General features: G+C 51.3%; 8 protein-coding genes, 3 long non-coding RNA genes and 1 pseudogene across 24 annotated transcripts in view; 3 read left to right on the top strand and 9 right to left on the bottom strand.

Annotated features, from left to right (window-relative positions):
• The window catches only part of CD300A (CD300a molecule), a 23,865-nt gene extending 4,914 nt beyond the window's left edge, over nucleotides 1–18,951 (bottom strand). Inside the window, exons 1-6 of one of the 2 annotated variants that reach the window (XR_013177422.1) lie at nucleotides 18,552–18,951; nucleotides 9,575–9,910; nucleotides 3,748–3,901; nucleotides 2,182–2,276; nucleotides 1,289–1,504; nucleotides 531–1,025 (exon numbers count right to left, since the gene is read on the bottom strand). Coding sequence is in view for 1 of the 2 variants with exons in the window: in XM_077163737.1 (XP_077019852.1) it covers nucleotides 2,182–2,276; nucleotides 3,748–3,901; nucleotides 9,575–9,910; nucleotides 18,552–18,840 (874 nt within the window). In the remaining variant the exon portion in view is untranslated. Of the gene's footprint in view, nucleotides 1–530; nucleotides 1,026–1,288; nucleotides 1,505–2,181; nucleotides 2,277–3,747; nucleotides 3,902–9,574; nucleotides 9,911–18,551 lie in introns of those variants that run through there. The other variant, XM_077163737.1, reaches the window with a different exon arrangement.
• Nucleotides 18,952–31,986: 13,035 nt separating this feature from the next.
• GPRC5C (G protein-coupled receptor class C group 5 member C) lies at nucleotides 31,987–53,974 on the bottom strand. Of its 10 annotated transcripts, none has more exons than XR_013177420.1 (7): nucleotides 53,582–53,974; nucleotides 53,011–53,142; nucleotides 40,279–41,361; nucleotides 38,037–38,131; nucleotides 35,980–36,129; nucleotides 32,751–34,342; nucleotides 31,987–32,127 (listed from the first exon to the last, which is right to left on the bottom strand). XR_013177420.1 is itself a non-coding variant. In XM_077163731.1 (7 exons), exons 4-7 carry the CDS (start codon nucleotides 41,327–41,329, stop codon nucleotides 34,310–34,312), a joined length of 1,329 nt encoding a protein of 442 aa, XP_077019846.1. In that variant the 5' UTR covers nucleotides 41,330–41,361; nucleotides 45,008–45,094; nucleotides 45,354–45,519; nucleotides 47,374–47,556; the 3' UTR covers nucleotides 31,987–34,309. The 10 variants fall into 10 exon arrangements, 9 of the variants coding, with proteins under 9 accessions (XP_077019846.1, XP_077019842.1, XP_077019844.1 ...); XM_077163731.1 differs by lacking the exons at nucleotides 53,011–53,142; nucleotides 53,582–53,974 and adding exons at nucleotides 45,008–45,094; nucleotides 45,354–45,519; nucleotides 47,374–47,556 and having other exon boundaries at nucleotides 31,987–34,342; XM_077163727.1 differs by having other exon boundaries at nucleotides 31,987–34,342.
• On the top strand, nucleotides 48,950–55,450 carry LOC143687101 (uncharacterized). Its single transcript, XR_013177421.1, has 3 exons — nucleotides 48,950–51,774; nucleotides 54,159–55,063; nucleotides 55,263–55,450. It is a non-coding gene; the product is annotated as an uncharacterized LOC143687101 (long non-coding RNA).
• A 1,399-nt stretch (nucleotides 55,451–56,849) lies between these two features.
• LOC143685818 (uncharacterized) lies at nucleotides 56,850–67,133 on the top strand. Of its 2 annotated transcripts, none has more exons than XR_013176758.1 (3): nucleotides 56,850–57,644; nucleotides 63,749–63,877; nucleotides 64,551–67,133. It is a non-coding gene; the product is annotated as an uncharacterized LOC143685818 (long non-coding RNA). The 2 variants fall into 2 exon arrangements; XR_013176757.1 differs by lacking the exon at nucleotides 56,850–57,644 and adding an exon at nucleotides 57,926–58,861.
• Nucleotides 67,134–99,063: 31,930 nt separating this feature from the next.
• GPR142 (G protein-coupled receptor 142) lies at nucleotides 99,064–103,148 on the bottom strand. Its single transcript, XM_077163250.1, has 7 exons — nucleotides 102,991–103,148; nucleotides 102,808–102,874; nucleotides 102,463–102,612; nucleotides 102,181–102,370; nucleotides 101,556–101,714; nucleotides 99,930–100,750; nucleotides 99,064–99,213 (listed from the first exon to the last, which is right to left on the bottom strand). Exons 1-7 carry the CDS (start codon nucleotides 103,146–103,148, stop codon nucleotides 99,064–99,066), a joined length of 1,695 nt encoding a protein of 564 aa, XP_077019365.1.
• Nucleotides 103,149–106,190: 3,042 nt separating this feature from the next.
• BTBD17 (BTB domain containing 17) lies at nucleotides 106,191–110,741 on the top strand. The gene is made up of 3 exons (XM_077163726.1): nucleotides 106,191–106,386; nucleotides 107,867–108,143; nucleotides 109,667–110,741. Exons 1-3 carry the CDS (start codon nucleotides 106,302–106,304, stop codon nucleotides 110,739–110,741), a joined length of 1,437 nt encoding a protein of 478 aa, XP_077019841.1. The 5' UTR covers nucleotides 106,191–106,301.
• Nucleotides 110,742–111,656: 915 nt separating this feature from the next.
• On the bottom strand, nucleotides 111,657–134,480 carry KIF19 (kinesin family member 19). The gene is made up of 20 exons (XM_077163725.1): nucleotides 134,371–134,480; nucleotides 132,645–132,725; nucleotides 124,474–124,584; nucleotides 123,872–123,959; nucleotides 123,521–123,657; nucleotides 122,373–122,498; nucleotides 121,883–122,077; nucleotides 120,533–120,679; nucleotides 118,964–119,086; nucleotides 117,677–117,842; nucleotides 116,494–116,668; nucleotides 116,193–116,391; nucleotides 115,352–115,622; nucleotides 115,125–115,246; nucleotides 114,451–114,584; nucleotides 114,088–114,193; nucleotides 113,799–113,895; nucleotides 112,850–113,247; nucleotides 112,473–112,632; nucleotides 111,657–112,250 (listed from the first exon to the last, which is right to left on the bottom strand). Exons 1-20 carry the CDS (start codon nucleotides 134,407–134,409, stop codon nucleotides 112,120–112,122), a joined length of 3,006 nt encoding a protein of 1,001 aa, XP_077019840.1. The 5' UTR covers nucleotides 134,410–134,480; the 3' UTR covers nucleotides 111,657–112,119.
• LOC143687098 (uncharacterized) lies at nucleotides 130,861–132,282 on the bottom strand. The gene is made up of 3 exons (XR_013177419.1): nucleotides 131,701–132,282; nucleotides 131,157–131,289; nucleotides 130,861–130,987 (listed from the first exon to the last, which is right to left on the bottom strand). It is a non-coding gene; the product is annotated as an uncharacterized LOC143687098 (long non-coding RNA).
• Nucleotides 134,481–144,859: 10,379 nt separating the features above from the next.
• DNAI2 (dynein axonemal intermediate chain 2) lies at nucleotides 144,860–194,857 on the bottom strand. Its single transcript, XM_077163724.1, has 13 exons — nucleotides 194,733–194,857; nucleotides 189,661–189,854; nucleotides 188,141–188,302; nucleotides 187,038–187,159; nucleotides 183,607–183,749; nucleotides 182,635–182,748; nucleotides 157,876–158,015; nucleotides 157,291–157,413; nucleotides 153,607–153,830; nucleotides 151,235–151,370; nucleotides 150,652–150,798; nucleotides 149,582–149,821; nucleotides 144,860–145,522 (listed from the first exon to the last, which is right to left on the bottom strand). The coding sequence occupies exons 2-13, from the start codon at nucleotides 189,841–189,843 to the stop codon at nucleotides 145,439–145,441; spliced, it is 1,818 nt and encodes a 605-aa protein (XP_077019839.1). The 5' UTR covers nucleotides 189,844–189,854; nucleotides 194,733–194,857; the 3' UTR covers nucleotides 144,860–145,438.
• A 9,087-nt stretch (nucleotides 194,858–203,944) lies between these two features.
• Nucleotides 203,945–243,753, bottom strand: TTYH2 (tweety family member 2). Its single transcript, XM_077163723.1, has 14 exons — nucleotides 243,569–243,753; nucleotides 236,149–236,321; nucleotides 232,231–232,342; nucleotides 226,433–226,653; nucleotides 221,619–221,714; nucleotides 221,068–221,140; nucleotides 216,246–216,315; nucleotides 215,488–215,543; nucleotides 214,866–214,958; nucleotides 214,495–214,587; nucleotides 212,962–213,104; nucleotides 212,056–212,241; nucleotides 211,417–211,495; nucleotides 203,945–205,680 (listed from the first exon to the last, which is right to left on the bottom strand). Exons 1-14 carry the CDS (start codon nucleotides 243,695–243,697, stop codon nucleotides 205,597–205,599), a joined length of 1,608 nt encoding a protein of 535 aa, XP_077019838.1. The 5' UTR covers nucleotides 243,698–243,753; the 3' UTR covers nucleotides 203,945–205,596.
• A 6,470-nt stretch (nucleotides 243,754–250,223) lies between these two features.
• RPL38 (ribosomal protein L38) lies at nucleotides 250,224–253,090 on the bottom strand. 3 transcript variants are annotated; one of them, XM_077163720.1, is made up of 5 exons: nucleotides 252,910–253,090; nucleotides 252,661–252,701; nucleotides 252,437–252,497; nucleotides 250,798–250,920; nucleotides 250,224–250,296 (listed from the first exon to the last, which is right to left on the bottom strand). In XM_077163720.1, exons 2-5 carry the CDS (start codon nucleotides 252,661–252,663, stop codon nucleotides 250,271–250,273), a joined length of 213 nt encoding a protein of 70 aa, XP_077019835.1. In that variant the 5' UTR covers nucleotides 252,664–252,701; nucleotides 252,910–253,090; the 3' UTR covers nucleotides 250,224–250,270. The 3 variants fall into 3 exon arrangements, with proteins under 3 accessions (XP_077019835.1, XP_077019837.1, XP_077019836.1); XM_077163722.1 differs by having other exon boundaries at nucleotides 252,848–252,925; XM_077163721.1 differs by lacking the exon at nucleotides 252,910–253,090 and adding an exon at nucleotides 252,816–252,901.
• A 2,233-nt stretch (nucleotides 253,091–255,323) lies between these two features.
• Nucleotides 255,324–255,899, bottom strand: LOC143685816 (small ribosomal subunit protein eS7 pseudogene; annotated as a pseudogene).
• Between the last annotated feature and the right edge of the window lie 24,658 nt (nucleotides 255,900–280,557).

Genomic DNA, 280,557 nt, shown 5'->3' with positions numbered 1-280,557 from the left:
ATCACACGCAGTAGAGTATTGGCTGAGCCCTCCTCAGCAAGCTCAATGGAACGTGCAGCGGGAAGGAAAGAAGTCCTGATACTTGTGATGACACGGAAGAACTTTGAGGACATTATGTTCCGTGAAAGAAACCAGACACAAAAGGATAAATATGGTATGGTCTTACCCAAACATGGGCTAATTAGAATGGGCAAGCTCATGGAGTTCATATCTAGAGTATGAATTACCAGAAGACAGAATGAGGAAGACAATAGGAAATTGATGCTTGATTTGTGCAGAATTTTAAAAATAAGTTTGGCTGTAAATGTTTGGAGATGAATAGAGGTGATGGTAGCACATTACTGTGTGCTCAAATAACAGCGCTGAATTGTGTGATTGCGTTGGAGAGAGGAAGTTCAGGGTCATGTATGTCCCTAGAAGGAAGACTAGAGGATGAAATGAGGGGCTTTTATCACGCAACAAGCCCTGCAGTGGACGGTGGACAGTGTAAACACGAGACTGTCCCTCCACAAACCAGCATAAGTGTACGGCACTATTACAAGGTGTTGACAACAGGGTAGCGTATGAGAAAAATATGCCCAAAGCCAACTATGGACTACAGTTAACTGTTATGTCTTAATATTCTTCCATCACTTGTGACAAAGGTACCACATCAAAGCTAAGTATCTGGAATAGAGGGCGATACAGGGCATGGTTTTTTTTTTAGAACAATGGAGATGTTCAAAGTTGATTGTGGCGATGAAAGCAGCGCTCTGTGATAATACTGAGAACTGCTGATGGTACACTATGGATGGAGTGTATGGTGTGTGAATAAAACTGTTTGGGGAAGAAAAAAAAAGACTTCAATAACTGTGGACAAAGACCCCCGTGAGGGAATGAACTCTTATCCAGCCAGAAGAAGGAATGAAGTGTTGAGACTTGCTGCAGCATGGATGGAACCTGAAGACATTGCGGTGCATAAGGCAGACACAAAAGGGCAAGCACTGCAGGGTTTCACGCATCTGAAATACCTAGTGACAGCAAACCTGTAGAGACAGAAAGTAGCCTAGTGTTACCAGGGCTTAGGCGGAGGGAGAGAAGGGGAAATTGTTGCTGATGGCTTAAGAGTGTGAATTTTGGAAGGCTCTAAATAAATATTCCTTAAGGATTACTAAGGTGGGCCAAAAAAAAGTCCCTTAAGAATCATCTGTTCTGGGTTCGGTTCCTGGACCATGCACCCCCCCAAAAAAGAATCATCTGCTCACATAATCATCGACTGTTAGATCAAGAAGAAGACTGAGGCTCTTACTTCCATCTCAGGCACAACTCTGCTCTCCTGGAGGCGACTGGTCCCCCAGCCAATGACAAGACGGCCACGCTGCCACTCGCTCCTGTCCTATTCTCTGCTCTGACCACTCACCCAGCGCTTATAGAGGGCCAGGCTGGGGGCTGGGGGCACCAAGAACGTGCTCTGTATCTGAGCTCAGAGAAGGGCGCCTGGAGCCTCCTGGGGTAGCCACTGCAGCTGAAGATATCAAATCACATGTTGAGTCAACAAATATGTATTGTGCCCTTACTGAATGCACAGGCTTGTAGGGGAGCGGGCAAGGAAGCAGGAGACAGGGACCATGTAGTGTGAAAGGGGCTGTGATGGGCAAAGAATAGAGGGCCACCCCCGATGGGCTGGAAGCCACCCTCAGGAGACTAAGTCATGGTCCCAGAAGAAAGGAAGCCTCAGGACGGCCCTGGGGATCCACCAGGAATGAGCCAGGGCAAGAGGCCGCAGGGTGGCGGGGGCCACTCCAAGTGCTGAGAGCAAGCCCAAAAGAAAGATCTATGTAAACAGAGGCAGAGAGAGGAGAGACTGAGACGAAGAGAAGGAGCCTCAGATTGCAGCTCTTGCCGAGTTACAAGAAGCTGGTGCAAGGAAGGGGCAGCAGGAACAAGGCAGGAGAGGTGGGCAGAGCCGGATATGGCGGTCATGGCCGCCTTGTAGGGACTTGGGCCTTATCTCGAAGGTGTGGGCAGCCCGGGAAGGGGTTAAACCGAAGAGGGAGGTTGCTTCGCAGGGCAGCTGGCCCCAGGCCTGATCGGGAGCCCCCTCTGGGGTCTGCCTCCAGAGTGTGCTCTCAGAGAATGCATCTGGGATGTGCTCTGGAGGACCAGGACGCAGAGGGCAGGTCGGGGCGGGGGACAGCTCACCTTCTGTCCGCCTCTTCACCATTCTCCAGGCTAGCAGTGAGGCTCCCGCCAGCAGGAGCAGCAGAAGGGCTAACAGAGACAGCAGCACCGGGAGCCTGGGGGAGACAACGGGGCGGGGGCAGTAACGTGGGGGGCAGCCTTCCTTCCTGGAGTTTTAAATGGATTGATGAGGTCCATTGTTTAAAAAAAAGAGTAGACATAGTGGTCAATGAGAGGGAGGGAGAGGGGTATGGGCTGTATGAGTTTTTTCTTTTTATTTCTATTTTCTGGGGTGATGCAAATATTCTATCATCACATAGTTGATGATATTGCGAGCCGTTGATTGTGCACCATGTATGGACTGTATGTGTGTGAAGATTTCCCAGCAAAAATATTTTTAAAATAAAAAAAAATTTTTTAAGGTAATAGCAAAATATCTCCTTTCTACCCAGTCTCCCCTCCACTGCCCCAGACCCTAAGAAACTTCAGGAGGCTCTTTATATGAGCAAATAGAAAGGTGCATTGTTTTCATCCTACTTTCCACAAAAGGAGACATGGAGTCAACAAACAATTTTTGTACTTAACAATACATCCTGGAGATTTCCCAAACCAGTACATAAAGAAGTCCTTTGCTTTTCTTGTATAGTATTCCACTGCACAGATGCACCCTAGTTCATTAACTCTTCCCTCATCCTGGGGCCTTCCCCCATCTTGTGCAATTATGAGACTATTGTAATAAATCTCCTTGCATCTCCGCCATGGTACCCTGGGGCAAGCAGCAGTGGATTTACTGTGGAGGTAATGAAGCTTGAGCTTGTCGGCCCTGGCTTGCCTAGGCCCCCTTACACCTAGGTTTGTATTCACTATTCTCTAATGTTCTTTCTAAAGATTGCTACCCTTCCCCCAAATTGCACAACCTTCAGGCCATAAAACCCCGCTTTGCCCCTTTGTGGGTGTATCTGTAATTTTCTGGAAGTGGCGTATTGGGGGCCTGAATTTTACCATGTTCATATTGAGACAGTGACTTCGCCTGTGGAAGAGCTGGGGGTTCTGTGAATCCCAGAAACAGCTTACAATCGCATATGCATTTCTTTAGGGAGAGAGTCATCATATTCATCAGGTTCTCCCTGGGGTTGGTGACCCCCCAAAAAGGTTAGGAACCTCTAAATTTAGAGGAAAAGAGCCCAAGAGTTTGCAGAGACATAAATCTGAGTTGGGAGCCCACCCGGCCTCTTATAGCTGTGCCGCCAGGCAAACTGCTTACACATCTCTGAGCCCCAGATTATTCTTCTGTATGAAAAAGGTAATAGCAGCCCAGGGTTGTGGTGAAGGGCAAACGAAACATGCACAGAAAACACAGAGCTCATGCCTGGCAGGACATCATCAGCTCTCAGTAAATGCTATTCCCACCACCACCCCTTTCCCCCTGCAACTTCTGCCCAGCCCGAGCTTGATGTCCCAACCTGGACTTGGGGCAAAAAGAGCAGTGGCTGCAAGGGGAACCCTGGCTGGGAGCCCCACCCTGAGTTCCTCCTAGTCCATATGACCCAGTAGGCAGGGCAGGTCACGGGCACGCAGGCATCTTACCCTGTGTCCTGGCTCTGGAGAAAGGGCTCCCGGCTGCTTGCACTGGGGGTGGCACCTGCCATGGCCAGGGTTGTAGACATGGCAGCTGGAATCCCAGGTGTGGTTGTGGAAGTCTTGGCCGAAGTGATGCTGGTAGGTGTCCATGGCTTTTTTGCTGGTGGTGCAAACACAAATCAGTCTCTTGGTAGAGACACATCGTGGGATGTTAATCAGCCAGTAAAGAGGATGAAATGACTTCCGGGTCAAGATGGTGGCTTAACAATGTGCATGTTTTAGTTCGTCCTCCAAAACAACTACTAAATAACCAGAAACAGTACAGAACAGCTCCCGGAGCCATGATACTGACCAGACACACAGCGTACCCCAGTCTGGACCAGCTGGACTGGCAGCGAGCACCCCCCAGAACCGTGAGTTCCCAAAGCTGCGGCGGCCAGCACCCCTCCCCAACAGGCCGCTTCCCAGAGGGGAAAGGAAAGGACTTTACCAGCAGCAGGGACTGGGTACAATCAAACGCCAATTGTGGAACTAATTAACAAATTCTGACTACTAAAAAGAGGCCCCCAGCTTAGGTGAACCTGGTCAAAGTGGAGGTTGCTCATTTTTGCCCCCGCGCCAAGGGGGCAGGACTGACAGAAAAAGGGGGGGAAAAAAGAGGAAACAGAGGTTTTTGTGGCTGTGTATCTACAAAAGCTTGACTGCCTCTGGATACAGCGGCAGGACTTTTCAGGCTGCAACTGCCCCAGGCATAGGCAGAAGTGAGCTGTTTTGGGGGCTTGTCTGGAGCCTGTGCCTTCCCCGGGGGAGGGGTGAAGCCCAACTCATTCCTCCTGATAGGAGGCCAGTTTGGTCTGGGAAAATCTGGCTGGGGTCTATAATATCTAAGTAGACCCTCCTAAGTGTGTGTGTGTTGGGGGGGAAGGCACCACACAAGCAGGGCAAGAAACAAGAAAACAAGAACTGAAAAATTCTCCTCAGTTAAACAAAACTTAAGCTAAAGGTCCAGATGAAGCTGAACGGAATGTCAAAGAACAGATAGACAACAGATTCATCCAGCAAGAAAACCCTAGGTAAAAGAAGTGAAAGCAATCTCCAGAATAAACTAATTAAGGTAATTAAATGCCTAGACACCAGCAAAAAATAACAAATCACACTAGGAAAATTGAAGATATGGCCCAGTCAAAGGAACAAATCGACAATTCAAATGACATACAGAAGCTGAAACAATTAATTCAGAATGTACGAGCAGACATGGAAAACCTCATCAAAAACCAAATCAATGAATTGAGGGAGGATATAAAGAAGGCAAGGAAAGAACAAAAAGAAGAAACTGAAAGTCTGAAAAAACAAATCACAGAACTTATGGGAATGAAAGACACAGTAGAAGAGATGAAAAAAACAATGGAAACCTACAATAGTAGATTTCGAGAGACAGAACATAGGATTTCTGAACTGGAGGACGGAACATCTGAAATCTGACAAGAAACAGAAACTATAGGGGAAAAAATGGAAAAATATGAGCAGGGACTCAGGGAATTGAAAGACAATTTGAAGTGCACGAATATATGTGTTGTGGGTGTCCCAGAAGGAGAAGAGAAGGGAAAAGGAGGAGAAAAACTAATGGAGGAAATTATCATTGAAAATTTCCCCACTCTTATGAAAGACTTAAAATTACAGATCCAAGAAGTGCAGTGTACCCCAGAGAGAATAGATCCAAATAGACATACTCCAAGACATTTAATAATCAGAATGTCAGAGGTCAAAGAGAAAGAGAGGATCTTGAAAGCAGCAAGAGAAAAGCAAATGATCACATACAAGGGAAGCCCAGTAAGACTATGCGCAGATCTCTCAGCAGAAACCATGGAGGTGAGAAGACAGTGGGATAATACATTCAAATTATTAAAAGAGAAAAACTGCCAACCAAGAATTCTATATCCAGCAAAATTGTCCTTCAAAAATGAGGGAGAAATTAAAACATTTTCAGACAAAAAATCACTGAGGGAATTTGTGACCAAGAGACCAGTTCTGCAAGAAATACTAAAGGGAACACTAGAGACAGATATGAAGACAGAAGAGAGAGGTGTGGAGAAGAGTGTAGAAAGGAAGACTATGAGTAAAGGTAAAAAAAAGGAAAATTAGATATGACATATAAAATCCAGAAGGCAAAATATTAGAAGAAAGTACTACCCATGCAGTAATAACACTGAATGTTAATGGATTAAACTCTCCAATCAAAAGACATAGGCTGGCAGAATGGATTAAAAAACAGGACCCATCTATATGCTGTCTTTACTCAAAGGACACGAGGCCAAGGACACAAATGGACATTTACACACCAATGTTTATAGCAGCATTATTAACAATAACCAAGAGATGGAAACAGCCAAAATGTCCATCAACAGACAGTTGGCTAAACAAACTGTGACATTTACATAAGATGGAATATTATGCAGCTGTAAGACTGAATTAAGTTATGAAGCATGTCACAACATGAATGGACCTTAAGGACATTATGCTGAGTGTGATTAGTCAGAAACAAAAGGACAAATACTGTATGGTCTCACTGATATGAACTGACATTAGTGAACAAACTTGGAATATTTCCTTGGTAACAGAGACCATCAGGAGATAGAAATAGGGTAAGATATTGGGTAATTGAAGCTGAAGGGACACAGATTGTGCAACAGGACTGAATATAAAAACTCAGAAATGGACAGCACAATATTACCTAACTGTAATACAATTATGTCAAAACACTGAATGAAGCTGCATATGAAAATGATAGAGGGAGGAGGGCTGGGGCATAAATGAAATCACAAAGAAAGATAGACGATAAAGATTGAAATGGTGTAATCTAGGAATGCTTTGAGTGTATAATGATAGTGACTAAATGTACAAATTTAAAAAATGTTTTTGCATGAGGAAGAACAAAAGAATGTCATTACTGCAGTGTGCTGAAAATAGATGGTACTTAATATTTTAAAATTTCAAGTAATGTGTGAGACTAAAGCAAAAAATGTTTATTTGGTACAAATCTATACTTTGACTAGTGCATCTCCTAATATAACTTATGTAGATAGTTGATTGAACACCTTAAGTACATGGAACTTTGTATAGGACATGAGATTTTGTTGGTTTGTCCAGGTGATGCCCCGATGAATCCCAGAGTGATTTGATCAGTGAGTGGAAAAGCATTTGCAAAGTGAGAACGGGGGAAAACTCAACTTCCCCAAGTTGAATTCTTGATATTCTCACAAGCAGTGTGGACAACCAAAGCTATAGGCTGAACCCCCAGTCTTGGAGTTTGTTCATATGAAACTTAACCCCACAGGGGATAGGTCAAGCCTACTTAAAATTAAGCCTAAGAGTCACGCCCAAGAGAACCTCTTTTGTTGCTCAGATGTGGCCTCTCTCTCCAGCCAACACAGCAAGCAAACTCACCACCCTCCCCTAGTCTACGTGGGACATGACTACCAGGGGTATGGACCTTCCTGGCAGCATGGGACAGAAATCCCAGAATGAGCTGAGATTCAGCATCAAGGGATTGAGAAAACCTTCTCGACCAAAAGGGGGAAGAGTGAAATGAGACAAAGTGTCAATGGCTGAGAGATTCCAAACAGAGTCGAAAGGTTATCCTGGAAGTTATTCTTATGCATTAAGTAGATATCACCTTGTTACCCAAGATGTAATGGAGAGGCTGGAGGGAACTGCTTGAAAATGTAGAGCTATGTTCCAGTAGCCATGTTCCTTGATGAGGATTGTATAATGATATAGCTTTCACACTGTGACTGAGTGATTGTGAAAACCTTTTGTCTGATGCTCCTTTTATCTACCTTGTCAACAGATGAGAGGAACATATGGAATAAAAATAAATAATAGGGGGAACAAATGTTAAAATAGATTTAGTTTGAAATGCTAGTGAACAATGAAAGGGATCAGTAAGGGGTATGGCCTATAAAAAATTTTTTTTTCTGTTTGTTGTATTTTTCTATTGTCTTTTTATTTCTTTTTCTGAATTGATGCTAATGTTCTGGGAAATGATCATGATGATGAATATGCAACTATGTGATGATATTGTGAATTGCTGAGTGTATGTGTTGGGAATATTTGTTCCTTGTAATTTTTTTAATTAATAAAATTAAAAAAAAAAAAGAGGATGAAATTCTGATGCACACTACAACCTGGATGAACCTTGAAGACAAGTGCTGCATGAAATGGGCCAGATACAAAAGCATGAATCTTGTGTGACCTTCCTTACAGGAACTCACTGGGATATGCAAATTCATAGAGACGGTGGGGGAGGTGCAGGGGGAACAGGGCAGATGGCACCTCCAAAGGGGCCCAGGCACACCGCAGCAGTCCTGCTTTCATCTTGGTAGGGAGGGCCGGGGCTACACCTGGGAGCCCCCCGACTCACCTCCCACCCCCTCTTGTCCCCCTCTGACCAGTGGCCACACAGCGGCCAGGGAAGCCCATGGGAACTGCAAATTTGACATGTCACTTGTCAAAGCTCCAGCTGCACTCAGCACCCCACCCCCACCCCTTGTGACCCTGCTCGCTCCTGCCTGCAGCTCTCAGCCTTCCTCCTGGAAGCCCGGGGCCACTGTGGCACCAGTCCTCAGGCAGCTCTCCCCCTCTCTTCTCAGCTTCCTCTTCCCACTGTCAACTTGAGCAGAAATGCCAGCTCCTCCAGAATGCCTTCTCTGACCCTCCCTCTTTCCTCCTCCTCTTCTCTCTCCCCACTCCCTTTCTCTCTCTCTCTCTCTCTCTCTCTCTCTCTCTCTCTCACACACACACACACACACACACACACACACACTTGGTTTGGCCCTGAGGCCTGGAGCCCCTGCTGGTGGAGCCTGCGGTAACTGGGATATCCCTTTTTCAACTCTCCGCTGTCCACATCATGACTGTCCCTTTGCGGGAGCTTCTGAACATCAGGGCTGAATCGAAGGCTCCAGAGTACGCCAGCACGTGGCAGGGAAGAGGCCCTGATGGGTAGGTGTTGTGGGCTGAACTCCCTGCTGGATGAGCGCTTGGCTGCTGGAGGAGGTCTCCGGCTGAGGAGGGGGGCAGGGAGGGCTGTGGGAGGAGCCCCACGAGAGGCTGAGACCCCGCCTGAGCAGACTGGAGGCCCCCGAGAGGCCGCAGGACCCACACTCCGAGCCCAGCGGCTGGACCCTGCACAGAGACAGTGCAAAGAAAGTCAGAGAGATTGGGTGTTCCCGGGCCATCAGGACACAGAGGCGAACGGAGGCCCCCAGAGGCAGGTGGCAGGGCCTGGGGAGGGGGTGGGGTCTGCACTGAGGCTGTGGAAGTGGAGACCCATCAGTACTCAGGCGACGGCAGGGGCTCGGCTGTGGCTGCTTTCTCTCCAGGACTGGGAGGGCTGGACAGTCGGTCTGTGCCTGCACCCCGGGCCCTGGGCTTCCGAGGACAGCAAGCACCCTGAGACCCCATTTAGTCTGGGGGTCCTTTGGGATGGGCCAGCCACATGCAGCTCCAGTGGGGGCAGCAGGTACAAAGACCCCTTGTCTGTGGGGTTCAAACTCAGGTCCTTGGCAATCACCCAGCCTTGCCCCCACCCCCGCAGGCCCCCCAGGCCCGCTGAGATGCCACAAGGCAGGGAGGGGCAGAGATGACAGATGTCTCCCACCTGGCTCCCCGTCTCCCTCTCTGTCTCCCTCTCTCTTGCACATGCACCCCCCCACACACACACACCCATGCATGTGCACACACACACACATGAATAGTTTGCCTCAAGTCTGCTCAGAGACCTGCCCCAGCTGCTCTGACCCAACCCAGCCCTGCTGGGGTGGGCGGGGCTCACCTGGGCTCACGGTCACCTTGATCAGGACGACGGGGTCCCACCCTGAGAACCACGGTGTGTTCACCCCACACTGGTACTGCCCCGCGTCCTCCATGGTGAGGTTCCCCATGGTCACGGTGAAGCTCAGGTTGGCAGGATGGTCCGTGATGGACACGCGCCCATGCCTCCTCTCCAGCTCCGGTGCTTTGGTCTCCACGATCTTGTCACATAGAAAATGAGGTTTTCTGCACCAGTATTTGTTGTCCTTCTTGAGGTGCTCGTCATAGTGACACTGCAGGCTTAGGGAGCCCCCCACGGTGCCCGCCACGGTGCTGGGGCCCCTGAGAGCCAGGCAGCCTGCAAGACACACCGCAGTCGTGCCTCACCAGGGGGCCAGAGCCAGCCCCTAAGTTCCCCACACTCCCCCTGACTCCCTCCCCCAAGTCTCCTCCCCTGGCACTCTGACGCTCCTAGGATTTCGGCCACTGCAGCCCCTTCCGTAACACCCCTACTTCCCCCTGTGCTGCCCTTCCCACCCTCTCACTGCCCACGGGCCTTGCCTGACTGAAGTCACCAGCGTTAGAAGATCGCCCTCTGTGGAGCACCTGCCCTCACCGGCACATCGCACAGCCCACGTGCCGGCCCGCTCCCAGCAAGGAACTATAAGCCAGGGCAGAAGCAGGATTGTCACCTTGTTTTAGCAAAAACACTGGACACACCTAATAAAATGTGTGGATCAAAACATATTTACAACCTGGAGTAGGACATGAGATTTTGTTGGTTTGTCCAGAGTGATGCCCCGATAAATCCCAGAGTGATTTGAACAGTGAATAAAAAAGTATTTGCAAAGTCCCCTTCCGGGAATGGTGAGAAGGGGGGAAAATTCAACTTTCCCAAGTTGAATTCTTGATATTCTCACAAGCAGTGTGGACAACCAAAGCTATAGGCTGAGCCCCCAGTCTTGGGGTTTGTTCATATGAAACTTAACCCCACAAAGGATAGGTCAAGCCTACTTAAAATTAGGCCTAAGAGTCACGCCCAAGAAAACCTCTTTTGTTGCTCAGATGTGGCCTCTCTCTCCAGCCAACACATCAAGCAAACTCACCACCCTCCCCCGTCTATGTGGGAGATGACTCCCAGGGGTGTGGAGCTTCCTGGCAATGTGGGACAGAAATCCTAGAATGAGCTGAGACTCAGAATCAAGGGATTGAGAAAACCTTCTCGACCAAAAGGGGGAAGAGTGAAATGAGACAAGATAAGTGTCAATGGCTGAGAGATTCCAAACAGAGTAGAGAGGTTATCTTGGAGGTTATTCTTACGCATTAAATAGATATCACCTTGTTAGTCAAGATGTAGTGGAGAGGCTAGAACAAACTGCCTGAAAATGTGGAACTGTGTTCCTGTAATCGTTGTTTCTTAAAGATGATTGAATAATGATACAGCTGTGTGATTGTGTGATTGTGAAAACCTTGTGTCTGATGCTCCTTTTATCTACCCTATCAACAGATGAGTAAAACATATGGAATAAAGATAAATAATAGGAGGAGATGGAAGGGCATACCATGTTAGATGGAAGGGCATACCATGTTCATGGATTGGAAGACTAAATATAGTTAAGATGTCAATCCAACCTAAATTGATTTACAGATTCAACGCAATACTAATAAAAATCCCAACAACTTATTTTTCAGAAATAGAAAAACTAATAAGCAAATTTATCTGGAAGGGCAGGGTGCCCCGAATTCCTAAAAGTATCTTGAGGAAAAAAAACGAAGCTGGAGGTCTCACGGTGCCGGACTTTAAGGCATATTATGAAGTCACAGTGGTCAAAACAGCATGGTATTGGCATAAAGATAGATATATCGACCAATGGAATTGAATAGAGTGCTCAGATATAGACCCTCTCATCTATGGACATTTGATCTTTGATAAGGCAGTCAAGCCAACTCACCTGGGACAGAACAGTCTCTTCAATAAATGGTGCCTAGAGAACTGGATATCCATATGCAAAAGAATGAAAGAGGATCCGTATCTCACACCCTATACAAAAGCTAACTCAAAATGGATCAAAGATCTAAACATTAGGTTTAAGACCATAAAACAGTTAGAGGAAAATGTAAGGAGATACCTTATGAATCTTATAACTGGAGGTGGTTTTATGGACCTTACACCTAAAGCAAGAGCACTGAAGAAAGAAAGAAATAAATGGGAGCTCCTCAAAATTAAACACTTTTGTGCATCAAAGAACTTAATCAAGAAAGTAAAAAGACAGACTACACAACGGGAGACAATATTTGGAAATGACATATCAGATAAACTTCTGGTATCCAGAATTTATAAAGAGATTGTCCAACTCAACAACAAAAAGACAGCCAATCCAATTACAAAATGGGGAAAAGACTTGAACAGACACCTCTCAGAAGAGGAAATACAAATGGCCAAAAAGAACATGAAGAGATGCTCAATGTCCCTGGCCATTAGAGAAATGCAAATCAAAACCACAATGAGATATCATCTCACACCCACCAGAATGGCCATTATCAACAAAACAGAAAATGACAAGTGCTGGAGAGGATGTGGAGAAAGAGGCACACTTATCCACTGTTGGTGGGAATGTCAAATGGTGCAACCACTGTGGAAGGCAGTTTGGTGGTTCCTCAAAAAACTGAATATAAAATTGCCATACGACCCAGCAATACCATTGCTAGGTATCTACTTAGAGGACTTAAGGGCAAAGACACAAACGGACATTTGCACACCAATGTTTATAGCAGCATTATTTACAATTGCAAAGAGATGGAAACAGCCAAAATGTCCATCAACAGACAAGTGGCTTAACAAACTGTGGTATATACATACGATGGAATATTATGCAGCTCTAAGACAGAATAAACTTATGAAGCATGTAATAACATGGATGGACCTAGAGAACATTATGCTGAATGAGACTAGCCAAAAACTAAAGGACAAATACTGTATGGTCTCACTGATATGAACCGACATCAGTGAATAAACTTGGAATATGTCACTGGTAACAGAGACCATCAGGAGATAGAAATAGGGTAAGATAATGGGTAATTGGAGCTGAAGGGATACAGACTGTGCAACAGGACTGGATACAAAAACTCAGAAATGGACAGCACAATACTACCTAGTTGTAATGTAATTATGTTAAAACATTGAATGAAGCTGCATGTGAGGTATAGGTTTTTTTTTCTCTCTATTACCATTTTATTTTTTTCTGTTGTCTTTTTATTTCTTTTTCTAAATCGGTGCAAATGTACTAAGAAATGATGAATATGCAACTATGTGATGATATTAAGAATTACTGATTATATATGTAGAATGGAATGATTTCTAAATGTTTTGTTAGTTAATTTTTTAATTAATAAAAAAATAATAGGGGGAACAAATGTTAAAATAAATTTAGAATGAAATGTTGGTGATTGGTGAGGGGGAGGGGTGGGGGTATGGTTTATATGAATTTTTTTCTGTTTTTATTTTATTTATTTTTCTGAATAGATGCAAATGTTCCAAGAAATGATCATGATGATGAATATGCAACTATGTGATGATATTGTGAATTACTGATTATATATGTTGTGTTAGTTAGATTCAGTTGTCAACTTGGCCAGGTGAGCATATCTAGTTCTGTTGCTGCGGACACAAGCCAATGGTAGGTGAACCTCATCTGTTGCTAATTACATCTGCAGTAGCAGTCGGCTAGGAGGCGTGTCTGCTGCAATGAGTGAGGTTTGACTTAATTGGCTGGTGCTTAAATGAGAGAACACAATGTAACACAGCCTAGCAGCTCGGCATTCTTCATCTCAGCACTAGCAGCTCAGCCCAGGCCTTTGGAGATGCAGAAAGAAGTTACCCCAGGGAAAGTTGTTGGAACCCAGGGGCCTGGAGAGAAGACCAGCAGAGACCATCTTGTGCCTTCCATGTAAGAAAGAACCTCAGTGGAAAGTAAGCTGCCTTTCCTCTGAAGAACCAACAAAATAAATCCCCTTTTATTAAAAGCCAATCCATCTCTGGTGTGTTGCATTCCAGCAGCTAGCAAACTAGAACATATGTAGAATGGAATGATAAAAAATTACGAATGTTTGCATTTGGTGTTTTCTGGTATTTTAAAAAAATTTTTTTAATTGATAAAAATATAAAAAAGAATGGCTATAAAAGTTTATGAACTTGCTGCCTTCTATTGTGGGTAATTTTCTAGCATTGAATTAGTACTTCATTCCTTTCAAGGAAAATAAAATTTAAAAAGTTAAAAAAAAAAAAACAGATTCACACATACAGGAAGTGTATGTGTGATGACTGATGACAATCTTCATTTCATCTTCTGATAGGTGATTTTCAAAAAAGTTCATTATTTATTACTGTCATGGTCAAGTTCATGTGTCAACTTGGCCAGGTGGTGGTACCTGTTTGTCTGGTTGGGCAAGTGCTGGCCTGTCTGTTGCTATGAGGACATTTCATAGAATTAAATCATGATCACTTCGGCTGCATTCACAGCTGATTCCATTTGTAATCAGCCAAGGGGAGTGTCTTCTGCAATGAGTGAATCTAATCCATGTAAGGCTTTTAAGGAGGATTCAAAAGAGACAGGCTCTCCTCCTGCTTTGGCCAGCAAGCCTCTCCTGCGGAGTTTGTCCAGACCCTCCATCGGAATTGTCAGCTTCACAGCCTGCCTTATGAATTTTGGACTCTACATTCCCATGCTTATGTGAGACACTTTTATACATTTTATATTTATGAATATTTCCTGTTGATTCTGTTTCCCTAGAGAACCCTAACTAATGCAATCACCAAGAGGGACGCCTGCTGCTTTCCCTAGTAGTGCTGAGGTACAAAGTTTCACCAGTAAGGTCATGCATGGGGAGCCAACGTCGGCCACCCAAGTGGGGCCACGCCGTCAGGCCTGGGCTTATGGACACAGCCCCTGGGCTGTGCCAGCGCCACTCCTCGCCATCCTTGCAACTCTGGGATCAGGTCCCCATACTGGCTGGGGGGTGGGGATGGGGGGCTTGGTCTTGTCTCCTAGAATTAAAATTCTTCATTTTATTTACGTTTTCATGTTCTTAAATCCCCTTTTCTTGGAGACCTGGGGACCACAGGAGTGTAAGCTCCAGGAGGGCTGGGAACTTGTTCTTCTCATCCTTTCAGTATCTAGAGGTACCTGGCAGATAGCAGCTCCTCAAGAAATACTGCAGAGCGAGCTGCTCGGCTCCCCTGGGGCCTCTCCAAGAACCTTTGGTCTCTCCCCACCTCATACTCCCTAAATCTCAGTTCCTGGTTACCCAGAGCTGACCACAAACCCAATCAGCCCCTCCCTAGACCTCCTCTCCTCGCCTGGAAGCGCAGGTGCCCTGTAGAGGTATGCAGAGAAGGCCTTGAGCCCTCCTGGGGCTGGTGACATTTACAGAAAGGCTCAGTAGTGATTGCCAAGGTGGCATGGAAAGGGCTTGTTCTGGCTTCAGCATCAGAAGAATCTGGGTTGTCATCTTGACTGTATTATTATACATAAGAATGTATCAGCTGTGTGTTTTGGGGCAGGTTACTTAATCTCTCTGAGCTTCAGGTGCCTGTAAGATGATGATAATTGTGCTTATCTCACATGGCATTTGGGGCATTAAATGAGATAATGGGTGTACAACATCTGCTAAATAATTCTAGGTTGAGCCATATGAAATTGCTGATATTTAATTGTTTGTATTTTATTAAATTTTTTTTTTAGCCATGGACAGGCACTGGGAATCGGACCCGGGTGTCCGGCATGGTAGGCAAGAATTTGGCCACTGAGCCACCATTGCCCGCGTCTATTTAATTGGTTTTAACAACAACAACAACAAAAAAATCCAGGAATCTCATGATTCAACCTAAGGAAAACTGATAACCCTCTAGCTAGCCTAAATAAGAAAAAAAAGAGGGAAAACACAATGCACAAAATCAGAAATGAAAAGAAAAATAACTGCAAATAGAGAGGAAATGCAAAGAATCAACACAGCACTTTGCAGAAATTCTCTACAAATTACTTTGAAAATAGGATCAATGGGTGACTTTGAAGAAAAGCATAAATCACTAAAATTGATGCAAGTAAAGTATCAGCCCAGCCCTCTGCACCCAGCACCCTGTGCCTTACCCCTTCCTTCCTATCTGTGACTGCAAGCTGCCCTCGCTCCTTGCCCGGGCCTTGGTTCTTCTCCCTGACTGGGGAGTCCGCACCCCCCACCCCCTGCCCGTGGCACCCAGTCCCCAGACCCAACCCTCATTCTGTCTCCAGCGTCTGGTTTCCCTTTGGGGTCTCTCCCTCCATCCCCCTCCTGATTCACTTTTCTCCTCTTCGCAGCCACAAAAAATAAACCACCTATCCTGGTCTCCCAAAAAAGTTCTGCCCGCTGCACCTATGACAATGTCAGTGCAACCGAGGAACAGGGAGGGTGCCAGAAAACTCTCACTTTTCATCTCCCCATCTCCCCACTCACGCGGAATAGTCACACTCACTTACCAGCCTCCCAATTTTGCCTGCCTGTCTATGCTTTCTCCTGACCTACACTTATCCCCCTCCCCTCCCCGCACCCCACCCCACTGACCATAAACGCAGACACTAAAGGGCCCCCTAGGCCAGGGTCCTCACTGTTCCCCGAACTCCTCGGCTGGATGCAAAGGCCCATCCCGCTCAGGTCACGGAAGGAGCAAGTAGGAAGGTAAATGGGTTCACCACGCAACTCAAGAAGTTAGGAAAAGTGGACCTTAAGGACATTATGCTGCGTGAGATTAGCCAGAAACGAAAGGACAAATACTGTATGGTCTCACTGATATGAACTGACATTAGTGAATAAACTTGGAGAATTTCGTTGGTAACAGAGACCATCAAGAGATAGAAATAGGGTAGATATTGGGTAATTGGAATTGAAGGGATACAGATTGTGCAACAGGACTGATTGTAAACTGATTGTAAAACCTCAGAAATGGACAGCATAATATTACCTAACTGTAATGCAATTATGTTAAAACACGAATGAAGCTGAATGTGAGAATGATGGAGAGAAGAGGGCTGGGGGCAGAAATGAAATCAGAAAGAAAGATAGACGATAAAGACTGAGATCATATAATCTAGGAATGCCTAGAGTGTATAATGATAGTGACTAAATGGACAAATTTTAAAAATGTTATAACTTTCACAATGTGACTGTGTGATTGTGAAAACCTTGTGTCTGATGCTCCTTTTATCTACCTTGTCAACAGATGAGTAGAACATATGGAATAAAAATAAATAATAGGGGGAACAAAGGTTAAAATAAATTTAGTTTGAAATGCTAGTGATCAATGAAAGCGAGGGGTAAGGGGTATGGTATATATAATCTTTTTTTTTTCTCTGTTTTTTATTTCTTTTTCTGTTGTCTTTTTATTTCTTTTTCTGAATTGATGCAAATGTTCTGAGAAATGATGAATATGCAGCTAAGTGATGATATTGTGAATTACTGATATATATATAGAACGGAATGATCACATGTTAATGTTTTAGTTCGTTTGTTGTTAAATTTTTTTAATTAATAAATAAATAAATTTTAAAAAATTGGTCCAAAATAGATTTGAAAAAAAAAGACTTAGACCAATAGTGATAAGTGTTATCAAGGGTGTTTTTCCCTACCAAAAAGAAAAAAAAAAAAGGATCAAACCTGATTTCACAAGTTTAATTATTTCAAACCTTCAGGGAACAAACAATCCTGCTTTTATTTAAATAATTGTAGGAAATGTAGGCACAAGGAAATCTCACCAATCATTTTCATGAAATCATCATGATACATGGAAACTAAAATCTGGCCAAATCTCTTAATGTAATTCACCACCTTAATAGTTCAAAGGAGGAAAAAATTAATAATCCTCCTCAGAGACAATGAGACAGCATCCAACACCTCGTCATAAGTTGTCATAAATGGACAATATTTTTATTGTCCATTTATTTTTAATATTTAGTGAGAAACACTGGCCAAGCCTAGGAGACTGCTTTGTCATTCTGACTGCTTTGTCAGAGTAATGGGTACCATTGTCAGGGGGAGAAAGAAATCAGAGAAGTAAATATCAGAGAGAATCAGCAAACCCTCAGTGTGTGCAGGCACATGGAAACCCAAGAAAATCTAAGAGAATCAATGGGAAATTATAGAAATGTGGATGATGTCAAAACAAAACAAAAAGTTAATAGCTTTCCTGTAGACATCTAGTTAGCAAATATAATTGAAAAAACCTCCGCTTTAAAAGGAAAACAACCCAAAATATTTCAAATATCATAGAAAAGAGCTAACCAGAAACAGGCAGCACCTCTCTGAGGAAAGCCGTAAAACCCTACTTGGGGGTGGGATGGGGCACGGAAGACAACCCCAGGCAAGGATTGATATTGGATAGGCAGGCTCAGCCCTCATCTCCGGGAGAAAAGTCTCCTTCCGTCCCTCGCCCAGTTGCACTTCCTTCCTCTCGTCCCCACGGCCCTTACATCTCCCCCTCTAGGTTCATTTCTCTCCTAGGAGACGACTGATCCCTCGTCTTCAGGCCCATTGGGGTTGGTCAGCCAACCCTGGCACTGCCCGGGCGCCTCTCCGCTGTCCCTGAGACGTTGGCTTGTCCCTTCTCAGTCCCCAACTTTCCTCTTGAGACTCCCCAAATCCCAAGCCCAGTATGGCCCTTCTCTACCCACTCTGGGGCATCCTGCCTCTCTGCTTCCTTCTTCCTGGAATAATCCATCTGGAAGCCTCTGATGAGCCCCTCCTCCATGCCCACCCTCGCCCACCCCCCACAGAGGCCCATCCAAGGCCAGGTGAGTGCAGAGGGAGGGACGCACACCCTTAGCCCTCCCCCTCGGGGCTGCAGCCCCTTGCTCCCTTATCTGACACAGTGGGCAGAGTGGCGCCCCGTTCAGAGTCCAGACTCAGGGGTTTGAGGTGACACCACCACCACCCCAAGAGTCCTCCCCACACACACCCTCCCCGCCCCTCACCTGGCACCCAGAACAGCAGCAGCACCGAGGGCAGCCACGCCGCCCTGTCCCGCTGGGTCATCTCTGAGGCAGGTGCCGCCTGAGCCGTCCAGGTCCCCACCAGGCCTGGGGCATCAGCCCTCGAGAGGGGAGGGCCAGGTCTCCAGGGCTCCCACTTCTGCTTTTCTTTGCTTCTTGCTGCTTCCTTGTTTGGCTTCTTTTGGGGTCTGTTCCTAGAGCAAATCAGAGAGTGGAGGAAGCTGCGGGAGACAAGAGGCCGGGCGCCGGTTGAGCTGCCACCTGGATCCATGCACTCCCCCAGTTCATCCCGTGGGACTCAGCAGGTTCCACTGATAGGCCCCCCACCGCCACCCCTGGCCCTGTGAACCGCCACAGCTCGCAGGCCTGATTGCCCTACTCCCGGGCAAGCTGCAGGACACAGGGCTAGCAGGACTGATTTCCTTCTGGTCATGACCAATAACTCCTTCCTCATTTCCTCACAGTTACCACAAGCAAGGCTGCAGGAGGAGCAAGCCCGAGCCATGAGGCTGCACCCCGAGGAGCTCCCCAGCAATAGACTTGGACACTCCTCCCCCCCAAATTGGCACTGCAACCCTAGAGCCCCTGAATGGTTTCTGGTCTTGGGCATGTGCCCTCAACTTGACTAGAAGGTTGTCAGGCAGTGACTCTGTCCCATGAGCCCCCAGCCATGGGCCTGGACCCCCACATTGGCACCAAGACTTTGGGGTCCTTGGATGGCTTGAAGTCTTGGACATGCAGCCCCACCTGGACTAGAAGTTCTCCAGGTCTTCCTTCACTGGCCCCAGCTCAGGGCTGGGCACAGAGAAAGGAAACAGCAAGACTTTGGGGACTCACTGTCCCCCCAGATCCACAAGGATTTCAAGCTCTGAATATACACACAAAAACTCTCCCCTACACACTCATACACACAGACATGCATTCCTTGTGATGAGTGCCCCCAGCGTGCACAGAATGGCCACAGGTGGATAGAAACCTCAGTTCCAATGTACAAGGCATTGCCTGAGAGCTCAGTTATCAAACTCCAAGCAGCCTGCCCCAGGGAACCCTACTCTAGTCGTGGAATCCAGAGAATGTTCTGTCTTTCCTGCTCATTGCTCCTCCATTTGGAATTTTCTCTTTCCTCTTTCCTTCTGGCCACATCAACACCTTCCTGGGGAGAGTGTTAAAAAAAAACAAGGAGACTCGCTGGTTCTTTCCCTGGAGGATTTTCAAGTTAGAGTTTGCTAGGCATTTGGAGGGATTTCTACAGTGGATTCGATGAACTAAAGCTAGCCTGGTCTTTTCTTTAGATCTTGATGTTTTGAGCTGGGCATAAAAATATAGGAGACAAGTCATAGTCAATGGTTTACTTGGTCTCACAATTGTGATATGTTCCCAGAAACGTCTATATTTTGATTCAGCCATGATCTTGAACATTTTGCTACCATCTCCAGTGTCAAGTTCAAGACCGGGAAGCAGCAGGCTAGGTTCTTGGGTGGCTTATCATCCATGACTACCTGTGCGACCTTGAACAAGACCCATGCCTTCCCCATGAAATGTCCATAGTAGTAGCTAGTCTCTGACAATAAGTAACATAGTGATTATAAATATACTCGAATGTGAGGCATTATTTCATGTCTTTAGACTAGTCTTTTCCCAAAAGGATAGGTCTCTACTCTTAAATGAAAGTCAGTCAGAAAATAGGATTCAAAACGGAGAAGGGTGCTTTACAAATAATCTATGAGATACAATTCTCCTTAGCCAATAGAGAAGTACCCGGACTTCTGCGAAAATGAAATGCTCAGGGGATTTGATCCCTGAAGCATCCATCCTACTCACCCCAATTTGCCCATAAACCCTCAGGAAGAAATGATGCAAAATTACACATGGCATCAGAAAATTGAGGAAGTGGCACTTTTCCCACTACACCCTGTGTCAGGTCCCTGCTTTAATGTTCGGTTATGCCCGGGCTCTGGCGGGTAGCAAAGAAAGAAACCAGGAGGAGCAGCCTCTTCTTAAGCTGGAACCTGACACCCTGATATCCATCACTGGGGGGGTAAGAAGCTGGGGAAGAGTGAAATCAAGGGCCCCAGGGCTGAATCCCCTTTCTCAGGCAGGGTTACGGGACCCGCCCATGCTGCCGCCACAGAAGCCTCAGATGCGGTTTAGAGCCTCCTGCCAGTGTAGACCGCACGCTCGAAGGTGGTGGTGGGGGGTGGGGGGAGAGGGTTGTGGTGATGGATGGGGCTTTCCAGGCGTATGTACAGCTGTATCGTGGAGTCTTGTGAACCCCAAGGTCCCCAGAAAAGATCTGGGGAGGGTGAATGAGTTGTGGCCTCTCGGCAGAAGTGCCCTCTTCCCCCAGAGCAGCTCCTGTGGCTCCTCATCCTCTCTGCCTCTTCCGCCCTTCCAGCTCGAAGTTGATAGGTACTCAAGGGCACTTGCCATCTGTGGGTGCTGCACAAGTGTGGCCAAGAGGCTGGGCAGGAGGCCGGAGAGTGAGAAACAGGAAGCAGCTGTGCATGACAATAGGAGGAAGGGCTGGCAGTGATGACAATTTGATGGGGTAGGGGGCATGAGGTCTACCGCGTGGGAGCACCCATGTGGGTGGGCTCAGTAGGGGAGCACCACCAGGCAGGCTCAGCAGGGGAAGACCCATGCGTGCACACACGGAGCACCCACATGAACAGTCTCCGCAGGGGAGCACCCACATGAGCAGGCTCCACAGGGGAATATCATGTAGGAGGGTCAACAGGGGAGTACCATGTGGGCAGGCTCCTGCCTCTACCTGGGAAGAAGGTCTTAGGGCAGACCCAGAGTCACTGTCACAGAGCATGGGGCATCCACAATTTAAATTCAGGGGGTGGGTGTAGGTGGGAGGGAAGTGGGTGACTCTACAAGGGCCCACATTCATCTCAGCCTCCTCTGTGCCCCTACTCATTCGTTCGAGGATGGACTCAGAAGCCCCTCCTCTCTGGAGGCGCCTTCGTCTTTTCCAGGCCCCTGAGCTACCCTTCCACATCCCTGCCCCCTGCGATGCTTATTTCTAGAATCTGTCACCTGTGCCTGGGTCACCAGTGAACCGTTTCGTGCCCTCCTTTTCCCCACAAGGCTGTAGGCGTAGGGAAAGCCCCAGGCTCAAGCTGGAGAGAAGGGCCCAGACCCTACTGCACCTTCCCAGAAGAGAAAAGCAGAATTGGGGATAAATACCGAGCAGTCCCAGGCATCAAGTCCTCTCTTACCCTCTCACAAATTCTATCTTCCAATGAGAAGAAAGGGATAGAACAAAAACTGGAGCCAGTGTGTAAAAACCCATCAAGCTACCTTGAATAGGGAATGAGATCTTGTTGGTTTGTACAGGATGGTGTGATGCCCCGATACAACCCAGAGTAATCTGGGCAGAATATTAAAAAGTATTTGCAAAGTCCCCTTGAGGGACTGGGGAGAAAGGGGGAAATATTAAACTTCCCCACCTGGGGAAATTTTTATTTTCTCTCAAGCATTGGGGGCTACCAAGCTGATTGGGCCAGGCCCTCGATCTTGGGGCTTGTGCTTAGGAAACTTATTCCTGCAGAGGGGAAGCTAAGACTACCTATGATTATGTCTGAGTCACCCCCAGAGAACCTCTTTTGTGGCTCAGGTGTGGCCTCTCTCTCTAAGCCAACTTGGCAGATGAACCCATCACCCTCCCCCTACGTGGGACATGACTCCCAGGGGGTGTAACTCTCCCTGGCAATGTGGGACCTGACCCTCAGGGACAAACCTGACCCTGGTACTGTGGGATTGAGAGAGACTCCCTGAGCAAAAGGGGGAAGAGAAGTGAAACAAAATAAAGTTTCAGTGTTTGATTTCAAATAGAGTTGAGAAGTCATTCTGGAGGTTATTCTTACGCAATATACAGATATCCCTTTTCAGTTTTTGGTGTATTGGAAGACCTAGAGGGAAATATCTTAAACTGCTGAACTGTTATCCAATAGCCACGATTCTTGAATCAAAAGCTTTTAAGGTCTGTCCGTGTGATTGTGAAAACCTTGTGACTGATACTCCCTTTATCCAGTGTAAGGACAGAAGAGTAAGAAAAAAAGACAAAAATAAATAAACAATGGGGGAATGGGACGATTTGGTGCTGTTTTAACTTTTATTTTTATTTTCTTTCTTTTTTTTAAACGTACAGAGCCCCTATTTGGAACAATGAAATTATTTTGGTAATGGATGGTGATGATGGTAGTACAACATTGCAAACCTAATTAACAGCACTGAAATATATATCTGAATATGGCTAAGAAGGGAAATGTTATATTATATATATGGTAAAAGGATAAAATTAATTTTAACCCATGAAACTGCACTAAACAATCAGGGAACCTTAAATTGAACCATAGACTAGAGTTAATAGTACAAGTATAAAAATGTGCTTTGACCAATTGCAACAAATGTACCCCACCAATGTAAGGTACACTACTACTAATAGTAGTATAGAGGAATCCTGCATTTCATGCATGATTTTCCTATAAACCCACAATTTCTCTAATAAAAATTTAAAGGAAAAAAAAAACACCATGCTGAGCACTTGGGAGATTTGTGCACTTGGTCTAAGTTATGCCTCAACAACCAAAAGAATCGGGTTCAAACAGAAGCCAGAGGGCTGCACACTCTGGGAGGGGAAATCGAGGCTGCAGGAAGCCGCCAACTGAGAACTCGGTTGCCCCCTCTCTCCAGGGACGCGCAGAGACCCGGGCAAAGGAGGGGGCGGCGGCCACCCGCATCCCTGCTCCCCTCTGCAGGTCGGGAGCTGGCCGGGGAGGGGGGCTGGCCCTCTGTGCGGAGGGGGAGAGGGGGGAAGGAAACTGGGCAGAAGTCGACGGAAGAGGAAGCCAGGCAGTGCCCAGCCCTCAGACCAAGCCACACAGTGGGAAGCGGGAGCCCTGAGGCTCCGGCTTGAGGGTCTTCCAGCCCCTAGTTGAGAGTAGACAAGACACAGGGGTACTCAGAGGTCCACCTGGACCACCAGCTCTGAGATAAGCCTGGGACTGTAGAGCTGCCAAGTAGAAGTAAGCAGCTGTTGCTCTGCTTCCTGCTTCGGCCAGACTTTTCCAGAAAAGGGGCAGGGCTGAGGGTGCTGGTGGGGTGTCAGGAGAGCAGCCGTGGGGGATGAGGGGCAGAGACAGGGAGGAGGGGCTCTCGTGCTCCCTGTCCACCCTCTTGATAATGTTCTGCCTGAGCTGGCCGCACTGCCTCCGAGACTCCCAGCAGACAGGAAGCCCAGTCTGAACACGTGTCTGGCCAAAGGGGAAGGGACCCGAGGTTGTGACCTTAAATATGCAAAGACTGTGGGCCATTTCAGTATCAGAGTGCAGGGGTGTGTGCGTGCATGGTGGGGGTGTTGTAGAGTAAAAAGCACTGCACCAAAGAAGGCTCTGTGGGGCAAAGTAGAAAGAGGCATCACCCTGCCATGCTGCCCCAGTCCTGCTGCCACAGTTACTCAGCCGAAGCTGGCGCGGGGTCCCCACCCTGGATGCACATTAGAATCACCTGGGAAACTTTTTAAACCTCATGCCTGAGCCTCCTCCCGCAACTCCTTCCCTCTTTTCCCTAACCACACCCCCCACCCAAGGCTCTGACACCACTGATGATGCATGGAGCCCTACACCCACCCCCGACAGAGAGGGAAGGTGGGAGGAGGCTACAGTGGACAAAAACAGTTCCAAACACAAGCATGAGTCAGCTGGGTTCTCTGGGGGAAGTTATTCTTGAACCTTTGGGTCACCAAAAGTCTCCTGAGAGAGGGAGGGGCCCCTACAAGGAGGAATAGATCTGCAACTAAAGCTGTGGCTGGGGAACCTGGTGTTCTGGCCTCAACTCTTCTAGTAGATCAGTGCCATGAAATTGGTTCTGAAATGAATGAATGAATGAATGAATGCTGAAGGTTTTTTGTGGGGGGGGTAGGGCATGGCCAAACTCTGGGAAACGAACCCAGGTCTCCAACATGGCAGGCGAGAATTCTGCCACTGAGCCCCCATTGCACCACCCAATGCTGAAGGTTATTTAGAGCAGGAACTTTGGGTCTCACTGCCTCGATTTGAATTCCAATCCTGCCACTGAAGTGCTGTATGGCCTTGACTAGATTATTGACCTTTCTGAGCCTCAGCTGCTCCACCTGTGAATGGGGCTAAGAATTGCACTCCCAGACAGTGTGGTTGTGAGAACTGAATGAGGGAACCCACAGAGTGTTAGTGCGGGGCCTGGGACACGACAGGCTCTCTTTCAGGGTTTGGGGCCGTCATCTCCATCATCACCCCGCAAGTTTCGTAGGCAAACTCAGAGTGGGCCACAGCTTGGGCCTCATCTTACCCATCCAAGGCCGAACCCTACAACCTTCCTTGTTCTCGCTCCTCTGTCAGCTCAGCCTCCTCCTTTTCAACTCCGCTTTCCTCTCCTCTTCTTTTTCTGTGTGCTCGGTGCCCCTGCATTATCCCAGGATAGCCCCATCTTTCAAAGGGCCAGCTCACCCCTCCCCAACATGCCCTGTCCAGGAACCCCTACCCCACCCCGATCTGCTGGGACAGGCTGTCCAGAACCAGAGTGCCCCAAGTCAAGCCCCAGGTGGACTGTTTCCAGCAAGACCGAAAGCACTGTCATGCTTTCAGGGTCCACCAGGGGGCAGGCTAGGCCCAGGCACCGATCACACCAGCCACTGTGCCCAGAGATGTGGACAGGAAGAGAAAAACACCACCTCTCTTGACAGTCCCTCAAAAAGTTAAAAAGACTTAACCATATGACCTGGCTCCCCCACTTCCAGGTATATAACCAAAATAATTGAAAGCAGGGACTCAAAACATATCTGTACACAACGCTCATAACCGCATATGCACAATAGCCAAAAGGTTGTTTCTACAACCCAGACGCCCATCGACAGATTAATGGATAAATTAAATGTGATGTAGGCATACAACAGAATGCTATTCAGCCCCAAAAGAGAATGACATTCTGATGCAGGCGACAGCATGGATGAATCCTGAAGGCATCGTGTTGAAAAAGTCAGACACAGAATTGTATGACTTTTATGTGAGACAGCTAGAATTCATAGAGACAGAAAGTAAATTGAGGTTCTGGGGCAGTGGGAGAGGGGGGACGGGGAGGCAGTGTTACTGGGTGTAGGGTTTCTGCTTGGGGAAATGGGTGTCTTGCCCCTGCGACTATAATCAACACCACTAAATGTTATGCTTGAAAGTGGTTCAAATGGGAATCCTTATGTTGTACATACATTAACACGATAAAAGAAACAAACAAGAAAATGACCTCTTCTTTCCAGGAGCTCAGTTTCATGGGAAACAGGTAAACATGTGAGAACTGCATAAAATGTAAGAACTGCTGCTAAAGCCACAGCAAAACCCCCAGTGGCCTGGATGAGGAAGGGATGGGCCCCTCCCCTCCATCGGACCTAGGGAAACGGCACAGCCAGTGAGCCAGGGGCTCTGGAGCCCAGCCCCGTGCTCTCCTTCTCAGACCCACTTGATCGCTGTCCTTCTTGAGTAGTTTGGGAAGAAGGGTGAAACAAAGCCCTTGAAGATTCCAGAAGGCACCTGGCTTCTCCCCAGATGGGTTCCCAGTCACGGGGAGTGTTGAGGGACCACAGATCTAAGTCTTGATTGTTCTCTCCTCCACACACGCCTCCTTCACTGCAGTCTCAGAAAGGGAGAGAAGGTGATCCTTTGACATTTCCCCCTTCCGCCAACCACCCAGCTCCTTCTCTAGATTCCCCTGCACCACTCTTATAGGACTTGTGAGGTCAGGGGTGGGGACAGTATGTGACCAGGTCTTGCCTGTAGCAGGGTGTCCCAAGCTTGCCTGATTGTGACAAACGCCCGGGGTTCTGCTCAAGAATGCGGATTCCGGGGCCCCTCAGACTTCTGATTCTGGATTCTCTGGGGCTGAGGGTTGTAACTATAACACGCTCCCCTTCCCCATCTGGTGAGTCCTTCAATCAAATGAGTTGAGGATTTGTGGGAATGGTGACTTCACAGGGGCGAGGACAGGCTAGACCATTGCAGGGTAGAATAGAATGGAGCTATTTGGCTTGTGGAAGGAACTCGGAAGATAATTGTTGCATCAAATGAATTGGTGACAGTGGGGCTTGCATAGTTCTCTGGAGCCCTCCTGGGGGAATGGAGATCACAGCTCTGATGGTCTCAGGATGCCCCTCTGGTCCCCTAGGCCTGGGGCACCAGGTAAGTGTCCCATGTGGAAGGGGGCTTGGGTTTAAATGCCATGCCCGCTGTGCTGCTGCATCTTCGAGGATCAAGAATATTTGTCAGAGCATTGCATGAGCAGTGGTAAGATAACTAACAATTGTGGCCATCTAGATTCTTCCAAAGCTGCGGTAAGGATAGACGGAAGGGGGGAAGGTACGGAAGGAAGCAGGGAAGGCTGCTGCCATCGTTGCAGCCAGACATAGTGGTGGCAGGGCCCCTCCTGATGCCGTGGCGGCACATGCCCTGCTCAGGCAGCGCAGCCCGGGGACTGGGTTTCAGCGGGATGTGGGTTGGGGTGGGCAGGAAGGCCAGTGGACTGGGGGATCACAGCAAGTGAGTCCAGTGAGAGAGAGGATGGGAAGAGAGGTTATGTCCAGAGCAAAGGGTTTCGGGTTTGGAAATTTACAAGAGGAAGTTGCTCATACACTCACAACCCTTATGAAGTTAAAACCCAGAACTTCCGAGGGGCAGCATCGACCTCAACTGCAATTCTTCAGGCAGAAGGGCAGTGGGCTGCACTAGCCAAGTTTGGCTCCTGAAGCTGCCCTTTCCTGCTGTGAGCCTACTCCTCCTGCAACCCTAGGCCCAACGGTGCCCACAGAACCTTCCCCTGGTCCATCGTTAGGACAGCTGAGGCAGGACGGCCCCTTCCAAAGGCATTTTCCTCAGCGCCGTGTGCCCCAGGGGCTGCCGGAATTGAGGGTCTCTCTCCTGCCTCAGCAAGATCCAGTCCAAGGGGGTCCCGCCTACTTCCAGCTGGAGTGCAGAGCTGCTTTCAATGTCACCTGCAGGCTCCTGGCCCTTGTGTAGGGCCTGTGCTGTGGCCTCGGGCTCAGGGTGGTGCTGCTCCCTCCTGGGGGGTGGGGGTGGGGGTCCGGCACTTACAGGGAGGCCTCTGCAGGCAAGGTGGGGAGATGCCTCATGGGTTTTACAGTTTTTCTAGGGGTGCTCTGAGCCCACTCTGACATCCAGTCGTTGCTTTGTTACCTCCTTAGGAATGCCACGGGCGCAGTTTCTTCCCTGTTCTTTTTTTTTTTGCATGGGCAGGCACCGGGAATCAAACCTGGGTCTCCGGCCTGGCGGGCGAGAATTCTGCCTGTTTAGCCACCATGGCCTGCCCCTTTCCCTGTTCTTTTACTGCAACATGAAAGATAAGGAAGGTCGGTTTCTAAACAGGGGGACTTCGCATTGCACGTTGGCTCACGAGCCGCGCCCTCCCTCCACTCGGATCTGTCGCCCAGATCTGTAAAAGGGCCCACGGACCTCGTGTCTTAGGCTCATGGACAATAGATAATTGTCTTCATTTGTTCATCCCAGCTGCTTCCCAGGAGAGGAAATCTCCACATGCAGGGATCCGCCGCCTCCAGAAAAGCGGCGTTCCCTTTGCGGAGAGAACCATGAGGAAAGTGCACAGGGGACAGAGACGGAACGATGGCCACTCAGAGGGCCATCCCCTGCCTCCGGCCGGCTGGGCAATGGGTGGCGCCACCCGTGAGGCTCCCCTTCAACCTCACCCAGCTCTCTATATCCCTGACTTGCTGGTCCCTGTGAGAATGGACCTGGGTGGCCAATGGAGACCTCTCCCAGGTGACGGAGACGCTCTCCTCAACAGGTGGGCCCTCACCAGCCCAGCCAGGGGCACCCACACATGCCCAACTCTGGGGTGACCGCCCCTGCACATCTGAGAGTCTACCAGCACGAGTCTGATACAGTAAAGCAGCTTCAGGATTCACACGTACAGTGAGAAGTTAGGGCGAGCAAAGGGACTTGGGGAGACGGAATCTGCAGGTTCCAAGAGGTAAAAGAACTGAATCGTGTGCTGAGAAAGAGACAACAGCTTGGGAACTGATGTCAGTTAGGATGAGGGCAAGGAACACCCTTTAATAAATATTGATGAAGAGCTGATGAATGAATGAATGAATGAGCCACAGGTTATTCCCAGGTCTGCTACTGTCTGCCCAAGAGGACACCGCGTGTGTTATAATGATAAGCCCCGTGGAGATGCAGCAAATGGCGCACGCAGCACACCAATCTGTTGCATGAACATCAACCTAATGCAGTCTTCTCAGACTTGCAAGTAGGTAGCAAGGTGGGGGTGGGGCGGAGGCGGGGGTCCTGGGCCATGTACATGCAAGACACACACGTTGCCCCTGGGCCTGCATCCTCGGGCTGCTCAGAAGTCCTCCACGGGTCTGAAAGGCTCAGCAGGGTGAAGGCTGGCGTGTATGTTTTCTTGGATGAGAGGAAGAGCAGAGGGGCTGGGTGGGTGCCACCAACTGCTGTGGAGGGCAGGGAGGGGCACTGCCAGGGGTTAGCTGGCGCTGGGCTCCTTTTCTTTCTTTTAAATCAACATTTAAATATATATGTTTAGTTTGTTTTCATGGGACCCCAGATGGCCGGGACGCTCCCCTGAGCCTTGGCCCTGATCTTTAGCCCTGACCATCCCTGACCTGATGGTGGCCTCAGCCCAGCTCCTCTCCACAAACCCCCAGGCTGCCTGAAAGAGGTTTCGAGAGGCACCCTGAGAACCTCTCCAGACTTACCCCCACCAGTGCCAGGAAAGCAGGTCCCCCTCTCCCTGCTGCCCTGTCCCAGGGTCTGGCTCAGCACCCAATCAGGAGAGGAGCCAGGGTCTGTACAGTGAGAGGAGCTGGCAGGCCACGTGTTCACCTGCTGCCCTAGTGCCGTCCAACCCCAGAGCACAGTCCCAGGGCTGGCGGGAGGCAGCTGTGAGTCAGGCCGGAGAAGCTAGAGGCCCAACAGCACTTGTCCGGAGGCCCAGGCTGGCCCATTCCAGGTCGAGCCCCCGTGTGTGCCTTGGCTCAAACCCCAGCCAAACACCCGGACCAGGGGTTCTCAGCCTGCAGAGATGCAGCCCCAGGGGAGCTAGAAACATTTGGGGACATTTTCAGTTGTCAAAACCCAGCATGGGGGGTTCACTACTGGCAACGAGTGGGTAGAGGCCAGGGATGCTGCTGAATACCCTACAGGGCAGCCCCACAACGAAGAATGAACCCCCATAATGTCACTATGGGTTTGAGCAACTGTGCCCTAGAGCCACACCAAGGGAGGCGGGAGGGGACAGGGGCCTATGGCTTCCTTTGCACACGGCTCTCCATGGCACCCACACACGGGAAGTTAGTGAGCTCAGGCCCCCTGGAGGGCTGCTTCCCTAGCCCCCACTTTATGAGGCAGTGAGAGATCCAGGCATGAATGGGGTCGCGTCCCTAGGGGTCTGGGGCCCCCGCCGGGAAGATGACAGGAAAGCTCGCAGGCGATTGCAGCCCGGGAGGGTAAGTGGAGGACCGGGTTTAAGCCGAGCCTGGGCCAGAGAGGTGGGGGGCGGAGGGGGCAGGGAACAGACACTCCGGCGGGGCGGGGCTCCCTGGGCCTGTCACAGGGAGCAGAGACAGCTGGCCTGGGAGGGGGCGCTGGGATCCGTGGGGGGCGGGGTTTGGGGCGGGGTCAGCGGGAGGCGGGAGGCGGCCTCGGGTTGGCTGGGGGCGGCGGTGGGCGGGGCCTCGCTGGCGGGTGCCGTGGTTGCTCCAGCGCCTGGTGCCCACCCCACCCCGACAATGTTAGGGCAGACCAGGCGCCTGCCCTGCGTGCCCCGAGTTCTGCTGGACCTGGGCCCCCAAACTGAAGGAAGGCCACTTGGGGGAGGGGCAGGGGTGTAACCCCAGCACAGCCCTGAGGCTCAGGGTCCCCTCTCAAATGCTGGGACGCCCCAATCCAGGGCATAGGCAGTCTGGGAAGGGAGCGCCTAGAAGGAGCTTGGGGAGGGGTCTACCTGCAGGGTCAGGCAGGGAACCCGCCATTTCCACTCCCACCTAGGCCCTTGAATCTGGCCTGGCAAAGGAGGGGCTGGGCTCTGAGCCCCTTAGGCAACAGCCAGGTTTTGGTCATCTCTGCACCCGTTAGTCAGTGCTCCGTTGGTTTGTTGATTGGCTATTCGATCCCAGCTCTTCAAAACTGCACTTCGTTTGGCTTCATGTGCCCCTCCAAATGCCTTTACCATTAACCCAGGGTCCCATCAAAGTTCTCTCCCTCTTCTTAGCATCCTCTCCAATTCTAGTGGCCCCCACCCACTCTAGAATCTGGCCCAGAGACCAGGTCGTCTGGGCAGGAAACCGGGGGTAGCGGATCCTGCACTGACTTCCACGGGGGTGAACTTGAGGGGGGCTGGAACACCAAATAGACAGGATGGCATGACTTCCATTTACTAATGAGAAAACCAAGGAGGGGCCCAGGGGGCTGAGGTCTCAGATCTGGGAAGAGGCAGGATCCCACCCCATAGCTGCCTGACCCATAAGCCCAGAATCTGGCTGGCTGATTCCTGAACTGTATTGTTTTCACCGCAGAGCTGCTGCCTGCTATGAAGACGGCTGCTTCTTCCGTGCCTACCACTCCACCCTCCCTGAGGGTGCTTGGGGACCCTCTCTAAATCACCCACATAAATTACCCTATAAAGGGACCCACCACCCCAACTGCTGCCCAGCATAGCTCTTCAAGGAGAATGAGGTTAGAGCCACGCCCTGAGCTCAAGGAGGATGAGGTCAGAGTATTACAGGGTTGGTGTAAATGCTAAATAATTCATGCGGTTGCAACGAGCAGGGGCTGCAGTTTCCGGGCGGGCCCGGAGTGGAGATGGCAGACAGGAAACAAACTGGCCACCAGCACCTGTGTCTGACCTTGGCACGTCCTACTCATGTTAGAGGAAGTGCTGGCCTTGGTGAGAATGGACTGGGGAGCTGGCACTGACCCTTATTAGCCAGGTGGCCTTACTAGCTGGGCAGTGAGGGGTTAATGACCAGGCCAGGGATCCACATGTGTAAACCGGGTGCTGGGTGGGGTGGGGCTGGGGGTGCTTGAGGGTCATCCCCTGGCCCAAATACTCTTTCTGTAAAAGGGCAACAGGGACTAGTGTGGGGTTGTCCCTCTCCCATCCCCCACCCCCACCCCAGCATCTCTGGACCTTGTTTCGTGCACTGCACTGGCCTCCAGGATTTGCTAACTGAGCATTCTTCGGAGGTCTGGTTCTCCCGCTTAGAATAAACCCCCAGGCAAGAAAAAAGTTAGTCGGCATCACAACCTTTGTTGGCCTAGAAGGGTAAAAAATTTATTACCACTAATAAATTCCACCTTCCACACCCCCAAACCCCCCATAAAAAACCACACAAGGATTCAGTGGTAGGAATTCCTCCCAGATGGAGGATGTCATTTAATTCTGAGCCCTTACGGTGAATTCCAAATTACTCTGCTGTGCTCCACATGGTTTGATGGAAGTGAATCTGAACTTCACTGCCCTGTTGTCCTGCGGCCACCTGTGACAGGTTACGATCCGTTAAAGTTTTCTTCCACTTAAGGCTTATTTGTGATGCAGCTGCAGCACCATCTCTGAGGTGCCTCTTTGCTCCTAAAAACATGTCTTCTCCACTTGGCCAAGGGGCTTTGGTAAATGGGGCCACAGGGGATCCCTGAATCCAGGACAGGCCCGCATCTCTTAGAAGCACATCCCTCCCAGAGTCTCACACATAGAAGGTGAGAGACAGGCCCAGGCTCAGCACAGGTTGCATCCCCTCGGCTGCCTGGCCTTGCCAGGCACTCATGGGAGATTCCACGTGAGCAGGACAGTGTCTTTATTCATTGTAAGTGATCTAGGGGCCCTTAACCTAGACCAAGAGAAGATTGAGGTGCACAGAGCTCTCTCCTTCCCTTCTGTTACTGCAAGATAATACTTGGGTCGCTCTTCTTGGAACTGAGCAGGACAGGACAAGGGAGGAATGAGGGCAGGTGCCCATTCCAGGCTCTCGGCGGGACCCATTCACCCACCTCAGCTTTGGAAAAATACTCATGACAAAGGCTGCTGGGAACAGGAGAGTCATGGAGCTGGCTACAGGCTTGGGCTGCTACAGGTATGGGCTGGCCGTAGCCTCACCCAACTCACCTCTCTGGGGAGCTGCTTTTGTTCTCATCTCAGCACCCAGAGGTGAGCTTCTGTGCTCCAAGGAGACAGAAGTCAGGCCTGTTTGGGGGGAGGACAAAGAGGAAAAGGATGCTACAGGGACCTTCTGCCCAGAGTCGGGAGCTGTGCATAGCTCTACTCTCGGTGGCCAGTATCACACAGGCTCTTCCCTGGGGGCCTGTCAGGACTCTCTAGAGCATGTTCTGGGGCCAACTTGAGAGATCCCTCCTCAAGGACATGAGAGGCTTGTAAGGTATCCCATGGTTATTTGCTGCCCCAGGTGAGGTAGAAATGTACTCACCTGTCCACACAGAAAAATAGTACAACATTGAGTCCTGGAGCACACCTGTCTACAGGGCCTTCCCAAGTCCTACAAGCCTCAGACCCAAGCAGCCTAGATCCCAGCTGTCTGGTCTATGACTCTCAATTGGCCCAAGAATGCAGCCCCAACCTTCGCCCTGTTGTTTCCTAAAGGTCTTGCCAGGTGCTGCCCAGGTAGCCACAGAAGGCCCTGCTGCCCTCCTAGAAGACGTTAGATCCAGGTACCACAGGGACTTTTCCATCTGCCCTGGCCGAGAGCCACCTTCCAGACTGGCTGGACAGCCAAAGGCAAAGGGGGATGAGGACATCTGAAGGTGCCTGAAGCCCCAGATGCCACTGAGGTCTGCAGACTCCCCAGACTCCTTCATGGGGTTCCTTGTGAGCAAGTGCTGGACGAAGAGAGCTTCTCTGGTTGGAAGCGGTGTGGCGGCCCCTGTCTCAGATGGTGAGGGGCAGAGGTAGGGCTGTCCCTGGTTGGTTGGCTCATCGTAGGGAAGGCAGCAGGACCAGGTGCAAAGAGGCGCGTGGATAAAGCACCGAAAGGGCTCAGATCCAGGACCCACAGGTCACGAAGAGAAGCAGAGTCTGTCCAGCTGTCGACTGAGCTCAGCCCCCAGCTCAGGGGCCTTCTACCATCTGAGTCATGGCAGGAGGCCTGGTGAGGAGAACCAGGACAACACTCCTCCGTGGTTTAGCTCAGAAAACGCATGGAGCTCCACCAGGGTGCACAGTAGGAGAAGCTGATGCTGAACACCCAAAGATGGCCAGGCCAAGAAGGTCCATCAAGGTCCTTGGTGTCAAGAAAGGGGCATCTGAGGCGCGTCGTTCACAGTGAGGAGGAGGGCAATCCAGGGGACCACAGCAAGGGGACGCCCTGGCATCTCAAGGAGCAGACAGAAGGAGCTGCGATTTGGGGGTGGGTGTGGGGGTGGGGAGGGCGCTGCTAGGAAGTGAGATGGAGGGTGGGCTGGAGTCCTTCAGCCTCAGTCACTTGGAGACCAGGAGAGGTTGGGGGCTGGGCAGGAGGGAGGGTGGGCCCCATGCGCCCTGTCCCACACCTCCAGATGCCACCGGCCCCCCATCCTGTCCACTGCTTCCAATCGGTGGCCTCCATCCCCTCCCAGCTCCAATGCCAAGGGCAGGAAAGGTGCTGGGCCCCATCCCACCTGGGCACAGAGGAATGAGGACGGCAGGACGACGTGCAGTCCAGGGGAGGGCGTCTACCATCTCGTTTTATTTTGCGGGGACTGAGCCTAAAGTAACCAGAAAGAACAAGAGTCAAAGGGGAGCCCTTACTGCTTGGGACCTGAGTACTGGTTTTATTAGAAAAAAAAATTTCAGTCCCTGGGGAACTGGTGCAGTATGAACATAGAAGGAGAGGACTGGGAGAAGTTTCTTTTTCTTCCAGCAACCTGGCAACCTTTCTCTCTCCCTTTCACCAGCAATATTCTTTTTCCTACAGCCGTGACAGAAAATAGCTCCTGACTCGTTGGGGAGAAACATTCCCCAGGCTGGGAGGGGCAGATTCCCCCGGCATGGCCAGTTTCCAGGGGTCAGGATGCAGCTGGCTCATCCACGTGGCTGGAAGCCTAAGAGCAGCCCAGGGCCCAGGCTGGGGGGACCTGCGAGCAGGCCCAGAGCAGACCAGGAAGAGGCCACTTGGACTTCAGTGTCTCAAGAAAAGCTGGCTAATCTTGGTTTGGCCACTTTTAGAGGCTGTGACCTCTAAGAGGGGGAGGGACTCCTACGGCACCACGTAAATCCATTCCGGGATTCTGATTCTGCAAAGGGCAGAGAATACTGGTCCTGCCTGCCTCTCAGGGCAGCCACAGGGGTCAAGGAGCTGGTGTGGAAATGCTCCACTCACTGTAAAGTACTGAGCAATGGACATTAGCAATGACTGCCCAGGGATGACCACTAACCAGGAGCTGATCCCACCCTTTCCACTTTTGCAAACCCACTTTGAAAAAAAGCACACTGGCCCCCTCCCAGCCATTCCTGGCAACAAATGGCACGCGGTGAACAGCACTGAGCGGAATTCTCCATCCTGTCCCCAAAAGCATCCTAACCATCACTTTCCCCAGAAGCTGAAACAAGCCGATCTTTCTTCCAATGCCTGAAGGAGAACCACCTTCTCCAGGGCCCATCTTCCTGCCCCATCCCCAGGAGGGGGTCCTAGAGAAAAGTTGCATGGATAGCCTCTCAGCTGAGCCCAGAGGGGGGACTGGGGTCTGTGCATTAGCTGAGCCTAGGCCACACTGGCTGCACAGAACACGGGGGTTCAGCTGAAGCGCTCCCCTCGGCTAGAGGGCTCAGCCACGTGTTTGCAGAGAAGGAAAAAGCAGCACCCCAGATGTAAACTGAGGAAGAGGAAACAGGGGGCTGAGGAAGCACTGGCAGGCCACGGTGTGAGGAGAGGTTTATCGGACACCCAGGGCCCAGGTCGGAAACGACATTCCTGGCAGGATTAAGAAAGCAGAAACATGTTTATTTGGCACCCTCGTTCCTCCCAGAGGGGCCTGTGACACCTCTCGAGGTTGCTGGGTTCTCTCCCAAGGGTCCGGAGAACTGTAGGCGCCGCCGGCTGGCACCCCGCAGACACTGCGGCTGGAGTGCAGACCCGGAGGCAGCCCTGGTCCAACGCCCGGCTGGGCCGCCAGACCCCATAAACACTGATTGGGGGGGAGGGGAGGGGCCAAGACGCCCTGTCCCCCAACATCGGCAGGCAGGCAGGCAGGCAGGGTGGGCCACGCGGCTCGGAGCCAGCCAGGCGGGTCAAGGGAGCCAGGATTCCTGGGGTCCTCCCCCCCCCCCCCCCCCCCCCCGCAAGGCCTGCCCGCTTCCTCCTGCAGCCGCCGACTCAGTCCCACGCGTAGGGGTTTCTAAAAACCTGCGAGCCCTGGCCGTCTTGGGGCGGGGTGGCGGCGGCGTGGCTCTGGGCGGCGTACATGTCTTCGGCCCGCAGGGTGGAGTGGGCACTGCCTGTCACCTGGCTGTTGGCGGTGGCCCGTGGGAGGATGACGTCGTACGCGCCTTCGGACTGGAAGGAAGAACAGGCGGCCTCGCAGTCAGGGGTTGGGAGCCAGGTTCCGCCCGGGCGGATGCACAAACACACGCCTTCCTGCAAGGCTGGGCCTGCCAGCCCCCCTCCCCCACTGCCCAGGCCGGGCCCCAACTGGCAAGGGGCCGAAGTGGCTGCTGGCTGTGCCTCCCCACACCAGGGGCTGACTGTGAGCCCCTTATCACACTGGGGAAGAGCCAGTCCCTGCTCATGGGGCTTCCCAGAGGGGCTGCTTCTTGGCAGGGGGTCCTCTTCTCAGGGCCCCCCCCCCTCCCCCCGCTCCTAGCCCCTTAGGGAAACTGGAGGGCAGACCATGGGGAGGTGCTTATGGCGAGCTGGTAACGTGCCCAATTCCTTTCTCTAAGACCCCTGCCCCGACCCCCCCGAATGTCATGACACCCAGCAGCCTCCAGTCGCCGACCTGCCTGGCCAAGGACACCCTCGGGTTAGGCCTGGGTGCACCCACACTGCTCAGTCTTAATTTTGAGACTTAATACCCCAATTCTCTGCCTGCTCTTGTGTGGGTCTCAGATGAGGGCTGTGGGGTGCAGAGGGTCCCAGGCCCACCTGCCTTATCCCCGTGGGAAAGGGCTGCCACCCCACCTCTGTAGCTCCAGAGCCCTAAACCCGTTTTCAGTCTAATCGGACCCACCGAATCCTCCCAGGTACGTCCAGTCTCTCACCCCCTGCCGTGTCCAGAGTGCTCAGATGGGGATAGAGAGCACATGGAGGTGCTTTCGGGGGCCTGTAGGTTTCCCTTGGTGATTACTCTAGTGGCGGATTCCAGGCTACCTCCAGGGTGTCACTGCAAGATGCTAACAGTCGGCTCCTGCACCCCACTGGCCCCACCCCTGAGCTTCTGAGTCTGGTCTAGGGAGCGCGAGGCTGGAGGATTTGTGTTTTAGCAAGTTCCCTACTGATGCTGAACACTGGGAACCTGGGGACCACATTTGGAGAGCCAATGGGCAAGGTGAAACATCCTTGTTCATCTAGACTGTTTGTGTCCCCACCTGGCCCCACACGCACCTAAGGCCAGAATCACACACACGGGGGATGGCCACGGCAGGCAAGGCCACTAAGGAAAGGGGTACATCCAGTGGCTGGGGAGCCAGCAGCCTCTGTGCCCATTGTGGCTCCAGGCCACGCCGTTCTCCTAGGCCCGGGCAGCAGCTTCAGGCTCAGGGTGAGCAAAGGAGCTGGGTATGGAAGTTACAGATAAACTGGAGTCACCCTTACCCTGGCCCACCGAGGGGGGCAGGGTGGGAACGCCACCCGCTGACCTCCCCTGCTTCCTGTTCCCAGCGTCCTGCCAAGGCCGTCCCTGACCTCTCCCCCCAGCGACTGCCAGCCGGCAGGGAGGAACGTGTTTGGAGACAGTGAGAATCTAACCCACCGTCTTCCTGTTCCCACCCCCTCCCCTGGCTAATGGAGCATCTGGTTTCCAGAACCCAGGGGAGGTATAAGGTCAAGACTTGCTGCCTGCTGGCAGGGGGAGGGGAGCTGGAGGCTCTCCTGGGACAGCTGTGGTGGAGGAGTGAATACTTCTCTTACTCATGCTTCATTGGGCCTCCTGCCCCTTTGGGGGGCACCAAGAATAACTCCTAGCCTGGCCGAGACCCTCCTTCGTCCTTCCCCGAGCTGCTCGGGGTAAAGCTGGCTGCTCCCACCAGTTCTAGGAGTTTGTTCCTGCCCCTGCCTAAACGTGCCCCAAAGACAAAGGCAGGTCCCTTTGCAAAGTCACCCAAGGCAGTGGACACATCACCTAAAGGGAAAGGGCGTGAAGAGGGGGGGCCCTGGGTTCCCTGAGGCAGATCTGCCTTCTCCCCACGACCTCCACCCACCCCTGCACTGGGCACGCGCCCCCCCCGGGCTGGGGGAGCACTCACCGGGACCTTGTGCATCAGGGCCATCTCGGTGGGCTGGTACACGCTCGTCAGCAGCTGCCCATTGTACCCGCTGTACGGTGACACTGGTCGCTTCGCTGGGAGGAAAACATGAATGGTTTGAGGACACCTATACTCTCATCTTCCTTTCCACCTCCCACAGCCCAAGCAGGGGTAGGGAAGAGGGGCGGGAAGAGCCGGGCCAGTCCTGGCATAACATCAGACCCTGGGGTCGCCACGGGGGCCAGGTGGGGGGAAGGTTTATGAGCCTGGTGAGCCCCTGCCCCTAAACCCAACACTGCTTGGCTCCCCCTTGGCTGTCCCTGCACGGGGAGACACCCCTCCCTCCAACCGGACAGCTCAGAAATTCTCCTGTCAGCAGTCTTCCCATCCTGGCCCACCCTCCTGGGGCCAGAGGCCAAGCAGGGCACATGGGCCTTCGGCCACCTTCCAGGATGGCCAGCCTCCAGCTCTGGCCTCTGCTGCTGCAGGCAGCCTGCCATGCCCGCCCAGGGGTCAACACAGCAGAGGCCCCTCAGCCCAAGACTCTGTGCCCTTCTGGGGCCGATTCCCCACCCAGCCTCACCAAGGGGACTGAATTCACTTCTTGTCCTGGAGCCCTCTGGCAAGTGTCCAGAACTATTTTCAGCTCCAGGAACACTTGCCCTGCCTTCGGGTGTTGATTTCCCGATTTGTTCCACCCCGCCGGGCACTCACAGGGTATCTGGGGGGCCCAGCAGAAAGGGGGTGCGAGGCTGGGCCCGGCCGGATGCCTGTCTCCTGCAGGCTGCTGAGCCAGCGACTCCAAGGGCCCCCAGCCTACATCAGGCTCCCTAAGTGCTGGGCTCACTCTATTGATTTTTCCATTTGAAAAAAAAAAAAAAGGAACAACAACAAAAAAAACCCAGGGCCCCAGGAGTGTTTGCTCTGGGACAAAGGCTGGGAACCATTAGGCTGTGACCAACAAGAATAGGCTAAGGACAGAGGTGAGGCTGGGCCACTGCCCCAGCACTTGCCCATCAGCCCCTCTCCCCTTCTGGCTTCATGACTCGTCCCTGCTCCCCTCATCAACCACACAGCCCCATCTGTGTAGGTGCAGAGCCCACCCCAGAGGATGAGGGGAGGGAGGGCAGCATGCAGCCCAGTGGCAAAGATCAAAGATCGAGTGCCTGGCAGGACAAGGGTCACCCTGTTCCCCCGAGCAGGGAGCTCTCTGCTTCTAGAACTTCCATCACCTCTGACTCTGACCTCCCAGCAGAGCCCCCGGGGCCTGTGCTGGATAAGCAGGCAATTAAAGAAAATCTTAAAGCCCCCAAACATCTGGCAGAGCGTAAAGAGTCTGGGGTCGGGGTCAGGGCTTTGAGAACTTTCCGGGCCATGACAGAAGGAGCTGTGGCCAATAAACTGAGAAGGCATGTGAGACCCCTGGCAGTGCCTGGCACACAGTAGGTGCTCAATAAATGTTAATGGTAGTTATGGTTAACAAATGGGAGATTCAGGAGCCAGAGAAATACTCCTTCCTTTGGTGGGGGGCTGCATATCCAGGAAGAGTATACCTTTCTCTCCTGCCGCCTGGGCCGCTCCCCAGAGGGCATGCTTGACCGGGGCTGGACAAGTCTCACTGCCCCTCCCGCCTCTGTGGACTCCTGGGAATCCTCAACTCAGACCACCGAGGCACTGGAGCTAAGCTGGCGTCCCTGGTGCTGGAATGTACCGGAAAAGCCCCACTAAAGAGAGCTAGCCAGGGGGCCTCAGGACGAGTCAGCCGGATGTGGGCAGCTGAGCTCAACCTGGGGCATCACAAGTGCTTCTGTTAGAAAAAAAGACTTTGTCTTAAAGGAAAACTAAAATGACCATGAAAATGTACATAACAGAAAAACCAATTTTAGGAGATAGCATCCTTCCTGAAAAATAGTACTAGAAGCAGCTAATAGTTACTCCATTACTCAATCCTCACAAGAACCCTACAAAATAGGTATCATTCTTACCACCATTTATAAATGAGGAAACTGAGGCACAGGTAGTAAAATAGCAAACAGTTAACAGTGATTAGTTCTGGGGACAGAATAGGACAAAGCAGGAATGGGGAGGCAGGTGGGCAAAGTTATGCTTCATCTGTAATATCTGAATTTTAGGGATGGTAGAGAGCCTACAGAACCTTCCATTTTGCTCAAGAGACCAGGCTCTGTTCCGTGTGCAGCAGGGAAAGACCCGGGGGGGATGCAGGGGAGGCCCCCCCACCCACCTGAGGCCGGCTCGTCCATGGAAAACGCCTTGTTCTCCACAAACATGCTCTGACCCTTCTGCTCTTTCAGGATGGTCTCGTAGCCCACGCCCCGGGTGGGGTACATGTCCCCCTGGTAGCTCTGCTCTGGGCTGGCCCTGGTCACGTGGGAGACCTCGGGTATGACATAGAAGAGGACGAAGGCCCAGGCATTGGCGGCGAGGGCGATGGCCAGCGTGGGGTCGTCCCAGGTGGGGCTGTCGCGCTGCTGGTTGCCGTAGGTATACATGACGGTCCACACCACCCAGATGGCGATGGAGGTGGCCGTGGCGAGCAGCACGAAGACCCCGTGCTTGCGCCAGCGCTTGAAGCGGCCGCACAGGGTGGGCCAGGCGCCCACGAAGGCCGCCAGCAGCAGCAGCATCACGTAGATGAGCGCCATGACGAAGTCCACGTTGGCAATGGCGCAGGGGGCGGCGGCGAACCAGCCGGCGCTGCCGTTGCCCGGGGGCCCGCCCTCGCCCCCTCCGCGGACCAGGGTGATGATCAGCCACTCGGCGTTGATAATCACCTCCACCAGCGTCAGCAGCACCGCCACGGCGAAGGTCACCCAGCCCCGGGGCCCATGGTTCTTCCGGGCCAGGAAGTTGAGGGCAAGGACGTGGGCCACCAGGCAGGAGAAGCAGATGGCGAACAGGACCCCAAAGAGGAAGCGGCGAGAGGCACAGGTGGAGAAGTCGGGCTTCACCACGCAGGCAAACACGAGGCAGAAGAGGCCCAGGGTCCCCAGAAGGAAGAAGACCTGGGTCCCCAGAAGGCCCCGCTTCTTGGTGTCCTGCACAAAGGGGAGGCTGGCCACAAGGATGATGGTGAGGACAAAGGTGGTGACGATGCCTGCCCCCGCCACGGCCTCCATGACGATGCCCCAGGCCCCACTGCGGTCACACAGGTTGTAGTAGAGGGGGTTGAGTTCTGGGCTGCAGCCGGGTGGGGCGCTGCTCTGGGCCCGGACCCCTGGGACCAGGAAGCCGGGCAGGCCCACGCACATCAGCAAGGCTTTGGGGATGGCCATCCTGGCTCCTAGGCCAGGCTCCCGCTGGGTCCCTGGAGAAAAGAGAAGAAGCAAAATCAGGTGCTGCTTCCCCCACCCCGAGCCAGGGTGGACAGGGCTAATTAATCGTGAGACTCAGTCCCTCTGGGCTTCAGAACCCTTCTTAACACAGAGCTCCTGGGAGCCAGATCAAGCGGCCAGACAGGCAAACAAGATGAAGCCCATTTTCATTCTTCTTCCTGGCCATGAAAAGGAGGACGCCATTGTGGAAGTAAAGGTCCTTCCCCCCGCCACCCATCAGCCATAACTCAGGTCCAAAGAGTCCTCAAGCTGGGGGGCAGGTAGCAGGGGAAAGGTCCTGTGAGCACAACAAAATCGAAAAGAACATACACGCAGCACTTCTCTGCCCTGGGTCCACAAGGCCTAGATACTGCGCCCCTAAATTGTCCCCGCAGTGCCCAAGCCCAGTCCATATCTAGTCAGCCATTCATTTATTCAATCATTCATTCAACAAGCACCTGTGGGAGGAATTTCCTGTGGCCAGGAAAAATAAGAGAAGCTGAAAAGTTTCACCAACCCCTCCCACCTGATCCCTCCCACCACTCCCTCTCCCCTTTTGCCCTTCATTTCCCCAGTTTTGGAGCCTCTCTCCACTTCAGAATCCAAAGCTCTTTGTCAAGCAGCTCAGTTGCTGGAGTCAATGATAAAATAAGCTAATCCTTTCCCCCAAGGAGTCAATGACTTAATGCAAAAATTCTCCTCTGAGGCATTAACATTTTAAAAGCAGAAACCAAGCAAGGGTAATAAAAAAACCAAAGGAATTTAACTTTAATGTATGACTTTAAGGCATTGTAGCAGAAGGTAAGAAAAGTATCTTTTATTCACACCAGGAAGGCACCTTATTACCCCATCTACTCACTTGACCAAGTCCCCACAGGGTTTCTACCAAGTGCTGGAGGATCAGCACCAAAGAACAAAACTAAATCCCCTGCTCTCAACACCAGTTGGATTTTTACCTGTGTGAAGTGGAGGTAAAGGATGCGACATAGTAAGAAAAATTAAAGACCAAATCAGCCAGTTTTCCAGCCAAGGGCTTTAAATGTACATAAAAATTATTGAGCTGTCCTCAAAAGTAAGGTATAAATTCCAAAATTCTCTGAAATCCAGGCACTCCATATTAAGATCATCCCATATGTTTAAGTCATCGGTCATAACTCTACCTGTTCCTTCTCACCTCAGGCACAGAAACTCTCCAGCAAGACTGCAACCAAGCTTTCCTAGGCTGACAGCGGCCACTAGGGGCTATCAGGGGAATAGCATTACTTAACTCTTCCCTACCACCTTTCTTCTTCCTTGGGGGTGGGGGTACATTGCAGGCACTCTGCGCCCTGCCAGTTTGTCACCATTCCCAGTTTCTTAATCCCACTTTGCACAAAATAGGCCAACAAAAATCCTAAAACTCAGTCCACAGAAATTGCCTTTCTGTAACTGGTAAGTACAAGACACTGCTACTAAATACATCTCCAAGCAGGACAAATGAAACTCAGAAAATTAAGTGAAATTGGTATAAAGACGATTTGCAAAGTCCTACAAGCCCTTGGAAAAGAGTTTAGGTTTCTTAGCCTTCTCAGCTATGTAATTCTGTCCCAATTAAGCTTGTTTTCCCACAAACACCACCTACCATTAACTCTTCCATAAATTAACATTCTTATGGAAAGTTACTATTGTTTTACAAAATAACTGACTGGCAAAGCATCGAGCTTGTTTCTCTTCCCCACCAATGGGATCGTTTCCCCCTCACGGCGTGTTTTAAATAAGCTTTTGCAGGGACTCAGTGTAATCGTAAATCAATAAAGCACAACTTGTATTTCCAAGTGCTACAAAGAGAAAAGAGGAACCAGGAACTCTCCTGGGTAAGAAGCCATACTGAACCACCCGGGGAGATAATTTATGGATAACGACATAGACATTCCATCTCCCCTTGGTTCCACCTTGGGGCAAAGGTGGAGATGCGGAACCGAGCGCCGAAAAGGGCCATCCAGCCTGTCTTGGGGTTACTGCGTCCTTTCCAGGGCCTCCCACCTCACTTGGCCAGGACCCAGTGTTGAGAACAGGTCATTATTCCAAATCAGCAAATATTTACTCCATCTAGGGAGTCGAGAAGGCCCTGGTGTTCCCAGAGCTGTGGAAAATACAAAGATGAACAAATACAGTCCCTGGCTTGATGGGATTCAGAATCTAACCGGACAGAGATAAGGTAGGGACACAAAAATTCACTTCGCAAGGAAGAATGTGATGGGTGCCATACAGCAGAATTTACCTCTGGGAGAGAGAAGGGTGCTGTGGGAACATAGGAAGAAAAGGGTTTCCTGCTGTGGAGGTAGATTGGGAAGAGACCAGCAACAGTATTTTATTTCTCAGCAAAAAAAACCTACCAGGTCCTAAACACTGCCACAAATCAGACAGGGACTCAAAGAAGCTAAGAGTCGATGTATGGGAGGTAGAGAAGGAACAGGGGAAGGAGACACGGAGGAGAGAAAGCAGAAAAGATGATATCGTGAGTTATTGATTATATAGCAAGAATGGAATGATCATATGGTAAGAATGTTTGTGTTTGTATGTTGTTGTGTTTAATAAAGAAAGAAAGAAAGAAAAGATGCCATAAATAGCCCTGACATAACCAAGTTCAGAAAAAGAAAAAAATCAAGTTCGCCCCTATAGACTGTGTAAAGGGTAGGTTGCAGCTGGCTGGGGGCAGATGAGAAATGCTACACAGGAGAAATTCGGGGCATTTTCTAAAGGCCCTGGGAGCCAGTGGAGACTGTGCTTGGCCCATAGGGCAAATAACCAGGGTTGTACTTTAAGAGATGGGTCTGGCAAAAGGCACAATCAATCAGTTGGGGTCACATGTCACCCCAGTTTAAAGGTAGAGGCCAAAAGGAAGGTCATGGTGGCTAGATCTGAGAACATTTCCAAAACAAAATCTAAGGACTGGCTGGATGTGGGGAAAAGGATGTTAACGCGACAAGTTCCGATCCAGTAACAGCCAAGTCTCCTGCAACCCTTCTGACCCTCAAGTTCTTCTGGATCCATCTGGCCTTAGAAAAGGCCCATCCCCAGCGCTTCCCGGGCGCCTGAGCCTGGGCAGGGCAGCTTCACAGCTCCCTCCATTTCCTCCTGCCTTTGCTGTTGGTCCTCCAACTTCTTCCTGGACCCGACCTTCAAGTCTCACCTGTGCCCACTACACCCGGCCAACGTGAGAACTTCCAAAGAAGGCAACAGGAACCTGTGGTCGCCCCCTCTCCCCCATCCAGGTACCACTGCTGCCAGGGTGCCCTGAGACTTACCAGCCTCAGACAGTCCCACCCTGAAATGTCTCATTTTGGGGGGCCCCTGAAACTGGAAGGATGGGTGTGAAGACAGGAACACACTGGACTTAGGTGGGGAAATTGAGCCAGGGGGTCCCGGTGCCTGTCCACTGCCTGGGACAGGCAGGGGTCCTCAGAGGCGAGCAGGAAGGTTAAAGAAAAGGACTTCAGCTCTGGCCCTTTGATAGTCAGCCAGTGAGACCACTCTTCAAGAAAGGAATAAGGCTGGGATGAGAGGGAGCCTGGAAGCATTTCTCCCCAGGTCCGGGTCCTTGATCCTGAACATCTCAAGCTGAGCCTTCTGAGCCTTGAACGATAGACACATGTGTACCTGTCTTCCCTGCAGGGCTGTATGGTCTCTAAGGGCTGTGAACAGGACTCGTCTATCTTAGCATCCTCGGCAACACCTCGATGGTGTCTTGAAGAGAGCAGACATTCGAATATTATTTGCCAAACCGACTGAACTCCCATTTCTCTCTGGCCCAGTCTTGCCTGCTCCTTTTTCAGAATCACATCCTCTGCTCTAAGGTTCTGAGTGGATCCAAGGAGGAAAGTGGGAGGGCAACCTCTTTCTGCCCTGTGGGTCTCCCCCAGCCCCAGCCTCAGATTATTTTCTGGACAAAAGGGCCCTTTTGCTTCACCTCCCTGGGACCAGGCCCACAAGTATTTTTAATCACCTCTGAAATCGGCCTTTCCCAGGCTCAGCTTCCCGGCTCCCAGCTCTGCTATGAGTCAGTCCAATCCAGTTCCTAAATCCCCTTCCTCCTCCTCTCCAGGGGGAGCACAGAGGCCCTGGCGGTGCTGGTGGGCCCAGGAGACCCAGCCAGTCCTGACCGGCTTCACCTTGATAGTGGCAAGGACAGTGGCATGAGGCAGCCAGGGCCCCTCACCCTGCTTAAGCAGCACCCCTCCCCCAACTCCCATCATCGAGCTCCCTGAGGAACCCCAGGATACAGGACGTCATCCTGGAAAGAGCACCCTAGGGTTCACAGGCATGTTCACAGGTTCCCTAGGCATGGGGTTCAGAACCCTGCCTCCCAGGCATGGGTTTCAGAATAAGCCGCAGACCCACCACCACCGGTGGTTTCCTTGCAATAGCTCCCCCTTCAAGGATGCTGGGACCGTTTAGAGCCCCCTCTCAAAGGTGCCTAAGCTTGTCCAGGGGTGCCCCAGTGCATGCCCCTCCTCCCCTATGGATAAGCCATAGGTATAGGTCCATGGTCTGGGGACACACTGACAGCCTTCCACCCCCTCCCTTCCTCCCATCCATCTCCTCTTTTCTCTCTCTGCTCTTGCTTAAGTCCTGTCACCTTACTCCTCGGCCAGAGGCCACTGATGTTTAATCCAAGCAGGAAGAATTAAGAATGGGCACCCAAGGAGCCTGAGCCTGGAAGGAGGTCCCTCAGTGCCCAAGCTGGGTGAGGCAGGGGTGGTTCCAGGACTGCAACTTCAGCCTGGAGCCTCTACCGTGGGTGGGAATGGGGGCCAAAATGCCCCGAGCCTTCTGAGACTTGGAAGTCCTGGATGCAAAGGTCTGCTCTGGAATGCCACTGGAATGTACCTCACCCCCAAAGGCACTCGCTCCCTCAGGCATATTCGAAAGCACATGGGAGGACACCCCCAGAAGCAAAACAGCCTCCATCAACATACTCGGCTCCTGGACTTTAGGATAAAGCTCATGGAGCTTTTAAGTGATTGGGTTTCCAGTGTGTAAAACGGTGGGGAAGCCTGGGGGTGGAGAGGCGCTACTCGGCCACTGCGGCAGGAGAGGGTGCTGGGAAGGCAAAGGGAGGGGGACCGCAGGGACCTAGAGGCCACACAGCCAGAAGTAGAGGCGGTCTGATAGTCTGAGATTCCAAACTTCCTCGCGGGAAGATCTCAAGCCACCCTTCCCCACTTCTCTCTCCCTACTGGGGTCTGCAGGGGAGAGGCCATTCTTTTCCCTATTTCCTCGAGCCAGAGACCTGCCTCCCTACCCACAGCGCCGGCGGCGGAGGGACACCAGCCCACAAGAGTCACTACTGACCGCGGCGCTCGCGCAGAGAGGCAGAGGCAGCAAGGGGAGGGCACACCTCTGGGAGATCCGGATTGTGGAGTCACACTCGCGCCCCCAACCCAGAGGCGCAGCTCCCGGCTCCCTCCCCCTCGTCTGGGGGATTTGGAAACTTTCTGCGACTGGAGTTGGCGCACTACCCCCCCGCTGCCCGATTTGCACCCTGGGCGTTCGCCCTCGCCCACTCCGGGCCCGTCCGACCCGACTCTTCCGGGCGGCCCAGGGGCGGGAGGAGCGGGAACGCAGGAGCCCTTACCTGGGACGCGCCGCCCGACCAGCTCGGCGTGTGAGGCCAACTCCAGCCCCAGGCGGGGCGCGGGCCGGGAGGAGGGGATCCGTGCAGGGCGCGGGTCCAGGGCCCAGCCGTGGCCTGGGGTGGCGGGGCCCGGGCGGGGGCTCGGGGCGCAGGGCCTGCCGCTCCCCGGGACCCGGGCTGAGCTGGCCGCGCTTGCTCGCTCACTCGGGCGCCCGACCTCTGCCCCGCGCTCGGCGGCGGCTTTCTCAGTGCCGGGGGTGGGCGGGCGCCTGCATCACCGTGACATCACCTCCATTCGGGGCGCTTATCGGGCGCCCGCGGGGCTCCAGGTAGGTGCAATCCGTCCACCCAGCAACAAAGCCCGCCCCGCCCTGCCCCTCGGACTCACCTCCAGGCTCAGCCGAGCCGCACTCTCCGGCCCTGAAGGGAGACTGGAGTTTGTGACAAAGCGTATTGTGGATTGTTGCTGTTTACTGACACGCCCCCGCACGCAGACGCGGGCGCGCGCACACTCAGGCGCACTCACTTTTTGGACTCTTGTTTTCTCTCCGGAAAACAGTTCGGGGTGCAGCCCAGCGCACCCCGAGGGCGGGCTCCTCCCTCCAGCATCTCCCCAGCGCATGCACAGTCACGCGCGGGGGCTCTCTGGGCGCGTCTCCTCCGTGGCGGACGCCCAGCTTTTGTCACCTTGGTCCTGGCCCTCGGATGAAAGGCACGCACCCAGCACAGCGCGCGGCCCCGGGTGGGAGCGGGGCGCACACTCAGACACAAAGTCATTTTTTGTCACTCCTGCGCCCCCTCCCCTCCCCGAGCTTGCACACGTGGACACACCTCATACTCCGAGTGTCCGCCTCTTCAGCGCGCGGTCCTTCCGCAACACCCCTGTTCCCACGTGTGCGTGGGAACACCACGGTGCGCGCTAAGGCCGTGGGCCGAGCCCAGAACCACCCGGGACCGCGGGGCAAGCGTCGCCCAGAGCCTAAGACCCCGCGCCCGCCGAGACACTGGCCCACTCGCTGCGAGCGCTCTCCTCCCCGCGTCCCGGTTCCCTGTTCCGACTTGTCCTAATTAGCCTTCAGGTTGCGTTCCCGGAGGTGCAGTGTCTAACACGGCCCCCGCGGCCTCTGCACTCCGGATTCCGAATCCTCCCCCTCCCGTGGCCCGCGGACTTCTTCACGAGTTCAGATTCCTTCCCTCCCCGCTGCGCACCCCCACCCCCTGACCCCGCCCCGAGTGCCACCCTTTAAACTCGGGTCCCGGGAGCCAGCAGGAATGGAACCGCAGAAATAGGGAAGCGAATTTAGGCAGGGGCCCCTCCCGCACAGTAAACAAACAACAGGAGATTTTCCGGCCGCCTTCCCCCGGGGCTGCGGGCTCCGCGGGAGGTGGCTCGCGCAGCCCGGGGGCCCGGAGCGGGGCCGAGTTAGCAGGCGCTGGAGGCCCGGAGGGGCCGAGGCGCTCTGCGAAGGGAGGGTATATTGGGCCTGGCCGGGGCCCTGGGGGCGCGAGGGAGGGCAGGGCGCCGGGCCTCCGGGGTGCCGGTCCTTGTGACGCCGGGTTGCCTGGGGAATCGCCAGCCGCGCGCGTTCGGAGCCAGTCGGTGGCGGGGCGGGCGGAGGGCATGTTTGCTCAACCCCAAGCGCCCGCGGGGGAGGGGCGGGGGGAGAGAAAGCAGCGGGTCACGGCCTGGGGGCTCGCCAGGAGGGAAAGGAGAGGGGCGTTTTGTTTGCGTGCCTCCATCTATAATAACGTGGAGTCTAAATTCACTGTTCAATGAATCACCGGAGTTGCCCCATCCCTATACCTCGGGCGGGTTCCTCCCCCTTGCACACTCGGGAGGGAGGGAGGGAGGGGACGTGCCTGGAGCCTGAACTGGAGCTGGAGGCCGGGCTTTCTAGGACCCTGTAACCTTCCGTGCGGTCTTACGGATTGTTTCAGTTCTTTGAAATATTTAGGGGAGGAATGCATTTCTGCTGCAAAGCTGCGCCTCACTCCTTTTCTATCTGCCTCCTTTAACTCCACCTCCCACCCCAAGACTCGGGGACCCCTGGTGAGGCTCAAGCATTTGGGTGCGTCACCCACCCCCCCCACTCCCTCCGCGAAGGTCAGCAGTCTATCGGACCTACGTGAGACCAGTACTCAGGCCTCTGATTCTAGTAGTTTTCGTTAGAACTCAGGCTGAAATCAGTTTACTGGAAAGGCTCTTCACTGGCATATACGAAAAGCCAATTTTAAAAATTTGAGAAAGGTGTAGGGGGAAATGGCCTGGGAGGCTGGGCCCCAAGTGACCTCAAGGAGGCAGAGCGAACTGTGGGTCCAACAGAAAGTGCTCAATCAGCTTTCAAGCTTGGGGAACGTCTCTCCCCAACACACTTCTCTCCAAGGGGGCAGCTAATATCCCCTCACTCCTGGCCCAGGCAGGGGAAGGTTGGGGTGTCTGGTGCCTGGCCACCCAGTGGGAGTCGTTCGGAAAGAGGCCTGGCCACTGTGGCGGCTGAGATGGCAGTGGAAATGTAGGGCAGCTTTCTGGGAACTGTTTCATCTTTCCCTTGTCACCCCATTTCACTTCTGGAACAGGAGCCGCCTTCAGAACAAAGCAAATCCCTCAGGGCAGATGAGGCAGCCTCTGGGTCTCTAGGAGCCCTGCTGCTCTCTGCCACAGTCTCCAGGCTTGTGTCCCATTGGCTGGGGCTCTGGGGGTTGGAGAGAAGGAGTCAGCCCCAGAACGGGTTAGTGGCGCTGGTCGCAGCCATCCCGCGGTGGCCAGCATGGAGGTTCCCTGGCTGGGGTCGTTAGTGTCCAAAACCCCAACCACAGGCTCATGCAGGCCCCCCGTGCAATTACCCTGTAGGCATTTAATCCCCTTTATGAGCTTTCATTTTCTAACACGTTGAGAAGCAGGTCCTTAACTCTCTATTCACCCACTGTTCAGAGTTTGACTTTGTGGGTTGTCAGCCCTGCCTGTCCGCCTCCCGCCATGGGATGCTTGCTTGAGTTGCTTGAGTTTACGTTGCAATGGCCTTTATTCATTGGAAAACTCCCTCCTTTGAGCTGTAAGAGTGCCCCTCATCCCGGAGCCCCAGGGTTCTGCAGGGACCTCTGCCATCTGCTAGCTATGACCTGGGACACCTCACTTCATCTCTCCGAGCTCCACTTTACTGTGAAATGGGGGTGCCACACCACCTCCACATCTTGCCACAAGGTCCAAATGAAGCCACATCTAAAATATTCCTCACACAATCCTGGCGCTTATTGATGCTTAAAGCTCCACCTTTCCTGGTGTGTCTGAGCCTTAGTCCTTTCGGCTAAAGCAGTCTAATAGTTTTTTACCCAAACACACGTAGAAGCTGGTTCTTGTACTGTCTGTTGATTCTGCTTTCCCACGATCAGAGTAAACTTGTTTGCCATTCTCTGGGCCTTCACCTGTGCTGTTCCTTTTACTCCAATATCCTGTCCCTCCCACCCCCCTCTTCTCTATCTGACCAACACTTTTAAAAACTCTGCCCTGCCTCAAAGCTCAGCTCTAAGGTCACTTCCTCTGCAAAGCCTCCTTCACTGCCTCTCCCCACCCCCAAGTCTTCTTCCTGTGCCCCAGAAAGAAGATGGTGAGCTGCCCTATTTACTCATAGCCTATTATGCATTCATTTATTTATCGTTTTCCCCATTGTGTCATAATTAGCCTACTCAATTATTGCCTTCCCGATTAGACTGTGCCCTTTTCAAGATCAGGGATGCACCTCACTCATTTTGTCCACACATCTGGCACGTGGTAGATATTTTCAGTAAATGCATGTTGAATATGCAGTTTTCTATGTCCAAGACAATAGTAGCAAGTGGCTGAGATACAGCTCCTGGAGAGAAGCCACTGTTGACCTTTCCCCTCCACCAGAAGCCAAGCTTGCCTGCGCACTGGCGTATCTTCCCAGTGCCTGCTGGAAAGATTCACCTCCCCAGGCCAGCCGTGCACCACATTTAGAGCCCAGGGTATGGCCTGGCAACCATGCTTGGGGTATCAGAGCAGCCTATTTTGGGAATGCTTCAGGATGGTTATGCTCCCTTGAGGGACTTCCTGATCTCCTGGGTGGCTGGAGTCCTGGATTACAGGTTCAGCTTGCAGAAGCTCTCCCAGGAACCAATTCTGCTCTGTGGAGGGGGAGGCCTGCCCCATTTTTTGGAGCTCGAGTGCCCCTAGGCTTGTGTCTCTGAACCCAGTGGAGCGAGAAGCATCCTTTGCTGAGCTAAGGGTGGGGTGCTCGGCTCCCCAGCAGGTAGGTGTCTAGACTCCTATGCTAGGTGGCTTGGTGCCTTACAAAGGCTAGTAAACAGGTTTTGCTTTTGACCTTTCTTTGCTCCCAGGCTTAATTTTAACTGAATACTGCCTGGAATGCAGCGTTTGGCTAAATCTGTTTCTGTTGGGCTCATGGGAATCCCTGCATAGAGCAGCAGGTACTGCCTGGCTTCTTCTGAAGACTCAGGTGCTAGGGCAGCCCTTGGCCCCTTAAGAGGTAGGGAGCCAGGAGCCAGGGACCAGGCGAGTTAGACACCCATCGTCCCAGGCGGCTGCTCACAGATGATCCCTTTGGAACTGTACCCGGAAGTGGGCCTTTGGGCAGAGCCTGCTGGAATGTCACCTGATGCTGAACCCTTCCACGGCGGCCACAAAATCTGCTTCTCCTTTATTCCCTCCTCCCTGCCCATTGCTCACTGGCCACCAGCCAACTCCCTGTGGAAGGAGAAAACTGGATTTTCTGAGCTGCTGGCGTCTGGACGGCCTCCATCAACAGACTGAGTGAGTCCTGGGAGCCAGGCCTCAAAGCCAAGGGCCCTGGGATTCAGGCCACGCAAGAACCCACCCCCTCTGAAAACAAAGAAATGTGTAAAGAGTGCAGCGGGGCTTTCCCCCTTACCTTCTGAAGTCTCAACCCACACCCAGAACATTCCAGAGGCGGTTTACCCTCCACCTCATCCAGGGGCTGCACTGGCCCCCGAACTGACTTACCCACTGCTTGCAGCCGCGCCTCCACCCCCCAGCACTCCAGTCACCCTGCAAATCCCCATCCGATGCAGGACGTTTACCGAAGGGACCCTGGGCCGCTTTGCTCTTAGCACCTTCGCATGGCCTGTGAGTGGACGGTCACGCTCCCTTGCCTCCCACTCATGGCCTCTGGGGCCTACAGCCTGTGCCCCAGCCTTATCACCTTTATCTTCCCCACAGGAAATGGCCATTCCAGCCTGAGAAGTCAGGCTGACCCACCGGACTTGCCCTTCCTGTGGCTTTGCTCACTAAGTCTCCTGTTCCCAATGCAGCTTGCCCCACCCCCTCCTCACGGCCTCTCTGAAGCCATCCCACTTTGAAGTCGCCCCCCCACCCCCACCCAACTCTCTTTCTCACTCTGCTCCTGAGCTCCCCCTCTAGCACACATTTGCTAACCTTTGCACTGTGGTTTATACCTTAAGCATAGATCTCTTGCCTCCCTCCCTAAGCTTGTAGGTTCTGTGGGGAGTGGACAGCAGTGCTTTTTACATACCTTAAAAATGGCAATAAATATTGGCGGATTGATTGGCCAGGAATTGAGAGAGGCTGTCAGGCTTCTCTAGGGGAAGCGGATGGCTGCCAGGTGCTGCCGGGTCTGGACCCCATCTTTGGCCCACAGAAACCTGGCAGTCACATCCCTGGCTCCCTCAGGTTCCCTCGGGCTCCCTCGGGCTCCCTCGGGCTCTCTCTGATTCCTTCCAGAATCCCAGGCCAAGAAGCTCAGAGCCATGCTGGCTAGTTTGACAACACAATCCTGTAATAGCCTACCTCTGCAGAGCCCTACAATTTTCAAAGGTGTATTTTATATACATTTGACCCTCAATAACCCTATGAGTTTGGTAAGGCAGATATTAATTATTATCTCCATTTTATAGACTTAAAAACTAAGGTTCGTAGAGACTAAGCGATGAGGGGTGGCTTAGAACCCAATTACTTTAAGTCCTTTGCACTTCCGCTTGGCTGCGCTCCTCCCCAAAGGACTCTTCTCACCTCTTGTATAGCACCTCTGTGTACCTGTGTAGTGTCCCAATGAGGTGTAAGCTCTCTGAGGATAAGCTGCGTGCCTGATCCTTCTTCCTGGACCCCTTGGTGTCTGGGCCATGGTAGGGACTTGCTAAATAGCTGTGAATTGAATAAACAGATGAAAGATGAATGAATCTGCCCAGGTGTGCAGGGAAAGCATGCACCTGTTGTCAAGCTACCCACGGACTCAGCTGCCCTCCTCCCCTCCACAGTCCCTTAGCCCTCAGAAGCCAACCTCAAGACAGGGCTGTGCAGGGAGTTGCCAGGTCTGTGGCAGGGCTTTTCGTTCTCCAACCCAGGTCTTCTGCTAGTGGCCACTGGATCCCAGGGTCAGCTTGCTCTGTGCACCCTCCAACCTGCCCTGCCCTCACCGACACAGTTCATTTAACAAGGCATTCCAAAGACCCTGCCCCTCCCCACGCCCTCGCCTGGGATTTGAGGGCCCCCTCTATTCCCTGGCTCTCTATCCCAGCCAGGACCCCAAGGTGATGGGGCAAAGCTGGGGAGCCACAGGAGAGCCAGATCTGCCCACACTCACCAGGGACGGTGATCCCAGCAGGGCAGAGCCTACCAGCTGGCTTCTGGGTGGTGCCCAATCCCAGCTGTTCCCTGCACTGCTTAGGGCTTGCGACTGGGGCTGCCAGGCCCGCTCTCTCACTGGAAGCCCAGCTGCAGTGTGGCCGGAGCTGCCGGGAACCTGGCCGCGCTATTTTGGGAGTGTGCTGAAACTCCGGGAGGCCTGGCATCCGCTGAAATTTCAGCCCCTTTGGTTTCCTCGCTGTTCTCCTCCCTTCTGATGATAAGGCAGAGTTCAGTCATTTTGCAAAGTTCAGAGCCACTGATGGCATAGTTGAGGGTCTTTAATAGCAGCTGTGGTTCTGCTAAAGTGAGAGCCGGCCGCACCCGTCTATCCTGCAGCCCTCTGATGCAATAGTCCTCACTCTTGCTGTCACTCACACAGCCCACAGCCGTTTTCTGTTGGGTCTTCAGCTCAGCCTCAGCCACCCCACCCCCCACCTCCCCGCTGCATTAACCCGTTCGCACACACTCTGGCACCATTCCTCCCAGGTAAAACCAGTGATGGATTTCCTCTGAGAGCTTTTTTTTTCTTTCAGTAATTGAGACTGGATGATTCTGCATTGTAGACAAGAATGCGTGAAGACTGAGTTAGGGGGACTAAAGATTAGCATTGCAACCAACGCAACTCACAAAACCGACCTCCCACGATTAAAACTGCCAGATTAAGAGAATATTAGCCTGTCTGGAGATGACCCTTTGTTTTCCTTTGCTGAAGCCGCACTGAAGGTCCCTGGGGTGATGGAAGAACAGGCTTCGTTATTCTCCCGGGAACTGGGGGCCAGGATGGAAGGGAGCCTGGCCGAGGTCACAAGGACATGGAAGAAAATCTCAAGCCTTGTATTTTGACTCCTTGCTGGGGAGCCGCAGGTTGTTAGAGGTGGAAGAGGCAGGGATGAGATCAAAGAACTTGCTTATCTATACAGTGGGGAAAATAATCCCTCCCTCTCACAGTTGTGGCAGAGATGGGCTGAGAGCACGGACCTGGGAGCCCCTGGCTGGTACTGGGTGACCTGAGACCAGCTAGCCCAGGGCTGGCCCTCACCACCCCACCCCACCCCGCCGCCACGGGGGTGCTTCTGTGTGAAGGGAAAGCAGCTTATAAAGATGGCGATGAAGTTGCTTTTAAGCATCCTCAAAACGTCAGTGCCCAGTTTCAGAATCATTTGCGTTGTTTGGTTCAAAAGCAGACTTTTGTACCCCATTCCAGACTACGGAATTCGAATTTCCAGCCGTGGAGCCTGCGAGCCCCTTTGACTAGGCAATCCCCACGGGCGATTACTCATGCCCCCAGGAGCTTGAGAAGCAGGAGGCGCAGTTAAGCCAAGAACTGTTGAAGGCAGCTGTGAGGACAGCAAGGAGAGGAGGAGGCCCAGGGAGATGGCCCAGGCAGAGGTCGGCGAGGTCAGGACCAGGTGGACCAGCCCCGGCTTCTCCCTGGATGGTGAGTGGGATGGTGGAGGCAGGGTGGGGAAGCCCAGAGGACACCCTCGGTGGAGAGCTTTGCATATATGTTCCTTCTTCTCCTCCTCAGGCCCCCTTTGTCCCACCTGTGTCGCAGGTGACCTGGGAACAGGAAATTACTATGGGGCTTCTCCTCCTTTCCCTCACCCTCCTGCCTCCTTTCCCCAAATCTCTTCCAGCCCTGTCTGAAGTCGTCCCATGTAGGGCACAGTTTTTCAGACTTCAAGGCCTCCTGCATCACACCTGCCTGGGAGCTTATTAAGACCAGAGATTCCTGGACCCAGCCAGAGCTGCTACATCATAATCTGTTTTAACAGATGTTCCAGGTGATCCAAAAAATGTGAGAAGCACTGAAATACACATCTGAATTTTGAATACAAGGAAATGCTTCTCAGGAGGGTTGAAGGGGATGACGTGGATGGGACACTGAGGGCCTGCAGTCGTGAGCTGACGGTGGGGTGGGAGAGAAATCTGACCAAACAAAGCCACTCCTGGGAAGGGGAGGTTGAGTGGGAAGGTAAATTAGAACATGTAATCCTTTGGGGAGAGGCGCTGCAGGGAGACGCTTCCATCGACCTCACACACTCTAATGTCCCTGGACTCAAGGGACTCTCCTGTTTGGAGACCAGAATCCCGGGAGGCAGGAGAGGGGCAGAGCTCAAGGAGAAAATGCAAGGCGACCCCAACATTTTTCCCCTCTGCAGCCTTTCTCTTCCCGGAGGTGAAGGGCAGTTACCACTGAATTATTTTCTGTTTATGTCCTGTCTTGCCCGTTCATGCCCAACCCCTTCTTTCTAGACATAAGGGTCCCAGGAAAAAGCAAATCTGCTGGAGTGACCTGGGGGTCATTGGCACTTCAGGAAAAATCATTTGGTGTTTTCCAAAGGTTGTTACCTGGCTGTGAAGAGTCACTAGGAAGCCACCAGCACACATGGAGGTACTTTGCATCCAATTTCATAGGTGGTATTGTTCACACGAAGGTGATTTTCAAATGCCACTGCCTTTTCTTATTTCTCCTCTCTTTTCCCTTTGCCTTGTTCGCTCTGACCAGTCACTGTTCCCTGCCATCAGGTATACAGGGTGGGCGGACATAGGCTTAGAGAGAAAAAGGGAGTGGGCACTTCTAGGGGAGCTGGTGGAACTCTGCTTGTCCAAGGTTTTAAGCTGAGGCAGCCTGTGTAGTAGAGAACTTTCCTCTTGATAGTCCTTTCGCTCTAATTCTGTATGGCATTTCAAAACAGTTGTCCTGTTCTCCCAGCCCCTTCCTGACCAGGTCTGAAAACAGCAGCTTGTTCCCTGCCCTCTGGCAATGAGAGGTGACCCAGAAAAGGCCGCCTCAGAGGGTGCCCAGCCTGTCGGCCCCCTGCTCTTACATGCCTTTCCAGCACCCACTCCTCTAATACCTGCCGGTGGCAGCCCTGGAGATGCAGCAGGACTGTCTCAGCCGCTGTCCCCCACCAGGGCACAGTGTACCCTGCCAGCTGTTTACAGAGCGCCCCCCCGCGGCAGGCGGGGAGCTCAGGTATAGGCGATAGTTGCAGGCTCACAGAGTGTCTGGCTTTTCCAGCCATTCTAGTTCTTTCTAACACTTTACTGTTTCAGACAGCCTGACTGCCGAGTTGATTAGCCTTGGAGGCGTTTATTATCTCACTTGAGCTGTTTTCCCTTTCGTATAGTAATAAGAACTAATATTTACTATGTGCTGGGAACTGTTATATGTTATTTATTAACTTATTTAATCTTTTCAACAGCTATATAGGGAAGATACGGTGTTCATCCCTGTTTATAGATAAAGCTGATGTAGTTTATTGAAGGTCAGTGGTTAGTGATTGAGGCTGACTCCAGTTGACTGTTACCCCTAGCTGCTGTGCCTCTGCTTCTGTTGGGACAGGAAAAATGCATTTGTTCTCCAGTGCTGCCTGATAAATCACCACGAAATGTGGTGGCTTAAAGCAATGAGCGTTTATTACGAAACAGTTTCTGTGAGCAGTGTGGTAGATTGAATCACCAGCTCAACAAAAACATGCTCTTTTATTTTTTTTAAATTTATTTTGTATTATCAAACCAAAACAACATACAAACACGAACATCCTTAACATGCAACCATTCTGTGCATGGTGTACAATCAGTGGCTCACAATATCATCACGTAGTTGTGTATTCATCACCATGATCATTTTTTAGAGCATTTGCATCACTCCAGAAAAAATAAAATAAAAAGAACGAAGAAAAAGCTCATCCACCCCATACCCCTTACCCATCCCTCTCATTGACCACTCGTACAGAAACATGTTCTCAGCCTTCATCTGTGCTCCTGTGGGTGTGAACCCATCGGAAACAGGACCCTCTGCGGATGGTTACAGCGAAGGCGTGGAGTCCCTGTGGGTAGGCTCTTCTCAGATCCTCTTCTGGTGCGGCCGAATCAAGCAAGGTGGGCTTTAACCCACGTGACTGGAGGCCTTCTAGGGAGGAGCCGGAAACCAGAGACAGTCAGAAAAATAGTCAGAAAGCTGGAAGCCAGAAGCCTGTGGACACCAGAAGAGCAGACACAGAGCGTGAGAGGTGGGTGCACAGCGGGAGGCACAGCAACCCGCCAGGGAGCCCCAGGGACTGTGACTCGCCAGCTCCAGACGCGGCAGCCTTCTGTGAGAAAGCACCGCCTTGCTGGCCTCTTGATGATAAATTCCCGCTATCAGGCCAACTAGTGACCAGCGTGTGGTATTTGTCATAGTCGCCCTGGCAAACTAAGACGGACAAGAATCAGGGTGTGGCTTAAAGGGGAGGTCCTGGGGCATCTCGGGAGGTTGTGTCAATATACCGGGTGGGGCCGCAGCCCCCTGCAGGCTTCCACGGTGGCTCCCGCACATGAAGCCTCTGTCCCTCACCATGTGGGCCTCTCCACAGGCTGTTTGTCCACAGGATGTAGTGGTGGGTTTCCCCTGGAGCAAGTTACCCAAGAGAGGGCAAGACAGAAGCCAATATGCAATGACCCAACTGTGGTCTTTGCATATTGGCAAAACGCCACTGTTTCCTCAATATACTGGTGGTGACAAAGGTCAGTCCTATTCATTGCAGGGGAGTGACCACCAGGACAGAGGTCATTGGGGCTGTCCTGGAGGCTGACTACCACAGGTGGAAACATCTAGAAACCACAGGATAGTGGGAGGGCTCAAAGGATGGACCAACATGCACATGCCATGTAATACATAAAGCTCAGTACACATGTGAGCTGGTGTCCCCACTTGGCAGCTGTCCTGACAGAAGAGAGGAAGAGTGACGGAAGGTCAGGTCACCTTTGCCATTTTATGGTGGCCACACAGATAAGCGTTCCTTCAGGTCACCTTGAATTTCATTGGTGTCCAGGCCATTTTCCCAAGTCCAGACTGTACGCTATCATTGAAACTTTCTTGTAGTTTTCATGAAATTTGGATCCCGTCCTCACACTTTGTCTCCCTCGATTTCTTCTTTTCCTGCACACTTCACTTCTGTGAGGCTGATTCTGCTCCCAGACTTTTTCACCTGACTGCCCCAAACGTCTCCGTGGTCCATTCTCCCGCCATTTTTCTCAGCTCAGCATTTCTCTAAAACTTCTGTTTCTTGGTAGAATCCTGTCCCTCCTCCCCTCCAAGAAATCCTGCACAGCCCCTCATTCCTGGAGCTCATGGACTTTTTGCCAAACGAGGCTCCTGGCGAGGGGCAGGGATGTGTACCAGAAAAATTCTGGGCTGGAAATTGGTTTCCAGGTCCAGCTCTGCCTCCAGCTGCTTGGGAGATCTCAGGTAAGTTCCTCCACCTACCTTCATTTCCTGACTGGTTCCATTTAACAGAGAGTTCATGGGCTGCCACATGCCAGGCACAGGTGCAAAAAGACCAAGTCATTGTGCTCAAGCACAATATCTAATCAGCGAGGCAGAAGGGCCAAGCAGTCACTGCCACACAGGTGGTAATGCAGGTCAATAAAAACCACAAAGGCTGTGGGAACAAAGACAAGGGACCAGAGCCTCCATGGGAAGCCAGGGATGGGATGGGAGAACCCAGGAGAACCTCAGAAAGGTGGGGGGATTTGAGCTGGGCCTGGAATCATGGTTAAGAATTCAAAGGCTGGAGGAAGAGGACATCTAAACAGAGGGGCTGGCATGAATGATGACAAGGAGGCTACAAGGTCTCGACGGGTTCAGAAAGCAACAAGCAAGCCACTGCAGCTTGAGAAAGGCACCAGGGAGGGAGAGGAAAGGATTGGGGGTTAGTGATGAGGTTGGCTAGATGGTCTCCAATGTAGATGTTACAAATGGTTCTCCAACCTAGTCCAGACTACAGACATGTTTGGTTTCATTCACTCATTGTTTTAATTTCAACTTGATTGCTAGAAGTTAATAATCAGAAGAGTTTACCTACCCAATGAATATCCAGTTTCTCTTGGAAAACTGGAAGATATGGCAGCCCTGGGCCCACATTCCTACACAGCAACCATTGGCCCTTCAGTTTACCACTCTCCCCACTGCTCCCTACAGCCTCGCATCCTCAGCCCTCTCCCTTCATTTATGCTGCTTGCCCAGACCTTGTTATCACTGGGTTTTGCAGCCCACATGCCAAGACTTGTTCCAACTGCAGATGTCTGTGCTTCCGTGAAGAATTGTACTTTAGTTGCGCCAATTCCAGCTTATTGGGGAGTTAATCTCCGAATCTGCACAAGATTTTGGGGTGAGGGTTTTTGGCCACATGCCACCAAAAGGTTGAATTACGGGAATTGGAGGTAGGTAACACCAACTCAAGGACCAAGAGATTGTGGCCCCTGACAGATCATGCCTACGTTTGTTTATTTTTGTTTTATATGAAGTTTTCTTTAAGAAACTATAGGAGACAGACTGTCCTGGACTGCATGCTCGTCCTCTCACTTCTTGCCTGGATGCTCCCTTCCTCACTGGGTCCCACTCTGGCTGTGGCCGGCAAGGCTCATTCATCATCTAAGGAGTCCTGATCACACACTGCCTGTGCTCTCTTCCCCTAAGGAGCATCTCCGCTCGTCAACCCTCCATTCGGTTCAGGGGCAGTAAAACCCAGTGACTGCCATGATGGCAGCTGGTCCTGAACCCCCACTAGCTCCCCAGCCACCCTTATTTTGTTGTGCCACAAATTATCCCCAAAATGTAGTGGCCTCAAACTGCACCTATCCTTTATTATCTCTCATGGTTTCTGGAGCTCAGGAATTCAGGTACAGCATGGCCAGGCAGTTCTGGTTTAGGGTTTCTTTTGCTGGGTGGAGTGGATGAAGTGGGAAGGACATGGGGTTGAGGTCGCTGGGGGCTGGCTGGGCATGCCTCTCTTCGTGGAGTCCTGGGGCCTCTCGATGTGGCCCCCCCTCGTGGTCTGGTTCGGGCTTCCTCACTGCATGGCCCCCTCTGGTAACTCAGACTCCTTCTTGGAGGGCGAGGCAGAAGCACAAGCATTTTTGGGTTGTCCCTCCCATAGTCACAGTCCCAACAGCTCCCCCCATCCCTCGCCTCCCCCTGCCCCTGGTTCCCAGCACCTCTGCAGTAGCGCATCTCCATTCACAGATGGAGAAACTGAGCCTCGGCAAGCTTAAGTAACAGCCTGATTATTATAATTCAGGACGGAGCCACATGCTACCATCTGTATTTCATTTCATTTCCCCTCTTCTCTGTTCCTCTACCCTGGGAAAAATGGGCCCGACTGAGCCCAAAACTGCTATCCAGGGTGGTTTGGGGATAATAGAGGCGGTGAGCAAAGGAGCTGAGAGGGTAGGTGTGCTGCGAGAAGCAGTGTGGTATAGTGGCTAATAGTATGCGCTCTACAATGTATTCCCTCCTGGAAACGTGGAAAGAGTACGGGATCTGGACGTCTGTTGCCCTAGTTTAAATCTTAGGCCCCATCACAGATGAACTGGATGGCCTATGGCATATTGTTTTGTGTCTCAGACCTCAGCATTCCTCTTCCACGATGCTTGGGAGATTTTAGTGTGATAATAGGGATCAGTTCTCACCAGCAGGGTGAGGTGCGTGGCAAGGAAGGAAGTGGAGAGGAATGGGTGTCACCGGGGCTGAACCCACATGCTCCCCCACTTCCAGGGAGAGGCTCCTGAAAGGGCTGAGCCAAAATGTGGCAATGCAAGAGTGACCCACCACCCCAGGGCCTGCAGAGAGATTATGTCTTCCCCAGAGGACCAGGGATTGGGTTGGAGAAGAAAGAATTGAGGTTGGCTGTTCTTGGGGGGCACTGAGAAGGCTGGCGTTTGATCGGAGCTTTACTGAAGCCCTATAGGCACATGCTGACCTCTGTATCCACAGCAGCTTCCAGCTGTTCATCACTCGTGGGTGCCTCGTGGTTCTCTGAACTGCTATTTTAGTTATTTTTGAATTTCCAAGCTTGGTCTTTACATTCCATCTCAAATCATAGCTCCTTGGGCGTAGGAATGAGAGCTGTCCCCTTGGAAAGAAGGAGAACCAAGTATTGACTTGGAGGCCCTTTGGACAGGTTCTCAGTTGACTTGGCTTCCAGCCCTGCCTCTGCCCTTCCTACTTGTGTGGCCTCGATGCAGTCTCCTGCTCCGTAACAAAAGGAATGGTGCCTGCCCTGCTGTGCAATGAGGCTAGATATGCTAAGAGTGCTTGGTAAGCCATTTATTGCTCTTCAAATAGAAGGTATTGAATGTCTCTTTGAGTTTCTCAGAGTGCCACAAACATCTTACCTGCTTTACAAATAGCTATTGATTTAATTGAAAATTTAATTCCTACCCATCCCAGAAGGAGCAGAACCACCTGGCAACTCTGCCCCGTAACCAGGGCTGGTCGCCAGGGAGACCACTGGGGCCTCCATTCGAGTCATTGGCAAGGGGCCGTGGACTTTGGAGCTTGGGTCCTTGTTGCTCCCAGGAGCCAGCAAATAAGGGTGGGGGAGGGTGGGTCTTTCAGTGTGATCCTTATAATTGACAGCTGTATAACCAAACCTACCCAAAACTTAGGGGCTTAAAACAACAATGAATTTTTCTCTCTTATGGTTTTATGAGCTGGAAGGGCTCCCAGCCAATTCTTTTTTGGGGCCCCTTCATGCAAGTGCAGTTAGATCCTGGCTGGGACCAAAAGCTCCAAGATGGCAGCTCAGGTCCCCAAGAAGACAGGGAGGTATCCAGGAGACAGGCCCTCAACTGAACTCAAGGTAGCTCGGAGGGCACCTGCCTGCTTTCTTCTTCTCCAAGTAATGAAGACATGCAGATGGTTCCAAAGCCCTGGCTGCCCTCCTGCAGTGGTCTGCAGAGGTTCCCCAAGCTCTTCATCAGCTCCCTTCCTTTTCTCTTTGTAGATTCACTGGCACATGTCTGTGTGCCCTTGGGCAAATTACCACTTCCCTGGGCTTCAGTTCCCTCTCCTGTAAAGTAGGGATAATGAGACCTACCTGCCAGGGTTGCTAGGAGGATTAATAAGATCTGACGTAGCAGTGCCCAGCACAGGTCTGACACATGGGCACGACCCTGTGACGAGCCTAACAGTCAGAGCCCAGGTGTGGCCCTGCCCATATGCCAGGTATCCTGTTAAATACTTTACAAGGATTATCTGATCTGAACCTCAGTGCTCCCAGTGCCAAGTACTATTTTTATCTCCATTTTCTAAAACAAGGAAATTAATGCTGAGAGAGATTAACTAACTTGCCCAAGGTCATTCGGTGAGTAAGTGGCAGCAGATCTGAGACTTGAATCCTGTTCTGAGTTCTTCTTCCGTCTATAGCCTGATCCCAAACCCTGAGTTCCGTGAATAAGAATAAAAGTCTCCCTGCTCCTGGGCCCTGATTCAGGGATGCCATGGCCCATCCTGGGAAGCCAGGAGTTCTTTAGACTCTCATTTGCATTGGGGGTGTGGAGGAAAGACTGTGCTTTGTTCTTCACCATAAACTTTGGCACCTGACAGTGCCGTGAAATGCGCTCCCTGTTAAAGTTAAAGTGGGCAAACGGGAAATGGCTTACTAAGGGGGCTCCGTTCACTCCACTCTGCAAACATCCGCTCCCTCCCACCATTTACATGTGCTCCACTCCCTCCACTCCGCTGTCCTCTGCAGCAGGGGACAGCCAGGCTCTTGGGGAACCTATAATAGCTACTGCAGGTTCCCAGGGGTTCAGGGAGGTGGCCGATCTTAAAGGGTGTTGAGCCCTACCCGTCCAGGAGAGTCTGATGCATTGGAGCCAGGGGTCAGCAAACTATGGCCTGCCCCCTGTTTTTATAAATAAAACTTTATTGGCACACAGCCACGCCCTTTCACTGATGAATGGCCTGTCTCCTGAGCCTCCTTTTGCACTATCACGGTGACAATGGAAACCACACTGTCCGCAAAGCCCAAAATATTTGCTACCTGGGCTTTTGCAGAAAAAGATGGCCCACCCCGGAATTAGAGACGTCAGTGGGCTCTCTGTAAGAAACGACTTCTATCTGGGCTTCTGTTTTGGCTGAGAGAAGAGGGACAAGATTTGTGTCTGGAATAAGAGATGGTTAATTGGAGGGGTGTGTTGGTGGCTGTCTCTGGAGCTGGACGGAGGGGCTGGCCTCGTTTGGGACAGAGCGGGGCTGGGGTCTGAAGCGTGGACTCAGCTGGTCCTTCAACTCTGCCCTGCAGCCCCTGGGGCAGCTGCGAGCAGACAAAGGGGCTGTCCTTCCCTCCAGGTCTGGGACCGCCTGCCAAGGAGTAACTGGCTTCTAGCACACGGGGGAATTCCCCTTGCCATGTCCAGAGCCCAGATCCATGGGAATGGGTCCCTGTGAATTCCTGTCCAGGGGCCGAGGCTCCGCAAGGTGAGTGCAGCTGCTGACGTGGCAGGTGTCTGGGGCCGGCCCGGGGAGCTTGAGCGTCAGGGCCCCTCGGACTTCCTGCCATCCCTGCCCACCCTCCTTGCTCCAGGGAGAGGCCCTGGGTCTGCTCCCCTGTCGTTGGGTAGAGGGACAGATGGTGACATCTCTATTAGAAACAGCCATTTTAGAGAATCCTGGGTTCTCCATGGGTTGCGACCCCAGCCCCTTTCCCAGGTCTGGGATCACAGTCTCCACGCTATGTACAGAGCAGCTTCAAAGCAGCAAACAGACGGGTACCAATGCACATGGAAGCCTTTCCCTTGGGCCCAAGAAGGTGTGCCCACCCCGGCTGTGCCCGCAGTGCCTGCTCTCCGCCTGTATGCCCAGAAGCCCCAGCTACAGGCCGTCTCCTTGGGAGGGTAGGCCCCGCGCCCAGCCCCTCCGGCTGGTGGGCTGCTGCTATGGAGATGGAGATTTTTAAAAAGTGTTCCGTGCTGACCCCACTCTGCTCTGCAACATCCCTCTCTCTGGCACGGTGGCTCCTGCTGCAGGCTGGCCTGGCGGGAAGCTGCGGGCAAAACATACCCCATACCTGGAGGGCCAGGGGAGCAGGGCGGAGCCAGGCGGCCAGCACAGAGCCTCGCCCCCACTTTCCACCATCTCCCCTCAAATCCAGGTCCCCATCTGAAGCGATCAGGTTGGCACCCTCAGATGTCAAACCTCCACGGACCCAGCCTAACGTGCTATGGAACACACGTGACAGATGCTGCACCAAGAAACCCACAACGCGGGCTTGGAAGAGCAGCCCGCAGGCAAACAGGGTTTGAAACTTTTTGAAAACCGCAAAAGGTATAATGACATTAACGTGTTCAGTTACCGAGAGCATTTGCAATTATTTTTTAATCGCCAAAGGAGGTCATGCTTGTTTTTAAATTTTTAAAAATAAGATGAGGATGGCTTGAAAAAGAAAGTAAAATTCCCCCTCTCCACTTGCTCCCCCATTCCGTTCCCCAGAGAAGCCGCTCTGAACAGTTTGGGGCTGTATCTTTGCAGACATCTGCTGTGGTTGATCGTTTGAGTCTTGCAATGTGCTCTGGGATGGGTAGGTCAGCTCTCAGCGTCGCCGGTTTACAGATGAGCAAAACAACGCCTAGGGAGCCTAACTGTAGCAGCTCTAGTCTAGCAGCAAGCTGGTGGCAGAGTGAAAAGGTGCCATTGTGTCATTCAATGCCTTGTCCAGAGCTCTGTCCCCGGGGCTGACTGTCCTGAGCAGTGGCCTGGAAAGTTTTTTCTCCAGGCAGGTAATCTGGCTGCACAAGCAGCAAACTCAGAGGCCCCATTTCAGATGGTAAACCAGGCTGAGTGACCGCTGAGTGAGCGGCCTTGGGAGGGACCTGGCTCTCCCCACACCCCAGGAGGCGGAGGGGGCCACAGCAGGGAAGCCTCCCTGGGTGCAGAGAGCAGGTTGGGGTGGGGGGAGGGGTTGCTGACTGTGTGGCAGAGCCGGGAGGCCAGGAAGGGGCTGAAGGGCAGCTGGGTCTCCAGCCCCAGGAAGAGAAGGTGCTCCTGGTTCCTGGTGCTGGTGGAGCTGGCGGAACCCACCGCCGCCTCAGCTTGGCTCCAAGCCTCACTGGTTCTTCTAGAAACCAGAGGCGTGGCGGGCGAAGTGGTCAGACCTGACGCTTACTGGACCAGACAAGAATCCCCACCCCACCTTTAGAAAAAGTGTATATGCAGTTTCTGGGAAGTTACTAGACCTGATGAAAAATATGTTTCAAAAGAAAATTTAATACCTTGCAGGACAAGTCAGAAATGGAATTGCCTTTTTACTGTCAAAAAGTCAGTGTTACTTGGTCTTGCAGACTAGTGGGGAGCACTTATCCCACTGTGAATCTTTTTATAAACATTTACCAACTCTGTAGCGAGTGAAAGAAAGCAAATTTACATTCATCGTATTCCTCAGGCAAAATACATTTTGTTCTGCCAAGAAGCAGGTCAATGGCTGCTTATGAGGTTTTTTTATGGAACCAGCATTTCCCCCTCCCTAAGCACTTATCCTAAAATCTGGTCTGCATGTCAAAGTTCCTCCAAGAACAAAGAGAGAAAGTTGGGCCTCGTAAGGACGTGACAATTCAATTCCGACTCCAGTTACCTCCCAATTCAGACTCGAACTGCCCAGAGCTTACCAGATTGTCCTTCAGACACCAGCTGCAAGCTTGGGGGTGCCCAGGGCTGCCCTCACTTCTGACACGCCAGTTAGAATTTAGGGATTCCTACCACCCCCTCAGTTTCAACAACTCACTAGAATGACTCACAGAACTCAGGAAAGCATTACTCTGAGGATTATAGTCTTATTATAGCAAGAAGAATTCAATCAGAAGAACTGCCCAGGGCGAGGTCTGAGAGATCTCCGGCCTCCGTGTCCTCTCCGAGTGTCCTCTCGGTGTCAGGAAGCATTGTCCTCCAGGCATCTCGACACGGACTGGCAACCATGCAAGCTCACCGACTTCTGGGCTCAGCACTTTTACTGGGGCTTCAACGCTAAGCTTGAGTGATGGAATCAATGCCAATGTAGTTGAACTCGCTCTCCTCCACCCCTCCCCAAAAGTAGGGCTGATGTGACTATGTCTGACTCAAAGCCCCCAGCCCCCTCATCACCTTGTTGTTCCTTGTGATATGACCCACAAGACCATCACCTCCTTAGCATAAACCATCAGGGGTGGTCCAGGGCTCGCCCCATGAATAGTAAAAGACATTCCTACCACGGGAAATTCCACAGATTTAGAGGTTATCCCTCAGGAACCAGGACAAGGAGCAGTCATGTTCTTTAAGACACTACAATGAGTCTGCACCTCATAAGAACAGGGAGGGGTTGCAGGTACAGACAAGAGGATTCTAAAATGGAAGGGCAAAGCCAAAACAATTTTGAAAAAGAAGAATAAAATGGGAGAACTGGTTCCTATATTCTGGAGCAGCTAGAAGGAAAAATCTGAGAGGATCGTATGGTAGCCCATGACAAACTCTGGGATCTGTCTTGAAACCACTTGTTGAAGAGTGCTTTGAAATCTATTGCTTTTTATGTCTTTACTTTGTATATATATTATACTATACAATAAAAACTAGGAAGGAAAGGCTGGATGAAGAAGTAAGATGGGTTCTTGTTCATCTGTATTTTATATTTTCAGAGGATGACATCACACCTTCCTCTCCCCATCCCTAACCCCTGACAACCGCTGATGTATCTCCCTATAGTTTTGTCTTTTTGAGAATGTCATATAAATGAAATCATACCATATATAACCTTTTGACTGTTTTTCTTTTTTAAATTTTTATTCAGTGTAATGCCTTTGAGATGAATTCCAATTGTTGCATGTCTCAACATTTGATTCTTTCATTATGCTATCTTTAAAAAAAATTTTTTATTGAGAAGTCTTCACACACACACACACTTTACATGGAAGGGCAAAGCCATTGGAATAGCCAAAACAATTTTGGCTATTCCAAAACAATTTTGGCTATTCCATCCACAGTTTACAGGCAATGGCACATGATATCACATGGTTGTGTATTTATCACCATGATTGTTTTAAAACATTTGCACCACTCTGGAAAAAGAAATAACAAGAAAAAAGGAAAAAAACTCATACATCCCATGCCCCTTATCCTTCTTTATCATTGACCACTAGTATTGCAATCTACCCAATAGTTTTTTTTTTACCCCTACCCTGCCCCCTATTATTTATCTATTTATTTGTCCTTATTTTTTTACTCATCTGCCCATAACTTGGATAAAAGGAGCATCAGACACAAGGTTTTCACAATCTTGCAATCACGTTGTAAAAGCTATATAGCTATACTTCTTCAAAAATCAAGGCTACTGGAATACAGTTCAACAGCTTCAGGTACTTTCCTCCACCCACTCCAAAGCGTCATAAACTGAAAAGGAATATCTATATAATGCCTAGGAATAACCTCCAGCATAATGTCTAGACTCTGAAATCTCTTAGCTACTAAAACTTTATTTAGTCTAATTCCTCTCTTCCCCCTTTTGGTCAAGAAGCCTTTCTCATTCCCATGATGCTGAGTGCTGGCTCATCCCAGAAGTCCTGACCCACGTTGCCAGGGAGATTTACATCCCTGGGAGTCATGTTCTGTGTAGCGGGGAGGGCGGTGAGTTCAAGTTGGCTTAGAGAGAGAGGCCACACCTGAGCAACAAAAGAGAGTCTCTGGGGGTGACTCTTAGGCATAATTATGACTAGGCTTAGCTTCTCTTTTGCAGGAATAAATTACAAAGGGTTGAACCCCTGTATGGAAGGCTCAGCCTATTGCTTTGGTTGTCACCACTGCTTGTGAGAATATCAGGATTTCCCCAGATAGGGAAGTTTAATATTTCCTCTTTTCTCTCTAGTGCCCCAAGGGGGCTTTGCAAATATTTTTTTTATTCTCTGCCCAAATTACTCAGGACTATATCGGGACATCACACTAACCTGTACAAACCAACAAGATCTCACATCCTATTCAAGATTCCATGTAATCATGGTGTTCAAGTAAACTGACCATACAAGTTATTATGATAACTTTATGATAACCATGTAAAGGTTGAGTTTTCAAACCTACTCAGTGGGGAATTAGGGAGGAAAATCTCTCAATAATTTATTAGCCCTCTTTTTCCTCTGTCTCTTATTTTTGAATGACTGTAACTTCCAGGGAAAACAAATGCTTGGATATTTATGTCACGGTGAGAAGGGGCAGAGCTAGGCTCCTGTTGGGGGTGGGGGGAAACCCCCTTTGTCATCCTTTCTCTGCTGACCAGGGCTGTCCTGCATCTTTTTGTACAATCTCCCTAGCACATTCCTTCTAGGTTGCTGAGGCTCAGTGTAGAAGTGGGAAGGAGAAGACAGAGTGGGAATAAGAGAAGGGACGGAGAAGAGAACTTCAGATGTGGGCTGCAGGGAACTGGTCTGGTTGTCCTTCCATCCCACCTGTTGCTTAGCACTTAACTTAATGGGGTACTGCATAGTACCCCATTTTATCCTTGCACTATCCTGACTGCTATTGTTTCTGTTCTACCGACAAAGCAATTGAGGCTGTGCCCGATAAGCATCTTCTCTAAATCTCCCCCAGCGAGGAGGCAGCTGCTCCAGAATGTGAAGCCATCCTCTGACATTACTGCCGGGCCGGTGCCTGCAGCACGTTCTCGGCAAATACGGAAATGGCAGGGACCTGAGCTCCCGAGGATGCCAGTTCTACCTCAGCCACTCGCTGTGTGACATCAGAGAAGTCACTTCACCTCTTGGGGGCTTCAATTTCTCAACTGAACAAAAGCACACTGACCTGAGGACTGAATGGGTCAATGCTGCAAGGACCCTCCCTCCGCCCCCCAAACTTCGTTCCACCCTATACCTTGGCGGCCCCGCGAATTTCACTGGAAATTTCATTCCATTACAGAGTTGGGGCTCACATACGTTGCATAGTATTTACTTATTTATTCAATAAGTAATCTGTTCACACAGGTCAAAATTTTCAAGTTACCAACAGGCATTTAATGAAAATGCTTGCTCCCAGCAATTGGTGAACCGGTTTCTTGGGCATCCCTCCAGAAATATTTTTAGCACACACAATCCCACAAACGTGCATTGGTTTTTTTTTTGTTTTGTTTTTTTAACCTCTTTTTTTTTTACCAAAATGGTAGCATGCCAATAAGGACTGAAGTCAGCCAACCCCGCAGCCTGTTCTCCTTGTTTTGTTTCGTTTTCCACTTAACGTGTCTAGGTTAGGGTTCTCTAGTCACATATCAGTGGTTGTAATTTTTTATCCCAGGTACACTGTATTCCGTCACCTGGGTGACCCATACAACGTAGAACCGTCGCCACCACCACCACCTCCACCACCACCCATGCAGGGCACTGAAGTCAGCTCTTTTGTCATTGTTATAAACAATGCCACTTAGGTCATGTCACAAAAGTACATGCAGAGCTGGATGATACGTCCCTAGAAGTGGAATTGCTGGGTCAGAGAATTTGTGCATTTGGTAGATACTGCCAGATGGCCCTCCTTGGAGGTTGTATTGTTTTACACTCCTGCTAGCAAAGCGGGAAAGTGCCAGTTTCCCATCCTGGCCAATGGAGTATGCTGTCCAACCTCTGATCGGATAGGGGTGGGGCTGGGGAAATGGGGTCTGGTGCAATTTTCATTTGTGCTTCTCTAATCCTAAGTGAGGCTGAGAGTCTTTTTAGCACCCAGCCCTAAGGCGTCTGCTCCTCTCCGTAGACAGCTGGGGCCTTGCCTGCTGCTCCTTCTGCAAGATCTGGGGCTGGCTTAGTGTTTCCATCTCCTGGCTTCTCACTGACTCACTCCCCAAAAAGAAAGGGCAGCAGGCTTCGATTATTTCTGTGGTTATTTCTGCCCGGGGAGCCATCTGAGCTGCAGGCACAGGAAGCCCTTGGCCCGTAGCACACCTCAGCACCAGCCTCCCGTATATGCTGGATTGGTCCTCTCTGGGAGACCTGTGGACTTGCAAGTTGGGTGCAAGTCAGATACGTTTGCAAACTAAGCCTGGAAAGGACTGAGCTAGCTTCAGAAAGCAAACATTTGGAATGAAGAAAAGAGCAAATTCATAAACTATATGTGACAGAAGGACAGGTATGAGTACACAGGAGAAGGGATTTTTCTTTCTTTTTTTTTGTTTAGTTCATTTATTTATTAGTTTTCTTTTTTTTTTTTTTTTTTTGTAGGAGAAGGGATTTAGGTTGTTGGAAAGAACCTTGAGCAGGGAGGCTGCTGGACCACAGCACAGGGGCTGGGGAAGTTGGGAAAGAATCCTCATGGGAAATCTCTAAATGTGAATTGCACCCGGCAGCACCCACCCCTGGCTTGTCAGCTCATCACCCCTTTGGGTTTAATGCTTGAGGAAGTGGAGTGTTGGAAGTAGAGACAACTCCCTGGGCTGCACATGGAGGATTCAGGCAGCTCCTGTCACCAGTAGAGAGGTCTGGGGAGGCCCCTTGGCCCACGCTGGTCCGTTCCGAGTGAGGCCTGGGGCTTTGTGAGCAGCCCAGTTCGGGCTGTTGTCATTTAACCTCAGAGCGCTCGAGCATCTGGCCAAGGCGTGCCACGGAGGAGAGAAGCCAGCAGGAGCCAGTGGCTGGATTCCTGGCCCTGGGAAGGCTGCGGTTGTTATTTCCTGACTCAAACAAAAACCAAATTTGCCCTGGAAATAGCTAAGACAAAGTCATCCTGCAGCCCCTCCACGGATGCCAGACCCCCACCTCACTGCCCGTGTAATTTTGTAACTTTCCGGGCATCTGACCCCATAAATGAGCTGGTCTTGTAAAACCCTTTGTTTTAAGATAATGTGTTTGTTTTCCCAATAGTTGCAACCCTGTCCTGTGCAATAATCTAAAATATCCAACAATCGTATCAGAGCAAGTTAAAAAGTACAATTAAATTCAAACAATTTAATACTGATGACAAAACTCAAATCATACACATTTATAAAAACTTCAAGGAACTCTCACCTAACTGTAGTAAGGTAAAGAGATAATCTTATATAACCTATTATAATAGATAATAGATAAAAAGACAAAATATCAGAAAAGTTATGAATATAAAATGTATAACTAATCACAAGACTTTTTAGGAATAGCATAGTTTTAAAAATACAGTTTATTTTACATTAAATATAATAATTACATTGACAGTATTTTCAAATGTTGTGAAATAGCTGATATTTATATATAGGCATGATCCAATTACTTGAATGCCATTTTTTATATCAATTTACTCAAATATTTTCCTCTGTAATATAACCCCATCTCTAGCATACTTGAAAGTGGCTTAAATAGGAGATGTTATGCTGTATGAACATTACCTTAATATCAGTTAAAAAGCAAAACCCTCTGCAATGTATCATTTATTTGCCCTAATCACAGCATCATAATTCCTAGCCATTTCTTACGCTTGAAACCCAATTTCTATTGTTATGGGCTCACTTTGCTTTTGTTTGTGTGTGTGTGTGTGTGAGTGTGTTTGTGTGTTTAGTGCTCATTGGTGCCAGTCTCCTTGTTGGACTAAAACACATTTACAAAATACAACTGAGAATATATAATATAAAATTGCTCTATTACCAAGGGAAAAATAAAGAAAGCAAGCAAGCTGAGCCTTTGCATCTGAGAGCTCCAGGGTAGCCCTGGGGCCCGTTCTAGGCTGAATCTACCAGCTCCTCTGCTCTCTGCTGGCGCTGGTGATCAAGAGTCAGACTTCAGAAAGGGACAGTGGGGCACGCAACCCTGACTCCTTTGGAGGGAGCATGAGCCGTGGCTCTCACACTGACCAGGAACAGAGGCCGATGCTGTACGGATGGGGGCATCCAGGCAGCCAGCAAGGAGGGGCCACCTTCCTGCAGGGAGATACTCAGTGTCCCTTCATGCTGTGTTTTAAAGCAAAGTTTTAAAAAACCTCAGCTACAGATACTCTCCTCCTTCACTCCTCAGCCTCCCTGGAGGAGAAGTACTAAAAGTTGAAGTTGTCCCCGAGGCCACCAAGAAATGCTTAATTGCTTTCTGAGAGAATTGTCACCTCCTTCTGGTTCCCCCACCCTTTCCCTTACCCTCTCCACCTCTTCCCCAAACGCCAGCAGCTCCTGCTTAGGGAGTTAAGGCTGAAGACACGTGCTCCCCTGGCCGCACCCCAAAGTGATCAGGAGCCACGTGCTGAATAGCATCTGGCTTCTCCAAGTATATTTCTGTGCCGCCTTTGGGGAGAAAAAGAGCCCTATGTTTGGGGGAATAAATGGGCGTTTTGCTGGGAGCCAGGCCCTCGCTGGTGGCAGATGGGTGGTGGCCCAGCTCCCTGAGTCAGCCGGAGTTTGGAGCAAACACACAGTGTAAACCAAGACGGGAGGGGAACCAACCAGAGAGAATGAAACATGGGGTGACTGGAGGCTTTCATCTCAGAAGATCAGGCGGTACCCTGTGCAAGGTGATTTCGGCTGACGGCCAAATGGACAGATGTGTATTAAAAAGTGTAGGCCAATGTTTTTTGAAGATGATGGTATAATGATAAAGCTTTTGCAATGTGACTGTGAGCTTGTGAAAACCTTGTGTCTGATGCTTCTTTTATCTACCTTATGGACAGATGAGCAAAACATATGGATTAAAAAGAAATAAATAATAGAGGGAACAAATGTTAAAATAAATTTAGTAGATTGAAATGCTAGTGATCAATGAAAGGGAGGGGTGAGGTATGGTATGTATGAATTTTTTTTTCTGCTTTCTTTCTATTTCTTTTTCTGAATTGATGCAAGTGTTCTAAGAAATGATCATGATGATGAATATACAACTGTGATAAAAAAAGAATGTTCATATTGTATGTTGATTGGTTTTATTAATAAAAATTAAAAAAATTGACAAAAAAGTGTCAATCTAGCAGTGACAGCTAGATCCAAAAATGTACAATGTTTCAAATACCTTAGAAATGTGTTACTGATTCATATAATAGGTCAAAGAAGCTGTTCCTGATTGGCCAGCGACTTGGCCAACCAGGGCTGAAGCATGTGATGATTGAGGGATCCGGGCTCTTTCCATCTTGGGACTCTGCATTCCTGGGGCTCAGTGCCATCTACATCAGCGGAAGGGGGCGGAGGCATACCTGCTTCTTTCCGCCTTGGCTCAGATGCAGCGCACAGCTCTTCTGATCACAGTCCAGTGGTGGGAGCTAGTCACAAGACCATGCCGCCATGCAGGGGCAGCTGGGAAATGTAGTCCCTGATCCTTAGAGACAACTCTGCCTTGGAAGGGAAGCTGGGATTCTGGTGGAGCCAACAGGATGAAATCAAGGCATTTAGGTCATGGGGCCAAGAAAGAGAGCAACATATTCTGAGTTTTAAGGGACAATCTAGAAGAACAGTCTGGATTTTAACGAGGGAGATGAGTCTGGTTAACTAGAGAGAAAGGATTTTGCTTTTGCTGAGAACTGGAAGATCAGACAGCACCAGATCTGAGTAGAAAGTAAGTAGAGAAAGGGAAATAAGTAGAGAAGCAGACTTGTAAGAAAGCTGGATAAATCAGGCTTTAGAAGCTATGCTGTTACAGAAGAATAGTAACCAAGATGTGGTAAGTATAGTCAACAGACTATTATTCAGCCATAAAAAGGAATGACGTTCTGAGACATGCTACAACACGAATGAACCTTGAAGACATCATGTTGAGTGAAATCAGCCAGAGACAAAAGAAGAGATACTGTATGATCTCACATATATGAAATAATTAGAATATGCAAAGTCATAGAGTCAGAAATTAGAATACAGGTTACTAGGAGAAGAGATGTGGGTGGAGAATGGGGCGTCAATACTTATCTGATGCAGAGTTTCTCTTCAGGGTGGTGGAAATTTTCAGTAATGGAGGGTGATGGTAGCCCAACAGTATGAATGCATTGAACAGCATTGAATTTTATACTTGAGAGTAGCTAAAATGATTAATATTAGGCTGTATATATATTACAAGACTAGAACCGGACAACACCAAGAGTGAACCCTAAAAAAAAAAAAAAAAGAGTGAACCCTAATGTGAATTCTGGACCTGGTTAAATAACATAATCATAATAACATGGCTTCATCAACTGTAAGAAAGGAAACACACTAGTGCAAAATGTGAATAATAAGGAAAACTGGGTGTGTGGAGTGAGGTATATGGAAGCTCTATACTTTCTGTACGATTTTTCTGTAAACATACATCTGCTTTAATTAAGAAAACAAAACCCCAAAACAAAAAAGCAGCAGCAGCAGCTACGCTGCTCACCTACAATTGGTCAAGCTGAAAACAGTTTGTGCACACCCAAACTTTCCAACCTGAAGGCAGGATTTTTGCCTCGGCAGAGGCTGCATGCACAAAGATTTGGATGCTTGTGTGTGGAGGAGGGGCACAAGTCAGAGAGCTCCCCCCAGGATGTGGCTGCCAGCAGGCACTACCTTTCCTTCTTGCCTTGGGTCGATAGACATGACCTGGAACCTTTATTGTGCAGGTGCCGGTATTGGTTTCCTATTGTCAGGTAACAAGTTGCCACACGCTTGGTTTACAACAGTGTCCATTCATTAGCTCCGGGTTCTGTAGGTCAGAAGTCTGGGGCGGGCTCAGCTGGTTCTCCGCTTAGTGACTTGCAAGGCCAAAATCAAGAAGCGTGCCACCTGGGTCTCATCTGGAGGTTTGAGCTGAGGTGAGGCGCAGACCTGGAATCAGCTTCCAGGTTTATTTAGGTTGTGGCGGAGTCCGGCTCCTTGCAGTGCAGGACTGAGGTTCCATTTCCTGCTAGTGGACAGCTGGGGGTCTCTCAGCTCTGGGAGGCCGCCCTCCAGGCCTTTCCAAGTAGCCCCCTCCATCTTCAAAGCCAGTCACAGCAGCATCAAACCCTTCCAGCCCTTTGAATCTGGCTTCCCTCTCTGTAGGACTCCACCTACCACAGTGCCTGAGGCTTTGGACCTTGGATCCAGAGGGCAGTCCTTTGGGACTAAGGGATGTTTATCTTCTGTGCTGGGTCGCCGGGGCCTGGTCCCAGCTCTTGCCCATTACAAAGGAAATGGAGGGACAGAGGGGAAGTGCACCCACCCTGTAACCGAGAAATCAGGAGGTAGGGGATGATTTTGATGACTGAGCCTTTACATAGATATTCCTTTTTGTTTTCTGGTATATTGGAGTAGACAGAGGGAAGTGCCTGAAATCTCTAAATTGTAACCCAGCTGTTTTGATCTCTGATAATGATTGTAGAGCCCTTATCTTCTGCCCCTGTGATGGTAAAAACCTTATGACTAACCTTCATTTGTACCCAGTTATCCAGTTTTTCAAGTTTAGAGTCTTGTGATCACTAAAGACAGCCCCTAATGTTTATTAACGAAGCATCTTGGGTCAAGCCGGAATTAACACACCCCAAGTCAAAAATAATCTTAATAAGTGAGACTGGATCTAACCCAAATGGCCCACCTGACATGTGCAGTGGCTTAGACTGGAGCCTACACTTCACCTGGACCGCCCCACCGTTTTCACACTTCTGGGCTGAGCCTGTGATCCGTCTGTGCATGCTCAATAATCAGATCGTCTCTCACGACATCACCTGGGGCCACTGTGCTCATTACCCGAAACCCTGCCCATCCTTACTCTAATCAAACTATACAAATTATTGCTATTCGGGGGGACCAATTTTGGGCCACTAGGCCATCTGCTCTGCTACGGAGCACCTAGTAATAACCTCTTTCTCTCTCTGAAACCCCAGTGTCTCAGGAATTGGTTTTTGTGTGTGATGAGTGAAAGAATCCACGGCCACTGTCCGGTAGAACTCCCACCCTGACCCCCAGGCCTTGCTATCAGGGAGCTCACTGCGAACGCCACCCCCCCCCGACCTCCCCCTTACCCCCCCTCCACACTCAGGCCTCACACCCTGCAGGGAGCCCCAGACTTCTCCAGTTCTCCCCCTCCCCCAACTTCATCTCCCCTCTTGGGGAAGGGCAGGCCTGGGCACCAGGACTTCTGGACTTGGCAACTCCCCCGGCATTTCCTGGCTCACCTCCTGGCCACCCAGAGAGACGGCTCATGGTTTGGCCCCCACTCCCGCCCCCGCAGATGGCCTGACATTTGGGGAAGGCAAAGGAGAAAGGGCTGGGAAGATCCTGCTCACCGGGCCTCCAGCAGCTGCCTTTAGTCTGGACGCCTCACCTTCTCTCTTCACACCTGCCTCCTGCCTGACAGTTGGCTCCAGCTTCCCTGGAGTCAACAGAGATGTCCTCTGCAAGTCTGTTCTTAACACTTTTCCAGGGCTTTCCTCAATCCGTGTTGAGGTCCTCTTGATGCCCTGTCCCTTACAGCAAGATCAGGTCAGAGCCTCCTTTCAGACGACCTGGGACCTTCTCCACTACAGCTGCAGATGTCTAAAATGCTTTCTCAGCGGCTGGCCCTTGCCGCTGGGTTCCCTTGGAGATTCCTTCCTCTCACCCCCAGCTCAGACTTGACTTTGGTCTCCCCTCTCGTTGGTGAGTTTTGTGTTCTGGAGGATTTGGAAAGGGCCCCTCTCTTTGTAGTCAAAGCTTGCAGGTGAAACCATCTGCCAGGACTTGTGTCCCTTCCTTGCCCCTGGGACATCAGGGCAGACAATGAGACACATGGCTGGTTTCTCTACAGACAGCAGGAGGTATGGGTTGGCTAAAAGTCCCAGCATCCCCTGTAAGTCTGCAAGGACCCATCCACTGACCTGAGAGCCAGCTGGGCAGGATTTAGCACAGCGAGGGCAGTAAGATGTGTGTAAAGATGAGATGTCTGTTCTTCCCTCCACTGTAAACCAAAAGGAAAGAATCTTTCTCTTTTTATCACTCGTGTATCCTATTGACTGAGGGCGTGTTGGTTGGGTACCGCCCATTTGTCGGGCCCTGATTTAGGGCCTGGGAATCCCATGGTAACAGGCCAGCTTGGCTGAGACGGGGCTGAGACTCAAAGGGTGATCATGTTGGGGAGTCAGGCTCAGTCCTTGGGTCACGGGAAGCCACTGGGGGGCTTTTCGCAGTGACAGGGACAGGACTGCTGCAGAAAGAGGAAGGGACAAGGGTGGAGGAGGTAGGTGGGGGTCTGATGGAATCCTCCAGAGCTGACAGAGGCCTGGGCCAAAGCTTCCTGCCGCCCCCTCTGCAGAAGCACCAATAGTCCACAAATGATTCTATGAAGAAAACTAAGTGTGGCCTGTGCCAAATCTGATTTGGCACCAAGCAACCCTATCCAAAGAGGTTGTCTTGCGAGTCTCGTGGTTCCTTTTAGCATTTTCTCTTGCCTTTTCTGGCTTTTAAACAGGTTGCTGCTTCTCTTGTTCCCCGGGACTCCTGCTTCACCTCCTCAGTTTCTGCTTTTCTCTTCGCTCTCAACTCCTGCACAGTACACGTTACACTTTTTGTTTCTTAGCTTTTCGGGAACCAAGGCTTCTGTTGGACTCCTTTGAGAAGGACGCAAAGAGGCTGAAGGATGGGAAGGAGGCAGAGTCATTGGAATGCCAAAGGCTTCCTGCAGGGACCCTGCCAGGACCCCAGCCACACACGTGGGACAGGGATGGAGTCGGATTGTTTATGGCTCAGGGCAGTGGCCAAGGCCAGCCACCTCCCTGCCCTGGGTGCAGATCCCCCACCCCATACCCCCCCCCATGCTCCCCAGCTCTGGGATTCAAGAGGTCACATCCACACCACCCTCTCTGGGACCCAGGGCTGGGCCCGGGAGCGTGCACCCAGCAGGAAGCAGAACCAAGAACTAGGAAAAACCAACGGCCACACCTGTTGCTCCCTAGAAGTCTTTTTTCTTTGTGATTGTGGCCTTTCCTACGGAGGGAGGAGAACTGAGGCTGGAGTGGGTAGGGAGGCGGGACCCAGTGCCCACATGCGGAAAGAATTTCTCCTGCTTCTTTCTTTTCATGGGACCAAAGACCCATGACCAAGCCCTACCTGACCAGAACCCCAGGAGAGCAGGCCTCGGTCCTGGCCTCTCTTCCCAGCTCAGGAATCTGTGTCGTGATGTGCAGGGTTAGGCTATGTAGGGCCAGCCGAGGTCCTGCACTTCCAACATGGAGAAACGGGCTTCGGGGTGTGTGTGTGTGTGTGTGTACAGCAGCCTGGGTCCACAGGGCCAATGCCTGACGCTGTAAGGACTGACAGCCAGGCTGCCTGGCCCTGCAGACACTGTGCAGTATTTCCAGCTCAGACAAGCCAGCTGGGGGTCTCTCCACACCCCTTAGTTACAGCACTATACACTGGGGTCTGGTCTGGCCTCCCTGAGCGTGCATCCATGGGCTAAGATCACTGCGTGTCTCCTCGTGGAAAAAGCAGCTCCCCCCCACCCCCGACCCCTCCAGAGGCCAGTTTCCTCTTTGCTTCAAATTGCAGAGCTGGTTATATACACTCATCACCTTACTTTAAAAAAAAAAATTATTTTTATAGTGGTAACCTATATGTAACATAAAAGTTCCCATTTTAACTACTTTCAAGCCTACAGTTCAGTGGAATTAATTACATTCACAATAATAATTATACTACCATCACCACATCGACTTACTTTTTTCTTTTATCAGTATTATTTTTTTCGTGTTAACATATATACAACCTAACACTTGCGGTTCTAACCTTCTGCATTACTTTATTTTTTTTGCATGGGCAGGTACTGGGAACCAAACCCAGGTCTCTGGCATGGCAGGCGAGAATCCTGCCACCGAGCCACTATCGCCACCACCCTTTGCATTACTTTTTTTCTTTTAACCTTTTTTTATTGTACAGTATAACATATATACAAAGCAAAGAAATAAATAAGCAGTAGTTTTCAAAGCACTCTTCAACAACTGAGTTACAGGGCAGATCCCGGAGTTTGTCATGGGCTGCCATACGATCCTCTCCTATTTTTCCTTCTAAGTGCTCCAGAGTATAGGCGGCTAGAAGGCTTAAATATTCTTTTATCATCACAATCAACTTTTTTTTCCTTCTTTTTTTGTGAAAAATAACATATATACAAAAAAGCTATAAATTTCAAAGCACAGTGCCACAATCTCTTGTAGAACATATTTCAGACTTTGACATGGGTTTAACTTCACAATTTTAGGTTTTCACTTCTAGCTGCTCTAAAATATTGGAGACTAAAAGAGATATAAATGTAATGATTCAGCAGTCATATTCGTTTGTTAAATCCTATCTTCACTGTATAATTCCACCATCACCTTTGATCTTTCCATCCCTCTCTTTAGGGGTGTTTGGGCTATGGCAATTATAAATTTTTGATATTGAAATGGTCTGTCACTAATATGGGGTAGGGAGATGGAACTATCTGGTGTTCTGGAGAGGCTGGGCTAGGTTTCAGGATTTATCTGAACCAGGGACCCATCTGGAGATTGTAGGTTTCTGGAAAGTTACTCTAGTGCCTGGAACCCTTGTGGAATCTTGTAAATTGCCCTAAGTGTTCTTTAGGATTGGCTGGAATGGTCCTGGCTGGGGGTTGGTAGGTTATGATAGGTATCAGGGTCTAATTGAAGGTTGTAAGAGCAACCTCCAGAGGCAACAAGGTTCTCCTTGTGTAAGAGCAACCTCCAGAGTAGCCTCTCGACTCTATTTGAACTCTCTGCCACTGATACTTTATTATTTACACTTCTTTGCCCCCTTTTGGTCAGGATGGAATTGTTGATCCCATGGTGCCAGGTCTGGATTCATCCCTAGGAGTCTTCTCCCACGTTGCCAGGGAAACTTTCACCCCTGGATGTCATGTCCAACGTTGGAGGGAGGGCAATGATTTCACTTGCAGAGTTGGGCTTAGAGAGACTGAGGCCACATCTGAGCAACAACAGAGGTCCTCCAGAAGTAACTCTTAGGCATGCCTGTAGGTAGTCTAAGCTTCTCTGCTACCTACATAAGCTACACAAGAGTAAGCCTCATGATCGAGGGCATGGCCTATTGATTTGCGTGTCTCTCAAGTTTGGCACAGTATCAGGGGATTCCTTGATAGTAAGGTTTAATAGTTCCATATTCTTTCTCCCCTCCCTCAGGGGACTTTGCCAATACTTCTTGATTATTTTCTTAATATATTCTAGGATGTTTCCAGGCATTACAATAACCTGTACAGGATTAAAGGACCTCTTTCTTATTCTGTGCTCCCTGTGTTTCAATTGTTCAAATGAACTATACAGATAGGTCGAATTAGATTATGCACACAGAAAATTTCAATTCCAGATCAAATAAACCTTCTTTCACTGGTCTCAAAGAGTATGTGTGGTTCTAAAATATAGACACTGTCTTCCTTACCCCTATGCTCTGAATTACTTTAACCCCAACCTGTTTGGCTTCGTTTTTATCTCTAAATATCAGGTTATATATATATATATAACAGCCTCTCAAAATCCAGAAATAATAATCACCACTCCGGATTTAATGTGCCTGCTCTAAAAGCTTACAATCTAGGCTCCTGTTTTCTTATAAGCATTTTCTAAAGGTGACCATACCATTCTTGTTCTTTTGTTTCTGGCTTATTTTGATCACCAAATGTCCCACATGTTCATTCACATTGCTGCATGGCTCACGACTTTATTCCTTTTTGCAGCAGCACAACCTTCGTTCATAAGTATACACCATCGTTTGCCTTTCTACTTCTCCGTCAGTGCTTCCTTCAGCCACCTGCGTTCATTGAGCATCAGGTAGAGGGTCCAAAGTTCACAATCCATCAACGTTCTCAATTTCAGATAATTTCATTGTTCCCAAAAGAAAGAAAACCAATAAACACACCTTTGCCAAATAGGGTATTTAAACCTCCTCTTAACTTTTGTCCCTCTCCCCTTTATTTATCTCTGCTGTTGCCGTGGTAGTGCTGATGGTTTCCTTTTGAACAAAGCTCGTAGCATTCAATAGCAGTTTTTCCCCCTGCACCCTGAACTTAAACACTCTTTATACAAGAATCATATCTTTGAAGTAATTCTCAGGAGAACTAATTAATATTTCTAGTGTGAATCAGTGGGATACATGGGTCTATGCAACCCCTTTCTATTTTTTAAATTTTTTTATTTTTAAATGTATTTATTAATTTAAAAAATTAAGAACAAACAAAAACATTAACATACCATTCTGTTCTACATATATAATCAGTAATTCTCAATATCATCACATAGTTGCATATTCATCATTTCATAGAACGTTTTCATCAATTCAGAAAAAGAAATAAAAAGACAACAGAAAAAGAAATAAAACGATAACAGAGAGGGAGAAAAAAAAGATTATACATACCATACCCCTTACCCCTCGCTTTCACTTATCACTAGCATTTCAAACTAAATTTATCTCGACATTTGTTCCCCCTATTATTTATTTTTATTCCATATGTTCTATTTGTCTGTTGATAAGGTAGATAAAAGGACCATCAGACACAAGGTTTTCACAATCACACAGTCACATTGTGAAAGTTATATCATTATTCAATCATCATCAAGAAACATGGCTACTGGAACACAGCTCTACATTTTCAGGTAGTTCCCTCCAGCCTCTCCATTACATCTTGGTTAACAAGGTGATATCTACTTAATGCGTAAGAATAACCTCCAGGAAAACCTCTCAACTGTGTTTGGAATCTCTCAGCCATTGACACTTTGTCTCATTTCACTCTTCCCCCTTTTGGTTGAGAAGGTTTTCTCAATCCCTTGATGCTGAATCTCAGCTCATTCTGGGATTTCTGTCCCACGTTGCCAGGAAGATCCACACCCCTGGTAGTCATGTCCCACGTAGACTGGGGGAGGGTGGTGAGTCTGCTTGCTGTGTTGGCTGGAGAGAGAGGCCACATCTGAGCAACAAAAGAGGTTCTCTTGGGGGTGACTCTTAGGCCTAATTTTAAGTAGGCTTGACCGATCCTTTGTGGGGTTAAGTTTCATATGAACAAATCCCAAGACTGGGGGCTCAGAGCCTGTAGCTCTGGTTGGTTGCCCACACTGCTTGTGAGAATATCAAGAATTCAACTTGGGGAAGTGAGTTTTCCCCAGTTCTCACCATTCCCCGAAGGGGACTTTGCAAATACTTTTCCACTCACTGATTAAATCACTCTGGGATTCATCAGGGCATCACCTGGACAAACCAACAAAATCTCATATCCTATACAAAGTTCCATGTACTTAAGGTGTTCAATCAACTATCTACATAAGTTATATTAGGAGATGCACTAGTCAAAGTATAAATTTGTACCAAATAAACATTTTTTTGCTTTAGTCTCACACATAAGTTGAAATTTTCAAACTTGAATTACCATCTATTTTCAGCACATTGCAGTAATGACATTCCTTTGTTCTTCCTCACGCAAAAACATTTTTTAAATTTGTACATTTAGTCACTATCGTTATACACTCTAGGCATTCCTAGATTAGACCACCTCAATCTTTCTCGTTTATCTTTTTTTGTGATTTCATTTATGCCCCAGCCCTCCTCCCTCTATCATTCTCATATGCAGCTTCATTCAGTGTTTTAGCATAATTGTATTACAGTTAGGTAATATTGTGCTGTCCATTTCTGAGTTTTTATATTCAGTCCTGTTGCACAATCTGTATCCCTTCAGCTCCAATTACCCAATATCTTACCCTAGTTCTATCTCCTGATGGTCTCTGTTACCAATGAAATATTCCAAGTTTATTCACTAATGTCAGTTCATATCAGTGAGACCATACAGTATTTGTCCTTTTGTTTCTGGCTAATCACACTCAGCATAATGTCCTTAAGGTCCATTCATGTTGTGATATACTTCATAACTTAATTCAGTCTTACAGCTGCATAATATTCCATCTTATGTAAATGTCACAGTTTGTTTAGCCAACCATCTTTTGATGGGCATTTTGGCTGCTTCCATCTCTTTATACAACCCCTTTCAATCTTGTTCATCTTCAATATGGTATTATCACTTATAGACCCACTAGAGAGTCACCTTCACTCCTATCTATTCCCTTACATTAGAGTTCAACCTCATCAGTTATCGGTTCACCCATCTCTAGCTTCTATGTATCTCTAAGTCCCCTATATTCTGTATTATAAGCCTCTGATTATACCTTTATGCTGGCCATAAAAGTGGAATCATACAGTAGCTATCCTTTTGTGTCTGGCTAATTTCACTCAGCATTATGTCCTCAAGGTTTATCCATCTTGTCATGTGCTTCAAGACATCATTTTGTCTTACTGCTGCATAATATTCCATCATATGTATATACCACATTTTGTTGATCCATTCATCTGTTGTTGGGCATTTGGTTTGTTTCCATCTTTTGGCGATTGTGAATAATGCTGCTATGAACATCAATGTGCAACTGTCTTTGTGTTGTTGCTTTCAGCTCTTCTGGGTATATACCAGGTAGTGCTATTGCTGGGTCATAGGGCAACTCAATATTTAGTTTCCTAAGGAACTGCCAAACAGTCTTCCATAGTGGCTGCACCTTTACACATTCCCACCAGCAGTGCATAAGTACCCCAGCTTCTCCACATCCTCTCCAACATTTATAGTTTCCTGTTTATTTAATAGCAGCCATTCTTAATAGATGTGAGGTGGTATCTCATTGTAGTCTTGATCTGCATTTCCCTTATACCCAGTGAAAATGAGTATCTCTTCATGTGCTTTTGAGCCATCTGTATTTGCTCTTCAGAAAAATGCTTATTCATATCTTTAGTCAATTTTATAATTGGGTTGTTTGTTTTTTTGTTGTTGAGTTGTATGATTTTTTGTATATACAGGAAATCAAACCTTTGTCTGATCTGTGATTTCCAAATATGTCCTCCCATTGAGTTGGCTGCCTCTTCACCTTGACAAAGTCTTTTGAGGTGCAGAAGCATTTGATTTTGAGGAGTTCCTATTTATGTTTTTTCTTTTGTTTGTTGTGCTTTGGGTTGTTTTGTGCTTTTAGGAAGCTACCTCCTACTACTTGGTCTTGAAGATGTTTCCTACATTTTCTTCTAGAAGCTTTATGGTGCTAGTTCTTATATTTAGGTGTTTGATCCACTTTGAGTTAATTTTTGTGTAGGGTGTAAGATAGGGGTCCTCTTTCATTCTCTGGGCTATTGATATCCAGTTCTTCCATGCCCAATTATTGAAAAGACTATTTTGTCCCAGTTCAGAGGATTTGGGAACCTTGTCAAAAATCAGTTGGCCATAGATTTGGCAGTCTATTTCTGTACTCTCAGTTTGATTCTATTTGTTCTAGTTTGCTAGCTGCTGGAATGCAATATACCAGAAACGGAACGGCTTTTAAAAAGGGGAATTTAATGAGTTGCTAGTTTACAGTTCTAAGGCCGAGAAAATGTCCCAATTAAAACAAGTCTAAAGAAATGTCCAATCAAAGGCATCTAGGGAAAGATACCTTGGTTCAAGAAGGCCGATGAAGTTCAGGGTTTCTCTCTCAAGTGAGAAGGCACATGGCGAACACAGCCAGGGCTTCTCTCTCAGCTGGAAGTGCACATGGCGAACACAGCATCATCTGCTAGCTTTCTCTCCTGGCTTCCTATTTCATGAAGCTCCCCGGGAGGTGTCTTCCTTCTTCATCTCCAAAGGTCGCTGGCTGGTGGACTCTCTACTTTGTAGTGTTGCTCTCTCTGAATCTCTCATTCTCCAAAATGTTTCCTCCTCTATAGGACCTCAGAAACTAATCAAGACCCACTCAAATGGGTGGAGACATGTCATCCCCCAATCCAGTCTAACAACCATTCTTAACTAAATCACATCAACCAGGGAGATGATCTCACCACAGTCCCAAACATACAGTATTGAATAGGGATCACTCTACCTTTAAGAAATGGGATTTATATTAAAACATGGCTTCTCTTAGGGGGCATACTTCCTTTCAAACCAGCACACTATTGGTCAATTCTTCTGTCTTTGTGCCAGTACCATGCTGTTTTGAGCACTGTGGCTTTATAATAGGTTTTAAAGTCAGGGAGTGTTTATCCTCCCACTTTGTTTTTCTTTTTTAGGATGCTTTTAACTATTTGGGGTCTTTTTCCTTTCCAGATGAATTTGGTAGTTAGTTTTTCCAAATCTTCAAACTATTTGTTGGAATTTTGATTGGTACTGTGTTGAATCTGTACATCAATTTGGGGGGAATTGACATCTTAACTATATTTAGCTTTCCTATCCATGAACAGGGAATGTCTTTCTACCTATTTAGATCGCCTTTGATTTCTTTTAGCAATGTTATGTAATTTTTTGTGTACAAGTCTTTTATATACCTAGTTAAGTTCATTCCTAAGTATTTGATTCTTTTTGTTGTTGTTGTTACATGGGCAGGCACTGGGAATCAAACCTGGGTCTCCAGCATGGTAGGCAAGAACTCTGCCACTGAGCCACCGTGGCCTGCCCAGTATTTGATTCTTTTAGTTGCTATTTTGAATGGATTTTGTTTTTCTTTAACTGACTCCTCAGCTAGGTCATTGCTTGTGTATAGAAATGTTATTGATTTTTGCACATTAATTTTATATCCTGCCACCTTGCTGAATTTATTAGCTCAAGTAACTTTGCTGTAGATTTCTCAGGATCTTCCAAGTATAGTATCATATCATCTGCAAATAATGAGAGTTTTACTTCTTCCTTTCCAGTTTGAGTGCCTTTTATTTCTTTGCCCTGCCTGATTGCTCTAGCTAGAACTTCTAGCACAATGTTGAATAATAGTGGTGGCAGTGGGCATCCTTGTCTGGTACCTGATCTTAGGGGGAAATCTTCAGTCTCTCTCCATTGAGTACAATGCTGGCTATCATATTTTCATATATTTCCTTTATCATATTGAGGTAGTTACCTTTGATTCTTATCTTTTGAAGTGTTTTTGTCAGAAAAGGATGCTGAATTTTGTTGAATGCTTTTTCAGCATCAATTGAGAAGATCATATGATGTTTTCCTTTCAATTTATTAATAAGCTGTATTAATTGATTTTTCTTGTGTTGAACCATCCTTGCATTCCTGGTATAAACCTCATTTGGAGATGGTGTATAATTTTTTTAATGTGCTGTTGGATTCGATTTGCTGATATTTTATTGAGAATTTTTGCATCTATGTTCATTAGGGATATTGGCCTGTAGTTTTTCTTTCTTTTAGCATCTTTACCCGGTTTTTGGTATTAAAATGATATTAGCTTCATAAAATGAGTTATGTAGAGTTCATTTTTCCTCATTTTTTTGGAAAAGTTTGAGCAGGATTGGTGTTAGTTCTTTCTGGAATGTTTGAGAAAATTCCCCTGTAAAGCCATCTGGTCCTGGGCTTTGCTTTGTAGGAAGATTTTTAATGACTGATTGAATCTTTTTACTTGTGATTAGTTTGTCTAGATCTACTTCTTCCTGAGTCAGTGTAGCTTGTTTGTGTGTCTCCAGGAATTTGTCCATTTCATCTACATTGTCTAGTTTGTTGGCATATTGTTGTTTATAGTATCCTCTTATGATTTCTTTTATTTCTTCAGTGTCTGTGGTAATGCACACTTTCTCATTTCTGATTTTGTTTATTTGCATCTTCTCTCTATTTTTCTTTGTTGGTTTTGCTAGTGGCCCATCAATTTTATTGATTTTCTCAAAGAACCAACTTTTGGTTTTATTGATTCTTTCTATTGTTCTTTTGTTCTCCATTCATTTATCTTTGCTTTAATCTTTGTTATTTCTCTTCTTCTATTTGCTTTGGGCTTAGTTTGCTGTTCTTTCTCAAGTTCCTTCGGGTTTGCTGTTATGTCCTCGATTTTTGCTCTTTCTTGTTTTTTAATATAGGCATTTAGGGTAATACATTTTCCTCTCAGCACAGTCTTTGCTACATCCCATTAGTTCTGATAAGTTGTATTCTCAATTTCATTCATCTCCAGATAGCCACTGGTTTCTCTAGCAATTTCTTCTTTGACCCACTGGTTGTTTAGGAGTGTGTTATTTAATTTCCATATATTTGTGAATGTTCTCATTCTTTGGTGGTAATTGTGATCCAGCTTCATCTCATTGTGATCAGAGAAAGTTCTTTGAATAATTTCAATATTTTTTAATTTATAAAGACCTGTTTTGTGCCCCAGCATATGATCCATCCTGGAGAATGTTCCATGAGCACTAGGGAAGAGTGTATAACTTGGTGCTTTGTGGTGCAATGACCTATATATGTCTGTTAGATCTAATTCACTTATCAAGTTATTTAAGTTCTTTACTTCCTTGTTGACCTTCTATCTGGTTGTTCTATCTATAGAGGAGAGTCATGTATTGAACTCTCCAATATTATTGTTGAAACATCTATCACTCCCTTCAGTTTTGCCAATGTCTGTCTCATATACTTTGGAGCTCCTTGATTGGGAGCATAAACATTTATGATTGTTATATCTTCTTGGTGAATTGACCCTTTAGTTAGTATATAACGTCCTTCTTTGTCTTTTATGATGTCTTTACATTTCAAGTCTATTTTGTCCAATATTAGTAGAGCTACTCCTGTTTTCTTTTGGTTACAACTTGTGTGGAAAATCTTTTTCCACCATTTTCAATCTATTCGTATCTTCCTAACTAAGATAAGTCTCTTGTAAACAGCTTATAGCTGGATTATGTTTCTTAATCCATTCTGCCAATCTGTATCTTTTAATTGGTAAGTTTAGTCTGTTAACATTAAAAGTTATTACTAAAAATGCGCTTTTGGATTTCACCATCTTATCTTTTTTATTTTATTTGTCAAATCTATATATTCTTTTCCCTCTTTCTCTTTGTATTCTTGAAATTACCCTTAGTGGTACTCTTCAATTCTGTGCCCTGCTCCAGACCTTCCTCTCCTGTCTTTTTTTTTCAGCCGGCAGAACTCCTTTTAGTATTTCTTATAGGGCTGTTCTCTTGTTGACCATTGAAAACATGTTGAAAATTCTTTCAGGAACTTCTTCATCTGTGAAAACTTTAATCTCTCCCTCAATTTTGAAGGACAATTTGGTTGGGTTCAGAATTCTTGGCTGGAAGTCTTTCTCTTTCAGGATCTTGAATATATCATACCACTGTCTTCTAGCCTCCAGAGTGCCAATTGAGTAGTCTGAACTCAGTCTTACTTGATTTCTCTTGCATGTAGTAGATTGTTTTTCCCTTGCCACTTTGAGGATTTTCTGCTTCTCTTCAACATTTGACAGACTGATTAGCACGTGCCTTGGGGAAGGCCTATTTAGATTTATTCTGTTTCGAGTTCTTTGGGCTTCTTTGACTTGTATATTTATGTTCTTTATGAGGGTATGGTAGTTAGATTCAGTTGTCAACCTGGCCAGGTGAAGGGACCTAGTTCTGTTGCTATGGACATGAGCCAATGGTATGTGAACTTCATCTGTTGCTAATTACATCTACAATTGGCTAGAAGGCATGCCGGCTGCAATGATGATGTTTGACTTAATTGGCTGGTGCTTAAATGAGAGAGTGCAATGTAGCACAGCCCAAGCAGCTCAGCATACCTCATCTCAGCACTCGCAGCTGAACCCAGGCCTTTGGAGATGCAGAAAGAAAACACTCCAGGGAAAGTTGTTGGAACCCAGAGGCCTGGAGAGAAGGCCAGCAGAGATCACCCTGAGCCTTCCCACATAAGAAAGAACCTCATATGCAAGTTAGCTGCCTTTCCTATGAAGAACTTATGAAATAAATTCCCTTTTATTAAAAGCCAACCCATCTCTGGTGTGTTGCATTCCAGCAGCTAGCAAACTAGAACAGAGGACAGGGAAGTTTTCCCCCATTATATCCTCAACTACTCTTTATAGCCCTTTACTCCTCTCTTCTCCTTCTGGGACACCAATGATTGTTATACTTGAGTGTTTTGTTTTGTCTATCATTTCCCTTAGTTCCCATTCAGTTTTTTCCATCTTTTTTTGCCATTTGCTGTTTTGAGTCTTTGAAGTCAACTATCCTGTTCTCTATATCACTTATTCTTTCTTCTGTTTCTTCAAATCTGGTGTTGTGTGCCTCTAGTATGTTTTTTATTTGGTCAACAGAATCTTTAAATCTCTGTGATATCTGCTATTTTTCTATTTATCCTTTCAAATTCCTCTTTATGCTCCTTTACTGTCTTCTTGATCTACTTTATGTCATTTGCCATCCCACTTATTAAGTAGAGTTATATGAACATCTTTGATTAGTTGTTCCAATGTCTGTGTCTCCTCTGGTGTTTTAATGTGGTCATCAGGCAGGGTTGTATCTGTCTGCATTGTGATATGCTTAGTGATCTTCTGCTGTCTTCGTTGCATCTAAATATCTTGATTGATTTACTTTGGGAGATGATTTCTTTCAGTAGTCTATGGCCTTGTGTGTGCGGGATGATTGTACAGCAGGGAGCAGGGCACGGGGTGGAGCACTCAGTACGGTGATTTGTTTCCGGGCAGGTATAGGCGCAGGTTGGGGATGTTACGCTGAGGCTTGTGAACGTGGGTGCCCAGAGGCCAGGGAGGACGTAGCTGTGCAGGTGCACCAGTCTGGGGGGCGTAACCCTGGTGTGCCCTGGTCTAAGGCACGGGGCCCTTTGTGCATGCGTACAGCTGTGGTAGCAGGTCAGAGCTACGTCTTCGTGGATTGGGGGCATATGTGACCCGGCAACTTTCTCAGAGTTGGGAAGTGAGGCTGAGGGCTGCGTGCATGTGCAGTTCTAGGACTTTTGTGAAGTACAGTTCCCAGGTTGAATGACGTGATTGGGGACCCGTGCACATGCATGGGCCCTGGAGTGCTGCAGATGCTCAGAGCTCAGGCGGGGAGGAGTGAGGCTGTGTGACACTGTGGGGGGAAAGTGGGTAGGAGGGTGGGGGGCAGGGGTAGCCTATGTATGGAGCTTAGTGCGGCAGCCTTTATGTGCTGGCAACAGCCTGCAGGGAACAGGGATGGGGAAGTAGTGCTCAGGAGGGGTGCAGGAGAGGCAGGCTGGGCTGCACTTGGAGTGGGGTTGGGGAGCAGGTAAATGCACTGGGGGGCTGGTGGGGTGGGGCCACCTGGAGCATGGGGAATGGGAGCAGGTGAGGGGGTTCAGGTGAGTGGGGTGTGGGGTGAGTCGCCAGTCATAGGGCTGCACCGGTGAGGGTAGCACACCCTAGGAACGTGGCCTGGCTTACTTCCTAGTTCCGTGTACCCGTCCGTGCACTCCCACAGGCTCCGCAGCTCCACGCCAGGCTCCAGCTTCCTGCCTCTCAGTTCCTCCGCCTCTGCAACCAGGGCTGCTGCAGGGGTGCAGAAGGCTCTCCCAGGCCAGCCACACCCCCGAACTGCTGCCTCAGTCGCCCTCCTGTTCCTTCTCTAACTTTTCCGTGGAGCAGGGCTAAGCTCGAGCTAGTCTATTAAGCTGTCTTCCCAGAGGTCTTCCCTTTGCTTTAAAGCTTTACTCCAGAAATACAATCAGATCAAATAAAGTCGTGTTAACATAGTGTGTAGCCCCTGGGAGAGGGGTCTGTTGGGAAAGGGTGTGGATTTGGGTCAGATTCCTTGCCCAAATTTCATGACACAGAAAGTTCTAGAAGCATGGTGCCCCTGCTCAGGGGAATCAAAACAATAAAACCGAGGTCAATTGCTATGGTACAGGGGCAGGAAATCCCTGCATCTTTTTCCAAAATGCCTGCCACTCACCCTGAGGAATTGAGAGTCTGTCCCCCCAATCCCCCCAGCCCCCACCCTACCCCCTGCCCTGGGAGGTGCCAGTGCTTCAAGTGTCCTGTAAATGCAGTTGTGATCGACAGAAGATTGAAGATCAAAAGTAAATTTAGCACGTGAACGCAGATCCCATTCTCCTTTGAAACTTCAGTGTGATTTATTTGCTTGTTTAAGCTAAGTAGCCAATACAACCAGCGCATGACAGCCAGGTCAAGGGCAGATAACACATTTAAAGGCAGAGGAAATGGAGTCTTGAAAGTCCATTAGTCCATGGGTCGCTGGGCTGCAGACTCTAACGAGGGGTCTCGGGAGCCGGACCCTATAGAGGTCACAAAGCTGATGGTGGGAGGCGCTGGTCACCGATACAGTGAGAGTGGCAGCAGGCTGCTTCCTAACACGGCATGGGTTTTTATAAGAAGCACCCATCTGGCTGCATCAGGCCAGTCCCCATCATTTCTTTGCATAAATGTCTACTTACCACTTATTACCAAAAAAAAATTTTGTTTACATTCTATTTGTAGTCAACATGTTTACAATATTATGTCATTCCCCACCCCATCCCCCATTTATTTACAATGCTTTGGGGAGTCAAGACCATTAAAATAATTTCAGTTTGCAACACCAAGTTTCCCTTGGGTGTGGCTGGGATGCCAGTGGATTAGGGACTCTAGTGCTAGGAAACATGGAAGTCTCTCTTGATTTGGCTGAGCCACTCCATTCCCCTTGGGAAGAAGGAAGGGCTCCCAGGGGACACTGGAAAGATAAGCCAATGGGACCAAGTCCTTGTCCTGGCCCAGGTGACAATCTCTGGGGCTCAGAGGCTGATCTGCAGAATTACCCATGGGTCCTGAGAAAGGGTACAGACACTCCTGTTAGAAAACAAATCAAGAAGCAAACAAAACGTCTTCCCCCTCTTTTTCCCTCCATGAACTGAAAGTCCCAGAGACACTGGAGAGTTTGAAGGAGTTGGGAAAGCTGGTTCACAAGTCGCCACCCTCCTGAAGTCAAAATACTTACTTAGCGGTCAGTTGCACCAAGCACTTAGCTGTGAATTACACTTCTCTCCAACAGCAGGGTCTCTGCATGCACTTCCAGCGCAGAATTTAGAAAGCGCTTCTGGCCCTGCCCCCACTGCAGTCACACAGGCCACCCCAGGCTTACGTCTGCACCCCAAAGCAGACATGCAGCCCTGAGCCCTGTTCTCACTGGCTCTCTGGTCTCCTGCTACCTCCATCAGCTGGAGTTTGGGCACCTGGACCAGAAAGGGTCTTGCCCCCGACACAGTTCCCACTTTCCCTGCCCAGGGACCAGGGCTCCAGCTGCAGCCATTTCAGAAGGGGCTAGAAGCACCCCTTCCAGAATAGCTACCCAGTTGCCCCTCACCAGTAAGCCCTCTGTTCCCAGTCCTTTACCACAATCCTTCTCATTTTGGGGAGGCTGCTGGTCCTTCCCCCACAAAAAGAAGAGCCAACCCCCTGCTCCCACGGGGCCTCCTGCTATGCATGCACCCCAGGGACCTTCCAAAACCACAGCCTTCCACTTGGTGCCAACTCACAAATGCCCTGCCCCCTTCCCCCTGCAGAGGTCCCCTGGCTTCCACCCTCCCATCCCGGCCCCCCAGCCCTGCCCCCACACTCTGAGGAGCGTGGGCTAAATCAAGGGCTGCCGTGCCAGGCCGTGCTGGCATTCCTCTCCCCAGCGCTGCCTGCTAAATATACATCTTGGAAGAGTTGGGAAGGAAACACCACAGACAGCGTTAACTCCTTCAGTTCAGCAGCTTCCTGGGGGAGAAAGGGCAGCCTCGGTCAGACGCAGGGAGACCTGGCCCAGGTGTGGCTGCAGCAAGGGGGCAGCGGCTTCTCACACCAGGCCTTGAGGAGGGGCCCCAGCGTTTGAAGGGTGGCCTGATGGAAGGAGAGCAACTGTGTCCCCACGGCTGCCTGAAGGAGGACACTAAGGCAAAGGAGGGCAGGCTCTGCTGCTGAAGCTCCCAGCAGCGAGCTGGCTGAGTCAGGTCCCTAACCCACTTTTGCCAGAAAGAGCTAAAGGGTGCCAAGAGCTAAAGGGCCCCTGGGGAGAGGGTGAGGGAGTGGCTGGCGGGCGGCCCACCCTCTCCCCAGAGGGGACCCCTTTCCAGTTCTTGAATAGAGGTGCGAAGGCCTCGGTGCCCCAGCCTGGAGGAGCCTCAGGGCGGGACTGCGTTGGCTCTCATCTTCCCTTTTCCCTCGCTGAGAAGTGCTCCCAGAGGCCCACCTGAGCAGCTCTGGCTGGGGGTGGGGGTGGGGGAGCTGCGGACAAGACAACATTGGGCTTTGGGGGTGCGAGGGTGGAGAAGGACCCGTGTCTCACTTGGTGGCAATGGGAGGGGGTTCGTAGCAGCCCTGAGTGGCCCGGGGCATAGGATGGAGCCCTGTCCCGGTCCCCACCCCAGTGTGTACCAGCCCCCTGGGTCCTTGTGACCCTGGGTGGCCACCCCTTGGACCCTTCCCCAGAGTCCCCCTCCCACCCAGCTGGTGACTCATAGTGGATTTGGCACTGTCTCTCCCTCACCTTCCCAGCGCTTTCCCTCCATCCTCGCGAGTAGGTCCTGACCAGGCTCCCCTTTCCGCGGAGGGCGGGGTGCTGGGGGGCTGCCCTGGGAGGAACCTCCCGGCAGGGGTGGGGTGGGGTCCCGTGCGGCGGGGGCGCGGGCCTCAGGGGCACTGCTCGGCCGTGGGACTCTGCGCTGCCCTGGAGCGGGGCGGGGGGGCCAGCCGAGGCCGAGGCGGCCTGGACCCCGCCGTCGGGGGAGGGACGAGGGCGATGAAAGCGCCCTTCACACCCAGCCCCGATCCGGAAACCGCCGCAGCCGGCCGAGAAAGTGCGCGGCCCGGGGCGGGCCAGGCCCAGGGTTGGGACGTGGCTTCGGCGAGCAGGAGAGTGACGAGGGGAACAGTTGGCACCCTCCCCCCACCATCCACCCCGCTGGCTGCGGGCCCCGCGGCGGCCACAGCTCCTGGGCAGTAACGTGGGTCTTTCCCACAAGTCTGGTTTAAGGCTCCGCCCTCGGGCCCCCAGGTCTGTCCGTCCGTCCAGCCGGTCCTGCAGCTCCCACTGGTGGCCGAGCCGACAGGGACAGGCAAGGAGAGGGGGGAGGCACCAGACCCCGCGGGGGAGCTCAAGGCTGCCTAGTTCCAAAAGGCGCCTGCAGGTCCCAGCGGCCGAGATCTCCCCGACATCCCGAGTCAGAGACTGTCCCCGTTCTCCCACGAGCACATCTCTAACCTGGAGGATCAAGGAGACCAGTGTTTAATTTAGACGATAACGGCTTCGCTTTCTGGGGGACCCCTGACTCCGGCACCCTCCAGAGGACCTGGGTTCTGAAAACTGCACATCCTCCAGAAGCCCCTCTCCCTGTCCTGTGTGCACCACCTGACCTGGCTCTGGGCATGGAGAGAAAGAGGGTGCTTGTCGCCTTGTCACTCTAAGGAACTCCCTCTGGTGAGTTCCTATGACATGCCCCAGGGCAGGAGGTGAACAGCTGTGGGTTCCTTTTATCCAAACAGGCTGCCTACTTATTTGGGGGTGGGTGGGTGGGGGTGTCAATTCTGGGAAGCAAGGACATCTCCCAAAAGGGACCTGAGTGCACTGATAACTATTTGAGAGAAAAATAAGAAATAAATGCTGATAAGACAACATCTATGGCAAGGTTGAAAAGCTGTGCCAACTTGGAAACCCAACACTGAAATGGAAAATGGTTTTGAATATTCCCAATAAAAAGAACTCAGAAAAACTGGCAGATAGCATAAAGACATCCTGTCTGAGAATAAATAAAGGTGGCAGAGGGGAAGGGGGGCTTAGAAACCCTGAATGTGATTAAGAAATTAAGACTTTTTCTGAACTAAAAGATGATCTCTGTGGGATTTAAAAGACCCACAGCAGTCTACTAGGGGAAATTTCTTAAAGATAGATGCCCTCCCTAAGATACGTCCTATATGGAGTCAAAAAGTCAAAACCGTTTAAGTATCCAAGAAGAAAGGAAAGGTAATGTTCAAAATTTAAGATTGGTTTTTTAAAAAAAAAATTGATTTTGTATTATCGAATCAAAAGTAGGACTGGCTTTGAATTCTGCCACATCAGGTATGGAAAAGAGAAAGGGATGGGGGTTATAAAAAGCAAAGAGAAATGGTACTTTCCTGAAAAGCTGGATATACAGCCAAACTAATGTTTCTCTTTGACATAACTACAGATATAGGGACCAGGAAACAATTTGCTGACCAATGCCCAAACCAGCAAAATTCAGTTTAAAAAATAATAATAAAGGCTCAGGAAGGAGTGAAAGACTTTTGATAAATAGCTACCCTCAAATGTTAACAAAGAGTTAATGATAGAAAGTTAGATCAATTGACAAATAGTACGGTATATGATGCTATAGAGAAGAAACTGAGAATTTAAAAAATTTCCATTTCTGCATGTTTCTGTAAACCTACAGCTGTTCTAGTAAAAAATTAAATTGATAGAGAACTGGATATCCATATGCAAAAGAATGAAAGAAGACCCATATCTCACACCCTATACAAAAGTTAATTCAAAATGGATCAAAGATCTAAACATTAGATCTAAGACCATAAAACAGTTAGAGGAAAATGTAGGGAGATATCTTATGAAACTTACAATTGGAGGCGGTTTTATGGACCTTAAACCTAAAGCAAGAGCACTGAAGAAGGAAATAAATAAATGGGAGCTCCTCGAAATTAAACACTTTTGTGCATCAAAGAACTTCATCAAGAAAGTAGAAAGACAGCCTACACAATGGGAGATAATATTTGGAAATGACATATCAGATAAAGGTCTAGTATCCAGAATTTATAAAGAGATTGTTCAACTCAACAACAAAAAGACAGCCAACCCAATTACAAAATGGGAAAAAGACTTGAACAGACACCTCTCAGAAGAGGAAATACAAATGGCCAAAAGGCACATGAAGAGATGCTCAATGTCCCTGGCCATTAGAGAAATGCAAATCAAAACCACAATGAGATATCATCTCACACCCACCAGAATGGCCATTATTAACAAAACAGAAAATGACAAGTGCTGGAGAGGATGTGGAGAAAGAGGCACACTTATCCACTGTTGGTGGGAATGTCAAATGGTGCAACCACTGTGGAAGGCAGTTTGGCGGTTCCTCAAAAAGCTGAATATAGAATTGCCATACGACCCAGCAATACCATTGCTGGGTATCTACTCAAAGGACTTAAGGGCAAAGACACAAACGGACATTTGCACACCAATGTTTATAGCAGCGTTATTTACAATTGCAAAGAGATGGAAACAGCCAAAATGTCCATCAACAGAAGAGTGGCTAAACAAACTGTGGTATATACATACGATGGAATATTATGCAGCTTTAAGACAGGATAAACTTATGAAGCATGTAATAACATGGATGGACCTAGAGAACATTATGCTGAGTGAGTCCAGCCAAAAACTAAAGGACAAATACTGTATGGTCCCACTGATGTGAACGGACATTCGAGAATAAACTTGGAATATGTCATTGGTAACAGAGTCCAGCAGGAGTTAGAAACAGGGTAAGATAATGGGTAATTGGAGCTGAAGAGATTCAGACTGTGCAACAGGACTAGATACAAAAACTCAAAAATGGACAGCACAATAATACCCAATTGTAAAGTAATCATGTTAAAACACTGAATGAAGCTGCATCTGAGCTATAGGTTTAGTTAGTTTGTTTGTTTTTGTTTGTTGTTTTTGTTTTTTGTTCGTTTTTGTTTGTTTGTTTTTTGTTTTTTGTTTTTTTGTTTTTACTATTATTATTACTTTTATTTCTTTTCTCTATATTAACATTCTATATCTTTGTCTGGTGTGTCGCTAGTTCTTCTAAACCGATGCAAATGTACTAAGAAACGATGATCATGCATCTATGTGATGATGTTAAGAATTACTGATTGCATATATAGAATGGTATGATTTCTAAATGTTGGGTTAATTTCTTTTTTTTTTTCCATTAATTAATAAAAAAAAAAAAAGAGCGTATATGAAAAGCCCACAGCTGGCATTCTACTTAATAATGAATGACAGAAAACTTTCCCACTAAAATCAAGAAGAAGGGGATGCCCATTGTCACCACTGTTATTTACCATTGGACTTGAATTTCTTGCCAGAGCAATTGGGCTAGAAAACTAAATAAGAGACACCCAAATAGGCTAATAAATGAGTATGGCAAAATTAAAAAAAAAAAATTAAATTGAAAAAAAAGGGGTCTCCATTAACCAAGATATTCTAGTGGATGAGATGGAGAAGAAGAGAAGGGTAAATTCGAAACCACTGCAGTCTTTCTGTCCTCTAGAAGCTGGATGAGAGTTTAGTGATACAAATGCATAAAGGAAACTATTAGTGGTTTTAATAATGCCTTTCATTTATATCTCAGTGACATGCTTACAAAAGTGATGTTCTCCTTGCTTTATTACAGGCTAGAAAAAATATTAAAAAGAAACTGTTACCTTAAGTATTTTATTAGGAATATATGATATTACAAAAATCAGATAAGCATAGGACTAAAAAATTATAAGCAAAGTGTCCCCTTGCCTGCCCTTCCTCCAAGCCAGCACCCAAGAGGTGTTGGGTGGAACTGGCAATGAACCTGGCACCAGCTGACTCAGGCTTGAGTCCCAGCATACCTCTCTGTGCTGTGCCTCAGTTTCCTCGGACTGTAAAATGGTAGTTAGAATATGCAGGTGTTGCCCCACCCTGTGGGCACAGATGAGATAACAGTCACACCAACATGGGGGTTCTGGTGGCTCGCAGCACACCCCCCCCCCATGCTCCCACCACTCAACAGGACTCAATACTGACTCCCCAACACTTTCTGGAAGTCCCTGAGCTCACGAGTGCTCAGGAACAGGTCCCAGAAAATCTGCTCCGGCCTCTCTGGGGACAGCCATCTATCTGAAAGAGGCATTTGGGTCCCAGGCCTTCCCCCGCTGCTGTGGCCTTTCATGAAAACTGTCTTCTTGACACCGGTGGCTGCCAGTAGGCAGGAGTTCCCTCTCTGCAGCTCTCCTCCTGGCTCTGCCTCAACAAGGCACCTCCGCTTTCTTAGTGCCCCCCTCTGCCGGGCAGGCTCGGCCCCTCATGCGTCTTCCTGTCCTGCAATGCCCCTTTCTTTCCCAGCACATGCCTATGCATCTCCCTCCTCCTTAACCAGGGCATCAATCCCTGGGTACATCAGCCCCTACACCCTGGGGGTCTTCTCCAGGCACACCCCCCACCGGGCCCCAGTCTACACCTACCCTGCTGCCAAAACACACTTCATGGCCCTCAATCCTTTCTCTGAACTTGGGACCAGGTGTGCGTTAGCACTCAGAGTTTTTCAGACTAGAGGAAGGTGACGTGTGGCCTACCTGGGTGTTAGGTAATGTTCCAGGGGGGTGTGTGGGCTACAGCGCGGCCCCGTGCTAGGAGCCTGGGGTTAAAGAAGTGAATTCTCCCAACAGCGCGCAGGCCGAATGACTGGGAAGAGCCTCAGGTCAGCACGGCGCAGGCGTTGCTCCTAAATATGATCGTGGCAACGTGGGAAAAATATCTTTTGACTTTCAGAGTTTGGAATTGTGGGCAAAGGCTGGGGGCCCGCGGAGCCTCTCTCTGCATGTGGCTGGAACTCCCTGTGCCACGGCGGGTGGAGAAGAAGGGAGAGCAGCCCTGCAGGTAGTTTGTCCTGACTGCCTGGAGCACACCTGGCTCCTTTGCTTCTGCCATCCCATTAAGGGGTTGGGTGCAGGTGAGGGCCTCCCGTTCTGGGGAAAGGTCAGCTCGGCCTGACCAGGAAGCAGAAAGCGGCCCCATCTCGACAACTAATGTGTTTACTCAACGCCTGGAGCAGGCGGGAGTGCCAGCTGCTAATCGCTCCCAGCTGCCTCCCTAGACAGGCAGAGTGAAAGGAGACGGGGGTGGGGAGGGCGGGAGCAGAGCCCCTCACCGTCCCCCTCAGCTTGGCCACCTCCTGTCTCCCCATTTTTCAGAGGGGAGGGAATGGGTGCGGTGGGCTCAGCCAGAGACTCCAGGGTCCTGTAAATGCACCGCCTGCCGGGAAGAACACCGGCTAAGGACTTCCGCTCTCCTGGCGCCCCGCGCTGAGAGGCCATTTCCTTTCGTTCCCCAGCAGCACTGGGCACTCCAGCTGCAGGGTCTGTTCTGGGCCCCTGAACCTGTCCTGGTTCCAGGGCAGGGAATGAACCGAAGCAGACCAGACCTGCGAGAACCCAGGGGCTGTGTCAGTCGGGGCTGCACAGAGACAGGCCTGGGCTCTAAGGCCACCCCGTTTTGGCCTAAGCAGCCCTCCCCTTGTCAGCCTAGCACGTTTGGCTCCCCCCGCCTGGGAGAGGCCTTGAATCCTGCAGAGAATCTTTTTTTTCACCCTGGCAATGCCACTGAGAGCCAGAAAGGTGATCAATTCAACTCAGGGAATGAAAGCAGGTCCCAAGGGAAGGGGTAGGCTGGAAACAATTCTCATCCATTCATTCCATCCACCCACCCATCCATCCACCCTTCTGTCCATCCACCCTTCTGTCCGTCCACCCGTCCATCTTCCCATTCATTCATTCAACCCACATTCATTTAACATCCTTACGTGCCAGGTGAATGCCCCTTGCAAAGGAATGCTCAGAGCAGCTGACGGTCCTAGCCTGTACCTGGCAGAGCCCTTTCCTCTTCCCAGGCAGTGGCAATCGCTAATAAAGCTGGTGTAAGCATTGGAAAAGTTGTCCTCACCTACCCCTGGGGAGCCGCCCTGGAGGGAAGGAGTCCCCCACCCCATCCCCAGAGTACAAAGTGGGGTGTTGATGAAGGGCATAACTGAAGTTCCCGGTCTGTGTGGCTCGGAGCCACCCCAAGCTGCCTGCTGGACCCCCTCCTCTATAATTCTGCTCTTTTAGGGAGTCCTGAGGACAAGTTCAGCCCAGGCCCCACCATCGCACCCACTGGCTGAGACCGCAGGGTGCAGGACAGGTGGGCCTCACGGATGACCTCTCGGACAGCGGCCCGGAAAGTCTTGCTGACGCAGCAGTAGAGGCCAAAGTTGACTGCTGTGCTGAGCATGGCCACCATGTTGGCCACGTCCAAGGCCAGGTGGACCCTCCAGTCCCGGTGGACGGGGGCCACGTACAAGTGGAAGAGCATGACAAAGATGCGGGGTGCCCAGAGGAGGGCGAAGAGCGTGGTGACCCCCAGGAGGATGGCTGTGCTCTTGCCCCCCCGGGGCCGCAGCCCGCTGTGCGTCCTCTGCCGCAGCCGGCAGACGATGGCCGAGTTGGTGCCCAGGAACACGCCACAAGGGATGAAATAGACGACGAGGCAGTGAGCCCACTTGAGGACCTTGTCCATCGTGCTGGGGGGGTCCGCGTCCCTCCACACGTCCGGCCACCAGTAGAAGGGGATGCCAGTGAGCAGGGCCACACCGAGGACAGTGGCAATGGCACGGTGGGTACGGCCTGGGGACGAGATGGCCCGATGGTGCAGGGGGTGGCACAGGGCGCCGTAGCGGTCGACCGTGAGCAGGACGGCCAGCCACACGGACGCGTGGTTGGCAGCGAACTCCAGGATGTTGGCCGTGTGCACCACGGCCCGGGGCACTTCTCGGGCCAGCATGGCGCCCTGCAGGAGGAAGCCCATGAACACGATGACCACCTGGGTGGCAATGTCTGAGGCCGTGAGCGCCAGCAGGTAGTGGTAGGAGGACTTCCTGGTCCTGGCGGCAAGGCGGGCCAGGGCCACGGTGCTCAGGAGGTTGACTGATGGCCAGCGGGGTCACGGAAGGAAGAGGTCAGAGGTGTTAGAAGGGGTGCCTGGGCTCTGTTCCCCTGAGATGTCAGCACCACCCCTTCCCACCTGCTTCGAGGCTGTGCTGGCTTCTCCTCCACCTTCCAAATCCTTTGGAAACCCGTTGGTCAAGGAGGCTTGACCAGCTCACTGGTGCCCTGTACTTTACACACTGCCGGTCCCTGACCCCGCAAGGCGCGAACTGCACCCTTACACACCTGTGAGTGCACTTGGCAGGGCATCCTCAGAAGCCCCTGTCCCTGTAGCATTTCTTTCTAGGCTCTTTTCAGATGTCCTATACCCTTTCAGATATTCGAAGCCTCTGCGGGGATGGCTTTATTTACTGGGTTTGGGGAAACCCCCAGGCTGAGGCCTGCTATCTTTGTTGGTACCCTGGCATCCAGCTCCACCCCAAGTTTTGCTCTCAGAGGGAACTTGGCTGGTGAAGGCAGTGGCCGGAACAGGTATATATAGACCAAGGTGAGTTCTGTCCTAGGTGAGCTCAGTCATCCTAGGTGAGTGGCCACTGAGGGGCAGGGGTAGTGGGAAACTGTCTACTCTGGTGACAGCTTGGGTTTAGCTATTAAAGACTCCAAATCCTGGCCCCTCACTTTCATTTCCCTCATGCTTTGTCTCCAGTGACGCAGAATACCCCCCCAAAAGGGCAAGGGGAGCCCTGGAGTCTGTGACTTGGCATCTCAGGTGACTGGCACACAGTGAGGGAGGACCCCGATTTCCAGCCAAGCCCCAGCCCTGGGCGCCCAGCTCCCTACTCACCAGGCAGCCCCAGGCCCAGCAGGACACTGTAGTAGATGATGGGGGCGACACCAGCCACACAGGGGGACCGCTCTGGGATCTCCGGCCAGTGGCCCGCAAGCTCCTGGATCGACCCACTGCCATTGAGTGTGGGCAGCAGGGTGTCTTGTGGCTGGCCAGCTAGGAGGGGCGGGAGAGCAGGGTTAGAGCTCTTAAGCTCTTTCCTACCTGGCTCAGCAGCAGCCTCACTCGGACCCCAGGGTCTTTCTCTACAACCCTGCCACTGATGAGACACAGCCAAATGGCAACCTCTGCTGTAGTGAAAGTTCTTGCCATGTCTATCCCAACTCCACCCCACCTCCTCCGAGGCCTGGCTCCCCCATCGATGCAAAGAAGTCCAAGGCATTCTTTCGTGGTGCCACAGAGACCGTTTTTCGTCTTCATCCTTGGCAAGTTGCACATCAGAGTCACCGAGGGCTCAAACCCTCCTCCCCTCAAACCACACTTCAGGTCTCTCTAGGTTTTACATTCCAAGCCTTCCATTTCCCGCGGAAACCCCTACCCTACTCCTACCCATTGCTAAACCCACTTTTCCCATCCCACTGCCAACCCCCCGCCCCTGCCGGCCCAGTTCTAGATCCCCTACCTGTCTCTTGCCCCTCAAGCCCCATGCTCCTTGGTCCGGGGTCACCCTGTGGCTTTTCCTTGGGCTCCTGCAGCAACTTCCAGCAGCGCTGGCCGCCTCCGCCCCACGCCCACCTGGGGCTTCCCACAGCCGGCACCCCACGATTCTTGCAGCAGCACTGAGCCTGTCCTGACAGCACGGGGAGCAGGGACTGTGGTGGGGAGGAGGAAGGAAAGGGTGGGGCCCAGGCGCAGGGGAATGATTCTAGAGTAGATGCCGCCCCGTCCCTGTCCCTCGGGGCACAGGCAGGGAAGGGGTCAGGCTGGGTGTGGGCCCCAGGGGCCAAGTCTGGGGGTGGGCGGGTGGCAGGTCAGTCTGTGCTGAAGGAGCGGGCAGTGAGGTGCAGAGGCAGGATCCCCGGACTGGCCTGGACTCAGCTGGGGTGGTGACGGCCTGGGGGCGAGGACTAGGGGTTAGGCAGAGGGGCTGGGGGTGCCAACTCCAGGGCCAAGGGGACTCTGAAAGGCGTTAGCTGCAGGGGAGGATGGCGGTGGGCCCCCAGGAGCCCGCAGCTCCGCAAGCTGCTGTTTCCCTGGCCCTGGTGAAATGGACCATCCGGCAGGGAACATCAGTCCCTGGCAAACAAACCCTAGCCGGTGCCGGCGAGCTGCTGGGGAGGAGCGACCAGGGCAGCGGCACCAGGCACCACGGCGGTCTGTGGGGTTGACCCGGGAGGAGAGCTGAGGCCAGACCTAGAACCGCTTCCCATGGCCCGCCTTCGGAAAGAAACTCTCCAGCTCCCTGAGTTATATCCTGGGCTGCCTACCTCACCCCGCCCCCACCCTCCTGGGCAGACAGTGGCGCTTACGACTGAGGCCTTGCTGCCCCCTGGCGGCCAGGTCTGGATACCGCAAGTCACTGTGCATCCACTGACTTTTTGGCCAGTCACCCTGGAAGCAGGGTCCCAGGCCAGCACCTCCCCGCACCATGAGGCTGGGGGTGAGTATGGGGCAGCGCCTTCAAGTTGAAAAGGCCAGCAAGAGCCAGAGGGAGGAGGGGGTCCTATAACATTTACTCAGCACCACTGTGTCTCTAACTCTTTTAATCCTCACAGTGGCCCCCCTGCCCACTAACTCTGGTTACCCCATTTTATACAAGCAGACACCAAGGCTCAGAGAGGTTAAGCAACTAGGCTAAGGTCACAGAGTTAGAGGGACAGTTGGAATTGGAAGGCCACTCTTTCGCTGAGCCTTCTCAGAGGGCAGGCGCTCCACGAAGGGAGGGGCCAGGCTTTAGGAAGGAGCTGAGACCCGGGTCAGCCCACCAGCCCCTCCCATGGTGAAGAACATTCCAGAAGGGGGAGCAGCAAAATCACAGCGCCGAGGCAGGAGAGTGGGCACGCCACCCTGACAGACCAACCTGGAGAAAGGAGAAGCTTTGGGGGAAAGAGTTCTTTTTGTTTCTCGAGTGCCCACCCCACCCCCCCCCAAGTACACGGGGCCTGGAACTTGCACTCAGGATTCCCAGTCTAAGTGTTGAGTCACCCAGGCCCTAAGGAACTCAGGCAGGGAGACCGTATAGCCCTAAGGGCGGCTGCTGGGGCAGGGCTGGGTCGTGGGGCCTCCCTCCAGCGGGGTAACCGCTTTGCAGATGCAGAAACTCTTCGTCCTGCCCCAAGCTGGCAGGAGGTCCTGGGTGCTTTACTCTAGAGACTCCTTGCCCGATGAGGACCATTTTTTTTCCTGCGGAAATAGCTTCTTAGAAAAGACAGCACAGGATCGTGGAAAGAAAAGTTGAGCAGGAAAGCAGCATCTGAACCTGGGTTCTGCTGACTCCCGGCTGTGAAACCTCAGACCAGCCAGTTGGGCTAAGGACGCTTCTGTCTTGGGCAGGTGGTAACACTTCTGTTGGGGATTGTTCCTGGTTGTGAGCTCATCAGATTTTTTCTCGAGGAACTTATGGAGCTTCCAGATGCACAGGGCAAAATACAATGCACGGTCTCAGATCCTCCATCTCAGAGAATATGCAGGACGAATGGCTTCCTCCCTCTCGCCTGTCCTGAAACACACTCACGGGCACACACACGTGTGCATGTATTCCACTCATACACATGCATGTACACACATGCACATGTGTGCGTGCACATAAGCTCCAGCAACTCTTAGACTCAGACAATGAGAACAGAGAACACTGACATTCAGAAAATCAGTTTCTAAGTCTCTAGAGGAGGTTGAGGGATAAGGGAGCATAGAAACAGTGGGAGGTAGGAGGGTCTCAGAGATGGGGAGTCAGAGGTGACCCTTTTGGGTCACCTTGGTAACCTGGAGCCTCCAAGCTCCCTTTACATTTGAAACACCATCCTTCTAACTCTAGTAGGTAGATCTTAGTTTGGAGTGCACATGGCAGTCAGATGGGATGCTTAAAATGCAGATGCTCAGGTCTTGCCCCCGGGAATTCTGGCTCTTAAGGTGGAGCATAGGGGATTCTAAAGCAGTGGGCTATGCCTCAAGAAAGACTGGTGTAGACAGTCAAGGAGGCTGCTGTTGACAAGTGGACCTACACAAAGACCATTTTCTATGGCTGATCAGTGGGCTCTTATCATCAATAACAATCCTACTGAAAAGCGGGCTTCCCCCAGGTCCCAGCCTGCCCAGTTAGACTGAGGCTCTGAAGAGGTGCAGCCCACCCCAGGAAGGACAGGTGGCAGCCAGTGGGCAAGGGATGGTGGGTCCGGATGGAGCGGAGCCAGGTATGAAAGCCAAGGGTAGCTGGGAGAGGTTTGCCTTGGGCCATGCTGTTTGAGCTCTGCCAACCCAGCCAGGTAGGTGCCAGACTCAACTTCTGCTCTCTATCTCTGGCTCCAGAAAGGGAGTGGAGCTGTTGGGTTTCTCTGTGCTAGCCATGGGGGAAGGGATCAATGCACCCAGCTGGTCCTGGGGATGCAGAGGGCAAGAGAGGGAAGGCTCCGACCCACCCACAATGGAGGACCTTGCCTGGGGAGAAACTAAGAGCTGGATCTCTGGGGAACCACCTACTCCAGTTGTTCAATGCCAAAGGAGGAACTGGAGGAACTGGTGTGGACTTGCGAGGCGTTTCAGTAGCAGTTCTCTCCCCCAACCTGCTCCCACCAGGCCCTTGGACCTCAACTTCCTCCCTTCGGCCCCTTTGTTTTAAAAGACCACATCCCTGTACTAACAATTGATACTGCAACCTAGCTCTCTGCCTCAGTTTCCCCTATCACCTGAGTGGGATGCCAGGTCTGCTGTTTGCCTCTTGGGGGACTCTAGGAAGGAAAACATTACGGAGGGCAGAAGCTGGTAAAAGAAGCTTTCCAACAATCTGAGATTAGAGACGTGGGGCTCACTGGGGTAGGTGAAGTGAAGGAAGCGGTGGGCACACACATACCCAGGCCTGTGCTGGCTAGCAGGTGGACAGTGGCCTGCTGAGGGCCAGCCTCCGGGAAGGGGCCCAGGCCTGCCCTGGGCTGGTCATCCACCCCGCCCAGGCCATGGTGCATCTGCTCTAGGCCCGGCTTGCAGTCTTTGGCTCACCATGACCTTGGGGTGGGGTTCACGGTCACAGCGCCCAGGGGGCCTAACCCTCTTCAGAGCGTGCCTGGGACATTCTTCAACAAAGAAGGAGAAAATGTTACCAGTGACTCCACAGGCCCCAAAGGGGCAGCCTCAGTAGCTTCTTCCCTCTCCCAGGCCCGCCCTTTGCAGCTGGCCCAGGGCCGGACTCTTTCCAGGAGGCTGCCAGGGTAGGGGCTGTGCCTGGGGAACCCCCAGGCCAGCAGCGGCCAGTGTTCTTGGGGACGAGACATGCCTGCCCTTCGGAGATCCTAAAACTTCGCAGGAGAGGAAGGACTGGCCCAGCTGGGTGGGGAGGAGGGGCCGGATCTGTCCCCCCAGGGGCCCACGGCAGCACAATAGCCCTTGGGGCTGCCACTCTCTGGCTTAAGCGGTTGCCTGGACAACAGCTGGGGCCCGTTTCCACCAATCCATGGCCAAGGCTGGGTGGGGGGAGGGTGGCCAATAAGGAAGGGGGCTGCTGTCCCCCTCATGTTGGCTTCTATATAAGGAGGGACGGAGGAGTCGGGGCTTCGCTGTCCCTCCAGTGGACTTGGGGGCGTGGGCGTGAAGATGCTCAGGACAGGACACGCCAAGCCGGGGCCCTGGGGCAGCTTGTGGGCCATGCTGACCTTGGTGGGCCTGGCCACTCGCGCAGGTGAGCGGGCAGTGAGCGGGGGCAGGGAGGAGGGGCAGGACCTTCCAGGCCGGGAGGGGGCGGCGTCCAGCTGGCCGGGTTCAGAGCGGGGTTGGGTCCGCCCCGAGAGCTGCGCAGACACTTCTCCCTGAAGGGAGGAGGCGGTGGACAGGCAGGCGGGGGCCTGACGACCAGGCAGGGGGTCCAGGCAGAGGCCGAATGGGGACAGGGACGCCATCAGCATTCAGGCCCTTCAGAGTGGGAGCTGGAGGAGGCGGGGCTGGGAATTACCCCCACCCCCACCCCCCGCTTCTCTCTCACCCTCCATCTACTTCTGTCTCCTCTCTCTCACAGACACACAGATTTTCCCCAATAGTCCACACGTGCCTGTGTGAATGTGTGAGCGTGTGCATGTGAGTGTGCAAGTGTGAGTGGGGCGGGGGGGGTGTACCCATTTGCTGTGATAGACTCTTGTCTTCTTGCACTGCTCCCAGCATGGGAAAGCTCTGGCAGTGTCCTCTCTGCAGCCCGTGGGTTCCTGTCATTAAGTCCCCGTGCCTGCCTGACCCTCAGAGCACCCTTGGAAGGGGGGAGAAGGGCCTAGATGGCCAGCCTGGAAGGGAGATGCCAGTCCTGACACCCAGTTACCTGGACAGGTTCATTCCAGCCCCAGTTGCCCCTATTCTTTCTCAGGGTCCCCCAGAGGCCTCCCCCTGGAAGGGGTGTTTCATCTCAGAAATCAGGCCCCCAGGCCCCAAGAGGGCGGGGGGGTCCTGGAAAGCAGCCCTGCAGCCTGGCTTCATGCCTCGCCCCCTCACTCCCCAGCCCCTGCCACGGCCCCCCAACCTTCTCAAGGCTCCAGGCGCACCTAACCCCTCCCCTTCAAGGGCCTCTGCTGGTTCCTCTGCCAGGAAGCTCTTGCCCTGGTTGGCTCCTTCTCCTCCCGTCCTCAGAGAGCCTGTCCCACGTCTGAGTGGCTCCCCATTTCCATCATCCTCACCTCACTTGTGCATCGCAGTCTAAAACCGGGGAGCTTGTCTGTGTCCTCCCGACCTAACAGAAAAGTGTATGTTTTTGTGGCTGGTTTTGTTCACTGCTTTATTTCAAGCTCCTAGAAGAGTGTCTGGCACATAGTAGGTGCTCAATAAATATATGCTCATGCAGGCACCACTTCTCACAACCCCTCCGAGGGATTAAGTGGACAGTTATTCAGAAGGTTTGCAAAAAACCCTGCTTTTTCTCCATGAGTTTTTTCAATCCTCGCCTGGGCACCTGGCATCAGGGAGACCAGTTCTGGGCCTTTGCCTGGTTCACAACTCTTCCCTGCCCGGAAGGGTCTGTACCCACACACCTCCTGGGCACACGCAGGTGCACACACGCAGCCTCCCTGGGACCCCATTTCCCTTCTGTCCCCACCCCTGCACATGTGTCTCCAGCTGGTCCCTCTGTCCCGGGACTGCAGCTTCCTGCTCAGAATGCACTGTGTTCCTTCCTGCTGCAGCCCAGAGAGCTGATGGCGGTGGGGAGGCAGCAGGCACCTCCATCAACCACTCCCAGACGCTGCTCCACCGCTTGCAGGAGCTGCTGCGGCAGGGCAATGCCAGCGACGTGGTTCTGCGGGTGCAGGCTGCGGGCACCGATGAGGTCCGCGTGTTCCATGCCCACCGCCTGCTGCTGGGTCTGCACAGCGAGCTCTTCCTGGGGCTGCTGCATAACGAGAGTGAGGTGGTGCTGCAGGAGTCCAGGGACTGCGCCGCCGTCTTCGACAAGTTCATCAGGTGGGGAAGGGCAGCCTCCTTGCAGGGTGGCGGGGAGGTCTTCAACTGTTCCCAAGACCCAGGTTCTTCCATCCATAGGGCCACAGAAGCCTTGGCCCCTCGGAGGTCATTCCGTGATGATGCAGTCACCTCCTCTCATCCCTTCTGCCCTCTTGCATGATGCACTGTGACTCCCCTGCATGCTCTGTGGGGTTCGATGGTGTCGGTTTCCTGCCCTGGCCCCCCTCTCCCGCATCCCAAAGCTGTTTCCGAGCCTGGCCAGGAGAGCTTTTAAAAGCTACAGATTCCTGGGCCCCACTCTGGATGCTCGGCGTCAGGTTGGAGTTTTAGTTGGCAATCATTTTTTATTTGAAAGCCTCCACGTGGTCTTGGTGTCTGACCAGGCTTGAATCCACCGTGCTGGGGAGCTGGGAAAGTTAGCTGTCTCCCCCACCTCCTCTACTTCCTGCCGCTGCGCAGTAGTCGAGGAAAGGAACCCTGTTTTAATGAGCATTGGGTTTGGCTGCTAATTACTGAGAAGCCTCAAATGACAGTGGCTTAAATAAAATGGCTGCAGAATTCCAGTCATCGCTTTCAAGTTCCAGGGAGCACGGAGGGGTACGAAGGGCAAAAAGAATTTCTCCTAACTCTAGTCAGTTCCCTTTGAGCAGCCTACCCCAAAGTCCCACACTGTCTCTCCACTTATATTTCGTTGATTAGAATTTAGCCACATGGCCACACTCACTGCGAGGGAGGCTGGGAAACAGCCTTTTATTTCTGGAGACTAACATGCCTGGTTGGAAAGGGAAAGGGGAGAAGTGGTGTTGGGGTAGGTAGCCCAGCGGTCACTGCCACGTCCCAACAGAGCAGGAAACTAGAGCAGAGGGACAGACGCAGATGGAGAGAGAGAATGAGTGATTCCCAAAGAGAATGAGAAAAGACGGGAAGGAGGAAAAAGACCACAGAGAAAGACGAGCCTGCAAGAAAAAGAAAAGAGAGAAGGGAGAAAGGGGGTAACCCGAGCTGAAAGGTCACTTTGTAGCCCAGACGCCCCGCCCCCCCACCCCTGCTGGCACCCTCAAAATAACTAACCTTCAGGGTACATGTTATTCCCTCTTTTATAGGTAATTACATAAAGGTGAGTGAGTTGTTCTCATAGCATGTGGTGGTAGAACACGGATCCGAATGCGGATCCTGTCCTCTTCAAACGGTAAGCCCAACAAGGGCAAGGAGTCTTTCCCTAGCAGGTGCTGGCGGCTAGTAGATGCTCAATAAAAATGCACTACTTAGTCCTTGTTACGGTGATAAACGGAAAGAGGCCGCTGAGTAGCAACAGCTTGGGAGGGTCCTTGAGAGGAAACGACAGGCAACCTCAGGGTCCGTGCTGCTCCGCCCCGAGGCTGGGCCCCCTCGGGCCTAAGAGAAGGTGGCGCTTGGAAGCGCCGGGGCGGGGGGGGGGGGGGGGGGGGGGGGGGGGGGCGGCGCGGCGGGGTCCCGCTCGGGCCCGGCCCCGCCTCCCCCCGACCAGGCCGCCTCTCCCGCAGGTACCTGTACTGTGGCGAGCTGACCGTGCTGCTGGCCCAGGCCATCCCCCTGCACAGGCTGGCCACCAAGTACGGCGTGGCCTCCCTGCAACGGGGCGTCGCCGACTACATGCGCGCGCACCTGGCGGGCGGCGCGGGCCCGGCCGTGGGCTGGTACCACTATGCGGTGAGCACCGGCGACGAGGCCCTGCGCGACAGCTGCCTGCAGTTCCTGGCCTGGAACCTGTCGGCCGTGGTGGGGAGCGCCGAGTGGGCCGCCGTGAGCCCCGAGCTGCTGGCGCAGCTGCTCCCGCGGTCGGACCTGGTGCTGCAGGACGAGCTGGAGCTGTTCCACGCGCTGGAGGCGTGGCTGGGCCGCGCGCGGCCGCCGTCCCCCGTGGCCGAGCGGGCGCTGCGCGCCATCCGCTACCCCATGATCCCGCCGGCGCAGCTGTTCCAGCTGCAGGCGCGCTCGGCCGTGCTGGCGCGTCACGGCGAGGCGGTGGCCGACCTCCTGCTGCAGGCCTACCAGTTCCACGCCGCCTCGCCGCTGCACTACGCCAAGTTCTTCGACGTCAACGGCAGCGCCTTCCTGCCCCGCAACTACCTCGCGCCCGCCTGGGGCGCCCCGTGGGTCATCAACAACCCGGCCCGCGACGACCGCAGCACCAGCTTCCAGACGCAGCTGGGCCCGAGCGGCCACGACGCGGGCCGCCGGGTCACCTGGAACGTGCTCTTCTCGCCCCGTTGGCTGCCGGTCAGCCTGCGGCCGGTCTACGCCGACGCCGCGGGCACCGCGCTGCCCGCCGCGCGCCCCGAGGACGGCCGCCCGCGGCTCGTGGTGACGCCGGCCAGCAGCGGCGGCGACGCGGCGGGCGTGAGCTTCCAGAAGACCGTGCTGGTGGGGGCGCGCCAGCAGGGCCGCCTGCTCGTCCGCCACGCCTACAGCTTCCATCAGAGCAGCGAGGAGGCCGGCGACTTCCTGGCGCACGCCGACCTGCAGCGGCGCAACTCCGAGTACCTGGTGGAGAACGCGCTGCACCTCCACCTCATCGTCAAGCCCGTCTACCACACCCTCATCCGGACCGCCAAGTAGCCGGGCGGAGCCGGGGCTGCGAGAGCTCGGGTGTCCGGAATGGCTTTGCATTGGAAAATGAAGGCTTCGCAGAGGTGGCCCGGAGGCTCTGGGAAGGGTGCAGCGAGAGTGGAGGTGGTTACAGGCCGAGCTCCGTGGGCAGCCAGGAGCTGGTGACATTGGGGCTGAGCGGGTGGGCTGGGTCAGGTGCGGGGCGGTAGAACGGAAACCTGGTGTCAGGAGCTGATTTCACAGTGAACTTGATGGTCACGGTTTTGCTCCCGAATAAACGGAAGCTCTGAGAGGTGAGGGGATGTTTGATCCACCCCTTCCCTGGCTAAAAGCAGCTAAGGTAGGGACCCACAGGTCTGAGAATTCACCGGTCCTTCACTGTGCTTTATCCTGAGGGCAGATTTGAGCCCCCCCCCCCCCCCCCCACCTCCAGGCATGGAATAGGGCCGATCAGAGCATCCAATGTCAAAACACCAGCCTGGGAAGCCTGGGGACTCGGGTAACCCTTGCAGTTTTCTTACCTTGAAGTGAAGGGGCTCCAGCTGGCCATCTCTGAGCCCCGACCTCTTGGGACAACCACCCTATCACCCCCCTCCCATCTGGGTTGTGAGGCTTTGTGCAGTCTGGGCCACCACCTGGGAGGGTCCCTGAGCAGGTGTGAAGGCTGGTGGGGTGGGGGCAGGAGTGGACCTTGCTAACAAAACCTTTCTTGGTGGGGAGAGCTCAGGATCTGGAGAAAAACCCCCTTCCTCCCAGTTTCCCCCTCTCCCCCCACCCAGTTTTTTGTAGGTTGGTGCTGTGGAGCCAGCCAGAGGGAGAGCTGGGGGCACAGGCAAGGGGTATTGGGTCGAGTCTTAAATCAGCCGTGGCCACCCCACATTCCAGACAAGGTCTAGTTCTCAACACAACTGTCAAGACCAATATGGGATTTATTGTTAGAAGAGAGTAGAAAAGCCACTGCCAAGTAAAAACCTGATCCCCCCCCCCAAAAAAAGCCATAGTATGCAAAGTGTCCCCTGCCCTTCCCCAACCATCCATGATGCCCATGTCCCAGGTGTGGGCCCAGAAGATCCTGTCTGACTAACAGCTCTCCTTTCCCCATTTCCGAGGCCGAAGTTGGCCACATATCAGCGCAGGGTTTGGCAACAGGGTCTGTCCATGATTGGGAAGTCAAGGAGCCCTGGTCATCCCAGCCTTGCCTTCTGGGATCACCTCCTTTCTTGGTGGCACTGAAAGCATGGAGGAGTTCGGCAGGTGCCCCCACGACTCAGGCCTTTTGAGATCCTGACCTCCCAGCTCACCCCCATCTGCCCAGCCTCCATCTCTCATTTCCCTGTCACACCCCTTCAGTCTTGGGGGCAGGAGGGCTGGCTTGAGGCAGGACCCCTCAGCTACGCCAGAAACGTCCATCCTTGGCATGACTGTTTAAGTTGTGGGGCAGGCGGGGCCCATGAGTAGCTCGTTGGGAAATGCCAGCTGGGTTGGGGAGAGCAGCAAGAGGTGAGGGGTCCCCAGGTCCTGCAAAAGCAGAAGGGTGGGAATCAGTGGTTCAAAGATACCTCTCCCATCTCCTTTCCATTTCTCAGCAGCCTTCTAGGGGCACAACCCCAAGATGTCAGCCCCATGAATATTCTGTAGGAACCTACTTTTCAGCAAGGGGCAGCTGAAGTGCCAGGGGACTCAACCTGTCTCCCTCCCGGGGTTGACCCTGTTCCCACTCCCTCCCTTGCCAGTACTGACCTGTGTTCTGGCTTGGAGGGAGTTTGACCTTGGCCAAGGGCAACGTGACCTTTCCTGGATGCCGGGTACCAGGGCTGGGGTGCCCGCAGACTGGCATCCTGTGATCCGAGGTGCTCTCTGTGGGACGGTACCCCAGAAGGTGATTCTTGGGGCGTGAGAGCTGTGTTGGTTGGGGAAAAGTGAGGTGAGTCCAAGAGTTGCTCAGAGGTTTGCTACAGGGGTTTGCCCCCGCGCCTCTGTCAGCCTGGGGGCAGAGGTATTGAGGTCTGGGTGTCTGGGAGGGGCGAGAGAGGGCCCGAGGTGCCAAGGCGCCTCCGGAGGTATCCGGCCTTGGCCCCGCCCACCAGAAGGTACCCGCCCCTTGCCCCTTGCCTCACCCCTTGCCCAGTGATCTCAAAGGACCGGGACCTCCGCTTCCTCCTCTTGGCCTCCAGGGACTCCTCCCGCCTCTTGCCCGGGCTTTTCTTCTGACCGGGGAGCCGGGGTCCAGGGCCCCCACCACGATGGCCCACAGCACGGGATGGGGCCTCTCCCGTGCTGCTGGACAGGTTGTCCTCGCTGGCGGCGTGCGGCAGCGCGGGGCTGGACGGCCGCTTGCAGGCCTGGGGGCCGGGGGGACGTGCATCGTCCGCCTCGCTCAGCGAGTGCAGGGACAGACTGCTGCGCTCTGCGGCGGGTGCCAGCAGGCGGCGCCCTTGCGTGCCCAGCACCCGCGAGCGCCGCCGGGCAGCCTTCACTGAGATGCACTTGGTGCTGGTCAGGATCTCCTTCCTCTCTGCAGAGGGGCAGGCGGAACACCCAGCCCGGCTCAAGGCCATGTCTTCCTCCAGCACCCCTCCCTCTGCTGGGGCAGAAGTGGGTAGGAGCCAGACAGGCCGGGCTTCAGTCCCAGCTCCCCCACATGCTTGCTGAGTTAGTAACTTTGGGAATTGCTCACTTTCTTTCTGTCAGCCTTACTTTCATCTATAAGCTGGGGTTGAGAAAACCAAAGCAGAGGGTTACTGTGCAGATTCAATGAGTGATGGGCTTAGCCCACGGCTCAGGGGTTCAATCTGCGTTTGCGTTTATAATTATTACTGCAGAGGGACCATGATCCCAAGTGCCACCTGTCCCTCTTCTCATTTCTGGTTGTGCCCCAGCTCTCTGTGTGTCCTTGAGCATGTGGTTAAACCTCTCTGGGCCCTGGTGGCTCTCTTTATAGAATGGAGAGCGCCCAACGCTCAGGGGCCTTCAGCAGGGCAGAGGGCCGGACAAGGCTTTGGACTGGGTGGCTGAGTGGTTGAGAAAAGGCCGGGCTGGGGCTGGCAGGATGGGCTGGGGGCACACCTGTGCGGGACAAGGGGATCTCCGCCAGGTTTTCACTGCTTTCGGGGGAAGAGTTGACACAGCTGCTCAGGCTGACCAGGCTGTCTGGAGGGGGAACCTGCGGGTTGGAAGGAGGAAGGCCTCAACACAGCGGGGACCCCACACCCCACTCAGTAGAGATGGTGGGGCCTCCGGGGCGGGAGGCAGTGACCGCTTTGGAAAGGCTTTGTCCCTACTACTGGACGTCCATCCTGGGGTGCCCCACCACCAGCAGGAGAGCCTGTGGGGCAAGTGGGTGCTCAGAGCTCACCTCTTGCGTGACCAAGCTGCTGATCTGGATGGGGGGTGGGGTGGGCACAGAGGAGCCCTTCGCCGGCCAGGCCTGGGGACTGGACTTGAACACACGGTTGGCTTCACTGAAGTTGTGAGAGAGGGGTGGAGGTGACTGTTGTCCAGGCTGGTCCTACTGCAGTCCCACCCCCAGCCCAGGAAGGGGCCATGTGCATGAAGGGAGAGGGAACCCAGGAGCCCTGACTCTAGACCTGGGCCACCTCCCCACCTTCACTTCTGCTTCATCTCCCCCACTTGGCCCTGATGTGGGCTGGCATGCCTAGACAGGGAACAACAGGTGTCAGGGACAAGAAGGACTGGCAGACATGGTCCTTGGTCTCACCTCTCTGTGCTGAGGGGAGGCAGGGTGCTGCTCTGCAGGCGCTGGCCCTCAGAGCTCAGCGTCTTCACGCTCTCTGGGTCAGAATCTGGGGTCAGCATGACTCCTGCTGGCGCGATCTTGGGCAAGGAGCTGTCCTGGTGGGGAGAGGGGGTGGACAGGGGTGGGTGTCAGAAGCCTTGGTCCAGGTCTGGGTAACAGCACAGGGTTGACGTGGGCTGTAACATGGGCTGGGAGCCCCCGAGGGCTGCGGGCTGGGTCCTGGGGGGATGAGCTGTGGTCTGCTTGGCAAGGAATCCCCAGTGGCACTGCCTGGAGATCTGGCCTCCTGGGGCAGCACTTGTTTCCTGCGAGGGCATCTGGGGCCACTTCTGATATCTTACATGGCCAACTCTGACCTTCAGACCTTGGCAAGGGGTGGGGCTGGGGGTGGAGGTGGAGGTGGGGTGAGGGAGGCCAGAGCCAGAGAAGATGGCCAGGGACTAGGACCTTACTCAGGCTTGGTAAGGCCTTGGGTGGGCTAGAGGGAAAGGAAGTCCCCTCCCTGGGGTGCTAGCCAGCCTGGTCCCATCCCCATATCAGCTACCTGCGGCCAATGCCTTGGGCATCGGCCCCTCTCAGCCAGCACCCTCAGCACATGGCACCGCCCATACCCAGGCCTGTCTGGGAGGACCCACCTGCAGGGCCCTGGAGGCCACGCGGTCCATGATGGTGGCTCGCTCCAGGCTGCCCTCCTCTAGCTCCCGCAGGTACACCTCATAGAGCTCCTCCAGGTGCCGGGGCATGGCCAGGTTGTAGTCTGGGGATGGGGGGCAGGGAGAAGGAGGGCTCAGCGTAGGCCCTCTGCATTTCCTGGCCTGCTGGGGCCCGCGGGTGGCTCGGATGCACTGGACGCTGTTCCTACCCTCGATGATCTGCCGCTGGCCCTGGATGATCTCGTCGCAGAGGCTGCGGTGCTGCTCCAGGCGGCGCACAGCCTCGCGGCGGTGGCGGAGGGCGCCGTCGCGAAGCAGCGCGTGCGACTGCATCTCCGTGTTCTCCACCTCCAGCTCGTGCACGCGGCACAGCAGGCTGAGCACCTCGCGCTGCCCCTCCGAGCCGAGGCGCCGCGGCAGCGTCTCCTCCAAACGCCGGCCCCGCGCCCGCAGCTCCCGGCAGCGCTGCTCCAGCGCCAGCTGCGGGAGGCGCCGGGTAAGCAGCAGGCAGCGGGCAAGGGGACCGCGACAGGCCTGTCGGCGCCCCCTCCAGTCCCGTCCACTTGGGGCTTCCTGGGCCAACCCTCGAAGCTGGGTCTTGGGCCTTGCAAGCAATGGCTGCTCCTAACTGCCCTCCTCCCCACCACTGTGCCCGCCTTCCTTTCTCCCTGGCCCCCACCCACAGAGGCCCGGGACCAACCTCCTGGATATCTCCCCAGCCTTGGTTGCACGATACCCTGAAGGCCCCCCTGGTTTGGTTATGCCCTAGTGCAGGATGCAAAGATCTCTTATCCGGAAAACCCTAATTATTATAATACTGGTTCCTTGGTATGTGCCAGGCATTTAATCTCCCCAACGTTCCCATTAGGGCTGCACCATAACTACCCCTATTTAAGAGATGAGCACGAGGTGCAGAGAGGTTAGGGAACCTAGCAAGGTCACACAGGATCTGTGCCTGAGCTCCCAGGTGTCGCTCCTCTCTGCCCTGTCCCCAGCCCCTGATGCCTGGCCTCTCAAGCGTTCCCTCCCTACTCGCCAGATCCCCGCCACCTTCTCCCTGCGCAGCTTCTTCTGCTCGCCCACCAGGGCCGCGATGCTCTCCCGGGCCGTGGCCACCTCGGGCGGTTCCAGGATGTCTGGCTGGTCGTCGCCTGTGTCCGAGTCCTTTTCGCTGTCGTCCTTGGTGTACGACTCCTTGCGCTGCTCCTCCCGCCACTTGAGGGCTCGGCGTGACTTTTCATGCTCCCAGCTGCCACCCCCGGGAGACACGGGATTCAGGCCATGGGGGTGGGGTGGGCCCAGTATGCAACCCCTGGGGTGGGGCGGAAGGCCCTGGGGCCGGGGTACACACCCGGCAATGGTGAGCAGGTGGCGCGAGGTGTCGATCTGGACCTCCATGGCGCGGTTCTCCAGCTCCAGCAGGTGCCTCCTCAGGTCCGTCTGCTCCCGGAAGGCCCCAGCAAGCTGCTCCCGCAGCTGTCCCATCTCGGGCTGCTCCCCCTGCCCATTGTGAAGCTGGACCTCAGCTGCCCAGCAGGTGGGGGGCCGGGGAGGACAGCAGAGGCAAGTTCAGGTCGAAGAAGTCTGGGTCCACCTGGGAACCTCTCCTCCCTTTCTTACCAAACCACCGCTCCTACGTCCTACCGAATCACCTCCTCCAGAAAATCTTCCAAGATTAGGATCTCCTCCTACACCCCACTCCTACCATCAAGCCTTCAGGCTGCAACCCAGGAGGACTCCCAGCTCCTCTGTGTGAATGCGACTGACACTAGCCTTTACAGCACCTTTGTGTCAACTATTAAAATGTGCCCCATGGATACTTCTCCTACTATGTGATGGGAACCAAAAAAGGTATGTTCAAATTCTAATCCCTGGTACCTGTGAAAGTGGCCTTATTTAGAAATAGAGTCTTTGCGGATGTCATTGAGTTAAGCTGGGCTCATACTGGGTTAGGGAGGGCCCTGATCCCATGGCTGGTGTGCAGGTAAAAAGAGAATTTGGATACACAGAGGAGGCAGCCACGGGAAGACAGGGACAGAGGTTGGAACGATGCAGCAACAAGCCAAATTGCACCGAGGCTGGCCGGGAGCCACCAGAAGCCAGGAAGAGGCAAGGAAAGATCCCTGTCTGAAACTTTCAGAGAGAGCCTGGCCCTGCCAACATCTTGATTTTGGACTTCCAGCCTCCAGAACTGTGAGAATAAGTTTCTGTTGCTTTAAGTCATGCAGTCTGTGGTTCTTTGTTAGTCACCCTGGGAGACTAAGAGGCCATGGTGTATCAAGCACGCATGTCTCCGAGGGAAGGGCAGCCCCTCCTGTGTGCAGGGCACGACCCCCAGCCCGGCACACATCCCCTCGGCCGACTCCCCGCCGCAGGTTACGATCCCATTTCACGGATGAAGCAGAGAAGGCTCCGCGCAGTTGACAGACCAGCCCCAGCCCACCCAGCCAGCCAGAGCGGGAGCCTGGGCTTGTACCCACACTGCCTGCCCGCGGGGCACCGTGAGCCCGGCTGACCGAGTCCGGCGCCCACACCTTGGCTTTGCCGGGTGTCGCCCCGCTCCAGTCGGCCCCGGGCCTGGCCCCGCCCCCCCTGCGCCTCGATCTTGCACTTGAGCCGCTGGATCTCGCCGCGCAGGTGTGCGACAATGCTGGTGTACTGGGCGAGGTGGTAGGAGACGTTGAGCAGATTCTGCTTCACCTGCAGGGGAGCACGGGCCAGGGCCAGGGGGTCGGACATGGCCGCCGAACAGTCACCAGAGACGCCCGTCCCTGGCGGCTTCCTTCCACCTTCCCTCCGCCCTGCCTCTTCCCCATCCTCCCAGGTGACTACAGTGGCCTCCCGGCTCCAGCTCCTGTTATGCCTACGTGCCTCCGCCAGACCCATTTTCCTAGGATGCTGCTTCCCCTGTTCAGCAACCTTCAGTGGCTCCCCACTGCTTAAGGGGTGCCCTAATTCACCCGTCATTGAAGGCCCAGCACCTTCTCTTCATTTTGTTTTGACTTGCTGCCCCTTCCCAAGGGTGTACTCCTTCAGCCAGGGAGCCTTCTCCCCCCACCCCTGACAGACGCCCTGCCCGGCCTGCCTCTTGCTTCCTGCCGGAACGTCCTTCCCACCCCGAGGGGCCCACTCACCCTCTCCTGGGGGACCCACCAGCCCACCCCTTTTCCCTGATTTCCTTAGCACCTGCTGATGGCATCATTACCTGCTATTAACAATATTCCTCCCAGAACAGTCAATAAACAATTGTGGGGATACGTCTCTGTCCCCCCTAAGCTCTTTGGGGGTTGGGATAATGCTTAAAGCACCTGGAACAGTGGCTGCAGGTGGCGGATGCTGGGTGCCTGTGTGCTGAGGAAGGACTGACTGCCGCCTTAGGCGTGCCCCCCCAGCCCGCCCGCCCCCTGGGCAGGAGAGACTCCCTAATGGACAGCAGGGCTGCCGGCATGTTTTCCAGGGCCGGAAACTGGGAACACCCAGTTCTAGAATCAGCGCCATCACTGGTCAGCTGGGAAGCCACTTAGCTTCCCAAAGCCTCACTTTTCTAAACTGTAAAATGGGGACAGTAATAGCACCTGCCTCGATTTGAGGCTCAAACGTGATAAGGCGCTAAATGGCTCTGAGGAGGGGCTGGGTGCGTGCAGGCCCTGCCTGGGGGTGCCTGTCAGCGCTGGGGAAGCGCAGGTGTGAGTGAGCCTTGGGGAAGAGGAAGAGGAGGGGCAGGCAGGCCGGGAGCACAGGCCCGATCCAGAGGGAGTGGGTGGGGCTGGAGGACCCAACGCAGCCCCAGGAGGCCACCCGGCGGGCAGAGCCGGCCTCACCCTGGTCCTGATGTTCTTGGCTCGGCCGGCGTAGGTGAGGGTGCTCCGGGACTCCTCGAAGGCACTGCTCGCTGGGCTGATGTGGGCGATCATCACCGTGCGGCTGTTTCCCCCCAGGGAGTCCTGGGGGGGGGGGGGCAGTCAGCCGACGGCCTCCCTGAGACCTGCCTCCTGCCGGGCCAGGAGGGCCCCCTCTGGGTTCTCCCTGTCTTTTTCTGTTCTCTCTCTGACTCGGTTTCTCCCTGTCTGCCTCTCTGTCTCTCTGTCTGTCTCTCCCTGTTCTTCCCTCTCTGTCTCCATCGGTCTCTATCGCTGACTCTTTGTCTTTCCCTGTCGCTGTCCATCTCCCTGCCTCTCTCTGTGCCTCAGTCTCCCTTTCTGTTTCCATCTGTCTGCCCCCTCTTTGTGTCTGTCCCATCTGCCCGTGTCTCTCTCTTGCATACACACAGCCCCCCACTCAAGGCCCTGGCAGCTGCGTATCACGTGGACCCCCCCTGGGTCCCAGCCTCCTTTTCTCCCCCACTCCCCACTTCCACTTTTCTCTTCAAAACTTCAAAACTTCAAAACCTGAAAGTATCCAAGGGGGTTCTCTGGGCAGTGCTGGTCGGGACCTCCTGGCCTTCTCCCTTCCCCTCCCACGTGGGAGACAGGAAAGGCGACAGGTGGGTTTAGGAACCAGAGTGGGGCACCGGCCAGTCCTCACCCCTGCGGGCCCTGCTCTGGGCAGCACCGCATGGTGGCCCGTGACCCCCCCACCCCCCCACATGGCCGCTGGCCTCCCAGCCCCTTCCCACCCCCCACCCCCCACCCCGACTGCTGAGGGCAGCGACGGCTTGGCTGCAGTGGAGGATGGGAGTACATGGGGCTCTGCACCCAGGCCATATTTGGCTGAGCCACCGTCTAATATCTTTTTTAACAAAATGGCAACCATTTTGCCATTGTTCTTTCTTCCCAGGGCTGTGGGTGCACTCATGCCAGGCAGACAGACCTCTGTCTGGGCCCTACTTACTAGCGTGAGACCTTAGAAAAGTTACTTTTTTGGAATCGAGCCCCAGTCTCCTGCATGGCAGCAGGCATTCCATTAGAAAAGTTACTTAACCCCTTTGTGCCTCGGTTTCCTTACCTGCAAATGGAACTAGGAATACCCTCAACTCATACAGCTGTAGGGAAGTGAGTGAGTGAATAGGGGTGAATCTTGGAGAGCCCAGCCAGGCCTGGGCACTCAGTAATGTCACTTTGATTGAGGGCCGATGGCAGCCCTGGACAGAGGACATGGTTCCCCCAAGCAGCAGGCTCAGAGGGACCACAAAGGTGACTGCCGTCTGAGACCTTCCTTTCTTTCCCCTCCTGCGTGCCCTTTGGTGAGGGCTGTCAGAGGAAATACAGGACCCTTAGTAAAATGCGAATTTCAGCTAAGTAACTTTTTTTTTTTTTTTTTTTAGTAATAAGTATGTCCCAGATATTGCATTGCATGGGACGTACTTTCACTAAAATACGCTTCTGTGTTCGTTTGCTAAGTGTGCAGCCCCTCCCTGGGCACCCTCTGCCCGGGCTGGGTGCGCCTGGTACCTTCAGGAGCCGGGTGAGCTTGCTGTCCCGGAAGTTGACGTACTTGTTGCCGCCCCTGTCGCTCAGCGCGTTGATGCAGTTGCCCAGGGCCAGCAGGGAGCGGTTGATGTGGGCCCCCTCCTTCATGCGCTGCCCGCGGTTCTGCGTCTAGGGGCACGGGGGGCGTGGGGCCTGCTGGAGCCGGGGACGGGCTCTCCAGCCCTCCCTCCCCCGCGGCGCTCTGGAGTGTGGCGGTGACACCGGGGGGGCCCCTCGTGCGGCCCTCCTCCTGGGGTGGCTGAGCGAGCCGGGTCCTCTGCCCCCTCCCCACACCATGACTCCCCCTGCCGGCCCCGTGGCCAGATTAGCGGGCAGTGCTGGCAACGCGATGGGCGGGAGGCCAGAGCCGGCTGGCTTTCCAAGCAGCTGGGCCAGAGCCGGGCACAGCCGGGGCAGAGCTCCGGAAGGTGTTCCAGGCTTCAGGGTAGGGAGGAAGGAGGGAAGTGTGTGTGTGTTTTGTGAGCCTGTGTGTGTGGGTGTTGGCAGGTGAGTTCCTCTCATTTGGGGGGACAGGATAACATCCGCTCTGCCCACCACTCCCCATTCCCTGCAACAGGGGTCTCTGCCCAGCCTTGCAAAACTGGGAGCAGCTTGCTCCAAAGGCCGGATGGCACACATCCCACTCCCTGACACCCCCTCCAGGAAGCCCTTGGGGCTTCACGGGAAGAGAAGGGTGTATTTCTCCAGCCCCACGCTGTTCAAACATGAATCTCTGTTAACTGTCCCAGGCCAACATGGTCCTTTCCCTTGTATCATTCCTCGTGCTGACAGTGACATGGCCCAGCCTTATGTCTCAGTTTGCAGCCAGGGCCTGTGCCTATTGGCTGCTGCTGTCCCCCAATGCCTCAGAGCCAGGCAAGTGGGGCTCAAGGGTGGGGACGAAGATGCTGCTGTGAGAAATGGGTGACAGGGACCTTCTCGCCTTGATGTGGTGGCAGGAACGGCTCCCAGGTCCAGCCCTGGCCAAGATCCCCCAGCCAGGGGTGTCTGTCTCTCCCTCATTCCGTTCCTCGCTTGGACCCATTCCTTCTTTCCTCCCCACTGGAGGAAGCCCCAATGCCCGTCCCTCCCCCTATCTACCAACAGCCTCTCGCCTGCTCCCCCAGGATGCCCTTCCCCTCCCTCCCCTCCCTCTTCTCTGCTGTTCTGGAACATTCCTCAGTCCCTGGGGACAAGCCCCCTCCCCATCCCACCCCCGCCCCAGCCATCATTCCTGATCTTCCCCAGCCCCCCCCGGGGGGGGGGGCATGTCAACGGGAGACCACCTTCCCTGGTGCCTGTCTCCCCCCCAGCCCCGGGGGGCCACATCACCTGCGAAGCGCGCTCGGAGCCTGCCAGGTCGACCATGAAGAGGCGGCCCTGGCACATCTCCTGCAGCCCCCCCGGGGCGCGGCTGCGCTGGCGCACGGCCACCTGGAGCACAGCGTGCGAGCGGGACGACGTCTGGTTGGCGGCCGTGGGCTCCTGGGTCCTCTGCCGGTTCCCCTTCAGCAGCAGCTGCATAATCTGGGTGCAGGGAGAGGTGGAGGGAGGCAACTCTCGGGGTCCCCCGGGTGTTCCACAGAGATGGGCAGGGAAGTGGGCCCCAGGGGCAGGGGGAGGCCCGGTGGGCTGAGGGGCCCGGGGAGGTCGCCCACCTCCCAGAGCTGGGGTCTCTGTGCGTCAGTGGGGACGGGGTGCTGCCGGGTCGCCCCCTCCTCCAGGGCGCCGGGCCTGGGGCCGATGTGAGGTCCCCTCGCCGTCTGTTCCACCCCCGCCGAGCAGGCAGCTCCCTCTAATGGCCCCGGCACACCAGACTTGCCTCTTTGGCGTTGACGGTGGAGACCTCGGTGATCCCAGCCACCTGGACGGCCCCTTTGGAGTCCTCCCTCAGCTCCAGGTACCCCAGGGTGGGGTTCAGTAGGTCCCGGATCATCTCGTTGTAGATCTGCTAGGGCAAGGGTGGGTGGGCAGGGGAGGGTGCCGTCATCCCTCCCCAGCGGGAAGGGGACAGCAGCTCACACTTTCTGAGCTCAGCTCAGGTGCCCCAGGCTCCTCTTGGGGAAACTCTGGCTAGGGGTAAAGGAGCCCTGCTTTTCTGTGGGGTGGGGTGGGGGCTCCAGCATCTCCATGGAGACAATAGGCAGCTTGGACTGAGGATACAGGAGACACCAAAGCCAAGGGGCCTCTTTTCAGAGAGGCTGGGGTCAGCTCCTGGGACCTGACAATGGCAGGAACTCCCTGGCCAGGTGGAGGAGCCCTTAAATGACCACCCCTCCACCTGTGCTTATAGCTAGGCAATGCTTAAGCCCCTCTTTCTCTCGCCCCACAAAGGGAGTCTTGCTCCTGAGTCAATAGCATGCTGCCGGCAGCTCTCCTTCACTGCTGGGCCTGAGCTGTCACCCAGGAGATTATCAGCTCCTGAAGGAGCCGGGGTGGCCAGCAGCCAGACGGTGTCTGGCCCACAGGCTCTTTGGCCTCTCTGGGCTCCTCTGTGGGCTCCCACGCCAGCTGGCCCATCACAGCTTGGGGGAAAGTACTCCCACTCTGGCGGGCAGGGCGAGGCCCCAGGGTCAAGTCTGTCCATGTGTGTGCATGTCCTCACCTGTCCCCATGTGCACAGGGCAGACAGGGGCTGCCCAAGGAATAGGCCCATGACAGGGGCAGGTGGGTCCAATGTTCATGGGGTTAGCTGCACTCTGTGCCCACTTTAGTGTGTGGTCCTGTGGGGAGGGCTTGGCTGTGAAACCACAGGGGCCTGTGTTTGAACCCCTGGCCCTCATTTACTGTGTGACTTTGACCCCGTTACCAAACCTCTCTGAGCCTTGGGTTTTGGCAATGTACACCTATGGGCTGTCGGGGGTGGTGAGCACCCTGGGAGACTCCCAGCGGCCTGGAGCCAGGGCGGCAGGCCTAGCCCCATCCTGGGGGTCTCCCATCCAGGCCTCAGTGGCTGGGCAGAGGGCTCACCTCCAGGTAGGACATGGACACCTCGTATTCCATGTCATCGCTGGTCTCCTCAATGGTGCAGAAGAGGTCATTGAGGGTCCGAACGTAGATGCCCGGCTCATGGTCCGTGCCCAGCATGGTGTAGGTTTTTCCGCAGCCTGGAGCAGGGCAGGGTGAGACCTCGCTGAGCAGTGGCTCCTGGCAAACCTGCTCGGTCCCCTGAGATGGGCCCGGGAGGACAGGGGGCCAGGAGGGCTGCTGCCCTTGGCCTGGAGCTCCAGGCCAGAGGCCCCTGGGTGGGGCTCAGACTCTCCATCCTCTCCGACAGAGGGGGCCTGTCCCCAAGGCAGGGCCAGCAGGTCTGCTCCTCACCTGTGGGGCCGTAGGCAAAGACGGTGGCATTATAGCCTGAGATGACACCTTCGATGAGGCTCTTGGTGGTGGCCTGGTATACCATCTCCTGCAGGGGGAGGGGCCGTCAGGGGCCTGGGCCCAGCAGACGCCTCTGTCCCTGGTGCCCGAGGCCTGAGGGAGTGGGGCGTGGGGTGGGTATCTCTGCTTTCACCCCGTGGGGAGACGCCAGCCTGAAACAGGGCCCAGTCACCCGAGACACCTCTCCTGGGTGCCATCTCCTGCCCCCAACCCCAAGGACCCGTTACATCTGCCCCTGGGGACATCTTGCAGGCGGGCAGGGTGGAGGTCCCTAGGACGGTGTCAGCTTCCCTGCAATGACGCTCCACCTGCCCCGCACTGGGTGGGCTCCAGGCGCCTTCCCTCCTGGCTGACAGGGGTCACCTTCCATGCAGGGGGACATCTGAGCACCCACCGAGTGAGTCCATGCAGGGGCTGGGGAGGGCTGGAAAGCTAAGGCAGCAGGTCCCCAGCATGTGGGGGGGGGGAGGCTCAGGGCCCCCGGAGCGGGGCAGAGGGCCGAGGGTGCATCCATGTGTCCCCAAGCCCAGGGTCTCCCTCACCTGGGTGGCAGTGAAGTCAAAGGCCACGTCAAAAAGGTAGGACTTCTCTCGGGACCGGTGCGCCCTCAGGATGTCGTCAGGGTCCTCCAAGGGGTCCATGAGAACCACCATCTGCAAAGGCCCCAGGGGAGGCGCTGGCACTCAGTTCCCAGGGGCCAGCATTCAGGAGAACAGCACATACCTGGCTCTGATGTCACCTCACTCCCTGCACCTGGGAGGGCCAGGGCAGGGTGGGGGAGTGGAAGGGGCCAGGAGCCGTGGAGCCCCACCTCCCCACTGGTTTCAGGCACTGGCCAGGTCCTGCTGGTAGACCCAGCGCCTGGCCCCACTGCCCATCAGCGGAGCGTCCAATCTGGGTTCTCAGATGCCCAAACGAGAAGCCTCCCTAACAGCTGCTCTGCGATGGGGACCCAGCCCCCGAACCCTCCTCTGATTGCAGCACCCCACCCTGCCCGGCTCTACCAGAGGGTGAGGGGCAATAGGCACCTCTAGCGTGAACTGAGCGTCCGTTTCGTGCCAGGACCTGTTGAGCCCTTCACATGCAAACCCGCTTAAGCCCCTGACCCTGCCAGCCACAAGGACAATTCTTGTGCCCACTTCAGAGAGGAGGAAATCAGGCCCTGCCGAATAACTGCCCAGAGGCAGGCCCCAGAGAGTGGAGGAGCCGGGGGTCTCCACCTGGGCACCAGCCTCAAAGCCCACAGACTTTCACCACCTCCCCACCGCTGTGGGGGGTCCGGACCTGCCTGTCCCCCTCTGCAGACCGAGGGGCACAGGGCTGCTGGCGGCTGAGTGAGAAATGTGAAGAAAGTAGGCTGGGCCTGGGGACAGCCCACTGCGGCTAGGGGGCGTGGGGTGGCCTGGTCACCACCTGCTTCCCGCAGAGGCCCCTGCAGCCTTCAGCCTGAGGTGGGACAGGACAGGGTGGGGACCCCAGAACCAGCTGGGGCTCCCCTCACATAGGGCAGGGCGGCTGTGCAGTGTGTGTGCATCGGTGCCTGTCTGTGTCTGTGTGTCTGTGCCTGCACAAGCCCCTACACCTGCCTGAGCTCAGCCCCCTCCTCATCAAGTGGGGACAACAGCACCTGTGGGCTGCAGAGACCCCCTGGGCTGGCTGGGCACACCTAAGTGCTCCAGGGTCTTTCTTAAGGGGCTGTGAAGAGGGAGGCAGGGTGACAGGAAGGGGCGACACCACCTCAGTGCAGAGCAGATCCTCGGGATTGTCCCAGCCTGGCTCCGCCTACCCAGACCCCCCTGCCCCCTGCTGAGAGGCAGCTGGCACCTGTAAATGCTGTGCTGTGATCACAGTGCCCAGAGTCCCTGGGGGTCCCCGTGCCAGACAGCCAGGGGACAGCAAGCTGCCACTGCGCTCCATGTGTAATGAGGCAGGAGGACCCTCCCCAGGGGCTGTGGGCCCCATGTGGAGTGCCAGACGGGCGCCTCCGCCAGCCCGGGATCCTCACCTGCCGCCTCCTCTCCCGGGGGTTGGGGGGAGTAAGGAGGGAGGGAGTGGGAGGCCTTCCCCAGCCCCCCTCCCAGCACAGAATAAGCGCGGCTAATCTATTTTGAGTCCTTTTACCTGAATTCATCATAATGCTCCCCAGCTGGGGAACCGAGGCGCAAAGTTGCATCACCAGGAAATGGCAGGGTCAGGATGGGAACCGGCAGTCTGGCTTCCGAGCTGGTACCCTGGCCCAGCAGACTGAACCGCCTCACTCTGCCCCCCACCCGCCCCACCTGCTCCAGTCCTGGCAGGGGGTCTTTTACGGGTGTCTCCCTCGGCTGTTCCCACACCCCACTGTGTGCTCCACCCCACTGATGTCTGGCCCTTGGCAATGAGGCACAGCGCGAGGAGGTGAGCTAAGTCCCAGCAGAGGGTGAGCTCTGAGGGGGCCGGTCAGACGGTCAGCAGGGGAGCCAGGGCCAGTGACAGTCCCGCAGAGGGCCGGGGAACAGACACGCAGGAGGGCAGCCACTCCAAACAGGCAGAGCAGGGGAGCAGGGGAGCCAGGCTGAGCAGGTGGGAGGTGCACAGGGTCCCACCAAGGCGCCTCGGGGCTGACCCCCTTGTAGCTCTGGGATTTAGGAAGCCCAGTCCTGGAAGGATGATATTTTGGGATTTCCACCAGACTTCCCTCCGCGTTCCAGGTCAGCCCTGATATCAGGGGCCCTTCCCCGATGAGCTAGAATCCTGAGCTCATATGCTCAGTGCGTCTAAACTGGCTCCAGCAAGACTCCTGGGCTTCTCAGGAGGGGGCACTCCAGGAGGGCCCCACAGAGGGAGCCTCACCCAGAAGTCTCATCCAGCCCAGACGGAGTCCACAGTGACAGCGGGAGGGAGGGCTCCAGGCGGTAGGGCTGGGGGCCTGTGCAGGGAAGGAGGGAGACCCCTCTCAGACGGCCAAAGGCTGGGGGCCCACCGTGAGCTGGGCCTGTGCAATTAGCTGGGGTGCCCACCCATCCCTAGCCTCTGCCACCTCCTCAGGCCTTTGCCCCAATGTCTTCCAAGCCTCCTCCAGGATCCAGTTTCCATCCCAGAACCCAGAGCCAGCAGCGCGAGCCCTGCTCGAGTTTCAGACAGAACTGAAGATAAAACTTGCCTCCGAGCGCCCTGCCTGGTCCCGCGGGATGTATCAGGCCCCTGATTGGCCATCCCTGCTCTCACCCCTGGGTGCTCCCGTGGACACAGGTTGGGGCCAGCGGCCTGAGGGTCAGTACCAGGGCCCCCCAGTGCTGGGAGGTGGGAGGTATGAGCTGCAAGTGCCTATGTCCCTCACCCTCTGCTCACCTCCACCCGACCCCGGGCACTGCCAAGTCCCCGCGGCATCCTGGCATTGGGCTCCTTTGATATCCTGACTTCTGAATCAGCCCTTTGTCAGCACGTCTGCCAGGATCCCCTCAAGAGGGCTTTGTGTGGGTCCCCATCTGTCTGGGGGCCCTCCCTGCCCTGCCTTCCAAGGCATCATCCCACTCCCATCCACCCTGGCAGACAAAGGAGGCTTGTGACTCTCGCAGGTGGACTGAGCGGGGGAGGGTTGGGAGGGAGCCTGGAGCTGCCATGGAGACAGGCCAGTTCAACACCTGTGCAGAGCACCTCCTGTGTCCTCCGCATTAAGCAAGGCCTTGGAGAGAGAGAGAAAAGTGAGAGGTGGTTTCTTGCCCTCTGATGCTCACAGCCTGTGGGGAATAAATTGTTTGAATAACAAGGAAGGTGTGGGCTACAGGAAGCGGGAGTGGGGGGTGGACAAGGGGTGCATAGAAGACAGGCACCTTATCCAGACTCACTGTCACGGGAGGCCTTCCCAGAAGAGATGGCGCTGGCACCGAGTCTTAAAGGATCCACAGGAGCTGGCTGAGGGATGTAAGGTGGGGAGAACATTCTAGAGAAAAGCCTGAGCCAGGCAAAGAGCAAGAAGCAGGCTGTGTGCAGTGGTCCTCAGCTCAGAATCATTGGGGGTTCTTTGTATGAAATGCAGAGTTGGGAAGAGAGCACAGGAATTGCATTTCAGGGCTTGGTGTGCTGGGTACTGGGCTCAATGCTTGACCGTATTTTCTCATTTCCTCCTGTCCACTTGCGACCAGGTACTCTTGGTATTGCTGGATGGCAGGTGAGGAATCATCGGACAGGTAAAGTAAGTTTCCCAACACCACACTGCGAAGTGCAGAGCTGGGATGGGTTTTGGCTGGTTCCAGAACCCAGGCTCCTGACCACACGGCCGTCCTCCCGGCTCTAACCTCTGGAGGGTTCCTGGGGACTCTGCTCCCGCAGAACTGCCCAGGACCTCCCGGTGCCGAGCAGGGGGCAAGGCCAAGAGGGGGAAAGGTGGGTGGCTTCATGGCAGCACATGCTCCCCTGGCCCAACTGCCCCCTCAGACCCAGGCCTCCTCTTTCGGCAGAGACCCCAGTCTGAGCCTCCTGCTCAGTCCGCCACCTCCACTCCCAACCCTGCTCTTAGTTCAATGCAGGTTTTGACCTTTCCAGGCTTCCAGGTCCGGTAAGGCAGCACGGGCCTAAGGCCACAGGGAAGGGGTCTAACCTCCAGGCTGTGTTCCCCTTAGGGCCCAGCTTCTAGGGTCCTCCCCAGTATCTCTTAGGTGTAAAATACTCCGCACAAAGCATGTCAGAAAGTTCTCTGCACTGCACGCTGCTCAGCTGCCCACACCTTCCTCTACACTGCAGCCTAAACTGGCCTCCAAACGGCCAAACCAGACCCAGGCTCCTTGACCTCAGCACTAACACTTTGGGCCGAATCATCCTGTGCACTGCAGGATGTTTAGCAGCAACCCTGGCCTCCCCAAGAGGTGCCTTAACACCCTCTCCTCTAAGCTGTGACGTTGCGGGGTGTCCCCTTAGGACAGAATCACCCCTGGTTGAGAACCGCTCACCTAGACTGTTTCTCCTGCAGCCTTCAGGGCAGGCCAGGAAGATCCCTGAGAAAGTGAATGGGTGACACACATGGGGTTCAGGTTCAACACTGCTGTGTGACCTTGAGGAAATCGCATCACTTCTCTGGGCCTTAGTGTTTATTGGCTCAAAGTCTAGGAGGACAACAGGGCCATATCCTTGAGACAAGACATCACATCGAGACCTCCCTCCTACTCAGGAGGCCCCAGCAGGGGATCCAGCTGGGAGATGGTCCCACCCTCTGAGACTTTATCCTCTGTCCAGGGAGCCAGGCCCATAATCCTTTTATTCTCAAGCGTAAAAACAAAACACAACACAACAAAAGCCTGATCTAGGTGGATATCACCTCTGTAAGGTCATTTCTGTTTCTTTGTTTTTTTTCTTAAAGAAGGAAAATCTGTTGCTGGCCTTATTTCAACTTGAAAATGTGCCATGCTATGAATTCTCAATAAAGTAGACTTTGAAAGGTGTCCCTGAGTGCTGTCACTTCCAAGCTGGATGAAGGAGGAGGGAATGGAACCTGATGAGCTCCTAAAGCCACCAAGGCACAGCTAGCTGCTTAGGACAGAGCCACCTGGCCATGGGACTCCAGGGACCCTAGGCTCAGGATGAGGACAGGGGTGACCTAGAAGATATTCTAGAGCCATGCTTCTCAAAGGGTCTGCAGAGACCTTCCTCAGGGTCCCACAGGGAGCTTGCAGAATGCAGATATCCAGGCACCACCCCAAACTAACTGGATCAGAACCTCTGTGGGTTCTGCACTCCTAACGAGCCCCTTCTCTTCCCACCCAGCCAGATGCCCCGTGTAAGAATCCCTGTCTCCTAGCAGCGTATCCTTAATAGTCAAAAGGGAGAAATAATGCAAATGCTCGTCATCTGCTGAATGGATAAACGAAATACCATATATTCTTACAATGGCATGTTATTTGGCAATAAAAAGGCATCAAGCACTAATCGATGCTGCAACAGGGCTGAACCTTAAACATGATGCTGAGTGAAAGAATCCAGTCATAAAGGACAACATATAATATGGCACTATTTATAGGAAAGGTCCAGAATAGGCAAATTGAGAGACAGAGTAAATTGGTGGTTTCCTGGGCCTGGGGCAGGGGGCAGGGGCTGGGGAAAGGAGGGGAGATGACTAAGGGGTGCAGACTTATTATGGTTATGAAATGTTCTAAAATTGATTGTGGTAATGGTTGCACAGTTCTGTGCATAGAAAAGAAGCCATGGGAATGTACACTTTAAATGGTTAGTGGTATAATATATGCATTCTATCTCTATTTTTCCCTTTGTTTTCTATCTTTTTATTATATGCATTATATTTCAATAAAGCTATTTTTAAAAATATTTTTATTGAGAAATATCCACACACGTACAGTCCAACCATATTACATAATCAGTGGCTCACAAAAGTTGTGTATTCACACAGTTGTGCGCACCACATTGGTGTGTATTCTTCACCATCTTTTTTTTTTTCTATGCTGCATGGTGGGGTCACATTTCATTCTTTTTCCATGTGTGTAGCCCATTATTGCAGCACCATCTGTTGATTCTTTTTTTATTTTGGGGGATGTGTATGGGCTGGGACCCGAGTCTCCCGCCTGGCAGGGAAGAATTCTAGCACTGAACTACCCTTGCACCCCCCCCATGATCATTTTTAGAACATTTGTATCACTCCAGAAAAAGAAATAAAAAGAAAAAAAAGGACTTCTACATCCTATACGCCTTACCCCTCCCTCTCAATGACCCACAGTATTTCAATCTACCCAGTTTTTACCCTCATATAGTTATTTTTTTTTTAATGAAGAATTCTGGGATTCTTTCCCAAGTCGCTTCCACCGTACTCAGCTCTTTGGGGCCACAGGGCTAAGGAGCATCCAGATGGTGGAACGTCCCCACCCCCAGCCCCCAGGCAGCCAGGTGAGTGACAGCTGCTGCCTCCCACAGCCCTCACTGCCTAGAGCTTAGCATCTGTCACCTTATGCTTTATTTATCTTTCACAATAGCCTCACGGTGGTACAGCCACAGCCCTCCCTTGTATGATCTCCTCTAATCTTCTCAACAGCTCTTTGGGATGGTGGAGCAGGTGCTTGTTACCCCCGTCTTCTGAGGAGGAGGAAACAGAGGTTCAGGGAGGATCTCTGGCTTGCCTGCTGCCCATGGCCAGGATGGGGCAGGACTAGGGGCGGGAAGGCTGGGCCTGCGGCTCCTGGGCCCATCTTCTTCCCAGGTATTTTATGGTCACTGTTTTGCGGGGAGCCCGCTGCCCACCAACCTTCCTCGGTGGCCCTTCTGTCTTTACTCCTTTCCCTCAATCCCTTGGCTGGTCCTGGTGGAGGGACCTTCCCCAGCCCCTCAGACAGGGCACCAGGGGCAGAACTGGGTGGCAGCTGGGTTTAAGCAGGATGCTAATTATCGGATTAAACATATTGTCAGTTGACTTAAATCCTGTCTGGCATTTAAGATAATAAACACAGTCTGGCAAGCTGGGAGGAGGGTCAGCTGCCCGCGGGGGTGCTTTGGGGAGGGTGGGGTGGGGGGAGGTGGCTCTTTGCTCCCATGCTTTCTCTCCCACCCTGGAGGACTGACCCCCACCACCTCCCCCTCTCCCCCCCCATATTTGGTGGTCATCGATGGCATTCCTGAAGGGTCTCGTTTCAGGGTCTCATCCCATCCCAAATGTTACTAAGAGACATTTAGTGAAATACCCCACCATGTTCTTCTAAGAACCCCTACGCGGAGACAGCCATTTGGGCACCATGGGACCAAGGGTTCTGACCAGCAAGTGGGAAGGGGGAGGCAGGATGGGCTTTACTGACCTCTGGGGCCTGAAACTGCCTCCTACCCCAGCCTCCTACCCCAGACCTCCTGATTAGTAGGGTTTGGCCCCTGCTCATGTCTCTAGCCTCATCTCAGGCCTCTCTCCCCTGCTGGAGCCACACTGGCCTTTTCTCTGTTACCCAATGACATCATAATCCCTCTCACCGCAGGGCCTTTGCACATGCAAGCCCAATCCTGGTCACAACTGCTCCCTTCACACATGACCCTAATCACCTTATCTCTACCCCTTACCTTTCAGCTCAAGCATCATTTCTTAAGATGCCTTCCCTGACCTTTCCCAATCTCCAAAACTAGGCCAAGTCCCCCTCTCACTCTTGCAGCACTGCTCACTTCTTCCAAGCCAAACACATTTGTCTGGGGTCAATTCTTTGAGGATTATCTATCTCCTTGCACTTGACTGCAAGGCATCCTGGGCAGGAGGGGGTCTTTTCTATTCCTCTAGTTTCCCAGGTCCTGGCACTGTCCCCAGGTCTTGTGGGTCCTCGAGAAATGCTTATTGCCTCCTGTGTGACAAGGGTGGGGCTTGTCCTGACCATTGCATCAAATCCATGAGGACCCAGAGAGCATCGGAAGCCTCTGCAAAGGCGAGCACTGGGGGAGGGGAAGCTTTGCTCTGGCTCTTGTCAGAGCCATCAGCAGACCCATTAAGCTGGGGACGTCACGTCACGGGCACATGGAAGGCGACTGATTATTTTAGGGCTGGACTGAGGTGCCCAGCACCCACCCAGGCTACGGAAGCTCCCAGACCTCCTTGAATCAATCTGGGAGGCCTTCCCGGGAGAAAGGGCCCTGCTTCCTGGCCGAAGCCTGCAATGGCACAGCTGGAGAGAGGACGGTGCCGCAAGCCGTGGGGGCCCTTTCTGTTCCCCCTGGGTGAGCTGTGACACCTGAGCAGACCCCTGCCTGCTGCAGCCCCACATACCTGCTCATCCACTTTGTGGGCAATGAGGGTGGCTCCTTCCTCCAGCTCCGCCACGCTCATGGGCCTGACCCGGAGAGCCACCTGGAGGGAAGGGCAGACCCGGTGTTAGCAGGAGGGGCTGTGCCAGCCGCAGAGAGGGGACGAGAGGGCCTCAGGGCTGCTCCCTGGGACTGGGTTCTCTCTCCAGCCACCCCAAGGCCTCCTTCATCTTAAAGAAGACTCAGTGATTCAACGCCATGGCCAGGACCAGAGGACAACAGGGCCCCAGGGTGCCTGGTTGCACCTGAGTCTGTGAATCTCCCCAGAGGCCTGGACAGCAGGGAGAACCCCGAGGAGTGAACTGTCTGCTCCTCCCGCCCTCCTCAGCTGCATGCCCAAATTAAACACCCACAGCTCCCCTGGGCTTTGTAACTTGGCGCCCTGGGCCCTGGAACTTAGCTGTCTGTGTGCTTGTGAGTGCCGTGCTGCCACAGGAGGGGCAGGGGCGGCGGGCAGGGGTGTGGGCCGGGCACTTAGCGTGGAGTTTCCCTTGTCACCCTAACGATCTGTCATCTCCCATTCTATTTCCAGGAGGGTGTCACCGACAGCCTCCTCTCTCTACTCTCCAGCCAGGAGAGAAGGAGGTTTTTCATCCTGGGCATGGGTCTCCCCAAGAGGACGTGTGTGTGTGCTGTGTGTGTGTGTTCTTTTGCTGACCAAGGAGAAATACCAGCTGGGCAGGGGGTTTCACTTAAGGTGGTCCTCACCCAGAGTGACAGCGCTTTGCTGTCGGAGGGGTGGACACTGCCTGACAGATCATCTGGACCTCTGCCAAAATCCTCCGGTTGGACGGGAGGACCCCTCGCCCTTGTCCCTGCCCCCGGAACATGCCACCCCCACCAAGGCAACCATTAAATGGATGCATTCTTTGCTGCAAGATGGAATGTTCCAGAGCCAGACTGGGAGGCTGTGGCACAGGCCCCTCTAGAGAGAGAGGCACTCGCCCTGGCAGGGGGGTGTCCCTGGGATGACATCCCCCTCCAGTTACATCCCCACCCACCTGTGGGAGATAGCCGACCCCCTGGCAGCTCTCAAAGTTAGGGGCTGGAGAGGGGCTGGGACAGGGAGGCACTGTCCCCTGAAAGCCTGTGGTCATCCACTCCCACAAGCACTCACTCAGCCGCTGATAATCAAGAGCCTCAGTCTCCACCTGACCCCAATGAGGGGCTGCCTTTCTGAAATTTTCACCACTTCTCTGAAATTTTGAGAGTCCCACTTGGACAGCATCTGGCCACCCTCAACACCATGCACGGGCTTCCCCTCCACCCCCGGGATACTGTTCTCTGCCCCACCTGGGGTGTCCAACTGCCATCAAGGGTGGGGACCTGGAATCCCCACCCTTCTCCTGGGGGCCGGCAGGTCGAGCTGACCCTGCCCCTGGCTTTTCCGGATCTGAGAAGAGACTTGTCCCAGAGATTGTCTGCACAGGGTGGGGTCCCCTGGTGGGGGGTGGGATTGAAGTTGGGGTAACTTTCCAGGTCTCAGAAGGATGGGCAAGGCGCCTTCTTGACACCCACCCTGGGGACTTAGGGAAAGTTGCTCTGGACTCTCCCTGCCTGCCCCCAGCACCCCCCGCAGCGTTCCCTGAGTGGGGTGAGGGTGAGGGGTCAGCACCTCTCTGCGCCAGGCTGACTGAGGTTCCCAGGCCACGGAGCCGGGAGAAAGAGGAGGTCGCAAGGGGTCTCACCATGAGTTGCTGGTCCGTGGGGCCCCCGCAGTCCTTCATGCTTGCGGCGGGTGGAGGGGCTCAGGCGGCGACACCAGGCATGGCCCGGCCGCACCCCCACCGCCGCCGGGTCCCGCCGCAGCCCCGCGGTGCCCGCTGCTACCTGACAACCAGAAACCAACAACGCGCTCGCGGCCGACGGCGCTGACCCGGGAGGCGGGGCGGGAGGAGGACCCCGGCGGCCTCCCCGCCCCCTGGCCCCAGCCCCGGCCCCGCCCGGCGCTGCGACGGGTCCCGGCTGCCTCCTCCGGGAAGTCGCCCGAGCCTGCGCCGCTCTCCCGGCGTGCGCGCGCCTGGGGGGACCCACCGGCCCTCGGCGCTTCCGTGCGTCCGCCCGGAGCCGTGGCGACCGGTACGTGGCTCCTGGGAGCCTCCCCGCGCGCCCGGCCCCGCGGCCCGGGGTCCCCTATCCCACTGCCCTCCAGGGGTCCCGGCCGGCCTCGGGACTTGCTGGGAAACGCGCTCCCTGCCCCGTCGGGCCGGGCGTATCTGCTGTCTGTCTGTCTGTCTCTGGCGTCTCCAGGGTGGCGGCTGGCGGCCCTGTGTTTCCATGGGCTCTACGTGGGCGTATCACCTGCCATTGCCCAATGTGGGGGGAGGGAGGGAGAGGGAAAAGTGTTGTCCTTCCGCCCAGGCTGCCCATCAGAAGGACCCAGTGGGGCAGGGGGAGCCCCTGTATTATTTGGGGGGTGCGTGTGTGACAGAAAAGTTGGTCTGAGACTGTGTCTCTAGCGAAGCTCGCTCTGAAGCCGGCGTCTGTGTGCCTCTGGTCCCCTGCCTGCGGGAGGAGCCACATGCTGTCAACAAAGTGTAAGTCAGACGTGGGCAGTTTCCATTATTCTTGGTTGTGATAACAGCGATTACACACTCAGAGAGCGCAGTGGAAAGATTCCTGCCCTCAAGAGACCCCAGGAAGCAGGATCCATGTCCCAGCTCTGCCTCTGACTTGCCCAACCGCCTGGAGCCAGTTTTTCCCCTCCCCTCCCTGGGCCTCAGTTTCCTGGGTGATGGCGCAGCTCTTCCCACTTCTGGAGCTGCATCTTTCCCGTCTTCTCCTGTCCTGACTGCAGCGGAGTCCAGCAGCCCCTGCAAGGACTGGGACAGGGAACCACGCCCGGAGTCACTTCCGTTGGAAAGAGCTGGGTGAGGAAGGACCCACTTTTTCTTCGGGGCTGTCTCTGAGGGCCTGGCACACTTCCAGAGGCTGAGGATGATGTTGACATCCTCCCTGGGACTGGCTTCCCACACTGTCCCCACGGAGCTTGTGTTGGGCATTGCTATTAATAAACAGTGGGCGGCAGGCAGCTCATGTGGCCTTGCAGGCATGTCCCCAGGTTTTATCCAGTTCACGCTGCCCCAAGGCTGGCTGCTTTGCAGCTGGGTGAGCCGCACCAGCAATCAGGGGTTCAGGAGAGGGCATTCGTGTAGGAAAAGTCCTCCCAGCTTGACATGTTTCGATCAGCCACAGGAGGTCCCTGGAGCAGGCCACTGGGCTACTGCTATTTTTCTCTTTCCTATTCCTCCCATGCATTAATCCCACCCAAGGTGACCCACAGCTGTTGACAGGTTAAAATCGGAGAAGCTTCTAAGTGGATGCTCCTGGCCCGACTTTCTTGGAGACTCATCACAAAGTCCTCGCCGTTCCCAAAGTGCTTGGCTTAGGTATTTGTCAATGACGCTGCCGTCTTCTATGTTATATCTCAAAGTCAAATTTGACTTCCTCTTTCCCTCATCCTCTACATGCAAATCCCATATATTCTACCTCTGCACCTCTCTCTCCTTTTTGGTATCTCCCGGCTGTGCTCTCTTCCAACCCCCTGGGCTGAAGCTTTTGCCCCTTCTCGCCCAGACAGTGGAATGATGCTCCCTGGCTCCATCTCTGCCTGTCACACCCTTTCCCTGCTTTTGAAAAGTGCAGCTGTGGCACAGAAGTAAACCCGGAAACTTTGCTCCTTAAAACTTCCTTCCAGCCTCCCACTCAGCCTCATTTCCCATAGCCCTGCTCTCTGCACTTTGGGGTCCCACCCATCTGGACTGCTTTCTGCTACCATACACATGGGTGCTGGGTCCTACTTCCAGGTTTTTGTCCGTGCCAGTCTGTCTGCCTGGCGCACCCTTTCCAACTAACTTCTGTCAAATTTCTGTTCATCCTCCATATCAACCTCCTCCCTTCTTTCTCCCCAGAACTCACCTAAAGCACTTAAATAGCCATCTTTCAGGAACTACCACTAAAGGGCTACACGGGCAGGATCCTGGCACCTGACGAGGACTCAATGTATATTCTCCACACACCATCACTGCTCAGAGTCTCATCATTCATCTGCTCCATTGCCTCTCCCCTGCTCGCCGTCCCCACTGCAGCTTCCCATCTGGATGACCACAGCATCCTGCCTGGCCTCTTTGCCTCCGGTTTTGTTCCCTTCCAATCCACTTTCCCCCCTGCCATTGTTGTGAAAGGGAGGTGGGCCTTTGTACCTTACTTGAAAGCCTGCCGTGGGTCCCCTCTGCCTTCCGTATGGAGTCTGCCCTGAACCTGGAGTCACAGCAGCCTTCCCCGAGCTGGTCCCTGCCTGCATCCTCAGCTCCTGCCCTGGCTGGTCACCTCCTCCTGCCCCTGCTCTGGCCGGGCTCAGCCATACACAATCCTCATCCCTCGGCTTTGCTCCTGCTGCTCTGTCTGTCCAGAGGGCCATCCTCTGCTTATTTGTCTTGCAAGTCCTTCTTCGAAACTTATCTTAATGTCTCTTCTCCCTTTCCTTTGGGAGCACTGCCCCTCCTCCCTTCCATGTGGCTCTGTGGGCACGCACTCTAGCATCCCATGCCACCCCCAGCCATAGCAGAAGCCTGCAACCCAGTCTTGGCTGTTAGTCACAGTGATTGGTCCAAGAGAGTGGGCAGTGCCAGACTGGGCCAATCAGAGCCTGCCCCTGGGATTTTGTAACACTGGGAGGGAGGAGCTCTCTCCTGCCTTGGGATTATTGGCTGAGAAGATTGCGACCAGTGGCCTGGAGTCATGTCTACAACCTCCCCCTACCCAATGGAAGGATCTGCACTGTGGCAGGAGGGCATGAGGCCAAGGCAAGGAGAGCAGCTTGCAAAGAGAGAAACTGGATGACATCATTTGAGTCTCTGGATCCAACTTGTTTGAATAGGATTTTGACATATGAGTCTCGACCAATATAGGGGCCAGCGTGAACCCCCTGGATTAGGTCCTTTTCCCATGTGCCCCATTGAGACGATTGCTTCTTTCTAACAGACCACTCACCACTGGAAATTAAAATCATCTGCCACGTGTCTCAGCAAAGGGGCAATGTCTTACCTTGATACTTCTAGCCCTGTGCCCAGGATCCAGTGAAAGTTTAGTCAATGAATGAATGCATGAGGACTGTCCTTGGGAAAACCTGAGCAATTGTTTAGATCCCACTGGCAGATGTTTTAAGATCCCTGCAAACAAGGCATGGGTTCAGAGGCTCTGCCTCCGTCACTCTTCCTTCCCCCTCCGCCCCAAAGTGCTGACGTGCCAGAGGCCATGCTGGGTGCCTTGTCTACATTACATCTTCCTAAGAAAGTCCCCTTTATACCCAGGGTCTCAGGAACACTGTTGGTGTTCAAGCTGCAAATATCAAAGGCTACAAAAAACGTACCCAAGACAGGCCTTTTCTCAGCCCATTGCAGTTTTCATTCATTTACCTGAAGTGGACCTTCCAATGGGCAAAATCTCCATTACTTAGTGAAAAGGCTGCTCATGTGGCCATGTATATGGCAGTGACACTGATGTCCATTCTGTGTGGCAAGGGCATTTTCAGTCAAAGAAACGTGACATTCTCCACCTCCCCCTAAAGCCCCCTGCGGCTGGGATCTGCTGGTCTCCTGACCACTTTTTTTTTTTTTTTTTTTTTAAGCAAATAACATTTTTTTTTTTATTAATTAAAAAAAGAAATAACAAAACAATTAGAAATCATTCCAATCTACATGTACAATCAGTAATTCTTAATAACATCACATAGTTGCATATTCATCATTTCTTAGTACATTTGCATCGATTTAGAAAAAGAAATAAAAAGACAACAGAATAAGAATTAAAACAATAATAGAAAGAAAAAAAACAAAAAACCTATACCTCACATGCAGCTTCATTCAGTGTTTTAACATAATTGCATTACAATTGGGTAGTATTGTGCTGTCCATTTCTGAGTTTTTATATCCAGTCCCGTTGTACAGTCTGTATCCCTTCATCTCCAATTATCCCTTCTCTTTTTTTTTTTTTAATTAACGGAAAAAAAGAAATTAACCCAACATTTAGAGATCATACCATTCTACACATGCAATCATTAATTCTTAACATCATCACATAGATGCATGATCATCATTTCTTAGTACATTTGCATTGGTTTAGAAGAACTAGCAACATAACCGAAAAAGATATACAATGTTAATATAGAGAAAAAAATAAAAGTAATAATAGTAAAATCAAAACAAAACAACACAAAACAAAACAAAAACCTATAGCTCAGATGCAGCTTCATTCAGTGTTTTAACATGATTACTTTACAATTAGGTATTATTGTGCTGTCCATTTTTTGAGTTTTTGTATCTAGTCCTGTTGCACAGTCTGTATCCCTTCAGCTTCAATTACCCATTGTCTTACCCTGTTTCTAACTCCTGCTGAACTCTGTTACCAATGACATATTTCAAGTTTATTCTCGAATGTCCGTTCACATCAGTGGGACCATACAGTATTTGTCCTTTAGTTTTTGGCTGGATTCACTCAGCATAATATTCTCTAGGTCCATCCATGTTATTACATGGTTCATAAGTTTATCTTGTCTTAAAGCTGCGTAATATTCCATCGTATGTATATACCACAGTTTGTTTAGCCACTCTTCTGTTGATGGAGATTTTGGCTGTTTCCATCTCTTTGCAATTGTAAATAATGCTGCTATAAACATTGGTGTGCAAATGTCCGTTTGTGTCTTTGCCCTTAAGTCCTTTGAGTAGATACCTAGCAATGGTATTGCTGGGTCGTATGGCAGTTCTATATTCAGCTTTTTGAGGAACCGCCAAACTGCCTTCCACAGTGGTTGCACCCTTTGACATTCCCACCAACAGTGGATAAGTGTGCCTCTTTCTCCGCATCCTCTCCAGCACTTGTCATTTTCTGTTTTGTTGATAATGGCCATTCTGGTGGGTGTGAGATGATATCTCATTGTGGTTTTGATTTGCATTTCTCTAATGGCCAGGGACATTGAGCATCTCTTCATGTGCCTCTTGGCCATCCGTATTTCCTCTTCTGAGAGGTGTCTGTTCAAGTCTTTTTCCCATTTTGTAATTGGGTTGGCTGTCTTTTTGTTGTTGAGATGAACAATCTCTTTATAAATTCTGGATACTAGACCTTTATCTGATATATCATTTCCAAATATTGATTCCCATTGTGAAGGCTGTCTTTCTACTTTCTTGATGAAGTTCTTTGATGCACAAAAGTGTTTAATTTTGAGGAGTTCCCATTTATTTATTTCCTTCTTCAGTGCTCTTGCTTTAGGTTTAAGGTCCATAAAACCGCCTCCAGTTGTAAGATCCATAAGATATCTCCCAACATTTTCCTCTAACTGTTTTATGGTCTTAGACCTAATGTTTAGATCTTTGATCCATTTTGAGTTAACTTTTGTATAGGGTGTGAGAGATGGGTCTTCTTTCATTCTTTTGCATATAGATATCCAGTTCTCTAGGCACCATTTATTGAAGAGACTGCTCTGTCCCAGGTGAGTTGGCTTGACTGCCTTATCAAAGATCAAATGTCCATAGATGAGAGGGTCTATATCTGAGCACTCTATTCGATTCCATTGGTCGATATATCTATCTTTATGCCAATACCATGCTGTTTTGACCACTGTGGCTTCATAATATGCCTTAAAGTCAGGCAGCGCGAGACCTCCAGCTTCGTTTTTTTTCCTCAAGATGTTTTTAGCAATTCGGGGCACCCTGCCCTTCCAGATAAATTTGCTTATTGGTTTTTCTATTTCTGAAAAATAAGTTGTTGGGATTTTGATTGGTATTGCATTGAATCTGTAAATCAATTTAGGTAGGATTGACATCCTGACCACTTTTTAAAGCCCTTTGACCCTCTAGGGTCGAGGGACCAAAGTTCCACCTACTGTGAGCCTGGATGTGGCTTCTTATAGGCTTGACCCACCCCCCTTTAGTCATTGAAAAACAAAACATTCATAGAAATTTTTTTTCTCAAATTTTTCTCTCTTTAGATGCTGAAGGGGCCCTGAGAAACCAATTTACGAGTTAATCTGGTAGCTCCTCTTCCTAACCTAGAACTTGCCACCAGGGACAGAGGCTGTTTGGTTTGGCCATCAGGTGCCATCCCAAACAGGTGTTTTTTTGAGCATTTACTTTGAACCAGACAGTTGCCGTGTATTATTTCCTTACTCCCTATTATGGGTTGAATTGGGTCCCCCCAAAAGAAATTGCAGTCCCAACCCCAGGTATCTGTGACCTCATCTGGAAATAGGGTCTTTCCAGATGTCATCAGTTAAGATGGTCATACTGGGCTATGGTGGGCCAGAAAGCCAATGATTGGTGTCCTTACAAGAAGAGGGAAATTTGGACACAGAGACAGTCACACAGGCAGAAGGCCATGTGAAGATGGAGGCAGAGATTGCAGCGATGCAGCTACAAGCTAAGGTGCCCCAAGGATTGTCAGAAACCACTGGAAGCTAAAAACAGGCAAGGAACAGATTCTCCTTCCAGGCACCCAGAGGGAGCCAATCCTGCCGCTAACTTGATCTCATACCTTTAGTGTCCCAATTGGGAGACTATACATTTCTAGTGTTTTAAGTCACCCAGTCTGTGATACTTGCTTTTGGAAGCCCTAGGAGCTTAACAGATTCCCATAACATAGGCAACCCACCTGCAGAGAAGTAACTTCAGGGCCACCACCCTGCTCCAAGCCACCATCTTCCAAACTGGCCTCCATGCCTTCTTCCCTGAGTGTATTTTGTAAAAATGCAAAGATATTTTTACATTGCAAAGTTAAGTGATTTTGTAAAACGCAAATCTGATCACTCCATGCCTATGCTTCTCATGCCCTGTCCCTGCTCCTCCGTCATCTCGTGAGAAAGTTGGAATTCCTTAGCTGGTCCTTCAAGGTCTTGACCCTATGTCAGCCACACGGGTTTCTCCCTGTTGGTCAAACCAAGCTGCACCAGCTTTCTTCTTCTTGGGGCTTTTGTGTGTGCTTCTCCCCCTGCCTGGAAGTCCCCTCCATGTCATTCCAGCAACCACACACGCCCTCTCACACACGTGTGCACATGTGCCACCTGGCGGCCTCACACTCATTTTTTGGTCTCAGCTTCATCGTCTCTTTCTCAAGGAGGCCTCCCTGACCACCCCTTTCTCCTCGAGTCTGGGTTAGGTCTTCTTATCCCTCTCCTAGCACCCTGGACTCTTTCTTAAAATGTCACTGCACACAACTGTAATTTCTCGTTGTCTGGGCATTTGTTAGGTTTCCATTTCTCACGCTAGAGTACAAGCTCTGGGCAGGCAGGGGCTGCATCTGATTTATTTGCCACTGTCTTGCCAGCGCCTGGCACAGTGCCGAGTGGTGGCAGAGTGGCCCAGATGGTAGGCGCCTGAGTCTGATTCAGGCTTCAAATGCTCCCTCCCCTGCCTGGGAGCTCCCTAAAGTGCTGCTTCTCTTTGCAATCCCCATGTCAGTCTCGCTGAACCCACGGCTTTCGGTGCACAGGGGTGCCTGCTCCTGGGTCTCTGGTTCCAGTAGTGGCAGCGAGAGAAAGGCCCAAAGGGGATGGAAATGGTGGGCGGGGCTTGTCAGCAACAACTTTGCACCCATTATGGGCCTCTGACCCAGGAGGGTGCTTTGTTCTGTTATTGGCAAAAGGCAAGGGGCCTCTTATTTAGAGTCCTGCTGAGGGACCCATAGGGACCTGGTGACCACATGGAAAGGAGTGGGACAGTGATTCTCCCATCGCCTATGGCTGGCGTCGGTTAAGTGGCATATTCATTAATCGAGGCAACGGAATAGAAAAGGTCACGAAGCAGGAGCACACGCTCCCCCCAGGGGTGCAGGGGCAAGTGGCACATATCGCGGTTGAGGACACTTGGGTCTGATGGCTGCCCCTGCCACTTTCTGACCCTGCCTGGGACGTGTCCCACCCCCAGGCCCTGTCTTTGGCATTCCACATTCCACATTCCACACCCACGGGGCTGCTCATTTTTCCGGCAGCCTCTGATTCTCCGATGATGCACCAGGTTTGGTTTTGGTCCTCTTGGGACGAGAGTAAGCAGCAGCTTCCCACCAAGGCTGGGTGAGTAAGGCAGGGGCAGTTCACAGCCGTCAGGACGAGCAGCTGTGGGCAGCACATCTGCAGAGTCTGAGCCGCCCTTTGCCCAGCAATGTCTGTGGGGCTCTCATCTCTTCTCCCACGGCCCATTCCTCAAATGCCAGCCCAGCACAATGCAAACCCTGTGCCCAGAGCCAAGGACCTGTGGGCTTCAGCAGATGGCCCATCTTTTCAAGCACAAGCCAAAGACCATTTTCTAGTGCAGCAAAAGAATGTTCTCCCTCAGAGCTTGTGACCCCAGAATGCCACCGAGGAGTCCATCCGTGTGCCTGGGTCAGCACACTCTGGAGCTTGAGCTTTATCTTGGGGCATTTTATTTGTTTAGGTGTTCTAGCTTGGGCTTTCTCAATCTTGGCTCTACTAACTTTGTGGATGGGGTAATTCTTTGTGTGGGGAGCTGTCTTTTGCACTGGGAATGTTCAGCAGCATCCCAGGTGAGTTCAGCTCCAGGCCCAAGTCCTGTGTGTGATCATTCAGACCCATCCATGGGTTTTACCTGGTGGATCTCTCAGAGGCAACCATGCCCCTCCCCCTCCCCCCCCCCCCAACCTGGTGGTGGCCAGGGCATTGCAGCCCCTGCAGGGAGCTGCTGCCAAGGACTCCTGCCCCCAGGGCTGGTCATGCTCACATGCACAGCTGCATTCCTAGCCCAGGTGCCTCCCTACAGGGAGCTCAGAACCTAGACCTTCTGCAGACACCTCTATCCGGCGGGGAGGAGGGGCCCTGAAGACACTATTCTCCACGTGGACTCGGTTCTCAGGGATTTCCCACTCCCAGCCCTTCTTCCTCGCTCTCCCCCCAGCTCGGTCCTCAGGTTCATAAAATGGCAGGAACATTCTGTTTGGACTCCATCTGCAGTGACATGACGCCCCCACCTGTGCTGAACTATCTAAGCCTCACCCAGGAAAATGGGACAGTGAGGAAGCCGTGCTTTTTCCAGGGTAGTCTCGTGCTCATACTATGGCAGTAAATGATCAATGACTTGATGGTTACTTTCATGTTGGCTTGTTGTCTTCATGGCTGCTCCAACTCCTGGCAGTTCAGCACCCTCAGCTCAGCTGAGCTCAGCTCTTGACCCCTGGCTTCTATGTACCAGCTGCCAGTAGCACCCCCTTCCCTGGTGTGTCAAAATAAAATGTCTCCAGACATTGTCAAACGTTCCATGGTGGGCCCAGTCGGCCCGTTGGGATCCACTGCTCTAAGGGCAGTGCCAGGGCCCCTCCTTCCCTGAATCCTCGAACAGCCGACGCCAGGAGACGGCACAGAGCAGGAAGTGCCACATGTGGGGCTGTCACTTCACCAAGGCACCCTGGCCCACTGCCCACACGTCCCCATTGGGTGAGAGGGAAAACTCCGCTGAGTCCATTCTTCTTTCCGGGCTGGGACACCTGGGATGCAGTGGGGCAGGAGGGGCAGAGCTCTAGTGCCGGAGCTCTGGGCTGCAGTCCTGGCTCTGCCATTCACTCCTTTTAGACTCAGGAAAGTCACCTCCCCTCCATGCGCCTGTGGCACAGGGACTGAAGCTGGCGAGAGCACGCCTGCTGGGCGCTGTGAATCTCAAGCATGGAGTGTGTCGCCCATAGAAAGCACTCCATGTGCCTGGCGGTTCATCAAGGTCTAGCCTTAGGGGCAGCTCAGTGATTTTTTAGTTTGGGCACAAGGGTCCCTGGCCCTTCCCCCCAAAGATCCTTGGCACGGACAGTTCTTAAAGGACATTTTGGAGCCCTGGGAGGACCCCCTGCCAGCCATGGGTGACCCGGGCTCAGGGGACTTCTCCTGGGGCAGTGTTGGCGCTGAAGTGACCCCCCCCCCCCCCACCGCCCTGCTGACATCACTGACTGCTCTGCAGCACCATGGACCAGGGGATCCTCCCTGGAGCCCCTATGGGCCCTGCCCGAGCCTGGCCCACAGCTGCAACCGTGCAGGGCTCGGGAGGGAACCGGCCAGGCTCGTGTCTCTGCTCTGCCCCTCGCGGGTCCCTGCCCACACCCCTCAGCCCCCATTTCTTCTCCGTGACCATAATAAGAGCACTAATCTTACACATAAGACAACACACAAAGCTCTTAGCACAGGCTGCATCATAAGCACTAACTGTTAGCAATATAATTACTAATTTAATGTGTCAAGAATAAGGTAATAGAAAGCTCACAAGGCCATAAAAAATAGCACACGGCGGAAGGTTCTGACAAAGGAGTGGCTTTAAACAATATTTTGTCAGTGGACGGACTTTCTCTGTTCCCAGTTTGTATGCAGAAGGGAAGGAAAAACCCCTTCCCCAGCCCTGACTTTCCCAGGCCTGGCCATGGCTACAGCGAGTCCAGCTGAGGATGTGAAGGAGAACGGCTGCTGAGGGGCCTCGAGATGCCGAATCACAGCGGTTACCCAGGCTGGAAGGCTGCGTGGGGTGAGGGTGGCGTCGGCCTTGGGGAGGCAGCTCAGGGATAAGCCCTGCCTCCTGCCTCCCTCCCAGGGGCTGCTTGGGACTCACTGCAGTGAGTCCATGGTTGTCGGCAATTTGTGGAGGAAGGGGGCTTGCCAGGGACCCAGGTGCTCTCCCGGCCTCTCCCAGGAGAGGAATGCCTTAACGGGGGGAAGCTCAGCCCCCAACTTGTGAGACCAGAACAAGAGCACCGGGTGGGGGTGCCGGCAGGTGCTGGCTCCTAGACTGGTGCATCTTCATAGCCCCCTTCCACCTCTCCTCCGTCCTCTTCCTCCCCCTCTTCGCCCATCTCCAGACGTTGCTTCTGTCAAGGAAAGACACCATGGAACTGTTGGGGTGGGGGGTGGGCCTACACCCCCCTCCAAGCCCACCGGCAGCCAGCTGCCTGCTGAGTGTCCTGGAGCCCGTGCTGGCAGCGCATGGGTGCTCCGAGCCAGTGGGTGTCTAAGGAGGGCACAGAGCATCTGATAGAATCTGGTCCTGCTTCTGCCGACGGCCAGCGGCATGACCTCGGGCCAGCCCCTTTCCCAGGCCGGTCCCCGCCCCTGTAAAATGGGCATGACACCTCGCAGGGCAGTGGAGGATTAGAAATGACAGCGTAAAGACCCACATGTAGGAGAGGCTGGTGCCAAGTGGTGCTTTCTAAGCCCCCCACCAGCATTTCTGGTGAACTGTAAAGGTTCCAAGAGAGGAGGCGTGTGGCAGGCAGAGCAGGGGGAAATTGAGTTGTGTGCCTTAACTTTTTCCTGCTGCGTCTGGAGCAGCCTGGGAGCTGGGGAGGGCACATGGGACCCCTAGCTCAGGCCTGAGACCCGCCCCCCCCAGCCCTTTCCTGCCCCTCCCACTCCCCAGCTTGTCGTTACTTAACTCTGCCCCAGGGATGGGCTCCCCAGCTATGCCCCGAGGCCCTACCTGTTAGGAGTTGAATTGTGTCCCCCCCAAAAAGACAAGTTCAAGTCCTAGCTCCCCATTCTGTGAGTGTGACCTTATGTGGAAATAGGACCTGTGAAGATGTGATTCATTAAAATGAGGACAGAGTGGATCTGATGGTCCTGAACCCACCCTGACTGCTGCCCTTATAAGAAGGGGCGAGGAGAGAGGCACGAGGCGCAGGTAAGTACGCCACGTGAGGTTGGAGGCAATCAGGAAGGCCAAGGGAGATAGAGGCAGATGTCTCTGCAAGCCAAGGAGGGCCAAGGAATACTTGGGATTATTCAGGAGAATGGGGGCCAGTCCTCCAATTTGCCAACTGGACGCATTCAAGTTCACCCTGTTTGTGTACCCCTACCTACACCATATAGAAAAAATGAACACAAAATGGACCAAAGACCTAAAGATAAAAACCCAGATCATTACACTCTTAGAGGAAAACATAGGGAATCCTCTTCAGGATCTTCTGTAAGGCAATGGTTTCTTGGACTTTACACCGAAGCACAAGCAACAACAAAATTAAAAACTTATGTACATCAAAGGACTTTATCCTTTGAAAGTGAGAAAACAACATACTCAATGGGAGAAAATATTTGGAAACCACATATCTAATAAGGATTTAATATCTAGACTACATAAAGAAATCCTATAACTCAACAAAAAGACAAACAACTCAATTAAGAAGTGGGCAAAACAACTGAGTAGACATTTCTCCAAAGAGGGTATAGAAATGGCTAATAAGTACATAAAAAGATGCTCAACAGACCCAGCATCAAGGGATTGAGAAAACCTTCTTGACCAAAAGGGGGATGAGTGAAATGAGACACAATAAGTGTCAATGGCTGAGAGATTCCAAACAGAGTCGAGAGGTTATCCTGGAGGTTATTCTTACGCATTAAGTACACATCACCTTGTTAGTCAAGATGTAATGGAGAGGTTGGAGGAACTACCTGAAAATGTAGAGCTATGTTCTAGTAGCCATGTTTCTTGATGATGATTGAATAATGATATAGCTTTCACAATGTGACTGTGCGATTGTGAAAACCTTGTGTCTGATGCTCCTTTTATCTACCTTGTCAACGGACAAGTAGAACATATGGAATAAAAATAAATAACAGGGGGAACAAATGTTAAAATAAATTTAGTTTGAAATGCTAGTGATCAATGAAAGCGAGGGGTAAGGGGTATGGTATGTATAATCTTTTTTTTTCTGTTTTTGTTTTATTTCTTTTTCTGTTGTCTTTTTATTTCTTTTTCTGAATTGATGCAAATGTTCTAAGAAATGATGAATATGCAACTATGTGATAATATTGTGAGTTACTGATTATATATGTAGAACAGAATGATCATATGTTGATATTTTTGTTCGTTTGTTGTTAATTTTTTTAAAATAAATAAATAAATTAATTAATTAAAAAAATTTCTGGAGTCCTATAAAAGAAGAAACATTTTGGAGAAGGGGGAGATTTGGAGAGAGCAGAATGATGTAGCCACGAGAAGGAAAGAGTCCACCAGCCAGCGAGCTTTGGAGATGAAGAAGGAAAACACCTCCCAAGGAGCTTCATGAAACAGGAAGCCAGGAGAATAAGCTAGCAGAAGACGCCGTGTTTGCCATGTGCCCTTCCAGATGAGAGAGAAACCCTGAACTTCATCGGCCTTCTTGAATCAAGGTATCTTTCCCTGGATGCCTTTCATTGGACATTTCTATAGACTCGTTTTAATTGGGACGTTTTCTTGCCTTAGAACTGTAAATTAGCCACTTATAAATTCCTCCTTTTTTTTTTTTCCTTACATGGGCGGGCACTGGGAATCAAACCCGGGTCTTCTGGCATGGCAGGCGAGCATTGTTGCCTGCTGAGCCACCGTGGCCCGCCCTAAATTCCTCTTTTTAAAAGCCAAAAAAAAAAAGATGCTCAACAGGGGGTTTGAGGGTAGCTCAGTGGTAGAATTCTCACCTACCATGCGAGAGACCTGGGTTCAATCCCTGGTCGATGCACTTCCCCCCAAAACAAGCAAAAGAAGCAGATAACAAAACAAAACAAAACAAAAACCAAAAATTCAATAAATGGTGCTGTAATAACATGGAAAAAGAATGAAATGTGACCCTGCCATAGAGTATACAAAAAAAAAAGATGCTTTACATCACTGACAATTAGGGAAACTGCAAATGAAAACCACAATGATAGACTATTTCACACTCAGCAGAATGGCTATTGTTTAAAAAAAGCAAAACAAGACAGAAAAGTACAAGTATTGGAAAGGATGTGGAGAAACAGGAACACTCACTCCCTGCTGGTGGGAATGTAAAATGGTGCAGCCCCTGTGGAAGACAGTCTGGCAGTTCCTCGAGAAACTGAGGACAGAACCGCCGTATCACCCAGCAGCCCTGCTTCTGTAGATGCCCAGAACATCTGAAAGCTGTGACTTGAACAGACATTTGCACACCAAGACTCATAGTTGCAGTATTCACAATTGCCAAAAGATAGAAGCAACCCAAGTGTCCGCCAAGCGATGAACAGATAAACCAGATGTGGGATGTGCACACAATGGAATGTTATGCAGCCGTCAGAGGGAATGAAGTTCTGATTCGTGCGCCAACCTGGATGAAGCTTGAAGACGTCATGTTGAATGAAACAAGCCAGACACAAAAGGACAAATACTGTCTGATCTCACTGATACGAAATAGTTAGAATAAACAAATTTATCCAGTCAGAATCTAGAAAGCAGGTGAGCAGGGGCGGGGCAGGGGGAGGGAGTGTGTGGGCTTCCTGCTTGGGGGGACGGTAAAGTTTTGGGGATGGATGGGGGGATGGTGGCACAACATAGGGAATGCAATTAACACGAATGGATTACATGTGCATGTGGTTAAAAGGGGGCATTTTAGGTCATATGTGTGTTACTAGAATAAAAAGCAAAGGAAGAAAAGCATAGGACTGCACAACGCAGTGAGCTCTTGTAAACAATGGACTATGGTTAATAGCGCAATTATAAAAATCTTCTTTCATGAATTGTAACAAATGCACCACTCTAACGCAAGGAGGTAATCATGGGGTGGTATATGGGAACGCTGCATTTTATATATTTCATGCATGATATTTCTGTAAAATTTTCTAATAAAAAAAATTTTTTTTTAATCTAAATCACCTAATAACAACAACAAAGCCCACCTGTAGGTTTCTTGCTCCCAGGAGCCCAGAGGTGGGCGTTCGGAGGAGAGACCGAGCCCAGGCACCATGGCCGTCAGCGCGCCCCCAGCGCACCCCCAGCCCGCCCCAGCCCGCCCCCGGCCCGCCCCCTACATGCCCCCCACCCCCCAGCCCTCCCCCCGGCGCGCGCCCCCCAAGCCTGCCCCCAGCCCACCCCCGGCCCGTCCCCCGAAGCTCCCGCCCAGTCCCCCCCCCCCGGCCCGCCCCCAGCCCGCCCCTGCTCCTGCCTCTGAGCCCACAGGCTTTGGCTGCTTCCTCATGGCCTCGGCCTCCTTCTTCCTCAGCTCTGCGAAGATGACGTCGAAGAACTCCTTCTCGGCAGTGCTGACCAGCTCCTCCAGGTTGACCGAGCGCTCCTCCTCCCTGGAGTCCTCCTCCTTGCCCTCGGCCTTGCCTTTCTCCTTCAGCCGCATCTCTCGGTGCCTCGCCTCCAGGATCTTCTCCCGCCGGGTCTCGCGTTCAAATATCTGGGCCCAGGGACCGGGAGGCCGGTGGGGGAAGGGGCCAGGCAGGGCCTCCTGAGTTCTCGCTCTACTCAAAGCAGCCCCCAAAGGGCAGGAACGGAAGGCAGGGCAGAGGTGCCAGGCAGCCTAGCTCGAAGGAGTGCCAAGTATGCAGACTGCAGTGGGCACAGCGGGCAGCATGCTGGCCTGGGCCCACTGAAGGACCGGGGAGGAGGACACTCTCCCAAGCAGGGCCTCAGTACCGAGGACTTCAATCCTGTGGTGTGGGCCACGGGTCTCGGGAGGTGGCCCCAGGGCTGCTACAGGGAGGGGCGGTGGTGAGGAGGGGGCTGGGCAGGCGGGATCTCAGTCTGCCATCCCTTCCCCAGGGGCAGCCTCCTTCCGTCCTTCTTCTCTTTTGGGGTTCTGCTAAACTTACATTTGAAAGGTTCTACTGCAAGATCTATCCATCCATCCATCTGTCCATCCATCCATCCATCATCCATCCATCCATCCACACACCCTTCCATCATCTTGTTGGAAACTAGACAAACTAACCAAGCAAACCACTTTGATCTGCAACTGAAAACCTGGAGGCTGGAGAAGTAATGGGAGGTGCCCAGGACCCCAGCTCCCCCCTGCTCATCAGTGGCTGAGCGAGAGTGGATTCAGACTCTCCCAATTCCCCTTACACGGATTACCCCTACCAGGACACCACAATCCCCCAGCCCCAAGTCACCCATTTCCCCAGAGGTGGGTGGGAAGGGACAGACGTGTCCTCTGACTGGCCTGCTCGGCCATGGAGCTGGGTCGAGACGGCGGCTGGAGCGGTGGCGCCCAGCCCTGGCACTTACGGAAGAAGCTATGTTCTTCTCGTTCCTCTGGAGGGTGCAGAGCCCGTGGGAGACCTCCAGCAGGGTGGTGGTCCCCAGTCGTGAGCCGCAGGCCAGGAGGCCCCCACTGTCCTGCACGCGGAGGCTGAAGAGGGCCTCGTCACATACCTGACTGGGGCCAGCACGACCCGGGCGGGGAGGAGACAGGAGCAGCTACATTCACCCACCCCTGGCAGTGGGGAGGGGGTGGGTGGGCTTAGCCACGTTGCCCTGTTCCAACCCCCTCAATGCCTCCCCATGACCCACAGGGCCAGGTTCAATCTCCTGAGAGTGGTCAACAAGCCCCTTTGCCACCCAGCCCCATCTCCCACCCACCCCCACCTTCAGCCACCCCTCCACCACCACACCCTTCCATGACCCCAGGCCTGTCCGGCTCAGCTCTGGCTGCACGTCAGGAAGAGCACAGGGGTGCAGCCAGCGCGTGACCCATGCAGAGGCCAGCCTGTGGGTGCTGGTGCCACGTCCATCACCGCCCCCCATTCCCCCCACGGGCCCCCCCCCCCCGGACGGGCCCTGGATGGATGCACGGGAGGGTGGACCCGACCTTCAAGCTGAGGGCTGGGTCGCACTGCTTGAACACAAAGTCCCAGATGTCTAGGGTCCCGTCCATCTTGGTGGTGAAGAAAACAGCCGGCCTCACTGGGCTCCAGGCGCCGTCAGTGAGGTAAGCCATGTGGTACCTGGGGGGCCGGCGACGGTCAGGGGTGGGCCAGGGGCTGCTGCCCACCCAGGACGCTGCCACGCCACAGCCGCGCCCTCCCCATCCTCGGGCCGCACTTGGCAGGACTCTGGGTGCCGCGCCCCCTCACACTGCCCAGGCCACAGGCAGCCATTCCCCAGCTAAAGGGGAGCTGAACGGGGCCAGCAAAGGGCACAGCCAGAAAAGTTCACAGTATTAGGAGTGCCAGCCTTCCCACTTGGATTAATCTAAACGTTCTGGAGGGAACATCGGACATGTGAAAAATAAATAAGCAAGCAGCTAGTAGTAAAAACTTAAAACGGTGGAATTGTAACCCATTCCAAACTCTGAAATCTGTGCTACAACTAATTGTTGCGGTGTGCTTTGAAATTTAATGGTTTTTTTATGTATGTTATTTTTCACAAAAAAAAAAGAAAAAAAAGTCAATTGTGATGATAAATGCACAGCTATGTGAACCACTGATTGTATGTTTTGAATGATTACATGGTATGTGAATATATAACATATATCAATAAAATTGCATTAAAAGAAAAAAATATAAAAATTTTAGAATAAAATAAATAATAACAAAAATTACCAAGCCAAATAAACAAATGAACCCCCCCCCCCCCCCACACACACACACACCCAGTGAGGTTACAAGTTTGCCGCCAAACCCCATCTCCTTCCCTCCCCAGCAATGCAGTTGTAGCTGGGCCCACAGTGGCCAAGCCAAAGACTACATTTCCCAGCCTCCTTTGCACCAGGAGTGTTGACAGCTTGGCCAAGATGGGAAAAATGATCAGGGCAAACAAAACAGGAGACAGGAAGTGGGGTTTCGGGTCCTTTGACAAACGAAGACGAGAAGGACGTGCCCTGGGGTAGGGCTGCTAGATACAATGTAGGGCCCCCTGTTCAGTCTGAATTTGACACAAGCAACGAACACTTTTTTAGTGTAAGCATGTCCCAAACTTGTCATGAGATATGCTTATACTAAGAAAAAAATCATTTTCTGATCTGTTTGAAATTCAAATTTAACTAGGTCTCCTGTATTTTAATTTGCCAGATCTGCAGGGGGAAAGCAAGGGGAGGCCCGGGCTCCAGAACCCAGGCTCCCCCACTCCCTTCAGGAGCAAGCCCCAGGAAGGCCTAAGGAGAGGTGCTCTGCCAGTGCCCCATGCCCTCTTCTTTCCTTTAGCACACACTCAGCGGAGGCCGGCTGAATCCAAGGAATGTTAGGGAGCCTCCAGAAGGTTTGGGGGAGGGCCCTACTTTCCAAACTCAGAACCCGAATGAGGTGTGCAAGAGCCCTCTAACGTGCCATGGGATCTGGAACCAAGCATGGACCCTCTCTGGGCATACACTGCCACTTCTAGAAAACGAGGAGACTGGATGAGAGTTTTGTTCCTTGAAAGCAAGGATTGACTTTGAGAGCTCATTCTGGGTTGAACCCGAGATCTAATGTATCAGAACTTCCAGGGGTGGGGTTGGGTTCCTGGAATGAGGATTTCTGAAAAATAACTTCTCCCAGAAGATGCTGACACTGCTAGATTGTGGAGCCACTGGAGCCGAAGACGCTCATCAGGGTCCATCATGGCACGGGCATTATGGCTGTGTAGGAGTCCGTGAGCTGGAAAGCTTGTGCAGGTGAGTGCTAGGCGAGAAGGCGGCACTCCCCCAGGTCCTGCTCTGGTCTCTTGGTGCAGCCTGTTCTGCAGCATTTCTGAGGGTGTGGCTTTGCCTGGTCCGCCCAGGGGCAGCAGGATGATCCTGGAGCTTCACTCCCACTGCATCTCTTCAACTACTCTCTAGGCAACCTGACCAAGATTCCACACCTCTCTGATCTGATTGCTGGGCTCACAGCTCTGCCACAAGCACCCTCTCAGTTTCTCTCCACCTATCCTGGTAGGGGAGGAGACCTGAGACCAGACAGACTGCCTTCACAGCATTGCCAGGCATTAAGCTGCCAAGCTTCCTGGGTTCAAATCCCAGCTCAGCTCTTCACAGAGGGTTGCTTGGAGGATTACAAAAATCAACCCATGGCCGTTATCACAACCAGCCTAGGCTGTTTCAAGCTTGTTACTTAGTGGAGTGGCTAGACCACTTCCTAACTCAAGCTCCAGTATTTGCGGGTGGGGGTGGGGTGTAGGGAAAGGTCAGGCGTGTTTGTTTCCAACTTACATGGGAGCACTCCTAGGCAGGGCTGGGTGCCTCCCACCCCCAGGTGCCCTTCGTACTTGGTCCACATGATGGATGACTCCCGGCTGTCTTCTGACCAGATGCGGGCGGTCCAGTCGCCGACGGTCAGGAAGTTCTTCGGATAGAAGGGGTTTCTCTGCAGGGCGTAGATGGGGCCGTGGTGCCCCGAGAAGGTGCATACAATCTTCTCGGCTGGCGTCTTGGCCTTGCGGTTGCAGGAGATGACGATGCCCTGTTCTGTGCCCACCATGAACTTGGTCGGCTGTGGAGGAAACGGCAGCCTGGGGCTGAGCCGGCATGCACGGGGCCCAGCTCAGCGGCGTCTGCAGGCGTTGGCAGGGCCCTTGGCTCACGCTGGTCCCCTCCCAGGGAGCTGTCCCCCTCTCCCTAGCCGCGTTCCATCCCATCCTTCCTTAGATTTCGCCATAAAGATCATGGCCCGGAGAGGGAATGTGGAGTGGCCCAGGTCACTCGCAAGTGGCAGTGGCATTTGGCCGTGGCACTGTCTGCGTTGGAGGTCCCTGCTCCATCATCCCTTAGAACTCAGAGCGGGGGCCACAGGTACCCCGCAAACCACCTGGAGGTTGGGCTTTGAATGGTCTCCCTCACTGGCCTGTGAGCTCCTGGAGGCAGAAAGCCCGTCTCACTCTATCCCTTAGCCGGGGCCTGGCGCACAGGCGTTTCTCAGCACGTGTCTGTGGATTGCATGCGTGAAGGCGGGTCTCCTGGCCAGTGCTCCCGCCTGTCGCTGCCCTGCCCTGCTCACCACTCGCGGTGTGACCACACGATCCACATAGGCAGGACCCAAGCCCCCATCGGGGCTTCCAAGCCTTCCATGCCCAGAATGGAACGTCAGCTTGGCCAGGGAGGGGAGGCGCCAGGCTGGAGGAGCAGAGGGCCCGGGAAAGGCCTTGGCAAACAGGCCCGGAGGTCCCCGTGGGTGGCCACGCCACCCCTGCGGATACCCGGCTTAGGGCCCTCCCCGACATGGTCAAGCATCAGAGGGGAATGGACCTACCTCTGGGGTCCCACCTGCCCCCTTCTGGCCCGTGAGCAAAGCCACAGCCGTGCGCCCCTCCAGGAGGAAGGGGGTTCTCATCTGGCTGAGCCCTGGCTGGGCTTAGGGGTGAGGAGGCCGCACACACAGTTGCCACCACCAGGGGGAGCAAGGGGGCCCCGGAAATTCAGCCCCAGAGGCCCGCCGCCCTGAACAGGTGGGGGCCGCAGAACACCCCAGGGTGCAGAGGACGGAGGGCTGGAGTGGGCTCTCGACAGTCGGTGGGCTAGATGCCCCCCTAGAAGTCCCTTTGAACCAAACAGTGGAGGAGGCCGTTCAAAATACACCCAGAATCCGGCTGCTTCTCCCCACCTCCGCTGCTCGCCCAGGCCCCAGGCTCCTTCTCCTCCCTGCTGGGGTCACCGCCACCACCACCACCACCTGCCTGTCTCCCCGCCTCCACCCTCACCCCATGACAGCACGCCGCCTTCTCAGCTCACGACAGACGACACACCCTATGGCGACCCCAATGGACCATCCATGCACATAATCCCCTCTGCACGACCTGCCCCCACCCAGCAGGTTCCGCAAAGGTGGGGGACTGCCGCCCAGGGCTGCGTGCCCTCACGCAGACTTGTCTAAGCAGAGAAGTCAGCTGCCCTGCTGGGGGAGGGCCTGGGAGGGGCCACGTGCTGCGTGACTGCGGGGGTCACCCAACAGCCACGCGGGCTGGAGGGGCCCCCCTGAGCAAGGACCCGGCCCGGCCAACACGCTGGTCACACCAACAGGGGACACCGGGCAGAGGACCCTGCCAGGCCTGGACCCAAGGACCCTGAGAGGTGATACATGTCATTTTAAGCTGCCAAATTTGTGGTAATTTGATATGAAAAAAGGTAGAAAACTCATACACCGATCTTTGTAAGGTGTATGTCACCCCATGTCCCCTCTGCTGGGAACGCTGCCCCGAACGAAAGCTCTCTGTGCTCCGTCCCTGCCAGCCCGCCTTGCTCCCCGTGCTGCAGCCCCCAGCCTCCTTTGCTGGCTCTCGAACACAGCGGGCTCTCTGCCTGCTCAGGGGCTTCGCTCAGCTGGGAAGGCTACCCCTCGGGGATCTGTTTGGCTAAGTCTCACTTCCTTCAAGGCTTGGCTTGAATCTCATCTTTGCGATGAGGTCTCCCCAGATCACCAACCCACTACCCCCAGACCCCTGAACCCTGCTCTTCGTTTCTCCCCGCCTTCCACCTCCTAGCAGACGGTGCATTTTATTTGTTTGCCATCCGCCTCACAGCTAGAACACAAGCTCCCTGCGGGCAGGGGCCTTGGCCTCTTCTGATTACTGATGCGTCCAGTATGCCTAGAACAGTGCCCGCTGGGAGTGGGAGCTCAAAAAGTATTTTTGCATGACTGAATAACGTGAAACATGATTTCAGGAGGGGCTAACCCCCCACCCCCACCCCCACACACACTGATTCCCCTCTGGCGGGTGGCAGCCTGGGAGGAGCTGCGGTCCTTCAAAGCCGGGTGCCACTGGGGTGTCAAAGGAACAGGCAGAGAGGCAGCTGGAGAGGGCACAGAAAGCAAGAAACCAAGCCAACTGCAGGACTCCTGCAAGCCGGCAAGGGAGAGAACTGCCCAGATCCCAGTGGCTTGCCATGCCATGCCTGGGGGCTTCCTGGTGGCTGGGGGTGGAGACCCTGGACTTTGGAGTCAGAGCCCGGCTTGGAGTTCCCGTATCATCCCATGTTACTAAGACTCATTTTGTTTATCTGAAGCATAGGATAATAACGTTACCTCACCAGATGGCCATGGGCGATTATGTAAGTGCATCATGTAAGGCAGACGGAGCGTCTGCCACCGTGTGCGCTCGGGGTGGGGGGAGCGGTGTGGAGGGGATGGGTGGCTAGCAGCGGCCTGGAAGTTCCCGCTTACAAGACAGAATATTTTTCCTGAGTCCTCCCCACCCGCCTCCACACCCAGGGGTGCAGGGTCAGTGAAACCGTCTTCTACCTCATCCCAGCCTTGGGCCCCCCCCCCGCCCGGGGCAGGGGTGAGGCCAGAGCACCTCCTACCTCCCAGCTGCCCACGAACAATGCCACGGGATCTTAATGCAAACAAGCAGCTCCCCCAAGGGGGAGGCCAGCACTGGGCCTCAGTGGGGGTCAAACCCAGAGCCCATCGACCAAGAACTATCGGGGAAAGCTGTTTTCGTGCTCTAGAGGGAGCTTTCATTCGCTGCTTCTAGAAGCTTCCCTCTTCTGACACCTTAGCATCACTGCTCAACCCCGACAGTTCCTTCTCGTGCCTTTTCAGGCTTAAAAGCTGTAGCTGTGCCCATGCTCTTGTTTTCCCAGCACCCTGCACTGCCCCAGAAGAGACGACCAGCTCAGTGCCCTTTGCCAAGCAGAGGCAGGCCCTGGGGCGGAGACCAGGCCTGCTGGTGCTCCTGGGCAGGGCTCATCCCACAGAATAGGGCTTTCCTGGAGTCCTGCCCTGGCCATAGGACAGCCCAGCACCCACTGGGACCCCGTGTGGCTTTGTGGAGGGGGCTCTGCTGCCCCCTGCTGGAGCCTAGCTGCAACGGCCTTCAGTGTTGGGCAAGCAGGAGGAACAAGGCTCAGGGTCAGCCTCCACCACGGGCCCCAAACCCTCCCACCCTCCAGCCAGGCCCTTCGCTCCGGCTGCGCCGGGCCATGGAAGTCAAGGGAGGCCGAGAAAGGGCACTCACCAGGGTCGACTCAAACTCCAGGGAAATGGCCCCCAAGGCATTTTCCAGCAGCTCCTTTCTCGTAATATCCATGATGACCACCTCCGTGGGCTCGCTTATCTTCCGGATGTCCCACCACATGACCTGCGGGGGGCATTGAGGTGCCAGGGCCCTCCGTTCGCCTGGCGTCTGCTTTCCCCACTCCCTCTGCCTAGCAACAAGCGTTTAAGACTCATCTTCCATGGGCCAGAACACGGGTTCTAGAGCGTCCCCGAGGGGGTCTCCAGACTCTGGGCAGACAAGAGATAAAGATAACCAACAATCCCTATCTGAGACCCCCTTGGTGGGCAGCATGGCCAATAGCAGCTAAGGGAGGCAGGAACCATGGGGCCGGAGCACAGCTGGGGCTGCAAAGCGATCAGGGAAGGCTTTTCACTGTCCACCTGTTATACCTTTGGGATTCTGTGTTCCTCATACACGAATTATATACTATTCCATTGTTGAAATGAAATGTTCCCCCAAGTGATTCTGATGGGGAATCAGTGATTCCTCTCCCGCCCCGCCCCACCCGCCACCTCCCAGGCCCTGCCTGTGACTGGTCAGTACCTGCCCGTCGGTGGACGCCGAGAAGCACTCGGTGCCCGTCTTGGACTGCAGCCAGATGGTGCCGTACACGGGGTCTCGGTGGCTGAACTCGATGGTGGACAGCTCTGCCACCAGGCTGCCCTTCCGTGTGTCCCAACAGGCTGGCGGGGAAGGAAGTGAAGGGGAGAGATGATACTGCTTCTCTTGGTTTGGCAGGTACGTGGTTTTTTCAGAATCAGAGCTAGGATCAAACTGGCCTGAGATTCCTACCAGCCGTGAAGCCTCTCCATGGAGAGACCCCCAGAGCCAAGCTCTACTCATTCTCTGAGCCTCTGTCATGTACTGGGCACCAGACGAGGCTGTGGGGAAGCCTGTGGGAAGAGGACAGGCTTGGTCCCCGGGGAGGCAGGGAGACATCCCTCGCCTGTGACCGCTGTGGCCAGGGAGCCTTCTGGAGGGAGAGACGGCCAGCTAAGACTGAGCTGAGCCTCAGGATGCAGCAGGCGTGGGGAGCTCACACAGGCAGGACCCTGGCAAATCCTGCTGCTGCAGACACGCGTCCATCTGACCCCCTCTGCTTTTGCTGCCTCCTCTGGGAAAGAAACACACGGAGAATTTTGATCCTTTACTCTGCTCTGTCACTGGGGTTGCGTGAAACCAACCTTTACTGCCAGAAAGAAGTAAAGCTTATCTATTCTTTGCCCTGATAGATTTTAGTTTCCTTCTCCAGTGAGTGTAAGGTGAGGGCCCACCCTGTTACTCGGAGCTGTTTCTAGGAAAGCTGGTTTTATAACACAACAAAATTCAATCTGCAAATTTTTATGTAATAGTCCCTCAAATTCAAGGTATTTGCTGCCAGCCCAGCCTGGCCCAGAAATGTGCTTTCTTAGCTAATCCTGCTCAGCTGGAGCAAAGCAGTGCTCGAGGGTGGGTGCCCCTGGGTTCCCTAAAGGTCCTTCTGTGTCCTTCTCACCAGCAGCAGGAGTCCAGAGCTGGGGCTGGTCTGAGCTTCTTGAGAAGCCATTGAAAGGGTTTATGAATAATGAGTAATGAGGCGCCTGAATAAATCATGGCAAAGTGGCTCCTCTGCAGGGTTTTGGAGCCCTGGCACCCAAATAATTAGGTGGGGAGATTTATGGGCACCTATATCTGTTCCATTACTTGGCAGCCCCCACCCGGAGAGGGGCCGGCGGGTCTGAGTGGGAGGTCAGAGACCCAGGAGGCCAGAGGCAGCCTGGGTGCAGAGTTTCTGAGAAGTTGCTTGCTCATTTCTGCTCCTACTCCCGAAGGGCGAAGGGGGGAAAGAAGAGGGCGAGTGGATGTAAGAGGATGGGAACCCTTCTTCGCTCAAGGTCAAGGCTGGCCTGGCTATATTCAGGGTGGGGTTGGAGACCGGCTAGGTGCCAGTTTGACAGTATTGTGTACCCCAGAAAAGCATGTTTTAATCCCGATCTAGTCGTGTGGGGATAAGCTGTTTCTTTTAATCCTGATTCAATACTGTAGGGTGGAAATTTATGATGAGATTATCACCACAAAAAAATGTGACACGCCCAGTTGTGGGTGTGACCTTTTGATTGGATGGAGATGTGCTTCTGCCCACTCAAGGTGGGTCTTGAATAGTTTACTGAGTCCTTTAAAAGGGGAGACAATTTAGAGAGCACTCAGAGCAGATACAGATGCTTGGAGAACAGTTGCTTCAGAACTGACAGGCAGAGCTGATATAAATGTTTGGAGATCGAGACAGAAATAACCCAGGTTTTAAGCAAGGACTCAGAAATAGCCAGAATCTGAAGAGAAGAAATCTCCAGCTCTGGCAGATGCTAAGAGATGAAACGCAGAGTTTTGTCCCGGAGCAGCTCAGTGAAGGCCCACGGACACTTAGAGAGGAAGCCACTGGCGTCAGAAGCTGGAAGCAACACAACTGGGAACAAGGACCAGCAGATGCCAGCCAGGTGCCTTCCCAGGTCATCCTTCCTTGAGCCAAGGTATCCTTCTCTGGATGCCTAAGTTAGAACATATTTATGGCCTTAGGACTGCAAACATGTAACTTATTAAAAGTCATTCCATTTCTGGTATATTGCATTCCAGCAGCTTACAAACTAATACAGGCTACTTCGGAGCTAGGGGTGAGAACAGGCAGGACTTTCATAGCTGGTAGGGGCAGCTTTCTTCCAAGCTCTTCTAAGGATCAAAAAATCATTTTCTAGGTGTGATGACAATGACAGTGGCATACAAGGGTCTTCAAAAATTTCTCTTCCATAAAAACGAGAAAACTGACAAGAAAAAAAAAAAAGATCAAAATCAACCTTTTCAGAACTCTGGAAATTATTCAAAGGCTCACAGCAATTCAATTAGCATCGATTCAAGAAAACTGGCTGAATCTCAGTAAAAATAGCAAGTTTTGTAGCATTTTAACTTGTTAAACTCTACAGTTAACTAGTTAAAACCTTCCACTCTCTAGCTCCATGGTAGTCCTGAAAAATAACAGCCCACAGGTTCAGTGCAAACCAGTAGACTGGCAGATGCTAGAAAAAGCAGAATGGGGTGGGAGATTTTCAAAAGCCACATCCCCCCCAAATTGTCATTATTTGTCCTGTCCAGTGGCTCCCTGGAAGACTTCACTTGTATTTGACTTCATTCAGAGGGCACCCCCAGTTCAAAACCTTTTTATCAGAGCAACTGATACTTACAATTATCAGTTATAATTACTATATAAATTATAAAGGCAATCAATTAACTTTGCATCTGTCTTGGGGTTGTAGATAACAGGTGGGGAAAGCAACAGGCTAACCAAAAAGCTTAAAAGGAAAAACTGGAGCATGAGATGTCCATAGGGGTTCTGAAAAGTTCCAACAAATTCTTGAAAATCTAGGACAATTGCATGTATAGGGCTTTGTGTGTCCAGGGCTATGGACATGCTCAGGAAGGACCCAGAAAGCCCTCAGCTCTCACCTCTGGCTGACCTTGAAGCACGGGGCAGAGGCTAAGGCAAAGTTGTCAACTGCTCTGGCTGAGTGCCAAAGGTCTGCCCCTCAGCCAAGCCTGGGGGATTCACTAACTCCAGGTGATTCAGGAAACCTCTGTGCAATCATTAACTGATCAATAACCAGTCAGAGACTTCAGTGGTCACACAGGACAAAGAACACAGACTTTACAGAATTAGCTCAGAAAATTCACTAAACAAACAACTACTAGTAAAAGAGCAGCAACAACAAATCCTTGGAAGGGATAAGAAACTGATTTTCGGAGTTGTCCCACTTTATTTTATAAATGTCAATTCTGAATAAAGAAACAGTTATGACATATGCAAACAAATAAGACCATATGGAACATATACAGGAAAAAGAGCGATAAATGGAAACTGTCCCCAAGACAGCCCAGGTGTTAGACATACTAGCAAAGACTTGAATTCAGCTATTCTAAATATATTCAAAGAACTAAAAGAGATCACATCTAAAGAGCCAAAGAAAATCTGATAATAGTGTCTTACCAAATAAAGAATACTAATTTAAAAATTATTTCAAAAAATAAATTATTTTAAACAAAAGAACCAAAAAGAATTCCAGAGTTGAATCATAATAACGGAAGTAAATATTCATTAGAGGGACTTAACAGCAGATATGATTGGGCAGAAGAATCAGGAACTTTAAAATATGACAATGGAGATTATCCAGCCTGAGAAACAAAAAGAGAAAAGAATGAAGAAAAATGAACAGAGTCTCAAGGGCTGTGGGATGTTGTCAAATGTACCACTAAACATGCAACGGAAGTCCCCGAAAGAGAGGAGCGAGGAAGGGAGAAGAGAGAATATTTGAAGAAATAGTGGCTGGAAACTTCCCAAATTTGAAGTAAAACATTAATCTACACATCCAAGAAGCTTAATGAAGTCTAAGTAGGATAAACTTAAAAACATCCACATCTAGACATGTCATAATCAAAGACAGAATCTTAAAAGCAACAAGAGAAAAATGACTCATTATATATAAGGGAACCTCAATAAAAATAAACGGCTAATTTCTCATCAGAAACCTTAAAGGCTAGAAGAGAGTGGGACAACATATTCAAAGTAATGAAAGAAGAAAACCCTTCAGTCAAAAATTCAATATTCAGCCTGGTTTAAAACAGCACAACAGAAGATAGTGAGGTATGGAATTTAGTTCGTCCTCCAGAGCAGGTAAGAAAGTAGTCAGGAACAGTATGGAACAACTGTTTGGGGACATCAGTGACTGGACACACAGTGCACACTAGCTGAGACCCCACACCAGCTGTAAGTCCCCTAAGCTGCAGAGGCCGATGCCCCCTCCCCACAGACATGGCAGACTGGTTCCCCAGGGAAATAGAAACAGGTCCTACTAGAAGCAGGGAAGGTAGTTCAACCTCAGGGGCTGAAAACAAGAAGCAATCTAAGCCCACCCTCTACCTCAGCCTCTGTCTCAACGACACCCCTAGCAGGGAGAGGCTGGTGAGAAGGCATCGCATCACCTTAAGCCAGTGGGGTTTAAAGTGGGCTGACAAGTGCTACCTGATAGTCAGGACAGGAAAGCGCAGAGTCTAGAGGCTCCAACCTGCTGGGTCTCATCCCCAGAGAAACTTGACGCTGCTTTCCCCCTTCTCCTGAGACATGGGACTGTCTAGTCTGGGAAAATCTGACTGGGGTCGATCATATCTGAGGAGATCTTCTTAAAAACAAAAAGTTCTGCATAGGCAGGGAAAGAACCAGAAACACAAGAGCTGAAAAATTCTGATCAGTTAAACAGAAGCTATGCTAGAGGTCTAGAATAAGTTGAACTGAATGCCAAAGAACAGTTAGAGAACAAAGCCATCCAACAAGAAAACCCTAGGTAAAGGAGTAAAAATGACCTCCAGAATAAACTGATTAAGGAAATCTAATGCCTAGACGCCAGCAAAAAATAATGAGTCATACTAGGGAAATCAAAGGTATGACCCAGTCAAAAGAATAAACCAACATTTCAAAGGAGTTTAAACAACTAATTAAGGATGTTCAAACAGACATGCAAAATCACATCAAAAATCAAATCAATGAATTGAAAGAAGATATGGCAAAAGAGAATAAGAATATATATATATGGGTGAACATAAAGAAGAGCATAAAGAGGGCAGAAAAACTAATGGAGGAAATAATCACTGAAAATTCCTCATCTCTTATGAAAGACATGAAATGACAAATCCAAGAAGTGTAGCACACCCTAAACAGAATAGATCCAAACAGAACTACTCCAAGACACCTACTAATCAGATTGTTGAATATCAAAGACAAAGATAGAATTCTGAAAGCAGCAAGAGAAAAGCAATCCATCAAATACAAGAAGCTTGATAAGACCATATGCAGATTTCTCAGCAGAAACCATGGAGACAAAAAGGCAGTGGTATGAGATATATAAGATTCTGAAAGAGAAAAACTTTGCCAGCAAAGAATTCTATTACCAGCAAAACTGTCCTTCATTGGCTAAACAAACTGTGACATTTACATAAGATGGAATATTATGGAGCTGTAAGACAGAATAAAGTTATGAAGTATGTAACAACATGAATGGACCTCAAGGACATTATGCTGAGTGTGATTAGCCAGAAACAAAAGGACAAATACTGTATGGTCTCACTGATATGAACTGACATTAGTGAATAAACTTGGAATATTTCGTTGGTAACAGAGACCATCAGGAGATAGAAATAGGGTAAGAAAAATACTTAGGAATAAATTAAAAAAAAAAGAAATAGGGTAAGATATTGGGTAATTGGAGCTGAAGGGATACAGATTGTGCAACAGGACTGAATACAAAAACTCAGAAATGGACAGCACAATATTACCTAACTGTAATACAATTATGCTAAAACACTGACGAAGCTGCATATGAGAAAGATAGAGGGAGGAGGGTTGGGGCATAAATGAAATCACAAAGAAAGATAGACGATAAAGATTGAGATGGTGTAATCTAGGAATGCCTAGAGTGTATAATGATAGTGACTAAATGTACAAATTTAAAAAATGTTTTTGCATGAGGAAAACAAAAGAATGTCATTACTGCAGTGTGCTGTAAATAGATGGTACTTAATATTTTAAAATTTCAACTAATGTGTGAGACTAAAGCAAAAAATGTTTATTTGGTACAAATCTATACTTTGACTAGTGCATCTCCTAATATAACTTATGTAGATAATCGATTGAACACCTTAAGTACACTGAACTTTGTATAGGACATGAGATTTTGTTGGTTTGTCGAGGTGATGCCCTGATGAATCCCAGAGTGATTTAATCAGTGAGTGGAAAAGTTTTTGCAAAGTCCCCTTCGGGGAATGGTGAGAACAGGGGAAAACTCAATTTCCCCAAGTTGAATTCTTGATATTCTCACAAGCAGTGTGGACAACCAAAGCTATAGGCTGAGCCCCCAGTCTTGGGGTTTGTTCTTATGAAACTTAACCCCACAGGTGATAGGGCAAGCCTACTTAAAACTAAGCTTAAGAGTCACCCCCAAGAGAACCTCTTTTGTTGCTCAGATGTGGCCTCTCTCTCCAGCCAACACAGCAAGCAAACTCACCACCCTCCCCCTGTCTATGTGGGACACGACTACCAGGGGTGTGGATTTTCCTGGCAGCGTGGGACAGAAATCCCAGAGTGAGCTGAGACTCAGCATCAAGGGATTGAGAAAACTCTAGAACGAGCTGAGACCCAGCATCAAGGGATTGAGAAAACCTTCTCGACCAAAAGGGGGAAGAGTGAAATGAGACAAAGTGTCAATGGCTGAGAGATTCCAAACAGAGTCGAGAGGTTATCCTGGAGGTTATTCTTATGCATTAAGTAGATATCACCTTGTTATCCAACATGTAATGGAGAGGCTGGAGGGAACTGCTTGAAAATGTAGACCTGTGTTCCAGTAGCCATGTTTCTTGATGATGATTGTATAATGATATAGCTTTCACAGTATGACTGTGTGATTGTGAAAACCTTGTGTCTGATGCTCCTTTTATCTACCTTGTCAACAGATGAGAGGAACATATGGAATAAAAATTAATAATAGGGGGAACAAATGTTAAAATAGATTTAGTTTGAAATGCTAGTGATCAATGAAAGGGATCAGTAAGGGGTATGGCCTGTAAATTTTTTTTTCTGTTTGTTATATTTTTCTGTTGTCTTTTTATTTCTTTTTCTGAATTGATCCTAATGTGCTGGGAAATGATCATGATGATGAATATGCAACTATGTGATGATATTGTGAATTGCTGAGTGTATGTGTTGGGAATGTTTGTGTTTCTTGTAATTTTTTTTAATTAATAAAAAAAGAAAAAAAAGTCATGTCTCTACAAACTAATGAATAAAGGAAAAGAATCAAGTTTCCTACACTTTCTATATAAATAAAATAATTAATGAAAAAAACACAAAAAAAACTGCCCTTCAAAAATGAGAGGGAGTTTAAAATATTTTCAGACAAACAGCAATTGAGAGTTTGTGACTAAGAGATTGGCTCTGCAAGAAATACTAAAGGGAGCACTACAAGTAGATAGGAAAAGACAGGAGAGAGCAGTCTGGAGAACAGTGTAGAAATGAAGTCTATCAGTAAAGGTAAAAACAGAAAAAAAGATTTGACATATAAAATTAAAAACAAAATGGTAGAAGAAAGTACTGCCCTTACAGTAATAACAACTAAATGTTAATAGATTAAACTCCCTAATCAAAAGACACAGACTGGCAGAATGGATTTTAAAAACAGGACTCATCTATATGCTATCTATAGAAGATTCACTTTAGACTGAAGGACAAAAATAGATTGAAAATGAAAGTTGGTAAAAGATATTTCATGAAAACAACAATCAGAAAAGAGCAGGAGTAGTTATACTAATAACCGACAAAATTAGGCCTCCTCAAAATTAAACAGTTTTGTGCATCAAAGAACTTTGTCAGGAAAAGTACAAAGGCAGCCCACCCAATCTGAGAGAATATTTGGAAACCACATATCAGATAAGAGTTTAGTATCCAAAATGTATAAAGAGATTCTACAACTCAGTAACAAAGACAAACAACCCAATTAAAACATGGGCAAAAGATATGAGCAGACACTTTTCAGAAGAAGAAATATCAATGACTAAAAGGCTGTTCTAATTTGTTAGCTGCCAGAATGTAATATACCAGAAACGGAATGGCTTTTTAAAAGGAGAATTTAATAAGTTGCTAGTTTACAGTTCTAAGGCCGAGAAAATGTCCCAATTAAAACAAGTCTATGGAAATGTCCAATCTAAAGCATCCAGGAAAAGATATCCTGGTTCAACAAGGCCAATGAAGTCCAGGGTTTCTCTCTCACCTGAGAAGGCACACGGTGAACACAGTCATTGTTTCTCCCTTGGCTGGAAAGGCACATGGTGAGCACAGCGTCATCGGCTAGCTTTCTCTCCTGGCTTCCTGTTTCATGAAGCTCCCCAGGAGGTGTTTTCTTTCTTCATCTCCAAAGCACTGGCTGATGGGCTCTCTGCTTCGTGGTGCTACAGCATTCTCTGTTCTCTCCAAACCTTCCATTCTCCAAAATGTTTCTGCTTTTATAGGACTACAGAAACTTATCAAGACCCACCCAAATGGGTGGAGACACATCATCACCTAATCCAGTTTAACAACCACTCTTGATTGGGTTACATTTCCAGGGAGATGATCTAATTACAGATTCAAACATGCAATATTGAATAGGGATTATTCTACCTTTACGAAATTGGATTTTGATTAAAACATGGCTTTTCTAGGGTCCATACATCCTTTCAAACCAGCACAAAGGCATATGAAAAGATGCTCAACTTCACTGGCTATTAGGGAGATGCAAATCAAAACCACTATGAGATATCATCTCACACCCACTAGAATGGCCATTATGAAAAAAGAAAATAGCAAGTGCTGGAGAGGAAGTGGAGAAACGGCACATTATTCACTGATGGTGGGAATGTAGAATGGTGCAAATGCTCTAGAAAGCAGTTTGGTTGTTCCTTAAGAAGCTAAGTATAGAATTGCCATATGATCCCACAATCCCATCACTAGGTATTTATTCAGGAGAACTGAAGGTAAGGACACAAACGTACATTTCCACATCAATGTTTATAGTGGCATTATTCATGATTGCCAAGAGATAGGAACAGCCCAAATATCCATCAACAGATGAATGGCTAAACAAGCTGTGGTATATACATATGATGGAATATTATGCAGCTGTAAGACAGAATAAAGTCATGAAGCATGTAACAACATGGATTAACACTGATGGCATTATGCTGAGTGAAATTAGACAGAAACAAAAGGACAAATACTGTATGTTTTCACTAGTATGAACTAACATGAATGAGTGAACTTTAAAAGTTAAGGTTAAGAACACAGTTTACAACAAAAATCAAATCAACGAATTGAGGGAGGATATAAAGAGGGTAATGGGCAAACAGAAAGAAGAAATCAGACGTCTGAAAAAACAAATCATAGAACTTATGGGAATGAAAGGCACAGTAAAAGAGATGAAAAAAACAATGGAAACCTATAATGTTAGATTTCAAGAGGCAGAAGATAGGATTAGTGAACTGGAGGACAGGACATCTGAAATCCAATAAGTAAAAGAAAATATAGGGAAAAGAATGAAAAAGTATGAGCAGGGACTCAGGGAATTGAATGACAACATGAACCACCCAAATATACATGTTGTGGGTGTCCCAGAAGGAGAAGAGAAGGGAAAAGGAGGAGAAAGACTAATGGAAGAAATTATCACTGAAAATTTCCCAACTTTTATGGGAGAATTAAAATGACAGATTCAAGAAGTGCAGCATACCCCAAAGCAGAATAGATCCCAATAGATATACTCCAAGACACTTACAAAGGAAAATGTTACATGTCAAAGAGAAAGAGAGAATTTTGAAAGGAGCAAGAGAAAAGCAATCCATCACATAAAAGGGAAGCCAAATAAGGCTATGCTCAGATTTCTCAGCAGAAACCTTGCAGGTGAGAAGACAGTGGTATGATATATTTAAGATGCTAAAAGAGAAAAACTGCCAACCAAGAATTCTATATCCAGCAAGTCTGTCTTTCAAAAATGAGGGGAAGGCCCTGTCTATGTGGGACATGACTCCCAGGGGTGTGGACCTTCCTGGCAATGTGGGACAGAAATCCTAGAATGAGCTGAGACTCAGCATCAAGGGATTGAGAAAACCTTCTCAATCAAAAGAGGAAAGAGTGAAATGAGACAAAGTGTCAATGGCTGAGAGACTCCAAACAGAGTTGAGAGGTTATCCTGGAGGTTGTTGTTATGCATTAAGTAGATATCACCTTGTTATCCAAGATGTAATGGAGAGGCTGGAAGGAACTACCTGAAAATGTAGAGCTGTGTTCCAGTAGCCATGTTTCTTGATGATGATTGTATAATAATATAGCTTTCACAATGTGACTGTGTGATTGTGAAAACCTTGTGTCTGATGCTCCTTTTATCTACCTTGTCAACAGACAAGTAGAACATATGGATAAAAATAAATAATAGGGATAACAAATGTTAAAATAAATTTAGTTTGAAATGCTAGTGATCAATGAAAGGGAGGGGTAAGGGGTTTGGTATGTATAATTTTTTTTCTGTTTTTGTTTTATTTCTTTTTCAGTTGTCTTTTTATTTCTTTTTCTGAATTGATCCTAATGTTCTGGGAAATGATCATGATGATGAATATGCAACTATGTGATGATATTGTGAATTACTGATTATATATGTAGAATGGAATGATCATATGTTAAGAATGTTTGTGTTTCTTTCTTGTCATATTTTTTTAATTTAAAAATTAATAAATTAAAAAAAGAATACGCAGAAAAAAAGAGTGATTGCAATACATTAAATGAATTTAAAATTACCAGTGAGGGTGGGCCATGGTGGCTCAGTAGGCAGAGGTCTCACCTACCATATGGGAGACCCGGGTTCGATTCCCAGTGCCTGCCCATGCAAAAAAAAAAAAAAAATTATCAGTGAGTTATCTAAGCTAAGTTTTTGTGTAGTAATAGATGAATGGATAATTTGGGGGAAAAAATGAGGGGGAGAGCCACAGTGGCTCAGTAGGCAGAGTTCTCACCTGCCATGCCAGAGACTGGGTTCGTTTCCAGGTGCCTGCCCATGAAAAAAAAGGGGGGGGGGAATTAAAAACATTTTCAGACAAAAAAAATCACTGAAAGAATTTGTGTCCAAGAGACCAGCTCTGAAAAAATACTAAAGGGAACACTAGAGACAGAGAGGAAAAGACAGGAGAGAGAGGTGTGGACAAGAGTGTAGAAATGAAGACTATCAGTTAAAAGTAAAAAGAAGAAAAATTAGATATGACAAATAAAATCCAAAAGGCAAAATGGTAGGAAAAAAGTGCTGCCCTTACAGTAATAACACTAAATGTTAATGGATTAAACTCCCTGATCAAAAGACATAGACTGGCAGAATGGATTAAAAAACAGGATCTATCTACATGCTGTCTACAGGAGACACATTTTAGACCCAAGGACAAACATAGGTTGAAAGTAAAAGGTTGGGAAAAGATATTTCTGCAAACAACAATCAGAAAAGAATAGGAGTAGCTATACTAATATCCAACAAATTAGACTTCAAATGTAAAACAATTAAAAGAGATAAAGAAGAACACTATGTATTTTTAAAAAGGAACAGCTTGTGCTGTTTTGAAAGGATGTATGTACCCTAGAAAAGCCATGTTTTAACCCTAATCCCATTTTATAAATCCAGCCGTTTCTTCTAATCCCTATTCAGTACTGTATGTTTGAATCTGTAATTAGATCATCTCCCTGGAGATGTGACTCAATCAAGAGTGGTTGTTAAGCTGGATTAGGTGGAGACATGTCTCCACCCATTCGGGTGGGTCTTAATTAGTTTACTGGAGATGAAGAAGGAAAACGCCTCTGTATTAGTTATGGTTCTCTAGAGAACAGAATCAACAGGGAAAACTTGCAAATATAAAATTATGAAAGTGTCTCATGTGACCGTAGGAACGCAGAGTCCAAAATCCACAGGGCAGGCTGCGAAGCCGACTCCAATGGATGGCCTGGATGAACTCCACAGGAGAGGCTCACCAGCCAAAGCAGGAATGCAACCTGTCTCCTCTGAGTCCTCCTTAAAAGGCTTCCCATGATTGCATTTAGCATCACTAATTGCAGAAGACACTCCCCTTTGGCTGATTACAAATGGAATCAGCTGTGGATGTAGCTAACGTGATCATGACCTAATCCTATGAAATGTCCTCATTGCAACAGACAGGCCAGTGCTTGCCCAATCAGATGAACAGGTACCACAACTTGGCCAAGTTGACACCTGTCCCTAACCATGACAGCCTCCCAAGGAGCTTCATGAAACAGGAAGCCAGGAGAGAAAGCTAGTAAATCATGCCGTGTTCACCACATGCCTTTCCAGATGAGTGAGAAACCCTGACTGTGTTCGCCATGTGCCTTCTCACTTGAGAGAGAAACCCTGAACTTCATTGGCCTTCTTGAACCAAGGTATCTTTCCCTGGATGCCTTAGATTGGACATTTCTATAGACTGGTTTTAATTGGGATATTTTCTTGGCCTTAAAATTGTAAACTAGCAACTTATTAAATTCCCCCTTTTAAAAACCATTCATCTCTGGTATGTTGCATTCTGGCAGCTAGCAAGCTAGAACAGATTTTGGTACCAGAAGTGGGGTGCTGCTGCTGCAGTTTGCAAATACCAAACATGTTGGAATAGCTTTTTAAATGGATAAGGGGAAAATTTTGGAGGAGCTGTGAGAAGCTTGACAGAGAAAGCCTAGAATGTTCTTAAGCGACTGATGACAGAAATGTGGATTATAAAGACACTTCTGATAAAGCCTTAGACAGAAATGAGGTACGTGTTATTATAGACTGGAAAGAAGATGAGCCTTGTTTTAAAATGTCAGATAATCTGGCAAAATTGACGAGTGGTTTTGACTGGAAGGAAGATTTTAAATGCCATAAACTTGGATATTTAGCAGAAGAGATCTCCAAATTAAATGTGAAAAGTGCAGCCTGGTTTCTCCTCACAGTTTATAGTGAAATGTGACACGAAAGAGATAAGCTGAGAACTGAACTTTTGAGTACGAAGAAACCAGAAATTGATGTTCTGGAAAATTCTGGGCTTCCAGGAGGGGCGACCGCAGAGAGTGGTGCTCCAAGTGAGGATTTGGCCAAATGTGAAACCAGTCAGCCATTTCAGAGAAAGCCAGGATTGGACATGGAGTTATCCAGGAAGGATCTGTGGGAGCTCCTTATGTCTGATGGGCATGATCCAAAGCTACTGCATAGAAAGCCAGTGAGAGTGCTGTGGGACCTGTATAAACAGAGCTGCTGCCAGTCTGGACCAGGGGGTTCAGAGAAGGGACACATTGGAGGAAAAATAACTTCAGAGGCAAAACCATGGAGGTTGAGTTCTGAAGTCAAGAAACCTTGGGCCAGGAGAGCGGACCCACCCAAGCCCATGGAGAGGGTGAGTTTGCCCCGAAGGCAGAGGACAGGCCTTCCACCTCACTGTAGTGGAAGAGTCATGCTCATGCCGCCTTACCCTTGGAGAGGGTGAAGCACATTCCTTGGGGTTTGGGGAGAACCTGGCTGCCACCACATGGAGGGGTTGAACATGTGTCCCGGAGATGGCAGAGAGCCCGGGTGCAGCCACGATCCTTGGAGAAGGTGGAGCCAAGAAAAAGGTGGTCTCTCTAGTATCCCCCAAGGTTGTGTTTGGAGGGAGGCAGTCCTCTGCATAGGCCCTTGGAAAGGGTGGGATTGCTGCTTCCAGAAGCCCCGAAGATAAATGACTCTCAGACTTTGAAATCTAATGGACTTTGCCCTGTGGGTTTTCAAAACTGTATGGGTCTGGTGACCCCTGTGTTCCTTCCTCCCTAAGGAAATGGGAATATGTATCCTATGAATGTTCCTCTTTTATATGTTGGCAGTAAATGACATGTTCTAAGTTTTACAGGTCCAGAGACAGAGGAGAATTTTGCCTAGGACAGACCATGCCTGGAATTAACTTTGATGAGATTTTATACTGTTTCTAACTTTGTATTGTGTTTGTATGATTATTGAAATGGCTTAAGGTTTTCTAATACTATTATGGAAAGGATGTAGTTTGCATTTGGAAAGAGCATGTCTTTTGGGGGTCCAAAGGGTGGAATGCACTGGTTTGAATCTGTGGTGGACCCTAGAAAAGCCATGTCCTTTAATCCTCATTCAATATTGCTGGGTGGGAGCATTTTGAGTGTTCCCATGGAGATGTGACCCGCCCAATTATGGGTGGTAACTTTTGATTAGATGATATCCATGGAGGTGTGTCTCCACCCATTGTATCCAGCAAAACTATCCTTAAAAATTAAGAGAAATTAAAGGATTAAAATTAATTTATCCTTTAAAAATTGAAATGCTAAATTAGTAATTTGTCACTAGGAGACCTGCCCTACAAGAAATACTAAAAAGAGTCCTTTTATACTAGCAAATTGAATCTCATAACATATAAAAAGGTTATACATCATGACCAAGTGGGATTCTTTCCAGGAATGCAAGGTTACTTCAACATGTAAAATTCAATCAATGTAATACACCACATTAATAAAATAAAGGACAAAACACTCATGATCATCTCAACAGAGACAATAACCAACAGCCTTTCATGACAAAAACACCCAACAAACTAGGAATAAAAGTGAACTTCCTCAAACTGATAAAGGGCACTTATGAAAAACCCCCAGCTAACCTTATACTCAATGGTGAAAGACTAAAAGCCTTCCCCCTAAGATTAGAAACAAGTCGAGGATGTCTGCTCTCACCACTTCTATTTGACATTGTACTAGAGTTCTAATGAGGACAATTAGGCAAGAAAATGAAAAATAAAAAAGACATCCAGATCACAAAGGCAAAAAATAAAACTATCTCTATTTGCAGATGACAAGATTTTATATATAGAAAATCCCATGACATCTAGGAAAAAATCTATTAGATCTAGTAAATAAATTCAGCAAGTGACTGTCTGGGAGAACCAGCTCTAGTGAGATCGCTGAGGGGCGCGGGCTTTCCCGGGCAGGACGGCAAGCGGCCAGAGTCCCTCCCTTCCTCCTTCCCAGGCCAGCTAGCAGAATTGGGCAGGCGGTCCCCTTGGGCCGCGGCGGCTGGCACCCACACCATGCGAGGCCCCCCGGACCAACTGAGAGAGTTGGGTCGGAAATCCCCAGACTGCGGAGAATGGTGACCAGGGGGTCCCTTCCAAACACGTGACTCCCCGGTCCGGCTGGGAACAGTGCACTCTCCTGGGCTGTGGCAGCTGGCGCCCTCCCGCCATGCTTGGTGCCCCGGGCCGACTAGGAAATTCGGTCGGGCGCTCTCCCGTGCTGCAGTGGCCAGCGACCCTCCCCGCATTCGGATCCCTGGGCCGGCTGGCACTCTTCCAAGATGCTTCGGTTGCCGAACCTCCCCTATGGCGAGAGTTTTCCAAAATTAAAGGACCCACAGCAACTTTCACTGGTGGAACCTGTAGACAAACGTGTGCCACGAGCGCCACCTACTGGGCAGGATAAGAAAAACAGAACCCAGAGATTTCACAGAAAAATCTTTCAACCTGTGGGGTCCAACACCCAGGGAAATCTGACTAAATGCCCAGACGCCAGCAGAAGATAACGGATCACGCTCAGAAAATTGAAAATATGGCCCAGTCAAAGGAACAAACCAATAGTTCAAATGAGATACAGGAGCTGAAACAACTAATGCTGAATATACGAACAGAAATGGAAAACCTCTTCAAAAACGAAATCGATAAATTGAGGGAGGACACGAAGAAGACATGGACTGAACAAAAAGAAGAAATAGAAAAACTGAAAAAACAAATCACAGAGCTTATGGAAGTGAAGGATAAAGTAGAAAAGATGGAAAAAACAATGGATACATACAATGATAGATTTAAAGAGACAGAAGATAGAATTAGTGATTTGGAGGATGGAACATCTGAATTCCAAAAACAAACAGAAACTATCCAGAAAGAATGGAAAAATTTGAACAGGGTATCAGGGAACTCAAGGACAATATGAACCGCACAAATATACGTGTTGTGGGTGTCCCAGAAGGAGAAGAGAAGGGAAAAGGAGGAGAAAAACTAATGGAAGAAATTATCACTGAAAATTTCCCAATTCTTATGAAAGACCTAAAATTACAGATCCAAGAAGTGCAGCGCACCCCAAAGAGATTAGACCCAAATAGGCTTTCCCCAAGACACTTACTAGTTAGAATGTCAGAGGTCAAAGAGAAAGAGAGGATCTTGAAAGCAGCAAGAGAAAAATAATCCATCACATACAAGGGAAACCCAATAAGACTATGTGTAGATTTCTCAACAGAAACCATGGAAGCTAGAAGACAGTGGGATGATATATTCAAGTTACTAAAAGAGAAAAACTGCCAACCAAGAATCCTATATCCAGCAAAATTGTCCTTCAAAAATGAGGGAGAAATTAAAACATTCTCAGACAAAAAGTCACTAAGAGAATTTGTGACCAAGAGACCAGCTCTGCAAGAAATACTAAAGGGAACACTAGAGTCAGATACGAAAAGACAGAAGAGAGAGGTATGGAGAAGAGTGTAGAAAGAAGGAAAGTCAGATATAATATATATAAAACAAAAGGCAAAATGGTAGACGAAAATATTATCCAAACAGTAATAACACTAAATGTTAATGGACTGAATTCCCCAATCAAAAGACATAGACTGGCAGAATGGATTAAAAAACAGGATCCTTCTATATGCTGTCTACAGGAAACACATCTTAGACCCAAAGATAAATATAGGTTGAAAGTGAAAGGTTGGGAAAAGATATTTCATGCACATAACAACCAGAAAAGAGCAGGAGTGGCTATACTAATATCCAACAAATTAGACTGCAAATGTAAAACAGTTCAAAGAGACAAAGAAGGACACTATATACTAATAAAAGGAACAATTAAACAAGAAGACATAACAATCATAAATATTAATGCACCGAACCAGAATGCCCCAAAATACGCGAGGAATACACTGCAAACACTGAAAAGGGAAATAGACACATGTACCATAATAGTTGGAGACTTCAATTCACCACTCTCATCAATGGACAGAACATCTAGACAGAGGATCAATAAAGAAATAGAGAATCTGAATATTACTATAAACGAGCTAGACTTAACAGACATTTATAGGACATTACATCCCACAACAGCAGGATACACCTTTTCTCAAGTACTCATGGATCATTCTCAAAGATAGACCATATGCTGGGTCACAAAGCAAGTCTTAACAAATTTAAAAAGATTGAAATCATACACAACACTTTCTCGAATCATAAAGGAATGAAGTTGGAAATCAATAATAGGCGGAGTGCCAGAAAATTCACAAATACATGGAGGCTCAACAACATACTCTTAAACAACAAGTGGGTCAAAGAAGAAATTGCAAGAGAAATTAGTAAATACCTTGAGGCGAATGAAAATGAAAACACAACATATCAAAACTTATGGGACGCAGCAAAGGCAGTGCTAAGAGGGAAATTTATTGCCCTAAATGCCTGTATCAGAAAAGAAGAAAAGGCAAAAATGCAGGAATTAACTGCCCACTTGGAAGAACTGGAGAAAGAAGAGCAAACTAATCCCAAAGCAAGCAAAAGGAAAGAAATAACAAAGATTAGAGCAGAAATAAATGAAATTGAGAACATGAAAACAATAGAGAAAATCAATAAGACCAGAAGTTGGTTCTATGAGAAAATCAATGAGATTGATGGGCCCTTAGCAAGATTGACAAAAAGAAGAAGAGAGAGGATGCAAATAAATAGGATCATAAATGGAAGAGGAGACATAACTACTGACCTCACAGAAATAAAGGAGGTAATAACAGGATACTATGAACAACTTTACACTAATAAATACAACAATTTAGATGAAATGGACGGGTTCCTGGAAAGACATGAACAACCAACTTTGACTCAAGAAGAAATAGATGACCTCAACAAACCAATCACAAGTAAAGAAATTGAATTAGTCATTCAAAAGCTTCCTAAAAAGAAAAGTCCAGGACCAGACGGCTTCACATGTGAATTCTATCAAACATTCCAGAAAGAATTAGTACCAACTCTCCTCAAACTCTTCAAAAAAATCGAAGTGGAGGGAAAGCTACCTAATTCATTCTATGAAGCCAACATCACCCTCATACCAAAACCAGGCAAAGATATTACAAAAAAAGAAAACTACAGACCAATCTCTCTAAATGAATATAGATGCAAAAATCCTCAATAAAATTCTAGCAAATCGTATCCAACAACACATTAAAAGAATTATACATCATGACCAAGTAGGATTCATCCCAGGTATGCAAGGATGGTTCGACATAAGAAAATCAATTAAGTAATACACCATATCAACAAATCAAAGCAGAAATATCACATGATCATCTCAATTGACGCAGAGAAGGCATTTGACAAGATTCGACATCCTTTCCTGTTGAAAACACTTCAAAAGATAGGAATACAAGGGAACTTCCTTAAAATGATAGAGGGGATATATGAAAAACCCACAGCTAATATCATCCTCAATGGGGAAAAATTGAAAACTTTCCCCCTAAGATCAGGAACAAGACAAGGATGTCCACTATCACCACTATTATTCAACATTGTGTTGGAGGTTCTAGCCAGAGCAATTAGACAAGAAAAAGACATACAAAGCATCAAAACTGGAAAGGAAGAAGTAAAACTATCACTGTTTGAAGACGATATGATACTATACGTCGAAAACCCGGAAAAATCCACAACAAAACTACTAGAGCTAATAAATGAGTACAGCAAAATAGCAGGTTACAAGATCAACATTCAAAAATCTGTAGCATTTCTATACACTAGTAATGAACAAGCTGAGGGGGAAATCGAGAAACGAATCCCATTTACAATTGCAACTAAAAGAATAAAATACCTAGGAATAAATTTAACTAAAGAGACAAAAAACCTATACAAAGAAAACTACAAAAAACTGCTAAAAGAAATCACAGAAGACCTAAATAGATGGAAGGGCATACCGTGTTCAGGGATTGGAAGACTAAATATAGTTAAGATGTCAATCCTACCTAAATTGATCTACAGATTCAATGCAATACCAATCAAAATCCCAACAACTTATTTTTCAGAAATAGAAAAACCAATAAGCAAATTTATCTGGAAGGGCAGGGTGCCCCGAATTGCTAAAAACATCTTGAGGAAAAAAAATGAAGCTGGAGGTCTCGCGCTGCCTGACTTTAAGGCATATTATGAAGCCACAGTGGTCAAAACAGCATGGTATTGGCATAAAGATAGATATATCGACCAATGGAATCGAATAGAGTGCTCAGATATAGACCCTCTCATCTATGGACATTTGATCTTTGATAAGGCAGTCAAGCCAACTCACCTGGGACAGAACAGTCTCTTCAATAAATGGTGCCTAGAGAACTGGATATCCATATGCAAAAGAATGAAAGAAGACCCATATCTCACACCTTATACAAAAGTTAACTCAAAATGGATCAAAGATCTAAACATTAGGTCTAAGACCATAAAACAGTTAGAGGAAAATGTAGGGAGATACCTTATGAAACTTACAATTGGAGGCGGTTTTATGGACCTTAAACCTAAAGCAAGAGCACTGAAGAAGGAAATAAATAAATGGGAGCTCCTCAAAATTAAACACTTTTGTGCATCAAAGAACTTCATCAAGAAAGTAGAAAGACAGCCTACACAATGGGAGATAATATTTGGAAATGACATATCAGATAAAGGTCTAGTATCCAGAATTTATAAAGAGATTGTTCAACTCAACAACAAAAAGACAGCCAATCCAATTACAAAATGGGAAAAAGACTTGAACAGACACCTACCAGAAGAGGAAATACAAATGGCCAAAAGGCACATGAAGAGATGCTCAATGTCCCTGGCCATTAGAGAAATGCAAATCAAAACCACAATGAGATATCATCTCACACCCACCAGAATGGCCATTATCAACAAAACAGAAAATGACAAGTGCTGGAGAGGATGTGGAGAAAGAGGCACACTTATCCACTGTTGGTGGGAATGTCAAATGGTGCAACCACTGTGGAAGGCAGTTTGGCGATTCCTCAAAAAGCTGAATATAGAATTGGCATACGACCCAGCAATACCATTGCTGGGTATCTACTCAAAGGACTTAAGGGCAAAGACACAAACGGACATTTGCACACCAATGTTTATAGCAGCGTTATTTACAATTGCAAAGAGATGGAAACAGCCAAAATGTCCATCAACAGAAGAATGGCTAAACAAACTGTGGTATATACATACGATGGAATATTACGCAGCTTTAAGTTATGAAGCATGTAATAACATGGATGGACCTAGAGAACATTATGCTGAGTGAGTCCAGCCAAAAACTAAAGGACAAATACTGTATGGTCCCACTGATGTGAACGGACATTCAAGAATAAACTTGGAATATGTCATTGGTAACAGAAAGATCCAGGATACAAGATCAATATAAAAATATTTGTTGTATCTACATAGCAGCAATCTACAACTTGAAAATGAAAATAAGTAAACAATTACATTTACAACAACATCAGAAAGAAAAAAATATTCAGGAATAAGCTTAACAAAAAGAGTGTAAGACTCATACATTGACAACTACAAAACATCATTGAAAGAAATTAAAAATCTAAATAAACTGAAAGACACATTGTGTTCATGAATCAGAAGGCTTAATATTGTGAAGATGTAATATTCCCCAATTATTCTACAGGTTCAGTGCAACCCCTACTAAATTTCCAGCTGCCTTTTATTTTTATGTTTTTGTAGAAATTAGCAAGTTGATCTTAAAATGTGTATGGGGACGGGCCACGGTGGCTCAGCAGGCAAGAACGCTTGCCTGCCATGCCAGAGGACCCGGGTTCGATTTCCGGTGCCTGCCCATGTAAAAAAAAAAAAAGATGTGTATGGAAATGTAATGGACCCAGAATAGCTTAAAGAATCTTGAAAAAGAAGAATGAGTTGGAAAATTCACACTTCCTGATTTCAAACTTGCTGCAGAACCACCACGATCAAAATTATTTGGTATTGACATAAGCACAGTAATATAAATCCATGGAATAGAACTGAGAGACCAGAAATAAACCCACATATCTATGCTCAATTGGTTTTCTACAAGGGTAACAAGGCAATCGAACAGGGAAAGAACATTCTTCAAAAAATGGTATGGGGGCAATTGCAAAAGTATGAATTCAGATCCTCACATCATTTACAAAATTTAACTCAAAGTGGATCAAATGTGGAAGCCAAAACTATAATACTCTTAGAAGAAAACATAGGTGTAAACCTTCATGACCTTGGAACAAGCAACGACTTCTTAGATCTGACACCAAACACATAAACAAGAGAAAAAATAAATTGGTGAATGTCCCTGATGAAGAACAAAATAAATAAAATAAATTGGACTTTATCAGAGTCAAAAAAAACTAAAAAACTTCTGCGTCCACTTTCAAGAAACTGTGGACAATCCATAGAATGGGAGAAAATACCTGCAAGTCATATGTCTCTTATAAGGGTCTAGTGTCCACAATACATACAGATCTCACAGTTCAATAATAAAAAGACAAATCACCCAATTTAAAAATGGGCAAAGGATTTGAAGAGACATTTCTCCACCAGAGATATACAAATGGCCTATAAGCTCATGAAAAGACGTTCAATGTCATTAGTCCTCAGGTGTGTGATACATAAGGCATCTCCCACCTGGCCGAGGACTGATATGGCCCCTGCCTGCCTCCTCCTCCTTGGGCGTCCCCTGCCACCCCCCAACTCCCTGGAGGCACGCGGAGCTTTGGCTGCTATAAACTTGAACACTGCCCGCCCTGAGCGCATCTTGTTTTACAAATAAAGTGCACACCCAGATGTTTTTCCCAAAACTTGCATGCATGACTCTGGCACTCAGCCACCTTTATCCCAGCCCTATATAATCTAAAGAGCAGCTGCTCTGGGTGCAGACCTACTCGGGTGAATTTTTGCCATCTTTCTGTCAATTGTGAAGTAGCTGCAGCTCTCTGTACCTAAGTTACCCAAATAATGCTTGAGGACTCACCCTCCCCCCTCATTATGGGGCAGTTTGAGGCAATCCTAGCTGGGTCTCACCCCATTTCTTCTTTCAGGGTGCATCCTGCCTCTGGTTTGCTGGTTCACCAGACACAACATTAGGGAAACGCAAGTTAAAGCCACAGTGAGGTGTCATTCACATCCTCAAGGAAGGTTATATAGAAAAATACAGAAATAAGTGAGGATGTGGAGAACCTGGAGCCCTCATAGACTGCCGGTGCAGCCACTTTGGAAAACAGTTTGGCAGTTCCTCAAACAGTTAAGAGCTGCCACGTGACCCAGAATCCCATTCTTGGAAGAGAATTCCCAAGATAATTGAAAACTTATGTTCATACACAGAGTTGTGCGTGAATGCTCACAGCAGCGTTATTCATGATAGCTAAAAAGTGGAAACAGCTCAAATGTCTGCCAGCTGATGGGTGAACGAGATGTGGTGTTTTCATGCACAGAATATAATTTGGCCATAAAAGAGGAATGAAGCACCCATCTATGCTACAATGTGGATGAACCAACCAACACATGATGCTGATGGAAAAGGCCAGACAGAACAGGCTGGGTGGTTTATGATTCTATTTATATGAAATGTCCAGAATAGTGAAGTGTCCAGAATGCTCTAATACCAGCGGTATTTTAGTGGCTGCCCAGAGACAGGGGAGGGTGAACTTTATCTGCTATAGGTTCGGGGTTTCCTTTTTGAGTGATGAAAATATTCTGAAATATAAGATAGTGTGATGGCTCACACATGCTAAACACCACTGAATTGAATACCTTAAGGGATGAATTTATACATTAAGAGGTGATTTATTTATTTCTATCTCAATAGAGATATCTTCCTAAGTACTCCTGCTGAGCTCCACCTTGGACCAATTAAATCAGCATCTCTTGGAGCAGAGCAGAGATGGCATTCTTAGAAAAACTCTCTAGGTAAGTTTAAAGTGGCTGCAGGGTTGAGCATCTCCGCTGCAGGCTCTGTCACCTGTCCATTCCACATCTCAGTGCCATGGGGACAGCGGATGTGCCTCTCTCATGAGAAACACACCAGGGCGGGGGTGATGGAGTGTAAAGAGGCAGAGAGGCCTTGGGGAACGGCCAGTAGTTGCCAGGTGGGCCTGTGGGTTAGAGCTGCCAGAGCCTTGGCTTTTCCATGAGAAGCTAAAAATGAAGATTTTTATGGGGAATTGTCCCACTAAAAAATATTGGCTTAAAATTTTGAAAGAAAAGACATCAAGCAGGCCAAGCCAAGAAAATCCACAGCTTGTATCTAGTAAATCTGCATCTCATTTAAGGAAGAAGCATGCAAAGTGAAAACTGGCATAGTAAATATCTAAGTCCTTAAATTAGCCTTGACTCCTTAGGACCTGGGGTCCTGGAAGTATAAAGCAGTGGCTTTCTTTTTTCGGGGAGGGTGGAAGTGTCGGGGGAAGATGTAGGGGTAAACGGCAACAGAACAGATTAAAAAAAAACAACCTTTTCTCTTCTTTTTTCCCCAAGACCAGCATAAGGTAATATGAAAGGATCAAATGGTTTGTCCCACAGCCATAGGCTGTAACCCCTGGCCTACCCCAAACTGTACGAATTTCTTCCTTTGGCACCTGTTGGGGATTGAATCCTGCTCCCCACAAAAGGCACGCTCAGATCCCATCCCCTGGTCCCGTGGGTGTAGGCCCATTTATAAACAGGACCTTTGAAGACGTTACTAGTTAGGGTGTGACCCAAACTGAATGGGGTGGGGGGTGTAATCCAACACAGCGGAAGTCCTCATAAACAAAGGAAATTGGACATGGAAGATAACTAGGGGGAGCAGGCAGAAGCTGGAAACCAACCGAGCCCAGAAGAGAAAGGAGATGTCACCATGTGCAGTGCCATGTGACATGGCAGAAAAGCCCAGGAGCTCTGTAGATCGCCAGCCATCCAGAAGACGTGGGCCCCGGGAGAAAGCCAGCCTGCTAGCTGACAACATGAGCCAATAACTCCTGCTGGGAAGCTGACCATCGGGTGGCATTGGTTTGAGCAGCTGGGAAACTAAAACAGCATCCAAAGCCCTTTCTGAGCTGATCCCTGCAAACCTTACCAGACCAACCTCCGGGGACTGTGCCCTCCCTCAAAGAGTCCAAACTCCTAAGAGTTTCTGGAATAAGCCATGACGTCTCACCTTCGCATATGCCAATCCTTCCACCTGGAACACCCTTCCAGTCTCCCCCACCACCTTGCCAACCACCCCCTCCCTGGGGAGAGCCAGCCTCTCCCCCCACCCCCCCATCCCCTTCGTGTCTCCTAAGCACATACGTCCTGTGAAACTCACTGCACTAAACCCTGAGCGGCCGTTCCCTGCTGCCTGCCCTGAGACGGAGCTCACCAAGGACAGGTGGGTGCACAGTACATGTATGTTCATTGGCATTGCTTAAACTATTTTTTTTTTTAACTTTTAATTTTAAATGAATTTCCGACTTAAACTGCTGCTACAACTGCACGCATAGCCTGGGTGTCAGCACTGCCTGACCTACTGGGTGCTGGACGCTGGTCAGCTGTAGGAAGACCCCCACCCCCCCACTTTCTCCTCTGGGCCCAGACTCCTCGGCCTCAGGCTCAGGTCGGGAGGACAAGGCTGGCCTCCGGCTGAACCCGGCCCCTCCTCACCGATCTGCCCGTTGTAGCACCCTCCCAGGAGAACGTGGGAGTCCTTGGGGTTGTACTCCAGGGTGACGAGAGGAGAGCATGGCTTCAGGGCAATTTCAGGCTTGTTGGGGTTTTCTATAAAGCAGAAAAAAGAAAAAAAAAAAAGTCCTACCAGGCCTGGAAAGAAAAGGTACAGGTCAGCCGGCTTAACCCCTTCCACCCCCAGCCTGGCGCGCGTCCCCTAAGAGAGAAGCGTCCGCCGTACCAGCCACCATCTCTGGTCCCCAGTGCCCAGAATCTGGCACGCTTGGTCCCGGAGCTCGGCTGACGATCAGTTTTGGGGTGTGTACGTGGTTGTGCACACGTGTGCACACGTGTGAATTTTATTTCTAGTCCATTTCCCAGGATTGGTGGGAAACAAGGTTTTGACCCTAAGGTTTTTACATCAAGTCAACTCTTCACTAACTTCTCTGAGCAGTTTCAGCAACAGTCCTGGGGCTAAGGGTGGAGCTGCCCCCGGTGGGAATGCTGTAAGAACTCAACGAGCTGCTCAAGTGTTCCGCTCTGTGCAGCCCTGAAGCCCACAAGGGTGCTGACACCTCCTTAGATAATGGCAGCGGTGACGGGGAGCCTGGGAGGGTGGTGGCGCTCTCCCTGGCACCTGCCTGGGAGCTCCTCTAACAGTTGGTGCCCCAAGCGCACACGCTGCCCCCTGGCGGCCGCGAATTACGAGCACCTGTCTGCAAAGGTGGGATGAAGGCGGGTCCCCCACCCCCTCGGGTCCCTGCTAGGGACTCTTTCTGCTGGGTCCTTTAGGGCCGCAGAGTGGGACTTAATGCATCTGGCCTTAAGGCCCCACCATTAAGGATGTGGAAATGAAGGGAGTTTCCTGCTTCTGATTTGGCCCTGCCTCTACCTTCCTCCATCCTCGCTTGTGCTGGCCTCACTATGCCCTTGGCATCCCCTGGCCATGGGAACCCCTCTGCCTCTCACCCAGGTCCCAGATGTATGAATCGTAACTCATGCCCGCAGGCGCCCGCTGAAAATCCAAGCAAGAGTACGCCACTGCCAACTTCCGGTTGTCATCTGGGTGCCAGGAGAGGTGCGTGGCTGCCCGTTTGATATCCTGGGGATCCCTTCAGGGGAAAGCAAAAAGGGCACAGGCTGAAGCATAGAGCTCCCCAAATTTATTTACTTAATTTTTCATGGGAAAAAACACCATATGTATATATTTAAGCGATCACAGTCACTCGGAGAAATTCATTTATTTGGGTGGAGGGTTTCTTTTTCAAACAAAGGGTAGAGGACGCCTATAAATGGAAAACCAATCTCACCAGCCATAAGCTGAAGGTAACAATGCAAATTAAAACAATAGAAGTAATATATTTCATTCCTGCTGGTTACTTTCACCTGCTGAAAGCTTGGAGCCTGAGGCCTGAGCGCCCACTAATATTTTAAAGGGGGGATCGGGTGAGAGGGCACTAACAAGAGTTAGTGAGGTGTTAAAGACTTAATGTCCGGAACTGAGACTTTCCCCTTTAACTAATCTGGCGGAAGGAGTGGAAGTAGGACACTGCAAGCTCTTTCTGGTCTTGTGGTTCGACCATGTGGTCCGGCCCTGGGAACTACTGCAGCAGGAAGGGCCCAGTGGGGGTTCCAGACACCCAGGGCCAGCTCTGCTTTGGTTCCCCATCCTGAGGCGGGAAGATTTCTAATGTATCCTCCTGCCTGGATGACCCAGACACAAGCAGCCCCTGCCCAGCCCCTCACACCCCTCCCTGGGTTCCCGGCCTGGTCCCGCCCTCTGCTCTGCAGAGGTCCTTTCTGGTCATGCTGGGCCTGGGTCAGGTAAACCCCAGGCCGCTCTCCCGATCGATCAATCGGGTGTTTCTCAAACAACTTCCCCAGAGGTGGCCCTGGAAGCCAGTCACTTTCAAAACACCTCCAGCACCGCTTGGACCAAAGCCCTCCTGCTCCCCCTGCCCACCCACCCCCCACGTGCCCCCACGTGCTCAGGGACACCCCGCCCTTCCCGCCTCAGTTTCCCCAAGCTCTCCTTCCCTCCCAGCTTCTTCCCTACGCCCTGCAACGGTGTTCACAGTCTCTGGTTTGGGTGGGGCTCCTTAGAAGCAGAGCTTGAGCCAGGGATTCTAGGGCTAATGGTTTAATAAGGGGATCATCGCAGGAGAAACCTATAAAGAAGTGAAGAAAGCCAAACAGGGCAGGGGACAGTGCTCAGCCAAGGCGTCATTTCCCATGACCCCCAGCTTGGGCCTGAGCCCTTGGGGAGCACTGGAGTACGAAAGGCCCCAAAGCACCATCCCACCTTGTAGCTAAGGGGCCGGCTCTAGTACCCCCATATCAGCCAGACACTGGCTGCAAGTCACCCTCAGGGGAGGGCACAATCTCCCTGGTGTTTCTAGACGAGGCAGCTCCCATCAGCCAAGGGCACGTCTCTGGAGAAGGGGCAGCCTGAGCCCTTTGCATCCAATGCTCTCAGGGCCTGGGAGAGGGCAAAGGATGGGGCAACCACTGCATCTTCTACGCCCCTCCCAACACACAACATCCTCTGTTGATCTCATGATCATCACACTAATAGGGCTCAACCTCCCTGAACTTCCTAGAAGAGTAGACCATTACTGCTCTGCCACCATCATCCCTGAGCCCTCCTCAGCTCTCCTCCTGGCAGCCACCGCTGTCCCCAGAACCAGCAGACACTTCATCACTCATCCGACGAGGCATCTTTGCTGCACTGCGACCTGCTGACCACCCTTCCTTGGTGAAATGTCCAACTCTTTTGGCTTCCATGAGATCTTGCTGATTTCCCCTCCCTCCTCTGGCCATGCCTTCCCAGGGCTCGGATGCATTTCTCACTCTCCACCCCCAGGATCTAAGGGTTTTGCCCTTGGTCCCCAGATGCGCTTCCATGAGCTCTCCCTAGGAAAGCTCGAGTCTGTTCGGTTCAGTCTCTATGGACAATTCTCCAGTGCCCATCTCCAACCCAGGTGCCTTCCCTGAGCTGCAGCCTTATGCCCAACTTCCTGGTGGATACCTTCTCTTGGATGTCTCACTGCTTGCTCATCTCTCTCTGAAGCTCTCTCTGGAGCTGCTCCTCCTCTGCCACTGCCTCTCTGGGTTGGTGGCTGTAGGGGCCTGGAACCATGTGTCCCAGAAAACCATGCTCTTAAACCTAATCCATCCCTGTGGGTGTGAACTCATTGCAAGGAGGACTTTTTGAGGAGGTCATTTTGGTTCAGGTGTGGCCCAACTCCATCAGGATGGGTCTCAATCTTATTACTAGGGTCCTTGATAAGCAGAATGAAATTCAGACAGGAGAGAAAGGCCCAGAGGGAGCAACCAGACGCTAAACCTCAACAGGACTGGGAAGAGAAGAGAGAGGCCAGAAGAGGCCACCATGTGCACTGCCGTGTGACAGAGTTGCCCGGGACCAAGGACCACCAGCAGCCAGCCCAGAGAGCCCCATTCTTTAGGAAGAAAGTGTCACACTGACGATGCATTGACTTGGATTTCCCTTGGATCAAAATCAAGAGCCAATAAATCCACACTGTTTAAGCCAACCCCTTGCATGGAGACTGGCTTTAGCAAAAAAGAAACTAAAACAGTGGCAATGAGAGAGCACAGAGGAGAGAGAGAGAGATGGATGTGACAGAGGCGGAGACTGAGTTTCAGATTGCAGCAGGTCACGGCCAGAACCTGAGAGATTTCAGAGGAAGCAGGACCCTGCCACCACCTTGATGTTGGACTTCAAGCCTCCAAAGTCGTAAGACAGTAAGTTTCTAGGACGTGGTACTCTATCACAGCAACTTTGGCAGATGAAGACACACACACGCATGCATGCATATATGTGTACATACAGAAATGCATGTTGTATACAAAAAGTAGCACATTATACATGCTGCACTGCACCTCGTTTGCTTTTGGCTTTGGTCTGGTTTTCACTCATTCCACATCAGTCCATAAGGAGTTGTGTTATTCAATTTAACATCTGCAAGGTATTCCGCTGTACAAGCACAGAATAATTTAAATAACCAGTTCTCTCGCAACAGAGTCAGCTTGATGCTGCAGTGAATATTCACGCGTATGGTCCTTTCACACTCACATGAGTGTATCTGGGGACAACTCCTGGTGCCAGACACTGTGCCTGGAGGTCATTCCCAGGTGCACTCCCACTGGAGTGGAATGAGAGCCCGGCTGCCAGGACCGAGCTTCCAGGCTTTTTTTGCTTTGCAAATTCACTTAAAGTCTTTCCCCAGGGTGTGTCCTCTCTTTCCACCCTCAGGGCAGGGGCTACTTCTCTGCTGGGCACTTTGGAGTACTCTCCCTTATCAGGCTCTGGGCTCAGAGGGAACTGCACTCGCGGCATGGAGTCACCTTTGGGAGCACATGCCCGCCTCCAGAGGTACCTGAAAACATTGATGGTCTTGGCTGAAGGGGCCTCCTCTGTCACCTCCACGGCGTCCTCGTCGTCGAAATACTCCTCGTAGATGTCGATGGCATTGTTCTGCTTGAGGCAGTGCTCCATGATCTACGGGCATGTCAGGGCATCTCAGCAGCCCTGGGAGGTCCTTTCAGACCGAGCGGGGCTGCTCTGGGGCCTGGGAGGGACAAGGACTCTCTAGGGGTCTTTTCTCATCCTCTGGCCCATGTACTCTCAACAGGGACAAGACTGGCCCTGCAAGGAGGCGAAAACTGGCTCTGGAGGGCAAAATAATGTTATACTTTATGTATAAAGCACAGATCTGCATACAATTAATAAACAGATATACAGATATTCATTGTGGGGGAGGGGTGATGATTAGGGAAAAAATGTCTAAGGCCTTTGGGTGCTGATAATGAAAAAAGCCTGAAAACACCATTCTAGCCAGAGTTATTAATCTCTCCATATCACATAACACCTGTTTCCTACCTTTGGAGACACCTGGTTTCTCCACCCAGACCGCTCTCCTCATTATTTCCAATGTCTAATAGGGGGGAAACCCAAGCTCAACTACCCACCTCTTCCAGGAAGCCTTCCAGGATCCTTCCAGCAGGAAATATACTCTCCCTCCTTATGGGGCAAAATGGTGCATTATCCCTCCTCTTTCTGCCTGAGTTTCTTCCTACTTTTATATTATGAGGTCTGCACTTGTCTTTGTTCTCTGAGGGACTGCAAGCTCTTCAGGGAAGGAAGTATGTAGAGAGATCCACTTTTGCATTCACTATCACTTCTGGCAGAGACTAGAAGCTCAGTCCAAATGTGTTGAATGATTGAATTATCCCTATTGTTGGGGAGCTGCCAGGTGAGATTACCTGGAGGTCCTCTTTGCCCAAGGGGTTTCCCGCCTTCCAGACTTCTAAAGCCTGTTCAGCACCTGTCTCTCCCCACACTTAAGGTCCTAAGCTTGGCAGCCGGGCCTCCTTTCCCTGAGTGGCCACCTGGGCCAGCACAGGACTGGCCAGGCACACGGTGATCGTCTGGGGAGCCGCAGCCGCGGAGACCCCACCGGGCGGGCCCCAGAGACCTTACCGAGCCGAGCTGCATGATGGCGTTGACGTAGTTCTCGTCCTTCTCCACTTTCTTCCGGAAGCGGATCGTCTGCTCCAGCTCCAGCGGGTTCACGTCCTTGGGCCACCCGCCCTCGACGTGGTTCACCCCTCGGGCCTCCATCTCGAACCGCTCCGTGTTGGCCTAAACAGGGGGGACGATGCACGATATCGGCCGCCTCTGCAGACCCTGGGCCCGGGGCACTCACGGGGGCCAGTAGGACGGTCCGATGAGGTGCCCCCAGGCGAAGTCACCACAGTTTCAGGTCCCAGCAGGGAACGTCCTGGTTCCCAGGTGGTCAAGGGCAGCCATGAAGCTCGGCGCTCTGCAGCTGACGCCTGGGCCGCAGGAGTGTAGTTCTGACCTTATCTGCATCCCAGCGGCCCAGGAAGGGCACCCTCCTCCTCCCCCCCTCCTCCCCCCCTCCTCCTTCCCCCCCCTCCCTACCAGGTGCAACACCTCAGAAATAGAAACTAAAACAACCACGAGCTTGGATTCGCCCATGTTTTGTGGCAGAGCAGCTGGTGCAACGTATGTGGGATTTTATCCCTTGAAATTGCCACTCTGCCTCACTTTTGGTTTTTGTTGTGGTAAAATACCCATGCATACTGTAAAATTGACCATTTTATCCGTCTCGAATCATGCAATTTGGTGGCATTCAGTGCTGTGCCACCATCGCTTCCACCTGGCCTCGGAACTTCGATCACCCAAGTTGGAAACCCCGTCCCCACGAGCACCCACTCCCCATGTCCTTTCCGTTGAAGCTCTCAGCCCAGTTAGGTGTGACGGGGCGGAGCTGCCGACTGAGAGCCCTGACGTGGCCGGACTCCACGGCAGCCATCCTGCCCAGCCGGCGACGCCAAGGACGGAGCCATCCTGTCCCCACAGCCGCCACCAGCCCTGGGAAGACAAGCCCTGAATCCTCCGGACAACAGCTCCCACCCAACTCCTGAATGTGACTTTTGGCCAAATTGAGCACGATTTTTCACTCAGTCGATGCTGGACCCAATAAATGGGGTTTTCTCATCCAGTGCAATTTTCTTTCAGTGGTCCCCAACCTAAGCAGGAGCTGTCCACCTCAGGTCAGACAGACTGGGAGGCAACTGTCTGGACTGCCCCAAAAGCATGATCACGGCCCTCATTTCTCCCGTTGTGGGGTTGATGCTGAGATGCTGCCAGAAACAAATTCCTGTCCCCTCAGAACCCCTCTACCAGGGGCACCAAACTCCTAAAACAGCTCTAATAAGAGTCTTGAGGCGAGGCAAGAATACCTGGAAGGGGGCATCTTGATTTAAACTCACCTGGCCCAGGGAGCGGCCGAGGCTGGGTCTTCTCCTGAGCCTAAGCTTGGGCGCGGGGGGTCCTGGGCTCTGGGGTGGGTCTTGGGGTGCCTGGGTGTCACCCCCCTCCAGCTGACTCTCAGTGGGACAAGGACATCCAGTCCCACCGACCAGCCCCGGGAGGCCACCCCCCTGAGCATGCCCCGCTGGCAGGGCCCCCACCTCGTGTTCCGACATGCTCGTGGAGCACTGGGTGCCTGTGTCCACAGGGTTCCTCTCTATGAACTGCTCGGCCAGCTCGGGGTTGGGTGGGATGTCGATGTTGAGCTCAGCCTGGCGGTCCGAGAAGTTGCACTGCTTCCCGAACTCGCTGCGCTGCTTCACGTACACGTACACAATCTCCATGGCAACAGCGGCTGTGGGAACAGAGCAAGGACGGGGGATTGGGGCCCCTCCTGGGCCTCACCGCAGGGGGTGGGCTCCAAACTCAGGCTGGTTGGGGACAAAGGGTGCCAGAGATGTGTCAAGAAGCTGGTCTGCATTTTAGAAAATCATCGATAGAGTGAGAACGGCATGGTCAATCGTTTCAATTCCTTCTGGGGTGTGTGGGGGGGCAATCCAGTTGCCATCTGACTTTGGAGGAATTTGATATTCAGAGAGGGCAAGTGGCTTGCCCAGGACCACACAGCTAGTAAGTGGGAAAGCTGGTCCGTCTGATTACGAAGCTCTTGTCGACCAAATGGAGCAGTTTTTTACCTAGTTAATACATTTACTGGGAGAGGGAAGGAAATACTGATCTTGAAATGGTGATTATTTGGACTAAGTTTCCCAATATGTGTTGGACCTATGTCACGGTACCCAGATTTAAGAGCCCCTGATCTCTGGGGACCATCCCCCTCACCCCATCCCCAAGTGTCCACCCAGATGTCCAAGTCTCACTCAGTCCCAGAGTTGTAGGGCACCAGAATCCACCCTCTCCTCCGTCCTGGGACCCAGTGGGAATCTCTTCCCTCCCCTTCACTCCTAACAGGCTAGGCCAGGAGGAGAACTGAGGAGGGGATGAAGCAGAACTGCTTCCTTTACAGACAGACCAGAGGATTTTACGACTTCAAAAACCCAAGGGTGCAATTCCTACCAATTGCCCTTAACTCACCCCAAAGGAGACCTTGACCTTTTTGACCTCCTGTTACAGCCACAGACTGTATGGGCCCGAGGGCTTGCTTGGTTCCTCAATGGGGACTGTCTGCCACATTGCACTGCTGAGTTTAGCAGAGCTGTCCAACGGCTCCACCTAATTCTGGGAAACTCTTGACTTTCATGGAAAGTTTCCAAAGGCTCAGATTTGGGGGTCTGACCCTGGTCTGTACAGAATTCTAGGGAAACAGCTATCGGCCCCAGCGGACAGAGCAGGGAAGGTGGATTGTATGAGAAGCTTGCCTTGGCAGGATTTAAAACCGAAGGACTTTCAGCCAAGACTTTGGTTTCTTGCTTTTGAGCAGATTGCTATCTTTTACTGACACCCAAACTCAACGGGAAAAGGTTTGGAAACGGTGTTTTCTGATTTAAGTAAAACCCATAGACAACGAATCAAACTTATGAAATAGATTTTAAAAAGTATTATGCAACAGAAATACTAGGGTATTTTTCTTCACTTGATGAAGCAAATCTGTATTGAGATTTTGGCCCAAGGATGCTCTCTAGGACACCCAAAATGATTATATACATATATAATACATCGCATTTATATATATATATGTCACGGACTTTTCTAGGAAAGCAGAGGTTTTATGACATGCCAAACTGCCAGTTTTATTTTCATTTTCATCAACGCTCCCACTATTTCACTCACTCATTTAACAAACATTTATTAAGACAAATTATGAGTAATCAAGACAGTGTATTACCGGCATAAGAATAGACATGTGGATCAATGAGATGAAACTGAGAGTCTAGAAATAAACCTGTAAATATGTGTCAATTGATTTTTGACAAAGGCAGCTCAATGGGGAATGGGTGCTTTTTCTCTTCAACAAAGGGTGCTGGGATAACTGGATATTCACAAGTAAAAGAACAAACATAGACCCCTATCTCATACCATATTAAAAAATTAACTTGAAATGGATCATAGGGGATCCTATGACCGTGGTTAAGCAAAGATCTCTTAGGTGGGACATCAAATTATGGTCCATAAAAGAAAAAAAAGGATTATTTGGACTTCATTAAAATTTAATGAAATGCAAACGTTTCAAAAGACACCATTAAGAAAATAGAATGACAAACTCTAGACTTGGAAAAGATATTTGTAAATCATATATGTGCTAAAGGACTCGTACTAGACCCACTGGCTTCTGGAGGCTGTGAAGAAGGCTCCACAAACACTGTCTCACTGCCCGTCCATGACAATCCCCAAGGCAGTTTTCATGATTCCCACTGAGATAAAGAAACAGATGCCCAGAGAGATGAAGGAACTTGTCCCAGATCATGGTCCTTAAGTCCAGGCAGAGCTCCAACAAAAACCCAGGCACGTCTGGCTCTAAAGCAATGGCTCTTAACTTCGGCTGCACATTTAGAAATACCTGGAAGGCTCTGAAAACTCATGATGCCCGCGTTGAACCCTGGACCAATTAAATCAGAATCTCACATCAGTATCTTTTAAAGTTCCTTGGTAATTCCAGTATGTAGTCAAGGTTGAGACCCACTCACTGACCTAAAGCAAAGGCTCTTAATCCCTCAGTCAGCCTTTCTCAAATGTGAGATTCTCATTAAAAAATATATAGATTCCCAGGCCCCTTTCCTGCAACTGCTGAGCCATGTGTCTGGGGTGTGTCTTACTTTCCAGTTACCCCAGATACATATTATGATCAGACATGTATCTGGTCTACCTTCCCTCATTCCTGGGGCTGCAAGAAACCAGACCAGTGGCCCCTGACTGCTGACCTCTGAGACACAGGGTCAAGAGCTGAGTGAGAAACTAGCAGCAGGTGTCAGGGGTGGCCTGAACCCTGCAGCAGCCTGGGGGAATGGGGGTCACTCCTAGGACTCTTTGCATCCATATAAGCTGTTCCTGGAAGATAGCAACCCCCCATTCCACCTCTAGCCCCAGAACAACTCAACGTGAACAAGACTCTCATGGGAAACAGTATTTTCCCCTCCTTCTTGTAGTTTTGGAACTCTCTGCTCTGGGAATAACGGACGGCTTGGAGGGCAGAGTGTAGAGAGAAAATTATGAATTGCAGCAGGTTGTCCTAATGTGTTTATTTCATTCAGACAAAGATAGGGCCTCATGAAAAAGAATGCACCTTCAATTCAAAAATTCAAATCCCCCCCTCCACAGCATCACCCTTGTAAATGCAACAAGGTTCCCACACGGGGCTGCTGGACTCAGGCAATAACAGGCTGCCCTTCTTCCTTCTTTTCAGAGACAGTGGCTGCCAGACGGCCGGCTCCTAGGGGACACAGGGAGGTCCAAGAGAATGAGGAACTCCCAGGAAGACAGAAATAGCCTCTTAAGCACAGATCATTTTAACAGCTTTCATTTTCTCTTGATGCTTCCCAAGGCCAAGCCAGGAGTGAGAACAGAAGCACTGTCTGGAAGCAGACAGAGGGGACATTTAAAGGCTGGCCGGGTGACGGGAAGACAGCTCATTCAAGGGTCCAGGGCAAGCTGCTTCTCACAAGCGAACGGGGCATGAAGGAGAATAGCGAGGTCAGCACAGGGGGTCTCAGCGGCATCACGGGGTGGGCTTCCCCAGGCGGTGCCTGAGTCTGGCTGGTGGCTGAGGGGGCTGCGGAGGGAACCAGAAGCCATCTCGCAGCTCTATGGGAGTTTCGGGGAGGCACTTGCCCATCCGTGGGAGCCTGCAGGCCCAGGGGCGGTGCAGGATGTCGCAGCGAGTCTCCACTTACGCAACCCAAGGTGCCCTGGTCCGAACATCACACGCACCTAGCCACAGCATCTGGGGGCGGTCAGGTCAAAACCTTCACCAGTTATAACAACACAAACTCTCCTTGCAGTGATAGTGGGCAAAGCAGTTCCTGGAAAGAACCTCCGTGGCTTAAAGGAGTGCCTTTTCCAAGCTGGAGTGGGAACAAGGAGTGCTGGGTGGGAGCTGGGTGGGAGGCATGCTGGGGGGAGCAGGCCCCTCCCTTCACAGCAGGCTCTGCGGGGGTCTGAGTCGCTGAGAACATTTTCCTCTTCTCCCTGGGCTTTTGGGGGACAGTCTCCAGCCTATCCCTGCATCGGTCCTGCATGGCATCTGGCAGGTGCAGGGAGGGGCTTCCTTCCCTCTCCTTCCCTTCTCCCCTGACCCCCGTGTACTCACTGGAGTTCTGGGATCCTAAGAGACTTCCAAAGAGACAGCCCTCCCTAGGGACTCCCCTACCCCATGCCTTGTGGAGAATGTTGGGTCAACCTGGGGTGAGCCCCACAGAAGGTGGAAGATGAGGACAGGGAAAGGGAGGGAGGAGGTCCCCAGAACTGGAGGGTGACATGGGGTCAGGGTTTACTTCGTCTTCCCACTACCCTGTTGTGTCCTCAAGGGAGACTGTGGTCTTTTTATTCGCCTCCTGTCCCCAGTTCCTGCCACAGAAGAGGGACGCTGAGCCAGGGCTCTTCTCCCAGCTCCCCACCCCCTCTCCCTTCTCGGACTTGAAAAATGAAGCATAATAAAGCAACAAGTGAAAGGTGGGTGAAGAATGCTCTTCTGGGGTTCAAGAGAATGTGATCAACCTTGACCCCATTGCAGGTTGGAGGACCAGTGTGTGACCTTGAGCGACCTTGAACGTGATACCCAACATACCTCCCGCTGGCAGGCTAAGGGATAAAGGAAATGATGTATTTCAAGTCCCTGCCACCTAATGGCGCTCAATAACTATTAATTTCCTTTCTCTTCTCAGAAACTTGGTCTCTTAACAGGTCGGTCTCCCATCACACCAGCCCAAAGCTGTTTTCCATCTATTCAGCTGTAAACACTTTAGGGATCTTCCACCCACTTCGGAGGAGACAGAGCCTATCAGGACCCCAGAAGGGACAGGGGACGCACGAGGCCAGGTGTGCAGCGCTTGCGGGGTCCCGTAATTCGGAGAGCGTGCACGGCGGCAGGGACTAATGGGCCGCGGGACCCTGCGAGCGCCGGTGCCGCATCGGCCTTCCGGCAGAGTTACTCTAGAAAGACGCACACCCTCCCCATTGCCACGAGAGTTTATTACCCTCGGGGGCTCTTCCACCCCCCACCCCGCTCTCCGCTGTCCTCTTCATCCCCGGACTCCACCCCCGCGCCCCCCCCTCCCCTTACCCTCTGTCTGCGCTTTCTGCCACTCGGACAAGGGGGACGCACCGGAGCCTCCGGACCGGCTCCAGCGCTTCTCAAACGGCTCCGAGGCGCGGAGTTTACCCGTTGCCTAGCAACTCCGGCCGGGGGCCGGGGTGGGGGGCGGGCTTGCACTTCCGCGTCGGGGAACACGTGACTGAGCATCCAGCCACCGCGGCCTTCCTCCCTCTTTTGGAGGACTCTGGAGTGAAGAGGAACTTTTCACCGCGTTAGTAAAAAACCGGCCGAGATAAATGTTTGAGGGCCTTTGCCAAAGCACTTTTCCCCAGCCAGTATGCATCGGACCAGGTCCTGGGACAACGCAAAGAAGAGCAAGCGGTGCCGAGTCCTAGGTCCTGAGTGGTGGCAGGTGATTTTTCTGCGGGTCGTTTTGCGACTCTCCCTCAGTTCCCTCCTCCATGACACGGGAATCATTTATTAACCCCATCTTCCCTTCTAACCCTATTTCCCACTGCTCCCCAGGACTGGAAACTCCTTGAAGCAATGCCTCTGAACTTAGCGTTTCCACAGCTTTTCTCCGTGGCTGGCACACTGGAAGCATGTTTTAAATGTTCATTGATTTAATCATAGGATTAAAACAATTACGGGAGATAGTCTAACCTAAAAGAAGGGGCTTTGGTATGGAAGATGTGGGTCCCATACTTGCTAATCGCCTGATCTTGGGTGATTTTATTTTCCTTTTCTAAGACTTAACTTTTCTCACCTGCAAGGGGTGGGGGCGGGGAGAGTGGCAGTTCTTGGAGGATAACTGGGGCCGCACAGGGAAGTCCTAGCCCAGTGCTGAAGTCAGAGTCAGCCCCTGCTGGATGCCAGCTCTGTAATTATGGGCTCAAATGAACTGACTGGCCTGAGTTTTGGAAGGGAGATGGAGATTTGCACTGGCGTGGACAAGGTACGCGTCATCCAAGAAGTGGGATTTGGGGTTGGAACCGGGCCTTGTAAAATGGTTGTGAGTTACAGGGGGAAGGGGTGGGAGGAGCATTCCAGATTAGGGGGGTGGGGATGGGGGGAGGCATGGCATGAGAAAGCAAATGATGGTTGTCATGGGAGAAAGGCATCTGGGACTGTTTGGGGGGGATCATCTGGCTGGAGTTGACCTTCCCTGCAGGGAATAATGAGAGAGGAATGTGAAAAGGTCAGCAGGGGCCAGTTTGTGGGGGGTCCTGAGAGGCAAGCCGCGATGCCTGGACAGCTTCCCGTGGGAAGCCTCAGACGGGCTTTTGGAACTGTGGAAGTCCAGGAAGAGAGCGGACATTCTCACCACCACGCCCCCTCCATGGCTCAGGCAGGACAGATCACCCACAAAAGTGCACCTCTCTGGGACGCTAACTACAGCCAAGCCCCTCAGTGACTGCTGCCACTAGCTCCCTCCCATGGGGCCCCCACTCGTACCAGCTTCTCTGAGCAAAGGACCCCTTGGGGTGGGTTGCTGAGAGGGGTGATGCGAGCCCCACTGAAATGTGTGTGGTCAGGGGTGAATCGGAAGACAGCGGCAAGAAGTAAGAACGGGAAGCGCTCTGCAGCGGGATGTGGGCTGGCTGTGCAATCACAAACGCCCTCCCCACCCGGCTCCCAACTCTAGGAAGCCCCCGCCTCCCTGCAGATATGGCTGGAGAAGTAAGGTGGGGGTGGGTGGGACAACAGGAAAAGTTCAAAAGAGAACTGCAGCCCCCTTTCTCTTCTCATCTGGATGATGAATCACTCCAGGCCCCTCCCTTCTCCCTCCCAGACCCTGCATTCTGACAATCCCGATTGCTTCTTGGGCAAACTCAGACTCCCTAGGAGGCCAGCAGGAGGCTATAAAATTAGGGTTACTCATTGGGACTAGATTAAAAAAAAAATTGTGCTGTCTCTCAGATCTTTGCCTAAGCACCAGCAAAAGCGGCAACTGGAATTCTTTGCTGAGAGTAGCCCCTGTCCTGGACACACCCTAGGCCAATCCACAGTACAGGGCACTGCTGGCCACTTAAAAAAAAAACCAGACTTTTAATTTTGGAACAGTTTTAGATTTACAGAAAAGTTGTCAGGATGGTACAGAGAGTTCCAACCATCTGTCCCATCCCCAGTTTCCTCCAGTCCCATCTTACACGCGTTTGGTAAATCCATGACAATTAGTGACCTAATATTGATACATTATGTTATTAAATAAAGTCCACATTTTACGTGGATTTCTTTAGTTTTTCCCAAATGTCCTGTTTCTGTCCCAGAATCCCATCCAGGGGCTCACATTATATTTAGCCATCATGTCTCCTTCGGCTCCACTTGGATTGTCGATTTCTCAGACTTTTCCTGTCTGTTTGTTTATTTGTTTTTAACCCTGTTTTTAATGACCTTGATGGTTTTAAGGTGTACTGGTCAAGAAGTTGTAGGCTGTCCCTCCTCTGGGATTTGTCTGCTGTCTCTCTCATGGTTAGACTGGGGTTATGAGTTTTAGGAAGGAAGATGCCGTTTTCACCCTATCATTAGGAAGGGGACATAATGTCAGTGTGCCTGCTCGCAGTGATGTTGACCTTGGTCCCCTGGCTGAGGTCATGCTTGTTAGGTTTCTCTGCTGGAAAGTTACCTCCCTCCCCCACCCCTTCCACACGGTCCTCTTTGGCCGGAAGTTACCACGCGCCGTCTACACTTACGTGGTAGGAAGTCAGCGCTTACCTCCTGAAGACTGGAGTGTCTACATAAATTATATGGAATTCTTTGTTACTCTTTTGCACCAAACTTTCCTTGACTGATGAATAAGTAATATTTGGTAGAACCATAACATTTGGTAGAAACCATCAGCTCCCCGCATCAATGTTTAGAACAAGCTGCATGGTGGAGGGATGCAAAATTCTAAAATTGTAATTTGCTTCCAAGTGACTGCATGCCTCACTGTAATGTTGCCCCTGCCATCGACTCACAAAGCAGGGGGAGTGTGAGAAGGAGGGAAATCGGGCTTTGAGGGGAATGAAGTGCATGTAACTAGTCCACGGGGCCCCTGCTGGGACCCCTCTCCCAGCAGATCCATTTGCATCGCCAGCTTCCTATAGGGATTGGGAGGACCTGGCCAGTGGAGACCTTGTCTCATTTGTCTTTGTAGCCACATGCCTGCCGCAGCGCCTGGTTCAGAAAATTTTCTTCCCCTGGCCTCTGTAGGGAAGAATCTGTTCCTTGCTTGTCTTCTGGCTTCTGGTGGTTGCTGACAACCCTTGACTTGTAGCTGTCACTCCAATGGCTGCCTCCATCCTTGTGAGGCGTCTTACTCTCTCTGCCTGTCTAGCTGTGTCCCAAGTTCCCTCTCCTATAAGGACGCCAGTCGTATTGGATTTAGGGTTCCACCCTAACTCAGATGAGCTCATTTTAACTAATTATGGCTGCAGAGACCCTTTGTCCAAATAAGGTCACAGTCGCAGGTGCTGGGGGCTACCACACGGGCATGTATTTTTGGGGGACGCAATTCAACTCCCAATACCACCGAATCTGCCCTGTGCTTCCGGTTAAGTAAACCCAGTTGCTCTTTAACGTAAATCAGACCTCTTCCTGCCATCTCACAGAAAGCCTCCTGGGTTTTGTTGCTTTCAGTTTCTTGCCCCAGTGGCCTCCTCTCTGAGCGTCTGTGGGTCCTCTCAGCATCTCCAGGGCTTTTCTCTCTCAGCTCCTTCGGGGGCTTTTTCTCTAAGTTCTCTCCAGACTTCTCTGGGGGTTTCTGAGCTCTCTTGGCTTTTTCTGTCCTTTATCCTCATAAAAGACTCCAGTAAAGGATTAAGAGCCACCTTGAATGGGGTGGGTCACACCTCGATTGAAACAACCTAATTAGATGGTCCCACTCACAACAGGTCTGAACCCACAGGAATGGATTAAAGGAACATGGCATTTTCTAGGGTACATAACAGCTTCAAACCAGCACAGCCCCAAATCCTGGTCCTGGGGCACCCCACATAGCTAGAACCTTCCTTCTGTTTCTCTGACAAGACATCTGTACTCTGCCTGAGCTGTCACCAGTAAATGCCACAGCCTGTGGGGATGGTGGATGCGGGAGGGCTGGCGTGGGGAAGGGCGGCTGATGGTGAATCACAGAGGCTTAATCACGCTGCTTTCCCCTCACACTAGCTGGGACCCGGGAGGCTGTGGGGTGGGGTGTTTTGCTGGGAGGAGAGAGAGTCAGGATGTGGGACCCTGGGTCACCACGGGACATCCGGAGTTTGAAGGAGTCCAGAAAGAGAACCCCAAACTTCAAAACTTTCTCCCTGGTCAGCCCTTCTTTCCCTTCTCCAGAGGAGGAAAAGCAGCTTCTCCCTTGAAAGATGGGCAAAGGCCAAAACCTCCCAAGTGCCTTACTGGTAGCTGCTTTTCCATCCTCACAGACCCGGGGGGGGCACTGCTCCTTGGCGTGCCCCTCTCCCCCTTGCTTCCCCAGCACCATGGGTGCTGTCCTCCTACCTCTTATTCTCTCCCAGCGCCTTCTTCCACCTGCAACTCAAATGTGACCATCCGGTGCGTGACCCACCCCGCTTTCTGCCGGGCGCCGTGGTCAGTGAGTGCACTGATGGGTGAGCCCAGACAGGGTCTGCGCCCAGGCCCCCGCCCCAGCGCTAGCCCAGGTCCCCGCCCCAGCGCTAGCCCAGGCCCCCGCCCCAGCGCTAGCCCCGACTTTTAGTTGCATGCTGGATGCCACACACACCCCTTGAACCTCACCAAGCAGGAATGGGGGTCCTTGTCCCCCCACATTTGCTCCTCCCAGGTGTTCCAAAGGTTACCGGCAGCCCTGTCCATCCACCCAATCACCCAGGACTCCACCAGCAGAGGTCTTGGCTGATTCCTCGGGAACTGGGGCCCCTCCCGCGTCCGCCCCTCCGCCCCAGCTTTCACTCGTCCATTCCATGGACGTTTGTCAGGCGCTGCTTTTCATGTACCACGTGAGCCCCAGGAAGGCTTTTGGGTTGTGCCTGCGGGTGACGCCCACTGGAGCTGGCAAATGGAGAAATCCTTGGCAAGGAGGAACACGGTGTTTTCTCTCAACGGCGTCCGGTGTCTCACACGTTCCCTGCTCTCCTCTGCACTCAGGAGTCCGCTGTTGAGAGCGGAGCGAATTATAAAAGGGTGACGGGAACATGCCCGGGGGATGGTGCTAAGTGGAAAAAGCAACCGCAGAATAACATGTATAGTGGGATTGTTTTTCTGTAACAACTTTAGGACAAAATCTGGAGAATGTACATCAAACTATTAATGATGTTTTTTCTTCTGGATTGTTGGATTATGGGGGATTTTCACGTTCTCACGTTCACATTTTTGTGAAGTTTGAAATGCTTATACCACACACATTATTTTGTAATCAGAAGAAAATGATGAATATACAAACTAACTAACAAACAGGAAGCAGAAGACTGAAGGAAACTTTAACAAATGTCTGTGTAAGATTCTGAACTTGTGCCTAAACAAATCAATGAGGATTACATCACTTGCCTTCCTTGCTAATCTGTAAACTCCATGCATTCAAGGAGCATGGCTGCCTTAGACACTCCAGAGTCATGGAATTTAGGACAAGGTGATGAGGTCAGCCAGAGCTCAGTAAACTTTCTCTGTAAAGGGCCAGATAGTACATACGTAGCAAAATTGAATATATTGTTATGTAGGTAGTTGAATAAAGGGAGGACAGATTTCCACAAATTTTTTACTGACAAAATTTGAAATATAATAACTGGGTACAGTATTTTTGCAATAGATCTACTACTAAGAATGGAGCTTTGGGGAGGAAAGACTAATTCACTTTAATTGGGGTTCAAAGTTAATGTTCTCTACCAGGCAAATGTTTGATTCTTTCCAACCATTTAAAAATGCAAAAACCATCCTTGAGAGTGGCACAAAAACAGGTGGGGGTCAGATTTGGTTCTGAAGCCGTAGTTTCCTGACCTGGGGGCTAAGCGAGTGATACATTTTTCTTTAAATGAAGGAAAGGAGGAAGAGAGGAAGGTCACTTCTCCACACCTGGCCCTGATCGTCACTGGGACATGCCAGGCCTCCTGAACGTTAGATCAGCAATTTTAGGAGTCAGGAGGTAGTGTTGTCACGCCTGCTGCTCCTAAAGAGAAAGCAGAGCATGCAGCTTTGGAGGAGGGGAAGGAGCATAGCAGAGCAGGGCTGGGGAGTCTGGAGCTGGGTTAGCTTTGCAGAAGAACTCTGGGGCCAGCCCGCATGATAAAGAGCTCTGGGTCAGAGTCTTGGACTCACGCCCGCCCCTGCTGAAGGCTCGGCCCCAAGAAAGCAGCAGAGCTCACTCCTTCTTCTCTGCAGGAGTGGACTGGTCAGCAGCCCCCTTCCCATGGCTGCCCACTTCTGGAGCTGGAGTCAGGCTGCAGTTCGGTGGACGTTTGGAGATGGTCAGGGTGGGAGCAGGAGAGCGGCACACCCTTTCTTGGAGGCACCTCCTTCTACCCCTTCCCTGGGCTGAGAGAGGGGTGCAGAAGGGGTAGGAAAGCACAGTGGCCTTAGCCCCCTTGAGCCTCCTGCACCCCCTGGAGGCCCCCCTTTCCTATTTTATGCAGGAACTGCTCGCATCTCAGCTCTTACTGCAGATCCCAGAGATGATTAAAGCCCCCAGGGCAAATCTCATTCAAGTATGGAGCTACAGGTTTCTTAAAAAAGAGGTACCCCGTGGCTCCCAGCCTTCCCCCCACCGCTCTTGATATTCCGAGACTAGAGAGGAAGGAAGCTATGTTGCTAGGAGGTGTGGGAAAACCTATGTGCACTCAAGGGATGCCCTAGTTCCTGGCTCAGCCCTGAGCTTGGCACGTTCAAATGCTCAGAGCTCTCCACCTCTCACCTCAGCTACTCCCAAAGGATGCACAAGCCGCTCACTCCAGGAGGCTCCTAGAAACGCCGTCAATGCAGGGAGCACACCGCTGCACAGAAAAGTAAACAGCACCGAGGGCCCCATCAAGGAGCTGGAGCCCACCCTGCTGAGCTGTCCCGGGCTGGCTAGGTGCTTCACCAGTGAGGTGAGACGCTGCAAGGAAAGCATGAAGGTGCCTCATGTCACTGGAGCCCTGCCCGGAGAGGCACCCAATGCAGGTGACAGTTTAGGAAAACAGGGCAGCAAGGACCCACCACGGAGCTGCAGGAGGCAGGCAGGCCTGCAGGCCTCACCTGGGAGAGGTGGTCCCTGGTGACGCCTGCCCCAACCCTATGCATGACAGAGGTGCCCTCTGTGGGGTCAGACACTCCTGGCTTTGTCCGTTTCCATCATGTCCTCAACTTCTCAGCAGCTCCACTGACTTCTTTGTAAATGAACAACCCAATACGGCTGTTTGGAGGCTTAATTAAATACAAATATAAAGCCAGAGACCAAAGGTCATATGTTGTGTGATTCCATTCATATGAAATACCCAGAAGAGGGAAGTCCATAGACTGAAAAAAAAAAAAAAAAAAAGGTGGGGTGGAGGGGTGGAGGGAATGAGGAGCAACTGATAAAGGGTTTGCGGTCTTCTTCTGGGTGATGAAAATGTCCTGGAACTACAGATGGTGGTTGCACGCCACTGAATTGTTCACTTTAAAAAATTTAAAAAAAACAAGGCTGAATATAAAAACTCAGAAATGGACAGCACAATACTATCTAACTGTAATACAATTATGTTAAAACACTGAATGAAGCTGAATGTGAGAATGATAGAGGGAGGAGGGCTGGGGGCACAAATGAAATCAGAAATAAAGATAGATGATAAAAACTGAGATGGTATAATCTAGGAATGCCTAGAGTGTATAATGATAGTGACTAAATGTACATTTTTAAAATGTTTTTGCATGAGGAAGAACAAAGGAATGTCATTACTGCAGGGTGCTGAAAATAGATTAATATTTCAAAATTTCAACTTACGTGTGAGACTAAAGCAAAAAATGTTTATTTGATACAAAACTTATATTTTGACTAGTGCATTTCCTAATATAACTTATGTAGATAGCTTAATTGAACACCATAAGTACTTGGAATCTTGGGTAGGACATGAGATTTTGTTGATTTGTCCAGAGTGATGCCCCGATAAATCCCAGAGTGATTTGATCAGTGAATAAAAAAGGATTTGCAAAGTCCCCTTCAGGGAATGGTGAGAACGGGGGAAAATTCAACCTCCTCAAGTTGAATTCTTGGTATTCTCACAAGCGGTACGGATAATCAAAGCTACAGGCTAAGCCCCCAGTCTTGAGGTTTGTTCATATGAAACTTAACCCCACAAAGGATAGGTCAAGCCTACTTAAAATTAGGCCTAAGAGTCCCCCCAAGAGAACCTCTTTTGTTACTCACATATGGCCTCTCTCTCCAGCCAACACAGCAAGCAAACTCATCACCCTCCCCCTGTCTATGTGAAACATGACTCCCAGGGGTGTGGACCTTCCTGGCAACTTGGGACAGAAATTCTAGAATGAGCTGAGACTCAGTATCTAGGGATTGAGAAAAACCCTAGAATGAACTGAGACTCAGCATCAAGGGATTGAGAAAACCTTCTTGACCAAAAGGGGGAAGAGTGAAATGAGACAAAGTGTCAATGGCTGAGAGATTCCAAACAGAGTCGAGAGGTTATCCTGGAGGTTATTCTTACTCATTAAGTAGATATCACCTTGTTATTCAAGATGTAGTGGAGAGGCTGGAGGGAACTGCCTGAAAATGTAGAGCTGTGTTCCAGTAGCCATGTTTCTTGAGGATGATTGAATGATGATACAGCTTTCACAATGTAACTGTGTGATTGTGAAAACCTTGTGTCTGATGCTCCTTTTATCTACCTTGTCAACAGACGAGTAGAACATACGGAATAAAAATAAATAATAGGGGAAACAAAAAAAATTTTTTTAAACTATGAGAGTACTTGGGAAGTTCCCTGGCACATCACAAGCACTCAATAAATGCCAGTTGGGTGGGCCACGGTGGCTCAGCAGGCAAGGACGCTTGCCTGCCATGCCAGAGGACCCGGGTTCGATTCCCGGTGCCTGCCCATGTTAAAATAAATAAATATAAATAAATAAATAAATAAATAAATGCCAGTTATTAGCAACATGAAGAGCAGTGACCTTCGGGGAAGTTTGGGGGAGAGACTAGAGTCCTCTAAGAGCAGCCGGAGGCCCCGCGAGATGCCCCACGGCGCTCACTCAATGGCTGCATCTTCCAAGGCTCACCCTGTGGCTGCAGAAGTCAGAGACTGGCTGCATATTTTAGTACGAGTGGTTTATTTCTCTCCCAGGTGAGGGTACACAGTTTCACGCAGAGGTCTTCCCACCTGGCTCCTTTAGGGACCTCCCAGGGAAGTTTAGCGTAGTTTGCATGCATTAAAAACACCTCCTGTAGGTGCCAATGATGAAACGTTAAGAAGCAACACCTTGCCGCAGCTGGAGTGCCCGCCTGTCCGTGCCGGGGGCACGCAGAGGGGGATGCGCAGGCTAAGGCCTGGGAGAGACGCAGTCAGGCTGGCTGGTTGCCCACGGCCTGCTGCCATTGCGGGGCCTGGCTGGCGCAGGGAGCCACTTGGCTGCCAAGCTCTTCCAAACGGGCAATGGAGCCCTCGCCCCCAGCAGAGGCACCCCGCTTTGGTGTGCAAGGGGGGTGGGGGTGCAGTGAGCTGCAGGGTTGTGCCCTCGGCTGGCAGGAGCTGGAAGCACCAAAGACCTGGATCCTTGGCGGGTCATTATTTCCTCCTGGTCAACAAAATTGTTCTCACCTGGCAAGTACAGGTGAGACGGAGGGGGTGGTTCGGGGGATCGGTAAGGGGCCATCCTCATTTCAAGACACAATCTTCCCACTTCTGCTAAAACCTTGCATGACAAACTTGCTTGAAGAGGGCGAGGGAAGGGGGCCCACTCACCCGCTCAGCCTAAACAAGGGGCCCAGTTCTGTTCCCCTCAGCTTCTCCCCTCTCTTAAAGGGGGTCCCTCCCACTCAGGGAGGGACCCAGAGCCCCATCAGAGGGCAGCTTGGGTCCCGGCATCTCACTTATCTTTATTTCATTTAAATGCTCATCCCCACCTCCAAATCCACAAAGAACCCTTCAGTACCAGCTCTGCCAAATTGTGTAAAACCAAGTGTAAGGAATGAGCCCCAAATCTACTGTAAAAACAAGAGGTGCTATGAGTGCAATTCTTTGGATAATCAAAATATTTAAAACAAAAAAAAGCAGGAGGGGTAGAGTTTAGTTGCTTTCAGCGTGTATTGTTAATACCTGAGACCATCCCGAGCCACAGCTGACAAGCTCACGGCATCTTTTCAGGAATGGAGGGGAGGTGATGGAAGATTCTAGAAGACGGGCAGCACGTGGCAGGCATTCACACACATTCCAACAGGCACTCGCTGCAGAAGCCCCCAGGTCTGGGACCACCAGCCTCCCCCCCAGTACCTTGCCTTCCTGGTGTCAGAACTCTTATTTGGACAGTGTTTTGGTCTCATCAGGGATACCGCCTGTCTTAAAAGTACCTTGGCCTCAGCCCACCCCACCAGGACCTGCAGGGAAATGCCGGGCCCCAGCCTGCAGCCTCTCCCCACCCGGCCAGCCTGGGAAGTGGGATGAGCTGGACGCTGGAGGGGACGAGGAGAGGCCGCTCAGGAGCCTGGGCAGGGCGTTTCGGGTGTGGCGAGGAGGGCAGAAGGGGGCAGGAGGCCCAAGCCCCACGGTCTTCTGTCATCCTGGAGCTGTCCTCACAGCCGGGCCCAGGCTGATCCTTCCTGAATCTCAGCTACTCCTCTGCAGCAGGGGGTGCCTTCCAGTCCCCTGGTCCTGCACGTCCCAGTGGCTTTGGTTTCTCTTGAAGAAACGCAGCTTGTCTTTGCATTAATTAAAAACCAAAACGGATCAAGGAGGCAGGAGCCCCTGAAAGTCTGTTAGGCTGGATACTCATTCCCGAACTGCCTCAGGTGCTGCTCATCTGCCACGGACAGGTAGGTGGCCCTCATGCTGGGGGAGTACTGTGGGCAGAGAGGACAAGGGAGTCAGAGCAGGCGATGGCGACCACACCAAGTCGTCACCAGGTAACCTGGGCATTGTCCTAGGTAAGGGGTGAGAACTGGGTGCCAAGTTTTGAGCACAATGCATTGTGGCGACTGGAGGGTAGCAGGGGGGCTGGGGCAGATAGTCGGGTCTGGGGGTGCTTCCAGCCTCGGTGAGCAGCCTGCAGCCTAGGAGCGGGGGGCACTGTCTCCAGCCCCTGGGCCCATAGGGACACCCAGCTGCCGGCCTCAAAGGCAAAAGGAACATAGGTGGTCCGTCCTCCCCTTCCATCCTCACTCCCCTCCCGTGGCTAGCACCTCCCCGCCAGTGAATATCACCAGCAGAAAGGGGTGGAGGACCCTGTACCGGGGCAGTGCCGTTAAGAGCCCGCCTGGCGAGCTGGCTGAGGGCACAGGTGATAGGCTCAGAAGGCCGGCGTTTAACCCTGCATCTTACTTGTCCAGTGACCTTGGCTGAGGTTCTTCAACCTCTCCCAGCCTCAGTTTCCCCCCCTATAAAATGTGCTTAAGAACACTTAGCTCTTACATTGGAATGATAAAAAGCAGGCAAGACCCCTGTTAAATAACACACGAAGGCCAACATAGATTCCCTCACGCCAAGCCCCATGCCTTGCCTGCAAACTGTAACTTGATTCCTGCTGCTTGTAAGCGCTCGGCTGTCCCAAAGCCCAAACCCAAGGTCGAACGATCATAATTCCCAGCTCTAATTTAGCTTGGTGTCCCAGCCCCTCTGGGTTGGCTGTAAAAACCCTATACAAATCCAAGCCGTACCACCATTCTTCACAGCTCCCTTCTACCTTTTGAATGGGACGCTGCCCGACTCACGAATCGCTCAATCAAGTAAGATCCTAAATTCCATGAAAAGTTTTTCTTTTAACACCCCTGAAACCCAGCTGCACATTAGAAACATCTGGGGTGGTGGGGGCGGGGGAGGCTTAAATATCCTGGCTGCACCCCATCAATATTTTTCTTTTATCGAGGTAAAATTCACATAGCATAATATTAGCCACTGTAAAGTCCCACTGGTATGACTGAAAGCTCTTTGGGCGACTTCAAGGTGCAGCCAAGTCTGAGAAGCAATGACCCGACGTGCAGGAAGAGCTCAGCAGGCCCTCAGTGCTCCTCGGGAGTGGTGACCCTGCCGTGCCTGGCCAGGGCTGCGCACGCTGTCCTGGACACACAGGCCACCCGGGGATCCTGCCCCCAGGGCCTCCACTTCTGCACCCCCTCCAGCTGCCAGGTGCAGCTGCCCACCCTGGCCTGGTAGCAAGAGTCAGCAGGACCCCGACGTTTTACTCTCCCAGGGGACTTTGCTGATCCTGGGGAAATTCTGGGGGCCAGGGGAGGGGGGACGTGAGGCCCCGAGGACAGTTCTACCCCCCAGGGGACATCTGGCTGGAGACATTTTTGGTTGCCACAATTTGGGGATGGAGGGGATGCTGCTGGCATCTCACAGGACAGCTTCTCACAATCCACACTCAGTTGCCCCGCCCAAAATACCCACAGGGCCACAGAGAGAAACCATCCATGCCTTGGGGCAGTGATTCCCAAAGTATAGGTTCCCCAGGCCAGAGGCATCAGATTTTCCTGGAGACATGTGAGGAACGCACACCCTCGGGCCCCACCCCACAGCATCCAAAGGAATAGCTGGAGGCGGGCCCAGCAGTCTGTTTTACCAAGTCCTCCAGTAAATTCTGATACCAGCTCCTCTGCAGCGATTCCCCAAACTTTCCAGGATAGGATTCCCCGAGGCTCTTGTTAAACTGCATCTCCCCAGGCTCCTAACCCAGAGGCTGTGCCTCAGTGAGTCCTGAGTGAAGTCCTGGCCTTGGTAGTTTTAACAATTGCCCTGGGCCATCTCAGGTATCAAGTTTAGGAAACAGTACCTGAGAGGCCAAGAGGGCTCTAAGGCAGAGCTATGGGGGAAGATGCATTTCTAGCCAAGGGAATAGACTGCACATTCTGATTGCCTTTCCTGATATCACTGCAAAATTCCTTCTTGGATGGAGTTTAGCCGAGGGAAGAATTTATCACTATGTTGACCACATAGACAAGCGATGGGTGTTGAGTCCCATGGCTAGCTGGGGAGGGCAGGGAGCAGCCAGCTGCGTCTTCACTGGAACAGACTTGGTTTTTTTGGTTGGAGGGACCATTAGGTGGACTTCAGACCCCCTTCAGTGGCATGGGGTGGGGTCGTTCCTCAAGGCAGCCTGGGCTGGGTGGGGCCAGGCTAACAACCTTGCCAAAGCAGCTGGTGGTTCTGGGCAGGGAGGAAGGCTGATTCTGTCCTTGAGACTTGCAAATAAGGCCAGCTCTTGATAATCTCTGCAAAACGGTGGGGGAGGGGCTGGATCTTTCAAAACAAAAGGTAATCCCACAATCTTTTTTTTTTGGCATAATGCGAGAGGAGCGTTTCTTTTTTTCACACAGCAGATTTTCCCTGATCATACCTGACTTAGATTATTATTAAAATCAAACTGCATTCCTAAATTCACAGCAGCTGGTGGGAGGGAAAAGGTTCCCGGGAGGTTTCTGATGAGTGACAAGACACCAGACTGGGATTTTAAATATTTTGACTCTGAACATTTCAAACTAACCCCAGGTCCCTTCCTGAGGACCCCAGGAAGAGAGAACAAAATTAGGCTGGGTCCAGGTTGCTTCAAAGGGAAGCAGGAGACACTCAGGGTAAAAACACCACAGTGGACTCAATGGGAGGGAAAGACAGAGGGATGGTTAGGACAGGCTCTCAGCCTTGGCCCATGATATTTGTGGGAACTGCCCCGAGCATTGTAGGGTGCTTAACATATCACCCACTAGATGCCAGTAGGAACTCGCTCCAATTGTGGCAACAAAAAAATGTCTCTAGACGTTGGCAAATGTCCCAGGAGGTGGGAGGGCAAAGTCATGCTGCTTACCCCACAGAACCTTCCAGAATCCCCCAGAGCAGCATGTATGGTTGGTTCCTCCCTCTGGACCCGAAAGCACTTTATGGCACTTACTATAGACAGCTTTTCTGATTCCACCCCCACCCCCCATAGATCATACACCTCCTGAACACAGGGATCAGGGCTCTTGCCCCGGATCCAACACCATGATTTTCAGAAAGCACTGACAATTTTACCTGAGCCCTGGGTTCCTGGAAAGCAGCATAGGTTAGCAAATCTCCCCTTCCTTTGTGTTCCTGACCAAGACAGCCTGGCCTTGCCCTTAGCTTGACTCAATTTTAGCCAGGCTTCTCCCTGACTCTGACTCTAGGCTCCCGGCTCGACAGAACCCAGATGGAATGTGTTCACCTGGCCTTCCTTGACTTCCTGCTCCAGTCCCTTTCCATGAGCTCATCCCAGTCCTCAAGAAGTCTCCTGCCCTGTGCCATAGTGGAGTTGAGCCCTCTCTCTTGCTCTCCTGTTGTGACAGCCCTCTGGCCTCTCTCTCCCCCCTCATTGCTTATAGTTTTGAAAATGCCATGCTTGGACAGCTGACCCACTGGATACCTGGGGCCACGTGTGTATCCTGGGTTCTCAGGGTCCACGGCCCGTTTCATCAGCCCCCTTAGCTTCGTTCTCCAGCACCTCCTTTTCACAAGTTGGATGTCTCCCTCCAAAATACCTGGACATGGCAGGTGAAGTGCCTCGCACTGCCCATCCTTGGCAGACGCCTGGCTCAGAGCTCTCCTTCCCACTCATCTTGCAGCCTTCCAGCCTTGCCTTTCACCTCCCTTCCTCACTCATGCCACACCTCTATAGAGAAGGCAGGCTGGGAGGAAGTGTGCATGACAACAGAAGGAGGGGTAAAGAAACAAGCCGCTATCTCTTGGCACTTCCTGTGGGCCATGCATGCAGGCTTTTATAGCGACTGTCACCTCCAGTGCTCACAACCACCTATGAGGTTTGTGCTACCATCCCCATCCCCATTCTACAGAAGGGGAAACTGAAGGACAGAGAGGCAAAGTATTGGTTCAAGGTCACAGAGGTCATAAGCAAAGAACTGGGATTTGAACCCAGGCATTTGGCTGGCCCTGGACCTCTGCTTTAGCATTCTACTGTCTCTATATATGGTTTTCTCTGTCCCACCCAATGTTTCTGTGACCCTCAGAGGCCTCTCTTTTATAGAACACATTTCCTTCTCAGCTTGCCCACCCCTCAACTCAGGCTCCAGCCCTGAGATCTGAGTCTCAGCCCCACTGGCTGGGGGTAGTGAGGTGGGCAAGAGGCAAAGAGCCCATTCCAGCACATCCTAGGGATGCCGGGAGCTGAGCAGACTTGAAGAAGGCTCTGTCTGGCCCAGGGACTGAGGGTATAGACACAGGTCTAAAAAGAAGAATGCAAAAGGGGAAGACTCTCCCGCTCCCTTTCTTAGAGTAATTCCTTTAGAAAATTTATGATAGTACATTATTTTTATTTCCCTTTGAGAGGTCTATAAATCCCTTTTAAAGGTTAAATAAGCCTCTTGCCAGTTTTATCACCCAGGAATGTACTCAAAAGGATCTCAGAGCCATGTCTTTGAAATGAAAGCTTCAAGGAAGCTAGCCCCCCATCTCCCTGTCTGGGTGAGAGCTTAGCTAAGGTGTCTGGCTCCAAATTGTAGCTCCCTGCTTGTCACAGAGACATGAGAAGTTTTATTACTCCTTTGGATAGAGGCAGTTAACTGGCATAGCTGGCCACCCATAACCAGGTGAATTTAGGGCAGACTAACAGGTGACAAATAGTGTTGTCAGGGCTCTTGCTTGGGGCCAGGCGCCGTGTATCTGAGAACATGTGCACACCGGAGTGCTGGTTTGAAAGGATATATGTCCCCTAGAAAAGCCATGTTTTAATCCTAATCCAATTTTGTAAAGGCAGCCATTTCTTCTAATCCCTATTCAGCAGTGTACATTTGAAACTATAATTAGATCATCTCCTTGGGGATGTGATTTAATCAAGAGTGGTTGCTAAACTGGATTAGGTAGAGGCATGTCTCGTGGGTGGGTCTTGATTAGTTTCTGAAGTCCTATAAAAGCGGAAATATTTTGGGGAATGAGAAATTCGGAGAGAGCAGAGAATGCTGTAGCACCACAAAGCAGAGAGTCCACGAGCCAGCAATCTTTGGAGATGAAAAAGGATAACACCTCCTGGGGAGCTTCATGAAACAGGAAGGCAAGAGAGAAAGCTAGCAGATGACGCTGTGTTTGCCATGTGCCCTTCCAGATGAGAGAGGAACCCTGACCGTGTTCATCATGTGCCTTTCTAGATGAGAGAGAGACTCTGACTGTGTTCACCATGAGCGAAACCCTGAACTTCATTGGCCTTCTTGAACCAAGGTATCTTTCCCTGGATGCCTTTGATGGGATATTTCTATAGACTTGCTTTAATTAGGACATTTTCTTGGCCTTAGAACTGTAAACTAGCAACTCATTAAATTCCCCTTTTTAAACGCCATTCTGTTATCTGGAATATTGCATTCCGGCAGCTAGCAAACTAGAACACCCAGGCTGCATCTGTCTGGCCACCTAGATGGGTGAGATTTCTTTCCGGCTCTGCAATCTCTCCCTCGGCCCACCTGGGACGTGCCCTGCGGTCTGGTTTAGGGCTGACTGAATAACAATGCGCTTTCATTCTTTTCTACCTTCCTGGAGAGGGTTCGCTGGGATGGCAGAGGGTTTTGTTTAAAATCATTCCCCTACAGAGGCCTCAGCAGCGCCTTTGCCGGCCAGCTTACCGTGGGCGGTGGGGAGCCCCTTCCGATGAGTGGCACGTTCTCGTAGCGCGGGTTCCCGCCGAACAGCGCGGCTTGGTTCCTGCAGGGGCAGAGGGGAGAACTCAGGGGGTGCGGGAGAGAGGGGGTGTGTGCGTGCACGGGTCTAGAGAACGTCCCGTGGGTGTGGATGTGTGAACAGACCACAATCCAGGTGGAGGGAGTGTGTGCAGGGAGGTAAGGGCCCAGGGCAGAGAAGCAGGTAGGGCTGGCAGGTGCGGGGAACAGTGAGACCCGGGGGCCTCCTGGGGTTGAGAAATGCAGCTCCTCAGCCCTGTAACCTGCCCAGCGAGTGTGTGGCAAGAGGCACAGGCCGTCCGCCATGGGCAACGGATTCTTCCTTCGGCATGCAAGGGTGGGGAGGGGAGGCCAGATGCTCCCGGGGACCTTCTCAGCAGGCATCGTGGATGGCGTCTGATGCCTTCCCTTCCCCACCTGCTCTCTGGACCCAAATAGGCAGTCAGTAGATCCAGCTTTCTGTTGGGACTTGAAAGCACGGGACTGCCCCAGCCTGGGATAGATATGTGAGTGTGAGTGTGTGTGTGTGTGTGTGTGTGTGTGTGTGTGTGTGTGTGTGTGGTCCCTGGGGAGTGCCTGCCGTACATGTACTCGGAGACAGGGGCATTGGAGATGGTCTGGGCGGGGGGCTGGAGGCTGGTCTGGCTGCCCAGGCCACTGCTGTAGCTGCAGAAGCTGCGGAGCTGCCCGCGTGGGGGGTTGTAAGCAGCGATGCGCCGGGCCTGGGGGTTAAAAGGGTCGTCATCGTCGATGTCATCGTAGTCCCTGTCCCTAGAACGAGACATAGAACACGAGCAGCCGTGAGGGGTGAGGGAGGCTCCCAGGAGCTGGATCCTGGCCTGCATCCTGAGCTTTTCTCCCAGGACTCTTTCTCTGGCCAGACATGTCTCCCTGAGATTTCTCTAGATTATAGTCCTTGGCTCTGCCTCACACAGATTACTCTTCCCCATTCCCAACTTCATGGCCACCTCCTCCAGGAAGTCTGCCACGCTGACTGTGTGCACACTGATTTTCCCTTCCCTGCTCCCTCTTGTCTGATCTCACCAGGTGTTTAACCACCACCTTCTGTCTTTATCTCCTCAATGAGATGCAGGTTCCCTGATAACAGTGACAGAACTGATCCTTCTCGCTATTCCCTGGGGCCCCTCTCCCAGCACGGAAACTCTTCAGGAGTATGAATTGCAAAGTCCTGCCAAGGAAGAGAGGAGAAGCAAGGATCCCAGGTGACGGCATGAGGCCTGACACCATCCCATGACCCTAGTTCCTGCCCTGAGCCCCCCGGAACCTTCCATTTGGGATCTGGCTGCATGCACCCCCAGCAAAGCCTCTGTAGATATCCAGCCAGCCTCTGGGGGCTGAATGCTGCAGCTCTCTGCCTCCTCTTTGTCCTGGATTATCAGGCTTTGGCTCGGTCATAGGACAGAGCTTCCCGCCTGCTCCCCCAGGAAGTCCCCAGCAGGAGGAGGCACCCCTCCTGACTGAGCAACCCACCTGGTGGCAAAGTGTCTCCAGGCCCGCGGCCCTGCACAGATCATGATGGAGAAAGCCAGGGCAGCCAGGAGGGAGAAGAGGCCGAGGTAGAGCAAGCCTTCAATGCCATCGTAGCAGACGCCAGTGAGGGCATCCAGGTAGTCCTGGAGGAGGGGGGCGGGATGGGTGGTTGGAGAGGGAGTGGTGGGCTTTCCCCTGGAAGCCCCCTTGCCCCAGCCTGGACCTGGGGCTCTGGGCTGCTCCCCGTCCCTAGCAACTTATTCATCCATCATGGGGCCACACTTTGGAGCTCATACCAAGGGGCTTCTTGGATTCATGATGCCTCCACCTGCTGAGCACTTACGGTGTGCCAGACACTGGAGGACTGGCTCCAAACGAGATAAGACACAGTTGCAGGATGGGGGGAAGCAGAAGAGCCTGTCTGAGGTAAGGGGCGCTTGAGCTGAGGCCAGGAGGACAAGGAGGAGTGCATGCAAAGAGGACCAGCTGGGCATGCTCAGAGAAACGGGGTCAGGAGGTGATGAGGCAGATGGGGCCAGTTGGGGCTGGGCCTGGCAGGGCAGGAGAGGAGATCGGATGGTATTGCCAGGTGGGAAGACACTGAAGGGCATGGGATGGAAGGAATGTTGCTGCATGTGAAAGCATGGGTGGGAAGGGGGCGAGAATCAGGTGAGACACCATGGCTGTTACCCAGGGATGCAGGGTGGTGGCTTGGGCCATTTGGGAGCCGGGGAAGCCTGGAGAGTGGGCAGATTCAGGGTGCATTTGAGAGTGTGGTTGCTAGGACTTGTAGAGGGATGGGGGTGGGTAGGGAGGGCAGGGGGAGAGGATCCAGGGCGACCCCCACGCTTTTAGCTCTGAAGACAGCAGGTGCAAAACCCGAGGTCAGGACTTGCCACTTCTGGAATTTTCAGGCAGCTACTAAGCACTATAAGCCTCAGTTTCCTCATCTGTAAAATCCTCCCCTCCCCACCCCACCCTCAAAATAGCATCTACTCCACAGTATAACTGTGAGGAGCAAATGACTGCATAAAACAAGGCTGAGCATAGAACTAAGTTCTCAATGGATGGCAGCTGTGATCACCATTATTACTCATTCTCAATCCACTAGGATGTGAAAATTGCTGACGTGCATCGGTTTACCACTTTCGGGGGACCTCATATACTCCCTGCATTATAGTGCCTGTCTGATCTTCCAAATTTCTAAGAGACGGCCCTGGCAACGAGAATAGGACTTGCAACCTAGGGAGATGGCTGGTTGACCAGAAAGCCAGAGCCTGGACAAGGGGGAACTGCCTCCCTTACATGGGTTGGGGGGGTCTCCCAACAATCTAGAGCTAACCAGCTCCAAGCATTCCCCTCCCTTGGTACCTTTCCCAGAGCCACCCTGCCAAGAAGCCGGGTACTCCTCCACCTTCCACCACCCCGCTTCAGCCCCATTCCTAGGCCCCCACTGGCGTTTGTCCTCTGGGACGATGTGGGCCACTGTGTTATCCACACCTTCTACGTGCCCCCCAGGGCCACCCTGAGCACCTTGTGTAGCCCCCGACAGTCCAGCAAGGCCGTCAGCTGGTGAAGGCCGGCCTCAGACGAGTTCAGCAGCAGCTGGATCTCGAGCAGATCTCTCTGAAGCAGGGAGAGAGAAAGAAGCAAACATGCAGAAGACAGAACAAGGCAGAACCAGTACGGGGCGGGGGAGGGCCTGAGGACAAAACCACACACGGTGGTTGGTGCAGGGAACCTTTAAAGCCTGGGAGGGAGCACAGAGGAGGAGCAGCAGGCTCTCCCCAGCGTAGCTCTCAGAAGCCCTGGCCCTGCGGCTCAGGTGGGGACAGGACAGGGAAGGATGGTTAGGGTGCAGCCAGAGCTCCCCCTCCTCCAGCAGGGCTGTGTGGGAGCCTTACCTCTGCCGAGGGGAAGCGGGGCACCACAAACTGCAGCAGCCCCCCCACCTGGATCTGCATGGTGGTCAGCGAGCGCTGGAAGGTGGTCAGGGCCTGGCAGGAGAGACCATCATTCCCGCTGCGAGGCCTGGTCGTCTAGGAGCCCCTGCGGCCACCCAGGACCTGTTCCCCTGTGGCCCCGCCCCTCGCTGCCTCTCCAAGGAGCACCCCCCCCCATAACTACCCCTGCAGGGGGATTTCCCCCTCATCCCTCAGGGTTCTCGAGAGACACACAGTCCTCCTGCTTCTCTCTCCTCAGTGTTGGCCATGGCCCAGCAGCATCAGCCTTGCCCGGGAGCTTGTGAGAAATACAGAATCACAGGCCCTGCCCAGACCTGCTGCACAGCACCAGCATTCCTGGGGGATATGCACACCTTTTCGGACATGAGAAACACGGACCTGGAACCACTGCCCATGAGCACCGCCCCCTTCAGAGAAGCAGCCAAGCAGAGGATCACGATGGAGCAAGAAACACCCCAGCCAGCTGCCTATCCCCACTACTGGCCAGTGTTGAGGTTGGGGGTCATGAGGCTGCTACGGAGGTGGCGTGGGCAGGGGGCGGGCTGGCCTGGGTGGGCCATACCTGTTGGAAGGGGCTGCTTGCACTCTGGCTGCAATACAGATAGTAGCGGGCCACCTCTGCAAAGCAAAGACACAGCCTCAGGCAGGAGCTCACACATCCCCAAACCTTCCTCTGTGCCCGGCAGCCAAGCCAGGCTGTCCCTCCAAAGTGGGTAGTATCTAGGAAACAGCCCAGAGGTCCAGCTGGCCCTGAAATCTGGGGCAGTGTGGTAGTTAGGTTCAGGTGTCAGCTTGGCCAGGTGAAGGCACCTAGTTCTGTTGCTGTGGACATGAGCCAATGGTACATGAACCTCATCTGTTGCTGATTACATCTGCAGTCGGCTAGGGGGTGTGCCTGCTGCAACGAATGACGTTTGATTTAATTGGCTGGTGCTTAAATGAGAGAGTGCAACATAGCACAGACAAAGCAGCTCAGCTTACATCTCAGCACTAGCAGCTCAGCCCAGGCCTTTGGAGATGCAGAAAGGAATAACCCCAGGGAAAGTTGTTGGAACCCAGAGGCCTGGAGAGAAGGCCAGCAGAGATCACCCTGTGCCTTCCCATGTAAGAAAGAACCTCAGTTGAAAGTTAGCTGCCTTTCCTCTGAAGAACTAATGAAATAAATTCCCTTTTATTAAAAGCCAATCTGCCTCTGGTGTGTTGTATTCCAGCAGCTAGCAAACTAGAACAGGCAGAGAGGTAGGTGACTGTGGGGCTAAAAGGGGTAAGTAGAGGCACAGCCTGGCTCTCTGCGTGGGCAGAGGCCCAAGAGCTCGTTACCTGTGCTGATGTGGCCCTGCGTGATGTTTAGGATGAAGGTGTCAGGAGCCACACAGAAGTCACTGGTGCCCTGAGTGAGGGAGAGACAGAGGGAATGGAGCCAAGTTAGGGTGCCAACCTGTCCTGGCAGGGGCCCGGGCCCCTCCCACCCCACCACTCAGTCCCATTCAGCTCACTGCAAGGGGGAAAAGAACCCAGGGCTGGGAGCCACCCTCCCTGGTTTGAATCCTGGTTCTGTGACCTTGGAAAAGTGATTTGTTCTTCCTGGGCCTCAGTTTTCTCAACTGTGACATGAAGATGACAATGCTATTTGCCTTATGAATGGATACATGTAACATGCTAGAAGTGCCTGGCATAAACACACTTGCTCACACACACTCACACATGTACACAGATGCTCTCGCCCTCACAGTCCTGCCGCCCACCCCGCCTACTGGGCACACACTGCCAGGGTCCCAGCACCCTGGGAGAAGTGCTGCATGCATACGTCATTACCACACATAAATAATGAGACCAGGGAGAACCTGGAGTGCCATCCCCCACCCCATCCCCACCCCCACCCCTGCCAGGCCTGGTGGGAAAAGTAAAGAGTGAGGGCACTGCCTCGGACTGGGTCATCCCCAAGAAACTGAGATCCAAGGAGGCCCCACTAGTGGTGTGCCCCCCCCACGGCCAACCCTGCTTTTCAGACCCGACCCCTTAGCCGGCCCGATCAGCTCTCAGCTCCCATCTCCTAGTTGAGCTGCACCAGGACGGTGTGGGGAGTGGCCCTTAGCGAGGATCCTACAGAGGTCTCCTGCTGACAAAGACAGGGGCACGTGTGTGTGTGTGTTCAGGTGACAGGAAGGGCACCCGGGGTGGGGACAGCAAGGGAGGCCACCGAGCACAGCTGGGGCAGGTAGGAGGAGCTACTGCCTGGTGCCCTCCCAAGTGACAGCTGAGCCTGCAGAGAGGGCCGAGTTCCTGAGGACAGAGGCGGCTGCGTGCAGGGGCCACCCTGGGACCCCCCATACTCATGATAAAGGAATCACACTACTGTGGTCGGGCACGTGCTGCCTGCCTCCCAGTGATCAGCCAAGACCTCTGACCTCTCAGCACCCCTCCAAAGCAAGTACAAGTGTTCTCTCCATTTTACACATGAGGGAACTGAGGCACAGAGCGCTTAAGTAACCTTCCCGAGGTCCTGCTGCTGGCAAGATCTGGGAGGGGGTGTGGACCTAGGCGGGGTGGGGGGGGCTCCAGAGGCCGTGCTCCTACCCGCTCCCTCTGCGGAGAGGGCTGACAGCTCCCCGTGGCTGGACATCCAGGGAGCCTGGGGTCCGAGGCCCAGTGTGGCCAAAGTGCCTGGAAGGGCCCTCCCTCCTCTCACAACACACCTCCTCCCCGCTCCCCCTTCTTGGATGTTTCACTCCTGTCTGCCCTGAGTAGACCCCTCATCCTTCTAAAGCTTATCCTCTGTGGCTGTCATGCGCGCTCTTGCATTAAACTCCCGAGGCATGGGCCCTGCAGGTGGGGGCATAGCAGGTGGGGGCCCTGCAGGTGGAGGCATTGCAGGGGAGGCCCCTGCAGGTGTGGGCATTGCAGGTGGGGGCCCTGCAGGTGGGGGCATTGCAGGTGGGGGCCCTGCAGGTCAGGGTCATCCCCAAGATGTGACCTTGGAAAAGTGATTTGTCCTTTTCAGGTCACCTGAAAGCCCTGCCCCCAGCACCCCTTCCTCTTGGCTGCTCTGTGCAGGTTCTGAGGAGCAGTGAGGTCCTTTCTGGGTGACAGAAAGGAGGGAGAGTGTTAAGGGATTTTAACCATATCCCTTAAAAAGATATCTTCACTCTGGGAAAACTGGATATTCCCGTGCAAAAGAATGAAAGTGGACTCCTACCTCACACCATGTATAAAAATTAACTTAAAATGAATCACAGACCTAAATATAAGAACTAACTAGAAAACTCCTAAAAGAAAATGTGGGGAAACATCATCAGGTCCCTGTGTTTGGCAATGATTTCTTAAACTTTACACCAAAAGCACAAACAATGAAAGAAAAAATAGATAAATGAGACCTCATCAAAACTGAAACCTTTTGGCCGTCGAAGGATTTTATCATGAAAGTAAAAAGATGACCTGCCCAATGGGCAAAAATATTTAGAACCATATATCCAATAACAGTTCAATATCCAAAATACATGAAGAACCCCTGCAACTCAACAATAAGAAAGACCAGCAACTCAAGTGAAAAATGGGCCAAGAGATATTTTTTCCAAAGAAGACAGACAAATGGCCAAAAGCACATGAAAAGACGCTCGACATCATTCACCAGGAGAGATATGCAAATCAAAACTATGAGTTAACATTTCACACCCACCAGAATGGCTACTATTAAAATAATGGAAAATAACAAGCATTGGAGAGGATGCGGAGAAATAGGAACACTTGGGCAATTTGGTAGGGATGTAAAATGGTGCAGCCACTGTGCAAGACAGTTTGGTGGTACCTCAGAAAGTTCAGTATAGAATTCCCGTATGGCCCCGCAATCCCACATCTAGGTATATACCTAAAAGAACTGAAAGCAGGGACTTGGACAGAAATATGTAAACTGATGTTCATAGCAGCCTTATTCACAATTGCCAAAAGATGGAAGCAACTCAACTGCCCATCAGCCAATGAATGGACAAATAAAATGGGGTCTGTCCGTACAAAGGAATGTTACTCAGCGTGAAAAGGAATGAAGCGCTGATTCATGCTACAATGGGGATGAACCTTGGAGACGTCATGTTGAGAGAAAGAAGCCAGACACAAAAGGACAAATATTGTATGATGCCACTTACCTGAAATAACTAGAACATGCAAATTCGTAGAGACAGGAAGTAGATTCTAGGGCATCAGGGAGGGGGGGTAGAGAATGGGGGAGTTAATGCTTCATTGGCATCGAGGTTCTGTTTGGGGTGATGGAAGAGTTTGGGTAATGTGTGGGTGGTGGTGACAGCAGCACACTGCGAATATCATTAACACCATGAATGGGTACTTGAAAAATGGTTAAAATGGGAAATATGTTAACATAATAATAATAATAAAGATTTATTTAAGTCCTAATGCTTGGTCCTGTGAATGTGACTTATTTGAAATGCGATTAGTTAAGATAAGGCTAACTGGATGGCGGTGGGTCCTGACCCAATCTGACTGCCGTCTTTATTGGAGGGAAATTTGGACACAGACGGACAGATGGACAGGAGAGGGAGAAGCCCCTGAGACGACAGAGGCAGAGACTGAGGCCCTGCAGGCACCAGCATTCAGGGAAAAGAGGAGCAATCGGGGAGGGGGGCAGGGTCCTTCCGCACAGGCTTCAGGGGAGCCCGGCCCCACCCACAGGCTGACTCTTCTGGCCCCCAGGACTGAGCAAGAATACATTTCCGTTGTTGGAAGCCACCCAGTTTATGGGAATTAAGACGGGGGGGGGGGGGGGGGGTGTGGGGAGGGGAGGGGAAAGGGGTGGGGGGCCCGCCCGGTGTCACTCGCTGGCCTCACCACCCCCAGAACAGCCTCAGACAGCGGCGGGAGGCCACACAAAAGCTCTCCACAATAACCCGTTGACAGCCTCCCCGCCCCCAGCTCCTCCTCACCCCACTTCCTATTAAAATGCCGCATCTCCAGCCCCATCAAAGGCCCATTCAGCTCCATCTCTCTCCCTCTCTCGGTCACACCAGGGCCTGACTAAACGAATTAGGGAAATGGCATTTCTCCCCCTCCCTTGCATTCCCAGCTGGGAGATTAAATCGGCACCGTTTCCTCGCACACTGGAGCCCAGGGAGAGGGAGAAGGCCCGGTGGGAGGGGGCTGGCTCCCAAAGCACAGCTCTCGGTGACAAGCTGGATGCTCCCACTGCTCCCAGCAGGCTGAGGCTGTCCCGGGAGCTGGACCGGACCAGGGAAAGCCCACGAGGTGCTTTGGGACAAGTGCTTACACTTGTTGGGGAGGAGAATGGTGAAGCTGTCAGCGCCAGCAGCTGGTCACTCTGCTCTGGCGAGCTGCCGCCCCCTGCTCCCTCCCCTCCCTGGGCTACTGCAGTACTCCCAGCACCTTCGGGACAGCCTTAGGGACCTCGGGATGCCTGGAACATGGCCTGGACCCCCTACCCTGCCCTTTCCCATATCTCCAGAACACAAAGGCGATAGATTTGATACATTCGTGTTGTTTGAAGCCATCTAGTTTGTGGCACTTTGTGACAGCAGCCCTAGGACACAGACACCTAAGCAGGCAGCACAAATAAATGTAGCCGAATGAATGAGCAGTCTTGTGCACACATCTGATTCATGTTAGGCCAATTAATGACCAAGCATAACTATACCGGAGGCCCCCACCTTTTTTTTAAACATGTTGTGACGTCACATCTGAAAACAATACCTTATGTGTGTTTTAGGCTGTGTGTGTGAGCAATGGGAGGGAAGGCGAGCCAAGTGCACACACCCCAGTGCCCTGAGAAGAGGGCAGAAGTAGGCTTCTGAGGCTCGAGGCCCTTCCAGCTAGGGTTCTGGCCCCTGCCCATCCCCTCCAGAGCTGGCCAGCTCCTCAGACCCGGAGGGGCTTGCTGAGGCCTGGCATGCAGGGATGGCACCAGGGATCTCACCTTGCCTCTTCCCTGCACGCCTCATGACCTCGGACAAGCCCCTTCCTCTCCCTGGGCCTGTTTCCCTGATGTGAGGCAAGGGGACCCCTTGGGTTAGGGCCTGTGACTGGAAGCCAGCCCTGCCCTGGGAGCGCTGGGGTGGAGCCCACCTACCACCCGGCAGACCCTCCTGCCAGCCCACCCTCGAAGACCCCCGCCCTAACTCACCACTGCTGCAGCGGTGTCTGCAGCCAGGGACGCCCAGCTGAGAATCAAGGCCAGCACCCCGCAGCACAGCATCCTAGGAGAGAGGCAGGCGCTGGGGGGATCACGGGCAAAGGTGGGGGGCTGCTTGGAACAGCTGGGGTGGGTGGCTGGTTGGACGGGAAGGCCCACTGTCCCTCCCAGCTGGGATCCTGCCCTCCCAGTGCCTAAGTCTCCTGCAGAGGTGTCTGGGGAAGCCTCAGTACCTGAGAGCACATCAACCACGTTAACAGCTGGAAGAGAGATATGGAACCCCGAGCCTAGAGCAGAGGTCCCTGGGTTAACAGGACACAGCTGGGAGGGTGCAAACTAAGGAGAGGGTGTCGGCTGGCAGTGACAGAGGTGTTTTTCTCTGGCTGCTCAATAGATGCAGTCCTTGCTTGGTCTCCGAGTGGCAAGTCAGGGGCTGCTATCTCCCCCTCAGCTGGGTGTTGAGGAGGGGGGTGTGCCCCGAGTCCACCCCCACCCCTACTGGCCTAGCAGTTCATCCTGGGGCCAGGGGCAGGGCTACTCACGAGGCCAGCAGACACTTGGAGCGCTTGGCCAGTCCCAGGCAGGCAACCAGGCAGATGACCAGGTCCAGAATAAAGAGCAGGAGGTAAGACAGCCACCTGGGGGGAGGACAGGGGCAGTCAGGGGGTGCTGGGCAGAGCCCCACACCTGCACCCTGCCCAGAGGCCTGAATTGCAGCCCCCAGGCCTGCCCTGACTCTGTGTTCTAACCCAGGCCCAGAGCCGGCAGCCAAGGGGGGGGGGGGGGCACGGGGAGGGTGGGGAGAGCCCCACGTGCATGGGCTGAAGGGCCTGCCGAGAGCTGCACCCCATTTCAACCTGGAGAGGGGAGCCCCCACTCCAAGACCCTGCCTGAAACTCCTGGCTGAGTGTGTAAACCAGCATGGCCCAGCAGAACTTCCCGCAATGGTGGAAGTTTCTCTATTTGAGCTGCCTAATTCAGGAGCAGTCCCTATATGTGGCCACTGAGCCCTTGAAAGGCAGCTTGTGCAAATGAGAAAATGAATTTTAAATTTTACACAATTTTGTTTAATTTCAATAGCCCCATGTGGCTGGTGGCAACCATATTGGATAGCCCAGGTCCAAAACTGGCCCCCTGAAGCCTCCCAGCAGGCATGTCCCAGGGCCTGGCTCTTTTTGCTCCCAGAACTTGCAGAGCTAGTCTAGGTGAGGCAGGACATCTCTGTTCGGAGACCTAAGAAAGGCCCCTAAGATGTAGGCTTCATTGACAAACTGCTGGGTTTCCCCGAGGTCTCCCATCACCTGCTCCCCTGGGCTGAGTGGTGTCCACCCACTGAGGACATTTCAGTGCATTTTAGCCAACATCTGTGCTGGGCACTGAGCCTGGTGGGTTAGCAGATGGGTGGGGTCATTCCCAGCTGGTGGTGGGGTGGCGGAGCCCAAGGTCGCAACGTCCTAGGCTGGCAGCCCCAATGCCTCTGTGCTTTCTGCCCCCCTCCTCCACTCCAGGGCTAGGCTGATGGGGAAAGACAGGCAGGTGCCAGATGGGAGATCTCGGCAGGGCACCCCGGCTCTGAGCCTCAGTTTCCACATCTGTGAAGGAAGCCAGAACTCCTTACCTTGCAGGGCTGGGGTGAGGATCAAGTGCCTGGTGGAAGTACAGTTCCGCACCAAGGGTGGGCGGGTGGGGCCAGCTCCAAAGTCAGGGGCTAGAGAATCAGCCCAGGGGTGCCCAGGAGATCCTAAACAAGCTGCCCGCTTTCCTTTCCCTTCCAAAGAGAACCCTGAGGCATCCTCCCAGCACAAGGCCAGCCTCAGCTGGCTGTGGCCTCCATCTGCCTGCATTCGTGGACCAGGCTGAGGAGTGGGGACACAGCAGGCAGGGGAGGGCCGGGACAGAGACAGAGGGGACTCTCTCAGTCCCCAAGAAGGGAAGTCTTTTCGATCATTATTTCTCTTGACCCAAGAACCTACATAAATTCTTTGACTGCTCCTCTCCGCCAATAGCTTTCTGCTTCGCTGACCCCATAGAGAGGGTAAGAGAGCTTGGACTGTGAGTTGGGAATGGGGCTGGAAGAAAGCAACAAGGGGACTCAGGGGGAGAGGGAGCAAGCTGGAGCCCATCCAGCAGCCAAGTGAGGTTTTTTCTGCCTTTGTGAGTTGAGGCTAATGCCAGAAGGGGCCTATCCGTGGGGGCAGGGCCCTCGGAAGATGTCTGGGGTTCAGGAAAGAAGCTGGGGGCTTTGGGAAAGGGCAGAGCAAATCCTCCACCCAGACAAGGCCACCAAGGAGCATTTTCCTAGAAGCAGAGCCAGAGCTGGAAAGAAGCCCGCACACCATCCAGTAGCTCCCATTTGACAGCTTAGAAGACTGAGGCTCATGGGGGAAGAGCCCCGCCCCTAGGACACTGCCAATTTCAAACCTCTCCTCTTCACAGCAGCAGGAACTTAAGCTCGGGTCGCCTCTGACCCACTCTCCACATGTGTGCTGCATCACCAGTGCTCACACCCCGCCGCGTGCCAGGGTGGACTGGTGGAGACAGCTCAGGGCACCTCCCAGCGGAGCCAGGGGTGTAGCTCAAACCAAGAACTCGGCTCTCTCCGGGGCTGCTCCTGCCCACCCCCCCCCACCCCCCCCACCCCCCACTCCCCAACCCCCCCCACCCCACCCCCCACCCCCCAAACCCCCCACTCCCCAACCCCCCCACCCCACCCCCGCTGCTTCCCAGATCTGGGCTCAAGCTGGCGCCATTGGACATGCCCCGACCCTCCCTGGAGGGCAAGCCTTTCGGAGATCTGGCTTTCACATCTCCCCCACGCAGCCAGCCAGGCCTGCACAAGAGGTCTCACAAATAGCTGCTTAGTGGACAGCTGTGCTCAAGAATCACCCTCAACAAGGAGTGAACCCTAACGTAAACGATTTTAGTCACTAATTGAATTATAATACGGGTTCATCCATTGTGACAAATGTTCCATACCGATGCAAAATGTTCATGATTGGGAAAACTGTGTGTGTGGGGGGGGGGGTGTATAGAACTCTGCCCTCACTGCACGATTTTCTCGGTAACCGTACAGCTGTTCTTTTGTTGTTGTTAATTTTTTTTAAGAAAACAAACAATACACTTAGAACCCCCAACAATGGATATCTTTAACCATAGGTATATTTAAATAAAGTATCCATATAATCATTGTAGAGCCTGTGTTTGTGCAGTAAGTTTCATAAGCCAATTTAAAATTAAGGCAACAAGGAAAAAATCTACATATTCAGACAGTAAAGTTCTTCAATTCTAAATATTAAACATCAGCTTAGATACCATTTGATCAGTTGTCAAAACTGTGAATGTTCTCAAAATATCAAGTAGAAAGTTTTCACAGATATCTGCATTGCTATAGTAATGACCTATGTTACTAAATATTTTCCTGATTTCAGGAAATATTTTTACAATTAACATATGGAAATCTTTAAAAAAAGACTCATCCAGAAAGCAAAAGAATCATCTCAAAGGAAGAAATGGGAAGGCTGTCCAGAGAGGCCTGGTCCCCTAAAGCTGGCTGTCAGCTTCTTGCTCAATGAACAAAGCCTCTGTTCTAAAGTGGGCTCGAAGGAGAGAAATGAGCCCATGGAGGCAGAACCTCCACAGAGCGTGTCTCTGTGGAAAAGAGACAGAAAGAACGCTGCTGATTTTCAGGAGCCACAAGGTGCCAGCCTTGGAGCAAAATTTTACTGCCTCAACTTAAATACAGGTTGTGGAGTTGGAGATGGGGGTCATAGGGGACCCCAAGTAGCCCATATTGAAATAGCTGCTGTGCAGTTGTCACCACCCCTTCTCCCAATTGAAATCCATTGAAAAATAAGCCCTTATGTGTGTACAGCTGGACTTATTTCATCATTGTCATTATTAAAATGCCTCCATTAAGCCCGTGAATGTACAGGACGGGGTCAAAACAGACTCCCACTTCCTATCCCTCACGGCCCAGTGACAAAAAGCTCTCAAAGCCCCGGCCAAGGAATGGGCCGTATGTCGGAGACCCAGCACACGCCACAGTTTGAATTGCGGAAGGTCGTGGACAGCCCTTGGCACCTGCAGTTTCTGCCATCCCTGGGAGAAAGGTGCTTTTGTTCCCGGACATCATTTGATGGGAAGCTGGACTAAGGTCCCTTTCCATCAAGAATGTCCAGGACATCCTGGAAATGCAGGAGCTAGAGAGGGATGGAGAGCCCTGGCTGAAGCTGGAGACACCCTGAGCTGCCCCTCTGGGCAGAGGGGAGGCTCGGGGTGGGATGGGGGGAGCAGGAAAGGGCCAGTGACCCTCGGGAGCATTTTATCTGGACTCAGTTTTGGCCCAGCAATGACATCCTGGGGTGGGACACTTTGGTACAAGGGGAGACAGATCCAAAAAACTGGAGTAAATAGTGCAGTGTCGCTGCTAAAGGCTCTGACCTCTACCATTGGCTTGGAGAGGAGCCAACAAATGGGGGGAGGAGGGATGAGCTGATACTTTTGTTCTTTGTGACTGTTATTTGTCACACGCTAGTGCCTCCTCCGTGCAGGGGCCCTGAGCACATAGTGGAGTGTACATCATGACACACGTCACCTCTAGGTTGGGGCCACCCAAAGGCCAAGAGTGCCCCCTCCTTCCTTGGCCCTCCCCAGCGTGACCTTTGCTGGGCTCTGCATGTGCAGGAAGGGCAGCTAGTCCCCGGGGCCCACCTGCCTCCCATGCCTACACCTGAGATGGGCTGTGGGTGATGGAGAGGCAGGGGAGATGCAAATGGACTCCCAGAGTTTAGATGATTTAGGTATGAGTTTTCAGAAGAAAACCACTGAGTTTGGGAAAGGTGGAGGGCTGGCCTTCATTCTCCCACCGCTACACAAATGAGGCTGGGGGCGCCACTGGGCTTGCATAGCAGTTACCACCAGGGGAGGCCACCGTCTCCCCACCGTCTCCTACACCCTGGCGTCTTGATGTTACGTGCCCTCTTTACGGACACAGAACCCGCTGTTGGAGTGGTGTCTGGCCACTGCCTGCTCTGCACCGCGCATTCTTCACAAACCCCGCCAGGCGAGGACCCCTTAAAGCACCTGACCCTGCTGCATGCTGGGTGCCACTGGGCCAGTCCCCAGCACGGGGCCTCAGGCAAATCCCTCTCCATTCCCCAACTATCAATGGAGGCTGTCCACAGGAGCTGCCACCCGGGCTGTTTCCAGCCCTCCTCCCCTCTGCTCTTGGGTTACTGGCTTGTTAAGGCTCTCTGGGGGTACTCCCGGGCCTGCACCCCAAGAGGGCGAGACCACTCGGGTGAAGGCAGTGGGCCCAGCCGCGCAGCCCCGCCCTCGGCCCCCCCGGGCGGCTCACCTGTAATACTCCACGTAGCTGGTCTGGCCGGCCACCTCGGTCAGCTCGGCTGTGACGTCGGCCCACACCGGCAGTCCCGAGAGCTGGGCCGTGATGCTGGCTGCCATCTGCTGCACGAACTTCAGGGTCTGGATGTAGTCACCCCGGGCAGCCAGGAGCTCGCTGAGCCGGGCCAGGTGCGGCTCCAGGTCCACCTTCATCTGCCGGCTGGTTCCGGACACCTGGGGAGGGCTGGGGTGAGTCTGGCTCTCCAGGTAGGAGGAACGTAATGCTGCTGGCTTTGCCCTCGGGGGAGAAGGTCTTCGCAACAGAGGAAAGAGGAGGCTGCTGGGGCCTGAATGAATGCACCACTCACCCCCCCCCCCCCCCAGCACCCCGAGGCGCTTCTGAGGCCGCCATGGAAGACAGAGGGCCTCAGTACAGCACTCAGCCCATGGGACCTGACCTTATCCAGGCCCCGGGCTCCCAGATCCAGGGCCTTGCTATAAAGAGACCCAGATGGGGAGACAAAAATCAGTAATGTTTCCTCCTTAAAGATTCTCTTAAATTTTGTATGTTTGTCCAGAGCGATGCTCCGATAAATCCCAGAGTGATTTGAACAGTGAGTAAAAAAGTATCTGCAAAGTCCCCGTGGGATAATGGTGAGAAAAGGGAAAAAGTCAACTTCCCCAAGTAGAGAATTCTTGATATTTTCACAAGCAGTGGGGACAACCAAAGCAATAGGCTGAGCCCCCAATCTTGGGGTTTGTTCATATGAAACTTCACCCCACAAAGGATAGGTCAAGCCTACTTCAAATCAGGCTTAAGAGTCACCCCCAAGAGAACCTCTTTTGTTGCTCAGATGTGGCCTCTCTCTCCAGCCAACACAACACACAAACTCACCGCCCTCCCCCTCTATTTGGGACATGACTCTCAGGGGTGTGGACCTTCCTGGCAACGTGGGACAGAAATCCTAGAATGAGCTGGGACTCAGCATCAAGAGATTGAGAAAACCTTCTCGATCAAAAGGGGGAAGAGCAAAATGAGACAAAATAAAGTGTCAATGGCTGAGAGATTCCAAACAGAGTCGAGAGGTTATCCTGGAGGTTATTCTTACGCATTAAATAGATGTCACCTTGTTAGTCAAGATGTAATGGAGAGGCTGGAGGGAACTGCCTGAAAATATAGAGCTGTGTTCCAGTAGCCATGTTTCTTGAAGATGATTGTATAATGATATAGCTTTCACAATGTGACTGTGTGATTGTGAAATCTTGTGTCTTATGCTCCTTTTATCTACCTTATCAACAGACTAGTAAAACATATGGAATAAAAATAAATAATAGGGGGAAAAATGCTAAAATAAATTTAGTATATTGAAATGCTAGTGATCAATGAAAGGGAGGGGTAAGGGGTATGGTACATACGAACTTTTTTCTGTTGTCTTTTTATTTCTTTTTCTGAATTGATGCAAATGTTCTAAGAAATTATCATGATGATGAATATGCAACTATGTGATGATGTGAATTACTGATTATATATGTAGAACGAAATGATCATATGTTAAAACGTTTTTGTTTGTCGTGATATTTTTTTTAAAAAAAAAAGATTCTCTTAAAACTTTAAACCCTTTGCATGACAAATTTATTTTTAGAGGAATAAAATGTTTACATGGAAGAGTTCCTATTGCTCCCTGACCTTTTATTCCCACGGAAGGATTTCTAAATGCCTGACAAGAGAAAGGCTTTGTTTAGAACTCGCAACAGCACAGCACGGCCAGAACCTGGCGTGAACACAGAACAATCCAACTTGAATTAACAAAGGCAGATCCAGCCCCAGGCATCTGTGAGGAGGAAGCAACCTGGTGCCTTCTTGGTGTGCTCACGTCCTCCCTCGGACGTGTGTCCGGCCAGGTGGGCGGCCAGGTTCCTGTCCCACGCTGGGCCTTGAGAGCCTGGGGTTGAGGGGGTCTTGCAGAAGGACCGCCTATGGCAGGGTGGGAGGTGGCAGTGCCTGTCCCCAACTGGGTTTCAAACAAATAGCCGGGGCAGGGCACTGTCGGACAGGTGCTTACAAACAGCCCAGAGCCAGGGTCCCTGCAGGGCCCGGGGACAAGGCTGGAGCCTCCAAGCACGGCCCCCCTAAACCTGCCCCAAGCCTCTGTGCCGGCAGCGAAGGAAAGAAGAGCTTTGTTGTTCTGAAATGGTCACGCTAACCCAAGAAACACAGCTGGCTGGCAAGGGGGGGGCAGGGTGCTATTCATCCAGGCGGGCTTGGGCTTTCCCAGGCCCGGAAGTGGGATCAAAAAGACCCAGAAGAAGGGGCAGGAACTTCCCGCAGGGACAGCTCAGCCACAGGGCGGCCGATTGGATGACGTTCCCAGTGGCCTGGAGGACTCTGGGTCCGCCCTTCTAGAGGGATTTAGCATCCACGAACAGTCTTTTACATCAGCTTCCCACTGCAAGCTGCTGATTCCAGCAAAGAGAATGGCTCTCTTTATTTCCTTTTGTTTCCCTACCAGCAGTTTGTTCCATTTTCCGGCTTATCCCTGGTTCTTACAGGCCGGTTAAGGACGAAGAGATGCCTTCGGCCTTATTGATGTGGGAGCTTATAGCTTCTCACTGCAGGGAAATGTAAAAGTAAGTCCAGTAACCAAATGTCACCCTGAGAAACTTTCCCTTTCAATTTTATAAGACGGTATGTGCACAAGGGCTTTGTAACCACAGGCTACAAATGGCACTATTATTAAATGTGATGTTAGGAGCAAACCAAGTAATACGTGTTCATTTTACATTCCTATATGATGTCAAACTTTGGAGCAAAGGGCTTTAAAAAATTATTTTTAAACTTTTTCCATAAGACCACTTTTTTCCTCCTCCCACGATCCTGCAGTCTAACTTCTCGACTTCTTAAACCCCTCCTTGAAAAAAGCAAAAGACAATAAACATCTGGCAGCCATTTTCTTTCCTCCTGATGTTTTCCCATAGGAAACAAAACAGAAAAGTCACAACCTGACCTCCTTGCAGCTGTCCCCCCTCCTCAGCCCCTCCCCCAGGTCCTCTGTGGGTCCATCACAGGCGCTCCCAGGGATGGAATCTGGCTTCCTCCCACAGGGAACAGAGGCTCTGAGAAGAAAGGGACAGTTGGGTGCCCTGGCTGGGGCAGGTTAGGGACCAGCAAGAAGAGGGTAGAAGCTGTTTTTGCACAGGATAGAGCAGAGGTTTGCAAAGGGTGGTCCCTGGACCACCAGTACAGCACCACCCGGGAACTTGTTAGAAAAGCAATTTCTCAGTTCTGCCCCAGACCTCCTGAATCAGAAATTTCGGAGGTGGGGTCCAGCAATCCATGTTTGAATGAGCCCTCCAGTGGTACTGATGCATGCTTAAGTTTGAGAAGCTCTGGGAGGGAAGAAGTTCTCCACTCTCAGGAGACAATCAGGGAAGACAGATGGGCCAGGAGATGAAGGCTTGGGGGGTCGAGAGGAGGAGCTCAGACTCAGAGCTCAGAGTTACGAGGGTAAGGGGTCGATTTCAAAACCGGGAGGCTGAGTTCCAGTTCTGGCTCTGAAACTTACCAGCTTTCAACCTTAGGCATGAACTTAACCTCCCCATGCCTCAGTTTCTCCAACTAGGGCTGCTCACAGGCCTGCTGTGTGCTGTACTGAGAGCTTGGGAGGAGCCACCGGGTCAGTGGCCAGCCGGGCACAGGCAGAAAGAAGCCCCAGGCTCTTCTTTCATGCAGAGGACGTTGAGACCCGAGGGGCCAGGGGTGTGCACCAGGGGCCTTCCACTGGTGGTCTGGGAGGGGTGCTGGATTCACAGAAGGGACCCCGTAGACTCTGCCCACCCTTAGGCTGTGGCACCCCCGAATGAGCCCTGCCTGACCTCTTCAATTGGAGTCTGATCCAGAACTCTGGCAGGCCTGCCTGAGCCTTTTTCCACCACTGTCCCCGACCCATGGATGGAGCGGCTCAGGTGTGGGGTGCCAGGTCCCGGGAAGGAGAACGCAGAGGACGGTCCCCCTTGATGTGAGGGGTGCAGCCCAGAGACCTCTCACTGCTACCGGGGTGCCTCATTTGGGCTCCCAGGAAGGACCAGGCCTGAGTCAGCCTGACCAGCCCCAGGATCCTACTCCCTCCACCTGGCCACCCACAGCCCTCCCCAACCCAAGCCTCTAATTATTCTAGCCGTGCTCATTACCACCTTCACCCCCCCTTTGGACCAGCCCTTTCACCACCATCTCACCTAATGGCACTTATCTGATATTCGGGCCATCACCCTTCAGACTCGGGTCCAGGGCCCTGTCTCCTTACCCAGCACCAGCCTGGGTCCCACCCACCCAGGGAGGCAGGAGGTGCCGGCTGTTAGAATGGAAGCAGCTCTCGGCTGATTGGAGTCTTGGCCCGGGACTCCTCTTACACGTTCCAGAGGTGGAGAGAGGACAAGGGGCTGATCTCCAGGGACACCCCCACTTCAGGATCATGGGGGTTTTCAAGGACACGGGGCTTGCTGCAAAATGTCCAAAGCTGGCTCCGGAGCCACCCCAGGCCCGGGGGTGGGTGGGCCCTGCTTGAGATTCTTGTGCCCAGCTCATCTGCTTGCATAGTTCTCATCCCATGGGATAAGGGCTCCAGACCTCATGCTTTCCCAGGCCGGGGTGAGACAAGGCCCGTCCCTTACAATTGGCCACAAGCGCCAGAGGAGGCCACCTGTGATGTCAGGGTACCCGGGGCAGGGGAGCCTCCTCTCTGGGCTGGCATCATCCTCCAGCGATTCTAGAGGTGGGGGTGGGGAAGTAGAGGAGAGGGGGCAGCATGATGCCAAGGAGGGGCAGACAGAGCCCAGTTTCCAGACACTGGGGTGTTGGCTCCCAGGCTGCCAGGGGTGGACAGTGAGCCCCAATAGATACAAGGGAGTAGATGGGTGAGATTGGCAGGAGACATGGCCCCTGCCCTGGGCATCTGATCCTCAGCCCAGGAAGGGCCTTTCACCCACCCCTCTGGGGTGCTGAGGACCAGCTCAGCTCTGTGTCTTTAAGACGTGCCCCTCCTGAGTGGCCAATGGAGGGATTATAGCCTTAGAGCAGCTTAAGAGCGAGAGAGGGGACAGGCTCAAATGAGGGCCAATGTGAGTCCAGTGAATGCCAGGGAAATTTCCCGGTGGGGGCCAAGACTGTGGTTGAGCACGCTGGGCACAACTGGGTCACTTGCCGGGGCTGTCGCACCACTACTGGGGCCCTGACCCCCAGTGGGTCCAGCAGTAGCACAGATGGCCAAGGGCTGGTCTCCCTCAGAGCTGGGTGTTGCCTTTTCCACTGAAGGCTTGCCTCCAGGGGCACCTGGGCTGCCCCAGGCTGCTGGGCAATCAGCCCTGATACCCTGGTGCCTCCATGCATGGGGGTGGGGGGCAGGGGGGGGTCAAGGTCGGCAGCATCCTTGCCCTGGCCAGCACAGCCCAATCCTTCACTCCTGGTCCCCAGCTGACGTCCCGACCCTGGGAGCCAGAGCCCAGAGGACACGCGCCGGGTTTTTGGTGGAATCTCACACCCTGTGTGGGATGTGTCACTTGGTTTGGGAGTTTTCCCACCTTGACCCGCCCCACCCCCGACAAGCCTCTGGACGTAGCACTTAAAGTGAGCAATACGCAGTAGGGCTATTTTTCCGGGAAACAGGGGACACTGCAGCCCAAAAGGGGGTCCAGCCGCCCCCACAGCACCCAGCACCGCAGTGTTCGAGCTGCAGCCAGCTGGCGTGTGACCAGATGCCCCTGTCCGGCCTCGCTGAGCCCAGGCACCCCTGCCCTGCCTCCCGCCACGAGCCTCACCAGAGCATCGATCCCGGAGAAGGTGTGGTTGGCGTTGTCCAAGGAGTAGATCAGCTGGTACATCCCGTCATTGGTCTCGCTGTTCCCATAGAAACCAACGCCCACCGCAGCACTGTGGGCAAGACCCCACGCACAGGTTAGAGCAGACCCCAGGGGCGGAGGGGCTTTGGCTTTGGGAGGTTCTGGAGGATGGGGTAGGGCAGGGAGGGGATGGTTACGGGCCTTTCAAAGTCACTTAGCAGGAACCAGCCCGGCTCCTGTGGACTCACTCCAGGGCACACGCTTCCTTCAAGCAAGAGGAAAACACTGCTGTCCTCTAGTCCAGTGGTTCCCAAAGGGAAGAGTGCTGGGCCCTGGACCTAGAGATCCTGATGCGGAAGGTCTGGATGGGGCCCAGGAGCCCAGACCTTTCACCAGCTCCCCAGGTAAGATGCACAGGTGGGCTTGGGAATCACCAAGCCACATGCCCAGGGCCCACCCTCGGTCTCACCACATGCCTCCAGGCACAGGATCTCCCTCTCCGCTCCCGACACTTCCCCACACTTCCCACCCAGGATGCAGCTCCTGCTCTTCTATGGAAACGTCCCACTGCTGGTGGGTCCTTACACGGAGCTGAGACCGGCCTCCTTCCACCATGCGCCCACCAGGTCTCCGTCTGCCCCCTGGGGCAGCCCAGAACAGGCCTCCGCTTCTGGGGAGCAGCCTTTCAGACGTTTGAACCATGTCACCCTTTCATCTCTTTGTCCCCTTGTTGGACATGTGTCCCTCTTTTGGATAAGGTTGCCAGGCCCTTTTCCCCATCATCACCCCGCCCCAGGGTCAGCTCTAATTGGTCGGCGTGGTGCGGCAATGTGGCCTCTGGATGCGGCACAAAGTCCAGGCTGTGCGCTCGGCTCCAAGCACGGGGGCCTTGGGCGTGGCCCATCCACCCCTCCCCTCCCTGCACTGACCACAGCCTCTGGAGCTCTCTCCTGCAACTGCTGTTACGCCCCGCCCCTCCTCTTTCCTGTAGTGCCGAATTGATTTTTTTTTTTAACTAAAAGCAGAACTTTAAATCTAACCCTGTTGAATTTCACCTTCGTTGGTTTGGGTCCAACATTCAAGGCTGAACAAAGCATTTCCAGCCTTGGCTCTGTCATCTGTCATATTTTATCGAGCACATACCACTTGGGGTCATCTGAAAATGTATTAAGTAGACTCCTAAGTCTTAATCCAAAACACTAAATGTGGTGGGTGATACATGCAGGCGGACACTTAGACTGTTCATTTAAACGGGGCAGGGCCCAGGGCGGAGGCCACTGCAGGACTGTCTGGAAGCTCTTTCCAGGGTAGCCTTAACCTTGGCTTTGGTATTTCCCGTGAAGTAATCCAGGGACCAGGGAACAGAGTCACCTGGGGAGGCTGTAAACATGCGGAGAGCGCACCCCACCCTGGGCTCACTGCATCGGCGTGGCCTGGGGATGCCCATTCTAACGCAGGTTTCCTACACGCTTCCTATATGTGTGTGTATACATGAGCACACATGCGTGCCATACTTTGCAATCTACAGGTAGATCAGTATGCTTCGGAGAGGTGTTCAACCAGCTTTGCATCCACTTAGCTGCACTGTCATCCATCCTATATTTCCGTCTAACCCACGGGGAACTTCATCAAATGCCCAGCTGGAATATTAACATACAAATTTACTATATTTCCATGAGCCTCCATCCAGCCACTTTATTAAAAAGAAAATGGTTTTATAATGATTTTTAAAAATATCTTTTGTTTGATCCCTGTGTTTATTAAAAAAAATTTTTTTTGTATGCTCTATGGCAGGGGTCACATTTCATTTGTTTCCACGTGAATATCCCCTTTTTGCAGCACCATTGTTGAATTTTTGTGTTTGTTTTTATTTGTTTTTTTTTTATTTGTTTGTTTGCTTATTTGTTTTTTGTTTATGGGGAAGTTCCCAGCCAGGAATCAAACCCAGGTCTTCTGTATGGCAGGTGGGAATTTTACCCCTGAACCACCCTCCCACCCTCTGTGTTTATCATTTTATCTTTCAATTATCTGTTTCAAGATCTAGTGTTTTCTGGGCATCTGCCATTGAGCCAACACTTTTACAACCTTTTAAGGTTAGACCTGATTTTACTTGGTCACCATGTCTCCTTGCCACCCACCCTGCTTACAGTGACTTCCATTGCTCTTAAAATAATCTTCTAGATTTGGCTCCCACCTACCTCTCTTTTGTCTGCTCAAGCCACCTCTGCCCTCCACCAGACCTGCAGCACTCCCACCCAGCCCTGCTTGTCTGGTCTCTCTGCTCCAGCCACGATAGCTGCTCCCTCTTGCCCCAGGGCCTTTGCACATACTCCTTTCCCCTCTGCCTGGAAGTCTCTCCCCACATCTCACCTCACCTACAAGTCTGGAGTCCCTGTCACCCAGGGATGCCAGGTGTGGACAGGTATCCCAGTTCATACCTATTCCTTTCCTCCACAGCACTCTCCTGAGTTTCTAATTATTCAAAGCAAATAAGCATATGATTCTTTGCATCTCCCAATAGACCAAGAGCTACAAGTAAGCAGAAGTGGTAACTCTCTGCTTTGCTCACCATAGGCGCCTTTGCTTAGGATAAATAAAATGAAGAATGCTGCTGAATGAATCATGCTACACCCACCGCTTCTGGTCTGAGTTTTCCTTAAACAACAGATAATTGTTATTTTTACTGTCTCAAACTATCCTTCTGCTTGTATATTTTGTGTTTTAGGATCTGGTTTCACATGAGAGCATGTTCCTTTGCCTCCACCTCTCCCTGCCCACCCCTATGCCACTGGCTGTCCACAGGAAGACTTCGCATACCATTTACTTTTCAGGAGTTCCTCTTTACTGAAGGTTTACACTCGCCTTTAAACTCCTAGCCTGGGATGAGAACTCTTTCCTTTAGGTTTATTATCTCACCCAGGCCACATGTCTCACCAAGCCCGAGGTCCCTCCCATGGCCCAGGGCTTCATCACCCCTGCCAGCAACGCCTTGCCTTTTGGCTGAGACAGTCCTTTGTAGTGCAGGCAGAACAGCTGTCCTGAACATGCTCTATCAGAGCAGAAAAATGAGCTTGGCCAGGGGAGGCAAGGGTGCTGGCCCCCCACCCAGGCCCCCCCGTGTCCCCCACTCAGCTCCTGCTGTGGGTCTCAGATGCAACAGACACTTCCCGAGGGACTCTAACCCCAGAAGGTAGCCGCATCCCAGGAGGCGCTCAGGAGGATGCTGTGGGAAGCACCCCTGTAGACACAAATATGTGAAAAGCACAACTCTTAAAATGGCCAGCGCGTGTGCAGACGCTGCATGGGGTGGGGTGGGCCAGGCAGTGTGGTCCCTTACCCAGGAGTCAGAAACCCTCATTTTCTCCTCCAAAGCAAAGGAGAAGAACTGACTAATGGCACTAAAAGCTATTGATCTTGGGCAACGATGGAATTGATCTGAGCTGGAGTCGGGCTTTTTTCTGGTCTCACTGACCTAGGGCAGCAGCTGGGAAGGGACAGGGGCACAGGGACCAGAGATGCCCATTGCCCGGAGGTGCCACGCAGCACCTTTCCCAGGCAGCGCCCCATGCAGCTGCCAGGGATGCCCTCCCTAGGCTGGACAAGCCAGCATGGAAACCCGCGCCACCAGGCACCTGATTCATGGCGAGCAGAGGCACCTGTTCACTCAGAGAAGAAGCTCTCCCATTGAGCTTCCTGGAGCCGGGACAGCGGAGCATAGCTAGACTGCCGATGAACTACTTGGGTGTGGCCAGGGGACAGGGGCCCGGTGGCAGGGAGAGGGGAGGGACATGTCACGATCTCAGGGCCGCCCACCTGACATCTTGATGCCAGGGTGTCTGCCGAGGCTGCCCCACCCCCCCAGCCATGCACCGCTGGCCCAGCCTGGAGACCACTCACCAGCAGATGAGCCCGGCCACCACGGCTGCCCAGGTGACGCAGCAGGAGCTGTGCTGCTTGGTCTGCGCCGCGTCTCCCCGCCGGCCCCAGCACAGCCAGACCAGGTAGGCCGTGAGGAGGACGAGGTTCAGGCCCAGGCAGACGGCGGCCACCAGCCCCAGGAACAGCAGCGACTGCAAGACAGAGAGGCCTGCGTCAGCACTTCTTCCATTGCGGGGTCCCTAGGCACCCTGGCCCAAGGACCAGGCGTATGTCCGTCATCTGTCCTCTTTTCTTCCTTTCCCTCCTTCTGTGATGGAAGTTCCTACTCTGTCAACCAAGTGTGCTCGGCACTTAGGCACCGGCAGGGAGATGGGAGGTTTGATGGCCGATGGGCAAGGACAGGGAGAGGGGCTGTTCCAGGCTGCTCCCCAGGTTTCTGGCTTAAACACCTGGAGGCAGGTAGAGACCTGGGCCCTGCCAGATGAAGCCGCTCTGAGTGACTCAAGAGCCGAGTCAGGAACCTTCCCCACCTCCCATGAGAGGGCCGTGGAGGGGGTGCAGGATTTGAGGGTGGAAGACGAGGCACCCCAGGGTGCCCTCTAGGAAGAGCACCCCTGAGCCCAGGGTGGGAGGGGCAGCCTGAGCGGGACGCCTCGGAAGCAGAGCAGGACCCGAGACAGGGTCAGAAGCGGGCTGCCTGGCGTGTTTGCCTCCGCTGTGTCCCGTACCCCACTGTCCCAGTCCAGTCATTCTACAGCCGGCACGTGGGGAGCCTGTCCTGGTCGGTGGGGGTCCGCCCAGACAAATGAGAGGAAGCTCCTTGCTGGGGGTCAGGGTGGGCAGCCAGGACATGAGCCCCTTTCACAGCTGCCGAGTGAAGGGCAGCTAACGCCCAGGTGCCAAGGGGAGCAGCACTCCAAGAATTCTGAAGGGGGCAGAAAGTGCCCATGACCTCTGCCCCCTGGAGTAGGCCCCTTCCTCAAGCCCACCTAGCCCCTTGGGGACTGCAAAGGGAGCTGCTGCCTGTCAGAGACCTGGGGGCTCCCCTTCTCTTGCCGTCTGATTTCTTGATTGAGGCAGATGGACACCAGATGGCACCAGCTTTGGTGGCCGCCTGCCAGGGCTGGACCTGGCTCTAAATCGGGCTTCCCGGCTGACCTGCTTCCCGCGGGCTCCCCGAGTGGTTCCTGATACAGAAGCCCCAGCGAACCTGTAAGCTGGGGGGGGGGGGGGGTGTCCCAGGGACCCTTCCAGTCTCAGGGGGAGGCAGGAGCAAGCACACACAGTCCTGAAAAACAGGCCGGCGCCACGACCCTGGGCCATTTCCCAGGGGCAGGGGAGGTGGCAGAGCAGGGGAGAGAGGTACCTGCCATCATCTGCCCCGCCCTGCCCATTCCCTGAGGGCACTCGGCCGCCCCCTCCTTGCCTGATCCAGGGATAGCTGTCCTGGATCAACAGACTACTGCGTCTCAGGGACAAATGGCCGAAGTGGCGGGGAAACCCAGACGAGGGCAGGAGAGATGGCTCATCCGGGAGCGATGAAACTGACTTAATATTTGGCTTTCACCCACCTGCACCTGGGATCAGTATGTGGTAGGCAGCCTCCCTCCTCCACTGGGCAGCTGGGAGGGTGGGGCTGGCGGATCTGAGCACTTTATCCCTGTGAAGTCCTCCGACCCCAAATCCCCCCAGCCGGGGCCACTCCTTAGCATGTACTGTCCTGGGAACTGACCCCAGGAGCCCCTGGGCGGGTGAGACAATGGAACGCAGCAGCTGCCCTTCTGGACCCCAGCCCGTGCCCCCTCCTGGAGGGTCCTGTAGCCCCAGGCCAAGGCCAAGGAGGCCGGGATGGATGGGTGAGTAGAGCCTCCTATTCTCAGAGGAAGTCCACCCGCCCTGCGGCACTGATATCTTCTGGGAACTTGTTGGAAATGCAGAATCTAAAGCCCCACCCTACATATACTGAATCAGAGCTGCATTTTGAGACAAGCACCAGGCAATCCGTATGCCGCTGAAGTCCAAGAAGTATTGGATTAGTGTCAACAGAGGCTCTCCCGCTTTTCCCAGCAGCCTGACCTTGGCTTCAAACGGAGCAGTTTAGCAGAGCCCCACATACACAGCAGAGATCAGCCACGGGCAGAGTGCAGATTCAGAAGTGGATGGAAAGTGCCATGCTTTGCCCTGGCCACCTTCTCCCAGGCCCCGAGGCCCCTTTGCTAAAACCCACAGGTCCTGTTAATGGTTTGCACACCACCGGGTCACAGGACACCCCATGCCCCTGCCATCCCACACTGGATTTCTATCTAACAGTAAGGAAGGCTCATATCCCCTCCAAAAGACACACCCCTCTCACACACACACACACTCACAGCAGCTTTGCTGTAACAGCCTCAATTGGAAACAACTCAAATATCCACCGAATGAACAGACACATAAAGCGTGTCACATTTATAAAGTGGAAGATGACGTGGTCACGACAAGTGGACAGCTGCCCGCGAACCTCACAGATGCCACGTTGCAGGAGACAGCCGGACCCAAACCAGCACATACTCCAGGTTTTAATTTATATCAAGTTCAAAATCCGAGAAATTCATAGATAGGGAGAGAAGACCCTTGGGGCGGATCACGAGGGAGCCATGTGAGGGGTCAGAAATACTCTATTTTTTATCTGGATGATGTCATACTAGGTATCTATGTAAAAACTCTTTGGGCTGCACACTTAAGATTAGACCCTTTCCTGAAAATCATTCCAGATTTACTTTTTTTTTTTTAAGTAACAAAACAAAAGCGCAGACAATCTCTAGTGTAGATTAGAGATGGGCTCAGACCTTCCCCCAGCTACACTTTACTTTGGGTTTGCCTCCTGGGCTGCCCCCCATCAATCTATCCCCAAACAGGAATACCCACGGAATCAACCATGGGTCCATGTCCAGCGAGGCCCAGGAGCCTCCAAGAAGTGGTCCAGATGTGGGGTGGTCCGCTCCCAGCCCTCCGCCGGCCCGGGTCCTGCACGCCCAGCCCCACCACCCCCAGGGCAGGTCCGGGCTCCAAGCTAAGCAGCTGGCCTCAATTAGGCCCCTGACAATGCAGTCCAGCCCAGGAGAAGGCCCTTTGTTAGCAGTTCACCTCCGGAACCTTCTCCGGGTGCTGGAAGGAAGCTAGGGGTGGTGGTGGGAGAGGGGTTGGGTAAGGGGGAGGGGAGGGGAGGAGGAAGGAGGAGTGAAAGGAGGAAGGGAGAAAGGCTACCCGAGTCACCTCCCCACAACTACTTGGGGAGGTCACCTGCTGTGCTCTAACAGGCAATTATTTCCCTACTCCTAATTAACACTGAAGTCCCCATGTGCATGGCAGGGTGAGGGACACCTCTTCCCAAAGGGAGCCACAGGCTTTGCTCCCAAGCCCTCCAGCTCTGGCAGATAGAGATTAGAAGGGACAATTTCCCCACCACCAACACGCCCCTCCCCTCCCCTCTCCACCCTCCTCCTCCCCTCATCAAAGTGACTACAATTATTTATGGTCTGTCCCTTAGTAATGAGAAACCTGGGGCAGGGAACACCAGCCCAGGACCCAAGCTGGGGACAGCAAGGTCCAATTTGCATTCTGGGAACACCGATGTTGGACGTGGGCCCTGAGGGGCTTCTGAACTGGGCAGGGAGAGGGGCGCAGCAGCCCAAGTGCCCCTGGAGACGATGAGAGGTGAGCCAAGCTCGGGGCAAGGCTGGGGGAGGGAGCCAGGAGCACCCAGAGTTATAGGCCGCCCCAGGCCCGATCAGTGAGGGCACGCTCCCCCTTCCTGGGGCCCAGCGTGACTGTCAGTCTGATGAGCGTGACTCAATGTCCACACTGGATGAACAGGGCTTCCTCATCTCAGCCTTGGCTCCCCCTGCATCCCTGCGGGCCAGCTGGCTGCCCGGCCTCTCCCCTAGACAGACCTGAGGCTCTGGCTCTGGCCCCCACTCTGTCCCCTCCTCTGCTCTGAGGACACACACTTGGGACTTTTGGGGGAGTCTGTGAATCACAACAAACCACCCAAAGTTAACATGTTAAATAATACTCAAATATCAAAAATAAAAATAAAAAATATACCCTCTAGCTCTTAAGATGTGTCTCAAGAGAACGGTTGGTTACTGATACAGGGAAAGGAAAGATTTGCCAGGAACCACATGGCTCCCGCGTGTTGACAGTAGCGACAACTAACATTTGCACAGCGCATTTGGAGTTTATTAAGAGACTTCAAGTCCATGAGCTCATCAGGCCTGGGCCCTCTAGGTGGGGCCTGGGAGTGAGGACAGCCACACCAACATCTGGACGGAAGGACACTCTGGTGGCTGGCTCAGGGAGACACTGCTGGGCTTGGCACCTGCTGTCCTTCCTATTATCCCCAACCTGGCCCGAGGGATGCGGCCAGCTGGGGTCCCCTCCCTCCCGAGACAGTGATGGTGACAATTTATGACAGTGGCTGGCAGTGCTAATTCATCGGAACCTGTTACTATCTCCTCGAAGTAAGAATTACCTCCATTCTCAGATGAGAGCACTCAGGCTGAGAGGTTTGGGTGCCTCCCCTAAAGACATGCAGGGGTACCTGGTGGCCTGGAACGGGGTCCGCCCAGGGCCGGCTCCTTCCTGCACCCCCTGCCTTGGGGCACCCCTCCAATGCCTCTGATGACCCAAGGGCAGCTATCCCATGAGGCCGTGCAGACTGGGCTGGGCAGCCTGAGGGATGTCAGGCTCAAGTTGGGGAGGAGGGGAATCAACCCCCGTCAGGGGGACCAGGGCTTCCACTGCTCCCCAAACCCCCACAAGGGCGCGTGAGAGCACCCCCATCCTCAGGGCTGTTCTGGGGACAGTGGACTCATTCACGGTGGTCTGGTTCACCAGGTGACCTGCAATTCAGCCATCTCTGTGCTTCCAAGAATCCCCCCTCCTTTGCCTTCTAGGTCCTACACACAGCTCATCTTGTACCCCTGAGGCTTTCTGGAGGATTGCATCTGCCTCTGTTTGGTTCTTGTGCAAGCACACACGCATGCATGCACACTTGCTGCCACCGTTCCCGTGCTTTGGGGCCTGAGCTGAATCACTATTGCACATGTTTTTTTCAGTCTTTTGTGACCAGTCTCTATAGGTTTCTTTCCTCTGTTTTGTCCTACAGGATATTGTACTTGGACATGCTGAGGGATGTCAGGCTCAAGTTCAATCTCTGTGCCATAGGACCCTCTATGCACTCAGCATGTTATGTGGACTATGAGGGAAGTGGGGCTCAGAGAGGTTAACACACCTGCTGATGGTCACACAGTGAGCGTCAGAACTGGGATTCCAATCGAGACAGCTGGACTGCAGAGTGCCTCCCCCAGCTGCTTTGCTGATTCCAGGTGCCTGAGCATTGACCTGACCCCAGAGGCCCCAAGGGCCTCAGTTATCACCATCACCCCACGTTTGGACAGCACTTGACCTCAAGCAAGTTGGCCAAGATGACTGGCATAGAAGGTACCCAGTCGGTGTTAACTGAGCGGCCACCAGACTGTCCCTGGTTGGTGCTTGGAAGGAAAGGGGATGTCAAGGAGAGACCTCGTGGGCAGACAACAGGGGAACTGGCTAAAACAGGAGTCGCCTTAAGTAACACCGGAGCCTGACCTGGCACCCCCACACTCATCTCCCACTGACCTTCAGGAGGCCTAAGTGGGACAAGAGGGCAGCAGGGCGGCTGGGGAGCAGCGGCCAATGGGGAGGGGGTGCCCTCCAGAGCCAGTCTGTGCCAGGCACCCAGGTGCCAAAGTCTCAAACTGGAGAGGAGGGAGCAGGGCTGTGAGCCAGTGGGTGCCTCTGGCTCAGCTGTTCATAGGCTGTGGGTGAGGGTAGGGGGGTCAGGCCACAGCTGCAGGTCAGACAGGTGCTGCCTTGGGGGACCAGGGGGGTGTGAGAGTGCCCTACCAACCCTACCTCTTGCTGATCCAGACAGGAGTTTAGATTTTCTCCAGAGGAGAGCCAGAAACTATGACTGTAGATCTTGAGATGGGACCCGGGGGTGCAGGGTTTGGGACACACACTCACACACCACACACACGCACACACACACTCACCAAAACAGCTGTCTCTGAAATTCTATCTGCCTAGCCTTGCAGAAGATTCCCTGGAGCTGTCCCCAGGCAGCAGATTCCAGGGACTTCCACAGGCTCTGGGGGAGGGAGTGGTGAGCACAGATTAGGGGCTGAGCTGCCCCTGGCTCTCTGTCTCTGACCTGGCTTAGCAGCAGGAAGGGATCCCCGATTCTTCCCTCCCTTCTGGAAGGGCAGGTGGGGCCCAAGCGTGCTGGGGGTTGTTAGACTTCCTGTCTGGGCGGTGGCAGCACACACCCTGCTCTCCCCAGGGCCCTGTAGAAGGAAGGCTTGGCTGGGAAGAGGCCAACAGCTGACCTCCCTGCTCAGCCTCCAGAGAGATACTGCGCCTGTCCCCACCTGTCCCCCACCCCCCACCCCTCGGGAGAACCCAACACTGCAGGCAGAGGCCTCTGGGGGATCAAAGTCCAGGCCCAGCTCCTCAATCTCTGACCCAAAGGTGGAACAAGCTTGATGGGACCTGAGGCCAGGCAGGGTGATTCCTCAGCAGTCCCAAGGGGGAGGCTTGGGGAACTAACACCCCACCCAGTCTCTGGGATACAGAAGTCGGGGAGTGATTGAACAGCAGAACAGGGAAAGGGCAGAGGTGCTGAGCTGAGGGGGTGGCTGGCCAAGAAGCTAAGACCCCGCAAGCTCAAGGCCACCCCATTAGAAGGCAGAGAAGGTGCGGGGGGGGGGGGGGGGGGGGCAGGGGCCTGGTGGCACGGGACCAAGCGCGGGACAAAGAGAGGTTGGTTGTCAACAAAAGGGTGGGGGCTCCCTCTTTCTCCCTCTTGAACAGACCCGGCTGTGGGCCCTCCCAGCACAAGTGGGAGTCACCCACCGCCGCCTCCCCGGGCCACGGAGAAGGGACGCAGGCGGCTCTGCAGCCCAAAGAGCTCGCGCCCTGGCTGTGGAAGAGGGTGCAGCTGAGACCAACTCGGGAGATGCAAGTCAGTTTCGGCCCAAACTTCTCCCGGGACCCCGCGCCTCGGAGACGTGGCGCCCGAGGCCGCCACTCGGAATCTCAGAAACAGCAAAACCTCCGAGTGCCCCTCGGCAGCCCCGCACCCGCGCGCCGGGATTGTCCGGGTTCAGGCCCAGATGTCCCTGCCCCCGCCGCCGGCGCTGCCCTCCCCTTCCTCGGCGCCCAGCCCCACCTCCCTCCCTTCCTCCACTTCCCTAAGGCCTGTTTCACTCCGATCTTTCCAAGCTTCCTGGTCCACGAGGTTCCCAGACGGGAGTGGAGGGGACGTGCGCAGGGTCCCGGGGGGAAGGGGACACGCGTGAAGGGAAACTGCGGCGAGGGAGACAGGGGAGGGAGTCCTGGGGCGGCGCGGATTCACCTCCTGGTAGCTCTCGTCGCGGGGCCTGAAGGTGCTGTCCACCGGCTGCAGGCGCAGGCCGAGGTGGGGGACGCGGTGCAGCCACACGACCCACCAGGGCGCGATGTACTCCACGCGCGCCGCCGGCATGGCTCGGCCGATCCCTGCCAGCCCGGCTGCAGCCACCGCAGCCGCCGCCGCTCGGCCCGGGCCCCGCCCCTCCAGGGCCCCGCCCCCGCCCCGCCCCGCCCCTCCTGGCCCGCCTTCGCTCCTCCCGGGCTGCCCCCGCCCCGCCCGGGCCCCGCCCCTCCCCGCCCGGCCCCTGCCTAAATTCCACGGGGTCCTGCTGGGCGCGTTCTTCTCGGCGCGAATCTGGACAGGCCCCACGAGCAAAAGAAATGGGAGGAGGGATGATAACAATCCCCAAACTCTCCTAAATCTGTTCCTTAGTGTCACTCTCCAGCCCCGACCCCACACCCCGAGCTGCTTCTCCTTTGCTTAGACCAAATGAAGTGCCGGCGAGGTGGGCGGGCAGCAGAGAGAGGCGTGGGAGAGCGCGGCTGGCTGTCCCAGGGGCTGGTTGGGGATGAGTGGACACCTCAGGGGGACGGAAGGGAGCAGAATCATTCAGCCACTCGGCCGTCACTCTGAAGTCACTGCCAGTCATTGAATGAGCAGCTCCCGGGTGAGCCACCGCAATGAGAAAAGAGGGGAGACCAGGGCTGGGGGAGTCCCTGACCCCCTGCAGACCCACTGCGGGACACTGATGCCGCCGGGACAGCACGGGTGAGTGAGGACGGGGCCTTTTGGGGGCTGAGAAAAGTGGCTTGATTCTTCCTGGCAGGCGGGGCAGGGCCGGCTGGCTAGAGGAAGGGCCCCCTGAGTCGTCTGGTAGGGTCTGCAGGGAGCTGAGGCAGCCGCCCGAGGGGGCAGGATTCCAGGGAGAGGGGAGTGGGGATACCAGTCTCAGTAAATATCTGTCGAGCTCCTGCGGGTCCAGACCCTGTGATGTCAGCGCACAAAGCGGAGGGAAACCCCTGCCAGGTGAGATTGTATTTTAGTGGGTGGAAAATAATGGTGGGCAAATAAACAAGGAAAACATATGTCATGTTAGAGGGTGCTGTGGAGGAAAAGCCAAAGTAGAGCAGCCCAGGGGACCAGGGCAGAGCGGATCAGGTAGACTGGGGGCCTTTGGTCCTTAGGTGAGCAGTCAAGAGGCTCCATGGAAAGGTTGCTCATTCTTTTCTTTTCTTTTATTATATATATATTTATTGAGATATCTTTACACACTATGCAACCTATCCAAAGTATACAATCAGTAGAGTACAATATCATCATTTGGTTGTGTATTCATCATCATGATCATTTTTGGAACATTTGCATCACTACAGAAAAAAAAAACAATACATGCATCCTATACCCCTTACCCCTCCCTCTCATTGGCCACTAGTATTGTAATCTAATTTTTAAAGTCCTTATAGCCCCCTATTATTTCTTTATTTATTGTCCTTATTTTTTTACTCATCTGTCCACACCCTGGATAAAGGGAGCATCAGACACAGGGTCACATGGTCCCATTGGAAAAGCTATATAGTTATACAGTCATCTTCAAGAATCAATTCTACTGGAATACAATTCAACAGTTTCAGGTGCTTCCCTCTAGCCACTCCAATACACCATAAACTACAAAGGAATATCTATATAAGGCATAAGAAGAATCTCCAGGATAACCTCTGACTCTGTTTGAAATCTCTCAGCTATTGAAACTTTGTCTCATTTCTCTCTGCTCCATTTTGATCAAGGAGGCTTTCTCAATCCCATGATGTTGGCTCCCAGCTCATCCCAGGAGTCCTGTCCCACAATACCAGGGAAATTTACACCTCTGGGAGTCATGTCCCACATAGGGGGAAGACAGTGAGTCAGCTTACAGAGAGAGGCCACATCTGAGCAACAAAAGAGGCTCTCTGGGGGTGACTTGAAGGCATTATTTTAAGTAGGCTTAGTCTATCCTTTGCAGGAGTAAGCTTTACAGGGGTGAATCCCAAGATCGAGGGCTCGGTCTATTGATTTGCTTGTCCCCACTGCTTGTGAGAATATCTGAAATTCTCCAAATGGGGAAGCGGATCAGAAAAGTCGCTCATGCTGCAAGGTCAAGGTCGAGGAGCAAAGGAAGGGCTGCCTGGGGTGTGTGAGGGTGGCAGTCACTGAGGAGTGAAGGGGTCCTGGTGGGATCAGCTTGTATCGGAGACTCGTCCTCAAGTCCTCGAGTCCAGGGCAGCCAATCGGAGCGGGAGGGGCTGTGGGAGGCCAGCGGCAGGGCGCCCGCAGGCCTTCTTGGGGACGCTGGGGGAGGATGGGGGATGACTCCGGGCTTCTGGCTCAGAGTGGGTGGGTGAGGGTGGCAAAAAGGAGACAGGAGCACAGGGCGCGGCAGGGAAGGTGCTGAATTTGGCTCTGGCACCTTTGAGGTTCAGATGCTGAGTGGCTTGCATGAACTGGAGAGGGCAGGGCCCGCGGGGAGGGCAGTTGTGGGCTTAACGAAATCCTCTGAGACAGAATTAGCTTTTCTTACTCCTTCTTGACAACTGACTCTCAGCTGAAAGAATGGGTGAGGCTGCTTCCCCCAGGGGATGTTTCAGGGATGAGGACTGAGACAGGAGGCTCGGAGGTGGGTATGGACGCTGGAGGTTAGGGTCTGAGAATGGAGGCCACCAGAGGAAATGGAGACCGCAGCATCAGAGGAGAGAGCCCTGGGTGGGGCCACCCACCCCTGGGGACACTTGGGAACACCCACAAACACTCCTGGCTGCCCGAAGAGTGCCGGTGCCCTATTGAAGCTCCGGGGACTGTGGGGGAGTCCTGCCCCGTCATGGGATTTTCCTCCTGGCTGTCACAATCTGAACACAGCTCCTGCTCGCATCCGCGAACGCCAAACGCTGAAGCTGCTTCTCTCACAGGGGCTTTCATTCAATGCATTTTCACTGCGCATCTTCCGAGGGGAGGCAGTGATGGAGAAAGCAAACAAGCTCTATCTGCAGGGTCTAGGGTCCAACAGGGGATGTGAGGCAGACTTTCATTCTGCAGAGCAGTTCATTACAAGCCCTGCTTGGAAGAGCCCTGAGCTGGTGTGGAAAGGAATAGGATCCTCAGGGGCTGGAAAAACAATGAGGAAGGTGAGATCTGAGGATGGCCGGGAATTAAGTAGGTGGCATCAGGAGATGCCCTGGTGGAGGGCTCTGAGCAGAGGGAGCAGAACCTGTTGGGATCAGGGGCCTGGGAGGAGGGTGGGGAGTCACCAAGGGCAAAAAGCAGGGTGAAAGGGAGTGACATGAGAAAGAGATGGAAAATGGCAGGGACAGAAACAAAACAAACAGACCCGGGTGGGCTGTGAGGGGCTGAGTGGAGGGAAGTTTTTGGAGCGATGGAAATATTCTATTTGATAGCAGCAGTGGGTACATGACTGCAAACGTTTGTTATAAAACATAGGATTGTATACCAAAAACGGTGAATTTCACCGTACGTAAATTATGCTTCAGAGAACCTAGCTTTTGAAAAAAGTAAATACCTGTATTGCCAAAAGAAGGAGGGTGGGGGAAGGAAAAAGAAAAAGAAAGAACTTGGAGGCTCTGGTAAGGATTTTGGTCTTTCTACTCAATACGCAGCTGCTGCCGGCCGCTGAGGAAAATGCACCTGCGTGTGGAGAGGAAGCTCAGGGGAGCTGGATCATTAGTAAATGGCCACCAGGGAAAGGAGGGCACCCCGGGGTGAATCCCAGATGGAGGAGGTCGGGGAGGCTGAGTTGGTTTTCCATCCCCAGGCTTAGGGGAAGGAGGTGCCCAGGAGGGCCAAGGGACCAGGCAGATGAGGCTTATGGCTCCTTTCCCACCCATAGGCAGCAGCCGGCTGCCCCCTGCTGAGCCTGGCCAGCACCTGGGAAGAAGGCCTACCTGAGTTATCCCCCAAGGGGCTCTGTGTGAATTCAGCCACATCAGCGTCTGGCATCTGGACGATGGCAGTGAGACGTTACACTTATCAGTGTTTAAGGTTGGTTGGAGTTGTTATTAGGTGAAGCAGGTGGCGGTGTGGCCACTAGCAGTTTTGGAGGGACCCCTTTTCTAGACCACATCGGTGGGCACTAACTGATAACGAGACACAGTCTGCAGCCAACCCTTCTGCCTTGAACCCTGTGATGGACGCTGCCTGGTGCCCCGTACTTCCTCCCTATCCTTCCCTTCTTTCCCAGGTCAGAGGCTCAGAGGCCAACGCGGCAGATCCTTGCCTAGAAGCCTCCCAAACGCCAGTGCATTTCCAATCAACTCAGAAGTTGCGAGGCTGTGAGTGCCGGGGACTGTGCGGTGGCTGGTATGAAGGGCGGGCAGCCACTGGAGACCTGCGAGGACTGACTTGGAAACTACGGCGGCAGACCCCAGGGTGGACATGCCAGAGGGAGTGGGCGGAGCAAAGGGGAAGGCCTGCAGTCGAGGCTCACCACCCCAGCCACCCAGCGCCCCAAACGTGCTCAGCCCTCTCTGCCTGCAGTCAGTCACCGACCCTTCCAGGGGCTTCTCCAGAGGCCCACATACCTAGAGAGCCACGCTGGTGCAGCAAAGGAGCGGCACAGGAATAGACAGGGAAGCACCTGAAGCCTACAAACATAGCTATGCCCCAAGCTGTCTCCACCAGAATCTCTGGAGTCAGCCCTGGCCACCCTAGTATACAATCTTTTTTTTTTTTTTTTTTTTGGCATGGGCAGGGTCCACGCGGGAATCGAACCCGGGTCTCCAGTTCAGTGGGCGAGAATTCTTGCCACTGAGCCACCGTTGCACCGCCCCCTAGTATACAATTTTAAAAGAGCTGCAAGTAACTCAAGCGCAAGCTGGGGTTGGAAACATCCTATAAAAGAATGCCTTCTCCTGACTGCCAGACGATCCGGGCAGGACTGGTCTCCTAGGAGCTGGGACAGCTCTCCTGACAATGTGCTGGGGACAAAGAAACCCCATGTGGGAAACTCACTCTCTTCCTTGGGAAGAATGGGGATAACGGAAAGGTGCTGAAGGAGCCAAGTTCTTTCTGCAGCAAGGGGGCACCCAAGGGGCCACGTTTCGGCCTGTTGACAACCACTAGGTGCTCCTGTGCACCCACCCTTCCTTGGAAGAAGCAAAACCCATGTCTTTCAAACTTTTGGCAAGATTCAGAAACTGCTTTGCATCCTTATAATTTTTACAGATTCAGACTGGAGCTGACCAGTCACAACAGGCCTGCATCCGGGCACTTGGTACATTTAACACAATACCAAACATGCTGAAAGGCTTGCAGGCGCTGGTAATTCTTATTTATAGTATTATGGCGCCACCTCGTGGCCTGTTAAGAAACACCATATTCCTCTCATCTCAAATTTGCGGGCAAATGCTAGAACTGTCCTAAAACTTATACATTATCTACATACATTAACTGACTTAACCCATACAATAAACCAAACAGGGATTAATATATTCGCTTTCCATCTGAGGAAACCGAGGAATAGGTGAGGTGATTTCTCAAGATCACCCAAGTTAGCAAGTGGCAAAATCAGAACCCAATTCCCAAGGAGTCAAGCCTGACTGGATCCTTGCTACACTTGTGCTGGAATCTGGTCTTAGTCACCATTTGAGCAGACGCCCCTTTTAGCCCTTGGCCACCCCCTTCTCTGCCCCAATCTCCATCCTTACTGAGGTGCAGGGCTTTAGGGCATGGGTCAAAGGTTCCACCTTGTTCACAGATCTACAAGACTTCAGCCTCATCTTCAGCTGAGCTTTGGCAGGAACCGTAGCCGCGTCTAAGCCAGGCACCACTTCCCTGTGACTGTTAACTGGACTTCGCAGAAAATGGTCTTTCAATTCTAAGGTTTCTCATTTCCTCTTCCTTGAAGTGTTCACCCTGCCACTCTCTCCTAGGATAGCAGCACCTACTCTCTTCTGTACTTAGTTCACGTTCCTTCTCTGAATATGTAAACTATCATCTGTATTCTCACCGCACCCTGTACTCTTCCTTCCCAGAGCAGTGTAGGTATAAATATTTGATTGCACAAATAACTCCATTTTATTCTCAGCAATACTAATGAAACACATTTAAGTGCAAATTTTCTTCTGTATCTGAGAATGTGCTATATTTCGAAGAAAAAATATTTTGGCTCATTAGACTTGTAAGAAACTCATGGCATCTGGGAACATATTTGTCTATGAAGCTTTTAGTATAAAGCCATATAGATCTTCCTGTGTCCTAGGAATATTCCAGCAGGGTAGACATGAAAGCTGCAATACCATCAGCAGCTACATTCTGAGGACAGGATGGCTTAGCTGGTAGCTATTAGCCAAGAATGCTGAACAATTCCCCCCTTGAAATATCGTTTTAATTATAAGATAACTCATTGTACTTAAATGACTTTTAAGTCTCAAGAGTGCAGACTGGCTTACTTCCACAGATATCTGGCTCTTCAAACTGCCTGTTTCCATTTTGGTCTCCCTAACAAAACTATTTTCAAATGTAGACTAAGAAAAGGATGGCTTTATTTGTCCACTGAGCTCACAGCCCAAGATTACAGATGCATGGAGGTAGCAATCAGGACCCATATTGTGTTCCCACCAGAAGCCAATCACCAAAAAGAACTTCCCTTCCCATCCTCAAAGACAAGGGACACTTAAGAATTTTAAAAATTTTAATACAGTTCAAATCAGCATGTCTCGTTCATTTCAACTCCTTCACCGCCAAACCTAGAGGGAAAGAGACACAAAGATGAGTCACCCAGAAGACACATTTTATCGGAGTTTCTATTCCATGTTTTGATTTTGTACTCAAGCTAGAGTTCACAAAACTCCCCATCAGGGAGGTTTTGGTTGAAATATTAAGTTACTGTTTGATGATAAAACATTCCCTCTTAAGGCCTTATAAAAAGCACCCCCACCCCCCTCAACCCAATTAATTTGTATAAAGCCCAAACTGTACTGGTAACTAGCATTATGGTGGGGATTAAATGACTTGTGTAAGGATAGATGTTAGCTGTTTTTGTGTTAGACAAGTTTGGGCCAAACTGTCCTCTGGGCAAGGAAATGATCTCTGCTATTGGGTGTAACCTCTGAGAATCACAATTATTCCTTGCACTGCAAACAGCAAGAGTAAACACTTAGACAAACCACAAAATGGCAACACATCAACATTTACATCTCCACATTTTGAGTCTCCGCCCCCCTGCTCCAGATTACAGGCTCACTCACCTGGGGGCAGGGATTGCTTCAGTTTCTCTGCCTTCTCTTTGTCTGTGATGACCAAGGTATAAAGGTACCTGCTGCATCGAACTTTAAATTTCACATTATCCTTATTTTTCTTGATCTTGACAGCTACAAGGAGACCAGAATTAGCAATTAAGTTGTATCATATAAAGAAAATGCCAGATTGTCCTACTGCTTTATGCTTCTGCAGCAAGTGGCACGCAAATGACTGCAACTTGTCAGACAGCAACCAATGACCAAGCCATATCCTCCAGTACTGACCCTCAGATGAAACAGAAAAACCTAATTGTCCATCCCTCTATAATCTCAAATTTAAAATATGGTGCTACAGATTTCCCTTACATTGCCACTCAAGAGCCTGGGACTTGTTCATTATATAGCCTTAAGTGTTCTGTTTTTCATTTAAAATAGATATTTATATTTAATAAGTTGAACCCAATGTCATAGAATCTCCTGTATCCACCTTATTTTTCCTTTCAGGATTAGAAGGCGTTCTTAAGTAGACAGGTAGATTATCTGCTGAGATCCAGAACCTTCCACCATTCCTCTCTCGTCACTTTCTGTATAGGAGGGTGACATTCTGGGGCCCTAGCCTAGAGTTCTTCTTCAGGATGCCCCCTTCCCACTGGGCAGAGCACGAGGTGAACAAGCACACACCAGAGCTTTTCCCGAAGAAATTAACGTGGAACCAGTGAACTCACTGTATAACGAGGACACAAAAGTGACCCTCCCTCACCTGTCAATGAAAATCCTTTTAGAATCTCTTAAGAGGTTTGGCCTGTGTATCACTGTTTGGCCTCACCATGGACGCGCCCTGTGCATTAAAGCTGGTCTGGGTCTTAGCTCACCTTAATATGTCAGCCTAATACTGCCCTATTTTAAAAAATTATCTGGTTTATCTTCATAGCAAATCCATGAGAAGAAAAGGAAGCTATGCGCCATACTTGGTATACTAGAAAATGATGGCTCTCGGTTAAGTAAGGCAGAATGACACAGGAATTCAAAATCTACCTCGAATCAAGTTCAATCTGTCTTTTGAACTATAAAAAAGGGACAACACAACTCCTCTCCACATTTGGTGAAAACAGTAAAACAGGGGCAGCAAGAACTGGTACAAAACGTGCTGTTTTATGCTTCTGACTCATTACCTCCGTTTCCCTTTATTTACAGGCCAGTAAACTAACATATATAGAAATTCCTTAATAGTCTCATCGTGAGCAGGGACTATACTCGATCCACTACCCCCAGGACCTAACGTGTAGCACTAGTTTAATGTTTAAGGGTCATCCATTTCTAGACTTTCATCCAACAAAGCCTCCATTCGGTATGAATACACTGTTGTACATACAGTATACCTACTATACATATGGCAAAACAGGAAATCAGGATGGTTTTCAAGATGCTCCCAATTAGCTGAGGATGAGAAGCCTCAGAATTCTTTTCACCACCTCATATTGACCAAGCAGGCTTTTCTCACGGGAAGTACGATAAAACGACTGCTTCCCCAAACCAGGAAAATGCTCCCCGCCAAACCAGCTCTACCTATCTCATGCGCCCTTTTGGGAAGGACGCCCCGGGAGCAATACCAGTTCACCGAACGCTCCGCGACGGCGCGATCACTTACATTTGGCATCTTTTCGCCTGGCTGTGAGCAGGAAGTCCTTGATTTCCTCAATTTTCCGAGGCTACAATACAAAGGGAACGGAGAACAAGCTGCTGAAACCCTCTTTTACCAGCGACGGTCAAGCCTACCACCCCTCTTGGGACTCCGGAGACCCCTGGAAAGACCCTCCCACCCTGGCCCCGCACCCCTCTCCCTGGAGGGTCCCACGCGGGGGTCCAGCTTACCATGGTGACGAGGCGCGCAGGAAGGCGGACGGGACCGGTACCTGGCGGGGGAAACAGTTCTGGGCTTTAAGAGGGCGCAGGGACGGGCCGCGATTCCCGCTTCCCCTCCCTCCAAAATACCGGCCCCATAGTATCCCCTCCTCCTTCCCCGCAACCTCGATCCAGGACTGGGGTCCCCAAATTTCACCCGGCTGAGGATTACGCCGGATTCTCCCTTCCTCCCCGCGCACGGCAGGAGAAGACACTTACAGCCCAAGATAAGCAGCAAGAGCAGAAAAGAAAGAGACTTCCGTTTCCGGAAGGTTAATGCCTCCCACGGCGGAAGCTGGGTACGGTGTCTGCAAAGGGCCAAGACTCATGTAGGCGTTCTTCCTTCCCCTTTCCGTGCCCTGCCCCTTTCGGGTCTGGGTTTCATGATGCAGTTCCACGAGTGTAGCGGGCCTTTCCCCTTTCCACTCGCGGCTCTTCTTCGTCGTCTTCTCCTCCCGCCCCTCCTTCTCCCTTTCCTCCTCCCCTTCCGCAGCTCCCCCCGCCCCCCGCACGGGTTCAGCGTGATCCGCCAACACTGACTATAACACCGGTTCATTAGACGCCTCGGGCCTCTCCGCGGAGGTTTTCTCCCTTGATTGAAGGGACCCCTCTAGGAACACTTTAGACTCTCCGGCTCGGGATCCCTCACCTTTCCTTCTGGTCTCCTTTTCCTTCAACACCAAATCTGGCCTGCCCAGCGCGTCCTCCCGCGCCCCGGTATCCATTTCCCGGAGACTTGCTGTTCCCGCAGCCTTCGGGCACTGGCGTCGAATAGAACCGAAGTCACCATCCCAAAGCTGCACTTACAGAGCCCCTACCGCGGGCAGGCCCACGCCCTCTGGTCACCCTGAGACCCGGTCTCACGCGGGGAGATTTAAAGGCTCCCTGAGGCGCCATGTCTAAGGACTTGAACCTCTGGTGGTCCCGTTTCTGAGCCCAGGCGCCTGACCACTTCCCGTGTGGCTTCCCACCGCGCAGGCCTGCGTGCGCCATGCGTGCTGGCCGGCTTTGGGAAGGCCCTCGGTTCTCCCCGCCGGCACCCCGCGCATCGTAGGATTTTCCTGAGTGTGGTTATCCTCAGCTCTTATATCTTTTAAGATAGACTTAGGAAAACGTGTGGTTTTCGATTTTATTTTTATTATACTTTTTTATTTTAAGCTCTTTACAAATGTCTACACATGTTTCCCCCAGATTTGATAACGGCACAGCAGAATGCAATTGCCTTGGGCTTACTGTTAAAGAGTTGCTCAGCCAAAGAGAGAGAGAGTGTTCACTTTACCAGGAGTGGCAGAAAGTCTTGTGGACTTTCTCCCCTCCCTTTCTCCTGTTAGACAAGCCCAGGTTGAACGCCCTCCTACAGGGAAGAATCCACCGATAGTTCTTGGCTGGCGGTGATTACAAAATACTCTAATTGTACTAGGGAGCCTTTGAAAGAGGCCCAATTATAATTCTGCGACTAACAGTAGTATCTGAGGTTTAACAATGGGAAAAGCAAATTGGTAGAAGCTTAATTTTAGATGTCTGAAGTTCTGGCTCCAGTTTGAGAACCATGGGTGCCTCAGCCCCGACCTGAGAAGGACATTCGCAGGCTCCTCAGTTTGCCACCTCTCCTCCACCCCAGGCACATGCCTTTCTGGTCTTGTCTAATCCTGTGCTCCTCCACAAGCAACTGCCCTTTTAGCCAAACCAGCCTCCCTCCAGGCATGTGCCGTGCGCCTTCAGACCTCCTGGCATGTGCCTCTGCTGGTCTCCCCTGCTACGATGTCCTACGCACCCTTCAAAGTGTGGCTCCCACCACCCCTCCTCCAGGCAGGACACCATCTCTGGACTCCCGCCATTTGTCACCCATTCAGCAGTTCCTTGCACACCACCTCACCACACTGTGCTGCACCATTTGTACTGACTTCCCTTTGAGAGCAGGACAGGGTGTGTGTTCAACTGATAACTCTTGGAATGTAGTACTGTACATAAGTGCTGTTCCATGCCGGCACCGTAGGATCCTTAAGCTGGATACGGCCTTGGAGGTCATTCACCAGATGAAGGGATGGATGGAGGGAGAGAGGGAAGGAGGGGCACATGGATGGATGGGCAGACGGATGGAGGGAGGGCTGGATGAGTGGAGGTGGGGGCTGGATGGATGGTGGGATGGGTGGAGAGTTGGAGGGATGGATGGTTTAATGTACCCACAGCAGAGCCTGGCACGTGGTAGGTGCTCAAAATTATGTGTCAAGTGAATGTTTGGTGCTTCTCACCCCCGCTGTCGGACCAACCGGACGGGGACAGGGTGAGGGTGGGTGATGGGCACTGCTTTTCCCTATTGGCGGTAATGCCAGATGTTCACCCTCTTGAATTGTATAATTTAAGAAAACACAGATGTGGAGTAACAAAATATGACAGTAACTTTGTTCAAGTACTAACGGTTGTCTCCACCCCTTCAAGGTGGGGGCAGGGGTCAAATGGCAAAATAAACTGCAGCTCCTGGTATGTGGGGTGGCCTCACACCTCAAGGAAGAGCAGCCCTGGGTGTTGTGATGGGCCCAGGCACAAACCACTGGCTTTGAGCAGGTCAGAAATCTGGCAGAGGGACTTGTCCTTTTTTTTTTGTGCATGATACGTTGATTAGTCATTTTGGCTTATAGCTGAATCTCTGGAAATTCAAAATTAACGTCCTTGCCAGTGAGCTTCTCATACACACCAGAACAAGTTTCAACCTCCTGTTCTACATTGTTCTACTGCGCTTTGTCCAAATGAACCTTTATTAGCCGCTGCCACCCATTGTCCAAGATTTTCTTGCCCACAATTTCACTTGGGAATACCAAGTCTTCGAGGATTGCATTTTGTGCACAGATGCCAGAGGATATAGCTTCTGGGACACTTCTGATTATTTTATGTACAGCTTCTTCGAGTTGCAGAATTCTCTGAGCCATAAACACAACGCGCTTCCCACTGAACTTTTTCTCCAATTCACGTCCTAGCCCAACTTGGATTTTCTGGGTAGACTTCAGTTGCGGAACAGGAACAAAGACTGTGATAGCTTTCTGACCACCACCAACTTCAGTTTCCTCGGCTGCTGTTATATTCCACTCCCTTAACTGAGCGTTTACGCCTGAGTTCATTTCCAGCTCAGGAAGAGGCTGAGAAACGCCACGCTTGAATTCAGCTGACTTTTTGCCATTGGGCTTCACCGTCTTTGCACTTGAACTGAACATGGCCTTTTTCTCGTTGAGCGCTGTCCCAAGATGCCACAGGGAGAAAGAAAGGCAGGGCATGGAAGCAAGGTCATGGCCAGTTCCGATGTCTAATGCACGGACTGTGCTAGAATCCGATGGTGGGTGGCAGGAGAGGCCAGTGAACTGGCCCTGTGTGGGGCCAGAGCTGCAGGGACAGACCTGGCTGGGGGTGGGTCTCCAAAGGAAGGGATCACCTGCTCGGTGGACAGAGCTTAAGGGTGTGTGGTGACTCCACGCCGAGCAGCTCGGCTTCCCATCTGAGTTCATTGGCACAGGGTGGGGATCAGGGCACGGCTGCTGGGGGGTGACCACACTGATCTCACACTGGGGCAGCATCGAGCCTCCAGCTTTGGCTTGAAGCTGATGGCCACTGGGATGGACAGTGCCCAGATTCTACCTGCACGGAGAAGAGGGGGACAGGGGCTGAGCAGGAGGTCAGGAGGGCTAGGGTTAGGGCTGCCAGGTGGAAGACAGGACGCCCAGTTTTAATCTGAGTTTCAGATAAACAAGGAATGATTATTAGTTTAAATTTGCATGGGACCTACTTATACTAAAATGTTTTGTTTATCTGAAATTCAAATTTTACTGACCATCCTGTGATTTTTTTTCTTTCTAAATCTGGCAAATGTTACTGGGATGCCAGGCAGGGACCCAGGGGGCACTGCGCTGGGCACCAGAATTGGGTGTGGGGTCGGGTTACTGAGTGTGGGATGTAGGAGGGCAGGCTGGGATTTGTGAGAAGCATGCATGTCCAGCGTAAACACAGGAGCTTGCTTAGGGCATTTGTTTGTCCATTCCTTCATCCATTAAACATTTATTGAGCATCTACTTTGGGCCCAGCACTGTGCTAAGCACAGGCTACTGAGATGAAAATCAAGACTTGCTCTAATTTTGAAAAGTAGATTAAATTTATTTTTTATTTCTACAAACACTCTGCCCACTCTCCTCCCCTCCCCATAACCTCTAATCTGCTTTCTATCTCTGTGAATTTTCTATCTCTACTCACTCCTTATAAGTGATTTTATATAATTTTTGTTCTATATGTCCTGCTAATTTCACTGAGCTTAATGATTTGAAGGTTCTTCTATGTTGCAGCCTGTCTCAGAGCTTCATTCTTTCTTACGGCCAAATAATATCCTGTTGTGGGTTTGTACCACGTTTTGTTTATCTGTTCATTTGTTGGTGGACACTTGAGTTGTTTCTGGCTTTTGGCTATCGCGAATAGTGCTGCTATAAGCATTGGCCTACACGTACCTGTTTGTGATCTTGTTGTCCCTCTCTTTTGGGTATGTGTCTAGAAGCGGGGTTGCCAGGACAGATGGTAATTCTAGATTTCCCTTTTTGAGGACCTGTCATGTAAGACCTGCTTTTGCAGGTGCTGGAAGTGGGAGCAGGACAGGCGTAATCAACCCTGGAGCACGTGTTCATCCCTCTCTTGGAAACGGGCACGTGTGGCGTGGGAGCACGGGGCGCCTGTGCCTCCTCAGGGCCTCCACCGAGGTGGGGCTCGGGGGTGAAGCTCACCTGAGAGAGGCATTCCGGCCTGAGGGCCAGCGGGTGCAGAGGCACAGAAGCTCGTGGGAGAGAAGATCTTGGGGTGGGGGTCGTTGGCTTGGAGAGAACCCAGGGGAACCTTCTGAAGTGTTGCAAATGTTCTGCAACTTGACCGCGATGGTGGCTACCTGGGTGTAGACATACGTAAAAATTAATCACGCTCTGCGTTCAAGTTTTGTGTTATGTCTTAATAAAAATCTTTAAGTATGTTCTTTGGGGTCAGACCATGGAGCCTAGCGTGTAGTCTTGGTTTGCCAGGCTGCTGTGACAAATGCCACGCCAAGGTTGGCTTAAACAGCAGGAAGGCACGGTCCCTCGTTCAGAGGCTCGAGGTCCGGCATCAAGGAGTGGGCAGGCCCTCGCTCTGTCCCTGTAGCATTCAGCCCTCGGGCTGCCGTGGTTTGTATCTGTTTCCTGTCACCTGGCCATGCCCTTGATCCCCTCCCGGGTTTCTCTCATTTCTCTATAAAGCCTCCGACATAAGAATTTAGGCCGCCTTCATTCCATTTGGCCATACCTAAATAGGAACTTGGAAGATCTTACTCACAAATGAGTCCGCACCTTTAACCGATGGTACATCTTCCACGGGTCCTATTTGCAAATGGGTGCACACTCACAGGAATAACGGTAAAGATTAAGAACATGCCTTTGTTGGAGTGTGTGATTCAGTCCACCACAGATGCTAAAACACAAAGTGGGTGTTTCCCCAGCACGGTCCCTGGACCTCTTGCCGTGGCATCACTGGGGAGCTTAAGATGCAGGTTCCCAGGCCCTTCCCCTGACCGACTCTGTGTCTCCGGGAGAGGAACCCAGGATGCCGCCCTAGACATCGGCTTCTCTGGTGACTCTAAAAGGGGCTCTGGGTGTATCGTATGGGAGATGAAAAGCTATGAGCAGACCTGTGGCAGGGCCAGGCTTGAGTGTTGTAGATTCCTGTGGCTATGAGCTGTGCACGATGGATTGAAGCCCACAAGATGGGAGGCTGCGGGTATGGTTAAGGCTATTGCAGTTAATTGACTGAGGCCGATGAGGTGGCAGCATGTTAGAGAACTGGAGATGGCCAGATGGCATGTCTAGAGCTGGAGGACATCTTCCTGTCCTCTCCCCCTTCCTTCCTTTCAGACCCACCTTGAGGCAGGACACCCATCCTTCTGCTGAGCTCAGGGCTGCCCCTGGCTGAGTGTGCAGCAGGGCAGAGCTCATAGCCAACTTGGCCCCCCTCCAGTAGGCACTGCCCCGGCCACCTCTGCAAGCTCAGTGGTGTAGATTTCTCTCTTCGTCTTCAGGAGTGCATTGGAGGTAGGGCCAAGATTAACTAAGCCATGAGCAGCTGTAGGAGGGCGGAGGGATAGTCACATATGTGGCATGATCCAAAGGGGCAGGAAACAACTCTCCAACCCCCTAAATATTCTCTTATTCAACTCATTCCATATTTGTAGTTAACGGTTAATGAACACCTGTTTTGTGCTGCCCAGGGAATAACCAGGGTGTGGTGCCCTCTCCAAAGATGCTCACAGGCCACCGTGATTGGGATAACAGGGCATGGAAGGTGCCCACAGGCAGTGTGTGTGTGTGTGTATGTGTGTATGTGTGTAAGCACTAATTCCACCTGAGGGAGTCAGGGAAGGCTTCGCGGAGGAGGCGACACGTGAGTCCAACCTTGACAGGTCAGTGGGAGTTTGCCAGGAGGAGAAGTGGGCAGGGAAAAGGCTTCCAAGCAGAAGGAAGGAACTGACATTGCCCAGAGCCAGGAGGGTGTGGCATGTTTCTGGGAAAAGTGAGAAGGTCAGTGCTGCAAGCAGAGGTGGGCAGGGCCTGGGGATAGGGTGGAGGACAAGAGCGTTGGTCCGGAGTCTGAGGCTTTAGAGCTGTTCCATGAGAGCCACAGCAGGGGTAGGGGTGCAGCTCTCTGAACTGCCCTTTTTGGTCTGCAGCTCTGCAGGATGCCTCAGGAGTCCAGGGCTTGCCCATGCCAGGGTTCCAGCCCCACCTCCTTCACTGACCAGCGGAATCTCCTGAGCCCTCTTTCCCCCTTTCCAAAGTGGGGATGGAGCTCCCTGAACAAGCTGCTGTGGAGCTTAAATGGGATCCTTAGAAAAGTTTTAAAGCACGTCGGACTGGGCCACCATCCTTGACTTCTCCCAGGAAGTCTGGAAACAATCCTCTCCCTGCCCGGGTGCAGTGATCACCAGTGACCACACGGGGGCAGTGCGGGTGCGACTGGAAATGAAAGGAAAGGAAAGGGCCCCTTTCTGCCTTGCAGCTGCCAAGAGCACTGTATATAAATTATCTGTAATAGTTGCGTGGTGCTTCATACCTGACCAAGTGCCTTTATATCTACCATCTCATTTAATCTCCGGAGGCCCCCAGGAGGCCTGTGCCTTTGGCTGTCGGCATTCCACCTTAACAGTTTGGAGCAGGGAGTGAGTTTTTAGTGCTTGCTGGGCTCAGTTACCTGGGAAAGGGCTGGGGAGGAGACACCAGGAGCCATGAGCAGTGGGGCTGGTGCTTTATTTTTTGGAATACCAGATGGCGCCTCCAGCTCCCCAGGGAGTCTGCGAGCCCCTCAGGTGCTCCTGGGGGGTGGGGACGGGTGGGCGGGCTTGGATTTAATGTGCTCCAGCTGCTGAGCTAACAGCCCCAAAGTCTCATTGGCTTGTCTAGAAAAGGGTTTCTCAAAGTCGCCACTACTGACCTTTTGGGACAGATAGTTCTTTGCTGGGGGTGGGGGTGGGCTGTCTTGGGGTTGTAGGATGTGGGCAGCACCCCGGCCTCCACCCTACTAATTGTGATAACCCACAATGTCTCCAGATATTGCCAATGTCCCCTGGGGTGGGGTGGGGGGCAGGGGCGGACTGGCAAAATGGATCCTGGCTTAGAGCCATTGGGCTAGAAGGACAGAACCAAGAGACTCTTCTCTGTTCTGCCGGGTGTCTGTTCCATGCCTGCGGCCCATTCTTGCCCGGGCTGAGCCGCTGTCTGTGCATCCAGGGGCTGTGTGCTCTCATCTGGGTCTACCCTCGTGTTTCAGTACCTTTCCCTGCGGAGCCCAAAGGATCACCACCCCTGGTCTGCCCCTGCTCAGGCCGGGGCTCTGGTGGGCCCCAAGCAGTCGAGCTGGCAGATGGGCAGTGGTCAGCTGGAGCAGAACCGGGGAGCCCCATGGCAGCCCCACTGGCAGATGCTGTGTCCCTAGGTGCAACATTTTCCATCTCATCAGGACAGGTGAGGCAGCTGAGGTTGGCCAGGAGGGTGGAGTGCCTTTTCCAGTGGGAGAGGGGGCAGGCAGGGCACTGAAGGGAGAAGAGTCACCTCCACAAGCGCAAACATCCCTTCACCCACTCAACCGAGGGGGCCCGTCCAGGCTGGGGCGGGGTGGGCTCAGGGAAACCCTGTAGGCGAAAGTGTCATCCATGCTGCTTCACAAAGAGGAGAACTTTGCTTCGTTCTAAGAACCCACCCAAAACGTTCAGAGCAACCTGCAGGAACGTGCCGACACTCATAGCAAGTAGGGTCCAGGGGGCCAAGAACCAAGAAGTAATCAGACTGAGTGACATCAATCCAGGAAGTCTTCCTGGAGGAGGTGGTGCAGTGTGTGTGTGTGGTGGGGGGAGGTGGGAGGAGTAGGAATTCTGTTCTTGGAGCCTGGCAGTCTTAGTTCACACCCACTACCTCTCTGGGAGGCCCTGAGCAGGTTCCCTGATATATCTGAGCCTCTGTTTTTTTAAATTTTTTTTAAATTTATTTTTTATTATCAAACCAAAACAACATAAAAACATGAACATTCTTCACATACAAACATTCCATGCATGCTGTACAATTAATGGCTCACAATATCATCACACAGTAGTATATTCATCACCATGATCATTTTTTAGGACATCTGCATCACTCCAGAAAAAGAAATAAAAAGAAAAATCTCATCCATTGCATACCCCTCCCTCTCATTGACCTCTAGTATTTCCATCTACTCAATTAATCTTTGTTCCCCCTATTTTTTTTCTGTATCTCTTACCACTCCCTTTCATTGTTCACTAGTATTTCAATCTAGTCAATTTAACATTTGTTCCTCTTATTATTTATTAATTTTTTATCCATATTTTTTACTCATCTGTCAATATCATAGATAAAAGGAACATCAGACAAGGTTTTCACAGTCATACAGTCACATCGTGAAAGCTATATCATTATACATTCATCTTTAAGAAACATGGCTACTGGAACACAGCTCTACATTTTCAGGCAGTTCCCCCCAGCCTCTCTAATATACACTAACTAAAAAGGGAATATCTATATAAGGCGTAAGAATAACCTCCAAGTTAACCTCTCGACTCTGTTTGGAATCTCTCGGCCATTGACACTTTATTTAGTTTCATTTCTCTCTTCCCCTTTTGGTCGAGAAAGTTTTCTCAGTCCCTCGATGCTGACTCCCAGCTCACGCTAGGATTTCTGTCCCACCTTGCCATGAGCCTCCGTGTTTTGGGAGGAGGGTGCTCATTCCGGCTTCCAGCTGCTTCTCCTTGTGTGGAGTCTGGGACCACCTGCTTATGAGACACCCAAAGGCGCGGTGAGCAGAGAAGGCCCTGTGCGGCAGCTGGCTGTGCGGCAGACTCAGTGTGAATCCCAGGCACCTCGCAAAAGGGGGGAGGAAGAGAGCTGCGCCATGCAGAGGGGGAGGGGGGCTGGGGCGGCCAGGGCCCTCCGGACCAGGACCCAGGCCAGGTCGGGGGGAAGGGGACTTCTCCAAAGGCCTGCCTGGTCTCGTCTGCTCTGCTTGGACAGGGGTCACCTCCTCACTCCCCCCCGCCAGGCCACCGGCCCCTCTGACTCCAGGCCCCGCTTCCACGCTGCCCGCCCTGCCACTGTGAAAGGACAGCATAGACCACGTGCCCCGGCAGGAGGAAAGTGCTGTCGGAGCAGGGGACAACTGTCCTAAGTGTGATCACAAGCCTGCCTCCTAGATGTCATCATGTGCCGGGCGGGGGACTTTAGAGTGAGGGAAAAAAGCAATGGGACGGGGGCAGCCTGCCGGCTTGTATATATCTTGCATTATGCAGTGGAAGAGAGAAAATCAATAGAGCTGTCAGCACTTTCAGTATTGCAGATGTCCCCATCTCAGGATGCTCCAGACGGATGCTTCAAATTAAAAAACAGGGGAGGGGGAGAAAGGCTGAGGGATGGGAGATAAACACCCTGACAGACCAGAGGGAAGGAAGGGCCGCAGTTGAGGATCCAGGGAAAATTAAAGTCTGTAAATCACGAGGCTGGGAGCGGTCAGGGTGTGAGTGACAGGAGACCCTTCTCGGTAGCAGTAATGCTGGCTGGGTCTGGGGGTGTCGGGGGTGGGGGCCGTGGGAGGCTGGTGCCCGGGTCAGTGGACTTGTTTCTCCCAGGCACGGTCCCGGGAGCCAAGGGGCCCCTGTGTCCCTCCCCAGGGATGTCTGGGGCGGGGACTGTCCCCCCAGGCTGGAGGCTGGATGGGATAGTGTGTGGGGTGCAGCCCAGGCAGCCCAGGGCTCCCTCTGCCCAGACACTCCTGCCCCTGAACAGAGGAGAGAACCAGAACCGGGCACCCGGGCCAGGGCCTGGGGGCAGGAGACCCCTGGTTTCAGGAGAGAGCCCGCTTCCCACCCACACTCCTCCCCCTACTCCCTGGGTCCTCCAAGGCCCTGGCGGGAAATAGAGGCACCACCAGACCAGGGGATTTGAGGATGATTTTTTGTTGTTGTTTTGTTTTGCATGGACAAGCACCGGGAATTGAACCTGGGTCTGGGGTATAGCAGGTGAGAACTCTGCCACTGAGCCACCGTGGCCTGCCTTTGAGGATGATTTTAATAAAACAACTGTTTCAAAGGCGTGGGCAGCAGAGGGAACCCAGGAGGGAGAGAGCAGAGCTCCAGGCTGGCAGCAGCAGGGACCCTGCACCACCATAGGACCTGGGGGCAAGGGGAGGGGTGTTGCTGGACCCCAAGAGAGAGGGGTTGTGGGGGGTCCAAGACCTTCGACAGTGGCAGTGCCCAGCCCGTGGCAACCTCTTGGGGAGAGAGCTGGGAACCCTTCTCCCCACCAACTGTCCCTTCATCCCTCTGTTCCTTCCTCTCTTCCTCCCTCCTTCCCTCAAAACTCCTGCCAGGGCACCCCCTTAGCTGAACCCATCAAGTTCATACGGCTCATCCTCCCAGCACGGAACGGGGGGGGGGTGGGGGGGTGGGGGTGGGGGTGGCAGGGGTGGACCCACTGCCCCCAGGGGCAGGAGCCCATCAGCTAGCCTTGGGACGGCCTCAAGGCCTGGTGTGGCTGCCTTGGGTCTGCCTCCAGGTTGGGGCGCTGAGAACTGCCCCAGGAGTCAGCCCTGGCGCTCTTCTGTCCATATAGGGGCTCCTTTACCACCCCACCCCCCACCCCGCCGCGGCCACCCCTCCAGCTGACGCGCCTGTCGTGGGCAGAGAGGCCCTGCCACACGGCCACACGCTCTCACACCCCCGCCCGTGTGTCCAGAGAAACAGGCCCCAGGTTGCTTCTCTGCGTTTCATCACCCAGGACAAGGTCTCCCAATGAAACCGGTGACCGCGTTTCCAAAAGCAATTACTGGAGTGCGCAGTGCCTCCCGAGGTGAGGAGATGAAAGATCTCCCCTGGTGCGTGGCTGGACGCGGGGGCTGGGGCGTCTGCCGGCTGCGTAGATCAGGACGGCACCGCGTGCGCACCGTGCGTGTATGTGCTTGTGCTGGCTTTAAAAAATATGTTCTGGAGACGTCTGTACAACCTAACGTCTCCCCCGTAACCACTTTCAAGTATGTAGGTCCAGGGCGATGATCACGAGGTCGTGCCACCATCACCAAAGTGTTTGCCTCTCCCCGCACAGGTCCTCTACGTAATGCAGCAGCTTCCCATTCCTCTCTCCCAACACCCCTGTCTTTACGAATTTGCCGATTCTAGTTATTGCACGTCAGTGAAATCACACTATCTATCCTTTTATGTCTGCCTTATTTCACCCAGCCAGATGTCTTCAGGCTTCATCCGTGTCGTCGCAGGTATCAGAGCTTCACCCCTCTTTCCAGCTGAATAATAATAATATTCCCCATTTTGTGTGTACCACGTTTTGTGTATTCATTCACTGGCTGATGGACACTTGAATTGCTTCCACCTCTTGACTATTGTGCATAAGGCCTCTATGTCCATGGCTGTGCAAATACCTGTTCGGTTCGCTGCTTTCAATTCTTTCGGGTATATACCTAGAATGGAATTGCGTGGTCATATGGTATTTCTAAACTTAACTTTTTGAGGAACTGCCAAGCTATTTTCCACGGCGACTGCACCATTTTAAATTCCGGCCACCAGTGTACAAGGGTTCCTATTTTTCATCCTCTTCAATGCTTATTTTCTGTGTTTTTTTTTTGAGTGGATGTGATGTAGCATCTCAAGGTGGCTTTGATTTGCATTTCCCTTATAACTGCGATGTTGAGCATCTTTGCATGTGCCTTTTGGCCGTTTATTTATTGTTCATTGGAGAAATGTCTGTTCAAGTTCTTGGCCACTTTTAAAAATGGGTTGTCTTTTTTGTTGTTGAGTTGTAGAATTTCTTTATATATTTTGGATATAAACCCTTATCAAATTTATGGTTTTCAAATATTTTCTCCCATTTGGTGGATTATCTTTTCTCTTTCTTTCTTTTTTTTGTATGCTGTATGCAGTGGTCACATTTCATTCTTTTTCCATGTGAGTATCACTTATTGCAGCACTGTTTGTTAAATTTTTTGTTTATTTGTTTTTCTTGCTTGTTATTTTTTGGGGGGGGAAGTGCTTGGGCCAGGAATCGAACCCGGATCTCCTGCATGGCTGATGATAATTCTCACTGAACTACTCTTGCACCCCCTTTTTTCCCTTTCTTTTTAAACATTTTTATTATTTTTCTTTTACTAGAGAAGTCATAGGTTTACACAACAATCATGCATAAAATACAGACTTCCCATGTACCACCCTATAATTAACACCTTGCATTAGTGCAGTACATCTACCACAATACATGAAAGAATATTTTTATAATTGCATTAACTATAGTCCATCATTTACAATAGGGGTCACTATGTTGTACAGTGCTATGATTTTAAAAAATTTTTATTCTAGTAGCATATATACAATCCAAAACTTCCTCTTCTACCTACATTTGAATATACAAATCAGTGTTAATTATGTTTGAAAAGCTGTGCTCCATCAGTACCATTGATTACCAAATCCAAACTGAACTCCAAATAACTTAAGCATCAATTCCCCATCTTCTACCTCCACCCCAGCCCTTGGTAATTTATGTTTTGGTTTCTGACTCTATGAATTTGCTTATTCTAATTATTTCAGGCCAGTGCGAACATACAATATTTTTCCTTTTGTGTCTGGCTCATTTTTTTTTTATTAATTAACGGAAAAAAAGAAATTAACCCAACATTTAGAAATCATACCATTCTACATATGCAATCAGTAATTCTTAACATCATCACATAGATGCATGATCATCGTTTCTTAGTACCTTTACATCGGTTTAGAAGAACTAGCAACACAACAGAAAAAGATATAGAATGTTAATATAGAGAAAAGAAATAAAAGCAATAATAATAGTAAAAAACCAAACAAACAAAACAAAACAAAACAAAAAAACCTATAGCTCAGATGCAGCTTCATTCAGTGTTTTAACATGATTACTTTACACTTAGGTATTATTGTGCTGTCCATTTTTGAGTTTTTGTATCTAGTCCTGTTGCACAGTCTGTATCCCTTCAGCTCCAATTACCCACTATCTTACCCTGTTTCTAACTCCTGCTGGTCTCTGTTACCAATGACATATTCCAAGCTGATTCTCGAATGTCGGTTCACATCAGTGGGACCTACAGTATTTGTCCTTTAGTTTTTGGCTGGACTCACTCAGCATAATGTTCTCCAGGTCCATCCATGTTATTACATGCTTCATAAGTTTATTCTGTCTTAAAGCTGCATAATATTCCATTGTATGTTTATACCACAGTTTGTTTAGCCATTCTTCTGTTGATGGACATTTTGGCTGTTTCCATCTCTTTGCAATTGTAAATAACGCTGCTGTAAACATTGGTGTGCGAATGTCCGTTTGTGTCTTTGCCCTTAAGTCCTTTGAGTAGATACCTAGCAATGGTATTGCTGGATCGTATGGCAATTCTATATTCAGCTTTTTGGTGTCTGGCTCATTTTACTCAGCATGATATCTTCGAGGCTCATCTGTATTGTTGCATGTGTCTGTACTTCATTCCTTTTTACGGCTGAATAATATTCCATCGAATGTATGCATCATTTATCCATTCATCAGTTGATAGACACTTGTGTTGTTTCCATCTTTTGGAAATTATGAATAATGTTACCATGAACATTGGTGTTTAAATATTTGTTCGAGTCCCTGCTTTCAATTCTTTTGGGTGTATCCTGGATGTGGGATTGCTGTGTGTGCTGGTTTGAAACTGTTGTGTACCCCAGAAAAGCCACATTCTTTTGTCCTAGTTCAATATTGCTGGGTGGGGTCTTTCTGATTGTTCTCATGGAGATGTGACACACCCAGTTGTGGGTGGTACCCTTTGATTAGGTAGTTTCCATGGAGATGTGTTTCTACCCACTCAAGATGGGGTTGCTTACTGCAGCCCTTTAAGAGGGAACCACTTTGGAAAAAGCTTGAGAGCCCACACAGCCAGAAACCTTTGGAGATGCAGAAGGAAAACATCCCTGGGGAAGCCTTGTGAAATGAGAACAGAAAGCTAGCAGATATTGCCATATGCCTTTCCAGCTGACAGAGGTCTCCATATCACATCAGCCTTTCTTGAGTGAATGTAACCTCTTGTTGGTACCTTAATTTAGACATTTTTGATGGCCTAATAACTGTAAACTCGCAACTTAATAAATTCCCCTTTTTAAAAGCCACTCCATTGCTGGTATATTGCATCTGCCAGCTTTAGCAAACCAGTACACTGGGTCATATGGTAATTCTATGCTTTACTTTCTGAGAAACCACCAAACAGTCTTCAACAGTGGCTGCACCATTTTACAGTTCCACCAACAATAAATGAGTGTTCCTCTTTCTCCACATCCTCTCTAACACTTGTAATTTTCTGTTTTTTGAATAGTAGCCATTCTACCCCGTGTGATAGGTATCACATTGTAGTTTTGATTTGTATTTCCCTAATAGTTAATGATGTTGGGCTTTTTATGTGCTTTTAATCATTTGTATATCTTCTTTGGAGAAATGTCTGTTAAATTATTTTGCCCATTTAAAAAATTGTGTGGCCTTTTATTGTTGAGTTGTAGGATTTCTTTATATATTCTGGATATTAAACTCTTATTGGATATGTGGCATCCAAATATTTTCTCCCATTGAGTAGGTTGTCTTTTCACTTTCATGATAAAGTTCTTTGATGCACAAAATCTTTTAATTTTGATGACTTGCCGTTTATTTATTCTTTCTTTTATTGCTTGTGCTTTGGATGTAGCGTCCAAGAAACCATGACATAACACAACGTCCTGAAAATGTTTCCCTACATTTTCTTCCAGGAATTTTATAGTTCTAGTTCTTATATTTAGGACATTGATCCATTTTGAGTTGATTTTTGTATATATTGTAAGGTAGGGGTACGCCTTCATTATTTTGCATATGAACATCCAGCTTTCCCAACACCATTCATTGAAGACATTGTTTTTTTCCCCATTGAGTGGACATGACACCCTAATCAAAAATTAATTGGCCATAGATGTAAGGGTTTATTTCAAAACTCTTAATTCTATTTCATTTGTTTATACATCTGTCCTTGTGCCAGCATGTACTTGTTATTGGGCAAATGTGGCATGTGTACACTTAGAGAGGCAGAGAACCCTGTGCAGGAAGCTAGAGGTGTGGGACAGGAGACAGGATCAGGAAGGCAGCCATGGAAGCCAAGAGACACACAATTTCAGCTGGGGATTGGGCTAGTAAACCCATGTCCTTATTTCTTCTTCCTGCTTTCTTTGGTTCATGAGAGTAGGGAAAAAACAATTTTTGTGAATCTAGATTCAATCCCAAGGGAATGGGGAGAAGATGCACTTGCCTACTAGTTGTCTCCATGGTAAGAAACCTTTGCCAACACCTCCTTCTCCAAAGTTTCATCAGGAGTCACATTGTTCCCACATTGCAGGAATCATGCTATCTTTGAAGAAGAAAGGAAGGATGCAGGCAGAGTGGTCCTTAGCAGCCATCTCATGGTTGAGGCTCTGGTGGCGGCAGCAGTGGTGATGGTGGTAGTGGTGATGGTGGTGATGGTGGTGGTGGTAGTGCTGGTGATGGTGGTGGTGATGGTGATGGTGGTGGTGGTGGTGGTGATGGTGATGGTAGTGCTGGTGGTGATGATGGTGGTGGTGATGGTGGTGGTGGTGGTGATGGTAGTGTTGTTGTTGGTGATGGTGGTGGTGGTGGTGGAGGTGGTGGTGATGATGGTGGTGATGGTGATGGTAGTGCTGGTGGTGGTGATGATGGTGGTGGTGGTGGGGGTGGGGGTGATGGTAGTGCTGGTGGTGGTGGTGATGGTAGTGTTGTTGTTGATGGTGGTGGTGGTGGTGATGGTAGTGTTGTTGGTGGTGATGGTGGTGGTGGTGGTGGTGATGGTAGTGTTGTTGTTGTTGTTGTTGGTGGTGATGGTGGTGATTGTCACAGGATTGAGCCTGCTCTCCATGGTTTGGACCTCCGAGAGAAGGCTCTGCTCCCCTCCTCATCCCAGCCCTACCTGCTGCCTGGAGCCCCTGGTGAGATGGGTATGCACTGCCCTTTCATTCTATCATACTTCCCATTGGGTGTGGTGAGTGGCATCTGGAAACAGTCATCCTCAGAGGTTGAGGGACAAGAAAGGCTAGAAGGTGGGGGTGGGAGTGGTAGTGAGGGAGGTGGGCTGGGCTCTGGCGCAGATGGGCTGGGTTCTGTCTGTTTCCCTCTTACCTTCTCATTCAGAATTTTCTCCCAGCCCTTGCCTAATAGACTGATCTGCTATTAATGGAGCAAGACACATGTGGTTGGCTTGTTAATTAGGGCAGATGAAGTCTTCAGCCACAGCCTCCTGGGGAGGCCAGGAGAAGGGATAGGAAGGAAGGGTAAAGGAGTGGCTACAGCTGGTTGTCAACTTGGTTACCTTTGGGTTTAACCCTCTAAGAATAGGAGCCTGGGTGGACTTGGAAGAGGGTCAATGTGTGTGGCTGAAGGGGTTCATATCAGACCTGGGGAGGAAGCCTGCCGGGAGAGCCATGAGGTTGTAGAATAGGGCAGGGGACAAAGCTAACACTGTGATGAGTACCTACTCTGTTAGATGCCACCCCAGCTACTCCACGAGGATCATCTCTTGCAATCCTCACAACAACACCTAACTGGTGAACTCACAATCCCTGCTTTACAGAGGAGGCTCCCTAAAGCACAGAGAGATTAAGTGACTTGCCTAAATTAACACAGCTAATAATCTCGTTGAATTCCTCAAAGACATTTGTCTCCCTCTCCAGGGACCACTGAGAATAGGACAAAAACTGTGAAGAGATTCGTTTAGTCTACAAATATTTGTTAAGTACTTCCTATGTGCAAGGACTGGGGATCTTGAGATGAATAAACACAGCACTTCTCCTCATGTTGCTGGAAAGGGAACCTGGGATACGGCCAGTTTTCTGGCTCTGCCCACAGACTCTTCCTGGGCTGGAGACAGTGGCTGTGTGACCCTGCCCATGACTGCTTCACTTTACCCACAACAGCGTGATCACACCCCTTATAGAATTGCTCCCAACTGAGTGATCCTGGATTTGCAAGTGGAGTCAAAGCCTTTCTTCAGTTTGGGGCTGACCAACCAAGGATTTCAGGTAAACTGAGAATGGAGAGGCACTATTTGGAGGAGGCCGCACTGGGTATGTATATGCAGAGGGCGGAGACTAGGCAGCTCCAGAGAAAGGGCAGTTGTCAAACAACCTCCTAGCTCCTATGAGACAGCTATTCTTTCTGCCCCTGGGTATTGTGAGGTCCCCCACCTCCTTTCCATCCCCAAAGATTCCTACCTTCTCCTTTAGCTGGTTTAATGGCTTTCGATTTTGTGAAGCCAAATGATCCTGGAGGTAGAAGAGCCAGGTGAGATGTCCAGGTAGGGCTGGAGATACCTGCACTATAGGGGCACAGAAGAGGAGCTGGGCTTCTTCGTGGGGCATCAGGGAATGATGGGGTCTTCATCAGGCAGAGCAGAGGAGCATGGGAGACATCCAGGGAGACAGAGGAGAACCTGGCAGAGGGAGCGGTGTGTACAAAGATGGAGAGACAGGCAGGAAGTATGCTGGGACCTTCAGGCAAGAGTGGGCTGACAAATGTTCAAAACCCAGCTTTCTGGGAAAAAAGTGCCTTCATTTGTATCATTTGCTGATTCCCTTTTCGGTGGCCAATTTCAAGCTGCCAGTGTGATATCACCTGACTTGCAAAACTTTTGTAAATGTAACAGTAGCTCTCACAGGCTGGACCAAACCAGCTCCAGCACACCACCATATCAGAACATCTGCCCTTGCCTAAATGCGAGGGTACATGGGGGAGACAAGAGAAGAGGCTGGAAAGGTAGGACTGAGACATGATTGGGAACGGTTATGAAAGTCGCATAGTAGAGCTTGAGCTTTAATATGAAGTGGCCAAAACCCAGGTCCTGTAATGGTGACTTTGAGTATTTGTGTTAGAAGATGCACCACCATTTGTTGTCCTGCCATACTTTGGAGTCCCCTTAAGCTGACCCCCCAAGTAGCCCCAGAGGGTCTGTTTGGGCTGGAATTAGACCTGGAGATGGGAGCACAGAATGGGAGGTGCTGTTTCCTGATAAAGAGGAAGAACAGGAGTTTGAGCTCACTCCCAGCCAGCTGCACCTTGGGGCCATCCCTCATTTTAATGAGCCCATCCGATTCTCGTTTGCTAATGAGGAATTTAATGGTCACACACTGACAAGCGAGACTGAGAGGGAGACGGGAAGGTCGTTACGAAAATGAAGTGTGCAGCTAAATGCCACACCGTTGCTGTCCTGCGACACCACGCCTGTCCCTGAGCCCTAGTCCAGAGTGGGTGAGAGGCCAGAGGCCGGGACTGGCTTGACCTTGCCTCAAAAGGGCCTCGTTGGCGAGGCCATGGGTCAGCACCATGGACAGGGACATCGGGGCTCTTCTGCAATGTCCTTTCCTCTCCCTTTGCTCCCATCTAAAGTTTGTTTTTCCAAGATTATTGATACGTCATCTCCCCAGATGGGTAAGGCTCCTGGTGTTTGCATAGAAATCTTTATGCATTGTTAAAATGCTGCATTTCCTTGGCCGTTTTCCCTATTAAGTGCAGAATCATGTCCTCTCAATATCCCAAATGCTGACCACACGCCTAATGCTGTGCAAAGCAGAGGGAGAATACTTGCTGAGGGATGAATGAATGAGTGAACTGGTGAATAGATGAGTAGGTACAGGAGTGAGAGAAAAAGCGCATGGATACATTTATTTAATGAATCAACGACTGTAGGGCTCTTACCAGGCTTTTGAAAGGGAAGGTAAGACTTTGGATGCAAAAGAAATATTGCATCCCTTGGATTATCACAAGAACGAAAAAGGGAAGTTAGAATCTAGGTTATAAAAAATTTCCACAGTCACTCCTCCCTTCTTCCACAGTACAGGGCTATTCAGAATAAAAAATTACCTATCTCAGCTTTCCTTGTAGTTATGTGTGACTAACTTATAGCCACTGAGGTGTAAGGAGAAGTGAGGTATAGAACCTCTAGGAAGGGTCCTTAAAGGGAGAAGTGTGACCTTCTCCCTCCCTTTCTCTTTTCTGTTGGCTGGATTGTGGAGGCAATGGCCAGAGCTGGAGCAGCCATCTTAGACTTGGAAGCCCAGCCATAGTGGAGTGACATGATATAAAAAGTTAGGTCCCTTGCAACAGAGGGGAACAGAGTTTCCAGACTAGTCCTTGGCTACCTACATCTAGACTGCACTGGGAAAGAGAATTAACTTCTTTTTCTTGCTATGCATTTTCAATACTCAGCTGAACCTATTTCTAAGTTATATATACCCCATCATAAAAAAGAGACTCAAATGTAAGAAATGAGGGCAGATCAATACAAGGCAAATGGTGGAAGCTAGCATTAGTAGTAGGGTTGCCTGAAGGTAACCCCAGGGTGATGTCTAGGTTATCCCTCGAAGGACGAAGGAAGTATCTGCATGAGGTGGTGGGTTGGGGTAAGAGTTTATGATGGCAGCCTGGCTCTCAAAGCATGGGTTCCTCTGCTCCTCCAGCCTGGTGATGCTCCCTCGCATCCTGTGCTCAGCATCCTGGGAAGAAGGAAGGCAGCTGGGCAAGACCGCTGGGTCCGGAGTCCTGACAGTAGCTTGGGACACAGAGAAGACCCAAGACCAGTGAGGGCAAGAGCACTGGACAAGGAATAAGGTGGTTGTATCTTTGGTCACTTTCTATATGTCTGCTCCCATGGGGGAAGTCTCTTAATCAATCAAGGCTGGTTGCTGGGCTGTTTCTCTGGGTTAGTCCATCATGCTGGGGCTGGAGAGGCCTCTGGATATGAAGGAGGCTCGGGAAACAGCGTCTTCTCTGGGCCTGGTTCTGTGAGTTTGAGGAGGAGAGCTCTGAAAGAGAGAGCTGTGATTGAGGGTATGGTAGGCAGAATTCTGAAAGGAACTCCAGTGATCCACACCCTCCCCTCGAGGTACGCAGGGCCTGTACCTCACGCCTAATCATAGAATATGGTATAGATGAAGGGACTTTACAGATAAATTAAGGTCCCAAAACAGCTGACTTTGAGTTAACCATCAGGGAAAGTATCCTGGGTGGGCCTGATCTAACCAGGTGGGCTCTTTAAAAGAGACGTTAGACTCACTCCCGCTGGCCTTGGAGAAGCAAGATGCCACGCACTCCACATCCGTAAGGAAATTAATTCTGCCCACAATCACCTGCTTTTGAGAGAGCAGCTGCATCTCAGAGGAGACCCTAGCCTCAGCCAACACTTTGGTTGCAGTTTATGGGACCCTGAGGGGAAGACCCAGCAAGGTCAAGCCTGGACCCATGGAATCTGTGAGATAACAAATCAGAGCTGTTCAGAGTCACCATGTTTGTAGTAATTTGTTACACAGCAATGAAAAATTAACACAGGGTGTCAGATATGCTGGGTCTGGCCCCACTTTGGTGCAGCCCCATAGCCAGCCTCCCCACCTTGAGTCAGGAAATGGGGCTGGGAGCTCCCCTCACAGTAACGCAGCGGTGAAAGAGAAAATTAAAATCCAAGATGGAACGATTAAAAAACTGTAATCTCGACAAGCAGAGGCTCTTCGACTTCTCATCATTGATCCCCTCAGCAGACGTTCTCCAAGCTTGTAATTAAGGGAAGACTTTTTCAATTTGGGCCGAATTACCTCCTTTTCCCCCTCCCCCCTCCTCGACTTCTTTAAACTCTTTAGAACACACAATAGCTTCTGTGTGGCTGTGGCATCTAAATAAACGGTGCTAATCACTTTAATTGAAATTCGATCCCAGCAGCAGGAAGTTGTGTGCTTCCCCCTTAAGTCTCTGGAGCTGGAAGCAAACCCTGCCCTTTTCCTGAGACGGGCTCAGGGACCTTTGCCTCCAGGAGCTGACATCCCCCGCGGTGCGGGCCACTGCTGGAGTGGGGTCAGGCAGGTCCCGCCCAGCTCCCCTCTCCCGTCTCCTGCCTCCCGGCGCTGTCAGGCTCCTCCCGGGAGCTCGCACTTGGTGCTTCCATCTGCCACCAGCCACTCTTCTTATCCGCTGACCCAGTGGTTCTCAACCAGGGCATGACTTTTACCCTCTCTCCCTCCAGAATGCTGGGCAATGTCTGGAGACACTTTCGGTTGCCACGATTGGGTGGTGGGGTGCGTGTGGGGGGAAGATTTCTACTGGCACCTTCCAGGTGGGTAGGGGCCAGGGATGCTGCTAAATATCCTACAGAGCACAGGACAAGCAAGCCTCTTAGCCATGAGCATTCTCTGGCCCAAATGTTAGTAGCATGGAGGCCGAGAAACCCTGAGCTCGTCTGAGTCCTCCTCGGTCTCGTTTATTCTTGTGGAACAGAGAGAACATCTCTAGCTGATGGTGGGAGATCTGAAAGCAGTAAACTTGGATGATGGCACACAAGCACTCACACGCGCCCACACACAAGACCCCTGTTTCTCCACCTCTGCCTTGTTCACACCTCTTCACCCTGTGCATGTCAGCTCAGGAGTCACCTCCAGGAGGCCCCTCTGCGCCGCGGGCTGTGCGACCCAAGCCTCTTCTGTGCCCCAAATCACCCCGGGGTAAAACCAGCTGTTGGTCCCCAAGGTCAGGGTGGGGACGAGAAGAGGCTCCTGGGTTCTGGGGGGCTGGCTTATTTCACGCTACAGGTGCTGCTTCTCAGAGATGTTCACTTTGTGAAAATCTGCTGTACTCTGCACTTACAATCTGGGCATTTCCTGCATGTAAATTATATATATCTATCTATCTTTTTTTTTTTTTTTGCATGAGCAAGCACTGGAAATTGAATCTGGGTCTCAGGTGTGGTGGGCAAGAACTCTTAGTGTTGAGCCGCTGTCATACCGCCCATGAATTATAATTTGATTAAAAATTTCCTTAAAAATCATCCAGTTTCTGTTTAGTCTGCCTCCTCCTTGCTCTTAATCATGAACTCATCCAGGAAGAGACTGCGTCTTATTTTTCCTGAATCCTCTGGAGTCCTTTGACCTCTGTGAGCCTCAGTTCATTTGCAAAAGGATAACGACCATAAATAATGCTGATAATATTAATACTATCTGATGTGCAAGGTTTAAAAATACATTTTATTTTATATTAAATTAGATAAGTGCTTATAAAATGTTTACTTAGTGCATAAGACCTTGACCTGTGTTATTATATTGTTGTTAGGTTTCATTGAGTTAAGCATCATTGAGTGATCCAGTAATCAAACTTGAAGCACTGGGGGTCATATGGGAACTCTGCAATTTCTGCATGATTAGTCTGTGAAGGCACAACTGCTCTAATAAAAAACAAAATAAAAAGAAATTGTATGTGAAAAAAAAATAAAGCTTAAAGCCTCCGCACACCCAGGCAGCCCCTCCCCAGCCCCCCGTGCCGGGCCCCCGGCCACCCTGTGTCTGGCCTGTGTCTCTCCTTCCTCCACACTTTGCTTCCTCAAAGAAATGTCCTTGACCACGGCTTCCCCCTCTGACCCCGCTGTCGGGAGCTTCTCTGCACCTGTTGGCGAAGAGCCGTCAAAGGGCAATTGTCCCATCGAAGTAATTACCGCTGTGGGCACCAGGGAGACATTTACCACTCACTAAAAAACATTTTTCCCTAGCAAGCCCATTAAACCCCGACATTTAACCAGAAACTGCAAATCTCAGCCCCGGGGAGACACTGCCATTCTATCAGCTGGGTGTGAGGGCCACCGAGCTTATGCTATTTCTGTTTCTCAGGCTTAGCAGGGGCAGGGGACCCCAGACACAGGCTCCCACTGGCCTGGGAGAAGCCCGTGAATCTTTGGCTACTAGGAAAACCCATTCCAGGGGCATTGAATCATTCATTCATTCATTGGACGTTTATGGAGTTCTTACGGGGTCGGGTGCTGGGGGTACAAGATGGAAGACTGAGTCCAACCAGTCAGTCCACGAGACTCCAAAGTGCCTGAGTCACTCACGCCCCCATCCGCCCGACGCCACAGGGGGTCCCTCTTCTTTCCGACTTTTTCTCTGTGACCCTGAGAACTGGTCCTGGTTGTCGGAATCCAGAATGCCCCCCAAAGGCACCGTGCAGGCGAGTCGTGAGGAAGGCAGGCTGTCCGTCTGTGCGCTGGCCTGCGCGACTGCCCGGGAGGGCTGCACACTCCACACGCAGGGCATGTGGCCACAGACTGGTCGCTCGGGGGATGGCCCACCTGAGGGGCTGCAGGGGCAGCTGGGTCCTGAGTGAGGAGCCCACTGCTCTGTCTCTCCCCAGGCGCAACCATTTTTGCACCTCCTTCCTTCCTTGCATTCTTACAATAGACCCTCACCAAGGGCTCCTTGGTGGAGTGGCCAGACAGCTTTGTTTGGACAATGCCTATTGTCCTGGCATAAAAATTAATTGCTCCCCATTTCACTCTAGAAATAGATCCTGGTTTGGACAATAAATCACATGGTCACCCTATGCCTTGGGCACCTCGTTTCCTTGTAACAGCCCCTGCCCTCCAGGCTCGAGGTGGATTCCTGGAGAAGGTGACCCCGATAGATGCTTCAAATAGGGGGGCCAGGGAGGGGTGATGAGGCTCCTGGGGGCAGCATGGAATGGTACCATGGAATGTGGCTGTCATCTAAGGTGCTGGGTAGGGCTGGACAGGCCGTGGAAGGGGTCTGAATCCACATCAAGAGGCTGGACTTTGTCTGGAGGTTGTGGAGAGGATGCCAAGAGCTTCTGGCCCAGGCTTCTGGAAGTGTGGTCCATGCAGCAGTGCCAGTCTGAGCATTGTCTGTTACCTATTCTCCATCCAGGGAGTGTGGAAATTGAGACGAAGCATTTGGACACTCTTACAGCAATTTGACAAAGTCATTTCATGTCTGATTTAGTAATAATAAAAATTAGGCTAGTGTTTTGCATGTTAAGTTTCATTTCTCTGATAATCCATTTCTTTTTTTTTTTTTTTTACTTTGATGACTGTTTTATTTCATGTCCTATTCCTAAGAACCTCTGAATTTGTTGCCCAGTGCTAAAACTAAATGATACTTATCTGATAATCCATTTCTATGTTAGTTTTACAAAAGGATAGTGGCGAACTTCCGGGAAGATGGCGGAGTAGGGTAGTCTGGAATCATTGCTGCTCTGTAGAACAAGATAGGGGATGGGGAAAGTGATCAGAACTGCATTCCTGGAGGGTGAGAGGTTGAAGAGGGTCTCCAATATTTCACAGGGAGGAGAGAGGCGGGGAGAGTGGGACGGGGCCAGCAGGGGGGTTGGATTGGCCATGACCCCACTGGGGACAGGCAGCTGCACGTGGAGAAGTTCAGATCCCGGGAGCAGACAGTCCCTCTGTCCCAGCTGCTGGCTGGGGAAACCTACACAGCCAGCAGTGCCCATGGGCAGCCCAGAGGCATGCCTAGCCGCCCACTGCAAAAAGCTGTGTCCCCAAGAGCTGGGGGCAGTTGCTTGGCTGGGCACCGTGAATAGCTGTCTCATCAGGTGTGGGGAATGGTGGCTCCACTGGGTGCTGGACGCTGTGACCAGCTGCTCCACCAGGCACTGTGATTGGCTCCTCCATCCTGTAGCTGGGACCAGTTGTCCTCCCTCCTTGGGCTGGGAGCAGCCCCCAGACATGCAGGTCATTTTCCAGCCACTGCTGCAATTGGGGAGGCGCAAGCCTGAGGGGAGGAGGTACCTCGGGAGTGCCACCTGCTGGGAAGAAACGGTAATTGCAGTCAGGGAAACTCGCTAGCTGCCTGGGTTTTTTTTTTTTTTAAACTTTTTTTATTAATTAAAAAAAATTGACAAACAAAACATTAAGATATCATTCCATTCTACATATACAATCAGTAATTCTTAATATCATCACATAGTTGCATATTCATCACTTCTTAGAACATTTGCATCGATTTAGAAAAAGAAATAAAAAGACAACAGAAAAAGAAATAAAACGATAACAGAGAAAAAAAAGATTATACATACCATACTCCTTACCCCTCACTTTCATTTACCACTAGCATTTCAAACTAAATTTATTTTAACATTTGTTCCCCCCTATTATTTATTTTTATTCCATATGTTCTACTCTTCTGTTGATATAGTAGCTTAAAGGAGCATCAGACACAAAGGTTTTCACATTCACAGAGTCTCATTGTGAAAGCTATATCATTGTTCAATCATCATCAAGAAACATGGCTACTGGAACACAGCTCCACATTTTCAGGCAGTTCCCTCCAGCCTCTCCGCTACATCTTGAACAACAAGGTGATATCTACTTAATGCATAAGAATAACCTCCAGGATAACCTCTCAACTCTGTTTGGAATCTCTCAGCCATTGACACTTTGTCTCATTTCACTCTTCCCCCTTTTGTCGAGAAGGTTCTCTCAATCCCTTGATGTTATTTCTCAGCTCATTCTAGGGTTTTTCTCAGTCCCTTGATGCTGAGTCTCAGCTCATTCCAGGATCTCTGTCCCATGTTGCCAGGAAGGTCCACACCCCTGGGAGTCATGTCCCACGCAGAGAAGGGGAGGGTGGTGAGACTGCTCGTCATGTTGGCTGGAGAGAGAGGCCACATCTGAGCAACAAAAGAGGCTCTCTTGGGGGTGACTCTTAGGCCTAAATTTTAAGTAGACTTGACATATCCTTTGTGGGGTTAAGTTTCATATGAACAACCCCCAAGACTGGGGGCTCAGCCTATAGCTTTGGTTGTCTACACTGCTTGTGAGAATATCAGGAATTCAACTTGAGGAAGTTGAATTTCTCCCCACTCTCACCATTCCCCGAAGGGGGCTTGCAAACACTTTTCTAGTCACTGATCAAATCACTCTGGGATTCATCGGGGCATCACTTTGGACAAACTAACAAAATCTCATGTCCTACCTGAGATTCCAAGTACTTATGACATTCAATCAAACTATCTACATGAGTTATATTAGGAAATGCTCTAGTCAAAATATAAATTTTGTAACAAATAAACATTTTTTGCTTTAGTCTCACACATAAGGTGACATTTTAAAGTATTAATTATCATCTATTTTCAGCACCCTGCAATAATGACATTCCTTTGTTCTTCCTCATGCAAAAACATTTTTAAAATTTGTACATTGTACATTTCACTATTATTATACACGTTAGGCATTCCTAGATTATACCATCTCGATCTTTACCATCTATCTTTCTTTCTGATTTCATATATGTCCCCAGCCCTCCTCCCTCTATCATTCTCACATGCAGCTTCATTCAGTGTTTTAACATAATTACATTACAGTTAGGTAGTATTGTGCTGTCCATTTCTGAGTTTTTATATTCAGTCCTGTTGCACAATCTGTATCCCTTCAGCTCCAATCACCCAATGTCTCACCCTATCTCCATCTCCTGATGGTCTCTGTTACCAAGGAAATATTCCAAGTTTATTCACTAATGTCAGTTCATATCAGTGAGACCTTACAGTATTTGTCCTTTTGTTCCTGGATAATCACACTCAGCATAATGTCCTTAAGGTCCATTCATGTTGTTACATACTTCATAACTTTATTCTGTCTTACAGCTGCATAATATTCCATCTTATGTAAATGTCACAGATTGTTTAGTCAGCTGTCTGTTGATGGACATTTTGGCTGTTTCCATCTCTTGGTAATTATTAATAATGCTGCTATAAACATTGATGTGTAAAATGTCCATTTGTGTCCTTGGCCTCATGTCCTTTGAGTAGAGACAGCATATAGATGGGTCCTGTTTTTTAATCCATTCTGCCAGACTATGTCTTTTGACTGGAGAGTTTAATCCATTAACATTCAGTGTTATTACTGCATGGGTAGTACTTTCTTCTGCTATTTTGCCTTCTGGATTTTATATGTCATATCTAATTTTCCTTCTTTTTACCTTTACTCACCTCTCTCTTCTGTCTTCGTATCTGTCTCTAGTGTTCCCTTTAGTATTTCTTGCAGAGCTGGTCTCTGGGTCACAAATTCTCGCAGTGATTTTTTGTCTGAAAATGTTTTAATTTTTCCCTCATTTTTGAAGGGCAGTTTTGCTGGATATAGAATTCTTGGTTGGCAGTTTTTCTCTTTTAATAATTTAAATATATTATCCCACTGTCTTCTTGCCTCCATGGTTTCTGCTGAGAGATCTGCGCATAGTCTTATTGGGCTTCCCTTGTATGTGATGGGTTGCTTTTCTCTTGCTGCTTTCAAGATCCTCTCTTTCTCTTTGACCTCTGACATTCTGATTATTAAATGTCTTGGAGTATGTCTATTTGGATCTATTCTCTTTGGGGTATGCTGCACTTCTTGGATCTGTAATTTTAAGTCTTTCATAAGAGTTGGGAAATTTTCAGTGATAATTTCCTCCATTAGTTTTTC

This window comes from Tamandua tetradactyla, chromosome 6, assembly GCF_023851605.1.
Source record: "Tamandua tetradactyla isolate mTamTet1 chromosome 6, mTamTet1.pri, whole genome shotgun sequence".
Taxonomy (NCBI): Eukaryota; Metazoa; Chordata; class Mammalia; order Pilosa; family Myrmecophagidae; genus Tamandua; species Tamandua tetradactyla.
The sequence above is the reverse complement of the archived record's forward strand: the minus strand, read 5'-3'. Positions and strand labels throughout refer to the sequence as shown.

What these genes read in the sequence shown, in the direction of transcription:
- BTBD17 (XM_077163726.1), top strand. Translation starts at nt 106,302, where the DNA reads ATGCTCAGGACAGGACACGCCAAGCCGGGGCCCTGGGGCAGCTTGTGG. An exon ending in GGGCCTGGCCACTCGCGCAG is followed by an intron (nt 106,387 to 107,866) that starts GTGAGCGGGCAG and finishes TTCCTGCTGCAG; the next exon opens with CCCAGAGAGCTGATGGCGGT. An exon ending in GTCTTCGACAAGTTCATCAG is followed by an intron (nt 108,144 to 109,666) that starts GTGGGGAAGGGC and finishes CCTCTCCCGCAG; the next exon opens with GTACCTGTACTGTGGCGAGC.
- RPL38 (XM_077163720.1), bottom strand. An exon ending in CAGGCGAAAAGATGCCAAAT is followed by an intron (nt 250,921 to 252,436) that starts GTAAGTGATCGC and finishes GTCTCCTTGTAG; the next exon opens with CTGTCAAGATCAAGAAAAAT. An exon ending in GAAGCAATCCCTGCCCCCAG is followed by an intron (nt 250,297 to 250,797) that starts GTGAGTGAGCCT and finishes CTTTCCCTCTAG; the next exon opens with GTTTGGCGGTGAAGGAGTTG.
- DNAI2 (XM_077163724.1), bottom strand. Translation starts at nt 189,843, where the DNA reads ATGGAGATTGTGTACGTGTACGTGAAGCAGCGCAGCGAGTTCGGGAAG. An exon ending in GTGCTACAACGGGCAGATCG is followed by an intron (nt 158,016 to 182,634) that starts GTGAGGAGGGGC and finishes CTTCCCCGCCAG; the next exon opens with CCTGTTGGGACACACGGAAG. An exon ending in AGAAGAACATAGCTTCTTCC is followed by an intron (nt 149,822 to 150,651) that starts GTAAGTGCCAGG and finishes CCCTGGGCCCAG; the next exon opens with ATATTTGAACGCGAGACCCG.
- GPR142 (XM_077163250.1), bottom strand. Translation starts at nt 103,148, where the DNA reads ATGGTGCGGGGAGGTGCTGGCCTGGGACCCTGCTTCCAGGGTGACTGG. An exon ending in CCCAGGAGGGTGGGGGCGGG is followed by an intron (nt 102,875 to 102,990) that starts GTGAGGTAGGCA and finishes TCAACCCCACAG; the next exon opens with ACCGCCGTGGTGCCTGGTGC. An exon ending in GCTTGAGGGGCAAGAGACAG is followed by an intron (nt 101,715 to 102,180) that starts GTAGGGGATCTA and finishes CGCCCCTCCTAG; the next exon opens with CTGGCCAGCCACAAGACACC.
- KIF19 (XM_077163725.1), bottom strand. Translation starts at nt 134,409, where the DNA reads ATGAAGGACTGCGGGGGCCCCACGGACCAGCAACTCATG. An exon ending in CCACGGACCAGCAACTCATG is followed by an intron (nt 132,726 to 134,370) that starts GTGAGACCCCTT and finishes CCTTCCCTCCAG; the next exon opens with GTGGCTCTCCGGGTCAGGCC. An exon ending in TTGACTTCACTGCCACCCAG is followed by an intron (nt 123,960 to 124,473) that starts GTGAGGGAGACC and finishes CTCCCCCTGCAG; the next exon opens with GAGATGGTATACCAGGCCAC.
- GPRC5C (XM_077163727.1), bottom strand. Translation starts at nt 53,122, where the DNA reads ATGGCCCAGACACCAAGGGGTCCAGGAAGAAGGATCAGGCACGCAGCT. An exon ending in CATGGACGAGCCGGCCTCAG is followed by an intron (nt 38,132 to 40,278) that starts GTGGGTGGGGGG and finishes TTTTCCTCCCAG; the next exon opens with CGAAGCGACCAGTGTCACCG. An exon ending in AAGACGGCCAGGGCTCGCAG is followed by an intron (nt 34,343 to 35,979) that starts GTTTTTAGAAAC and finishes TGGTTACTTTAG; the next exon opens with GCTCAGTCCCCGCAAAATAA.
- TTYH2 (XM_077163723.1), bottom strand. Translation starts at nt 243,697, where the DNA reads ATGCCGGCGGCGCGCGTGGAGTACATCGCGCCCTGGTGGGTCGTGTGG. An exon ending in TCTCCGGGATCGATGCTCTG is followed by an intron (nt 226,654 to 232,230) that starts GTGAGGCTCGTG and finishes AGCCCTCCCCAG; the next exon opens with GTGTCCGGAACCAGCCGGCA. An exon ending in TCCAAGTGTCTGCTGGCCTC is followed by an intron (nt 221,141 to 221,618) that starts GTGAGTAGCCCT and finishes CCTCTCTCCTAG; the next exon opens with GATGCTGTGCTGCGGGGTGC.